The sequence below is a fragment of the Oreochromis aureus genome, linkage group 23 (assembly GCF_013358895.1).
Source record: "Oreochromis aureus strain Israel breed Guangdong linkage group 23, ZZ_aureus, whole genome shotgun sequence".
NCBI classification, from domain to species: Eukaryota; Metazoa; Chordata; class Actinopteri; order Cichliformes; family Cichlidae; genus Oreochromis; species Oreochromis aureus.
In genome coordinates, this window is record NC_052963.1 from 14,612,815 (window position 1) to 14,856,518 (window position 243,704).

At 38.9% G+C, this 243,704-nt stretch overlaps 17 protein-coding genes, 4 long non-coding RNA genes and 1 pseudogene across 24 annotated transcripts; 2 read left to right on the forward strand and 20 right to left on the reverse strand.

The window, feature by feature from the left end:
• The first annotated feature begins 2,201 nt into the window (after positions 1–2,201).
• On the forward strand, positions 2,202–4,263 carry LOC120436486. Its single transcript, XR_005610483.1, has 3 exons — positions 2,202–2,382; positions 2,672–2,767; positions 3,651–4,263. It is a non-coding gene; the product is annotated as an uncharacterized LOC120436486 (long non-coding RNA).
• A 14,615-nt stretch (positions 4,264–18,878) lies between these two features.
• LOC116323087 (ribonuclease-like 3) lies at positions 18,879–19,226 on the reverse strand. Its single transcript, XM_031743351.1, has one exon. The coding sequence runs from the start codon at positions 19,224–19,226 to the stop codon at positions 18,879–18,881; it is 348 nt and encodes a 115-aa protein (XP_031599211.1).
• A 9,479-nt stretch (positions 19,227–28,705) lies between these two features.
• LOC116323136 lies at positions 28,706–30,610 on the forward strand. The gene is made up of 3 exons (XR_004199681.2): positions 28,706–28,842; positions 29,701–29,895; positions 30,512–30,610. It is a non-coding gene; the product is annotated as an uncharacterized LOC116323136 (long non-coding RNA).
• A 14,854-nt stretch (positions 30,611–45,464) lies between these two features.
• LOC120436416 lies at positions 45,465–47,601 on the reverse strand. The gene is made up of 3 exons (XR_005610408.1): positions 47,520–47,601; positions 47,299–47,417; positions 45,465–45,781 (listed from the first exon to the last, which is right to left on the reverse strand). It is a non-coding gene; the product is annotated as an uncharacterized LOC120436416 (long non-coding RNA).
• Positions 47,602–60,849: 13,248 nt separating this feature from the next.
• Positions 60,850–63,271, reverse strand: LOC116323088 (OX-2 membrane glycoprotein-like). Its single transcript, XM_039607492.1, has 4 exons — positions 63,200–63,271; positions 62,067–62,405; positions 61,643–61,960; positions 60,850–61,377 (listed from the first exon to the last, which is right to left on the reverse strand). The coding sequence occupies exons 1-4, from the start codon at positions 63,252–63,254 to the stop codon at positions 61,262–61,264; spliced, it is 828 nt and encodes a 275-aa protein (XP_039463426.1). The 5' UTR covers positions 63,255–63,271; the 3' UTR covers positions 60,850–61,261.
• A 7,780-nt stretch (positions 63,272–71,051) lies between these two features.
• LOC116323089 (OX-2 membrane glycoprotein-like) lies at positions 71,052–74,368 on the reverse strand. 2 transcript variants are annotated; one of them, XM_031743353.2, is made up of 5 exons: positions 72,545–72,799; positions 71,933–72,271; positions 71,532–71,840; positions 71,252–71,364; positions 71,052–71,111 (listed from the first exon to the last, which is right to left on the reverse strand). In XM_031743353.2, the coding sequence occupies exons 1-5, from the start codon at positions 72,705–72,707 to the stop codon at positions 71,100–71,102; spliced, it is 936 nt and encodes a 311-aa protein (XP_031599213.2). In that variant the 5' UTR covers positions 72,708–72,799; the 3' UTR covers positions 71,052–71,099. The 2 variants fall into 2 exon arrangements, with proteins under 2 accessions (XP_031599213.2, XP_039463376.1); XM_039607442.1 differs by lacking the exon at positions 72,545–72,799 and adding an exon at positions 74,287–74,368 and having other exon boundaries at positions 71,104–71,364.
• A 4,795-nt stretch (positions 74,369–79,163) lies between these two features.
• On the reverse strand, positions 79,164–86,782 carry LOC116323091 (OX-2 membrane glycoprotein-like). Its single transcript, XM_039606701.1, has 5 exons — positions 86,431–86,782; positions 79,909–80,208; positions 79,517–79,555; positions 79,313–79,412; positions 79,164–79,230 (listed from the first exon to the last, which is right to left on the reverse strand). The coding sequence occupies exons 1-5, from the start codon at positions 86,780–86,782 to the stop codon at positions 79,164–79,166; spliced, it is 858 nt and encodes a 285-aa protein (XP_039462635.1).
• Positions 86,783–106,392: 19,610 nt separating this feature from the next.
• On the reverse strand, positions 106,393–108,960 carry LOC120436199 (OX-2 membrane glycoprotein-like). The gene is made up of 4 exons (XM_039606702.1): positions 108,888–108,960; positions 107,161–107,499; positions 106,759–107,076; positions 106,393–106,484 (listed from the first exon to the last, which is right to left on the reverse strand). Exons 1-4 carry the CDS (start codon positions 108,940–108,942, stop codon positions 106,393–106,395), a joined length of 804 nt encoding a protein of 267 aa, XP_039462636.1. The 5' UTR covers positions 108,943–108,960.
• Positions 108,961–109,265: 305 nt separating this feature from the next.
• On the reverse strand, positions 109,266–113,339 carry LOC116323093 (OX-2 membrane glycoprotein-like). The gene is made up of 5 exons (XM_039606608.1): positions 113,181–113,339; positions 112,660–112,998; positions 112,217–112,543; positions 111,965–112,060; positions 109,266–111,811 (listed from the first exon to the last, which is right to left on the reverse strand). Exons 1-4 carry the CDS (start codon positions 113,233–113,235, stop codon positions 111,975–111,977), a joined length of 807 nt encoding a protein of 268 aa, XP_039462542.1. The 5' UTR covers positions 113,236–113,339; the 3' UTR covers positions 109,266–111,811; positions 111,965–111,974.
• A 3,599-nt stretch (positions 113,340–116,938) lies between these two features.
• On the reverse strand, positions 116,939–117,315 carry LOC116323133. The gene is made up of 3 exons (XR_004199680.2): positions 117,278–117,315; positions 117,077–117,176; positions 116,939–116,995 (listed from the first exon to the last, which is right to left on the reverse strand). It is a non-coding gene; the product is annotated as an uncharacterized LOC116323133 (long non-coding RNA).
• A 4,990-nt stretch (positions 117,316–122,305) lies between these two features.
• Positions 122,306–127,294, reverse strand: LOC116323094 (OX-2 membrane glycoprotein-like). The gene is made up of 6 exons (XM_031743358.2): positions 127,171–127,294; positions 125,259–125,597; positions 124,845–125,159; positions 124,585–124,684; positions 124,345–124,395; positions 122,306–123,300 (listed from the first exon to the last, which is right to left on the reverse strand). The coding sequence occupies exons 1-6, from the start codon at positions 127,223–127,225 to the stop codon at positions 123,177–123,179; spliced, it is 984 nt and encodes a 327-aa protein (XP_031599218.2). The 5' UTR covers positions 127,226–127,294; the 3' UTR covers positions 122,306–123,176.
• Positions 127,295–127,655: 361 nt separating this feature from the next.
• LOC116323095 (OX-2 membrane glycoprotein-like) lies at positions 127,656–132,116 on the reverse strand. The gene is made up of 5 exons (XM_039606600.1): positions 131,939–132,116; positions 130,479–130,817; positions 128,948–129,247; positions 128,620–128,749; positions 127,656–128,496 (listed from the first exon to the last, which is right to left on the reverse strand). The coding sequence occupies exons 1-5, from the start codon at positions 131,991–131,993 to the stop codon at positions 128,367–128,369; spliced, it is 954 nt and encodes a 317-aa protein (XP_039462534.1). The 5' UTR covers positions 131,994–132,116; the 3' UTR covers positions 127,656–128,366.
• A 2,768-nt stretch (positions 132,117–134,884) lies between these two features.
• On the reverse strand, positions 134,885–145,052 carry LOC116323096 (OX-2 membrane glycoprotein-like). The gene is made up of 6 exons (XM_039606599.1): positions 144,857–145,052; positions 137,011–137,349; positions 136,565–136,882; positions 136,237–136,366; positions 135,991–136,041; positions 134,885–135,705 (listed from the first exon to the last, which is right to left on the reverse strand). Exons 1-6 carry the CDS (start codon positions 144,909–144,911, stop codon positions 135,576–135,578), a joined length of 1,023 nt encoding a protein of 340 aa, XP_039462533.1. The 5' UTR covers positions 144,912–145,052; the 3' UTR covers positions 134,885–135,575.
• A 289-nt stretch (positions 145,053–145,341) lies between these two features.
• Positions 145,342–151,888, reverse strand: LOC116323126 (OX-2 membrane glycoprotein-like). The gene is made up of 7 exons (XM_039606598.1): positions 151,805–151,888; positions 148,319–148,657; positions 147,094–147,411; positions 146,978–147,016; positions 146,766–146,895; positions 146,528–146,578; positions 145,342–146,242 (listed from the first exon to the last, which is right to left on the reverse strand). Exons 1-7 carry the CDS (start codon positions 151,857–151,859, stop codon positions 146,113–146,115), a joined length of 1,062 nt encoding a protein of 353 aa, XP_039462532.1. The 5' UTR covers positions 151,860–151,888; the 3' UTR covers positions 145,342–146,112.
• Positions 151,889–152,424: 536 nt separating this feature from the next.
• Positions 152,425–155,555, reverse strand: LOC116323125 (OX-2 membrane glycoprotein-like). Its single transcript, XM_031743389.2, has 6 exons — positions 155,443–155,555; positions 154,848–155,186; positions 154,399–154,725; positions 154,281–154,319; positions 154,081–154,174; positions 152,425–153,927 (listed from the first exon to the last, which is right to left on the reverse strand). Exons 1-6 carry the CDS (start codon positions 155,513–155,515, stop codon positions 153,897–153,899), a joined length of 903 nt encoding a protein of 300 aa, XP_031599249.2. The 5' UTR covers positions 155,516–155,555; the 3' UTR covers positions 152,425–153,896.
• A 5,406-nt stretch (positions 155,556–160,961) lies between these two features.
• LOC116323097 (OX-2 membrane glycoprotein-like) lies at positions 160,962–166,990 on the reverse strand. The gene is made up of 7 exons (XM_031743361.2): positions 166,876–166,990; positions 163,143–163,481; positions 162,721–163,020; positions 162,609–162,641; positions 162,426–162,522; positions 162,273–162,339; positions 160,962–161,628 (listed from the first exon to the last, which is right to left on the reverse strand). The coding sequence occupies exons 1-6, from the start codon at positions 166,937–166,939 to the stop codon at positions 162,297–162,299; spliced, it is 876 nt and encodes a 291-aa protein (XP_031599221.2). The 5' UTR covers positions 166,940–166,990; the 3' UTR covers positions 160,962–161,628; positions 162,273–162,296.
• Positions 166,991–175,836: 8,846 nt separating this feature from the next.
• LOC116323098 (OX-2 membrane glycoprotein-like) lies at positions 175,837–180,575 on the reverse strand. Its single transcript, XM_039606605.1, has 6 exons — positions 180,441–180,575; positions 177,984–178,322; positions 177,562–177,861; positions 177,444–177,482; positions 177,251–177,344; positions 175,837–176,893 (listed from the first exon to the last, which is right to left on the reverse strand). Exons 1-6 carry the CDS (start codon positions 180,493–180,495, stop codon positions 176,878–176,880), a joined length of 843 nt encoding a protein of 280 aa, XP_039462539.1. The 5' UTR covers positions 180,496–180,575; the 3' UTR covers positions 175,837–176,877.
• Positions 180,576–187,075: 6,500 nt separating this feature from the next.
• Positions 187,076–197,613, reverse strand: LOC116323127 (OX-2 membrane glycoprotein-like). 2 transcript variants are annotated; one of them, XR_005610191.1, is made up of 8 exons: positions 195,122–197,613; positions 192,691–193,029; positions 191,540–191,845; positions 191,422–191,460; positions 191,184–191,316; positions 190,887–190,931; positions 188,208–188,261; positions 187,076–187,180 (listed from the first exon to the last, which is right to left on the reverse strand). XR_005610191.1 is itself a non-coding variant. In XM_031743391.2 (6 exons), the coding sequence occupies exons 1-5, from the start codon at positions 195,213–195,215 to the stop codon at positions 191,225–191,227; spliced, it is 870 nt and encodes a 289-aa protein (XP_031599251.2). In that variant the 5' UTR covers positions 195,216–197,613; the 3' UTR covers positions 190,333–190,931; positions 191,184–191,224. The 2 variants fall into 2 exon arrangements, 1 of the variants encoding a protein (XP_031599251.2); XM_031743391.2 differs by lacking the exons at positions 187,076–187,180; positions 188,208–188,261 and having other exon boundaries at positions 190,333–190,931.
• A 3,979-nt stretch (positions 197,614–201,592) lies between these two features.
• On the reverse strand, positions 201,593–206,874 carry LOC116323099 (OX-2 membrane glycoprotein-like). Of its 2 annotated transcripts, XM_039606602.1 has the most exons (8): positions 206,760–206,859; positions 205,906–206,165; positions 203,638–203,976; positions 203,224–203,517; positions 203,114–203,146; positions 202,908–203,004; positions 202,756–202,820; positions 201,593–202,147 (listed from the first exon to the last, which is right to left on the reverse strand). In XM_039606602.1, the coding sequence occupies exons 2-7, from the start codon at positions 205,991–205,993 to the stop codon at positions 202,778–202,780; spliced, it is 894 nt and encodes a 297-aa protein (XP_039462536.1). In that variant the 5' UTR covers positions 205,994–206,165; positions 206,760–206,859; the 3' UTR covers positions 201,593–202,147; positions 202,756–202,777. The 2 variants fall into 2 exon arrangements, with proteins under 2 accessions (XP_039462536.1, XP_039462537.1); XM_039606603.1 differs by lacking the exon at positions 205,906–206,165 and having other exon boundaries at positions 206,760–206,874.
• A 5,817-nt stretch (positions 206,875–212,691) lies between these two features.
• LOC116323100 (OX-2 membrane glycoprotein-like) lies at positions 212,692–223,341 on the reverse strand. The gene is made up of 8 exons (XM_039606703.1): positions 223,221–223,341; positions 221,531–221,582; positions 221,157–221,161; positions 213,819–214,157; positions 213,431–213,730; positions 213,313–213,351; positions 213,134–213,206; positions 212,692–212,886 (listed from the first exon to the last, which is right to left on the reverse strand). Exons 1-8 carry the CDS (start codon positions 223,339–223,341, stop codon positions 212,871–212,873), a joined length of 945 nt encoding a protein of 314 aa, XP_039462637.1. The 3' UTR covers positions 212,692–212,870.
• A 1,907-nt stretch (positions 223,342–225,248) lies between these two features.
• LOC116323102 lies at positions 225,249–230,437 on the reverse strand (annotated as a pseudogene).
• A 4,020-nt stretch (positions 230,438–234,457) lies between these two features.
• LOC116323129 (OX-2 membrane glycoprotein-like) lies at positions 234,458–239,072 on the reverse strand. Its single transcript, XM_039606607.1, has 7 exons — positions 238,943–239,072; positions 237,503–237,785; positions 236,365–236,420; positions 235,968–236,270; positions 235,850–235,888; positions 235,672–235,741; positions 234,458–235,575 (listed from the first exon to the last, which is right to left on the reverse strand). The coding sequence occupies exons 1-7, from the start codon at positions 239,004–239,006 to the stop codon at positions 235,551–235,553; spliced, it is 840 nt and encodes a 279-aa protein (XP_039462541.1). The 5' UTR covers positions 239,007–239,072; the 3' UTR covers positions 234,458–235,550.
• Positions 239,073–243,704: the final 4,632 nt, after the last annotated feature.

The following is a 243,704-nucleotide window of genomic DNA, read 5'->3' on the forward strand; positions in this document are numbered from 1 at the left end:
AGCTGTGAAAGTAAGATATTCAAAGTCACTGAGCCAAAGACGCAGCTACAGAACTCATGACTCAAGAGTTTGCAAAATATATCCTTTCAAGAAACAAAGTTAAAAATGAGTTTATTGTTCATTATGATTGTGAGCAGATATAATCTGACCAGTTTTTACATTTAGATCTTACATGATGTGTAAAGGATCACTCAGGCAGGCAGAAGTCAGCCTCGAGGCCTGTACTAATGTTTATTGAACTTATTTACAGAGAATCAACAATCCAAACACAATGACCGACACTAGTGACGGTCCTGATTCCACAGGGCAGTGACAGATCCAAACCACTTCACAGAGTCTTTAGAATTACTCCTGAACAGCTCACCACTTTCCAACATTGGCTTCTCCACAGGAATCTGCACACAGGAAAATAACTAATGATGGGACATACTGAACATTTGTGGAGAAACCCAAACAAAACAAGCATTAAGAGGCTCTAATGCCCGTGTCTCAATGTCGCGGCCCATGTCATCTCTACTTGCGGCCCGCAGAATGACGTGAAGACATATTTTTAAAAATTATTATTCAAAAAATGATTTAATATGAGGGCAATAGGCAAAGTGTTACAGGCATAGCCCTCATCCTTTCAACGCCTCTCTCTGTCTCTCGCTAGCAAAGTTGACCCAGACAACAAAGTAAAGCTAGTTTTCAGCTACGAGCCCAACACGTAACCCGACGTATTAGCCAGAGGTCCCTTTACTACGGTTCGGAGTCGCGGACCTGTTTTATATCTGCTGCGAATAGTTTTCTATACGAGATCGCTGCAAAAAGTGCAGCCTTACCTAATGTCCACCCTACTGTTACTTATTTTTATTAAGATTTAAAAATCTAGTTGGTATTGGTATGGCTAGTAACCTTCAGTAATAGTAATAAATCACATATTATTGTTGTTGTTGTTGTTAATTTATTTCAAACATGTAAACAATATACAGGTACATTTAGTAAAGAAAAAAAATACTATAAAAGTCAATACATTTCAATATAGCTACTGTTCTGATTCAGAACCGTTCTGATAAATCACATATTATCACGTATGATAATATATTAAGTAATCCAAAGCATTCAGAATACATTACTCTCATTGAATAACGTAACGGAATATGTTACAAAATACATTTTGGGGCATGTATTCTGTAATCTGTAGCGGAATAGATTTTACAAGTGACCTTCCCAGCACTGTCTGTGGGATACCCTTAAACCTCTGCCTTCTTAATACCATGTGAAAGGGTTTTCTCCAGAGATGGAGATGTTATTACCAAAAAGAGAAGCCAGCTGAGTCCAAACACAGTGGAAAAAATATTATTTTTAATTAAACTTTATTTTTATAGCACCAAATCACGAAGGTGCTTTATATTGTAAGATAAAACCCTACAATAATACAAGGACCAACAGAAGACCCCAACAATTATATGAACCCCTATGAGCAAGTAGGGTGACACACAAGTAGGTAGGGATGGTATTCTCAATATCACTTATCAATACAGTTCTCTTATTGATTCTTATTGGGTTCTTATTGGCTCCACTTTGAGCTCTTCCACAATCTCTATGCAGCATATCGAAGGCATTACATTCTTGCAGATTAATTGCATGCTGTGGGTCAAATGTTTGTGCATGTTGGAGGCATCGCCCCTTCTTGTAGAAATTAGTGCTGGGGTTGTTAGTCAAAAAAGTAATGCATTACACATATTACACAGAACACTGTTCTTAAAAGTATTGCAATGCATTATTTACTCATTACATTACTTAAACTGATTACATTACTTTTGTGTTACCCTGTAAAATAGCTGAAACACATTGTCACATATTAACCATTTAACAGTATAAACCTTAGGAAACAGTCCCACACACCAACACAAATCCCGATCCTAATGAGGACACAAGTATGAGCTTTCTCTTAGTATTTAGGTATGAACACAAAGCAAAAATGAAAACCAGCCTTTAAAGCGATCACCACAGTGATTCTACTTTAGAAACACAAACAGGTAGAAATGGAGGCTTCAAGCCTGATTGTTCATCCTGATTGTTTGGCCTGCAAATATGCAAGAAAACTTATTTTTTGTACAACAACAGAAAAGCCAGCTGTGAGTGACAAAATTTGCGTGATGCTGTGATCATGTGGCATTAAGTTTCTGAAACACAAACAGAGAAGTGGTACATTTTCTTAGAACTGGTGCACTGGTGATGCAGGTGATAATTTAAATGATTATATAAGGCGGTGCTGCTGAAATGTATAAAAATCAAAGTGGCAAGAACCAAGTGTTCTTTGTTCCAGTTTGACTGACTTGAACGTAACAGCGTGTCTCAGCTACACTCTGCTCATCTCGAGTCTTCGCTCCTCATTTGGTAAGAATGTTTTGTTTGTATAATAAAAATATTTAATACTCAACAGGCTCATGTTCTACACCTCCAAGGAAGTATAACAACCCTCTCCTGCCTCACTTTACCTACTTTTACAATCCAGACATGGGCTTAAAAACATGCTGACATTATCTGGGTTCTGTGAGCAAATCCTTTATAAGCTACATGCATGTACAGTTGAGTGGGACAGGTTAAATCTTTAATTTTCATTCACACTGACTATCATATGTTGCCTTTTCAGTTATGTAATTGACTTATTGTAATCATTCGCCAGCTTCAGAGCATCTCACCTGCTGCTCCAGACGACCAACTTGTGCCTGAACTGCTGCAGGTTAACCAACCAACCAACCAACCAACCAACCACTCATCAGTAAGTTTATGGGACATTCATGTTTGCACTCAACTACCACATTGTACATACTGTATATTATATTATACTTTTTGCACTCAAACTACCATATTGTAAATACTAGTATATTTTTTTTATTTATTGTGCTAAGGGCCTTCTTTTTATTTTATAGTTTATACTTACACTGTTTACTTGGTTATTATGTTACTATGCTGCTTCTTTTTTTATTGCTGCTGGCCTCTTTGTGTTACCAAACAAATTTTGTTGCATAACCACAATGACAATAAAGTTCTTTAAGTTAAGTTAAAACAAAAATAACGTAAGTGTCCAGATTTGGTTTCATAAATTACTCTTTTAACAGATACATTTAGCAAGAATGCTGTGCTGGATGTCTTTTAGTGCAGGAAAGGTGATGAGTTTCTTGAGTTCAGTTTTATTCTTTTTAGATGTGCAATACATCATTATTATTACAGACCAGTCCAAACTATATGAGAGGAAAGACCTCTAGTAGTCACATTTAAGATGACTTCATGTCCGAGTTGACGATTAGGGTCATGCTGGTTATTAATGTATGAAAAGACAAAATCACAATTCTAGTGAGTCTTAGTATAAGACATTTAGATTCAACAGTAATTTGTGGTTGTATTAAGAAATAAGCAAGATTATTAAACAATGAAGCCAATAAACAAAATTGGATGATAGCAGACCCATATCACACTTTTCTCTGGCCTCTTGAAGCCCCAGAACAACATCTGACAAACTGTTTTGTTTTCTTACTTCTGATCTTCCCTTCTCAGAAGGTATGCAGATAGCAAACACACACAGAGGAAATCAGTCTCCCCTTTCAAAAACTACATTATTTGTGTTGTTTAATAAGAACACTATTTTCCTTTCTCTTCACCAGAGGATCATGAAGGTTCAATTTGTCTGTTTGCTGCTGGGCCTGATTTCTGCTGTGGAGCTGTCTGCAAGCCTGGACTTCTATCAGAAACATGTCATTGGATTCATGCACCCAGATGAATGTACTACAGTGATGCAGATGAGACACATCAGAGGTCATGTTGGTACATGCAAAAAAGTAAACACATTTCTTCTGGGCGCACATCAAAGGGTCCAAAACATCTGTGCAGGTATCAGTGGACAACGAAGTGTTAGCTTTAATGTTGTTGTATGCAAGCATCAGTTCAGTTTACGCCCTGGTTGCAGATATGTGGGTCAACGCCATGACAACAGGATTGTTGTTATAAAGTGTAAACACGGGGTGCCAGTCCACTTAGGTTAAACCATTCCAAATCATTCTGTATAGTTCAGTTGTGGTTAGTCTAAAGTTGACAGCCATCCTGGCTACAATCTCATATTATTGCTTGTCATGATTTTTCTTCAGTTTGCTTTAAAAACAAATGAATAGTGAAAAAACAATAGAACATTTTGTTCTGCATTCAGTTGTCTTACATGGATTAGTTGAACTCAACTTGCCTTCTGTCTGCTGAATTGATCAAATAAACTTATTAACCAGCTTTCTGCCTCAGAGAATTTCTGTTACTTAAAATTTTCATGATTTTTACAAATTGTATTTTCCCACCTAGATTCAAAGAGAAGCTGTCTCACATTTAGTTCAGTAACATTAAATAGTGAATGAAAACAAAATGAAAACAGCATTTTCAATAATGAATGAATTTCCATGGATTTTTGAGGTAAAGGCTGATGTTTCCTGTACCAAATGTAACAGCAAGAGTTTCACTTTAAACCTCTACACTCCTACATGTCAGGGAGAATAACTCTGGGAATGAAATATAATCTATGTAGAGTCACTACTTAGTGGGCAGAGGACAGATATCACTTTACTGAATGCTTTAAAGTCACATGTTCTTTATTTGCTGTATGTAGATTAACAGTATATTAACAGATTTATTCATCTGTTAATCAACAGTGAACAAACTGTAGCTCTTTTCAGTGTTTATTTGTGCTCATTGAATGATCTCTGTTCAGATAATATGCTGGACTCATCTCATGTTTCTTCAAATAAGGCATCACTTGTCCAGCTGTCAAACTCTGAAAGAGTTACAGTTTCACCACTGAGCACTTTGAATGCTTATTCTTTTATTTACAAGCATTTATTTCAGCTGCATCACCAAAGCCACAAAAAAGTGACAGTTTCAAAATCAAAATAAGACAAGAAGTAGCATGAACACAGAGACTCAGATAAGGACACATGAGCTTGACACTAGGATGGAAATAAACAAACATGGGAACACACGACGGACTTTGGAGACAAGGAGAAAACACAAAGAGAGGGACACTGGAAACAGGTAAAGGAGACAAGACACAGAGACAGCACTAAGACACAAAGAGAGGGAGAGACAAGACGGGCTGGGGAGACTAAGGGGACACTGAAGACAGAACACAGAGACAAAGGCTATGACAGAAGCTGCACTTATTGAAGCTGCATCATCATTTCCATCAAGATAATGGGAACATTATTAAAGCAGAATGTTTAATCAAAAATAATGACAAAATTGGTGTTTACTAAGTGAGAGGATTTACTCAAACAACATGTACATGACTTACACTTAACTGTATGAAATACATTTGCATTCATACACAGAACTGCAGCAGGACCCGGTGCTACCATAGGCTGGATCTAAGCCATCAGCGGGACTTTGCTCACACAAACACACTCCACAACTTTCTGACTTGTATGCACATCTTCTGGATACTCACAGTATTACTGACATATGCCAAACACTGAAAACCTACCTAGATGGGAGAAGTAATCACAAGAGTGGTGAATTGGTGTTTGTTTTTTGTTTTTTTAGCTTTAACCCCTTCTTTTAACATGATGAGATTTTACTGCTTTGAAATTTCATATATCTCTTAACTTTTAAACTTTGTAACTCAGTCACAGAATTTGAATTTTACAACATGCAGTTATTAGTTTCTTGTTATTTTAACCTGTCCCACTCAAACAGGACTATAATCAGGGGTGCACATAAGTGGTCCGCAGGTGCGCATTCGCTGTCAAAATAAAAGACGTGCACTAGATAAGAAGTTGCAACATGCGTTTGCGTACATATAAAAGGCACTGTTTTTGTCCGGTAGAGTGGGATTTCCGCGGCATATTCTGCACCACATCGCTGTGCGTTCGTCATTTGTTTGAAGCCAGCTCACCTGACCTCACTCCTGCAACCACTTTTCTGAGAAAACGCGCTTCTTTTGCGGTTCGGACTCCTTCTGACATTTCTTTGGAGGTGGAGGAACACCAAAGTAATTGCTTAAAGGAGCTTCTTCGACATCTTTAAGAGTTCTAAACAAATGTCTGTCCTCCTCCAAGAAATCTTATGTACGCTAACGCGCGTTGCAACTTCTTATCTGGTGCGCGTCTTTTATTTTGACAGCGAATGCGCACCACTTATGTGCACCCCTGACTATATTTCCCTTCATGTGATTATACAACTTGTACTGTCATTGCATCTTCTTGCTTCTTCTTGCTCCTAGTCTTTTTCTCTGAGTCAGAGAGACTGAGGTCCATGGTGTCATGTAAAACTACTTTGAAATTCTGACCGTTTGATAATAAATTATGAAAACTTACCATTTGAGCATATTTGTCTTCTCTCATAAAAAAACCCAGCAGCACCAGGTTTATGAAGTTGCTAGCTAGCCAATATTTGTGTGCATGCTGCTGCCTCTCGTCTCATGTTAATGAAAAAAGTTACCCCACAGCTTTAATAACTTTATCTAAAAATCTCTCAGTGAAATTTAATGTTGCAGGCTTGGAAACATTTTGGGGTAGTCGATGTTAAATAGAGACAGTGCCACATTTTTTTATCTAGTCATTGTGATTAAATATGATTAAATGCGCACAGTAAAAACTATGTGAAAATTGGCTTTTCACAAGTATACAGAAACTGTCTAAGTGTGAGGTCAGGTATAGCACGGTTGAAAACGAGTGCCCGGCCATCCAGTGGGTGGTCGACCCCTCGTGCACAGCTCAGGAGTCGCTGACAGTCCCCTCTGAGGCCTTCCCCAAACTGCAGCCTAAATTCATGCTCAAGCCATCTGCCATTATCTACTAGAAATGCTGTCAAACCTAAAATGAGGATGTGGTCTCAGCTGGTGAAATTGCAATTTAAACCGCTTTGAGGCAACTGTAGTTGTGAATTGAATTGAACAGGATGAAATTGGGATAATATCTTTTCTTAAATTCATTATTAGTTCAACATTGACAAATATGAGTTGACAAATATCAGGAGCCAAAAAGAAAAACAAAACAAAAAACAAACTAAATTAGTATTTCAGATGCTGAAAATAAACAATTACAGTTGTTTAAATTCGCTATCAGCGAGTTAGGTCTGAATCAATATTACATGTAAAAAGTACAGAACTGAAAATAAATTGAAAATATAAAGGTAAATGGACTGCTTCTTCTCTTTTCTACTCTCTACAACTTGCCTCAATCATCCAAGTAATTTTCTCTATGCTTTTTCTCTGTAAGTGCTTAGAGCCTGTACTTTTTTGCTTTAACTTGAGTAATGAAATTGAATCAGTACTTTAACTTTCACTGGAGTACTTTTTTAACAGTAGTATTTATTTCTACTTACGTAGAGAATGTCTGTTCTTTTACCAACTCTGGCTATCTGGTCAGTCTTTTAAAATCTATTCCACTACAGATTACAGAATACATGCCCCAAAATGTATTTTGTAACATATTCCATTTTGTTACTCAATGAGAGTAACGTATTCTGAATACTTTGGATTACTTAATATATTATCATGCTTTTTACAACTACATGAATGTACTATTGCTGTGTGATTTATTACAGGGTGGGCCATTTATATGGATACACCGTAATAAAATGGGAATGGTTGGTGATATTAAAGAATCGCCCAAAATTTCATCTGCAAGGCTTTCAAAATAAACATGCTCCCTTTTAGACTCGAGATTTAGAGTTTCAAACCATTTAGAGCTCAGTGTTTATAAGGTTTTATGCACGGAAAGTCAACAGTGACAAATTTGAATCTCTAACAACCTTTTGGTAAACCATGTAAGATAGAATAAGAAATTGCTTGTTTATTATTATTGTGAAGTTAAAAGTGAAGTACAACAAAAAATAAATACAGTTGAAACTGAAGAAGGAAAAATTTTAAATTCCAGATTATTTTCACATTTTATTTTTAACCTATAAAAATATCAAACATTCAATCATTTCTCTTACAAAACCTTTTAAACTGATGCTTGCAAAGCTTTTTTATATGTGTTATATTAATTGGTCCATATATTAAAATGACAGTTGGATATTGATACTAAACTTCAGCACTTTGTAAAATTACAGCAACAGGCCTGAACCTGCTTAGCTTCCAAGAGCTGGCTAAACGATGGGGCATGTTCAGGATCTTCCTGAAGTTTAACAATTTCCCAAACAGCTACACAAAGTCAGTTTCCATATAAAACAAGAAAGAAAGAACAGGGTGTGACATGGAAGGGGCACTCTGGCAAACAAATTACTGCTTTTATTAAGTTACAAAACTTGCAGACTTGTTCACGAGTGACCGGAGAAGGGAACGGGAGATCGACAGATGGATTGGTGCTGCGGCTGCAGACTCTTTACCAGTCCGTGGTGAAGAGAGAGCTGAGCGTAAAAGCGAAGCTCTCACTTCACCAGTCGATTTACGTCCTTACCCTCTGTCACAACGGGACTGAACGGACTCATGCGCAGGCTCTGAGTAGGGAACAATAAAGGGTTTTTATTTACAGAAGCACCAGGTGATCTATTTACAAAGTGGGGAAAAGACGGGTTCCGGGAATCCACACACGAACAGGGGGAAAGACACGTGCAGTCCACAGACGCTCCAAAGTCCTCACTCCGTCCACGCCTCACGCTCCTCTTCACACTCCACAAGAAACACAAAAGCTCGCTCCAATCCTCACACACTTGATCGCTCAGGTAACACAGGGGCAGGTCCAGGGAAATCTATTCACAGAGATGCAAAAGGTTACTGTAAGAAGATCGCTAGGGAAACACGAGAATGAACTGAGCTGGGGTTAACACTGACGAGAGTCGGCAACGGTCCAGCGACGAGAAATACAGGGCTGCCATCTTATAAAGGGACTGGAACACTGTTGGGTGATGAGCCACAGGTGTGACCAGGTGCGTGGGCCAAGGGCAGGAGTGCACAGGTGAGCTCCGCCCAGGCAGTGAGAGAAGGAGGGACAGAGAGGGAGGGAGAGAGCGGGGACAAAATCAAAACAAACAAACACATGTAGCCACACTGAGCCAACCGGGTAGACACAGGGACCCTGACACCCTTGCCTTTTTCAGAAATGTCATGTATGAAAGTCTATAATAACTACAATTATAAGGATATCAATATATCCTCATATACTGAAGACTTCATAATTTACCACATATGGACAGCATTACATGACTTGATCTTGATTTTGTGAACTTTTACAGTATGGATATTTGACATATTTTCTTGCACAACTGACATAATGCAAGCTTTAACTGATTTCTGTTTAGATATAAATTCATTCAAAGTGGTCAGATATGCAGGTGCTGAACTTTCCTCTGGCAAATATATGAACTCACTGCAAACAATATGACTTTTCAGAGAGTTTCCTATCTATTGTATTTTTACTTTAATAGTTAAGCACGATTACCATTTAGGAAACAAAAATAAACAAGTTAATAAAATAAAAGAAATAATACTGATTTATATATTCACTCTGTTTACTTTTTTGCTATAGAAATACAATGAAGACTTCCATTTTCCTGCTGGTGGCGCTCTCTGGCACTGTGCTCTGCATCGCTGACGGACGTGTTCAGAATTTCCAAAACCAGCATATCATCAGCACGATCCCACCAGGGGGATGTGATGATCTGATAGCAAACAGGAACATCAGAGATAATAATGGTAACTGTAAGCGCAAGAATACCTTCATCATTGGTAACTTTAATCAAGTTAGAACAATTTGTGATCCAAGCAATCGTATCAATGTGAATAGAAATCTTTATGAAAGCCCCTACGACATGCACATTCTATATTGTAAACTGTTGGGAAAAACAACCGATACACATTGTACATACAAACAGATACAGATGAAAAGGCGTATTGTAATTGCATGTGATAAAATCAATAATTTCCTTCAGCCTGTACACTTTGAATGTTGCTCTTGAGTTGAGAGATGCTGTGAGCTTTGCTGCGATCTTTAAACATCACTTCATGATGCTGGTTTAGATGCTTTATAAGACTTTGTTAAGTTTCTTAAACAGTGATGGAAATAATAAAGAGGAAATATGAGAGAACTGACTTTCAGTGAATGTTGAAAAAATACCACAATAACAAAAATGATGGCAACATTGTTACACTTTGCTTTCTTAGCTTGCATATTGTACATTTTCACAGTTGTTTCTTATTGGCTACATCTTCTCTTGTTGTCACAACTATTGCTCAACTTTCAGCTCTCATTAAATTAAAAAAATAAAAACAAAAAACAAGTTGCTGCTGGTAAGGTTGGCATTCTTGCAAGACTCAGTAATGCATACAGAACTACTTAAAAAAACAAAACAAATAAAAAAATGCGTACCCCACGTTTATCCCATGTTATTCCAGGCTGAGTTTATGCATTTATGCTTATTTGTTTATAAAATATTATAAGCTGGTCTGCGGTCATTTGTAACTAAAGAAAAAACAAACAAAGAAGGCTTTAGTTATAGAAATCAGATATTAGTGGATGAATTTATGAATTTGTTTTTGCTTGTCCAATAAATTGTGGCATGGCTGACGAGGCGAACGGCAGCACCTTGTCTTATATCTCCTGTTTTATAGTTCAATAATCTGTCACACCCACTGTTACAGGACCTGCAGTCCTTCTTTTGCTCAGATTAAATGATAATTAACCCTCACTGCACTTCTCTGATGACATGAAACCCCCCAAACAAACAAACAAACAAACAAACAAACAAACAAACAAACAAACAAACAAACAAACAAACAAACAAACAAACAAACAAACACACACACACACACACAAACAAACAAACACACACACAAACACAATAAACATTATTTAATCCACTAAAACTAAGACACAATGCAGAAGCAGTGTGTGAAAAGTAAGTGCACCTTCACTGGTGAACATGTTGATGTTTTGTTTTCCCAGTTTAGGTTTTGTTTAGTGTCGTATTGATTTGCCTTGCCCCTTGTTTTGTATCTTTCTACCAGCCACAAATAAACGGCTCACTTTTCGTTAAATTATAGTTTTGCTTCTAAGTGTCGGCTTTTGGGTCCACGCCTCTAATTCCACTCAGTCTGCAGCATCAGACTGTGACAAGAGCTACATTTATTATCACTTATATATAAAAGTCATTATTTGGGATTTGATCTATTTCCACACGTATTGTAAGAAAAACAATTACCCCCTATTGACTAGGGACTAAAAAAGCATGCAGAGAGAGCATTTCAGTAATGTTTCGCTATATATATATAATTTTTTCTACAAGTTCTGTGAGTTTGTTGTGGAGTTGCTCAAGTTGTTCAAGTATTACCTGAGGCCTGTTCAATGAAGGCTTACCTCTGGGTTTCCTGTCCTACACAGGTTTGGTTCAGACAGATTAGAACCAAAAGTTACCTGCTCCAGGTAATCTGCTCCAGATTAGAGATCAACAATGCAGCATTTTTATAACAATTTTATCATTCCATAAGCGTAGATACCTGATCCAAAAACAGCACATCTGTAGTTGCAGACCTATTAAATTTTTACACAGACCAAACCTACATTTAGTTTCTGTTTTTATATTCAGTCTTTACTCTTAAACCCTGCAGGTGGCAGAATAAAAACTAAAGGAGCAGCTTATGAGTTGTGGTTTAAAATAAACTAATTTTCACTGATTATTTTATGCACGGCATGTTTTAAGTGCGATGTAGAATCTCTGCTGTAGAAATGCATGTTATATGTGTAGCTTGCTATCTAGCTAAAACCACTGAATGGTAAATGGCCTGTATTTGTATAGCGCTTTACTAGTCCCTAAGGACCGCAAAGCGCTTTACACAACCAGTCATCCACCCATTCACACACACATTCACACACTGGTGATGGCAAGCTACATTGTAGCCACAGCCACCCTGGGGCGCACTGACAGAGGCGAGGCTGCACTTGACTTGATCTCTGCTCATCTCCAGGCTTCACTTCTCATTCGGTAAGAACTTGTTGTTTGTTTATTAACTTTTTTATAAAAAACAGGCTTTTGTATACTTCCAAGAAAGAGGAAGAACTTATTCTTCTGCCACAGATGAATGAGAATTCATCTTTATCTGTCATCAGTTCAGATAAAAGCATCACTGATTATTCTGAACACTGTTTTAAAGCTTCTGCGTCACTCTAACTCATTTCTTCTTAAAGTTGGCAGACAGGATTTTGGAGGAGGACATAGTGGATTCTCCCTTTAATGAGCATATTATCAGTGAACACTGAATGCAAATAACCCAAAAGCTCATTAAAGAAGCAGGTTGGCTCATAAGGTGCTCTGTACTTATTTTATGCAAGTGCTGTTTGTTTCTGGAAACAACCACCATCTGTAATCAACACAGGACTTATTGAACTGTCAGCTGTGCAGACAACATGGCACATTTTGGGAACACCTATAGTTGATGTCTTAATTGTGAAAATAGCTACTATGTAGTTGATGCTTCCTGTTCTGCCAGATCAGGTGTAGCCTTTGTGGAAGTGGGTTCCACTGGACCTGTGTCTGTGAACAATCCATTCAGGGTGATTTTTTTTTGGCAGGCAGCTGCTCACATTAAACTGTGACTATTAGCAGTTTGGTTATTTTGAACGCCTCGGCTGGAAAAAATTCAAAATGGTTTCTAAACTTGGCCACAGCTCTGTATATAAAAGGGCGTTAGAGGATTGCTTCATATTTTAAGACTGATTAAGATTAATTCATATTTAACCTTTTTATTTTTACATCTCACCTTTTACACCTCATTGAGTTGCTGCCATGTGATTGAGTGTACATGGTTCTTTGTTTTAAAATGGACTTAATGCTTGGATGAACATACAGTAATGTTTGCCAATCTGTCACGGTTCTGGGTCCGTTGGACCCAGTATTTTGAGTTTATTATATTTTGGTTTACTTTTGCATTATGGATTGTTTCTTATGTTTCTCTGGCGCTTTGTGTTTCAGTTATCTTGGTGTTTTGGATTTTCTCATTTTGTGGTGATGGTGGTGATGATGATTATTGTTATTGAGTTCCATGTTTCTGTTTATTGGTATTTAGGATTTGTGTTCTCATGTTTTGTGTGAGTTTAGTTCCATGTGTCATTTTCTGTCTCTCTCAGTGTCAGGTCTGCGTCTTGGTGTTGTGTTCTCATTTCCTGTTTTATTGTGAAGGTCCGCGTCTCATGTGAGTGTGTTCAGTTTTACCCCTGTCTCGTCTTGTTGATTATTCCCAGCTGTGTTCCCCACCTGTGTGTAATCTCCTTGTGTTTCTCTGTGTGTATTTAAGTCGCGTCTTCTGTGTTTGTAGTTGCTGGTCCGTCTGTGTATCTCTGTGTATCCTCCATGTCCTATTCGTGTGTTCTCCCTGCTGCCACCATCTTGTACCGTCGTCCACCTTGCTTTATGTTCAGGTTCGTGTTCTTGTTCATGCTCTGTGATTTAGTTGTCCCAGTATAGTTTAGTTCTCCGTTTTGTCGTTTGCCTCTCTATATTTTTGTATCAATAAATCACCTTCACACCTTCACGACTGCCTGCGCTTGGATCCTCTTTTTCCTTTTTTCACACGGCTCTTCCCACTCGCCGTGACACAATCTAGTTGTGATGTTTATCCCCTTTAGCTTTATTTTTTATTTTCACGATGAAAAATGGTTTGTTGGTTCATATATATGAAGTTATAGTGTTTCTGAAAAGCCTAAAAAGATTTTTTTTTACCATAGTAAACTTCAAAACAGACTTTATTATATGATACCGTTTTTAAAAAGGATAACAATTGACTTCAGCATAATATAAAATAATGTGTTTTCACGATACCTGATTTTTAGCACTATGTATGCATTGGTCAACTTTCAGATCTATGAAGTTCAGCTAAGTTATCTATGTTTTCATTTTTAGTTTCCATTTGTATTTAGATAGGCCGATGCACGGCCGATTCTCTGATGTGTATCTGTTTCTACCTGTGCTGATGCTAGCATGACTAAAGCTGATCAAGCAGCAGTAAATATGTGAAGCAAGGCAGAAGGATGTACTGATAAAATGAAGAGAATCATAAGAATATAACAGCACGAGCACTGCAAATGCAACAAAAACATGTTGACATCAAATGGTATGTTATTTGAAATCTATATGAAATAATGACACGTCTATGTTTTCCAATTTTTTTTTTTTTGCATTTATTTATCTTTTCCACAGTTGTCTAAATCAGTCTGTCTGTGGACTGGTACAGCTGAAAAGCCGACGCAGCCAGTTCCTCTTCCTCTTCTTCTTTGGTTTGTTCTCTGGCACAGTCTTAGCTTCAGTTTGAAGTTCAGCTGGATTGGTAGTTATCATTTTCTGTCTGTCTTCTGTTTGTTGGAAAGAGTCACGTAGAGTAACTGCAGTCTGTGGCAGGGAGTCCTCTTCTTCCTTGTCCTGTTCTTTGGTGTCTTTTTCCACCAGAAGCTCAGATTTTCCATTTGCAGTGTTGGACTTTTGGTCATTTTGCTCCTGTGTGATTTTAATGTAGGACGCTTTGACTTCTTTCAACTCTTGATGAAGAGTCGCTACTTTCATGTCATGAAGCTCCTTTTTGGAGCAGAGCTGGGATTTAAGCTCACTGATTTCCATGTTCAGTGTCTCCTGGTCCTGCCTATGTTCATCTTCCTGTTCCTTGAGTTGGTTTTGAGCTTCTAGGAGCCGTTGTTGGAGTGTTCCTATTTGCTCTTGTTGAGTCCTGCACTGGCCTTCAAATTCAGCCTCCTTCAGACCTACAGAGTCAGTGTGTGAAGCCTCTGTGGTTTGGTTAGAAGAATCCACACACTGCTCTGTGGTAGGGTCACTGACGTCTTCATGCAGGACACGGATCATGTCATCCAGCATGACAACTGCTTGGTTGTCCTTTGTTTGAACCTCTGTTTTGCTCTTATCAGGCTTATTATTATCATTAGCCTCCTCCAGTTGCTCTATGAGCTCTTTAATTGTTTCTTCATGCTGTTTTTTGTCGGCAATCATCTGTGCATGAAGTTTGCTCACCTTAGACTGGTAATAAGAAGCCCTCTTATTAGCAGCTACCAGTTTCCAGTAGAGCTCGTTCTGGTGGTTTTGGGAGGTTTGTAGTTGATGCCTGAGAGCAGCGATCTCGCAACATGAATCATACTGGACTCTGCCATGATGGGGTATAAATCTGGGATTGGGCTGCCACGTCCCTCCCTTTGGTCCAGGGTTTTGTCCACTGGCGTTGTTCACGTTTGCCTCTGCCTCCATATTCACGTCCTCCTTTGGTTCTGACATAGGGAGGGATTCAGGGTTTTCCATTTCAGAGGTTCCTTCAGGGTTTTCTGACATTTCTTCATTTTTCGGGTTGCTTCCATCAGCCACTTTGTTCTGGGCTTCCAGAAGAGCCCGAGCATACGCCCGAGTAATCGGTCGTCTGGGTTCTTCAGCCACTCTTTTCTGTTTTTGCCCCCTTTTTTTCTTGGCTTTCACGTCCACGTCTGTTTGAACTTGTGCCACAGGACGTGTTTCAGGATTTGGTGTTTGGGGTTTTTTGAGGTCAATTTTCGATCTTACCAAAATTGTTAGTTTTGGTCCCACGACCACTTCCATCTGTGCTTCTGCCATTTTATATGCTTCAGCGTCTGCGTCTGCGTCAGCGTCTGCGTCTGTGTTTCTTTGTGTCTTCCTTATCTTGGTTTTAACAAACAGGTTGTTGTGTAGTTCTGCCGTCGAAGAGTCGCTACAGTTGGCTGAATTTCTCTCGTAGTTATGGATTTCCAATGACAGAATGTGATGTCATCACAGGCTTTGTGCCTCTGATGACATCACAGGCTTTGTGCCTGTGAATCTGTGATTGGATAATTCCATAATAAAATGCCCACAAATTTACTTTAAAAAAGTCATTTTATTTTGTAGTATATGTTGATTTAACACTATAAAAGCTACTTGACCAGAATTGCAGTAAAAAATACAACAAAAGCAAAACAACTTGTTATAAGTGGTTGTTACAAACAAACCTAACCAAAGGAGAAGACTATTTAGTGGAAAAATATTAGACATTCTCACTCATAATAACTGTATAATAATGTAAACTAGGACACATTGATATTTAGTTAAAGGTGTTTATTAAAACTATCCAATGAGCAGCATATTTTACTGAATGTCTGTAGGCACTGGGATCTTGGTGGTTGCCTAGGCGACAGAATGTCATCTATGTTTTGTTTTTAATTGAGTTTCACTGGTGAAACTAAGAAACAACAGGCTGTAGAGACTTTAACAGAGCTTTACTAACTCTTACTGTCATATCCAGTGTGGACAAATCTGTATAGATTTATATTAATATATTAGTCATTCATTTGAATAATCCAAGGATGCAAAATAAATATCACAGGAGAGTTTATGAGACGAGGTCAAGTTCAGAGACATAAGTTTAGCAGAGGTGAAGCCTAGAGGACAGCTGGCAGCTACACCCATGTATGACAGCACCCACCTGTCACAAACAGCAGCCTCTCCATGCCTGACTCTGCATCCAAGCATTTTAAATGAGTCATCATCCTCAGAAATCATCCTTTGCATAGCTGTTATGAAGAGAAAAATAAACTTTAGAGCTGAAAATCAGATATGAACCGTGATCTGGAAAGGGAAGGGCCCCTGCTGCCATTCACCTTGGAAAAAGTTAAAAATGGTTTATAAATTTGGCCTCAGGTCTGTTTGTCAGAGGGAGTGAGGTGATTGCTTCATAATTAAAGACTGATTAAGATGGATTCATATTTTCTTAAAGGTTTTTTTTTAGACCTCACCTTTTACACCTGTATTGAGTTGCTGCCATGTGATTGGCTGATCAGATATTTGCATTAATGAGTATTTGAACAGATCTACCTAATGAAGTTTTATATTTATGATGAAAATGCTTTGCTGGTTCATACCTATGAAGTTACAGTATATCTGCAAAGCCTAAAAAGATTTTTTTACCATAGTAAACTTCAAAACAGACTTTATTATATGATACAGTTTTAAAAAAGGATAACAATTGACTTCAGCATAATATAAAATAATGTGTATTCACGATACCTGATTTTTAGCACTATGTATGCATTGGTCAACTTTCAGATCTATGAAGTTCAGCTAAGTTATCTATGTTTTCATTTTTAGTTTCCATTTGTATTTAGATAGGCTGATGCACGGCCGATTCTCTGATGTGTATCTGTTTCTACCTGTGCTGATGCTAGCATGACTAAAGCTGATCAAGCAGCAGTAAATATGTGAAGCAAGGCTGAAGGATATACTGATAAAATGAAGAGAATCATAAGAATATAACAGCACGAGCACTGCAAATGCAACAAAAACATGTTGACATCAAATGGTATGTTATTTGAAATCTATATAAAATAATGACACGTCTATGTTTTCCAAATTTTTTTTGCATTTATTTATTTTTTCACAATTGTCTAAATCAGTCTGTCTGTGGACTGGTACAACTGAAAAGCCGACGCAGCCAGTTCCTCTTCTTCTTTGGTTTGTTCTCTGGCACAGTCTTAGCTTCAGTTTGAAGTTCAGCTGGATTGGTAGTTATCATTTTCTGTCTGTCTTCTGTTTGTTGGAAAGAGTCACGTAGAGTAACTGCAGTCTGTGGCAGGGAGTCCTCCTCTTCTTCCTTGTCCTGTTCTTTGGTGTCTTTTTCCACCAGAAGCTCAGATTTTCCATTTGCAGTGTTGGACTTTTGGTCATTTTGCTACTGTGTGATTTTAATGTAGGACGCTTTGACTTCTTTCAGCTCTTGATAAAGAGTCTCTACTTTCATGTCATGAAGCTCCTTGTTGGAGCAGAGCTGGGATTTAAGCTCACTGATTTCCATGTTCAGTGTCTCCTGGTCCTGCCTGTGTTTATCTTCCTGTTCCTTGAGATGGTTTTGAGCTTCTAGGAGCTGTTGTTGGAGTGTTCCTATTTGCTCTTGTTGAGTCCTGCACTGGCCTTCAAATTCAGCCTCCTTCAGACATAGCTTTACTAACTCTTACTGTCATATCCAGTGTGGACAAATCTGTATAGATTTATATTAATATATTAATTTGAATAATCCAAGTATGCAAACTAAAAATCACAGGAGAGCTCATGAGACCACAAACACTGATCAGGTCCAGTTCAGAGAAACAGGTTTTTGGGGGGGATTTTGTGCAAGATTGATGGTTATTCTACATTTTAATATTTTTAATGATAACATTATCACACTTCTTTTTTCACAAATGCAAATTAAAATTTTCAGTCTGGATGGAATTCAACTTAAATTCTATATCTATAAAATTGTGTAATTTAAATGTTTTACTTAAGCATGTTTTATTATTATTATTATAAGCAACCCTGTTTAATGTAGCAGTTTGAGGAAAAATGTCCCTGCAGATGTTCTCGTGCTGTCCCAGGATCATTAATTGTTTTTGCAATATGTGTGGAAATAAAGGTTGATCACATGTTCAGAAAAATGTATGCACCTGGAGATAAGACCAAAGTATATGAAAAACATATTTCCAGTTACTTTCAGGTAGAATCTATGACACATGTAGTTTTTTTGTTATTTCAAAAATGTATATTTGCTGTTAAAATGGAACAAATGAAGCCCTACCCATATAGCCCTCCGTACTTCATGCAGACAGACATGTGGTCATAAAGCTACATTTCACATTAGTTCTCCCTCAAAGTGCATTCAGAAAAAAACAAAACACCCGGAGACATTTTCAAGCTTTTCAGTATGCTTTATTGAGGCACATGGTTGCTGATTGAATACACACATGAACGGCTGCCGCATCCCAGCTGCCAGCCGACACATCTACAACAGCAACAACTCAGACAGCGCAAAGCCTTTTAAGTTGGCGAGGCGTGATTGCAAATGACGTGCAGGTGCACCTGCAGTAGCATCGCAGACCACGCCCCCCCGCCACGCCACTCTTTCCTCATGGTTGGTCGTTATCGTTGCTCTCAGAGGGCAGAAAGTCCCGATCAAAGTGCACAGGTAACTTCCCTTCACATTTCATGACAATGATCCTGTTAGTGAGAAGCCTGCCTTCATACTGGCAGTTGGGGTTCCTGGCTCCCTGATGCTTTAGCTTACATTTAATTATGCGAAACGTTGCGGTACTGTACGTCATGCCGCTATTTTCATCGTACCTCCCATCACCTCTACAAATGGATTTGACCTTTGCTGGAATGCTGAGGATGAATGTGTTGGTTTCCTTACAACTGTTGTCAATTTTGTAGATATTCCTATCTGATATTTCTGTGTTACACTGCTCTGCAGTCATCTTAGCATCTACATGCTGTCTTCTAAACTTTTCATACGGGGTTTCTTCAGGTCGTTTCTCGCTTAGTTGAAAATGGTTCACTTTGGAAAATCCGGTAGCAAAGAGCAGCACAAGCATCAGGCAGACAAACAGTGTCTTCATTGTCTCCTGAAGAAGGAAAAACATGGACAATTTTTTCACATTAAGAATTAGGTAGATACATCCTGAAGCTCAGTAAGTCGTCTTTGTGAGCTGCAAAAGAACTGATAGACCTTTTTCTTTAAATGAAAGAAGTAGTTTTATTTATAGTTTTCTTTTTTATTTATTTATTTCTAATCTTATAGAGAAATTTGTTCTCTGTTTGTTTTTCGACTGTTAGGAAGATTGAAAACGATCAAGCTTTATAAATATCCTAAACAAGACAGCTCCTGGAAGCAGACTCAGGCGTGATGATGTCATTTTGAACTGGAAAAAGAAGCCTTGAAAAGCTGAAGGTCTGTTTTATCGTTGTCTCTCTTGGCTGAGAGCTTAAAGAAGTCAACTTTTAAAATTATTCCAATAAACTATACCAGCCCACTAAATGTCATCATATATTTGATTTTATGGTTTGGTTATTTTTGCTATATTTAGTGAGCCATTTTAAACTCAGTTTACAAACTTTTCAGATTTTTATAATTAATATATAAGCTTAGTAGTTGTCTTTAAATGTTTAGATCAAGGGCGTAGATTTGGAATGGACGGAAGGGACATGTCCCCACCAATATCCAGCGATTATTGAATTGTCCCCACCAATAATTTGATCTCTTCGAGTAAAGAAAAACAAACCCGATAGAAAGAAAAAAACGATCTGTCAACGACTCATTCACCCAGCGGTGCAGAAAGAGTTAAATTACGTTCTCTACTGAAGTCCTAGTCATGTGACAAATATGGCCAATGTGATTGGCTGTGCCTTTCAGGGAGCTCTGTTTAGTTTTAGCAGTGGCAAGCCTGCGCTGCGAGGACCTGCAAGGAGGAGAGGAGGATGGCAGCAAAAAGGAAGAACCTGGTTATAAGAAAGTATTTTTCAAAGAAACCTGTAAGTCACTTAAAGTCAAGTTCACTCAAACAATGCGTCCGTCATAATAACGTTACAGGCTATGCTAGGCTTTGGCCCACATCAGTCTAAAATTGTATGTAACCATGAATAACGTGTTTTGGAAACTAACTGCACAACAGGCAGCACTATTAGTTCTCCCAGTCTCAGAGCAACATTTCTAATTTTGATTGAAACTGTCAGAGAAAACGGCAGCCTCGAGCAAGCCAGGATATTAGTTTACAGAGGCTGTTAGAATGTCTAATGTTAAAATGTTGGTGACACAATAATTTCATCCTAATGGCACTGACATATTCATAGGGTTAATTTTTGAGACAAAATATCATGAGGTAGTCATGATTTTGCAAATATTCCACCTTGTAGCGCAGTTTGCACAAATTGTTTTAAAAATGCACTCACCCTACAAACATTACTGATGAGTCAAGATCTGCACAAATTGACAGAAACACTGAAGCAGCTACCCATTTTATTCTTATTGTCATGTATGTCCTATTTGTCAGGTGACAGAAGAACCAACACAAAGCTCAGAGAGCAATGGTGATACAAGATCACAGGTGAAATTGGATGATGACTTGTTGGTTCATTACTGTATTTGAAGCACATGTGTGACTGCATGTATTTGGAATGTCTCACTGTTATTTATCAGGTGACAGAGGCAGCTCTGCCATGTTGTAGCTCAGAGGTGAAGAGGCGAGGTCACAGGTGACTGACTGATGATTTGGTGCTATAGATTAACTAGTATTTATTATCATGACAATTGTTAGGCTGCTGATATAAATTGATTCATTAGTGTATATTTGACAAAGAATCTGAATTGACATGTCTCACTTTTTATATGGCACGAATCAATGTGTTATTTTATCAAGAGGCAATATGTCCTGGTGCAGTCAGAGGGGAAGAGCCAGGGCCATAGGTGAGGCATATCAAGCACATAATAATAATTTTAATCTGAGGATAAAAGGCATGTACTGAGGCTGAAAGACGCTTCAGTGCTCTCAGAAGACTAAAAAGATGGCTAAGGTCAACAATGATTCAAATGAGATTAAACAATGCTGCTGTATGCCATGTCCACCAGGAGAGACTGGACAGCAGAGATGGAAAACCAGCAGTTTATCTCAGTTAACGAGAGGAGAAGGCATGTGTTTGGCTCCTTCACATAGTGGACATTGAGTTGTTGTGTGGGGCACCAGTAGTCCATGTCTGTTGCTGTAACAGTAGTTCATGTTTAGAATAAAAAATCCCAGCTCACTGAGTTGATCGGGGCAATAGTGCCTAAAATGTTGAATAATTTTGTGCTAATCTTAGATGAGTAGTTTTATGGACAAAAACCAGCAGGTCATTCAGTGTTCCCTTAGTCGTCTTAGTGCCAAAGTATAACAGATGTTGGTGTACTATAACTGAACTAATGTTGTTAAAGTCATATTCTTTTATTGTCATGACTGTATTTGAAACTATTTTTATTTTTGTATGATACCTGAGTTATATGGAATATGGCTGAAGTAAACGAAAGTCTAAAATACTTAGTCATTTGTTTAATAGTAATTTAACATTATATAATTCACATATAAAACTATGAATTGTAATTTTAAATGGTTTAAAAGCATGTAGAATAGCATATGTAGGCAAGTATATTTCTCCTTTTTTTATCAAGAAGCAAAGACAAAAAGGAAAAAAAAAAAAAGAAACAGGGCAGAGTTCAGTGGTTGAATCATCCGTCCCCACCAACGCCAAAACCAAATCTACGCCCTTGGTTTAGATATTTAACCTTGTTTTATTACTTTATATTTTATATTTATCGTATTAAGACATCAAGATATTTGTTTTTGCCTTAAAATTTTGTTTTTTAATTTGTACTTTTTGTAATTTTTTTTTTATTTTGTCATTTTGCCTTTTTTACTTGATGTGATTTGGATAAATATATATTTATATCTACAGATATATTGAGAGAGTTTTTCTCTGGGTTTCACAAGACCATTTTATAGATAAAAGTCCAGGTCATAATAGATCTGGTTCATTAAGAACAAAGTTTAAATCCTATTTAATGTAAATGCCCTTCTGCACTCACAGTTATTCTTTCCTGTCATTATGCTCTGTAGTAACAATGACACACTGCAAAATAATAAAACAGAACTCAAGACACAGTTGATTTTCCTCCAATTTGTATCTGTTTATGTGTAATTTATAGGATTTTTTTATTTCAAGCTTTTCCAAATTAAGACACTCACCTTATTTTTCCTTTACTAATGAGCAGTCGGTTGATTAACCTGCAGTGGTTCAGGTATGAGTTGGTTGTCTGGAACAGCAGGTGATGAAGATGTCGTGAAGGGTCTGTGGTGGATGTTTATAGTGGGTTCATTATATAACTGGATAGGCAACATCTGACAGTCAGTTTAAATTAGATCTTAATTGTATTTGAAAACAAATCAGCAAAAACACGTCTCTCACCGTGCAAGCATACAGCTTACGTAAGTTTAGTATGCTCACCGAATCCAGTGTTTAGTGTAGCAGCAGAGTTATCACAGTTTTTGGAGATGTTGAACATAAGCCTGCTGCCCAGCTTTAAAAGGAAAATCATTTTAAATTATACATGATAAGTTCTTACCAAAAGAGGAATGCAGACGGAGATGAGCCGAGATCTCTTCTAGTGCAGTTCTGTGAGTGCTGTGAGTTATAGTTCACTTCTGTCACAGAGGAACAAAGTGTGTTTGGATCTGGACACTTTGATTTTTATACTTTTGATCAGCACCACCTCAAATAATCCTTTGCATCCACACCTACATCACTAGCCCACCACTTCTAGGAAACTTTAACACTTCTCTGCTTGTGTTTTACTACCAGTTGGTAGTAATCGTTTCATATGAGGATTTAAATGGATGTAAAACAAAACAAAACAAAGGATAAAAGAATATATATTTTTTTAAAAAGTATATTTAATGAAGCTGATCGAACAAAAGTGCAATATGTCATGATGACAAGGTTTACAATTTAGGCAGGAGAAGACCAAAAGAGATATTATAAAATACAATACAAGACATGAAAACAGGCATCTTTTGCAGAGGTCAGGGGTCGGGGGCCCAGGAAGTCTGACCCTCAGATTCCAGGTCTGACTTCGAGTACATAAAATATCATCTTTCTTGTGGGGAAGGAGCCTGAATTAGAGCAGGAAGTTACACCATATTGAGATTGATGGGCTAGCCTCAATGCCACTGTTGGACTCTCCAGTTTCCTTGGAGGAGGTTTGACTTCGTGCCGTTGTTGGCTGGACTCTGTGCTCATTGATATCCCAGTATCAGTGAGTTAAGACACCATGTGTTTATGTTCTGTGTGGCACACAAGAAGAAGACAAGCCAAGAGAGAACACATCAGCCTCCAATGACAATTTATTAAAAAGTTTATTGGAGGTTAGTTGTTGTGTTATTGAACCTCTGTGCTAATGAAAGTGTGTCCTTAATAAACGTACTCCATAAGAAAGTGTGTTCACAAGTGCACAGAACACATTAGGACACAGGTCAATGATCAATTTTACAATTGTATTGTCAGATCTATGGACACACTTGGATACTCAGGTGATAAGAGGAGCAGAGATGATCAGCTGATCAGGATTTGGTGGTGAGTTGGATCAGGTGGTGGAAGATACAGGACAGGCCTGACATACACAAACGTATAGTGAAGGTGTAGAGGCTCAGATCTGTGACTCGTTAAGTCCCAGCTCAGTGTGCATATTTAGATGTAACGGTGGTATATAGAGACTTTACCTGAGAACTTGTATCAGTGATGTTTTCATCTCAGGCATGTACATTTCATTTGTGAATATATTTTTAATTAATACTTGTGCAACAGATTCTTTCGAGTGTTAAATAGAAAATATATGCTGAAACTGAAGTGATGGGTAGCACTCTTTAGTTCACTCCTGCTCTCGAAACAATGTAGGTGGTCCAATTAACATATTTACATTTTTTTCATTTGTTTTTGCTGTTTCACTTGCCAAATATTTCCAGTGTGACATTTGATCAGGTCTTGTAAACCTTGCCTTTAACGACGCAGTCACTCCCAGGCTGCTGTGCTGATCACCGGATCTTAACTTAATTGTCACAGTGCAGTCAGAACAAAACAGCCATGCAGACATATGAGTCACAGTGACATTAAAACTGATGAAGACAGTCATAGTTAGAACCAGCAAACTGAATGAACTAAAAAAGATACTCTAAATTCAACTGGTCTAAAATATCAGGATCTCAGTGTTAAGTCCATATTTTTGAAGTAGAAGCTTTTACTGGTTTTACTTGAGAAAAAGAAATAACAAGGAATTGTGTTGGAATTTGTCCAGTTGTATAGCTGCAGTTTAACAGATGAAATCATGTTCAGTGCTTTGTCCTGTCAGTAAACACAGATTCTATATTTGCACTGAATGGGACAGCATATATTTTCACTGCTTTTGGCATAATGACAATAAAAGGTTCAGATTCTGTTGAGTGTGAACGCACAACATCAACACATATGCACTCGCTTTGCAATTTTAAGCTCATCCTTTAAACATAGTTGTACACGCTGATGAATGACTTCTTTTTAGTTTCAAAGTCTGACCTGCAAACCCCATCCACCCAGTGTCCTCCTCAGTCCTGCTGGTTACATGATTGCTGTAAAAGTGCTAAACTACTGTGACCCGATTAATTGAACTGAGCTCACACTGCAATAACTTATCAGTGATGTGGTAGTTTAAGTACTTCATTACCAAATTGTATGAATGAAGTACATCAGAAGATGTTGGGGAAGAAGGACTTTACCGGGTGGGCCTGGACCCCCGAGGCCTGTCCCTGTGCCGACCTCGTCTGAGTCTAATAGATTTATAAGATAGAGCTCATCAGAAGACTAAGATATGAATATAAACATGATATTTGTCAGTTTAATTTAATGTTTTAACATCATTTTATATAACACTCTATTTCAAACCTGGATTAGACACTTTGCAAAACATGGAGGCTAACTGCATGGTTTCAAATTGCAATTTTGACTTTAAGTCGACTGATTGTTCAGACCTGCTCTGGGGCCTGTCTGAAGCATTAAATTCACATGGACATATATTTGTCTCCACACCTACGCAGGAGAACTTTTTTGTAAGTGTGAAATGGAAAATAAAAGAAGTAGAGATGTGGGTGTTCCTATTTACATAACTTTATTTTCTGTTTCTTTAGCCAAACATGTTATTTGATCAGAGCACCTGCCTGTACACCTGCTGTTAACCAAGCAGTTATTTTCAAGCTGCTACACTGATCACAAAATCATGACATATGAATGACAGGTGTCCAGTGTCACGTACCGATATTAATGACAACAATCATGGGTCAAAGCCACATATGATGAACATTTATTACGATATCATGATAAATGTAATGCAGTGGGATAACTTCTGCAGTTATTATGTTAGTGATGATGCCTCTTTGGTTTTCATTCACTCACAGCTTTGTGATGTACGATGGAGTGTCAGGGCAACATTAAGAAGATAAACTGCCACGGCTGCTGTACCCTCTACAACACGACTTGTGTAGATGAGTTAGTGAAGCAAGCTGATCAGCTGTGATTATTGTGTCTCTTGTGTTTTGTGTTTTCAATGAACTGAAAGCCCTCTTTAATGCACGAGGGTGTGACCGTCCACATCCTTTCATCTGTCCAGTGTCAGCCATTCATTTTGTGCAAATGGTCAAGTCTTCCAAGTGTGCGTGCTTTTCCTTCTGACCAGATGCAGCTTTTTGCACCATAACTTTATTGTCCTGATACTGATCACCACACTGTGTATGTGTGCTAAAACAGCAATCATTTCACTGCTCAGGTTATGTCACGGGGTGGAAATGGACAAGTTACTGTGAGTTTTTAGTGCATGTTTTGCTGTGTTTTACTTTAATATTGTACAGTGTTTTATTTTTATGAGTTTTGTTGCATGTTTTATTGTATTTATTGGTAACTTGTCCGGAAAGACTCCGCCCCTCCCTGATTATGAACCATATACACCTGCGAAGTCCCGGAGGCCAATAAGAGGGCCTACCAGCCGACAAACAAAAGGCCTGAGAGAGAAGCAGCAGTGATGGCGATCTAGAAGTGGCAGCTGACAGCCGCAAGCGGCGGCGGCGCCGGAGTTGGCGTCAGTGCGAGGCTGGGAGAGCTTGGCGTGGTGCGAGGCTGGGAGAGCTTGGCGTGAAGCGAGCCAGGAGGATACAGCGCCGATACGCAAGGACGCAGGGCGAGGTGTCCGACTGCTTCAGCAACTGGAGGCCAGATTTCGCGTCTGCGGAAACTAGAGGCGGCGAGGCGGGCCGGTGCCGATTGGCGATTACAAAGAAGCAGCGGGCAGAGTTAAGAGCTCTGCCCACTCGGGGTAAGTCTTTTGACTTGTCCCCTTTAATGAATGATAGCTGCCGAAAAGAGTAGTGACTGCCGCTGCCTTACTTCCTTTAGCGCACCGGGGCGCAGAACGCGAAGAGGAAGACGAGGACGCCGCCGGGTTTCCCTCCTGCACCGCTTCACTGGATTTTTAAATTTTTAGTGACTTTTATACCGTGGCGATCGCCACTGGACTTTTAATCTTGTGTTTTATTGATGTTTATGGTGTGTTCCCCCCTGGCCAGGGCTGTTTTAATCTATTTTACATTTTTTTAACGGTTTAAATGTAATAAATTATATTTTCTCTTTACAGTCTTTAAATTTGTTGTGCATTCCCTTGGCTGCCCCACTGCTCTGTCCGTTTTAGGAGGGTTTCTCTCTTTTTAATATCTGTGCAAAGAAACTCCTTCCCTCCCTCCGTTACAGTTACAAAATGTCATAAGATGCTGCGTGGCTGTACAAGATAGACTTTGGTTAGCAACAACTCTCTGAGGCCTTTACTATGAAGCAGAATGCTGTCTTTTCCGGCTAACTTCAAGGGTCAAGTTATCTTTTGAACCTAATCTGCTCCAGAGCAATTTATGTTCCAAATGTGAGATCAACAGGTACAAAATCACCACCTACTAACCAGTAAGACCAAAAAGAACAAAATAAAATCACCAGTCCTGGAAGATCCCTCAGACCACTGTGCGCAGAGAGTAGGAGGGTGTAAAATTTTTCAGCAGAGTCTGATGTCTTTGTCTTTCCATGATTAGCAACGATAATGAATATAGATTCTCTACAACAACTTTACTGTTTTGGAAGTATTAATATATGATCCTAAAGCAGGACACTTGCACTGTAATTGATGACCTCACATCACATGTTAAAATTGCACTTTTACATTTAACCTTTTAATCAGACCAGCAAAAAGCTCATACTCAATTTTAGCAGCAGTCATTGTGACACTGATGATAAAACTTGTGTAAAATTGCAAAACTGTAAAAAAAAAGGCATTTTTGTAGCTCAATGTTTTAAATTACAGTTAACTTCACTGCTTTGCTGTTTCACCTGTAACACATTAAAATAACATGCTAAGGTTTAATGAGCTATAAGGAATACACTCTGAGCCCTGAGCCCTGGGCAGTGTTGTGCTAATAAGAGAAGTTTTGTGTGTGCAGTGAACCAGTAAGTTTTGTATTTCATAATTTATTGATTTTCTATTATCCTTTCTGACCTGCGTTAATGAAGCAGCCATTAGAGCACCATGTCTGCTCTAACAGTTTTGTAGTTTGATGCTTGAGTTATTGCAGACTAGTTGAAACTCCTGTCAAAGCAGCGTCTGTGTAATTCGCGTCCAGCAGATGGCAGTGTTTCACTGTCAAATGATGGCTGTCTGACGCTTCAGCTGGATTATTCGTTTAAATTAGATCGTTTTATTGAATAGCTTGTGTTTGCCATTGTTGCTATGCGACAGTGGGGAGGAAAAACTCCCTTTTAATAGGAATATCTAGACATGAGTGATTATTGCAGAGGGGCACTATCTGTGCTATCTATAAGAAATAAAACTAAGGATCAGGGCTCCATTTCACTCCAGTGTCCAGTGGCATTTTAAGAGAGGGAATACCGAGGCTAAATGTCTTTGTAAAAGCAAAAGCCCTTTTTTAGCCTTTACAGTGTAAAGCTATGGATCGATGTGCAGTGAAGAAAAATCGAGGTGGCCAGTCTGTCCTTTCCTAACCAATCACAGAGCTCCTTACATTGCACCATGTGGCTAATTTGCATTTAACTGATATTGCTGGGCTGCTGTCAATCATTTTGTCTTTCTATTACAACAGAGCATTGACCTTTAACCTGTTTAATTCATACTGAGTATTTTAAAAAATGTATTGTCATAATAAATTCTGCCTCACTGAAACACCATTTTGCATTAGCCTCTATCACCTGACTTGTCACTGATGATATCACTGCACGAGCAGCTTTTAGGGCGAAAGGGGAAGCTACATTTAAAAGCTTTACCATCGGGAGTTTTTGTATCACTCCCATCCGTTCATGGCAGATGGCTAACCCTTCCCTGAGCCTGTTAAAAGCGTGTTCTTTCTTCCCACTGTCACCAAGTGCTTGCTTAAAAGTGATCATTTGATTGTAGAGGTTGTGTATTTATGTTGTGCTCACTGGGCATAATGCAGGGTGAGTACTTATTTTGCTGTAATTTTATCTTAGCAAAACCTGGTTGATGAAAATTTACACATTATAGAAATATAAAGCTAACATGGCCACCACTTCTGCTACTTTTACCACAAATAATTTCCTGAAGCACAGTAAAAGTCTCTTTGTTACCAACTGTTAGAAACCCAGCTCATATTTGGAGACAGTGGCTTGTAGCCTCCTAAAGAAGAGAGAAGGACATTTGTTTCAGTAATAATCTAATAACAGGCCAATTTTCTTCCTTCATCCAGACTTCATTCAGCAGAGAGCCATAAGCACAAGAAATGAGATGATGAGTGAGATCCACATTTTTTTTCTTTTATGCGCTCGCTGTCTCTCGCTTATTTTTTGTTGTGAAATGTATGAATTTGTAACCGTGTTAAGAAATGACATCAACTGAATGCAAGCAAAACTTCCAACAACAGTCAAGTATTGCTTCACTGTAAATCTGCAACCTTTGAACAAAGATCCACAAAGTTCCTTTTCCAGGACGTCTTTTTAATTCAGGAAAGTCTTCAGTTTTCATGTCTTGAATTTTCTTTTATTATAGTTATTAAAATGTACTGAAGATCGACCGATGAGCTAAAAGTCAAAGCAGAAGAGAGGACTTCTAGCTTTTTCTTTGTCTAGCCTTGTTTCAATGCTGTGAAAGCACAGTGCAGAAGAAAAACTGTAAACCTTGTAGTGAAACAAGCACAAGCAGCAGGTTTTACAGTCATTTACTCTTAATTATACAGTGACTCTACTGTAATTATATTGTAAAGTGCATTTTTATAGTAACTCATAACTCAGATGTTTTTCTTTACTTTTGTGGGTTTTTGTTTGTTTGTTTATTTCCAGTATAGGGTTTCGAATAGAAGGGGAGGGATGTGGTTGTTAAACTGTTGCTTTGTGGAGCGGTGACACTGATGACTAGGACAGTGTTGTCAGAGCTGTAGCATAAAAAGAAGTCTCAGAGGAATCCGTGTCCTTTTTCTTTCTGCTGCCTCCACAGTTCTGTTCTCTCCTTTCTGCATGACCCTCAGCTGCACACAGGTCAGTCTTTGGACTCGTCATTTTGATTTTCTATAATGTTTTGCTTGAGCATGTCCTGCTTTTCTGTAATGTTATTTCTACAGTTTTAGCAGTTCTTCTTGAGGGAAAGAGAAAGATCTAAAAATCTTATACGTTATACATGTTAAATAACATGTGTAGTGCTCACATGTAATGCAGATGTTAGCTTTGATCTAACTTTCCAATAAATCTTGATTGGATGTTGTTAGCGTTAGCACTTGTGCTTGTTTGTACACATATCAGAAGAAGATCAGAGTTTACGAGAATTAAAACGTTTGCATATTTTTAGTTCTATTACACTGAAGTTATCTACTACAAAGCTAATGAAACAACACCATTCAAAAGCCTCAAAATTATAAAAGCGAACAGACAATTAAAAGATCAGAAATATTTCTGAGTCGTTACAGATATTTATGGGACTATGAGAGTAACCGTGTGTTAAGGTAGATGGTAGGTTCTGTGAGTATGCTCATCTTGCATGAGCTATAGTACGTATCTCACTTCAGGGCTCTTTACTGATTTCTGTTCAGATAAGCTTAATAGGAGATGCCCATTTAACCAGGCTCTGCATAATGAATTCACTGTTACCATTTACCAGCTTTAGAGAGTTTTACTCAGCAAAGACGTCTTTACCAACTGGTGCTGCAGACGAGTGCCTCGTGATTGAACAACTGGAACCAACCACTCATAAGTCAAGGAAAAAAATGAAGGTAATCTTTAAAAATTGTGTTACAAATGCTGGGGAAAACAGAGAAGGTGTCTCTAATTTAATACAAACATTTATGAGATGAGGTTTATTCTAACCAGAGTAGTTACTGCGCAGCATTAACTAAACATTTCCAGTAATGTTTTTTACTGGAACTCAACAAGCTCTTAAACACAGATTTGGGAAAGCTGATCATGTCCTGAGATTTCTAATGTAATTCTGTGTTATTCTTCCTCAGGGAATCACGAGGGTTCAGTGTGCCTGCTTGCTGCTGCTTCTGCTCTCTGCCGTTGTGCTCTCACAAACCTTTGAGGAGTTCAAAAAGCAACACATCCTTCCAGAGGGGTCAAAAACGTGCAATGACATGATGAAAAAGATTAACAAAGAAAATACATGCAAGCCAATAAATACTTTCCTGAAAGAGAAGGTGGCCTCAATTAAGGCTCTGTGTGAAGACAAAAAAAATGACACCATCTCCCACACGTGTGACATCATTGATTGTAAGAGGACGAGTGAGGAACCTTGCAAATACAAAAATCTAGACCTCAAAGATAAAAAAGTGACAATAAAATGTGAAAATGGCCTGCCGGTGCACCTGCAGGAAACCAAGCGTCAGGGCTTTTAAAGGTTGCTGCTGCAAATAAATCTCTCTCTCTCTTAATGAAGCAGATATAACAACCACATTATAGGCAAAACTGCAGTTATGGGAGTTTGTACGCAGTGGTTATTTTTTTAAATTTTAAGTAGGGGCAGGTGCTTTTGAAACTTTTATGCAATTACATTAAATGTAAATACATGCTTTATGAAGCATAAATACTTGTATCTTCCACTATAGGTGACTTGAAAAATATGGCTAAAAAAGCAAGAGAGAAGAATTATATGCCTTGGTAATTTCCTGCATATTAAAGCTGATATCAATGAAAATAGGTAGCTATAAAATCCATAATAAGATTTTGTAATCCATAATAATGGGTTTTAACTAATTGATTGATTGATTGACTGATTGACTGGAAGTCCAAAACATCGCTTCTTCTCAGCACAGCTGAGCAGAAGCAGGATAGGATCGACTTTCCCAGAATGGGAAAGGCTCTGGACATCTGTCCTCCTGAACGCTGAGCATGTCTGACCAGAAATGTTTGTTTGAAGCTGTTGTTTTATCATTTGTGAAATCTCAGGATAGTTTCTGTCTTTCCTTGTGTGTTAAATAAAGAGTTAAAAAATGTTGTGTGTGTGGTTCATACTTGTGTCAAATAAAGATTGGGTCACATTTTGGGAGCAATTTAGGGATTTATAAACATTTCTTTAGTATAGTAGTATAGTATTGACACTATGTGCCTAAAATGTTTATACTTAACTAAAAATGTATTCATGCAAAGCAAACCACATTCAAATGTTCCTCTAATTTGCAAAAGACCATTTCTGGACATGTGGGACGTCCACTGGCTCCTGCTGACATTTATATTCAAATAATTTATCATAATACATGAGTGGACAGTACTGAGATGCCCTGATTGTCAGTATATGACTTTAAATTTATCTGCCTGACTGATCAGGGGTTTTCTCAATGCACTCTGTTCAGTGAGGCCTGAAAGTGACAACGGCTTAAAAGATGTCTTCTCTGACACCACTAGTGTCAGAAAGCTTACGCTGCACAGTGAATATCTCACACACAGAGCTGTCTGTGGTAGACTTTGGCATTCACAGTGATGCTGTGAAAACACATCTTTGCTTAGTGTTGCATTTTGAAGTAGCTCTGATGTCCTGTTTACTCAGAAAGTAACCACTTTATGCGTTTATGTAAAACTGAGCTACACTTCTTAACTCCTTCTAAATAGCTTTTGCTGAGCAGTGATGACAAGATCAGCTGTACTGAAATCGTCCCAAATCTATGATGTTTTTTAAATTTCATAGATCCTAAAACTGGAGGATTGTGCCGTATAAGCACAATGAGAACGGCGCTGTCCATTGACTCTCCATTGAAAAGAAGGCATGTGGTTACCAACAATACTATGGTAACGTGTAATATTTACACCATTATGAATGAATGAATGAATGAATGAATTGAAATTTATTTCAGTCAACAACAACACAACAAATTATAATTTTACATAAAAGCACTCAAATAGTAACCGAAAAAGGAATAGGCTGAAGCCTTGTGGCTTATACTTATCCTATCCCTTACCCCCATAGAAATAATCAAATCCTTAACCAAGAAAATAAATAGCATTGATAAATAAGTTGTATAACAGTTTGAAAAGAAAACAATGATAAATCAAAAAAATTTTTTAAACCATCACAAAAAATTTTTAACAAACCAAATTTCTATAACCTTGTATAATACTAATTTTTAAAATCCTCCTGAAAAATGACAAAGAAAAACACATCTTCAGTTCATCATTAAGTCCATTCCATAATTTAACTCCCAAAACTGACACACATCTATACTTAACATTGGTTCTCACTTTAGGCATTTCAAACTTATAAGACCCCTCAAATCATATTTTCCATCTCTTAGTTGAAACATACTTAAAATACAAATTGGAACATTCTTTTTCATCACACGATATATCATTTCTAAAGTTTTACAATATATAATGTCCATGAATTTTAACATAGATGATCCTACAAAAACTGGTTGGTGGACTCCCTATATCCAACTTTATTTATTATTCTAATAGCTCTTTTTGCAATTTAAATATTGAATCCAAATATGTTTTGTAAGTGTTCCCCAAATTTCTACACAGTAGGTCATATAAGGCAAACAAAGGGAAGTATACAATAAATAAAGATAGTTCAGTATTCAAAAATCTTTTGTTTTATAAAGAATAGAAATAGACTTGGATAATTTCCGTTTCACATATTCTATGTGGGGCTTCCAACAAAGTTTATCATCAATAATTACTCCTAAAAATTTTGTCTCATATACTCTTTCAATTTCAACATTATTTAAATTCAATTTTACTATAATATTACTTTTACTACCTCCAAACAACATAAATTTTGTTTTACTTTCATTCAATGATAATTTATTAAATACAAACCATCTATTTAACTTCATGAGTTCTGTTTCCACTGTTTTCAGTAATTTCTTTATGTCTTTTCCAGAGCAAAATAAGTTTGTATCATCAGCAAACATCACATATTTTAAAATATCACTAGCTGTACAAATATCATTTATATAAAGTAAAAATAACTTAGGTCCCAAAACAGATCCTTGCGGAACTCCACAAGTTACTTTTCTAAGTTTAGATTTCATGTTATTAATACTCACATATTGGAACCTATTATTCAAGTAACTATTTAACCAAAACTGTACAACACCTCTTAAACCATACCTTTCACACTTCTGTAAAAGTAAAGAATGATCTATCGTATCAAAAGCTTTACGTAAATCAATAAACACACCTATTCCAAACTGTTTTTCATCCACAGCCGTTGCAATATTTTCAATAAATTCCATCACAGCTAGAGATGTTGAGCGATTTCTTCTGAACCCATACTGATGATCATTCAATAAATCATATTTATCAATAAAAGAATCTAATTTGTTTGCAAATAATTTTTCAAGAATCTTTGAAAACTGAGGCAGTAAAGATACCGGTCTATAGTTTGACACAATTAAAAAAAAACTTCAGTTCAGCCATATACTCTTATATGCTTGCACAGGACCACTGTGATGCTCTGAAAGCATCACGTCTTTGCTGAGAGTCATTTTTGAAACAGGTTATGAAGTGTTTTGTTTTTTATGTTTTCACTGTTAAAGCACTTCCAGTAGGTTAACAATGGCCTGAAGCTGATTCAGGTGAACAAACCTCTGATGAGTAAATCAAATCCACGTGAATGTCATCAGAATGTGTTACAGTGAACAGTCTCTGTGACAGTGTTCAACTTTCAACCTGCTAAAAAGGGGGGACTATGCATAAAAAAGGCTGTTATTGCTTAACTTTTGGTGAATCCCTTGAATAAAGCTTGAAGTCCACATATAAAAACAAACTGATGGGTGACTACAGTCTGTGAGCACTTCTCCTCACATAAATATCAATCCCACCTACTCATCTGAACCCAGATTAAAATCACCATCCGCTTCTCAGACACAATATATTTTCCTCCTGTCATCATCAGTGAAGACCAAGTCACCCTGCTACTACCTACCTTTTAGTAACCCACCAGTATCAGGGCACTTTGCCTTACAAATAACTTGGTCTGTAAGAGGAAGCTCATATTTGATGGAGCAGTTACCACGATTGCCAAGACTGATGTCCATATAGCATTTGTGACGTCTAGGTCAAGACTTACCCCATGGAAGTAAATGTATATGGCACACCTGGAGCTATGCATGGCTCTCAAAGAAGCACAGTTAGCTAAACTGAGTGATCACTTTCTTTCTGTGATGTTACACTATGGACTGAGAGAATTACTGAACTCCGTTTTTTGGGGGTAGTATTGGATGATAAATTAAAATGGAAATCTCATATTGAACATGTTAGAAAAAAGATGGTTAAAAATATTTATATTTTGGGCAGAGATATACTAGATTATAAGGCAATGCGTATTTTATATTTCTCACTAATTTTCCCCTATCTCAGTTATTGTGCTGAAGTTTGGGGGAATACATATGCAACTAATATAAATCCTTTATACTTGTTACAGAAGAAAGTGGTACGAATGGTTCATAATGTTAAATATAGAGAACGAATAATCTGTTTATAAAATCGAAATTGTTGAAATTTGAAGACTTAGTGAAATTACAGACATTATTATTTATGTTCAAGCCAAGAAATAATACATTACCTCTTAAGTTGCAAAGTTTGTTTGTATTGTGTTTGGGAAGTGGGGATAGCAGAAGGAAGTTTGACTTTAAGCATCAGTCTGCTGGGACCACACAAAGGCAAATGTGTCCGACAGTTAAGGGTATAAGAATATGGAATTCTCTTCAAGTTAATCTTAAAAGTTGTACAAATATGCACCGTTTTAAAATGTGTTACATACTTAAAAGGATAAATCAATATGAAGAACATGAAAGTAATTTTGGCCAAATGTGGAAGGAAAAATTTTCATTGCCATTTAGTAGTGCTGTATATTGTGATTATACTGATTTGTTGTAAGTTTTGCATTGTTACATAAAGATACATGTTAGAGGGTTTTTTGGGTTGTTGGCGCCCTCTTGTAAGAATAATTAGATTGCAGATAGGGGGCAGGTGCTAATAAGAATTTATTCTCTTCCTGCTCCTTTTCACCCATGGGTGCAGTGTTATATTAATGGGAAGGAGGATTTGTATGAAGGAAATGAAACACTGTTGAACCATGTGTGAAATAAATAAATAAATGAAATGAAATGACAGTTTTGCCAGGATCTCAGGGTTACTTTTGCAAATCAAATTCAGACCTTACAAAGATCTCAGTTTCAGTTAGTAGACAAATAACGTTAAATGACACAACAGATAATATATCATTGGTTGTATCATTCCAGTCACAAGGTTTTTAGAGTAAATCCATTAAGGTTTTTACACAAAATCTCCTGATTCAGGCCCGTGGATCAAAGAGCAACTCAAAATCAACATGTGTTCTCTCACAGCAGGGGTGTAATTTCCAGGGGGGTTAGGGGGGTTATGACCCCCCCAATAATCAGACCCAACCAATATAACCCCCCCCAATAAAATGATGAATTATCTTGCATAAATAGGCTGTTGATTTTCTTTACTCATTTCAGGTATTACTCTCAGGAGCTCTTGACCCCCCAATGTTCAACACAAAGTTACGCCGATGTCTCACAGAAAAGGTTTACAAGTCAATATTGATGATTTAAATGACGCCCTAATTTGCTCAAATACTTAAGTTAAATGTGTTCAGTTCATGGGATATGGGCAAAAAAACAAGTTGAAAGATGAACACTCTGTCACAGAGACTGTTCACTGCTGCTGAATCAGTTTCAGGCCGTTGTTCACCTACTAGAAATGCTTTAACAGTGAAAACATAAAAAACAAAACACTTCATAGCTCGTTTTAAAAATGACTCTCAGCAAAGACGTGATGCTTTCACAGCATCACAGTGGTCCTGTGGAAGCATATAAGAGTATATGGCTGAACTGAAGTTTTTTTTAATGGTGTAAATATCACACGTTACCATGGTATTGTTGGTAACCAGATGCCTTCTTTTATGGCCACTCAGCATTTTATGGCTGCTAAAGCTCCCTGTCACAAAGTTGTGAAAGGTCAAAGCTCTACATGAATATTATAGCCATCAAACCTATCACAGTGTTTTCATTGGTTATGATGTAATGCTTCTAACCATGACTGTTATTATCAATTTTAAATGTTAACATATCCCACAGGACAGCTGTTGTCATTCATGTCTTTGTTTTAATAATAATAATAATAATAAACTTTATTTATAAAGCACACTTAAAAACCAAGGGTATGCCAAGGTGCTTAACAAGTAACATAGAGAGTAGAAGGAAGATAATAGAAATAGGACCAAAGCAAGTACTAGGTATGCAAGCAGGTAGCTGTCACTGATACATAGGAAAGCAACAGGTACAGAGCAAACAAGAAATTAAATGAGCATAAAAGTGCATAATATAAAATCATAAAAATATTAACTAGAGGGAAAGGCAAGATTGAATAAGTGGGTTTTTAGTCGTGATTTGAACAGTGCAATGGAATCAGATGCGCGGAGGTCAAGAGGAAGGGTATTCCACAGTACTGGGGCAGCCAGAGCAAACGCGCGGTCACCCCCGGGACTTCAGCCGAGTTCTGGGTTGTGTCAGAAGTAGTTGAGTGGCAGATCTAAGTGTTCTAGCAGCAGTATGTGGTTTGAGAAGTTCACTAAGATAACTTGGCGCTAATTTATTAATAGTTTTGAATGTAAGGAGTAATATTTTAAATTGAATACGGTACTTTGTGGGCAGCCAATGCAAGCTAGCTAGAACAGGAGTAATAGGGCAAAATTTCCTGGTACCAGTCAAGAGGCGGGCTGCTGCATTTTGGACTGTTTGCAGTCTAAGAAGAAGAGAAGAGGGAAGACCGTAGTACAAGGAGTTACAATAATCCAGCCTGGAGGTCACAAAAGCATGAATAAGCTTATCCAGGTCCTCATGTGGAACATAATGCCTAGCCTTAGAGATAAGGCACAGTTGGTGGAAGCTAGATCTCACTACAGCAGACACCTGCTTATCAAGTTTGAGCGAGCTATCCAGCAGTACACCCAAGTTACTGACATAGTCACAAGAGAAGCTAGCAAAGGAACCCAGGGCAGCACAGAGTCGGGCACGAGGGATTTTACTATTGAACACCACAATCTCAGTCTTCTTATCATTTAAAACAAGAGAATTACTCAGGAACCATTCTTTGACCTCCCGCATGCATTCTTGAAAGTAGTGTAGGGACACAGCAAGGTCGTCAGTAAGTTCAAAACAGATCTGTATGTCATCGGCGTAACAGTGGAAGGCGATATTGTATTTTTCAAAGATTGCGCCTAGGGGGAGCAAATACAATGAAAAGAGAATAGGGCCTAAAACTGATCCTTGAGGCACACCACAACAGACCGGAGCGGAGGAAGAGGAGAAGGTGCCTAAGTTAACTGAAAAGGATCTATCAGCGAGATATGATTTAAACCAGTCGAGGGCAGTGCCTCTAATACCCACGGTGTGCTCAAGTCTTAGTTAGTTTTGCTCTGTAAATTCAGCACAGAGGAAAAAATGAGTCATGAAAACTACATAAGAATTATATTTATCATTAAAGCTGTGAGGACATGTACCATAAGGGAAAATGCTGATAAAATCAAAACATCGTTCACAGACAGCGCCGTTCTCATTGTGCTTATACGGCACAATCCTCCAGTTTTAGGATCTATGAAATTTAAAAAACATCATAGATTTGGGACGATTTCAGTACAGCTGATCTTGTCATCACTGCTCAGCAAAAGCTATTTAGGAGTTAAGAAGTGTAGCTCAGTTTTACATAAACGCATAAACTGCTGGTTACTTTCTGAGTAAACAGGACATCAGAGCTACTTCAAAATGCAAGACTAAGCAAAGATGTGTTTTCACAGCATCACTGTGAATGCCAGAGTCTACCACAGACAGCTCTGTGTGTGAGATATTCACTGTGCAGCGTAAGCTTTCTGACACTAGCGGTGTCAGAGAAGAGATCTTTTAAGCCGTTGTCACTTTCAGGCCTCACTGAAAAGAGTGCATTGAGAAAAAAACCCCTGATCAGTCAGGCAGATAAATTTAAAGTCATATACTGACGATCAGGGCGTCTCAGTACTGTCCACTCATGTATTATGATAAATTATTTGAATATAAATGTCAGCAGGAGCCAGTGGACATCTCACATGTCCAAAAATGGTCTTTTGCAAATTAGAGGAACATCTGAATGTGGTTTACTTTGCATGAATACATTTTTAGTCAAGTATAAACATTTTAGGCACATCGTGTCAATACTATACTACTGTACTAAAGAAATGTTTATAAATCCCTAAATTGCTCCCAAAATGTGATCCAATGTTTGTTTTGGACTTCCAGTCAATCAATCAATCAATCAATCAATCAATCAATCAATCAATCAATAAGGCCTCCCCTCATTTTTAGGGGAGGGGAACGTAACAGAGGAATAAACAAAGACAAATCATATTTCTACTATATTGTCTCATCTCTGCTGCTTCATAATTAAATGTTATCCCAACAGAGCCCTTTATCCCAAGACTACATACTAACTTCAAGTAGAACGGGTAGCAGAGCCTTCAACTATCAGACCCCTAACCAGTGATGGGAATAACGGCGTTACAAGTAACGGCGTTACTAACAGCGTTACTTTTTTCAGTAATGAGTAATCTAACAAATTACTATTCCTATCGTTACAACGCCGTTACCGTTACTAACAAGAAAATGCGGTGCGGTTGCGTTACTATTTTTCAACAAACAGACGGTTGAAGCTGTGTTCAGGTTACCGCATCTTATATCAGTTACACGGAAGTGTCATGGGGTGGAAATGGACAAGTTATCTAGGATTTTTTTTATTGTGCATGAGTTGCTGTGTTTTACTATTTTTAATATTTTAATATTGTACAGTGTTTTATTCTTGTTTTATTGCCTGCTTTTATTGTATTTATTGTTGACTTGTCCTGGAGAGACTCGACCCCTCCCTGATTACTAACTTGGCTCACCTGGGAGGTCACAGAGGCCAATGAGAGGGCCTGGCCGGTCAGAAGAGGATGAGAGACAGGGCAGCAGAGATGGCGGAGTAGATGGTGGCAGGCGGCGGTGGCCGCAAGCAGGAGGACGGCGTTGGTGCAGTTTGGTGTGCAGTAGTGATGGGTAGATGAGGCCTTGTGAAGCGTTTCAGCACATTCCCCAAACTGTCTCGATACTGTGTCGACCCAGTGTTGCTGTTTTGCTCCATACTGACACCTGCTGGACCTTAAATATCATTGCAGGCAACTTGAGACTTAAACAGACACTGATTCAATGACCTAGCCATACTTGTATACACTGTAAGGTATTGTACTTTCTATGGAATCATTTTATATCTTTTACATTTCAAATATTGTAGACATATTTAAAATATACTGTGAAAGACATTAAGTGAAAATTAAAATGAAAGTATTGTGTATGTAATATTACCCATTTAAATGTAATTGACTCAGAGTTTATTATAAATTTTTATTCAGAAAAATAACTTTATCCAATGTTTTTGCATTCAGTCTATTGTGTTTTTTTGACACCATTTCCCCAGCTTTGGAAAACACACGCTCACAGGGCACAGATGAAGCTGGGGTACACAAACTGTAATGCCAGGTGGAAAAGGTTTGGATAAGATGTCTTCCTATTCCATCACTACGTTAAAGGATCTTCTGATCTTGGAATGTTTCTCTCCGCCAAGTAGCGCTGGACCTCAGTGATGGAGTCCACTGTTGCATTGTTGGTTTGTCTGCCAACTTCTTCATCAAGCCGCTGCCACAGGTTTTCTGAAATAATAAAAAATGCATGGCCGTTTTAGTTTTTGTCATCTACTCCAAATTGGTACACATTAGCATCAAAATAAATGTACGAATAAGCTGATAATACTGAAGTTGCCTGGAACAGGTGACTGCTCTGATGAAGGTCCAGGCTGTGGCTCAGATGTTGTGGGGGCAATTACTGCAGACCACTCCATTTTTACTCGTTCGAGTTCCTCCGCATGTTTTTTGGCTATCAGTGCCTTGATGGTCTGAAGATGAAACAAAATTAAATCAGTATGCAGGACTTAACATCAGCTACCAGATGAGACATTGTCTATATAAACCTTTCTGGTTGGCAAAACGTATGATGGATCAAGGACCTGAACCAGCTGCCTGAACCCCTCACTCTCCACAATACTAAGGGGTTGGCAGTCCTTTATAATAAAATTCAGGACTGCCTGGTCCAGAACAGTCTTCCTAGATGCTTGATTTCAAAATGATAAAACACATATTAATAAAAAAAAAATGATGATAATGCTGCTCGATGTCTATATAGGCCTACCTCTGTTCATTCTCGGTGTGTTTGTCTCCTCATTTTCATGTTGGACCGCCACAACAGGTGGACCGCCACAACAGGTCCACTGATGATGCCATAGCCCTGACACTCCATGCTGCCCTGTCACACCTGGAGAAGAGAGACACGTATGTGAGAATGCTGTTTGTAGATTACAGCTCAGCATTCAACACCATCGTTCCCTCGAAGCTGGACAGGAAACTGCAGGATCTAGGACTGAGCAGCTCCCTCTGCAGCTGGATCCTTAACTTCCTGTCTGACAGACGCCAAGTGGTCAGACTGGGCAGCACCACCTCATCCCCCATCACACTGAACACTGGTGCTCCACAGGGGTGTGTACTGAGCCCTCTCCTGTACTCACTCTACACCTACGACTGCACGGCCACTAGAAACTCCAACATCATTGTGAAGTTTGCGGACGACACTACAGTGGTGGGTCTTATCACCAACGGTGATGAGACGGCCTACAGGGAGGAGGTCAGCGCCCTGACCCACTGGTGTCAAGACAACCATCTCACCCTCAACGTCGCAAAGACAAAGGAGTTGATAGTGGACTTCCGGAGGTGCAGAGGAGTACACACCCCCATCACCATCAACGGAGCAGCTTCCGCTTCCTTGGTGTACATCTGGCTGAGGATCTTACGTGGTCAGTACACATAGACAAAACAGTGAAGAAGGCGCAGCAGCGCCTCTTCTTTCTCAGGAGACTGAAAAGATTCGGCATGAGCCCCCGCATCCTCAGGACCTTCTGTCGCTGTGCCATTGAGAGCATCCTCACTGGATGCATCACCACCTGGTACGGCAACAGCACCGCCTACAACCGCAAAGCTCTGAGACTGACAGGACGGCCGAGGACGCCGCCGAGTTTTCCTTGTCCCGCTCCGATTGGCTGGATTTTAACGTTGTGGCTGACGCCACCGGACTTTTAATGTTCATGTTTTATTGATTTTTAATGTGTGTTCTCCCTGGCCAGGGTTGTTTTAATTCCTTTTACATTTTTAACTGTTTTTGTATAATAAATTATATTTTAGTGATACAGTTTTTATATCGTTCTATACCCTTGGCTGCTCCACTGCTCTGTCCGTTTTTTTGGGAGGGTTTCCCTCTTAGAAAAACACCTGTAATCCACCCGTTACAGAAGTAGCTGTCTATGTAAGTAATCTGGGAGCTACAGCTTTAAACAGCTGGTAGACGATCACTTTTTGGCACAACACCTGGAGCTAAGGGGACAAAACAATCGCATAAGTGTTGCTGTTTTGCTGAGGAAGAATATATTAGTCGTGGTAAGCCAATCACATGACCACTTTAAGATGACAAAGCAACAAGGTGATATATACCAGTTTTTAAATTGTGTTGATAATTCAATTCAATTCAATTGTATTTATATAGCGCCAAATCACAACAGCAGTCGCCTCAAGGCGCTTTATATTGTATAGTAGATCATACAATAATAGATACAGAGAAAAACCCAACAATCATATGACCCCTATGAGCAAGCAGTTTGGCGACAGTGGGAAGAATATAGGCCACGTAAAACCAGAGTCATGATAAACAATATATACACGGTGTTTTTTCCTCAATAGTTTCATCACGTTTACTGTCTAAGGACAGCGTTAGCGAGCACTCTCTGCTTATGAGCAAAAAAACAACCAACAACAAAAAAACCCAAAAAACAGCCCATTCGTTTTGGTGGAAACATGCACCATGTCAGCAAATCAAAAAATGATATAGCAACATGACATTTGGTTGTTTAGGAAGAGGGGGAAGTTTTAGGGGTGATGGCGAGAGAGAGAGAGAGAGAGGGAGAGAGAGACAGAAAAAGAGAGAGCAAGTTTTGAGATGTGAGAGATTTGTGACGTTTAGCGTGTTCGGAGTGTGTAGTTGATGTGTTGTCTTGTGTAGTTAGTGTGTAGTGTTGTGGATAGTTTTGTCAAAACAATGAGGCGACTGCTGTCTCCAGGTAGAAACAGCAGTGATACAAATGCTGCTGTCAGGCCTGCAGGTATCAGGCTGTGATGTTCTCCTTTATAGTGGACAGAAATTATTTTTTTGGAGTGGCACAAATAATTTGTGTGGCATCTTATTGAAGAACAGCTGATTGTTCTGTAAATAGTTTGAAATGGTTATTTTAAAAAAGGGTAAAAGGTAAATGGATGCAAATAACTTTGTTTGCAAAACTTGTGCATAGGATTTTAAAATTGACAATTCATATTTGCATTTAAAGTTAAACATTTTTTAAAGTAACGCAATAGTTACTTTTCAAGTAATTCATTACTTTTAGAATCTTGTAACTCAGTTACTAACTCAGTTACTTTTTTGAAGAAGTAACTAGTAACTATAATTAATTACTTTTTCAAAGTAACTTGCCCAACACTGCCCCTAACCTGTTGGGCCTGCTCCCATTAGCTTTAAAGCCCAGCAAGCAGCACTGGATTCCCTACTGAATTATTGCTTAGTTACATTGCTTTTGTCTTTTTTCCACTAGATGAGGAGAAGATCAGCAAAAGTGTGGTGCAGTTCACAGTCAAGTGTTATTTAATTCTACTTGAGCAAGTTATAATTCACATCTGTCAGAGAGGAACAAATAACACTTGGCTGTGGGCACGTTTTTACAATTCAACAGAACCACCTCAAACAATCATTTAATCAATGTCTATGCCACTGGTGCACCAGTTCTAAGAAACTTTGCCACTTCTGTTTTCATGTTTCAAAAATATACTGCAAATGTGAGGACAAAGAACAACAACAGCATGCAGATGCAGTTTGCTATTCATAGCAAACTGCATGCAGATGCAGTTTGCTATTCATAGCTGGCTTTACAGGAAAAAAAAGGTGTTTGCAGAACAAAGAGAACTGAGTGTTTGGTATTACTGTCATGCTGAAAAATCAAGCTGTTACCAGTCACATGCATTCCAGATGGTGGAGCAAAATCTGATAGATGGAAATATGATCACAGAAAAATACTATTTTGACCAGGTCTACAAGACCACTGGCTGGAGTTCAGCCCCAAACCATGACAGAGCCCCCATCTTATTTTGCAGATGTCTGTAGACACTTACTGTTTACTTTACCTCCTTTGTGCATACTGATGACGCTTTCAACCAGAAACATTAAATTTGCATTCATCTGAAGAACAGTTGCTCAAGACCAGTATAAAAAGAACATGCTTTACAAGAAATTCTGGCGGCTTAGAACCAAAATATAAAGAAATCACGTGTGGCTCAAGAGTTCATTTCAGGGAAGCAAGTGCATTTCCCCCTTTTTTATCTCTGTAATTCTGCTTGTGTTTTTCTTACTTATATCCCTTATATGATCTTAGAGTAGAGAAGTGAGAGTTTAAGCTGTTGCCATGTGTAACTGCTTAGTCATTGGTCTTGTATGATAATGCGGAGCATGTGTTTATTTAGACTTAGGCATCACTGACATACAGCTGTTTCCTTTTTCGGTCTTTTCTTTGGGTGATCCTTAGATGTAATAAAACTCAAGTCGTTCTTAGAGGCTTGGACAGATGGCCTCAGATGACTACAGAACACTGTGGTAGACAGAGGATGGATGTTAACTTCAATAGTTACAATGTGCTCAGGTCCTGTGTTGGAAAACAGCTTGAAAGTAATCATACAACTAGCATTGCTACTTCAATTGTTAATTGAATTCTTTAATTGTTAATAAAGCAAAAAGAAATTAAATGAAATCAAGAAGACATGCAGGGCACTAAACAGGAACATATCAGCTTACGAGTCCTGTGACTCCTGACGCTTCAACTGTTCCAACATTTCTTACACTTATTTTGCGATCAAGTAATAAATCATTTTAACAGCATAAAAGAAGCAAGCTGAATCTGAAAGGCATCAAAAATCACATTTCAAATTATTTAACAAACAACTGTAGTACATGCAAACAATATTGTTAATATCACTGTTGAATTATAACCTTTCTTTTATGATACTAAAAGTACATGATAAACAAAAAGAAGTTTTTAAAATCATTTTCATTTTCATTGAATATGTGTGGAAATAGAAGTTGATCACATTGAAAAAATATATGCATTTAAACATTTCTAAAGGCTTTCAAGTAGATCTGATGAAGAATGTAACTCCTGTTTGAATATATTTTCTTCCCAACATTTTTTTTTTTGGCAAAATACAAACAAAAAACTTTCAATTTGAATGTTTTTTCTATTCCTTCAAAGCACGCTTGTAATGCACAGGGTAACCTCCCTCACAGCTGACTTCTATACGTTTTTTAAATTGACGCTTACCGTTGTATTTACAGGGAGGTTTCTTTTCTGTCTTACTCTTTAGTTCACAGTCAATAATTTCAAACAGTGACTCACTGATTATATCACCATCTGTCCTATCCTTACAAATAGATTTGACTGTTTTCACATCGCTAAGAATGAACGTATTCATCTCCTTACATTCTTCCTTAAATAAGATACCCCTATTCTCTATTACATTATCACACTCGTCCTCAGTCATCCTGTGAATTATGTGCTGTATAATAAAAAGTTCGTAAAGACATTTACTCTTCTCTTCTGGTTGTGGTTCGGCATTCTTTTTGTTTTGTTTTGAACCTTTGGTTGCTTTTGAAGGTGTAGTGGCAATGAGCAGCACAAGCAGCAAACAGGCAAACAGGATCCTCATTATTTCCTGGAGAAGAGAGAACATATAACATATTTTACAATTTAAGCATTTATTTATTTATTTATTTTATTATTTTATTGCTACATTTACATTCTAACAGTTGTGCTTTGGTGGTTTTGAAGTATTTTTTTGCATATTATACTTTGTGTTAAATTTATACCTATCATACTTAATTGTATAGTGTTTTATTGTTATTTGTTCTACGTATTAGAATAATACTATCCTTGTGTTTGTTGTCAAGCAGAGGGAGGGAGAGGATCAGGACCTGATCATTATTTTGCCTACACCTATCTCTGCTGTACTAATTACCCCGTTTGTTTTAATATTTTAATATTAACAGTGTAACTGTAAAGCTGAGATGAATGCTAATATCAGATTTTTAAGACTTGATGAGAGGCAGTAATATCAGCACTTACCTGTGGCACATATGAATTACTGACTTTCTGACTGAGTGTGAGACAATGAAAATTCAGTCCAAATGATGGGAATTTCTTACACATATGCACAAGCACCCTTTTAAAAGGGCCAATTTATAACAGTGTCTTAGAGATATAATATTTTATTGTCTTGATTAGATCTGTTCAGATGAGCTTTGTGCTCATAAAGAAGGATCGTTTCATTAAGAAAAACCAGGAGGTCTTGTTAATGTCTTGTTGTGGCACTCAACATCAGTTTGATTTTGAGGTTTCACATACAAACTAAAGGCTTGAAATGTTTACATTACCCTATAAAACATCCCAAGAACAACACAGATTGATAAGAAATTTAACTCTCTTTAATGTACATCAGGGATGTCATACTCGGTTGATATTGTGGGCCGTATACAGCTCTGTTTGATCTTAAGTGGGCCCGATCAGTGAAAACCCCATTTTCTGTCAGAGTAAAGAAGTTGAGCTACACATTTAATCTGTGAGATATCATAATATCAGAAAAAGAAATTTCAGCAGTGTGTCTCTTACTTTCCACATGACAAAGAAATGCGGCCAAAGGAAATGAAAGAAACCTCAGCATGACTCTTTGGGTTTAAATTGTAAAAAGTTGATAGTCTGATAGTTTATTGCTTGTAATTATAAAATTTGTCATAGGAAAATTTAATTCATTTTTTTGAGGACCAATTGTTAAAAAAAGTATCTATATACAATAGTGTTTTTGGTGTTGTTTAACTGTTTATCTATTGCTAAATTACTTTGGTGTTATCTGAATGGCCGTGGGGTCGGTCTTTATCACCAAGAAAACCTTAAAATACATTTGAAATTTTGCAACGCTATTCAGTGGGCCAAATTGGAGTCTTTTCTGGGCTGATTGTGGCCCCAGGCCTTGACACCCCTGATATAAATGCTCTGCTGCTCTGAAAGGACTGGTATTTCTTTACATATGTTTTGGATAGGCATGTAGTAACAAAGACATACTGCACCTGCATTAAAAGACATCCAGGACAGCATTCTCGCTCTTGCTGCATGCATCTGTTAGATTTGTCATTTGTGGCACTTGTAAGTCAAATTTTTCCATGTTAGGACTCTTACCTTATTGTTTGCTTTAATGGGGAGAGGTTGGTTAGTTAACCTGCAGTGGTTCAGGCACGAGCTGGTTGTCTGGAACACCAGGTGGAGCAGATGTCTTCACTGAATGAAATTCACTGAAGCTGGTGAATGGTTACAGGGAATTCATTATCAAAGTGGATGGGCAACATCAGTCTAAATGAAAATGTAATCCTTGAGCATAAGTCAATAAACACAGGCCTTACCAAATGTGGAGTGAAGACTTGAGATGAGCAGAGGTCACGTCTAGTGCGGCTCAGGCACGAAGGAGTGTATAGTTCACTTCTGTCACAGAATCATACTTGTCGCTGGGTGCTTCGGTTTTTATATGTTTGAGTATCACCTAATATTAGAATGTGAATTTGCATTAACACCCTCTTACGTCACTAATGTACCAGTTCTAAGAAATTTGAACCCATCTGTTTGTGGTTCATAAACACTATGCAAATGTGAGAACAAATGACCCCAACACTATACAGATGTAGTGTGTTATTAAAAGCAGTAAAACATTATGTTTCTGCATATTTGCAAGTCACACTGACAGTGTTGTTTGTTGTCTATAAATAAACCAAATTTATCTAGAATTTCATTGGGCAGTAATTGCATTTATGTTTTAGTTCCAAATATTAAATAATCCAGTTGTTGGATTGATGCCATTCTATGGTTCTGTCCTCCTGTAGTGGTTCATCTCCTGGCATCTCCTCCACACACCTCAGGCTGTAATTATGTGCTCTAGATCAGATATTTGAGGTTGTTGCAATTTTACACTGAGGAGCATGATTCTGCAGTTTAATGCAGATCGATGAACCTCTGCCCATCTTTACTTTGGCAAAATTCTGCCTCACTAAGATGTTCCAATCATGTTACTGAGCTGTTGTTAACAAACCCATTTAGTTGCATATTCAAAGCAATGTAACATTTTCTATGAAATAGTAAAATGTCTGAGATCAAAGTTTACTGTGTCTGCATGATCTGCTAATCATTGCATTGTTTTTAGCTACATCTTACAGCTTTCCAGATGTTTTGGACTTTGTAGGCTTGTAAATTAATTACAATGTACAATTTTTGGTTATCATTTAGTTGTTTTTGTGTGTTTTTTTTATTTTGTGTGTTGTGTATTAATAATTAATGCCTGAACAAATATGTCTAAAATCATAGGCAGGCAGACATAGAAAATGATGAACGGATGTTGTTAGCACAAGAAAAAGTAGTTGTAGGAAATAACTGCATTTCCTTTGTTTGCAGTCACATTTCTCAGACTTTGCTCATGTGGTTCCTATTTGTTCCCATAAATGGCCATAGAGCAGAAATGAAGCTTTTGCAATGTGCACTGATGTCATACAAGACCAGAGGGGTGTACTATTAACTAGGATTAATGTCTTAGCAAGCTATGTCAAGTTTAAGGTCTGAATTTCCTGTTTAATGAAGGTGAGTTTTGTCCTGACATAATTCAGCTGTTCTGCAACATGCTATCAATTCCATGTTGACTAATGCCTTTATATGAGTTAGAGAAATAAAGCATAAGTTCAGCAAGGAAGCTCTTTATTCATTCACTGTTTGCTTTATTATTGCAACAAATAATAAATATATTTAAGTTCTCTGGGTTGTGTTGCCTAGTAAGTTTTCTCTAAAATAACTCATGCATTTAAAAAAATCAATTAATCTGCATTTTTGCCACCTTAGAAGCATCCTGTCTCAGAGTAAGGTTACAGCATTAGTTCATGCATTTTACTTCTAAGCTGCAACGTAGTAGTATGTTTTCATTAAGTTGTCCTAAAAACTCCCCAAAAAGCCTTCAGAAACTCATCAGTAAGAGTTGTTATGGCCCTAGCAGGGCCTGCTCCTGAAATTGCCCTGGAGTGGGTGTGGTCTGTCTGTCTCTGCTGCCTAGGTGCCTTCCGTTTGATACAGCTGACTCCCATCAGCAGATTGAGGAGCTTAAGGCCAGGGAAAGGTGAGCTCTAGGCCAAAGAGCCTTGCGGTGTTGCAGCCGGTGAGCTGTGTGTGTATGCTGCTTCATTACTCCTTCTCTGTGGAGAGGAATGCGTTCGGTGATGAACATTTTGTTTTGCTTACTTTCCAGGGCTTTGACCAGCTGCTGAGTTTCGTTGTGTTTTCAGACCCCTAACCTGCTGAGCCTCCTCCCATTCTAGCTTTGAAGCCCAGCAAGCAGCACTGGATCAGCTACTGAATTCTTGCTTAGTTACATTGCTTTTGTCTTTTTTCCACTAGATGAGGAGAAGATCAGCAAAAGTGTGGTGCAGTTCACAGTCAAGTGTTATTTAATTTAACAAATGTTAACAAATAACACTTGGCTGTGGGCACGTTTTTTACAGTTCAACAGCTCCACCTCAAACTGTCATTTCATCAGTGTCTATGTCACTGGTGCACCAGTTCTAAGAAACTTTGCCACTTCTGTTTTCATGTTTCAAAAATATACTGCAAATGTGAGGACAAAGAACAACAACAGCATGCAGATGCAGTTTGCTATTCATAGCTGGCTTTACAGGAGATAAAAGGTGTTTGCAGACCAAAGAGAACTGAGTGTTTGGTATTACTGTCATGGTGAAAAATCAAGCTGTTACCAGTCACATGCTTTCCAGATGGAGGAGCAAAATCTGATAGATGGAAATATGATCACAGAAAAGTACTATTTTGACCAGGTCTACAAGACCACTGGCTGGAGTTCAGCCCCAAACCATGACAGAGCCCCCATCTTGCTTTGCAAATTTGCATTCATCATGCCATAAGACCTGTTACCACTGATTTTAGTGATTTTCCCTTCCATAGCGAATGGCTCTTTGACAGACACCCTTCCATTTTCTGATGATGCTTCAGTGACTAGTAAATTGATGAGAGATGCATCTCTTAGGTTCTGGGTCAGTGGACTGGAGCCTACCCCAGCTGTCATAGGGCGAGAGGCAGGGTACACCCTCAACAGGTCGCCAGCCTGTCACAGGGCAACCATGAATAGCATCAACTGCTATATCTCCACATGCATCTTCCATAGCTTGGGAAATAGATATATGTGTGTGTGGATTTCGGTCATACACTTTCCATCTTCTGCCAGAAAAATATTCCTTATAATAGGATTTAGGAATGGAGAATATGGAGGGGGAGAAAAAACTAAAAAGCGTCAGTTACGGACTCTGAAAAACACATAACGTACATAACATAAAACACACACGTAATACAGACTTGGAATGGTCACTATTGTGAAGAATAATCAGAGTACGATTACAGTACTGTAATTTAGACAGTGTTGAGAGTATGCATCAATTGTGGGATTGTATGGGACTTACTTGCACATAGTTGTATTGCAATTCTTTGACTCTTTCTGAATTACGTTCAAATTTCACCCTGTAGAGCTGGTTTGTCCTCAGATTATTTCTGTGCAAGACACGGTCCAGTGTTGATAAGCTGACCCTATCAATATACCCTATGTTACCCTATATCAATATACCCAATGACCCTATCTCCTGTTCAGGAGACAGAATACATTCCCCACCACCTCGTGTTGGTAAGCTTTCAGCTCTGCAATACAAATAGTATAGTGTAAAATACTGTGAATAGGCCTACAATGTAGAAATACGAAGGAGGAATACATTTTCCAAACATGTGACACAAACTTTACAGTATTTTCACAGTCTCCAGAACAGTCCACAGACAATACTGTGCTACAGTAATGTACTCATTGAGTACAGTGAGATTTCTTACCTATTCTCATTTCGGAAAGTGATGATGGATGCTACTGCTCAAATTTGGCTGTACTCTTTGCCCAGCCTCCCTCATTGTTAGACCATGATTGACCACATGGTCAACCAAAATTGCTGTGATCTCATCTGAGATTACATTCCTTGGCCTTCGTCGTCCTCATCGTCTGCATCCTCCTCCTCTTACTCTCACTCCTCTGGCTCTGCCTCTGTTTTCAACGTTGGCATCCACTGACCAAAACAGAGGAGCTCACCTGCTGCCCTTTTAAAGCCCTGTGGTCTTAATTGCAATTATGTGTGAAAAGTGTTCACCCATGTAATGAGTTAGTATGCAAAGTTTACAATTTTGAAGGACAGTATGTTTCTTGTGCAAATGTTTCTTGTGTTTTGTCTGGGGGTTTCACATTCCTGCTCAGATTTAAAGTTTAATTTTTCGCTGTAGAAAGAAGTTTTCTTCCCACAGAGAGTGTACAGTGGATGCTGTTTTTGTCACTTTTCACAGAATAAAACTTAAAGTAACGTAAGTACATCCATGCTTTAAAGGCTGCATGGTCATACTCTCTCTCACACTCCATAATATCCATTGTTGATTTACACACGTCTGTTGCTGCCACGGGCATCACACGTGCTTACGTCATTGTCATGAGACACTCTCACAAACAAAATTACAACGGTTTAGTAACACAGCGTGCTTGGGGGAAAGTAACAGTAACCTAATTATTTTTTTTGCAATAGTAATCCCTTACATTAGTCATTACTTGAAAAAAGTAATCGAATTACAGTAACGCATTACTTGTAGCGCATTACTGCCCATCTCTGGTGTCTAAGTACCTAAACAGTGAGGCTGAGCTGAAACCTGAGCTGGTGAGGGATGAAGGTTGTGGTGGTTGCTGGTTGCTGTGATGACAGAGGACATGGTGGTTAGACTGATCTTTGAAACAACACTCCTGAGCTTCCAGAACTAAAGGGCAATGGCCGGGCGGGCTCACTTGAGCCTCCAGCTGGCATGACAAATTAGTGGCGTTCAATTGCACACACTGATTGATGAGTACGACAGAAATCTAGTGGGTGGAACGCACATGGACTTGGCTTTGCACAGAAAACATTATGTACTGACTCTGAGCTGTCTGGCTGAATTATCTTTAAATCTGTCTACTTATGAACTGTGGTCAAAAGGTCCTGACTCAGAGATGCAGTTGAATGGCTAGCTGGTGTATAATGACAAACATGACCCTCCCCCTCGGCAGTCTTTGGAACACAAAACTTAGTTTTGTCGTTAGATAGTGAGGAAGTATAACTTAAATGGTCCTTCCGTCTCTTATGAACAGAAATTACCATGTCATACTTACTTACACAGAACAAACTGGCTAACCAAAGGTAATTCAGTCTTAATGCTCGTCAAAACACAAATTATTTCACTTGGTTTATTGTTAACAGGCAACAGGGCTTGGGACACAGTCTTTAATAAGGCCCCGGACACTGTAACAGTCTTAAGAAAAGCCATTTCAGTTAATGTCGCTTGTCTGGGGTGTGCAAAATCATACTCACAGTGTGTATTATTCATGTCCCCCACAGCCTGATTGTTCATAATTGCAGGATCTAACAGTTCCTTGCATGATTTAATGCTTAGGAGTGAATAGTCTATGGCTGAACTGACAGCGTCAGCTTCCCAGTTCTGTGATGGCAGTGTGTTTTCCCCTAAAACAACTTGTCCAACATCAGAAGTTATGTCTTTATTGTTAGCACAAAACATGGGCTCATGATAAAGTTTCAGATTTAGTCAGAGGAATGGAAAGGGCCGCCTTATCGGTGACCCCCGAGGAAAAAGGGCATGGACACCGTTTTTTTTCTAGAAGTGGTCGTGAATGAAGCATGGCTAGCCGTGGCGTCCGGCTCCTCATCCTCCGACCACATCCTTGCCAAAAATGAGGCTGGAGATGAGAAGTTCGAATGAGACAGTGAGGGTGAGCGGCTTATCCGTGACGGCGAAGTGGAAACTGGTGAGCTGAGGGGCGGTGACGGTGCTGAAGGGAGGGGCGTCGTAGCGAACCTCAGCAACCCCACTTGAACTGCCTCGGGCTCGCAAGGTAGCAGCAGTGAAGCCAATTTGCAGGCTGCTGCTGTGGCAACACGGTGTGGACAAATATCTTTAAATTTTCCAGCAATCACTCCCAGTAAACTGGGTAGGCAGACACAATCTGGTTCAGTTTAACTCAAACAGACTCCTTCTCCATCTCTTGTCTGCATGAAGAGAAGATAATTCCCTGCCGTGGAGGGCGGTCAAACGAGCGCTGAACCCAGGAGTCAGATGTCCGCTGGGTCCGACATGGTCGCGTCGTACTGTCACAGGTTGCTGGGGCAGGCCGTGTGGAGAGAGTAGAGTACCCAAGTGCAGACAGAGGCCAGGAGACAAAACTGGACTTAACAAAAAGCGAGCCTTTATTTGGGGCTGAAAACTCACGATAATACAACAAGGCTAAACTGAGGGAAAACCTGAACAGAAACTGGGAAAGTATGACTCTCACTGTGACTTGATATTATGAAACTACACTATAACTTACTATGACTTGACTGGGAAACTGTGACGAGGGGTAGGTAAGGAAAGACAGATGACGCGACACTGAACACAGGAAGACAGAGGACTTAAATATACAAATGGGGAGATCAGGGGAGGTGGAGACACATGAGGAAACAGCTGACTAGAATTAATATAATGACGCTACAGTGGAAGTGTAAACTAAGCACATAGAACATGGAAACAAAACTTTCAAAATAAACAGGAAGCATGACGAGACGCAGACATGCCACGAACTTGACAACAAGAACCACAGAGACATGAAACATGACTTAGAACAGGGGAGAAGACACAAAAGGATCCAAAAAACAAAGGACTAGAACAGCAACTTAGGCATTGTAGAAATTAATTAGATAAACTAAACTGAAACTAGAGCACAAATGAATAACAAAATACGATTAAACTCAAACACTGGGTCACACGACCCAGTACCGTGACAGCTTTGCTTGAACATAGAGATCGCGAGCAGGCAGAGCATCCCATGTATGTTATCATTTGACATGATGAGCTTTCACCGTTTTCCAAGAATAAGTGATTGGTTTCACAGTGAGCAGCATTTTATGAATATGTTTCTAACGCCATACTCTCTCTTTTTGAACCCTATTGAGGAGTTTTTCTCAGCATGGAGATGGAACGTATACAACTGAAACCCTTACACACAGGAAACTACTACTTCAAGCAATAAATGGAGCATTTGGAGAAATAGGACTGGAATCTTGCCAGGGCTGGATTCAGCATGCTAAAGGATTCTTTCCTTATTGCCTTGCAAGAGAGACCATAGCATGTGATGTGGATGAAGGCCTGACCCAAGAGAAAGGTGTGATGGTGAGGCAGAATAAATTAACTGGATGTGCTGTAAAAATATATATAATATTTGTTCTATGTATATATCACTTTTTTGCTGCATTTCTTTTCTGTTAAAATGTGAGTACAAGAATAAAATAAATAAATAAATATTATTGTTCCAGTGTTTTGTATTTAGTTCTGTAGTGTGTAATCGTTGCTAAGTTGTGCTTGCTGATTGACTAGTTTTGTGTGGTTTTTGACAGTAGTGCTTGATTTTGGGTAAGGTTAAAGTAGTTTTGGGTAAAATTGGGTTTTTTTGGGAAAACAAGTCAAATGTTTTGTGAGTGTAGCGTGAATTTTACAGTTTGTGTTTAGTGTTTTGAGACAAAGACATGAGATTTTAGGAAATTTTAGGTATTTTAGCAATTCAGAAAAACTGCAAATTGGTCATGCGATTGGTTTATCATGCCAATCAGCAGCACTCATAGTTGGCAGTAAGCTGAAGACAGTTTTGTCTGTGTGTTGAAAAATAGTAATGCGTCTGCACCGCATTTTCTTTTTAGTAACTGTAACAGCGTTGTAACAATAAAAATAGTAATTCATTCGATTACTAATTACTGAAAAAAGTACAGACATTAATAACGGCATTACTTTTATCACCGTTATTCCCATCACTGATGTTTTGTGATATGTGATAAACTTTTATTTCCACATATATTTTATGAGTGAGAATTATTTATTAATCTCTAAATATTTTATTTTAAATATAATATTTTTTTAACATACCTACAAATAACAGCAAAATTAGAATACAATTTTATTGCATTTTGGAGTTCGTGGGCACAAAAACCATGTACAGATGCTCTGTGCATGTACAGTGATATTGATATAATGCTTGAAAAATTTGACCTTACAGCATCTGTGGAAGTGCTCCTTGTGTAGAACTTCGGGGCGATCGTGGCTCAAGAGTTGGGAGTTCGCCTTGTAATCGGAAGGTTGCCGGTTCGAGCCCCGGCTTGGACAGTCTCGGTCGTTGTGTCCTTGGGCAAGACACTTCACCCGTTGCCTACTGGTGGTGGTCAGAGGGCCCGGTGGCGCCAGTGTCCGGCAGCCTCGCCTCTGTCAGTGCGCCCCAGGGTGGCTGTGGCTACAATGTAGCTTGCCATCACCAGTGTGTGAATGGGTGGATGACAGGTTGTGTAAAGCGCTTTGGGGTCCTAAGGGACTAGAAAGCGCTATACAAATACAGGCCATTTACCATTTTACTGGAATGAAAATGTCGGGAGCACACCAACAAAAAATGATGGCAGAGAACTCGATATCAGCTCGTCTCACCGCTGCTATCCAAGCTTGACATCTTCGTTTGGTAACATCAGATACATTAGATCCCTTGCGTTGCTTCCAGGAGGGGAAACGATAAAAAGAGAGCCCATTTTCCAGCTTATTCCCTTCCCGATCGTGCGCTCTAACATTGCAACCAACAACATAGCAAGTACGAGCCATAGCTGATGTTTCCGTTTCCTTTCGCTCCTGTAGCCCTTTGTTTGGCCTACTAACATGGCGGCTCGACCAAAAATCTTGGCCACGCCCCCTCCCATGACATCACGTTCCAAAGCCCTATAGACCAGCGGTCCCCAACCCCCGGGCCACGGACCAGTACCGGTCCGTGAGTCGTTTGGTACCGGGCCGCAAGAGTTGAGGTTTCTGTGTGAAATGTATGTTTTTCAGGGGTTTTATCAGTTTTTAGCGTTATTTTGTTATCGTTTTTGTCGTTTACTCAGTTTTTCTGGGTCGTTTCACGTCTGTTATGAATAAATCTTCTTTTTTCGGTACCGGTACTAGTTTTATTTTGTTGTATTTATCTGCGACACCTTAAAGGCCGGTCCGTGAAAATATTGTCGGGCATAAACCGGTCCGTAGCGCAAAAAAGGTTGGGGACCGCTGCTATAGACGATCTAAAGAAAATGGCCACAAAAAAAGGAAAGGAGGTGCAGAAAAAATTAGGGTAAAAAAGAAACAAGCCCTTCAGGCAGACGCTGCCAAATGTGTAAAAATAACTGAATTGTTTGGTGGTAGCTATGGCGGAGCTTCCACAGATTTAGCAACATAAGCAATTGGTGGAGGCCAGCAGGTGGATGAGGGAAAGGGGAGGCAGGAGGAGGACAGACCCGAGGCGGCCGCTGGTCCGAGTGTCAGGTGAACTGAACTTCAGGTAAGAAGTTATGACCTGCAGTCTATCTGGGTCAGATATAAACCAAGTTTAGGTGGAGTTTATTTTCATTGTGCTGACTTTTTACAGTCGCTTACAATGACTCGTACTGTGTACTAGCTAGCATGACGGAGTTTCTATACTGCTGGGCGGGTGCTATGATGTTACTCATAGTGAATTTTATTTTATGCTTAAGGTTAGTTTCTCAAACTCCTCAAAATCTTTACAAATTGTGCCAATCCTTACATGTTGCACCAGGCTGATTTATCATCACAAGTGGAGAAGTCTGTGACAGAAGAGACAGAAGAGAAGCAGAGAGAGATGCAAGAGCAGGAGAGAGAGATGGAGCAAGAAAGAGAAATAAAAGAGCAGGAGAGAGAGATGGAGCAAGAAAGAGAAATAAAAGAGCAGGAGAGAGAGATGGAGCAAGAGAGAGAGACGGAGCAGCAGGGACATACAGAAGAGCAAGAGAGAGAGATTTAGAAGAGCAGGAGAGTGAGAGCCAGGGCATAGATTACTTTGCTCGCCCTGAACCTGCCATATTACAGCCCTCTTAGATTACCACCCACAGCAGAACACCAGCAGTGCAGTTGTGATGAGGGTGTTCAGCTGTAAAGATGGCACCAACAGGAAGTGGCTTACTTATTGCAAAGGACGCCATTTATTGTTCTGCTTTGTGTGTCTGGCATTTGCAAGGTGGACTGACACCAGCCCACAGGCGTGAGTGACTGAAGATGAGTTGCAAATAAATGCTGAGAAATCATATGAGGTGAAAGTGCACAACATCATCCTGGACACAGTTATTGAAGCAATCCACAGACGATTTGTCACACATGGCCCTCTTCTTGCGGATTTGGCATGGATATACTACTGCAATAGGATTGGTACTTTGTTTCTGTCCTGTAAGTTCAGTATGTACCTCACTGAATTCACTTTGGGCTTAAATATTTAGAAATAAAATAATAAAATCACAGAAAAGTTATGGTAGCTCATTGGCCAGACTGTCCTGTACTTATAAAACGGAAAATTTTTGTTAATTTACCAAACATACATACTTAACACATCTATTGCTTTCATCGTAATATGAATAGGCATGGGGCAACCTTTATCAGAACACTCTAAAGCTGTTTTCACACAGCTCTCAAAACAGCTCTCATTAATCTGAATGATGAACAACTCATGACACAGAAAGTTGATTTTGTTCGTTTTTATTAGGCTGAGTGTTCAGTGGGAGAAACTTTTTGTTACTCATTCAAACAAAATCTAAACTCTTCAGTAATTGTATCTCCCTCTAATTCTGTCTAAAGACAATCTCTTTATCACTTCAGAGAAAAGTTCTCACATTTATGATCTCACATTTTAGGATCAATTTTTAATTATTACAAGTGAAGGTTCTTGTTTTCTTTTTTTTTCTCTTGTCACAATAAATAACTTTAAAAAACAAAAATGACAATACAGAATAAAACTTACCTTTTGAAAAGGCCATAAAAAGAAAAAACAAACACATAATCCCACAGTCTGACATGGTGCACCATTTGCCACGTCTCTGCGTCCCCACTGGCTATTGTACCACGTATTGAAACAACGTCGTACAATAGCCAAATTATTGAAAACTCAAATTTCCCCAAAGGAAGAATCTCCCTTGCTTCTGGGACATTCCAAGGTGTGTGAGAATGATAAACTGTACCAAGTAAAGTACAAAAACTTCCCAGTGCAGTAGTTTCATCAGTGTTTTAATCAGCCAACTCAATCATTATTTTTCTGCATTTTGAAAATTCAGTAAAGCTTCATCTATTGGTAATTGTTATTTTAAATTCATATGTATGACAGCACGGTGGCACGGTGGTTAGCACTGTTGCCGCACAGCAAGAAGGTCCTGAGTTTAATTCCACCATCAGGCCGGGGTCTTTCTGTGTGGAGTTTGCATGTTCTCCCGTGTTTGCGTGGGTTCCCTCCGGTACTCGGCTTCCTCCCACCGTCCAAAGACATGCAGTTTGAGGGGATAGGTTAATTGGATAATCCAAATTGTCACTAGGTGTGAATGTGAGCGTGAATGGTTGTCTGTCCCTGTGTGTTGGCCCTGCGGCAGACTGGCGACCTGTCCAGGGTGTACCCCGCCTCTCGCCCTATGACAGCTGGGATAGGCTCCAGCACCCCCCGTGACCCTGGAAAGGATAAGCGGAAGCGAATGGATGGATGGATGGATGTATGAATTTATTTATTTCTCAGCCTTCCTTTTAAGGGTCGCCAAAGCAGATCAGCTGCCTCCATTTCACCCCATCTGTTCTCTGTCACACCCACCCTCTCCATGTCCTTTACTACATCCATGAATATTGTCTGAGGTCTTCCTCTTTTCCTCCTTCCTGGCAGCTTCCGCTCCAACACCTATTGTCCAGTACATCCACCCTCCCTCCTCTGCACATGTCCAAATTATTTCACCCTTCAACTTGAACTTTGTCCGCAAATCGCTTGACTTAAGCTGTCGCTCTGATGTTTCCATAGCCATGTGGTGACGCTTTAGGGGGGGAAACAGACATGTAATGTTTTTTTGTTGATTTTTTTGTTTAGTAGGCGATTAAAAACTAAAATTTATCTGTAAAGCCATCATCCACTCTCTGGCCAAAGTAATTGCTGTAGGTGTCAACATTTGTCTCCACATCTTGTAAGATTTTCTGCCATGTGACCTGAAGGACGTCTTTAGTCTCCGAGAGCTGACAGCTGAATTCAGCATCTTCTCCCACTGCTGCCAGCACAGTCTGCTGTGTTTGGATCACTGCTGTTAGAGCTGCACAAACAAAGTAAGAGGCTTTCATAGTCCGTGTTTTATGTTTCATTAAAAAAAAAACAACAACTACATAACAGAATTCAGTGAGGTACATACTGAACTTACAGGACAGAAACAAAGTACCAATCCTATTGCAGTAGTATATCTCCAGTAACAATACCAGCATTGGTATCAATACTATTGATAACTGCATCAATCTGCCCACCTCTAACTCGTGCTATTGTAGAAATTCCCTGTGAACTTATAGATTTTCTTAGAAGCCTTCCCTCCACGCATTACTGGTATGTTATTTATTATTTTGTGCTCCAAGTTCAGTTATTTCACTGGGGAAGCCCCATAATGCCCACTTCTTCATTTCAGTACTGTTTGATCTTTCCCTTTAACATGTATGTGTTCAATCAAGAAATCGCCACACCTGTGTTCAATCAAGAAATCACTTAAATAGGACCTGTCTGACAAAGTGGAATAGATCAACTTCTATGGATGCAAGCTGCCGTTAAGGAAGAGGAGCAGGAGGAGCAGGAGGAGCAGGAGGAGCAGGAGGAGCAGGAGGAGCAGGAGGAGCAGGAGGAGCAGGAGGAGCAGGAGGAGCAGGAGGAGCAGGAGGAGCAGGAGGAGCAGGAGGAGCAGGAGGAGCAGGAGGAGCAGGAGGAGCAGGAGGAGCAGGAGTGGTAGAGATCAAAAGATCCTACACATTTTGTGTGATGCAAGGAAATTCAGGAAAAAGTGAGAAACAAATTAATTGAGATCTCTCAGTCTGGAAAAGGTTATAAAGCGGTGGGGGAAACATTTTACCCACTGAAAATGATACATCAAGATGAACAGATTCAACTTTTTGGGATCCTGAAGGAGAATGTCCGGTCATCTGTTCACTACCACAGGTTGAAGCGCACTTGTGTTCTGCAGCAGGACAATGATCCAAAACACACCAACAAGTCCACCTATGATTGGCTTAAGAAAAACAAAATAAAACTTTGGACTGGCCTAGCCAAAGTCCTGACCTGAATCCTATGAGGTGTGGTGGTGTGACCTTAAAAAGGCGGTTCATGCTCGAAAACCCTCCAATGTGGCTGAATTATAACAATTCTGCAAAGATGAGTGGGCCAGAATTCCTCCACAGATGTAAAAGACTCATTGCCAGTTATCGCAAACGCTTTATTGCAGTTGTTGCTGCTAAGAATGAGCCAACCAGTTATTAGGTTTAGGGAGCAATCACTTTTTCACACAGCACCTTGTAGGTTTGGATTATTTTTTCCCTTAATAATAAACGCCTTCATTTAGAAACTATATTTTACATTTACTTGTGTTATCTTGCAAACACTAAACCCTCTGCAAAAACATAAAAATTACTGACGCCTGACTTCAACAAAAAATTATTAATCTTTTGACAAAAATCTAAAAATTTTAATTTAAAAAAAAAAAAAAAATCAAGAAACCATAGACCAACAAACAATGTGAACCCCACACACTTTGCTTGCTACATTCTACACATGGCAATCCAAATAGCAGTCATGCAAACATATACATTTATCAATAAAAATAGATCGCTTTTTTACTGTTACACATTTTAAGTTTATCAATGTTTGTTCAGCTTTCATAATTATAACTTTATAAATATAAAGTTCACTTTTTGGTCAAGTCCAACTTCTTTTAAAGTCTGCAACACATTTCAGAACATTTGGGACAAAGACAACAAAAGACTGGAAATACTTCTTAAAAATCTGTTGAAACATAGCCAGTGGGGTTAATTGAGAGGGAAAAAAAAAACTAGACAAAGACCCACTGAATCATCATGCAAAGAATTAATAACTAAATCACATGTAGAATATGATATGCAGATATTACTGAATACATCTCTGTGTAGAAAAAATTACAAGAAATCAAAAATAAAAGTTACCTCTTCTTGTCTTTTTCTTTGAACAGTAATGCAGTGCAGCAACACTGATAAGGACCATCACCACCAATACTGCAGCTAATAAAATGATCCAGGAGGAAACTAGAAAAAGCAGGAAATATATGACACTTATTAAACTTATTATCAAAGTCAGCTTTATTGTCAAAGACCATATGTACAGTCATACACAGGAATTTGAAATTGCAATGTTCCCATGGCTCTCAGTGTACACTAAAACAATATAAAGATTAAAAAATGGGGGAAAAAACCCTGATACATCAATCATTGATGAATGAGAAATGCATACTTACAGAATGCACTGTTATTGCATCTCAGTTTCATCAATCCATAAGTATTAGTTTCTCACCAGCATTGTCATAATCTGACGTCTGTTGGACTTCATGAAGCATCACCATCACCTCTCTGTGAGGAGCAGAGAGCACTCGTGCTGCACATCCCACCTGTGTGCTGTGTTTACATGAACCTGAGAGCACAGCTGTAGTGGTGACAGTGAATGTAGCGTTGATGTTGGACACACTGACAGTGTTGTACTGTGAGAAGCTGAGGTGTTGTTGTGAGACACTGAGTGTTACAGTGGGAGCAGGTCGACCAGTGGCTGAACAGGAAACAACCCACTCTTCAGTAGAGTTTGACTCTCTGACATCAACAACAGGTTCATGCAGCTCTGTGAAGGATCAGGAAGTATCATCAACATGTTCTTACAAACACACCAGCTGCTATATGTTTGTTTGAGGCACTTGTTGTTGGTTAAAGAAGGTAAAAGTTCTTACCATAGACTTGGAGGCAGGTTGTACCAGTTAAGGAGCCTTCAGGATAAGTGTTAAACAGACAGTGATAGCAGCCTTCGTCCTGCTGCATCACATTCCTGATGACTATGGAGCAGTTCTGCAGTCCAGTATATTTAAACCCAAATTTATCTGTAAAGCCGTCATTCACTCTCTGACCAAACTGCTTGCTGTAGGTGGCAACATTTGTCTCCACATCAAGTGAGATTTTCTGCCATGTGACCTGAAGGACGTCTTTAGTCTCCAAGAGCTGACAGCTGAATTCAGCATCTTCTCCCACTGCTGCCAGCACAGTCTGCTGTGTTTGGATCACTGCTGTTAGAGCTGCACAAACAAACTGACATGTGAGAATTGAACTCCGAGTGTGTCTGAAAACAGACAGCTGCCAATGAAATTGATAAGTCTATTTGTTGCCACATAACAAAATGAATCAGCCCAAGACAGATTATCTTTGGGTTCTTTAACCAGAATTATAAATAAAACTTGTGCAGACAAGTCTCACCAATGAACAGCAGTACATGCTGTTGACCCACAGCTACTATAGTCTGTATTATCCAATGTTTGCAGTGTTTAGTACTTAGTGGTATAATTACAATTTGGGACTGATCTATAAAACCCTTTCAGAAACAAAAATTAAAAAACAGTGCAAAAATAACTGGAGTGGCTCATCCCGAGATAAAAAATGCCACAGTTTAGCATTTAACCACATTACATTTAAAGAACGTATTCATGAAAATGTTCCAATCAAGGTGTGAACTCCAGTACATACACAATGTTAAGTGCACTGATCCAGCAGACCATGAAAACTGATCACAGAGCTTCCCAAAGGATGGATGGTCTGTCTTCCTTATACATGTGATGCTTCAGTTTTCATTCATTCATTCATTCATTCATTTACATGTCTTTCCATATAGAGCATCTGTTGCAGTAAAAGTTTATGGAAATAATTTCTCAACCTCTATTGAATATAATCTCTTTATAGCTTCAGAGACAAAGCTCTCATATTTATGATCTCTTTTTAACCATTTTTTTATTATTATTACGAGTAAAGTTTTTCTTGTTTCAGCCTCAACACACAGCCTTAAAACACAAATCAGATTACACGGAACTCATCTTACCTTTGGAAAAGACAATTAAAAGAGGAAATAAATGCATAAACGCGCAGTCTGCCATGCTGTAAAGGGAGCCACGTGGTGCACACTCGTAGCGTGAGGTTTTACGTCTGTACGTGTGTTTGGGTGGTGGGGGATTCCACGATGTGACGTCTCAGTGCGCTGGTACAACCCCATGAAGGTTCTACTGTGTTTTCATTGCAAGGCAGTGTGCTGCTGTGTAAATCTCTGTTGATACAGACTGATTTTTCCCCAACAGGCTTAATATTTGTTAACTTTTAAATGCTAAACTGTGGCTTTATATTTCAGCAGGAGGAACCACTGGAGTTATTTTTTATACTGTTATGTTTAATTTTAGTTCGTGGAAGTCGCAAATTCTCATTAGACACCATTGATTACTAAACACCGGGAAGTAATCAGTAATCAATGGCGAAGAGCTGTTCATTGGTGAGAACTGTCGGCACTAACTTTATTTTTATTTTGCAACACCTTCCCTTCTTGTTTTCGTCCCTCAATGCTTACGCTCGTTTCTGAGCTGCTAATCTGCGCTGTTCTTGGCAGGTAATCACTGAAACAAACTCTGACTGCGTCTTTTTAAATAAGCGCAAAAGATTTTTTTTTAACCAGATAAATAAAGGATATAAAAAGTAACATCGCCAAAAACTGACTGCAGCTTCTAACTTGTAACAGGAATGTCGTGGCTCAAGATGACTTGATATCATTTATGAGGGATACATTTGATATATTTCACATAAGCCAACAAATGATTTACAGCAGTTTAAATACAGGAAATCACTTTTTGGCAAATACCGGAAATCAGTTTTGGCAGACAATCACTTTTAGGCACAACAGAACCTTCCTAAATCTACTCGTGAGATATCACGATGGCAGCTTTGATCACTAATTTTGTTTTTACTCATTTTATATACTTTTGACGTGACAACTGAATGTCAACCAGTTAAGCTCACTGATGTATTTTATTTTCTGTCTTGGGACGAAAAAAGCAGACGTACCGGAGCACCAGAGCCCCACATCTCTGCACACACTGACTCCGTCATCTCTGTCTGTCCGTGTTAGTTTATCAGTTCAGTTTTCCTGGCACGAATTTACAGGGCTGAACAATAACAGCACGAGTTTAACCGCAGTGGACACAGAATCTAACCTGCCATCATTTAGATTATATGACAACAACTTTCAAATCTGAAGTCTCAGAAATCTGCTTCATGTTCAAGTTCCTCCAATAATCAGGGCTAATATCACCAAATCGTACATAAACAGACTTTTACATGATAAATATTTCTCAAATATGGGGAAAAAACAATATAAAATACTATATTAATAACAAAATAACTTAAAAAAACAGCTACAAATTGCCTGAAACATTTGCAATGAAAAATATAAAACAGCTTTATTGTCAGTGAGGACAAAGTTATAGCGATACTACGCTGGAGTGTTCAAAAGAAGACAGAGATATGAAGTAAAAATACTGTATAAAAATATTAAATATAAGAAAAAACAAAGTTATAAAAAATATTAATAATTGAAATCTGCAACAATATTCACATAAAGTGTAAAATATAGAGTTAACTGTTTAATAGGTAAAGTTTAGGTCTTGCAGTCGGACAACGATCCCAAACAGCAGCAAATCTACAGCAGAATAGCTGAAAATCAATGTCCAGTCAAAGTCCAGACCTCAACCTGACTCTGATGTTGTGGTGGGACCTTCAGAGAGCTGTGCATAAATAAATGGCCACAAACCTCAAAGAACTGAAGCAACATTGTAAAGAAGAGTGGGCCAACATTCCTCCACAACAATATGAGAGACTGATAAAGTCAAGCAGAAAACAATTACTTCACATTCGTGCTGCTAGAGAAGTGGTTCTAGTTTTTCACAGGACTAGTTTGAATTTAAAGAAATCTGAAAGTGCACTGAAATTAACATAAAGTTATTGCAACTTGAAAAAAAAATTAAGAAATCTAAGAGGAACAAACAATGTAAACCACACAACTCTGTTGCACATAACAGACATAAAATATATGCATTTGTCAATAAAAATATACAATTTTACCATAGTCATAGCCAGGCCTGATTACTGCCAAACCTATGCTGAATCAATCACTTAAATAGGACCTGTCTGACAAAGTAGAGTAGACCAAGAGATCCTCAAAAACTACACATCATGGCGCGATCCAAGGAAATTCAGAAGCAAATAAGAAACAAAGTAACTAAGATCTCTCAGTCTGGAGATGCAACGTCAAGATGAACAGAATCCAGTTTTTGGGATCCTGAAGGAGAATGTCTGGTCATCTGTTCATGACCACAAGCTGAAGTGCACTTGATCCAAAGCACACCAACAAGTCCACCTCTAATCAGCTTAAGTAAAACAAAATAAAGACTTTGGAATGGCTTAGCCAAAGTTCATACGTGAATCTGATTGAGATGCTGTGACCCTAGAAAGGTGGTTCATACTCAAAAACCCTCCAGTGTGGCTGAATTACAACAATTTTGCAAAGATGAGTTGGCAGAAATTCCTCCATCACTTCGTAAAGGACTCATTGCCAGTTATCCCAAACGCTTTATTGCAGTTGTTTCTACTAAGGGTGGCCCAACCAGTTATTAGGTTAAGGGGCAATCACTTTTTCCACACAGGGCCATAATAATGGCCGCCTTAATAATAAATGCCTTGATTTAGAAACTACTTTTAATGTTTACTTGTGCTATTTTGCAAAAAATAAAATCTCTGCAAAAACATCAAAACTGCTGACCTGAAGTCAGACGGACTTCAATATGAATCTTTTGACAAAAAAAACAATTAAATTTGTAAAAATAAAGAAACCATAGAGGAACAAACAATGTGAACCCCACCCATGTTGTTTGCTACATTCTAACATGGCAATCCAAATAACAGTAATGCAAACATATATATTTATCAATAAAAACAGATCGCCTTTTCACTATTACAAAAGTTAAGTTTATCAATGTTTGTTCAGCTTTCATAATTGTAAGTTTATAAGTACATAGTACGTTTTTTGGTCAAGTCCAACTTCTTTTAATACATGCAACACATTTCAGAATATTTGGGACAGAGACAACAAAAGACTGGAAATACTTCTTAAAAATCTGGTGAAACATTTTAAAGCCAGTGGGATTAAATGGGAGGCATAAAAATTAATACTAGACAAAGACCGATTGAATCATGAAGCAAAGAATTAATAACTAAATCACAAGTAGAAAATGTTATGCAGATATTATTGGATAGATTTTGGTGTAGAAAAAAATTACAAGAAATCAAAAATGAAAGTAATCTCGTCTTTTTCTTTAAAGAGTAGCAGAGCAGCAACACTGACAAAGACCATCATCACCAATACTGCAGCTAATACAATGATCCAGGAGGAAAAGCAGGAAAAATGTGACACTGATCAAAACTAATACATCAATTATTGATCAAAGAGAAAATGCATACTACCACAATGCATTGTTATTGCATCTCAGTTTCTCACCATCACTGAGAATCTGACATCTGTTGGACCTCAGGAATCATCACCATCACCTCTCTGTGAGGAGCAGAGAGCACTCGTGCTGCACATCCCACCTGTGTGCTGTGTTTACGTGAACCTGAGAGCACAGCTGTAGTGGTGACAGTGAATGTAGCGTTGGTGTTGGACACACTGACAGTGTTGTACTGTGAGAAGCTGAGGTCTTGTTGTGAGACACTGAGTGTTACAGTGGGAGCAGGTCGACCAGTGGCTGAACAGGAAACAACCCACTCTTCAGTAGAGTTTGACTCTCTGACATCAACAACAGGTTCATGCAGCTCTGTGAAGGATCAGGAAATATAAAATAAGGAGTATATTGTTAAAGATACATTGACTTCTAACACATGTAACGCATTAAGGTAAAATGTCTTACCATAAGGATGAGTGTTACACGATTTATAAACCCCAGTTTGTTAATTATTTGTTCATTATTCATAACTATATACTTAATTTTTAAAAAATTAAGTGTTTTTGGTCAAATGGAACTTTTTTGGGGGTAATTTTTTGCCATCTTTTAGCCCTCTTCCAAAATGTTTTAACCTTTCTGTCTCTTACAGTAAAACATCGTTCCTTTATCTTCTGTGTCTGGTGTGTTTGTCAGGATTAGCTAGCTTGGCAAAAATTTCACATTAAACAATTAAAGTGTGTTACTGTGAGGTGTGTGTTCGTACTATGAGTCACAGCTTGAGTTTTCTTGCAGGTGAAGGTGATGGTTTTTCACCTCGCTGTCATTCTTACATAAGTGTTTGACCCCTTCAGAAAAAAAAAACGAAATTTGAGATTATTTTTTTTTTTGTTCATTGTGTGTATTTGTTTCTACTTTTTACTTTTTTCTTTTACTATGTACAGCACTTTGGTCAACCCGTGTTGATTTTAAACATGGTTATTGATTGATTGATTGATTGATTGATTGATTGATATTTCTTTGATTAAAATACAGCCTACTCCACATCCTCCAAGTTACAGAGGAGAGGAACCATCTGGGGTGAACTTGTGCACATGGTATTGGCTGTCATGGTCCCTGTGCCTCTCCAACTCGCTCATGTTGGCCACAGGTTTGTATTGTTTTCTCTCCTACTTCCCTGGGTGGAGCACATTGTGGGCTCTCACCCTTGGCCCACGCATCTGCGGTGATTACTACACCTGTTGCTGATCAGGCGGCGTCCCCCTTGCCTATTTAACGCTGCGGCACAGATTAGTCGGCACTGGAACATTGAATCTCCCGTGTTCGTGCTCTCAGCTCTCCTTCTAAGAGAAACTCTCTCAGTGTTGTGTGGCGTATTGATCTAATCGGACTCTTTGTCTTTAGATCTCCCCGGAACTGGTGGCGGACCCTGACCTGTGATCCCTGTGTGTGTGTCAACATAAGTGGAAATTGGAGCAAGAGTGGCTGTGGAGAAGCAAGTGTGCGTAAGAAGAGGAGTGGCGGAGTTTGGGCCGAGTGGAGAGCGAGTGTGGATTCCTTCTCCTGGAGCCCTGAACCCCTGCCCCATTCACTGTATATACACATCACTGTGGTTTCCCTTCTGTGTTAATAAATTGTCAACCTTTTGCTTGCCAGAACACTGTCTACAGTTGAATCCATCTGTTAGCCCTGACATTGGATACCTGGAAATCAGTGAAGGGACCATTAATGCTTAAACATGTACACAGGTTTGAGAGCAACCACCCAAAAGCATCTGCTAATAAACACTAGTCTGTGTTTGTGGTGCAAATGTTTCTGGCTGTGTTCACAAACATTTACCGTATTTTCACGACCATAAGGCGCACTTAAAAGTCTTAGATTGTCTTCAAAAAGTACGGCGCGCCCTATAGTACAGTGCGCCCTGTGTGTTGTAATGAGGACGTAGTAGAGAACACCATGAGAACGCTAAAGGGTGAAGTGTGGGCGTTGACTGTAGCGGTATATACGATCGCACATACCTGTATAAAAGTACAGGTATGTGCGTTATGCAGGACATCGTTGTTTTAACAACCCTGAAAATGGCAAAGAGACACGCTTACGAAGCACAGTTTAAACTGAAGGCCATCAGCTACGCGGAGGAACATGGAAATCGAGCAGCGGCGAGAGAATTTAAGATTAACGAATCGATGGTTCGCAAATGGAGGAAGCTAGAAAACAAGCTCCGGCAGGTCAAGAAAACGCAGCTGAGTTTCCGCGGACATAAGGCGAGGTGGCCCGAGTTGGAGGAAAGACTCGAGCGGTGGATCATCGAGCAAAGAACGAGCGGGAGAAGCGTTTCGACGGTCACCATTCGGCTAAAAGCAGTTTCACTAGCTGAAGAGATGAACATTGAACATTTCCAAGGAGGCCCGTCTTGGTGCTTTCGTTTTATGAAACGGTGCCATTTTTCCATCCGGACCAGGACTACGGTAGCGCAGCAACTTCCAGCGGATTATAAGGAAAAGCTGGCCATCTTCCGCTCCTACTGCAGCAAACACATCGGTGACAAAAACATCCAGCCCAGCCACATCACAAACATGGACGAGGTCCCGCTCACTTTTGACATCCCGGTGAGTCACACTGTGGAGAAGAAGGGGACCAGCATGGTAGCGATACGCACAACGGGGTATGAAAAGTCTTCTTTTACTGTTGTGCTTGGCTGCCATGCTAATGGACAGAAACTGCCACCTATGGTGATTTTTAAGAGAAAGACTTTGCCTAAAGAGAAGTTTCCAGCAGGAATCATCATTAAGGCAAATGAAAAGGGCTGGATGGATGAGGAAATGATGAAAGAGTGGCTGAGGGAGGTGTATGTAAGGAGACCAGGTGTTTTTTTTTTCCACGCATCACCATCGCTCTTAATCTGTGACTCTATGCGTGCCCATCTCACAGCCGATGTGAAAAAACTAGTGAAACAAATGAACTGTGAGCTTGCTGTCATTCCGGGAGGCCTGACAAAGGAACTCCAACCGCTGGACATCGGTGTGAACCGCCCGTTCAAAGTAAGGCTGCGAGCGGCGTGGGAGCGATGGATGACGGATGGAGACCACAGTTTCACCAAGAGTGGAAGGCAGCGCCGGGCGAGTTACGCCACAATTTGCCAATGGATTGTAGATGCTTGGGCTAACATGTCTGCTGGCACTGTTGTTCGAGCTTTCGCAAAAGCCGGCATCATTTCCGAGGAGCCGCACGGCACGGAAAGTGACTCTGACAGTGAAGAAAGTGAACCTGGCATGTTTGATGGAGATTTAGCGCAGCTGTTCAATTCAGACACAGAGGATGAGGACTTCGATGGGTTTGTTTGATGATAAAAATGTGAGTACCAAACTCAGTTTTGCTCCTGCTTTATTTTTAAATATGCACACTTGTATGCTTGTGTGTTGTTGATGATGACGATTACTGGTAATAGAAATGTGAGTAAGGTACCGAACTCAGGTTTGCTCCCGCTTTATTTTTAAATACGCATACGGTACTTGTATGCGCCCTATAATCCAGTGCGCCTTATGTGTGTGTTAAATACAGTAATGGCACACATAACTGAGACTGCGCCTTTTAGTACAGTACGTCTTATGGTCGTGAAAATACGGTAGTAAGGTGAGTGAAGAATATTAATACTTATTATTAGGTTATTAGCAAGACTATAGAACTTGACTGCATGCTAATGTGAACAGCTCTTTTACTCAGTGTGATTGTTTTTAACGTACTCTTAATTTGATCTGTTATTGTATATTTTACACATGTTGGTATGGGATATTGTATTTGTTTTAAATGTTATATACCTATGTGGTATGTGACTTTTGTTGCCATGATGCCAGGTCTCTCTTGGAAATGAGATTTTAAATCTCAATGAGATTTTTACCTGAATAAATAAAGGACTAATAAAGTTCAGCCATTTGAGTCATGTTGCAGCAGCTCATGAGTGAATGAACATCGTGAAATAAAAGTACTTCTAGATGTACATTTTTGCAAAAACGTACTTTGTAGAGGAATGGAAGGAAGACACGAGAGAGCCCAATATTTTACTCCAACGTTAATCGCTGCATCACACAACTGAACATTCAAAGCACCAAAACCTAACCCTCTCACTTCCCCTTACACTGGGTATGAGTGGAGCTACCTGGTGGTATGTACTTACATATATTTAAATTTACTTGAGTAGGGTTATGGGTTGCCAACTCAGCATGCAGTCAAATTCTATAGAGTCATGTTAATGACCTAATAATTTTATTCAGGTGTGTTGCAGCAGAGTTACATTTAAAAGCTTCAGGACACTGGCTCTAAAGGACTGGACACCCCTGCTTTAGACAAAGATGGGTTAAATCACAGTGCAAAGAATGCATGAATAAATAACATGTAAAATATAAATAATTATTAAATAGTCTTACACATCAATGTCATTGGTTGACTTTTGAAGTATTTCAATCCTTATTGGGTTCCCTGAGTGACAGAAGGATTAAAACACTTTAAAATCAGCACTAAAAATATGTACAGACATTACTAGATAGATTTTGGGTTAGCCTCCAAGAGTCAATAAATAATCATGTTAATGAGATAAGACACATTACAAAACGACATACATTAAGTAGAAAGTGAAAAGGTAACTTTTCTTCAAGCAGCAAAGTGGAGCAACTGAAAAAGACGAACCCCAACACCAGCACTACTACAGCTATTACAGTGATTGAGGAAAAACCTGTGGAAAAAACAGAAAAAAGTGACACTGACAAACAATAATACATCACTCATGAATTGAAGGAAAAGGCAGAAGTACTGAAGTCATTGTTATTAGATCCCAGTCAAATTTACCCAAGTATCATCCGTCTATAATATAGTCTGTGGTATACAGAAAGAGTTTCTCACCACCAACAGATGTTTTTTGGACCTCAGGAATCGTCACCATCACCTCTCTGTGAGGAGCAGAGAGCACTCGTGCTGCACATCCCACCTGTGTGCTGTGTTTACGTGAACCTGAGAGCACAGCTGTAGTGGTGACAGTGAATGTAGCGTTGGTGTTGGACACACTGACAGTGTTGTACTGTGAGAAGTTGAGGTCTTGTTGTGAGACACTGAGTGTTACAGTGGGAGCCGGTCGACCAGTGGCTGAACAGGAAACAACCCACTCTTCAGTAGAGTTTGACTCTCTGACATCAACAACAGGTTCATGCAGCTCTGTGAAGGATCAGGAGATATTGCAAGGAATATGTTGTTGAAAGGAAATCAGTTTGTAGCACATTTAAACACATTAATGCAAAAGTTCTTACCATAGACTTGGAGGCAGGTTTTACCAGTGAAGGAGCCTTCGGGATAAGTGTTAAACAGACAGTGATAGCAGCCTTCATCCTGCTCCGTCACATTCCTGATGACTATGGAACAGTTCTGTAGTCCATGATATTTAAACTTGAATTTATCTGTAAAGCCATCATTCATTCTCTGACCAAACTGCTTGTTGTACATGGCAACATTTGTCTCCACATCATGTGAGATTTTCTGCCATGTGACCTGAAGGACGTCTTTAGTCTGCAAGAGCTGACAGCTGAATTCAGCATCTTCTCCCACTGCTGCCAGCACAGTCTGCTGTGTTTGGATCACTGCTGTTAGAGCTGCATGGAGAATAACACGAGTTGGAGATGTGAAACTGAGAGGTATTGATGGGAGGAATAAAACAATAATTCGGGTCAGGGAGTAGTCTGTGTTTTATGCTCAAACAAACTGACATATAGGGTACCATTTAAATGTGATATAGACTATAAATATAAACCTGACAGTCATTGTTTCATACTGTATGTTTCAGGTACATTTTCTTTCATCTATAAACAAAAAGTAACACAATTCAGTGAGCTACCAACTAAACAAAGAAAGTTGGATAGACGTACAGATCATGTCTTTATTGGGTCTGTTGGTCCATGACCAATTCTGGAGGTCTGTACTGCTTTTTAACTTTTTCCACAATTTGGAGGTCCAACCATGATTTAAGCTGGACATCAATATGGCATTCAACATTAGAACCTTGGACTGGATATTTTTTTTGGACATCATGTAGATATCTATGACAAGTGCAGGGAATTTACATGATTAATTGAGGTCATATTTTTTATTTACAAAATATCAATATTGGGGTTACAAAACAATCCCTTCAGTGGACCAAAAATGAATTATAAAACCCATCACTTCAACATAACCAAAACCAGCACTGGTATCGATACTATCAATATTTGGATCCAGCCACCTCTAACTCGTGCTACTGTAGAAATTCCCAGTGAATTTCAACATTTTCCCAGGGGCCTTCCCTTCTGTGGATTACTGGTATGTTATTTATTAATTTGTTCTTAAGTTATTTCAGTTCAGTTATTTCACTGGTGAAGCCCCATATTGCCCACTTCTTCATTTCAGCGCTGTTTGATCTTTCTCTTTAGCATGTATGTAACTTTTTGGCATTACTTCTGTCATAAACATTTGCTATTTTTACTGTGTTCTAATCAGCCCTCTGTCTCAGACATAACTGACTAAGATTTCTGTGGTTACCCAGAACATTTTATTAAACTCTTTGTAATCAATCAGGTCTTCAACCCCTTCTTTTTAAAATAGTGTATAAACCGTATGTATGTGGGGTGTGAAAGACTGTTAATGTTTTGATAAATTGTTTATTTTAGAACAACTGGCGAGTGTGTTTAGCCACTTCACACTACTACACTTTGCTCTAAACTACATTCTGTCTCTGAACAGTATATATGTGAATGGACTGACGGATCTTTTAATTTCAAATGTTAAATAATTGTCAATAAACTACTTGTGACCTGAACCCTGTCTCTGTCTAATGGAAATGAGTCCCTTCTTGGTAATTGGTCTAGTTTTTAACTACATTGGGGTTGTGAAACGTCTTTTACATTGTAGGCCACATACAACCCAATTTGATCTCAAGTGGGTCGGGCCAGAGAAACCACCCTCTCTGTTGAAAAGTAATTTAACACACATTTAATCCCTGAGATATTTAATGAAAATAAAAAGAGGTGTAATTTCACTTTTTCTACATAAAAGAGAAATGTGATTGTAGTAAATTAAGGAAATCTGTCAGCATGACTCTTTGGGCTTAAATATTTAGAAATAAAATAATAAAATCACAGAAAAGTTATGGTAGCTCATTGGCCAGACTGTCCTGTACTTATAAAACGGAAAATTTTTGTTAATTTACCAAACATACATACTTAACACATCTATTGCTTTCATCGTAATATGAATAGGCATGGGGCAACCTTTATCAAACACTCTAAAGCTGTTTTCACACAGCTCTCAAAACAGCTCTCATTAATCTGAATGATGAACAACTCATGACACAGAAAGTTGATTTTGTTCGTTTTTATTAGGCTGAGTGTTCAGTGGGAGAAACTTTTTGTCACTCATTCAAACAAAATCTAAACTCTTCAGTAATTGTATCTCCCTCTAATTCTGTCTAAAGACAATCTCTTTGTCACTTCAGAGAAAAGTTCTCACATTTATGATCTCACATTTTAGGATCAATTTTTAATTATTACAAGTGAAGGTTCTTGTTTTCTTTTTTTTCTCTTGTCACAATAAATAACTTTAAAAAACAAAAATGACAATACGGAATAAAACTTACCTTTTGAAAAGGCCATAAAAAGAAAAAACAAACACATAATCCCACAGTCTGACATGGTGCACCATTTGCCACGTCTCTGCGTCCCCACTGGCTATTGTACCACGTATTGAAACAACGTCGTACAATAGCCAAATTATTGAAAACTCAAATTTCCCCAAAGGAAGAATCTCCCTTGCTTCTGGGACATTCCAAGGTGTGTGAGAATGATAAACTGTACCAAGTAAAGTACAAAAACTTCCCAGTGCAGTAGAGTTTCATCAGTGTTTTAATCAGCCAACTCAATCATTATTTTTCTGCATTTTGAAAATTCAGTAAAGCTTCATCTATTGGTAATTGTTATTTTAAATTCATATGTATGAATTTATTTATTTCTCAGCCTTCCTTTTAAGGGTCGCCAAAGCAGATCAGCTGCCTCCATTTCACCCCATCTGTTCTCTGTCACACCCACCCTCTCCATGTCCTTTACTACATCCATGAATATTGTCTGAGGTCTTCCTCTTTTCCTCCTTCCTGGCAGCTTCAGCTCCAACACCTATTGTCCAGTACATCCACCCTCCCTCCTCTGCACATGTGCAAATTATTTCACCCTTCAAATTGAACTTTGTCTGCAAATCGCTTGACCTAAGCTGTCGCTCTGATGTTTCCATAGCCATGTGGTGACGCTTTAGGGGGGGAAACAGACATGTAATGTTTTTTTGTTGATTTTTTTGTTTAGTAGGCGATTAAAAACTAAAATTTATCTGTAAAGCCATCATCCACTCTCTGACCAAAGTAATTGCTATAGGTGTCAACATTTGTCTCCACATCTTGTAAGATTTTCTGCCATGTGACCTGAAGGACGTCTTTAGTCTCCGAGAGCTGACAGCTGAATTCAGCATCTTCTCCCACTGCTGCCAGCACAGTCTGCTGTGTTTGGATCACTGCTGTTAGAGCTGCACAAACAAAGTAAGAGGCTTTCATAGTCCATGTTTTATGTTTCATTAAAAAAAACCCAACAACTACATAACAGAATTCAGTGAGGTACATACTGAACTTACAGGACAGAAACAAAGTACCAATCCTATTGCAGTAGTATATCTCCAGTAACAATGCCAGCATTGGTATCAATACTATTGATAACTGCATCAATCTGCCCACCTCTAACTCGTGCTATTGTAGAAATTCCCTGTGAACTTATACATTTTCTCTGAAGCCTTCCCTCCGCGCATTACTGGTATGTTATTTATTATTTTGTGCTCCAAGTTCAGTTATTTCACTGGGGAAACCCCGTAATGCCCACTTCTTCATTTCAGTACTGTTTGATCTTTCCCTTTAACATGTATGTAACTGTGGCTTGTTGAGATTTTAGCTTTACTTCTGTCATCAACATTTTTAATGTTAATGCTATTTTTACTCTGTTATAATCGTCTCTCTGTCTCAGGCATAACTGACTGAGATTTCTGTGGAAAAGTTCTCACATTTATGACCTTTTTAGGAGCTTCTTGTTTTGTTTTTTTCCTGTCACAATAAATAACTTAAAAAAACAAAAATGACAATATGGAATAAAACTTACCTTTTGAAGAGGCCATTAGAAAAACAAACAAATGTATAATCCCATGGTCTGACATGTTTGCTGTCTCTGTCCCCTCACTGGCTATTATACAATGCATAGAAACAAATTAGAGAATTTCACTTAGTCCCTTGCTTGTGGAAATTCCCAGCTGTGAAATATAACCAAGTAAAGTACAAAAACTTCCCAGTGCAGTAGAGTGTCATGGGTGCATTCCTTGCAGGGCTGAAATCTTTTAATCATCCATCTAAATCATTATTTTTCTGCATTTTGAGAATTCAGTAAAGCCTCTTCATCGCTTGGTAATTTTTAGTTTTTTAATACCTGCTACTCGAATCAGAAGCTAAGTTGCTCTTGGATGAATAAGTCACATAAATAATATATTAAAAGAAACAAAACAAATATATGTATGTAGTTAATTCTCTGCCCCCCTTTTATGGGTCGCCAAAGCAGATCACCTGCCTCAATTTCACCCCATCCATCCTCTGCCACACCAACCCTCTGCAAGTCCTTTACTACATCCATGTATTTTCTCTGAGGTCTCTTTTTCTCCTTCCAGGCAGCTTCAGCTCCAACACATTCACCCTCCCTCGTCTGCTCAAGTCAAAAAGAGCATAAAATCACGTGTCTGACCACCACCATCAGTTTCAGCTCTCTGCTCTTCTACTCTCTCTTTCACATAGTTACAGATGTATCTGACCTCTCAGGTGGAGGCAGTATTCATCCAGAGGAGAGCTGCTTTACTACAAACTAAAACACCATGTATGTTAGATGGGCAGAAAAATGGCATCCAAGAAAGTAATAAGTTCTAATAGTGACCAATAGAAAACCACCACACTCACACTGAAAATAAGGTACACAAGATTTATTTTTCCTGCTACGCAGACTGGTGGCTGAGGACACAGTTCCGGCCTGCAATCCAAGGCCCAAAGCTGCCACGGTTGGAATTACTAGCCTGGTTACAAACAGGAAAAGGTGGTCACTAAGAAGAACAAGCAGCCAAGCACATATAAATCCTGCATCTTCCTGAGAAAGGCTTTCCAACCACCTTATCAGGCCTTGTGTTGTTAGAGAATGGGTTTCCACACCAGATCCTGGGAGTTCAACTCTCAAGCTCTTCTTCTTCATGTCTTGAACTCCTCTCATTGGTTACCTCCTAATTCCAGAATAGGGTATTGCTCCTTGAACTCAGCACACCAAAAGTTTCCAATCCAGTCTTTTTATCACAACAAGTCCACATAAATCCTGATTAAAACGAGTCCTCTCTCCAGTGTCATTTGATTATTTTAAAAGGAAAAGCTTCCAGGCCAGGTTAAAACTATTTTCCTTTGAAATGTTCATTTCTCTAACTGGAGTCTCCATTTTAACTGGTTTCCCTTCTGCAACTGTGTGCAACAGGAAACAAACAAACACAACAGCCTGTCCATCATTTTTAATGGCAGCTTGCATCCAACAATGTTGCACTACTACCATCTCCTGGGTTCACTGCTACACTACTTCCATATCCTTAGATCCTATTGATGAGTCCAGTATTTCTCAAAAAACAAAAAAAAATCTTTCCTTTCCCTTTATCATGACTTAACTGACCAACCACCTTTTCAAACTTGAGCTCCGTAGTACCAAAAATCATCAAATGGTAAATGGCCTGTATTTATACAGGGCTTTACTAGTCCCTAAGGACCCCAAAGCGCTTTACATATCCAGACATCCACCCATTCACACACACATTCACACACTGGTGATGGCAAGCTACATAGTAGCCACAGCCACCCTGGGGCGCATCAAGGACAATTCCCACCTTGGTTTCAACATGTTCTGCATCAAGCACAAAAACCCACAGACTCAAAAACAGTTTCTTCTCAAAGGCCATAACCACCCTGAACTCACACATGCACCGATAACACAGCCCCCCCGCACTACACAATTTTTCCCATTTCCTCTATGAAGCACCACTGTGCAATAGCAAATTCTATGTGCAAATACGAAACTGTATATACATAACACTATTTATTACATATTTACTTTTTTACACTGGTTTGTATGTTGATACATTTTATATATTTTTGGTCTGTTAATATTGTTCATATGTATATAGTGCTGCAGATGGATCTCGATCCATCTGTATAAATCTGTAAATAGTCACTGTACCACTCTATTATAAAATTCTTGACAAATATCTGTTGTAATTCTTCTATTCTTAATACTTAATGAATGGTAAAGCATTTAATACTTTAAATGCTCTAGCTCTATTATCCCCAACCCACCCAAAACTATTTTTAAAATCTCTTCTCTAACACTTTCTTAACAGGATGATTTTTATTATGACCTTTCAAATGTATCCAATTGTTAACTATTAACTAGTTGTCTTCTAATATATAGTGGAATTTCTTCTGATTTTACTTGTAAAGCACACATTGGCATTGTTTTAACTGCCCTTAAGTAAAGTCTCAGTGCTTGAGCTTGGATAACATCCAATTTTTTAGCCAATTTTTATCCACTGACCCATATACCACATACCCAAAATCTATTCTAGCAAAAGCCTTTTTTAGGAAAAAAAGGCTTTTAAATATGCTGCCCCTGCTTCCTGGAATAATCTGCAGAAGGAACTGAAATGATCAGAATTGCTTACCTTGGGGGTGTTTAAGTCCATTTTAAAGGAATGAGAGAATAACTCTTTTTTTCAATGTGATTGTTTTTAATGTTGCTCTTAATTGATCTATTATTGTATATTTTTCACATGTTCGTACGGGATATTGTATTTGCTTTAAATGTTATGTAGTTGTGGTACATGTATTTTGACTTTTGTTGCCATGATGCCAGGTCTCTCTTCGAAATGAGATTTTTAATCTCAATTAGATATTTTACCCAGATAGAAAAAGGGACTAATAAAAAGCATCAGTGGTTCACAACAGAAAGATTTTTTAAAAAAATTTCCAGTCACATCATCAACAACACATTTGTTCAGCACTGCTCAAAATTCTGTCTTGTTGCTGCTTCTGATGAGCACATCAGGTTGTTGTTGTGCTGCTTTCTCTCAGACCTTCCTTCGTGTCTGACCTCACTGCCCTCTGCTGTTAATAAAGATGCTTCAGTCCTTGAAATGAAAATAAAAAAATGTTTCACTAATAAAATAATTTTGATTAAAATACTCTGAATGATAGACAGAGGAGAGTGAGCAAAATGTTTAAATGTTTGTGGTTAGTGCTAGATTAGTCCTGAAAGTAAAGTGAAAGGGAACTATGGAGACATATTAGAAGAAATGAAATATGAAAATAAAAAAGTTGCTAAAGAAAGATTAACAGTGCAGAAAAACAGGATAAAGAATGACTTACTCCTGACTGTCTCTGGCATTAGCTTCAGGTGTCTCATTAATCTTGAAATTCCCATGTGAAAGCCTGAAAAATTTAAAAACAGTCAGACCTGCAAAAACATTTTTCAGGAAAAAATATTAAAATGGACACCGTTTAACAAGATTACCTGCTCTGAGATTTCTTTCTATGATGGACAAAGATGACTGCAGAAACACAACTAAAGGCAACCAGCAACACAGAGGACAGAATGACTAAAATCCTGATTGCTTTTGAGAAAAATAGAGTAAAGAAGGAAAAATTAATTTAAACATCTATAAAATAACAGCCAGAAAAGGAAAACTTTCCTCAAAACATACAAATGTTAACTCACCTAAATTTCTGTGTTTAGATCCAGAGTTCTCATCTACACCTGGAAAAAGAAACAAACATTACGATCTTAATCTCCTAAGAGCCCGAACTCTTCAATGGCATGCATTTTTAATTTCTCTTTGACATTTGGGCTGATTGGCACCTGATGAATATAAAAACAAAGAATTACCAGATTTTTTTAACCTAATTTTTGTTCCTGAGAAAAATGAAATCCACATATGAGGATATTTGTTTAAAATTTCAATAGAAGTGGATATCAGGCCCTTGTAGAGCAAAATGTAGTATTTTGGTCTAGACAACCCAAAATGTGATGTCCACATATGTGGACGCCAGGTCCTAGGAGGTTAAAGTAATTATGAATTATAAATGAGCGACTTTAAAATATTTCCTCACCATCATCATCATCATCAGGAATCATCACCATCACCTCTCTGTGAGGAGCAGAGAGCACTCGTGCTGCACATCCCACCTGTGTGCTGTTGTTACGTGAACCTGAGAGCACAGCTGTAGTGGTGACAGTGAATGTAGTGTTGGTGTTGGACACACTGACAGTGTTGTACTGTGAGAAGTTGAGGTCTTGTTGTGAGACACTGAGTGTTACAGTGGGAGCAGGTTGACCAGTGGCTGAACAGGAAACAACCCACTCTTCAGTAGAGTTTGACTCTCTGACATCAACAACAGGTTCATGCAGCTCTGTGAAGGATCAAGAAATATTACAAGGACTATGTTGTCAAGAAGAAACCAGCTTCTGACACATTTTACAGTATTTTCATTTGATTGATTCTAATCTGCTTCACCATCACAGACTCGGAAGTCTTCCGGACTGCCGCTGACAACAACATCAACAATTATGCTGAGTACGTAACAGACTTTATTCACAAATGCATCAATGACGTTGTGCCGTGGTCTATTGTACAAACCTTCCCCAACCGGAAGCCGTGGATTAAGTTAGGGGTCCGTGCAGCACTCAGAGCGCAGACTGCAGCCTTTAAATCTGGAGACCCAGCTGAATACAAAACACCCTGGTATGCACTCAGGAAAGCAATAAAGATGGCCAAGGGACAGTACAAAGAAAAGGTGGAACTCTGCTACAGCAACTCCAACACCAAGAACATGTGGAGCGGTCTGAACACCATCACAGACTACAAGGGAAACAGCGGCAGAGTGAGGGAGGTAACTGCTTCTCTTCCGGATGAGCTTAACACCTTCTATGCACACTTTGATAAACATATATCTCAGGAGCTTTTGCCGGAAGAGGACAGCTGCCCTCTTCAGATATCTCAGGCAGTCGTGTGTAAATACTTCAGGAAAGTAGACAGCATTGTGGTTGTGTTTTCAAAGCATGTGCCCATGAGCTGGCAGATGTCTTCACAGACATTTTTTAACCTTTCCCTGCTGCAGTTTGCTGTCCCAAATTTTTTTAAGAGGACCACCATCATCCCTGTCACTAAGAAAACTAATGTGAGCTGCCTAAATGACTATCACCCAGTAGCACTCACTCCCATTGCCATGAAGTGCTTTGAGCGCATAGTCAAAGCTCACATCACATCTTCACTCCCTGCTTCACTTGATCCGCTCCAGTTTGCCTACAGGCCCAACAGATCTACAGACGACGCAAAAGCAGTTGCACTTCAGGCTGCCCTCTCTCACCTGGACCAGAAAAACACATATGTGTGGATGCTGTTCATAGACTATAGCTCTGCCTTCAACACCATCATACCATCCAGACTTGTCATGAAACTCCGTAACCTGAACATCAGCTCCTCCCTGTGCAGCTGGATCCTGAAGTTCCTGACAGACAGACCTCAGGTGGTTCGGATAGGCAGCATCACCTCATCCACACTCACACTCAGCACAGGTGCTCCCCACGGATGTGTGCTCAGCCCCCTGCTGTACACCCTGTTCACCCATGACTGTCCAGCAACACAGCTCCAACACCATCATCAAATTTGCAGATGACACCACCATAATCGGCTGCATTTCTGATGGAGATGAGACGGCATACAGGGCAGAAGTGAGAGCCCTGACATGATGGTGCCGTGACAACAACCTGCTGCTTAACATTAGCAAAACCATGGCGCTCATCGTGGATTACAGGAGACTGCAGAGAGGAGTCCACACCCCATCCACATCTAAGGAGCAGAGGTGGAGAGAGTCAGCTGCTTCAGATTCCTGGGAATCAACATCAGCGAGGATCTGAGTTGGTCACACCATGTTGGTGTGATCATGAAAGCAGCAAGACAGCGGCTCTTCTTTCTGTGGTGCCTCTGAAGATTCGGTATGAATTCCAGAATACTTACAAACTTCTACAGATGCACCATTGAAAGTATTCTGACTGGCTGCATCACCACTTGGTACGGCAGCTGTAATGCTCTGGACTGCAAAGCTCTGCAGAGGGTGGTGAGATCAGCACAGCGCATCACTAGGACTGAACTGCCAGCCATGCAGGATCTCTACAGACAGCGCTGCATGAGGAAGACGCAGCGGATCCTCTCTGATCCCAGCCACCCCAGCCACAGATTTTTCACACTCCTGCCATCTGGCAGGTGGTTCAGGAGCATCCAGATGTGCACTACCAGACACAGAGACAGTTTTTACCCACAAGCCATCAGACTTTTGAACTGATGTCACACAGCCCCTTGGGTACCAAAATATATGGGTCCGCAAGGCTCCGGAAGCAGATGTTTTGTATTGAGACTGGAAAGAGCAAATACAAGGTTTATTGAATGCTCAAGAAATAGCTGAGGCCCGGAAAGTAGAAATTTTAATTGAGGCTTTAAGCGGCGAGGCAAAGTGTCAAGTTGGGGTGTTAGAAGAAAAAAGACAGAGACCAGATTAGAAAAATATTCATGTATCTAGATTCTTTGTATGGTGACAATACCTCCCTAGCAGTTCTGAGTTTGCAGGTTTTTAGTTGTATACAAAAACCAAATGAGTCGGTAAAGTCTTTCACCTTAAGGCTGAGGGAGCTGTATTGCAGGCTACAGCAGTGCAATCCTAATCATGCACCTACTGAAAAGAGCCTACAGGGACAGATGCTGTTGGGCCCGCAGGTGGGCCCGTTGTCACAAACTCCGTGAGCCTACGTGCATCACCATCCAGAAGAGGATTTTGCAACAGTGCATCGGGAGGCGTTGCTTTTGGAGGAGGAACAGTTGGGACACCAGGGATTGCAAACCACGTGCTTGGCAGTGGGTGAGTCCAGGTGTGTTAAGCCACCATGTGAAAAAGATTGGAAAGAGACATTTAAAAAAGAAATTATGGAGGATGTCAGAAGTCAAATGAGAGGTCTTGTCAAAGATGTTGTTAATGAAATTAAACCTCTCCTGCCACAGCAAAGCCCAGCCAGCTCAGCTTTTAATAAACCAAGGTTTAAGCCAAAGTGTTCTGGGTATGCTAACAACTGGACCCGAGAGGGAGAACCCATATGCCATCATTGCAAACAAGCTGGGCATATTGCTAGGTTCTGTCAAAGCACACTAGACTAGCAACCACCTTTAAACTAATAAACCCCACTGCTGAGGCCCAGGCGGTGGGGACAATGGACATGTTAAACAATCAGGGGGCCAGTACAGCTTTTGTGGGAGAATGTCCACTTATTGAGGTGTGTATGGGAGGAGTTAAGATGACTGGATTATTAGACACAGGCTCTCAGGTTACATTGGTGCAGCAGCAGGTGATGGATCTCCATTTCCCCGAAGTGAACAAAACTGACACACCCCTGTTGTTCGCCTTAAAGCAGCGGTCCCCAACCCCCGGGCCTCGGACCGGTACCGGTCCGTGAGTCGTTTGGTACCGGGCCGCGAGAGTTGAGGCTCAGGTGTAAAATGTATGGTTTTCAGGGTTTTTATCGGTTTTTAGCGTTATTTTATTATCGTTTTTATCGTTAACTCTGTTTTCCTGGGTCTTTTCACGTGTGTTATGAATAAATCTTCTTTTTTTCGGTACCGGCACTAGTTTTATTTTGTTGTATTTATCCGCGACACCTTATTGCCGGTCCGTGAAAATATTGTCGGGCATAAACCGGTCCGTGGCGCAAAAAAGGTTGGGGACCGCTGCCTTAAAGGATGTAAATGGGCTTGAGATACCATACTCAGGCTATGCTGTTGTGGATTTTGAGGTGGAAGCGGTGAGGGTACCAGAAAAAGGGGTAGTGGTTGTGAGAAATGACTGTTCCACACACCTTATAATTATTGGTATGAATGTTATTAGTGCATGCTGGAATTATGTTTTTTACCAAAGGCAAGTCTGCTTTTCACCGTCAAAGGCTAAAGTCCCACAGAGCATGGAAAGAGGTGTTTGCTGTCTGTCAACAGATGGCTACCACCAAGACTGATGGCTTCCTGGGCTATGTTCGACCTGCTAGCCGCAGAGGAGTCCAGGTGCCCCTGAACTGTGAAGTTATGGTCTGGGGTCGGACATGCAGAGGTAAGGGTGGGGCAGAACGCTTGGCACTAGTTGAAGCATTACCTGATGACACTGTTTCACCATCAGGTGAAGTTCCCTGGACATCTTGTCGACCAACAAGGAGTAAGACCTGGCCCTGAGAAAATCCAAGCTGTCCAGAACTGGCCTGTTCCCTCTACCACCCATCAGATCAGAGCCTTCCTTGGCCTGGGTGGTTATTACAGGCAATTCATCCCAGGGTTTGCTAGATTGGCTTGACCTTTAAATGCTTTGCTAGTTGGAATTTCTAGCAGGGCGAGCATGCAGGTCCAGTGGTCTGCTGAATGCCAGGAAGCCTTTGACGGTTTGAAACGTGCTCTGAGCCCCCTATTCTGGCCTATGCAGATTTCGTGAAGCCATTTGTACTTTATACTGATGCCAGCAATCAAGGCTTAGTTGCCATGTTAGCTCGGGTGCAGGATGGCAGGAACGGGTGATTGCATATGCCAGCAGGTGCCTACACTCCACCAAGTGAAACGACAAAAACTATAGTTCCTTCAAACTGGAACTTTTAGCCCTAAAATGGGCAATTACTGAGAAGTTCAAGGACTACTTGACAGGTGCCAAGTATTTTGTGTATACCGACAACAGTCCCGTTGCCCACTTACAGAATGCTAGACTGGGGGCAACAGAGCAACGCTGGCGTCCTTTGACTTCGAAGTTAAGTACAGGGCTGGAAAAGAGACTGCTAATGGTGATGCTCTCTAGATTCCCGACAGACTGTCAAACAGCCTACATAAACACCACGAGTGCTCCACCAAGTGATCCACAGGGGCTGTTGCTTCAGATAAATGGCTGGAAGAGACAGGGAACCCTCCCTGATGCACCAATGAGGAAATCCCTGCCTAGCCCAGTACAGAAGTTATTACATCAATGGAAAAGGCTGCAGTTCCGGGAGGGTACGCTGTGCAGAGAGGTAAGGGACCCTAACACTAATGAAACTTACCTTCAAATCCTATGTCCTGCAGAAAGACACAAGCAGGTGTGGAAGAAGTGTCATGAGACAGCGGCCCATGCAGGGTTGGAAAAGACACTGTCCAGGATACACCACTTCTTTTATTGGCCCAGCATGGAAGATGAGGTGCGTAAATTCCAGCTAGGTTGTGCTGCGTGTAGCCTGCAAGATAGAGATAGAGATAGGCCTAGAGCACCTTTGCATCCCATTATGGTGTCGTATTCCCTTAAGGTTGTGGCTCTGGACTTTCTTACATACCTGCCCACAGACAGGTATCAGAATATTCTGGTGATGACTGATATTTTCACACCGTATGCCTGGGTAGTTCCAAACTGCTCAGACTGTAGTACATGCTTTATGAGGTCATGTAATTCCGACTTTTGGTGGCCCAGCCAGGCTACATTCAGATAGAGGTGCTAGTTTCGAGTCCACTCTGATGTACCAGTTATGTAAGTGCTATGGCATTACAAAAAGCAAGACCACCCCTTACCATCCCGCTGGAAATGGTGGGGTTGAGAGGATGAACCAGACACTGCTCCATATGCTTCGATCCCTTAAGGGAGAGAGACAACAGAGGTGGCCAGAATATCTCCCAGAGCTCTTACAAGCATACAATAACACTGTCCATAGCGCCATAGGGTATGCGCTGTTGTACCTGATGTTTGGGCGGCATGTTCAGACAGCCAGTGGATTTAAACCTAGGTGTTGAGCAGGAATCCCTATGCCATGACCTGGGAGGGTGGGTTAGGGACCATCACCAAAGATTGTCCTTTGCCTATGAGATAGCTAGGAAGAACATGATGGCAGCAGCCACCCAAAACAAGAGGGTTTATGTCTGAAGTGCGCAGGCCCCGCCATTGGTGCCAGGTGAGAGGGTTTGGATAAGCAACAGGAATAGGCAGGGACAAGGCAAGTTGCACCCAGGTTGGAGGTCTGAGCCGTATGTTGTAAGGGAAAAGGTTGGCAATACAGGTGTGGTGTATAAGGTGCATCCAGGGAAAGGGGAGGGGGAGAAGGTCCTCCATCGGAATGCACTAAAGTTGTGCATTACCCCTCCAGAAGACCACCACCCAGAGGTGGAGGGAGTCACTCCTTAGGAAGAGATGGTAATTGAGCCCCCATTCTATGGTTTCATCCCCAACGCTCCAGCCCTGCAGCCTGAAGAGTTGTCAGAGCTGCGGTGCTCGACAAGGCATAATTTTGGCCAGCCACCCACCCGATACAGATCGCTTGAATAATGTGACAGGGACTGTCACAGGTAAAACATGGGGGATGTCACACAGTGGAAATTTTTGCTTTTATATTTAATACTTTTCTCTTTTTTTCCTCTCTATCATTATTATTACTTCTATTTTCTGTTATTTTCTTCTTAATTTAACTGCACACTTCTATATGCTCATGTAAAGCTGAGGAGCATGAGCCAAAGAATTTCATTATAGGTAAATGTGGCTACACTGTTTATCTGTACATGACAATAAAACTTGAATCTGTTGGAATAAGGTAAAAGTTCTCACCATAGACTTGGAGGCAGGTTCTACCAGTGAAGGCACCTTCAGGATAAGTGTTAAACAGACAGCGATAGCATCCTTCATCCTGCACCGTCACATTCCTGATGACTATGGAGCAGTTCTGTAGTCCAGTATATTTGAACTCAACTTTATCTGTAAAGCCATCATTCACTCTCTGACCAAAGTACTTGTTGTAGGTGGCAACATTTGTCTCTCCACCAGCTGAGATTTTCTGCCATGTGACCTGAAGGACGTCTTTATTCTCCAAGAGCTGACAGCTGAATTCAGCATCTTCTCCCACTGCTGCCAGCACAGTCTGCTGTGTTTGGATCACTGCTGTTAGAGCTGCACAAAACATAGACAAGTGAGGCTTGACCTTCGAGTGTGTGTCTGCTTATCAGTGATCAAACCTGTTGGCATCTTACTGTACAGTTTTTCATAATCGCTAAAATATGTTTCTTAAAAATGTTTGACAATTTTCTCAAAACAGTAAACCATTAGAGTCCAGATTATGAAAGTGATGATATTAAGTTTTTCATTTTATCCTTTTTGTGTCATTCAGAAAAAAGAACAAAACGTACAGTAAATGTTTGGTCTAAATGTACTTTGTCTCAAAAGACTTTGATGCCTCATTCATCATTTTATATTTCAATTCTTAGTTGTAGTATGAAAATGGACAGTGTCAGATGTTGTTATCTAACATAAAAAGTATGACTCAATTAAACATTTTTATTTTACAAGATATATACTCATACTGTACCAAGAATCTTCTGATTGATGAAGATGTTAATGGTTACTAGCAGATATAATAATATTGTATAGTTCTGTCTCTCCCTCCAGTTCATATGTAAATAGAATACCTTCATCACTTCAGAGAAAAACGTTAAAAACAAAACAGAGAATACTGAACAGAGCTTACCTTTAGAACAGAACATTAGAAGAGAAAATAAATATATGATCGCACTATTGGCCATGCTGTAAAGAGAGCAACACGAGCTGTTTCTCAGCCTGTGTAGAAACAAAATAAAATAAAGTGTTTTTCACGTGACGGTGGGTTCCACGTTGTGGGTTTTTTGTTGTTGGGTTTTTTTTTTTTTTTTGGTCCACGTGCATTACTGACTCATTGTTTTTTTTTTGTTTTTTTTTTTACCATATCAGAAAGTTTATTTATCCAGAGGAGAGACTGATGAAAATAATTCACTCTGTAGTGAACATTACGATGTATCATTAGGGGCTCATTAACAAAAAAAGTATTGATCATGTTGACAATCAAGTCCAAATTATGTCATGCAATGCCTTGCAACTGCAATTACAACATTGTCTTACAATGTTATCTTTAAAAGGAACTCATTTAATTGTATGACCTATTTTAGTGTCTAAGAACAATTCCGAAATCATATTCACAGATTTCAATGTAATATGCCGATTTGGGGGTAGACCCTTTAGTTATGAAATGTGAGGTAAAAGCTCAGTCATGTTGACTAGAATTTTCCAGTTAAATAAGCTAAAATAATTATTGTAGTAAATGGGTGCAGTCTATCAAATGATCAAGTAGTTAAAGTGGTATTATTCAACACAGACACTGGAAAATCTTTGTGCCACTCCATAAAGCCTCTCCATCCCCCTCTCTCTCTGCTTTTGTGCTGTCCCCCCCAAAATGAAATATACTAATGAAACAGAATTTACAAAATAATAAAAGGCAAAAAGTGATCTGTGTCTATTTATGGCAATATTAAAACTGAATAACATAATTTTGACTTACCGTCACTGTAAAATCGAATTTCCCAGAACTTAAAAAAAAATATGTAAACTCGTTTCCTCGAAAAAAAAAAAAAGTCAGTTAAGATAACTTATTCATCTTATTAGTATTTGAGCTGTAAACAAACAATGAAACCCAATTCGATCAGAATAGGAACAGAAATTTGTAACAAACTAAAATAATGAAGAGCAGGGTGCAGCCCTCCTCTCCTCCCATGACAGATGGAATATCAGGGGGATAAATAAGAACACAAAACATTTTCCGTCAGACCGTGACTGATCCGAGAAATGAATTTATACAGTAACTGTGTCATGTGGATGAATTTGTAGCGATTTTGTTTTCTTGTATTGCTGGGCATTTACTTTTTTTAAGTTAGCACCAGCTCCGGAGACCGTTACTAAATCCAACCATGAGTAATCATGATAAAAGTTTTATTCTTGGAGCGGACTGACTGACTTGCATTTTTTTTTTTTCGCTTGCACTCTTAATACTGGAATATTTCAGTCAGCTGGGGCCCATTATTGGACATCACGCCTACAGAGAGTCCGTCACGTCAGTTCTTTTTCTGTTATTTCCCAGGTCTGAGTCACGCTCTCTCTCTCACACACGCTATCACTCGTGCTTCGCGGATTTACTCAGAAATTACTAAGAAAGTCTTTGCTCAGTTTAGTCTAGTTTACCAGAACTAGTTTTGCGTGAAACCGAAGACTCGTACAAGCTCCCTCCAGACTGGAAAGATCGAGGACTGATGTCTCCTGACATCCAAATATTTGCGCAGACTGACGATCTCTTTCTGTTGTCAAATTGCAGTCAAAGGTTTGATTTAAATCAGACTAGTTTGCCTTTTTTGGTCGTCACTACTGACATGTAGTATTTTCAAAATAGCTAAATCCATTTTCGGTTATTATGTCTCATTATTTTATTTTAAAATATATCATTTGTAAGACCATTACTGGTTTTAATCTAGTTTAAACCAAACCACTCCACTGGACTTAGCTACTAGCTACTTCCAGAATGCAGTAGCTAGCGAGCTGATTGGAGATCGTAACAGCAAATCAGAATTCAAGACGCATCCAAGTCTGTGATTGGTTGGTTTTGTGGCACACTTATAACTGTTTAGAGAGTTCAATGCGCATGGAGCAGAAATGTTGTGAGCGCGAACAACACACTGAGAGGAGGGCCACAGGTGTATGTCAGCACACAGAGAGGAGATCTGAGCAAGAGTAAACGCCAGCAACTGAGCAAGAGGGGCTGTTATTGTGTGTGTATATGGATAATAGCAAACACTGAAATATATATATATATACCAACATACTAAATTTTGTAAGGGCCTGATATCTAGGACATTATACTGCCAGTGTTCTATCAAATGTCCTCTTGTGTGGATCTCATTTTTCTCAGAATCAAAAATTAAGTAAAAAAAAATCACAATTTTTTTTTTTTTACATTCATCAGGTCCCAATCAACCCAAATAGCAAAGAGAGGACTTAGGAGGTTAAGCTGCTATCACTTAGTTTATATAAATTCCTGCTGATGAGTTAATGTGTATTTTTTGAAGTAGCTTCGGAAAACATGCATACTCCACAAAGAAAAGTCTTTTGTGAATTTAATATTTAATTAAAAAATATTTCAAAAAAGAATTAATATTGCTGTCATTTCATTTTCAATCGATAAATAAGTTATTTAATTAAACCTTTAATTAAAATTTTATCTTTAACATAACATATCCATCTCAAATAATTATATTGCTCTTGAATTCGATCGTAACGAACAACTTTATGATTAAACAGCATAACATAAAATTACGACTGCTTCCATCCTGAAAAATTCAAATAAGGTGCCAATAAATACTTAGTAACAGATGGGAACTTGTCAAGTTCTAAAACACAATTTATTAGTCAAGAACGGGAAAGAATCGCTGCTACAATAGGCATATAAAAATGGAGGGATAAAATAATTCAGTGCCCCAAAGGGATAAAACACACGGTCCAAGGCCAGGGCCAGCTATGCCAAAACTCCGCCACACTTCAAAGGGTGATAACCTCTTCAGGTAACAACAGTTTTCCTCCGAGACCCGCCATCCTATAGGCTGGCAATCATCCGGGCCTCAGCGAGAGACAGAAAATATCATTGCGGTTTTTGCAGTGTGGGCTGTAAGAAGAGTATGAACGTAAACAAACAGACAACACCACCTCCAGATCGCTCCAGATCGCTAACACGCAATAAGCACTGCCACCTAGATATCCACACCTTCAGTCTTCATTAAAACCCGACAGGGCTTTGTTCTGGCGCAAAACATTAGTTTAAGGACACGTTTTTTCTTTATAAAGAGAGAGAGGCTGTGCACATGTTAGCACAGACATAACAATAGGACACACATTACTCATAAACACTTGAGAGATTACAAAACAAATCACAGATATTATACACAGGAAATATTTTCTGTAATCCTTATTCACCTTGCTGAGGATAATCAGCTGGAATCAGTTCTACAGAAATGGTTCAAATATAAATAGCGGCTCGATCAGATTCAACATGTGAAGCAAACTGTTAGAAATAGTATCTTCTCCAAGCACAGTCTGCTGAGCTTGTCTCTGACAGACCCGCGGAGCAAATTTACAGATGTGATGACACTAATCTCTACAAAGCAACAGGGAGGGGGGAAGAGAAAAAAAAAAAGGCTTCAGAGTTTGTTCATTTAATCATTCACTATTTTGGTTTAAGGGGATTGAAATATATTTTTGTTTTGTAGGTTTGACAGAATGGGAAATAAATTCAAGTTAATTAATTAATTACATTTAATTTAACGAGAAAAGCTGTTATAATCTTGAGTAAATGGCGCCATCTCGTGGCCATTTTTTAATGAAATAGCAGGTGAAAATCCGCATCACACATTTTTTCACATTTGTGAATAAATGGCATCTATTATTTACCAAAGTTTATAAATACATGTGCAAAGTTGTGCCATACTGCTTCTTGTCTTATCTCACTGATAATTATTGAATTATAACTTCGTGATTAAAGTACTCCGAGTGCAGTAAAAGGATTGAAAGTGAGCAAAGTATCTGAGTTTGTGGTAAACACTGGATTGGACCTAACAACAGAAGGATAAAGGGCACTACCAAGACAAGTCAGAAGATTTACATTATTTATTTATCTATTTTGAACTTTAAACAGTTAAGAGCAGTAACACAGGTCACAACCACAGATGCAATTAATAATATCTTTCCTTGAGAAAAAGAGGGGGAAAGATGTAACAAATTCAAGCCCTATAAAGGTAAAACAAACTGAACAGAACTAAATATGTAAAAGCTAACATACTAAACTCTCTGGTGATAGATCCAGACTTTTCATCCAAACCTAGAAAAAGAAATCCAAACATTGAAATTACTGTGTAATCATTTATCATAATCAATGACTTTGAAAGAATTTCTCATGATTGTCTTCTTCATCTTCAGGAAGCGTCACAATCACCTCTCTCTGAGAACACTGTCACGGCAAGTGAGATGAGCCGTGTGGAGATGATAAAGGAGGATCCAATTAGAGGCACCTGTAAAGGTGTGAAGGTGGTTTATTGAATAAATGGCAAACGAAGACAAACTAAACTACACTGGAAAATAACTAAACTACAGCGCAGAAACCAGAACACAAACATGGAAGAGGGCGAGCAGAGGCAGACAGCAGGGAAAAACACAGATGAAGCAGGGTGGATACACAGACGGACCAGCAACTACAATGACAGAAGACACGACTTAAATACACACAGAGAAACACAGGGAGATTACACACAGGTGGTGGACACAGCTGGGAGTAATTAACGAGACGAGACAAGGGGTAAAACTGAACACATTCACATGAGATGCAGACCTTCACAATAAAACAGGAAACAAGAGATCACTACACAAAGACGCAGACTCGACACTGAGAGACAGACAAAAAATGACACATGGACTTGAACTATACCGGCACAACCAAAGGACAATTCCTCAAACATGAATAAACAGACACATAGAATTCCAATGATGATAATAATAATCAACAAAGCACAAGAGTACAAAACGATCATTTGAAAATAAACCAAAACATAATAAACTCAAAATGCTGGGTCGAACCGACCCAGAACCGTAACAAACAGAGGGCACTCATTCTGCACAACCCATCGGTGTGCTGTTGTTACATGAACCTGAGAGCACATACTTGAATAAAGTCATGCACATAGAAAAAAAAAGGTTAAAATTGTACATGAAGTTCTTGCAGCAGCATAACAATCCCAAGCACAGCAGTAAATCTCAGCAAAATGCCAGAAAGCATTAATATAATCATTTTCAATACAATTCAATACCGTTGTGCATCAAATTAAAATTTGACATGGCAAATACTTCACACAATGGAACAATGATCCCAAACACAGCAAATCTACAACAGAATGTCTGAAAAAGAAAAGAAGCAAGGTTTAGCAATCACCCTGCCAAAATCAAAACCTGATAGGTAGACTGAAGTGTATGTGTGTGTGCTGATCACAAATTAAAGGAACACCTTGAAAACACATGAGATCTCAAAAGGAGAATAATCATACTTGATATCTATACTGATATGGACTTCATTTGGGATCATTTGTTGGGCTGTTGTTATTTGGTGTTCGTTGTCTGATCCCCTCGCTCTCCGTCTTGATTAAAGGTGTTTGGTTCCTTCAGATAAAAACAAAATATGAGATCATTACTACCTTCAATAACGCCACCATATTTCTAAAGCATCTGAATTCTGTTCATTATTTTAAAACAACATACAACAATTTAAAAATACATTTAAAATGTATATTTAAATGAAATTGTACAAAGACAAAAAAAACAAATATTAAAACTGAGAAATTTTAATTGTGTGAAAAAAAAATCTCATTTCAATTTCATACAGATTGAAGATCATTTAGTAAACTTAAATGATCTTCCAATGAATGAATGACAATATGAATATGAATAATTATCAAACAGTCTTACCGTCAATCTTATTGTTTGACTTTTGTGGTGTTTTGCTCTTCTCAGGGTCCCTGAATGGAAGAAGAATTTAAAGTTTAAAGTTTAAAGTCAGTACTATAAATATGTGCAGATATTACTGGATAGATGTGGGTTTAGGTGCTAAAAGTCATAAATCATTATCATATTAACATGAATGAAACCATAAATTATCGGATTAACCAGACAACACATATTAAACCACATGTTAAAGTTACTTCTTCTTGTCTTTTTCTTTAAGCAGAACACTGAAGAGTAGAATTACACAAAGAAGGACCGCTACTGCAGTAAATACAATTTTCCAGGAGGAATCTGAGAGAAAAGTAAGACAAATATGACACCGAATAACACGGAACATCAGTCGTGGATAAAACAGAAATGCAGAATTACTAAGTTCATTGATATTAGGTCTCAGTCAAACTGACCCAGATATTGTCAATCTATAAATCTGTGACTGAAAGAGTTTCTCACCATATTCATGATCAGACATATGTTTGACCTCAGGAATCGTCACCATCACCTCTCTGTGAGGAGCAGAGAGCACTCGTGCTGCACATCCCACCTGTGTGCTGTGTTTACGTGAACCTGAGAGCACAGCTGTAGTGGTGACAGTGAATGTAGCGTTGGTGTTGGACACACTGACAGTGTTGTACTGTGAGAAGTTGAGGTCTTGTTGTGAGACACTGAGTGTTACAGTGGGAGCAGGTCGACCAGTGGCTGAACAGGAAACAACCCACTCTTCAGCAGAGTTTGACTCTCTGACATCAACAACAGGTTCATGCAGCTCTGTGAAGGATCAGGAAATATCATCCACATGTTCTTACAAACACACCAGCTGCTAACACATTTATGTCTGCTATGTTTGTTTGAGGCACTTGTTGGTAAAAGTTCTTACCATAGACTTGGAGGCAGGGTTTCCCTGTCAGAGAGCCTTCACGATAAGTTTTAAACAAACAGTGATAGCATCCTTCATCCTGCACCGTCACATTCCTGATTACTATGGAGCAGTTCTGTAGTCCAGGATATTTACACTTAAATGTATCTGTAAAGCCATCATTCACTCTCTGGCCAAAGTAATCGCTGTAAGTGGCAACATTCTTCTCATGATCATGTGAGATTTTCTGCCATGTGACCTGAAGGACGTCTTTAGTCTCCAAGAGCTGACAGCTGAATTCAGCATCTTCTCCCACTGCTGCCAGCACAGTCTGCTGTGTTTGGATCACTGCTGTTAGAGCTGTACACACAAATTGTCATGTGGGGCACCTTCTCGCTTTTCATTCACTTTTGGAATGTGTGTGTACTCATACTCATAAAAGTTAACCGATACTAGCACGATACTGGACAACTGCACAAAAAAAAAAAAAAAAAAAAAATTAACCGATACCAACTTATTTCATTAGTCAGAGGGTGGCTTGTCATTTCTGTTGTAATTTTTTAGATTGCCCGCTAGGGGGACATGCCGCTAGGGGGTTAGGCCAATGACTGTAGAAAACAGTCATTTGACTCTGGCGGCTCCTGTAGCTACGCTAAACAAAATGTCAGCAGTGTGGACTTATTTCATAATATGTGAAGATGACAGAAGCAAGGCTGAGTGCAAACTGTGTACTGGTAAGGTGTCCAGGGGAGGGAAGGAGAGTACATAGTTCAATACAAGCAATTTCATAAAACATCTGAGGACACATCATACGCTGGAGTACACCAAGTTTGCTAAGGCTAACGCAAGACCAGAACAGCCAACTTTAACTCAGGTTTTGGAAAAGCGACGAAAAATGTCAAGAGAAAATCCACGGGCAGTTAAAATAACAGAGGCTCTGACTCATTTTATCGCTATAGATGACCAGCCACTGTCGGTCATGGAAAAAGTAGGGTTTCGCCGTGTTCTCAGCATTCTCGAGCCGCGATATGAGATTCCCAGCTGCCCATACATCACAGACATAATGCTTCTAAAACTTCTAAAAGCGGTAAAAAAAAAACCCACGTGCATAACCTCATGCAGGAGGTTTCAGCCTTAAGTTTCACTGCAGACATTTGGACAAGCAATGTGTGCCCGATGTCGCTCCTCAGTTTAACGGCGCGGTGGATTGATGAGGAGTTTGTTCGTCATCAAGTCACACTACATGCAAAGACAATTCTCACCAATGAACAGCAGTAAACTGGTGACCCACAGCTACTATAGTCTATATTATCCAACGTTTGCAGCATTTATTACTCAGTGGTCTAATGACAATTTGCAACCAATCTAAAACACTTCCAGAAACAAAAATTAAACAACAGTGCAAAAATAAATGGAGTGGCTGATCCTGAGATTTGTTTCTAAAAAAAGCCACAATTTAGCATTTAACCACATTACATTTATAGCACTTACACATGAAAACTTTCTAATCAAGGTGTGAACACCAGTACATACACAGTGCTCAGTGCATCGATCGATCAGACCATGAAAACTGATTCCCAAAGGATCGATGCTCAAGTCTGTCTACCTTACATCTGATACTTCAGTTTTCATTCATTCATTCACATGTGTTAACATATGGAGCATCCTTTACAGTAAAGGTTTAATGAAAATAATTTCTCAACCTCTATTTCAACCTCTGTTAAATATAATCTCTTCATAGCTTCAGATACAAACCTCTCATATTTATGACGTCTTTGAAACCAATTTCTTATTATTACGAGTAATATTTTTCTTGTTTCAGCCACAACACACAGCCTTAAAAGACAAAACAGATTACTTGGAACCAGAGATGGGTGTTACAAATAACGTGTTACTGTAATCCGATTACTTTTTTCAAGTAACGAGTAAAGTAAGGGATTACCTTTGCAAAAAAGGTAATTTCCCGTAAGCATGCTGCGTTACTGCGTTACTAAAACTGTGATTTTTTTTGTGAGTGTCTCATGACAGTGACGTAAGCGAGTGCGACGTTCGTGGCAACAGCTGTGTGCAGATCAACAATGGATAATATATCGAGTGCGGGAGAGAGTATGAGCATGCAGCATTTAAAGCGTGGAAGTACTGACCTTACTTTGAGTTTGATTCCATAAAAACTGACAAAAACATTAACGTCCGCTGTTCACTGCGTGGGAAGAAAACTTCTTTTTACAGCGAAACCCCCCTCAACTTCCGAGCAAGCACAGAGTGCGCTACCACGGAATGGGAAATTCACAGAGAAACTCCCGGATCCTTCCACTGACATGACCGCTGCGGCACACCTGCACCAGGGTAAACCTCCGCCTGCCCCACTCCTGCTATGCAGGTGAAAATAGAGCAGGACCGCTAGTCTTTGATTTTATTTATTTTCTGCTGTGTTTTACTTGCATCTATTTGAAAGAGTGAGTGTAAACACAAAAACCTATTTTATTTTGCATATTTTTATGCTGGAATGTGCAGAAAATAGGTTTAAATGTTAAACAAATTTCTTCCAGTCAGAGGATGTTGCATATAATTGAATTTTTGCTTCATGCATAAAGTTAAAAGATTAAAACTAATAAAAGAAATTTTAAAAAGAGACTTTTTTTCATTTGATTACATTTTATATCATGGATTAGGCAGAAAATAGAAATTGGACTGAAAGATCTATCGCTTTATCACCTATTCAGGTTGTAAATCATGTTTTTAAAAAGTAACTAAGTAACTAATTACTTTTAAAACTAAGTAATCAGTAAAGTAATGGGATTACTTTTTGGGGGAAGCAATCAGTAATTAGTTACTGATGACTTTTTTCAAGTAACTTGACCAACACTGCTCGGAACACAACTCACCTTTGGAAAAGACCATTAAAAGAGGAAATAAACTGACAAATACGCAGTCTGCCATGCTGTAAAGGGAGCCACATGGCATTTATACACGGACCCTCCTAGCATGAGTTTTGCCTTGTGGGGAATTCCCTGGTGTGACGTCTCAGTGCAGTGGCTCAGCCCCATCAACGTTCTGCTGTCTTTTCATTGAAAGGCAGTGTGAGCTGCTGTGTAGATCAGGCTCTGCTGATACAGACTGATTTTTTACCCACAGGCTTAATATTTGTTAACTTTTAAATGCTAAACTGTGGCTTTACATTTCAGCAGGAGGAGCCACTCCAGTTATTTTTATACTTAGTTTTAGTTTGTGGAAGTCGCAAATAGTCGTTAGACATTGATTACCAAACACCGGGATGCAGTGGACTCCGTTTGGGTGGTGTCTGAGAGGCAGATGTTGTCCAAGATAAGGACAATCATGGATAATACCTCCCACGACATGATGTACCGGCTACTCACAGGAGCACGTTCAGTGAGAGACTGAGATTACCAAAAAGCACCACTGACCGACACAGGAAATCATTCCTGCCTGTGGCCATCTCCCTGTACAACTCCTCCGTCTAATACCCTCTAAACACTGCAATAGCTACACCCTTTTTACACACGCTCTTTTCTACTCTGGAATATTCTTGTCAATTTTCTTGATATTTATTTATAATCACCTCTGTTAATCCTTGATATTTAGAACTGAGTGATCTGTATATATTAGTGCTATTTCTTAAATGTGTAAGATCTGTAACATAATGTATTGTTTGGGATTCGGTCTGTTACTGTTACTATTTTTACCAACTTCTTGGAGCAACTGTAACCCTTAGGGATTAATAAAGTATTCTGATTATAATTCTGATTGTTTCAGGATGACCTGCCATTATCCAATGACACATCTGCTTACCTGTATCTTTTGCTCGTTTCTCCTCCTCTTCTTTTCTCTTTTTTCTAAACTGAGCACCTGATGACTTTGAACTTTTCTTGTCCATCTTCCATTGGTTTTAATTTTGCACTCCAGTATGAACACCCATCCCCCAACCCGAGGATCACCACAACATAACCTAATAGACCTACACCTTAGTTCACAGATTCACTTTGTCTAGGGTTTATTTCTGGGATTTCACACAACCCAGAATTTAAATCATGAATACATAATGGGCTTGGATTTACAACATTATAAATGAAATGTGCTCTATTTGGAAGCAGCGGCCCCCCTCCCCTGTCGACGGGTTGTGTGTGAGACTTTAAATCATCAAACTGTAAATTATAAATTTTAAATTGTTATTGATCCCTTTACCCCGAGTCCTAAAGTGTATATTTATTTTCTTACTCTTCTTATATTTATTTTTTGTTTACTTGCACTGCTGTAACAGCAGCCTCGTCGTCTCGTCTCTCTATGTACTGGACTGTATATAGCGGAGATGACAATAAAGTTTATTTTGACTTCAGCAGCGAGCAGGCGCGCGGAGGGCTCTCGTGCTCACTTTATAGAATTTCAAAAAAAATATGCGCAAATTATAATTCTGTATCATAATGTCTGGTGTTTTCGTGTTTGTTGGTTTGATTTTATTTAATTTTATTTTGAGAGTTGGTTATCAGATGCTGCTCCAGCCAGCCAGAGAATCCCCCGCCGCCCCGCCCTCTTCTCCCAGCAGGCGCACCTCGCAAACGCAGGGCGCCCTTACTGCCAGCAAATGGGCGGCAGAAAACTGATCGGTGTCTATGCCATTCCCAAAATGCGCTGGCATGACGTCAGGGCAGCATGGTTATGAGCACATTTTTTGGGGGGGGAGATGCCCGTGAGCCCCCCACCCCCACCACGATGCCGCCCTGGGCAACCGCCCGTGTCGCCCCTATCAAAAACCGCTACTGCCGGGAAGACGCAGCGCTTTTCATTGGTGAGAACTGTCGGCACTAACTTTATTTTTATTTTGCAACACCTTCCCTTCTTCTTTTCGTCCCTCAATGCTTGCGCTCGTTTCTGAGCCACTAATCTGCGCTGTTCTTGGTAGGTAATTACTGAAAGGAACTCTGACTACGTCTTTTTAAATGAGCGCACTGTTAGTAGATCACTTAAAGGTATTTCCACTCTCACGAGTGAGTACTTATAAATGAATCATCATGCTAATTTGCTCCCCAGAGTTTAGTCGCTAAGCTGACAGAGAATCTCTTTCTGAACTGACTGTGATTTCCAGTGTTTACAGGTGTTTTTATATGCAACGTCTTTACTGAAATTGGTAAACAGACTTTAGTGAACAGGATTTACGAAGAGGTTATATATAAAATGTAAAAATTACCTGTTTTTAAAATATGTTTACAGATTTGTTGTTATATTTGTTGTAATGTCTGCTGCCCTCTTGCCCAGATCACCATAAAAAAGACATTTTTAATGTCAACAAGATTTTTTTAACGGGATAAATAAAGGATATATAAAGTACCTTTGCCAAAGACTGTGGCTTCTAACTTGTCACATGAATATTGTGGCTCAAGATGACTTGAGGAGTGAAAGAAGCCATTTATGTCCACTGTGAACGACCATCTTTGAGCAGAGGTGGTAATCCAGTTTTGAGATCCCTTCCCAGACGCCTTAACGCCCACTCACATCCTGGGGCCATCTGACCTCAGGAAATCACATGATAGGTGGGGTTAGGTTTCACAATGAGCTCACCTGAAACCATGGCTGATTGTGACCTTCACACCTTGGCTCATGTGATTTGGTAGAGGATCATTAGGGGGTGCATTGTCCCCATAGCTGGACTGGCCATCGGGCATACCATTTGCCCAGTGGGCCGATGGTGATTTTTCGTTTTTATGGGCCGATGATTTTTGGGGGGGGGGGTTTGTAACGGTATAATCAGTGAATGGTGGCGGATTGGCCAGATGCTGGCAGATGTGTAAAATAACTCAGTTGTTTGGTGGTGGCTATCACGGAGCTTCCACAGATTCAGTAACATTAGCAAGTGGTGGAGGCCAGCAGGTGGATGAGGGAAAGGGGAGTCAGGAGGAGGAGAGACCCGAGGCGGCCGCCGGTCCGAGTGTCAGGTGAACTGAACTTCAGGTAAGAACTTATGACCTGCAGTCTATCTGGGTCAGATATAAATAAATAAATATATAAAGTGAACTTTATTTTATTCATAAGGTTAGTTAGTAGAGTTGCCAACCGTCCCATAAAAAACGGAATCGTCCTATTCATTGAAAATATTACGTGTTTTGTGTTGAGCTGAGAAGGAACACAGTTTGTCCCGTACTTCAGCTAGAATGGAAAAGACACAAAGCTGGATTTATTCTGTCTTTATGCTGCACAGCTGCCTCTTCTCCTCTCATTCTCTCCCCCTCCCTCTCCTGTTTCTACTTCAATCATGAAACTGATCAATGATCAGCTGATCGGCTTTTCTCTCTTCTTTGTTTATCGCTCACTTTGCGCCAGAAAGAGGAAACCAGCAGATGTCGCGTTAAACAACAGCAGCACGTTTAAGCTTGATCAGCTGTTGTTAGAATTTATTTAATATTAATTTCTAGTGTCAGCTGATGTTTGCTGGAGCCACAGCTGTAAAGCTGCTGGTCATGATATTGGTTTGGTTATCTGGTGAGAGGGAAACATGCAGTTGAAACCAGGAGATGTCCTTACTGAATCATCAGAGCTGAACAGGTGATGTAGAAACAGGTTTACCTTTTAGGTGACATGAATGAGTTGAAGGGAAGTTATGAACTGTTTCTGAGAGACAAATAACACCAGGATCCTTTTCTAAGTAGCTGACAGCTGGTAACTGTGCAGGGGCAGGTCTAGCAAAGTGATGCCAGGGGGCCAGGTAGGGCATTAACAGGGAAAGGGGGGCACAAAGAAATACTTTCTTATTCTCATTTAAAATGTGTGGCTTTTAATAAATAATTATCTGAATCTTACAACCAAAGTTTTTATCTGACGTAAAATGTATAGAAATCATACATATACCAACAAGACAGTGTACATTAGTGATGGGCAGATGAAGCTTCATGAAGCACTGAAGCTTTTCATCCAATTGGTTCACCCCAGCGCAAAGCTTCTTGAAGCTTCATTTGCTCTAGTAGGACATCTACTGGACGTAAAAATATTAGTTGGCATGCATTTGAAGAGTGTGGCATTTTGCACACAGCCTGTAAATGTCAACAACAAAAGGAGTGTGTAAAACATGTATATTGTAGTTATGCCAGTATACTGTGTATATTTATGCTGGCAGTATGGAAAATGATTATTTGGAAATGCTTAAAATAGAAATGATCATTTACTGTGAGGTGTGGTTGGGGTGTGGACAGTGGTTGTGCTTTTGTAACGTTGAGGTATGGACAGCTACACACTGAGGCTTTGAGCCTCAGTCCTGCCTGTTCACATTTTATTCTGTAAAAACTAAATTTTCACTGCTTTTATGACCTTTTTAGTGGGGAGAACATAGCTAGGATTTAATGATTTAACAAATCTTTTAAATCCTTTGTCCTCCACAATGCTAAATGGCTGGGAGTCCTCAATCACCATGCTAACCAGGTCTTCATCTATTTGAGATTGTTCTCCTGAGGAAAGACAATAAAAACAAAGCACAAATATAAATATCACACACGTAACTTATTACAGTTGTATAATATTGTTATATCATTTATGACCTTCTGATGGCAGCAGATTCTGGTCTCCTATCCATTCTCATCCTTCTTGATCTTAGTGCAGCGTTTGATACCATTTCTCACAATATTCTCCTGAACCGGTTAGCTTCCATTGGTATTAGTCATACCCCCCTTGCCTGGTTTACCTCCTATCTGTCCGACCGCACTCAGTTTATCCAACTTAAATCCCATTCTTCAACTCTCTTTCCTGTTTCTGCTGGTGTGCCCCAGGGTTCAGTATTGGGGCCTCTTTTATTCATTATTTATATGCTTCCTCTTGGTTATATATTCCGAAAATATAATATAAATTTCCACTGTTATGCCGATGACACCCAGCTCTACCTTTCTTCTAAACCCAATTCATCCCTCCCACCTACCTCCCTCTCAGACTGTCTTATTGAGATTAGATCCTGGTTCTCCTCCAATTTCCTCAAACTTAACAGTAATAAAACTGAAGTTTTACTTGTTGGTACACCATCTATCTTAACCAAATCCTACAGCTTTTCCATTTACATTGAAAATTCTCCCACCCTTCCCTCCCCCCAGGTTAAGAGTTTGGGTGTCATACTTGATAATACTCTTTCATTCCAGTCTCACATTAATTACATAACCCGGTCTGCTTACTTCCATTTACGTAATATTAACCGACTCCGTCCCTTCCTTACCCCTCATGCTGCTGCCATCCTCGTCCATAGTCTTATTACATCCCGTATTGATTACTGTAATTCCCTCCTATTTGGTCTCCCTAAAAGGTCCCTTCATAAACTCCAACTTCTTCAAAATTCTGCAGCTCGGATCATAACCCGTACTCCATTAAGTGCTCATATTACCCCAGTTCTTCAGCAGCTTCACTGGTTGCCCATAGAAGCCAGGATAAATTTTAAAATCTTACTTCTTACATATAAGTGTATCCATAAATCTGCTCCTTCATATTTGTGTGACCTGCTCCATATCACCACTGTTTCCCGCCCTCTCAGATCATCATCTGCTATTCATCTTACTGTTCCGTCCTCACACCTTATTACTATGGGAAACAGAGCTTTCAGTCGCTCTGCTCCCCGGCTCTGGAACTCTCTTCCCCCTGCACTAAGAAATATTGACTCCCTCTCCGTATTTAAGACACAGCTCAAAACACATCTGTTTAAACTGGCTTATTCGCTTTAATGCTGATTTTATCTGTTGTCACGCTCTGTTTTGTAATTTTAACTTATTTTATGTATATTATGACTACTGTTCCTTTTATTAATTGTGTTTTTTGTAAGGTGACCTTGGGTTTCTGAAAGGCGCCCTCAAATAAAATGTATTATTATTATTATTATTATTACCATTTAGTAACATTACGGCATGCTATATTATCATGGCATTTGATGGCTCGCCTGGTCTTGCTCCACAATCAGTGTTCCCCTTATTCTCATGCAAAGCTCTGTAGTGCCTAAGCATGGATGAGGTGTTGTTGTTATATCCCAGCTCCCTGGCACATAGCAAACACTTCACCTTGTACAAAAGTAAAGACAGCTTAACATAAATTGTATTGCACCATCAGTATTATGAAAATACATCATCTGTAGAAATGTACATACCTTGTTGGGAGGAATAAGATCAAAATGTTCCCACACAGGGGAGGACATCCTCCTCTTCTTAGCTGGCTCCATTCTCTCCTGACTTTCTCTCCTCACTCTCCTAAACCTCCAAACTGTCTCCAAACTCTCACTAACCGCAACTCTCCATCAAACACCCACATTTTGAATGAAGTCTGAGGGGTTTATATCGCTGTCATAGCTCGCAGCAAAGTTCGGACCACTTCCTGAACCAGTCACGTGGTACAGCCGGGCAGCAAGGCTTCGGACATCATCATTTTCAGCTCCTCCCATAAATGAAGCAAGCCTCGATACGCGCATCGCGGACACGCCCCCTCCATTACTCGACACAAGCTTCGAAGCCTCGATACAGAACGTCCCATCACTAGTGTACATCACTGTCACAACAGCGTCTGTTTTCATTCAAAGGCTTTATGGCTTTAATACCTGGTGGGCCGGTCTCTGGTCAAAATGCCTGGGCCGATTTTTTGTCCCAGTCCAGCCCTGATTGTCCCTCTCGGTGGGACACTCCCACAGAGTTTAAATCTGGGACTCTGCACCATTTGACCCTAGAACTGAAGAAGCTCCTCGGATGAGAGGTGAAACATCTTCAAGCAACTTAAAGAAGTCCAGATGCTTTTTTTCCAAGCTCCTTAGAGTACGATGACCTGGGTGACTGAGAACCTTCACAAACATATGACTCGATATCATTTATGAGGGATACATTTGACATATTTTACATATTATAAGCCAACAAAATTATTTACAGCAGTTTAAATACAGGAAATCACTTTTTGGCACAACAGAACCTTCCTAAATCTAGTCATGAGATATCACGATGACAGCTTTGACCACTAATTTTGTCTTTATATATTTTATTCTATGAAATACTTTTGACGTGACTACTGAATTTCAACCAGTTAAGCTCACTGATGTATTTTATTTTCTGTCTTGGGACGAAAAAACAGACGTACCGGAGCGCCAGAGCCCCACATCTCTGCACACACTAACTACATCATCTCTGTCTGTCCGTGTTAGTTCATCAGTTCAGTTTTCCTGGCACAAATTTGCAGGACTGAACAACAGCACGAATTTAGATTCTGTGTCCATGGCAGTTAATCTGCCATCGTTTAGATTATATGGCAACAACTTTGAAATCGGAAGTCTCAGAAATCTGCTTCATGTTCAAGTTTCTCTAATAATAAATACATAAACAGACTGTTACAGTTTTTTTTTCTCAAATATGAGAGAAACAATAGAAAATACTATATTAATAACAAAATAACTTAAAAAAAAAACCCCCCAGCTACAAATTGCTTGAAACGTGCAATAAAAAGTATAAAACAGCTTTATTTTCAATACATGAGGGCAGTTACAGTAAGGCTGTGTTGGAGTGTTCCAAAGAAGACAGATATGAAGTATAAATATTGTATAATAATATTAAATATAAGAAAAAACAAAGTTATAAAAAACATTAACAGTTGAAATCTTCAACAATATTCACATAAAGTGTAAAATACAGAGTTAACTATTTATTAGGTAAAGTTTGGGTCCCAAACACAGCAGCAAATCTACAGCAGGATAGCTGAAAATCAATGTCCAGTCAAAGTCCAGACCTCAACCTGACTCACATGTTGTGGTGGGAGATTCAGAGAGCTGTGCATAAATAAATGCCCACAAACCTCAAAGAACTGAAGCGACATTGTAAAGAAGAGTGGGCCAACATTCCTCCACAACAATATGAGAGACTGATAAACCATTACTTCACATTCGTGCTGCTAGAAGTGGTTCTAGTTTATCACAGGACTGTAGTTTGCATTTAAAGAAAAGTAAAAGTGCACTGAAATTAACATAAAGTTAATTGCAATTTGGAAAAAAAATATCAAGAAATCTAAGAGGAACAAACAATGTAAACCACACAAACTCTGTTCCTTATATTCTCCACATGGCAATGCACATAACAGACATAAAATATATGCATTTATCAATAAAAATGTACAATTTTACACAATTTAAAAGCATCAGTGACTGAATATTTGTTTATTTTTCATAACTATACACTTAATAAAAAAGTAGAGTGTTTTTGGCCAAGTGGAACTACTATTGGGGTAATTTTTCATGTCTTCCAAAATGTTTTAATCTTTTTGTTAATCACAGTAAAACATTGTTTCTTTATCTTCTGTGTCTGGTGTGTTTGTCAGAATTGGCTAGCTTGGCATAAATTTCACATTAAACACTTAGTGTGTTACTGTGAGGTGTGTGTTCACCCTGTGAGTCACAGCTCGAGTTTTCTTGCAGGTGAAGGTTGATGGTTTTTCACCTTGCTGTCATTCTTGATTAAAAGTGTTTGACTCCTCTGGATAAAAAAACTAAATTTGAGATTATTACCACTCTCAATAGTCCCACCATATATCTAAAAAAGAATACATTTAAAATGTAAATTTAACTAACATGGTACAATGACAAAATAGCAAATTATATTTTATTTCTTTGATTAAAATACAGCCCAGACTGCATGCTGGGGTGTTTTTTTCAAAGGAGAGAGACCATCTGGGGTGGACTCGTGCAGATGGTTTTGGCTACCTGGACATCAGTGAAAGCAACATGAATGCTGAAGCATGTACACAGGTTTGAGAGCAACCACACAAAAATATCTGCTAATTCTAGTCTCTGTGTTTGTGCTGCAAATGTTTGTGGCTGTTTTCACAAACATTTAGTAGGCTGAGTGAGAAAAATCAATACTTTAGACAAAGGCAAATTAAATCACAATGCAAAGAATTAATGAATATTGAATATGAACATGTAAAATATAAATAAATAAATGTCATTGACTGATTTTTGTGGTGTTTTGTCCTTACCGGGATCCGACCGGGAAATGACAGAATGATTTAAACAACTATTCTTATTTCTGTTAATGATAAGAGACAATAATGATTTGGGGCATCAAAAACACCCTGGTGTGTGAATGTGTGTGTGAATGTGTGTGTGATGACTGGATGTGTAAAGCGCTTTGGGGTCCTTAGGGACTAGTAAAGCGCTATACAAATACAGGCCATTTACCATTTAACCTAAAGTCAGTAGTTAAAAAATACACAGACATTATGGGATAGATGTGAGTTTAGCCTCTAAGAGTCAATAAATTATTATTGTGCCAATGATATAAGACACATTATGATAAAACATATATTAAGTCAACAGTAAAAGTTACCTTTCACTTTTTCTTTTTCTTTAAGCAGTGCAGTGAAGCGACAAAAAAGACAAAGAACACCACTACTGCAGCTATTACAGTGATCCAGGAGGAATCTGTGAGAAAAGCAGAAAAAAGTGACACTGATCAACACTTATACATCGATCATGGATTGAAGGAAAAGCCAGACTTACTGAAGTCATTGTTATGAGATCCCAGTCAAACTGACCCAGAAATCATCAATCTATTAAAAATTGATGACAAAAGCAGGAAAAATCTGACACTGATCAACACTGATACATCAATTACTGACCAAAGAGAAATGCATAATTTCAGAATGCATTGTTGTTGCATGTCAATTTCATCAGTGTATAAGTATTAGTTTCTCACCATCAATGTCATAATCTGACGTCTGTTGGACCTCAGCAATCGTCACCATCACCTCTCTGTGAGGAGCAGAGAGCACTCGTGCTGCACATCCCACCTGTGTGCTGTGTTTACGTGAACCTGAGAGCACAGCTGTAGTGGTGACAGTGAATGTAGCGTTGGTGTTGGACACACTGACAGTGTTGTACTGTGAGAAGTTGAGGTCTTGTTGTGAGACACTGAGTGTTACAGTGGGAGCAGGTCGACCAGTGGCTGAACAGGAAACAACCCACTCTTCAGTAGAGTTTGACTCTCTGACATCAACAACAGGTTCATGCAGCTCTGTGAAGGAAATACTTTATCGACTATGTTGTTAATGAAATCAGCTGCTAACACATTTAAACACATTAAGACAAAAGTTCTTACCATAGACTTGGAGGCAGGGTTTACCAGTGAAGGAGCCTTCAGGATAAGTGTTAAACAGACAGTGATAGCATCCTTCATCCTGCTCCGTCACATTCCTGATGACTATGGAGCAGTTCTGTAGTCCAGTATATTTAAACCCAAATTTATCTGTAAAGCCATCATTCACTCTCTGACCAAAGTACTTGCTGTAGGTGGCAACATTTGTCTCCACCTCATATGAGATTTTCTGCCATGTGACCTGAAGGACGTCTTTAGTCTCCAAGAGCTGACAGCTGAATTCAGCATCTTCTCCCACTGCTGCCAGCACAGTCTGCTGTGTTTGGATCACTGCTGTTAGAGCTGTACACACAAATTGTCATGTGGGGCACCTTTTAGCTTTTCATTCACTTTTGGAGACCTGGAATGTAAATTTGCGTGTCTCTAAAGGAGTTTGGATCTTAAAAAAACAATTGAGTGGGCTACATATTGAACTAATATATTCTACCTTATCCTATAATACTAGTATCTATCCAATACCAGCACTGGTATCGATAATTGTATGAGCTGCCACCTATGCTATTGTTGTTGTTATTGTAGAAATTTCCTGTGAATATTTACATTTTCTCGGAAGCCTTCCCTTAGTTATTCCACTAGAAAGTCCCGTACTGCCCACTTCTTCATATCAGCACTGTTGATCTTTCCCTTTAGCATGTTTGCTAAAGGGCTTGTCGAGGGCTTATCATTTTTAATGTTAATGCTATTTTTATTGTGCATTACGGAACAGTTGAACCTGGACTGGTGGCTCATAATTTTACAACAGCATCACTAGCTACTGGTACTCTGGGTTACACTACAGAAGTGCTGCTGCTTTGCAGTAGCATGTTTGACTTTCTCTTTGCCTTTCTGCTGTTGTTGGCTTTGTCCTTTAAATGCAATTTTCTGGGTCGCGTCTTGGCTGGGCTCTAGTCAGTGTTTTAATCGGCCTCAGGCACACAGACTGTTTTTTTTTTAATTAGCTCAGGTCTTCAAGTCCTTCTCAAAAACAGTGTATTAGCTTAAATTGTTTATTTCAGAACAGTTGGTGTGTGTGTTGTGCCACTTCACACTGATAATAGATGGTTTATTTGCTCTCAACTACATTTTGTCTCTGAACAGTATGTGTGACTGGATTGACGTTTTTTTTTTAATATTTGTTAATTAATTGTCAATAAACTACTTATGACCTGAACCCTGTCTCTAAGGCATAACACACATTACTGCCTTCTTGGTAATTGGTCTAGTTTTGCGTTGTCGGTTTTTCTTAAACTGTCTCTGTTGTCATTGGTGTATTCCCCTCCTCTCTCGTTGCCACAAAAAATGTTTTTAAAATATAAAAATGTCCAGTTTTATATTTTGTCTAACACAAAAATATGGATCAAGTCAAATGTTTTCATACAACATACAAGACTCGTACATTTCTCCCGTTTCTTTTCGCATTTTATTTTTATTCCTCTTCAAAGCTGCTCTCATTAAGCTTGATTTTGCTCGTTTTGGTGACGTTGAGTGTCCAGTGTTCAAACAAGTCTTGGATAAATCTCTCTCTCCCTAATTGATATGTAAATATAGTCTCTTCATCACTTCAGAGAAAAGTTGTCACATTTATGACCGTTTTAGGATCCATTTCTAATTACTAAGAGTGAAGTTTTTTTCTTGTCTCTGAAACAAGAAATAACTTCAAAAAGAAAACTGACAATACGAAACAAGCTTACCTTTTGAAAAGGTAATTAGAAGAGAAAACAAACGTATCCTCTCACAGTTTGCCATGGTGCACCATCTGCCATGTCTCAGTGTGTTCACCGCTATTGTTGCGTCCTAAATCCTCATCCAATCGACTTATTCAGTCTCAGCTGACCAGCTGACTGCAGGTTTTCCCCAGCCTTATGAAAAGTACCTTCACACACTGACTGAAACTAGATTACTGGATAAACAATGGGCTGAAGATGTGACCAGGTTCTATGAGAGAGGGGAAACCCTTCTAAGACGGGAAGAGCAGTAAGGGAGCCAAGGCAGTAGAAAATATAATATTACATTTCTAAAATATCATTTATTTAACATAAAAACAACAACAATAAAATACGTTGGCCAGTGACAACAAGAATTTAAATGTACAAAACAACCCGAGTAAAAGTTCAAGTGAATTAAAACCAATAAAAAGTCCAATAAAAAGTATGTTAAAAATTCCAAGCCGCCGGCGTCCTCAGACGTCCTCTCCCGCCACTTCGCTCCAGCTTCTGAAAGGGCAGAGCTCTGATCTCATCCCACCAGGCCCTCTTGGCGGGACGGATGAGCCTTCGGCTACCAAAAGGGGAGCCCTGATTGGTTGCAGTACTATCAAGCATGGCCGATCAGGTGTGTCGAATTAGTGATCAGTAGGGGGCGGGAGGGATCTCCCCGGAACAAGACAAATATACACAACAAAAGCATGCAACAAAACTATAAGAATAAGAATAACTGCATTTCGTTCCCCTGTACCTGTGACATGTGCAATGACAATAAAGTTGAATTCTATTCTATTCTATTCTAAAACACTGTGCATTATTAAAAGATTAGAAATGATAAAACACAGCAACCCATGCAAAATGATTAAAAACACCAAGTTAAAACATGTCAATTCCACCCTGTGACAAGGACTAAAGTCCAAAGACTTCAAAGTGCAGGACAATCCTGTTCAAGATTTCAGTTCCTTGCTGGACTGAAATCTTTCAATATTCCCATTTAATCATAATGTTTCTGGATGTTGAAAATTCAATAAAGGTTCTTCATCTATTGGTAATTGTAATTCTGTAATACCCTCTACTTGAAAAAGAAGCCACATTTCTGTCTCGCTACGTAGTTAACTGTGTAGCTCTTGAGTCTGGGTCATATGAATAAAATATTCAAATATAAAACTGATATGTATTTATTTATTCCTTCTTTCTCTGGCTCCCTTTTAAGGATCACATGCCTCCATTTCACTCATCATTTGATTCAGGTGTGTTGACCTAAAATCTGCACGACACCGGCCCTCGAGGCCTGGAGTTCGACACCCCTGATCTAGAGAAAAGCCGCTTTATTACAACTAATCCACCATGTAAACCTGAAATCTGTGTAACAGCTGACGAGTACGGAGTGCAGAAAAACATAAAACATAATTTACCGTTAGATCCGGATTCATACGAGTATTGAATTCAGACTACACTCTTGACACGCGAGTGAACGCGCTTTTGTTTTCCTGTGATTCTGCAATTTATTAAAGTCAGTGTTGCGTAATATAAGATTTGGATATTCATTTAGGACACTTCATATCTTTCTGAGTCTCAGTAATTGTTGTATTTTTACAGACATTTCAATGTTATATATTACAGATCTGCGAGAAGAACAAAACCCAACTACATGAAATTGGTTTGTGGTGTAATGAATCTAAATACATCTATAATGAGGTGACCTGCAATAATAACGGCCCGATTAATTAACACTTTACACCAGCAAAACCCTCTTGGTACTAAAGATTAGCTGTCAGGATTTAATGAAGAGGTGCATTATTATGTTTGGCTGTCTGACATGTTTTGACGAGACTGGCAAACAGCAGGTAAGAGTCTTAATGCTGGGTGTGCATAAATAGCAACAAGAAAAGCCAAACAGGGAAGTGGCAGCATGCAGTCTAGAATAATTATAAAAATACAGAATTAAAAACAAGTTCATCTGTGAAGATCTTAATATAGTCTTTGTGATTCATTCCCCATTTATGCATAAGATCTGTTTTTATTCTGGCTATTAAAATATAACTGGTATACATCACTTGGTTTAGCAGGTAACAACAAAAGAAAAAACAACAAAGTTAGAGTTATGCTTTGCTTCAGTCTGACTTTCAATACAAACCACAAATGGAGACAAGAAGAAATCCTGTTTAAAATGTCAGAATATCAGAAATATGAACATTATAGAAAGAAAATGAAAACTGACAACAGCACAGCACTAAAAACAAAAACAAAAAACTGTTTATGTAAAGGTTATTCTATTCAGTTTTTAGCAGATTTGTGGGACTGAAGAAGGTTTTACTAAAGTTTTGAGGGCTTAACCTTAAAAGACTGAACTTCTAACAGGAAGAGAAAAAATTGAAAAGGTTTTCATGTAACTGGAAGTACAAGTCTGTGCTTTCTATGTGGTCACTATAGTTTAGAAAAAGGAAGTGGAACTGATGTGAATGCTACTGAAAGACTGAAGAGGAGGGGTGCTATGTGATCACCAGAATTTTTTTTATTACTTAATGAACTAAAACGAAAAGACACACGTTACAGTGGATGATGTTTTGCTTTTTGAGAGGACCAGTTTGGTGATCACATCTTCTAAGATAAAAAGCGCTGTGAGGCCACTGTTGTTGTGATTTGGCGCTATATAAATAAAATTGAATTGAATTGAATTGAATTGAATTGCCTACATAATTCACGACCTATTTCAATGGTTTCATCTGTCTATACAATAAAAAGTAGTAAAACACTGTTAGACTAGCCTGTGAGGATTGAGCATGCACACACAAATGATAGCTGATAGCATCACACAGTTGCTGAAGTCTGTTCCACACACAGGATGATGATCTCCTGTTCCAATACATCCCACAGCTGCTCTAAAGGGCTGAGGTCCTGAATTTGGAGGCCTGTGGATTTAAACAGTTTAAAATCAGCGACGCAGATATTTACAGATCTTACGGGATATGTGTGGGTGTAGACTCTTAGAGTCAATTTGTATAATTCTTTTAATAGGAAGAGCCACAGAAAAGGCAAATATTAAGTCAAAAGAAAAAAGTTACCACTTTTTCTTCAAGCAGGAGTGCAGTGAGAGCAGCTACTAAAGCAAAAAACTGTCAGTCCTGCTATTGTAGCTATTACAATGGCTGAGGTGGAATCTGTGAGAAAAGCAGGAACAATGTTGAATGGACAACACTGACACATCAATCATGGATCACAGGGAAATGTAGACCTATTGAAGTCATTGTTATTAGATGCAAATTGACTCAGATATTATCACTTTATAAATCTGTGACTTTGAAAGAGTTCCTCACCATTATAATCAGCAGTAGCAGCAGCATACACCTGCTGGACCTCAGGAATCATCACCATCACCTCTCTGTGAGGAGCAGAGAGCACTCGTGCTGCACATCCCACCTGTGTGCTGTGTTTACATGAACCTGAGAGCACAGCTGTAGTGGTGACAGTGAATGTAGCGTTGGTGTTGGACACACTGACAGTGTTGTACTGTGAGAAGCTGAGGTCTTGTTGTGAGACACTGAGTGTTACAGTGGGAGCAGGTCGACCAGTGGCTGAACAGGAAACAACCCACTCTTCAGTAGAGTTTGACTCACTGACATCAACAACAGGTTCATGCAGCTCTGTGAAGGAAATATCACAAAGACAACACTGTCAAAAAGAAAACAGCTTCTGACACATTTTATAGTATCTTTATTTGATTGAGTCTAATCTGCTTGAAGAAGGTAAAAGTTCTTACCATAGACTTGGAGGCAGGTTCTACCAATGAAGGAGCCTTCAGGATAAGTGTTAAACAGACAGTGATAGCATCCTTCATCCTGCTCCGTGACATTCCTGATGACTATGGAGCAGTTCTGTAGTCCAGTATGTTTAAACCCAACTTTATCTGTAAAGCCATCATTCACTCTCTGACCAAACTGCTTGTTGTAGGTGGCAACATTTGTCTCCACATCATGTGAGATTTTCTGCCATGTGACCTGAAGGATGTCTTTAGTCTCTGAGAGCTGACAGCTGAATTCAGCATCTTCTCCCACTGCTGCCAGCACAGTCTGCTGTGTTTGGATCACTGCTGTTAGAGCTGTATGAAGAAAATAAATGAACGGTTAGATGTGAGAATGAGGAAATAATAGTCAGTGAAAGAAGCAGCTTTTCTTAGCTTTTCTTTTTATCCTTATCCTGACATGAAGTCAAACATTAACATGATAAAAAAAACAAAAAAACAATCAGCATCAAAGAGAAACACTGGTTACTTTTTCCTACCTTTTGGAAGGACTCCACAGAAAAAAAGTAGACAGACAAGCACACAATATGTCATTGCTGTTATAAAGTGTCAAAGTTTGAGATGAACCCGAGAGCTCTGTGGATATAAAAAGATGTCAGGTTTGTATTGAATAAATATATGCATGCACTACACAGAATTTCGTGTAGACATACAACACAATGACTGGCGAGTTTTAGAAACACAACTTTAATTAAAGAAGTTACTTCTGTTTTCATGGTTTTCTTTCCGCTTTTTCTCAGGGTTTCTGTGAAAAAAACGTTAAGTATCAAGTTTGAAATCAGAACAGTCAGAAAAAAAATGGAAGTGAAAATGTTGCTATTTGCATTTCTCGCATTACTGATTCCTCATCTGTATCAGATCCTCAAGACAAGATTACAAATAACAACACATCTGCTTCGCTGGGATTCTTATTTCAGTGTCTCTGCGAAGTTAAGACCTGGATGGCCTCAAATTTTCACTTGATCATCTTGTGATGATCTTTGGACCAAGCTGTAATTCTAGAACCCCAAATCTTGACCTGCGCAGTTTAGCACCTTTTGTTAAACCGCATGCAAAAAATTCGGGGGTTATACTAGATAGGAAGTTTACCTTTGAGAAATAAATTAACTCTGTTGTACAGCGGTCCTTTTTTAAATTGAGGCTCTTATCCAAGGTGAAATCCTTTTTATCTTTTAAAAACCTAGAACGAGCAATTCACACTTTTATCTTATCTCAACTGGACTACTGTAATTCTTTATATGTAGGTGTTAGCCAGTCTCATGTAGGACGGCTCCAGCTGGTCCAGAATGTTGCAGCTCGTCTCCTGACACGTTCAAAGAGACACGAGCATATTTCCCCAGTGATCGCCTCACTTCACTGGATCCCAGTCCGCTTTAGAATTAAATACAAAATTTTGTTGTTGACTTATAAAGCGCTGAACCGTCAGGCTCCAGAATATCTGTCTGACTTACTGCAGCCATATATACCCCCTAGAGATATAAGATCAAGTGATCTCGTTTTTGGCCACTTCTAAGTCGAGGCTGGTCCACAGAGGTGACCAGGAATTTGTGGTTGTGGCGCTGAAAATGTGGAATGATTTACCTCTCCACATTAGAAAGGCCTCAACCATCAGTCTTTTCAAATCCCATCTTAAAACACATTTATTCTCACTGCCTTTCAACACCGCATGAGAGTTACCTGTCTGTCCACCGAGTCATCTTTTATCAGGTATTTGTTATTGATGTTATTTGTTACTGTGTAATTTTTTTCCTTCGTTGTACAGGTCTTTGGCCAACATTTTGTTGTTATTATATGTGCTATATAAATAAAGTAAAGTAAAAGTAAAACATCAGTAAATACGTTTTCAACAGGAATGCATGAAAAAAATTAGTTCAAAGAAAGTATTCATCCCATCAGGTGTGAACTGGTTTTATCTGAACTGCACACACTCAGACTCTCAAATGACAAACCTGGTTTTAAAGCCTGAGAAGCTGAAATGTATTCATGTAAATCAAAATGCAATTTTTAATTCAGGGAGAGATTAATGGACAGTGTCCATGTCAATGAATGCCATCAGGGGTTTGTCAGAGATAATATTCTCCTTTTATAACTCTGTCACAGCTCATTACCTTCATTAGATAGTTGGAGGATCGAGGGTCTGCAGAATGACACACAGATTGTAAAATCTTCTGTGTACCTTGTTTCATCCCCTGGGAGGCGCTACAGTTTCATTCCTTCATTAACGCTCAGCTTGTAGTTGTTATCACTCTAATGCATGAGAGTCCTCTGATTGCAGCACATGTATGTAGATGTAACATGTTGCTTTCACTATATTAAAGGAGAGGAAAAGTTAAGCAGCTTCAAACTCAGTTTTCCTGTAAAGGTTACTTTGTTCCACATGACTCGTTTAAACCAGCAACAACATCAGTTCAGTTTTCCTGCTACTAACTTACAGGACTAAACAACAACAGTATGAGTTTAGTATCTAATTTAGATTTTGTCTGCACTGTAGTTACATCTGCCATCATTTAGTTAATATGAAAATAATGTTAGTGTTAGATGTTGAAGTCTGAGGTCACAAAAATCTGCTTCATGTTCCAGTTCCTCCGGTAATATGGACTAATATCACTAAATCATTCATTTATGACTGTTACATGCTGTTGTTGTGTGGCCATTGCCTTGAAATACATGAAATGTAATATTATCATATTAATGAAATAATTACGTATTTTAAATACAGTTGGAAAATGCTTCAAACATTGATAAGAAGAATCCACACAATAAAACAAAATAAACAAACAAACATGTCCCAACAAACAATTTAAGACAGGACAGCTTTACTGTCAGTGTGTGAGGTCAAAGTTACAGCAAACATCCCTCCTGGAATGAGGCATGTGATTACAAAAATATGAAAAGACATTATTCACCATCCAACAAAAGGTTTAAGATTTAACACTGTCAATTGGCATTGCATCTCTCTCTCTCTCTCTCACACACACACACACACACACACACACACACACACACACACACACACACACACACACACACATTCACTAACAAATCCGCTAAAAACATTAAGATCATTAAATGGTTTTCATGTGACCATCATGAAGCTTATGCGTAAGTTCAATAAGGAAGCAGACAGTCACACGTCTGTCTGCTTCCCAGGTGTTTGGCAGCTAATGTAAGTTTTACATCACTTCCACTTTCTCATGCTTGTCAAGTTGGTTGTGACATCACAGGTATAGTCCAATCACCACTCAGCCCTCCTTCTTTAGGCCAATCAGCCTTCACTCCACGTACTTAAAATCTCACTGCGCATCTGTGATTCTTCTTTTCAGACGCCTTCGTACAGCCCACCTCCTCCCCATCACCACCTCTCACTCATCTCTCAGGCACCATTCAAGCCTCCATCTTCATCTCCACAACCAGCATCTATACTTTGGGGGGTCCTGCCCTAATCTCACAGCTGTGATTGTGTTCTGCTGTGCTGGACCATCGGAGTCTAACCAGCAATGCATGAACTAGACGTGTGGTTTCTTAGAGGTCTCTCTGTCTTTAGCTGTCGGTCCCATTTATTTGTAAGTCAGCTGCAGGTTGATGATCCTAAACTATTTCAGCCGTCAGACGCTGATGTTGAACTACACCCGCTGCATCATATCTGCAACTAAACGGCAACTTGAAACAATACTTAAATCTTCATTTCATACATGTAAAGTGACACAATGCATCATTAATGATATATCAGCATCAATGATAACTGAATAATAATAATAACCTGTGATAAACTATTTACATAATCATATCAGTGATTTATAACAAAGATTTTTTTTTTTTTATCTCCAGTCACATCAACAATACATTTGTTCAGCACTGCTCAAAATTCAGTCTTCTTGCTGCTTCTGATGAGAACATCAGGTTGATGTTTTGGTGATTTCTCTCAGATGTTCCTTCGTTTCTGACCTCACTGCCCTCTGCTGTGATTAAAGATGCTTCAGTCCTTGAAATGAAAATAAGAAATAGTTTTATTTGATCACATGATTAAAGTACTGAGTGATAGCCTGGACAGCGGAAAGTGAGCAAAGTGTTTAAGTGTTTGTGGTTAGTGTTAGATTAGGCTTGAAATTAAAATGATAAAAGGGGACTATGGACACTTATTACAAGAAATGAAAAATGAAAATAAACAAGAGCCTGAAGGAAGATTAAAAAATGTCAACAGTGCAGAAAAACAGGATAAAGAGTGACTTACTCCTGACTGTCTCTGATCTTAGTTTCAGGTGTCTTATTTCTCTTGAGATTCCTGTGTGAAAGACTGAAAGTTTTTAAAACAGTTAAAGCTGCACAAACATTTATCAGGAGAAAATGCAACACAGACACGGTTTAATACGATTACCTGTTGTGAGATTTCTTTCTATGACGGACAAAGATGAGTGCAGCAACACAAATAAAGGCAACCAGCAACACAGAGGACAGAATGACTGAAATCCTGATTGCTTTTGAGAAAAACAGAGGAAATAAGGAAAAATGAATTCAAACATAAAATAAAAAGAGATGGAAAAAAACTGAACTCAAACACATACAAATGTTAATTCACCTAAATTTCTGTGTTTAGATCCAAAGTTTTCATCTAGACCTGGAAACAGAAGGAAACATTAAAATTACAAAGTATTCATCAATTATAAATCTGTGACTTTAAAAGAGTTTCTCACCATCATCATCAGCAATCGTCACCATCACCTCTCTGTGAGGAGCAGAGAGCACTCGTGCTGCACATCCCACCTGTGTGCTGTGTTTACATGAACCTGAGAGCACAGCTGTAGTGGTGACAGTGAATGTAGCGTTGGTGTTGGACACACTGACAGTGTTGTACTGTGAGAAGTTGAGGTCTTGTTGTGAGACACTGAGTGTTACAGTGGGAGCAGGTCGACCAGTGGCTGAACAGGAAACAACCCACTCTTCAGTAGAGTTTGACTCTCTGACATCCACAACAGGTTCATGCAGCTCTGTGAAGGATCAGGAAATATCATCACATCAGTCCACTATATTATTTTGAGTCTCCTGTTGTTGGTTAAAGAAGGTAAAAGTTCTTACCATAGACTTGGAGGCAGGTTCTACCAATGAAGGAGCCTTCAGGATAAGTGTTAAACAGACAGCGATAGCAGCCTTCATCCTGCTCCGTCACATTCCTGATGACTATGGAGCAGTTCTGTAGTCCAGTATATTTAAACCCAACTTTATCTGTAAAGCCATTATTCACTCTCTGACCAAAGTACTTGTTGTAGGTGGCAACATTTGTCTCCACATCTTGTGAGATTTTCTGCCATGTGACCTGAAGGACGTCTTTAGTCTCCAAGAGCTGACAGCTGAATTCAGCATCTTCTCCCACTGCTGCCAGCACAGTCTGCTGTGTTTGGATCACTGCTGTTAGAGCTGTATGAACAAATAGACATGTGAGGCATGAGCTCCAAGTGTGTGTCTGCTACTTATCAGCTGCGATAAAACCTGCAGGCATCTCACTGTAAAGTTTTTCATAATCACTAAAATATATTTCTTGAAAATCTTTGACAATTTTCTCAAAACACTAAACTGCTGGAGTCCTACAAAAACTTCAAATGAAAACGTTGTCAGGGGCTGGGTCTGTGAACTAGCGTTTTGTTTATTGAATTTATTTTCGATTTCTTATGTTATATTGGAATACTTTACTTCTTTTGTGGTTATTATTAGTTAGGATTTAGTTGAGTTTTAGTCTAGTTTAGGTTTTATCTGTGTCCCTGTGTTTATCAGTCTTTTTCTGTCTTCTGTGTCAGTCTTTCATGTATTTCTTGTCTGCGTGTTTCAGGTTATCAGATTTGTCTTCTCATGTCTAATCTCTCCAGGTTTCCTGCTTTATTTTGAAGAGTCAAGTGTTTCCATGTTCAGTGTTTTGTTTTACTTCCCCTTGTGGTGTAATTTTCATTTGTATCAGCTGTGTCTCCACTTCCCTCATTACCTTCGTTTGGATTACTTCATAGTTACGTTGGTTGCATGTTCCTGTTCAGTTTCATGTCTTTGTCCTTTGTCATCGTTTTCATAGATAGTTTTAGTTTTTCCCAGTTTAAGTTTTAGTTTCGTTTCGCCCTAGTTTCCTCTTGCCTGGTTTTCTGTTTTTTGTGTCAGCAACAATAAAGGCTCGCTTTTGGTTAAACTTCAGTTCATTTCTCCTGTGTCTGCTTTTGGGTCTGTTCCTTAAACACACGAACGCTCAGCTGTAACAAATGTTTAAAACATTGCCCCTGCGGTGGTCCTCTAGATGTCTGGGGCCCGGTTCTCCTTCATGCTTGCTTCATGTCTTGGGGGGCAGGGCTATGGTTCCCCACACCCACTATTAGACACTTCATGGAGAAACCTTTTGAATACAAGCGCACTCACCCACACAGGTGTACACATAGGTGAGTACACAGGTATTCACAGACAAACATTATCTGCTGCCTCTAAACATATCATGTAATTTTAGTACTGTTAGCTATTCAGTAACGTTCAGTATTTATTATTTACAGTTACTTGCTGGTTGTTGCTGTGGTTTCCCTGCTGTATTGGTTTTTGTTTGTTGTTTTCAGCAGGTGATCAAACAGATTTTCAGTGTCTTTTCTCTCTCTATCCATCTTCTCCTCTGTTTTTCTTTTCTTCTACTTCTGTTTACTCTCTTCTCAACTTCTCTTTTCTTCCTCTTTCTCATCCCCGGTCTTGTATGTTCTGATTGTAATAACTTAAAAAATAAAATAAAATAAAGCTCAAATAAACTATAACAATCAAGAGGACCAGTAAAATAAATAAATAAATAAAATAAATCTGTTGGGCATTTTTCTTGGCTTTCAGACAGTAATTCTGATTACTACAGTTCTGGACAGGACAGGCAAAAAATAATAATAATAGTAATTCTTAGTTGTAGTATGAAAATGGCCTATCTCATATTTTGCTATCTAACATAAAAAGTGGGAATCAATAAAACATTGTTTTTACAAAATGAACAATACTCATACTGAACCAAACATCTCCTGACTGCTGAAGGTTTTAATGAATACTAGGAAGGTGTTCTGGTTATACTCCAGTGATAATATTGTAGAGTAAAACAATGTGGGAAGAGAAAATTCATTAACAAACATCTTCACTAAAACAGTATTAAGGATAGTTTTTTCTTCCATGTGGAGCATCAGCTGCAGTAAACACTTAATTAAAATAATCCATATTCACAGAAATAAAATCTAATGTCTCCACTGTTCATATGTAAATAGAATCTCTCATTGCTTCAGAGAGAAAAAATATATATTTTTGACCTCTTTGAGATCAGTTATTGTTACAAGTGAAACGTTTTTTCTTCTCCCATCCACAACACACAGCTTAAAAAACAAAACGGAGAATACTGAACACAGCTTACCTTTAGAACAGACCATTAGAAGAGAAAACAAATACATATTAATCGCACCGTCCGCCATAATGTAAAGAGAGCAACACGAGCTGTTTGTAGTGTGTATTTGATATTTTAAAGACACAAAAAAGAAAATTACATAAAATGGTTGTTACATGAGGGGCGAGGGGGTGTTCCATGTAGTTGTGGGTTTTTCTGTGGTTTTTCTGTGTGTGTTTTTTCTGTTCACGTGCATTGTTGACTCATCATTTTTTGAAACGTTGTTTCACCACAGAAGCGAGCTTATTTATCCAGGGGAGTCTGTAGTGAACGTTACGACATATTAAAAGGAGCAAATTAAGAAAAAAAAATATTGATCATGTTGAGAATAAAGTTCAAATCATTACATGCCTGCAACGCCTTGTAATTGTCACGACGTGTTCTCTGAGAAGGAATCTGAGGTAGAAGCTCAGTCACGTTCACTAGAATTTTCCAAAGTAAGCTAAATAATAATTGTAGTAAAACGGATGACACACAGATGCGGTCTGTCAAACGATCAAGTAGTTAAAGTAACATTATTCAACACTGGACAGTCATTGTGCCACTCCATAAACTCTCTCCATCCTCCTCTCTCTCTGCCTTCGTGCTTTCACCCCCAAATTAACAATGAAACAGAATTTACAGAATAATAAAAGACATAAAGTGATCTGTGTCTATTTATAGCAATATTCAAACTGAATACAGTCTACTCCTGGCCATTGACCGGTAACATCATTTTGACTTAACCGTCACTTCACTGTAAAATCTATTTTTTACTAAAGTAAAGCTCACTTAAGATAACTTATTCATTCTGAGTATCTGGAGCTGTAAACAAACACTGAAGACTAATTCGATCAGACTAGGAAAAGAAATTTTTAACAAACTATAATAATGAAGAGCATGGTGCAGCCGTCCTCTCGTCCTATGACAGCTGGGATACGCAGGGGATGAAAAAGAACACACAACATCATTTTCCGTCAGACTAGTGATTCATCCAAGCATTGAATCAACACTTTCGCACTCCCAAAGCATGCGGCTGCAGACTCAGCCACATGATGCATCGCTTTTGTTTTTTCTGTAATGCTGGGCATTTACTAAAGTCAGCATCGAAATTCAGACGTTATTCTAAGACAGTTCCGCAAACCGCTACTAAATCCGGCCCTGAGATATCATGATGAAAGGTTTTACTCTTGGAGCTGACTTTAAGTGTCCACTTAAGTTGCAGACTTGCATTTTTTTTTTTTTCCTGATAATAGTGGAATATTTCAGTCAGCTGGAGCCCATTATCGGACATCACGCGCACAGAGACTGCCATATTGGGAATGTCACAGGCACCGATCGGTTTTCTACCGCCCATTTGCTGGGAGTAAGGGCGCCCTCCGTTTGCGAGGTGCACCTGCTGCTTGCAGCACAGGGAGGAGAGGGCGGGGCGGCGGGGGATTCTCTCGCTGGCTGGAGCAGCGTCTAATAACCAACTCGCAAAATAAAACAAAATAAAAACAAACCAACAAACACGAAAACACCAGACATTATGACACAGACTTATAATATGCGCCGATGTTTTTTCGAAATTCTATACGCGAAAAGTGGGCGAGAGCCCTCGGTGCGCCTGCGCGCTGCTGAAGTCAAAGTAAACTTTATTGTCATCTCCGCTACATACAGTCCAGTATATAGAGAGACGAGACGACGAGGCTCCAGTTACAGCAGTGCAAGTAAACAAACAATATAAGAAGAGTAAGAAAATAAATATACACTTTAGGACCAGGCAAGGGATCAATAACAATTTAAAATTTATATTTTATAGTTTGATGATTTAAAGTCTCACACAACCCGTCGAAAGAGGAGGGGGGCCGGCTTCTAAATAGAGCACATTTCATTCATAATGTTGTAAATCCAAGCCCATTATGTATTCCTGATTTGAATCCTGGGTTGTGCGATATCCCAGAAATAAACCCTAGACAAAGTGAATCTGTGAACTAAGGTGTAGGTCTATTAGGTTATGTTGTGGTGATCCTTGGGTTGGGGGATGGGTGTTCATACTGGAGTGCAAAATTAAAACCAATGGAAGATGGACAAGAAAAGTTCAAAGTCATCAGGTGAGGAGGAGAAACGAGCAAAAGATGCAGGTAAGCACTGTTGCAAAGTGCTTAATCCATTGCAATAAAATCCTGCACTAAACAAATATGTGACAAGAGACAATTCAAGATTCAGCAGCTTTATTGTCAATGTAAAAATAGAAAGTTACAGTAGTTCAGTTTTGTAGTGTGGGGTTCAAAAGAAGATAACAATAAAAAGTAATAAAAAGTGCTATTAAAAAATTTATTCCACAACAGTATTCACTTAAGGTGCAAAGTACTTGAATAAAGTCGTGCACAAAAAAAAAACATTTAAAATTTTACATAAAGTTCTTGCAGCAGCATAACAATCCCAACCACAGCAGCAAATCTCAGCAAAAGAAAAGGAAAAGAATCAAATTTGCAATGTCCAAAGTCCAAAACTCATCCTGATAAAAATGCTGCAGCACTCGTTTTAACAAGCAACAGTATCAGGTCACTACTGTTACATGTTGTTGCTGTTAATCAATAATATAATGATTTTAATACAATTTAATACAGTTGTGCTTCAAATAGAATAAAAAATTTGACATGACAAATAATTAGGTCACACAACGGGACAATGATCCCAAACACAGCAAATGTACAACAGAATGTCTGAAAAAGCAAAGCTTTTACAATCACCCTGCCAAAATCAAAGCCCGATAGGTAGACTGAAGTGTGTGTGTGTGTGTGTGTGTGTGTGTGTACATTGTTCAAAAATTAAAGGAACACTTTGAAAAAACATCAGATCTCAATGGGAAAATAATCATGCTATATATGTATACTGATATGGACAGCATAATGTGTTAATAATGAAAAACTCTAAGTGAAAAAATGATTCAGCAGGTTCGTCAGTTTCATTACCACGAATCAAAATGGTGTTCATCAGTTTGTGTGAACCCCATGCTTTTATCATTTCCTTCATTTTCCAGAAACTGACTGTGTACTCTCACCACATGAGGCATAAGTATGAGTTACAGCTCAAGTTTTCTTGCTGTTGGTGATGGTGGTTTTAGGCGATCATTTGTTGGGCTGTTGTTATTTGGTGTTCGTTGTCTGATCCCCTCGCTCTCCGTCTTGATTAAAGGTGTTTGGTTCCTTTAGATAAAAACAAAATATGAGATCATTACTACTTTGAATAACGCCACCATATTTCTAAAGCATCGGAATTCTGTTTGTCATGTAAAAGCAATATACAACAATTTAAAAATACATTTAAAATGCATATTTAAATAAAATGGTACAAAGACAAAAAACGAAATATTAAAACTGAGACATTTTGATTATATGAAAAAAAATCTCATTTGAATTTCATGCCAGGAACACATTTCAGAACATTTGGGACTGAGACAAAAAAGACTCGAGATATTATGTAATGCATACAAATATCTGGTGAAGTATGTTATAATCAATGAGATAAACTGGCAACAGGTAATAGAAATTATATATAATGATATGATATAATAAAATAAAATAAAAAAGAGCCCCAGAGGTGAGCTGAGTCGTTGGAAGTGTGGTCAGGCAAAAGCCTCAGTTCTCTGAAATGGCTCAGGTTTACAAATTGGAATGTGAACAAACAACAACACTTCTGGAACAATGTTTGTCCAAACATTGTAGGGTCTCCATCATCTGCTGTATTTAAAGATTCAGAGAATCTGGAGATATCTCTGCACACACCGAGTGATCATCAACTTTGGACTCTCAGCCTTCACTGAAAACAAACGACGGTGTGACAGTGAACAGAAAATCAAACTAGATCCAGGAATGACACCACCCTCTCAGGGACCGTGGGACTGACACAAAGTCCAAAACCGTCGCGTGATCACCACCTGAAATTCATCTTAGAAATCATGGACCACATCCTCAAAGTTACAGAGAAGAGGGACCATCTGGGGTGGGCTCGTGCACATGGTATTGGCTACCTGGACATCGGTGAAGAGACCATTAATGCTGAAACATGTAGACAGGTTTGGGAGCAACCACCTGGAAAACATCTGCTAATACCAGTCTACTTCTACTAGTGTATGTGCAGCAGATGTTTGTGGCTGGGTATTCAAAAACATTTAGTAAACTTAAATGATCTTCCAATGAATTAATGAAAAAATAACAAAAAGAATACGAATAATTATCAAACAGTCTTACCCGTCCATCTTATTGGTTGACTTTTGTGGTGTTTTGCTCTTCTCAGGGTCCCTGAGTGACAGAGGGATTTAAGGTTTAAAGTTTAAAGTCAGTATTACAAATATCTGCAGATATTACTGGATAGATGTGGGTTTAGGCGCTACGTGTCATAAATTATTATTATATTAACATATCCAGGAATGACATCATATATTATCATATTAACAAGAAGACACATATTAAACCACATGTGAAAGTTACCTCTGCTTGTCTTTTTCTTTAAGATGAACAGTGACGAGTAGAATTACACAACCAAGGACCATCACCGCTACTACAGCTGATACAATTATCCAGGTGGAATCTGAGAGAAAAGCAAGAAAAATGTGACACTGAACAACACGGATACATTAATCATGGATAAAAAGGAAATGCAGAATTACTAAGTTCATTGATATTAGGTCTCAGTAGAATTGACCCATATATCATCAATCTATAAATCTGTGACTGAAAGAATTTCTCACCATATTCATGATCAGGTGTCTGTTGGACCTCATGAATCGTCACCATCACCTCTCTGTGAGGAGCAGAGAGCACTCGTGCTGCACATCCCACCTGTGTGCTGTGTTTACGTGAACCTGAGAGCACAGCTGTAGTGGTGACAGTGAATGTAGCGTTGGTGTTGGACACACTGACAGTGTTGTACTGTGAGAAGTTGAGGTCTTGTTGTGAGACACTGAGTGTTACAGTGGGAGCAGGTCGACCAGTGGCTGAACAGGAAACAACCCACTCTTCAGTAGAGTTTGACTCTCTGACATCAACAACAGGTTCATGCAGCTCTGTGAAGGATCAGGAAATATCATCAACATGTTCTTACAAACACACCAGCTGCTAACACATTTATGTCCGCTATGTTTGTTTGAGGTATAAGTTCTTACCATAAACTCGGAGGCAGGGTTTCCCTGTCAGAGAGCCGTCAGGATAAGTGTTAAACAGACAGTGATAGGAGGCTTCATCCTCATATGTCACATTCCTGATGACTATGGAGCAGTTCTGTAGTCCAGTGTATATAAACCCAACTTTATCTGTAAAGTCAGAATTCACTCTCTGACCAAAGTACTTGCTGTAAGTGGCAACATTTTCCTGAACATCAGGAGAGATTTTCTGCCATGTGACCTGAAGGACGTCTTTAGTCTCCAAGAGCTGACAGCTGAGATCAGCATCTTCTCCCACTGCTGCCAGCACAGTCTGCTGTGTTTGGATCACTGCTGTTACAGCTGCATGGAGAAAAACATCAGTTAAAGATGTGGAACTGAGAGGTCTTGATGGGAGGACTGAAACAATAATTCGGGCTAGGGATTAGACTGAGTTTAATTTATGGCACTAAATAACAACAAAGTATCAGGTTTCACATATGTGAGTAAAATAATGTACTTCATTGATATTATTGGATGTTTTATATGGAATTTAAAAAACAAAACAAAAACAGTGCTACTAGTAAGCTGTGTGTTGTTTTTCTTTTTGGCAAATCAATTAAATTCACAATATTAATAAAGACGTGCAGAAGTATTATGTAGTATCTACATGTGCTCAAAAGATAAACACTTGGCTCTCTAATTATCCACTATGTTTGTCATTCAGAACTCCTCCAAATTACAAATGATAATTAAAGACATTAAAAAATGTGCATCTCCTTGATACTCTCTCTTTCACCTCCATGTCTCCTCTGGCAGTTGTTTATGCAAGGAACTCTTCTGACATTACATCTTTGTGTTTGACATTTAGCAACAATGATCCTGCTTTTGATCAGCGATTTAATCAATAAAAAGGAGGAAGAAATGGTTAATATAATATCTGAGTATTTATTAATAGTTATCTGCATCTTATACCTGCTGAAATCAAGCCGTGATGAACTCGTTTTACTTATTTATCTACACTGCAGAGTTTTCAATATAATGCTGGAAGTTTTACTATGTGATACCTAACAGTATCTAACAATGCCACCTGTGACATCTGACATGAAGAACAGGTCCATGAAGCTCTGCAAAGGATGAAGGTTTCAAAATATAACATGTACAACACTTTTTACAAGCAAGTCAACTTTTGGCTCACAAATGCTGGTCCACCATGGTTGGAAACAATAAGATTTGTGACAAGTGATTTAACTATTAAAGTGAATATAAATTGTGAGTGATTATTGTGAATCAATTACTGTTCATCAGTCACTGCTCATCATAGTTGTTACTTTAATAGACTGATTACCTATAGACTATCAGACTTTTAATATAATACATTCAGCCCACTGAGACGTGTTACATTGGAAATTAAAAAAACAAACAAACAAAAAAAAACCCATAATTAACGCAAATAACATTACCTAACCTGCCTTTAAATTCTATTACTGTTGGTATTGTCACATTGTAAAAAGCTGAGTCCGTTAAAACAGACCCTTCAAAAGTTTAAATAACATTGTTTTATGGCTGTAGGTCTGTATGGGTTTGTGTGGGACAGCTTTTGGGTTAAAATGACCGCGCCAGAGGTCACCTGTTAATGACCTCTGGCGTTTCTTTTTTGTCAGACTTGGTGTAAATGCAGCTTTTATGTTCCGACCGTGTAAATGAAAATTAGTCGACATTACGCTTCATCAATTTCAATTTAAGCTGATGACTTTCTTTAGTGAAACTTCCTTAACTCTAACTTTATACTCGTTTTATTTTTGTTAGAGTGATTTCTTCTGTCTATCGTCCAGAAACACAGGAACCATCCGTCAGATCACTTTAGAGCAAACTGACTACAGCAGATCACATTCATATAAATAAATTCATAAATAAAACAGTGTATCTCACTCACCGTTTGAAAAAACCGCCAGCAAACTAAAGACAAAGGTGATTGCACGTCCTGACATGTTGTCTGTTTACCGCTAAATTTCAAAACTTCAAACCGCACAAGATAAGCTGGGCCAGTCCATGTCACAGGGTGAGAACAACAAAGCAAAACATGATCCCTCTCATTAATCACAGCTACATAACATACATGATGTTAATTTGGAAATCTAATAAGTCACTGATTTGATAAACATGTTACTATTTTGTAAAACCTCTCTGCTATTTGAAATCACATTTAGTCCTCATTGTCCCCTCTTCAGTGTGCAGTGGAACAGACCAACAACCTACTTTCACTTTCGTTTTAAGCTCACGCACACACAGACTGACAAATGTAAGATGAAACTCTTCAAACACCTCAGACTAAGTTGTGAAACATGTCTAATCTGTTTAGACGAGCACTTGGAGTCTATGCAACTTTAAACAAAACATGAGCTCATAAGCAGGAGAGCGTAGGGGATACAAATCTATTTATTTAGAGTTTTGCCATAAGATAATAAAAACATTATATAATAATAACTGACCAGAAACACCGTTATCATTTGATTTTCTTAGAGTGATCATCATGTGATCATTTTGTGTATATTAGATGCAAATCTGCAGCACACACTGAGTTACATTTGGAAATAAATCACATTTATGCAGGAACTGACTGAATCTCATGCTGCTCAAATCTGCAGTCCTTATTTAATCTGCATTGATGAGCTCACTGACTTCAAGACAAGAAGAAAGAACATCACACTTTTCACAGCTGATTTTACTCTATTACAATCCATTTTACAAAATATCAAAACTTTATAACCAATTACATTTTAACAGTATGATATAAAAAACAAATGTCTATGAAGCAAAATAACTATTATTTATAAGTTGTATATGTTATTCATTCAGCCCACCTCCTCCCAGTCTCCACCTCACAGACAGCTCAGTCAGAGCTCCATCCAAGCCTCCGTCCTGACAGGTCATCAGAGTCTAATCACCAAGTACATTAAATTCTCTATTTCAATAAATCATGTTCATTTCTTCCAAATGATCTCTCTTCATTGAACTCTTATTAGTGTTGGCTAGAAATATCAGGTAGGAATCTTTGTTTTTGAAACAGTCCTCTTTATTTAATCAGCCAGTGATGCAGTTTGTTCATCTCTGACTTTTAGTTTTGATTGATTAATCTTCTTCAAACAGTCTTTTTGCTGTTGAAGGTGAAGCTTTCCTGTTGATGTTTTTTGGGGTTTTCTTTGTAGACGTCCGCTGCCTGAGCTGCTCGTTCTCGTGCTTTATTAAAGGTGTTTTGTTCCTTCAGATAGAAACAAGACATGAGTTCATTTCCACTCACACTATTACATTATGCCAACATATTTATATGAGCAAATGATGAAGATTGAAGTTCATGAACAGACTATAGTAAAGTGAAAATTACCCAGTCTTGTTTTGTTGTTTGAAATGAGCAGTGATGACAGCAGAGATCCAATCACGTTTAACCACCAGCAAGATCACCACTAACACTGCAACCACCGACACCACAGCTAATACAATGATCCAGGTGAAATCTGGGAGAAAAGAGGAAAACTGTGACTTGGAGCACCTTTGATAAAGCAGTTACAAATTACACACATGGGAAGACAAATTTACTGGATTCACTGCTATGGGATGTAATTTTCTCATAAGCTCCTAGAAACAAAGAACCAAATATTAGAGTGGCAGGGCAGTCATCAATCTATAAATCTGTGAACTTGAATGTTTCTCACCACCATCATCATCATCATCAGGAAGCATCACCATCACCTCTCTGTGAGGAGCAGAGAGCACTCGTGCTGCACATCCCACCTGTGTGCTGTGTTTACGTGAACCTGAGAGCACAGCTGTAGTGGTGACAGTGAATGTAGCGTTGGTGTTGGACACACTGACAGTGTTGTACTGTGAGAAGCTGAGGTCTTGTTGTGAGACACTGAGTGTTACAGTGGGAGCAGGTCGACCAGTGGCTGAACAGGAAACAACCCACTCTTCAGAGTTTGACTGTCTGACATCAACAACAGGTTCATGCAGCTCTGTGAAGGATCAGGAAATATCATCAACATGTTCTTACACCAGCTTCCAGAATTGTCAAAAGTACAGGTATTCTTTACTTAACTAGAAGTATAGATACTATAATGTTGAAAAATAATCCATTGAGAGCCTGCTAACCTACTGCATCACGGTATGGTACGGCAGCTGCACCAAGGCAGATAGAGTGAGGCTTCAGAGTGTGGTCAAGACAGCACAAAAGATCATCGGCTGCCCTCTCCCCTCCCTGATGGACATTTATTCCTCCCGCTGCCTCAGCAGAGCAGCAAACAGTATCAAGGACAATTCCCACCTTGGTTTCAACATGTTCAGCCTGCTTCCCTCAGGGAAGCGCTACAGGTGCATCAGCACAAAAACCCACAGACTCAAAAACAGTTTCTTCCCCAAAGCCATAACCACCCTGAACTCACACATGCACCGATAACACAGCCCCCAATTTTTTTTTTTTTCTTCCACTTCCTCTATGGACCACCACTGTGCAATACCAATTCTATGTGCAATAACCCAACTGTATATACACAACACTATTTATTACATATTACTTTTTTTAAAACCGCTTGTATATTTGTACATTTTATATATATATATATAGATATATATATATATATATATCTTTTTCCCTATGTTAATACTGTTCATATGTATATAGCGCTGCAGAACACAAACTGCACACAAAAAGTTTGTGTGTTTGCTGATGTTTGTTGAGATGATAGAAAGGCTGCATTTGAAATTACCTAACAGTTACATATTCTGTTTATGCTCACTCCTTTTTTTTTGTATGGCTAGCAAGATGCTGATGGGTTTTTGTTTCTTTTGTTGCCCCCCCCCCCCCTTTCCCACTTTTTTTTGTGACTATGGCACACTGTTTTGGCCCTTTCATTTGTTTTTTTTGCAACATCCACTGGTGATTAATACAGGGACAGTATTGCCTTTCATGTGTTACTGTTAAGGATTAAATCAGCTTGATGTTTGAAGGACCACTGTGACATGAAATAATAATTCCCCTCAAATGTGTTAAATTAAAATTAACAAGCCTTTTTTGAAATTGTAAGGAGTAGAAAGTACAGATGTTTGTTAACTGAAAATTCTGCTCAAGTCTAGTAACAAAGTAGTTGTACTTTGTTACTTTTCAACTCTGCCAGCTTTTAACACATTTATGTCCACTATGTTTATTTGAACCAGTTGTTGTTGGTTAAAGAAGGTAAAAGTTCTTACCATAGACTTGGAGGCAGGTTCGACCTGTCAGAGAGCCTTCAGGATAAGTGTTAAACAGACAGTGATAGTAGGCTTCATCCTCATATGTCACTTTCCTGATGACTATGGAGCAGTTTTGTAGTCCAGTATATTTAAACTCAAATTTATGAGTAAAGCCATCATTCACTCTCTGACCAAACTGCTTGCTGTAGGTGGCAACATTCTCCTCCATAACAGGTGAGACTTTCTGCCATGTGACCTGAAGGACATCTTTAGTCTCCAAGAGCTGACAGCTGAATTCAGCATCTTTTCCCACTGCTGCCAGCACAGTCTGCTGTGTTTGGATCACTGCTGTTAGAGCTGTAAGGAGGAACAAACACGAATCACCAATGTTAACTGTGTGTGGAACAGAGTAGTAGTGATAGGAGGACTGAAACATGAATTCAGGCTTGGGATTAGACTGTGTTTTATTCAGGGCACTAAAGAAAAACTGTATATCAGATTTTCCTATGCAAATAAAATAATTCACATTAATGACATTATTGGACTTCCAGTATAGAATTTAAAAGACAACAAGAGTGCTATCAGTAAGCTGCATGTCATGACTTTTTTCTTTGGCAAATAAATTACATTCACAAGAACACGGGTGCAGAGGGAGTCTGTAGTACCTATATATGTTCAAAGGATGTACAGTTGGCTGCTGTAACTGGTCCACTATCTGCTCGATTGGAAATGTATTCAAATTGCAACAAAACAAAAACAAAAAACAAAAACCTACATCTCCTTGTTTGTCTCTCTTTCACCTTCATGTTTCCTCTTGCAGTTTTTTCATGTCAGGAACTCTTCTAACATCATACTACTTTTGATCAGCATTTTCCGGCAATAATGAGGAAGAAGAAATGTTTCATGTAATATCTCATTATTTATTAATGAATATCTGCATCTTAAACCTGCTGAAATTAAACTGTAATGCACTAGTTTATTTATTTGATACTATATTGATGCCAATACAATGACAATTATTCCTCATCAGCTAAACAAACTACGGTAAAGGCGCGCTTGTTTAAAAAAACGCGCGTGGTTTTGTTTCGTGTTTTAGCATGGTTCCCAATCGGGTGGATTCTGACCACCTGTCAGTGACCTGTGTCGTTTGTTGAAAAGCTTATAGATATTTAGTTGCGTACAATATCTGCAAAGGTAAAAGATTTTGTGTTCACGCAGCTTTTATGTTCTAGTCACGTTATGTAGTTTATCGAGAACATGCTTCATCAGTTTTAATTAAAGCTGATTACTTTCTTTAGTAACACTTTCCTAACTCTAATTTTATACTCGCTTTATCGAGGTTTATTGAGTTCCTTTGTCTATCGCCCAGAAACACTGGAACCATCTGTCAGATCAGTTCAGAGCAAACTCACTACAAAGCAAACTGACTACAACAGATCAACAGACATTACAGTCATAAATAAAACTATCTCTCTCACTGTTTGAAAAGACCGCCAGCAAAGAAAAGACAAATGTGATTCCGCGCTCTGCCATGTTGACTGTTTACCGCGAAAATTCAGAACTTGCACAGGAGAGAAGCTCGGCCAGTTCATGTCAGTGTGTGTGTAGCAAGGGCGTAGATTTGGAATGGACGGAAGGGACATGTCCCCACCAATATCCAGCGATTATTGAATTGTCCCCACCAATAATTTGATCTCTTCGAGTAAAGAAAAACAAACCCGATAGAAAGAAAAAAACGATCTGTCAACGTCTCATTCACCCAGCGGTGCAGAAAGAGTTAAATTACGTTCTCTACTGAAGTCCTAGTCATGTGACAAATATGGCCAATGTGATTGGCTGTGCCTTTCAGGGAGCTCTGTTTAGTTTTAGCAGCGGCAAGGCTGCACTGCTAGGACCTGCAAGGAGGAGAGGAGGATGGCAGCAAAGAGGAAGAACCTGAATATAAGAAAGTATTTTTCAAAGAAACCTGCAAGTCACTTAAAGTCAAGTTCACTCAAACAATGCGTCCGTCATAATAATGTTACAGGCTATGCTAGGCTTTGGCCCACATCAGTCTAAAATTGTATGTAACCATGAATAACGTGTTTTGGAAACTAACTGCACAACATGCAGCACTATTAGTTCTCTCAGTCCCAGAGTAGCATTTCTAATTTTGATTGAAACTGTCAGAGAAAACGGCAGCCTCGAGCAAGCCAGGATATTAGTTTACAGAGGCTGTTAAAATTATATGTCTAATGTTAAAATGTTGGTGACACAATAATTTCATCCTAATGGCACTGACATATTCATAGGGTTAATTTTTGAGACAAAATATCATGAGGTAGTCATGATTTTGCAAATATTCCACCTTGTAGTGCAGTTTGCACAAATTGTTTTAAAAATGCACTCACCCTACAAACATTACTGATGAGTCAAGATCTGCACAAAGTGACAGAAACACTGAAGCAGCTCCACATTTTATTCTTATTGTCATGTATGTCCTATTTGTCAGGTGACAGAAGAACCAACACAAAGCTCAGAGAGTAATGGTGATACAAGATCACAGGTGAAATTGGATGATGACTTGTTGGTTCATGACTGTATTTGAAGCACATGTGTGACTGCATGTATTTGGAATGTCTCACTGTTATTTATCAGGTGACAGAGGCAGCTCTGCCATGTTGTAGCTCGGACAGAGGTGAAGAGGCGAGGTCACAGGTGACTGACTGATGATTTGGTGCTATAGATTAACTAGTATTTATTATCATGACAATTGTTAGGCTGCTGATATAAATTGATTCATTAGTGTATATTTGACAAAGAATCTGAATTGACATGTCTCACTTTTTATATGGCACGAATCAATGTGTTATTTTATCAAGAGGCAATATGTCCTAGTGCAGTCAGAGGGGAAGAGCCAGGGCCAAAGGTGAGGCATATCAAGCACATAATAATAATTTTAATCTGAGGATAAAAGGCATGTACTGAGGCTGAAAGACGCTTCAGTGCTCTCAGAAGACTAAAAAGATGGCTAAGGTCAACAATGACTCAAATGAGATTAAACAATGCTGCTGTTTGCCATGTCCACCAGGAGAGACTGGACAGCAGAGATGGAAAACCAGCAGTTTATCTCAGTTAACGAGAGGAGAAGGCATGTGTTTGGCTCCTTCACATAGTGGACATTGGGTTGTTGTGTGGGGCACCAGTAGTCCATGTCTGTTGCTGTAACAGTAGTTCATGTTTAGAATAAAAAATCCCAGCTCACTGATTTGATCGGGGCAATAGTGCCTAAAATGTTGCATAATTCTGCTGAGAGATCTTTTACTTTGTGGTAATCGTAGATGAGTAGTTTTATGGACAAAAACCAGCAGGTCATTCAGTGTTCCCTTAGTCGTCTTAGTGCCAAAGTATAACAGATGTTGGTGTACTATAACTGAACTAATGTTGTTAAAGTCATATTCTTTATTGTCATGACTGTATTTGAAACTATTTTTATTTTTGTATGATACCTGAGTTATATGGAATATGGCTGAAGTAAACTAAAGTCTAAAATACTTAGTCATTTGTTTAATAGTAATTTAACATTATATAATTCACATATAAAACTATGAATTGTAATTTTAAATGGTTTAAAAGCATGCAGAATAGCATATGTAGGCAAGTGTATTTCTCCTTTTTTTATCAAGAAGCAAAGACAAAAAGGGAAAAACAAAGAAACAGGGCAGAGTTCAGTGGTTGAATCATCCGTCCCCACCAATGCCAAAACCAAATCTACACCCTTGGTGTGTAGTGAGAACAACAAAGTAAAACACCAACAACTTACTTTCACTTTCGTTTGAAACTCACGCAGAGACAGATTGACAAATGTAAGATGAAACTCTTCAAATACCTCGGATTAAGTTGTGAAACATGTCTAATCTGTTTAGACGAGCACTTGGAGTCTATGCAACTTTAATCAATAAATGAGCTCTTTCCACATAAGCAGGAGAAAGTAGGGGATACAAATCTATTTATTGGGTGTTTTGCCAGGAGGGAAAAGATAATAAAAACATTATAATTATACAATAACAACTGACCAGAAAAACCTATACAATTTAATTTTCTTAGAGTAATATTTAGAGACACGTTGCTGGGACAGTTGTAAAACTTCCTCTGTCAATTTGAAACAACACTGCCATCATCTGTTCATTTTGTGTATAACAGATGCAAATGTCTGTGAAGGTTCTCAGTCATCCAGGTCATTGTAGTCTAAGGAGCTTGGAAAGAAAAGCGTCTGGACTTCTTTAAGTTGCTTGAAGATGGAGAATTCAATTCAATTCAATTCAATTCAATTCAATTTTATTTATATAGCGCCAAATCACAACAAAAGTCGCCTCAAGGCGCTTTATATTGTACAGTAGATAGCACAATAATAAATACAGAGAATCTGTAATTGTCAGGTCAGAATCTGGGACTCTCCACCATTTGACCTTAAAACTGAAGAAGCTTCTCAGATGAGAGGTGAAATGTCTTCAAGCAACTTAAAAAAGTCCAGACCCTTTTCTTTCCAAGCTCCTTAGACAACAGATGCAAATCTGCAGCACACACTGAGTTACAAATGAATCACATCTAAGCAGGGACTGACTGAATCTCACTCCTGCTCAAATCTGCAGAGTTCATATTTAATCTTCATTGATGACATCAATGACTTCAAGACAAGAAGAAAGAACATCACACACTTCACAGCTTATTTTACTCTATTACAATCCATGTTACAAAATATCAAAACATGACAACCAATTACATTTTAACAGTATGATATAAAAAAATGAATTTCTCTAAAGCAAAAATAACTATTATTTATCAGTTCTACATGTTTTTCATTCAGCCCACTTCCTCCCTATCTCCACCTCACAGACAGCTCAGTCAGAGCTCCATCCAAGCCTTCTTCCTGACGCGACGGGTCATCAGAGTCTAATCACCAAATTCTCTATTTCAATAAATCATGTTCATTTCTTCCAAATGATCTCTCTTCATTGAACTCTTATTAGTGTTGGCTAGAAATATCAGGTAGGAATCTTTGTTTTTGACACAGTCCTCTTTATTTAATCAGCCAGTGATGCAGTTTGTTCATCTCTGACTTTTAGTTTTGATTGATTAATCTTCTTCAAACAGTCTTTTTGCTGTTGAAGGTGAAGCTTTCCTGTTGATGTTTTTTGGGGTTTTCTTTGTAGACGTCCGCTGCCTGAGCTGCTCGTTCTCGTGCTTTATTAAAGGTGTTTTGTTCCTTCAGATAGAAACAAGACATGAGTTCATTTCCACTCACACTATTACATTATGCCAACATATTTAAATGAGAAAATGATGACTGTATATATACATGAAGATTAAAGTTCATGAACAATGCATACATAAAGGAGATGAAAAAATTAAGTGTGATTAACAATGATGTGATTCACTGAAACACTTCAGTTTCATCAGGATAAAGTGAAGCTGACAGACAAGAAAATGAAAAACAAAACTGACAAAGAGAAAATCCTGTAAGATATGAATAATTATGAAATTTACTTACTTTTCAATGTCTTGCTTTGATTTTGGTGGTGTTTTGGTCTTCTCTGGGTCACTGAGTGATGAAAAACATTTAAATGATTTAAATTAAATGCTGCACAAACATATAAAAGGTATTTACTTTTTTTTCTGAAAAGATTTATGGGTGTTCATGTAAAGTTTCTTAATGTCAGCAAATCCTTACTATATTAACACTGACAAACTTACACTTACTTACATTACAAGGAATCTATATTAAAGTGAAAATTACCCAGTCTTGTTTTGTTGTTTGAAATGAGCAGTGATGACAGCAGAGATCCAATCACGTTTAACCACCAGCAAGATCACCAGTAACACTGCAACCACCAACACCACAGCTAATACAATGATCCAGGTGAAATCTGGGAGAAAAGAGGAAAACTGTGACTTGGAGCACCTTTGATAAAGCAGTTACAAATTACACACATGGGAAGATAAACTTATTGGATTCACTGCTATGAGATGTAATCTTCTCATAAGATCCTACAAACAGGAACCCAAATATTAGATTGGCAGGGCAGTCATCAATCTACAAATGTGTGAATCTGAATGTTTTTCACCGTTCTCGGTAGCATCAGGTGTCTGTTGGACCTCAGGAATCGTCACCATCACCTCTCTGAGAGGAGCAGAGAGCACTCGTGCTGCACATCCCACCTGTGTGCTGTGTTTACGTGAACCTGAGAGCACAGCTGTAGTGGTGACAGTGAATGTAGCGTTGGTGTTGGACACACTGACAGTGTTGTACTGTGAGAAGTTGAGGTCTTGTTGTGAGACACTGAGTGTTACAGTGGGAGCAGGTCGACCAGTGGCTGAACAGGAAACAACCCACTCTTCAGCAGAGTTTGACTCTCTGACATCAACAACAGGTTCATGCAGCTCTGTGAAGGATCAACAAAAGCTTCAAGGAATATGTTCTTTGAGACAGACAGCATAATCTGTTTCCAGTACTGTTCAGTCACTCTTTTTGTTTGACTCTGATTTGGTTAAAGAAGGTAAAATCCCTTACCATAGACCTGAAGGCAGGGTTTCCCTGTCAGAGAGCCTTCAGGATAAGTGTTAAACAGACAGTGATAGCATCTTTCATCCTGCTCCGTCACATTCCTGATGACTATGGAGCAGTTCTGTAGTCCAGTATATTTAAACTCAACCTTCTTTCTAAAACCAGCATTTACTCTCTGACCAAAGTACTTGCTGTAGGTGGCAACATTTGTCTCCACATCATGTGAGATTTTCTGCCATGTGACCTGAAGGACGTCTTTAGTCTCCAAGAGCTGACAGCTCAATTCAGCATCTTCTCCCACTGCTGCCAGCACAGTCTGCTGTGTTTGGATCACTGCTGTTAGAGCTGTAAGGAGAAAAACATCAGTTAAAGATGTGGAACTTTCTCTGCGAAAGTGAGTCTTATTGATGGGTGGACTGAAGCAAAAAATTTGGGCTAGGGATTAGACTGTGTTTTATTTAGGGCAATAAATAATAAGAATATATCAGGTTTCACGTTTGTGAATAAAGTCATGTAATATAATAAAGACGTGCAGAGGGATTATGTAGTATCTATATGTGTTCAAAAGATAAACATTTGGTTTTCTAATTTGTCCTCTAAGTTCGTCATTCGGAACTTATTCAAATTACAAATGAAAAAAAAAAGACATTTAAAAAATGTGCATCTCCTTGATACTCTCTCTTTCACCCCCATGTTTCCTCTTACACTGGTTTATGCCAGGAACTCCTCTAACATTTCATCTTTGTTTTTGACATTTAGCAACAATGATGCTTCTTTTGATCAGCATTTTAATTAATTAAACATAAAGAGGAAGAAATGGTTAATATAATATCTGATTATTTATTAATAGATATCTGTATCTTATACCTGCTGAAATCAAACTGTGATGAACTAGTTTTAATTATTTATCTACAGTTTTCAATATAATTCTCGAAGTTGTACTATATGATACCTATCAGTATCTAGCAATGCCACCTGTGAAAACTGACATGAAGAACAGGTCCATGAAGCTCTGCAAAGGATGAAGGTTTCAAAATATAACATGTGCAAAACTTTTTACAAGCAAGTCAACATTTGGCTCACAAATGCTGGTACACCATGGTTGGAAACAATAAGATTTGTGACAAGTGATTTAACTATTAAGGTCAATATGAAAACACATCATAATGATGAGCCATCACTGTTTATCTCAAACTTAAAATGGGCTGATTGATCTAAATATTGCTCGTGTTCATACCAATGCTGGCATGAACACTGCACCTGCAATGCCTTGTGTTTAGCTGTCATGCAGTCAAGTGACTGAGTGGCACTCAGCAGTCAGTGTGAAATTAACTTGTTATTAGCTCATTACCAAAAAGTAGAGTATCGCACAGTATTGATTGGCTGAGTGGTACCACGTGTGAGAGCTTAACTCGCATCCAAAAGGTCTCTGCAGTCTAGTGATGGGAATTCCGGATCTTTTAGAGAACCGGCTCTTTCGGCTCCCAAGGGGCTCCCAACCAGCTCTTCAGGTTGTTTTGTTGCTTTAATTAATTTACTATCAACAACAATGTAAAATTATGCACAAAAGGAATTACTAATGTAAAAAAAAACGTGGTTATATTTATATATGTTTATATATAAATATATACGGTGGCCCCTAGAGACAAAGCACATACAAACTCCAAAACACATAGAGCTCGAAAATGTGACGTCAAAACCGCAAAGGATTGTAGGTACGAGTGGCAAGTGGTACTAGCGCACGCAGGCTTTTACAAGACAACAGTCACACAGCGATAAAGAGAGACACAAAGAATGGCAAGAAGCTGTTGTATTATTAACTGCAAAGCCGGTCGCACGACAGCCACGGGAAGCCGACGGGTAAAGAGATCGGTTTTTATCGGATTCCATCGTGGAAGAAAAATTGTTCAAGCCATGTTTCCAAAGTCACGAAGAGGTGACGGATGGCCTGGATTGCCGCTATTCGAAGACCTAATATAACATTCGAGAACACTCCAGCTCACATGTTAGTCTGCTCCAAGCATTTCTACAAAGGTAAGTTTTTTGTTGTAGTTAATACGTAATTTATCATAACATAATTGTTGATGTAGGTTACAAGTAAGTCTTATATGGAGCTGAACTGAAGTCGTTGCGCTATGCTGCTTTGTTTATTGTGGCTTGGCAGGCTAATGTTTGTTGTGTTTTGTAGGCAAACCAGCCTACAAAATGCTGGAATGTGATCCGGACTGGGCACCCTCTATCAACCTGGGCCATATTGAGTTGAAAGCTGCTACCACAGCGAGATTTGATCGGTTTAGAGCCAGATCAAAACAGCCATGAAAAGTCCTGCGTTCCCCTGGGACAGAGACGGATCATCCAGGCGAAATCCATGCAGGTAAAATTTTTATTTTACATAAAAATATTCTACATTTCCACATTTAGTACTTTGTCTTGTTTTTGCATATAAAATTATCTTGTCGTTTTCTTTATGCATGTTTGTTTTTCTGCACCAGTCACTACTGAAACTACAGCAGAGATCCAACCACAGCAGATAAGTCCACAGCACGAGGATGAAGATCAGCAGGAGTGTAAAATGTGTTCTCTAAGGTTAAAAGAAATAGCGCACCTGCAGGAAGAAGACCAAATATTGAAACAAGAACTGTCCAAAAAGAAATTAGACAAGGACTTCCTGAAAGACAACAACTCCAAAGTGAAGTTCTACACAGTGCTGCCATTTTTTGCTTTACTAATGGGGGTGCTACAACAAATTAGCCCCAGCTTGCCAGATACTGACAGAAAAATTTCTCCATTTCAGATGCTCTTGTTGACTCTAATGCGTTTAAGACTAAACTTTCCACCTGAATATGTTGCACATCTCTTTGATATTAGCCGTACAACTACATCCACTGTGTTTAACATTACTGTAAATGTATTGTACGCTCACCTCAGCCCATTAGTGCTGGAAGATATTGCATAGAGGCCAGTATGCCATACCAGTATGTTGAGATGTTTGGTGACTGGGTGACAGTTATTATTGACTGTTTTGAACTTTTCATAGAGAGAGCACAAAATGTACGCGCTAAGGCAGAGACATATTCCACAAACAAAAGTAGACACACGATGAAATATCTCATAAGCATCACACCACTAGGGACCATCTCTTTCATTTCTAAAGGATGGGGAGGGCGTACCAGTGATAAACGTATAGCTGAAACATCTGGCTTTCTACAGAAGCTTTCACCTGGGGACATAGTTCTCGCAGACCGGGGTTTTGATATCAAGGAAAGTGTAGCCTTAATGGGTGCCACTTTAAAAATCCCAGCATTTACCCGGGGTCGTAGTCAGCTACAAGCAAAAGATGTGGAAGAGACAAGAAAACTTGCACATGTCAGGATCCATGTTGAACGAGTTATAGGCTGTCTACGTTCCATACTGAATGACACCATACGTATAGGTTTAGTGGTGCCATGTGAAGGTGAAAACATGACCTTGCTGGATAAGATAGTCGCTGTTTCATGTACGCTCACAAATATGTGCCCAAGTTGTTTTGAAGCAATCAAGTGATGAATAACTGTTTTCCAATATGTTGTTTTGAATTTTTTTTTTTTCGGGATTTGTATTGTTACTTTATTTTTCTACAAAGCAGCTCAAAATGCACAACAGTATACAATTTTGCCTCTGTCCTGTAAGCTTCAATAATAACATGTAACAATATTGCCAGTTATAAATAAATACAATCCACTGAATGAATTTTGAAACACTTATTTTATTTCTATTGGATCTGACACTGTTGTATAATACTACAACCTGAAAAGATCAATAGATTGCGTTGGCCCGTACAGGAGATAAAGAAATAATTTTCAGTACAGCTGTAAAATGAATTAGTGCAAATCGGCAAATATTTACAACAAAGTATGTCTGTTGTGAAAGACATTTGTAGTAATTTAAACACGTTCTAATAATTCACTGTGAGTGATAGAACAACAGGTAAAACAAACCATACAGTGCAGAGTACAGGAAGATGGGTCCACCCTAATGTGACACTAAACCTGAAATCTTAATAAAGTCCTTCAATATAAGAGTTGTCTCTGAACGGGTGTAACTGTAATACTGTCTGGTTAGTTTTCTAAGCAAGCTTTTCTCTTTCTTTTTTTGTTTGTCACTGCAACATCCATGGAAGGTGGTCCTTGCGAAACGCTGGGTTCTCGATCAGTATTGATTGGCCAAGAGCTCTGGCATCACAACTTTGTAAAAGAAATCCTTAGCGACAGGTAAAGGTTTAGCCCACATGTCTACATCTGGCATCACACATGTAATTACACAAGCTTTGGTTGTCCACACAACAAAGTCACAAAAGTGTGATTTTGTAACAAAGATCTGGGTTTGGACCTGCTTGTAGTGGATGTGTGTCTGTTTCCTGTGTGTCTGTTGCCATCAGTTAACCTCAGACAGAACTTGTCATCTTCACAGGCCTACATGAGGTTGTTGTTGCGGTGTTTATACAGGCACTTGATTTCCACACATCCTTTACCACAACATTCACAGTTAACAAGAGCATCAGGGGTGGCACCTAATTCAGGGAATGAGGGGTTGTTGATGAAACCACACTTCTCCACTTTTAGCTCTCTATGCCGCAGCTTTCCCTGTGAAGTGTACCATTCTCGAGCTGTGTCTTCATTTTCTTTTCCTCATTTGATTTGTTGTGGTTCAGTGTCTGAGAGCTGATGTGACAGTTTTTGTGGGTAGCACACTTTCTTCACAGTTGATAACGCAGGAGTGGCAATGGAGGTGGACACAACCGCATGTATGTTTGACGCAGTGATTCTACCTGCTCGTGCTGTGTGCCAAAGGTCACATTTGTGCTGCTCCCTGGTTTTCTCTTCCAGTTCCTCTGCCTCTAACATAGCAACACAGTGTTTCAGACGATCACAGCCCTTCATCTGTGGGTCATGGAGATGTAGAAGTGATTTGGGGAGGACACGGGGCTGGACAGGGTCTGCATATAAGTGGCAGAATTCCTCCATAACAGCACAAAGGCCCGACCGGTGTGCATGCATAAGACCTGTGAGAGGTTTTAACTCGGCCAGTGTACTTAGTTTTAGCGAACTGCCACTAGTACGAGTCTGGATTTTGGGATTTTGAGAACACTCACTTTGTCCTTTACTAATGGACCGGTCGAGTGCCCTTTTCCTTGCTGCACTGGTGTTGTAGTCGATTGCCTGGCCTGGGACTCCTTGCATTTTCTTCATATTTGAGGGCATTATCCAGTAAGCCTGGACATCTGTTGGTGTGATGTTCCCTCATAGATGCACTGCAGTGTCAGTTTTGTACAGGAGAGCTGCCACATGTACACACTTCTCTGCCACACCAGCCATGCATGTGCAATGGGCACTTTCAACCTCCCCATTAGGTTTCAGGATAACCCAGGGCTGAAGAGGCTTTTGGTTGAGGCGCATGGAGTGATTTACCTGAAACAGTCAATGCAGGAAAAACGTGTTTGAGAGGATACACTGTACAGTAAATATGCAGCGATTCATAAACAGTGAATTGTCCTGACAGAATATTGCGTTTCGCTTCTGTTATTACCATGGTACATTGACAAAAAAAACTACTTTTATTCTCAGGATTTATGTCAGATTTTTGTTTCACTTCTTGTCCAGTACGATTAAAACCTACAATATTATTGTCACTGCTACATTTTTGTAATCCGGAACAGAAATTATTTCCACTACTAATCAATTACCATTGATCTCAGAGGTCTTATTATTACACGGTTTTCGAATGTGTATTTATGAAGACGATTTGTAAGACTGGTAAACTTACCTTTGTTCAGACAATGGTCTTTTGTTCTGCTGGGTGCATCTCAAGGTCCTGTACCCATCTGTCGGTAAACTGTACCTGGGCTTGTTGCAGGGATCTGAAGTTACTAAAAACTTCATGAGTGTATGCACTCACACCGAGAACCATATAATTATAAATAAGAGCGTGGTGAAAGTTGGGCAGCACGCTAACGTCTTTAGTCCACTCTGTGTTCTCGTAAGGGTCTGACCCTTTCACTCCTTTGATTTTTTCCTCGTATCTTTTTTTTGACTTCTCGTCAAGTCGGTCTTTATACGGACCTGCATTGGTCTCCTTCGTTTTCTACATACCTTTTTGGGGGGGCAAAGAAAACGCAAGAAGGGATTGGAACTGAAGAATGAATGGTTAGCGGTGCTGGAAATGCTAGAGCTTGATGCAGTGTTTTGATTTTGCTGCTACTCGTACCGACAATGCAATGCACAAAAGTCACGTGGTCTGTCGATCTCTTTTGCTAGCGTTAACTGAACTTCCAAAACAGAGCTACCTAGATCACTTAAATTACACAACTGAAAGCATATGTGTATTGTTTGTGTATTTATACACAAACATTCATATATATTCAAATAATTTAAAAAAAATTCATTTACCTGTTACTACCACACACCAAATCCGGTCGTTGGTACTTCCTGGCTTGTGTAGCCACTAGGCAACAAAAGCTCAACACTGCCCCTAGCATCCTGGAACACTTCTGTTGTGTTTTGGAGTTTGTACATGTTTTGGAGGTTTTTGGAGTTTGTACATGTTTTGGAGGTTTCACGTGCTTTAGAAATTTGTACATGCTTCAGAATTTGTACATGCTTCGGAATTTGTACGTACTTTGGAATTTGCATGTGTTTTGGACTTTGTACTTGCTTCGCAGTTTGTACGTGTTTTGGAGTTTGTACGTGCTTTGTCTCTGGGGGCCAGCGTAAATATACTCTTATTTATTCACTCCACATAAAATGTAATAAATTAATTATAAAATACAAAAACCAACTATTTACATTTCAACTTTTAACTATTTAAATTTTCAGCTTTTTTCTTTTAAACTAATTTAAAGTGAAACAAGACAAAACAAAACACTGCAAACCACAACACAATAAAATATAAATTAAAATATGCAAAACAAAAAGAATATGCACATTCTCTGTCATATAGGCCTGGGATGATTTTTTGGGAGAGTGTTTTCCTGCTTGGAATTGCATACATAGGATTCACTGCATGAATAAACTTTCTGAATCCTTTATCATCCACAACTGAAAATAATTGTGGATGATTACTATACCTTTCTAATGTGACGATGTTGTCTCTTGTTGTTGTCCCTGGCTCTTTCTCTCTCTTTCCCTCCTGCTCTGTTCCTGTGGTACTGCAAGTGTAACTACCACCCCTCCCCCCTCTGCTCAGCGCAAGCACAAGGCTCACGTGCAGAGTGAAGGGAAAAAAGTGCGAGAGAGAGGGTGAGAGAAAGAGAAAAAAAAAAACGGATCCCAAAAAGGAGTCGGCTAGCGTCGTTCACTTCAAAGAGTCGGCTCAAACAGCCGTAAAGTTCGCGACCGACACGTCACTACTGCGGTCCCTCATCAACTAAACCACTACTGTAAAAGCTGCGTCCGTTAAAAAAGACCCTTTAAAGATTTAAGTAACGTTGTGTTAGCTGTAGGTGCGTATGGGTCCGTGTAGGACAGCTTCTGGGTTAACATGACCGCGGTCCACCTGTTAGTGACCTCTGGCGTAGATGTTGAAAAGCTTTTAAATATTTATTAGTGTAGAATGTCTGCAAAGGTTTAAGTTTTTTTTTCTGATGTAAATGCAGCATTTATGTTCCAGCCATGAAAATGAAAGTTAATCGAAATCATGCTTCATCAATTTCAATTTAAGCTGATGACTTTCTTCAGTAACACTTTCTTAACTCCAACTATACACTCGTTTTATACATGTTAAAGTGATTTCTTCTGTCTATCGCCCAGAAACACAGGAACCATACAGCAGATCGACACGCATCAAAGTCATAAATAAAACAGTGTATCTCACTCACCGTTTGAAAAAACCGCCAGCAAACTAAAGACAAAGGTGATTGCACGTCCTGACATGTTGTCTGTTTACCGCTAAATTTCAAAACTTCAAACCGCACAAGATAAGCTGGGCCAGTCCATGTCACAGGGTGAGAACAACAAAGCAAAACATGATCCCTCTCATTAATCACAGCTACATAACATACATGATGTTAATTTGGAAATCTAATAAGTCACTGATTTGATAAACATGTTACTATTTTGTAAAACCTCTCTGCTATTTGAAATCACATTTAGTCCTCATTGTCCCCTCTTCAGTGTGCAGTGGAACAGACCAACAACCTACTTTCACTTTCGTTTTAAGCTCACGCACACACAGACTGACAAATGTAAGATGAAACTCTTCAAACACCTCAGACTAAGTTGTGAAACATGTCTAATCTGTTTAGACGAGCACTTGGAGTCTATGCAACTTTAAACAAAACATGAGCTCATAAGCAGGAGAGCGTAGGGGATACAAATCTATTTATTTAGAGTTTTGCCATAAGATAATAAAAACATTATATAATAATAACTGACCAGAAACACATTCATCATTTGATTTTCTTAGAGTGATATTGAAAGACTTGGTCTTTTGACAGCTGCAAAACTTCTTCAGTTAGTTTGAATCAACAGTACCATCATGTGCTCATTTTGTGTATATTATGTGCAAATCTGCAGCACACACTGAGTTACATTTGGAAATAAATCACATCTATGCAGGAACTGACTGAATCTCACTGCTGCTGAAATCTGCAGGGTTCTCATTTAATCTGCATTGATGAGCTCGCTGACTTCAAGACAAGAAGAAAGAACATCACACACTTCACAGCTTAGTATTACAATCCATGTTACAAAATATGAAAACTTTATAACCAATTACATTTTAACAGTATGATATAACAAACAAATGTCTATGAAGCAAAATAACTATTATTTATCAGTTGTACATGTTTTTCATTCAGCCCACCTCCTCCCAGTCTCCACTTCACAGACAGCTCAGTCAGAGCTCCATCCAAGCATCCGTCCTGACGTGACAGGTCATCAGAGTCTAATCACCAAGTACATTAAATTCTCCATTTCAATAAATCATGTTTTCTTCCAACTGATCTCTCTTCATTGAATTCTTATTAGTGTTGGCTAGAAAAATCAGGTAGGAATCTTTGTTTTTGACACAGTCCTCTTTATCTAATCAGCCAGTGATGCAGTTTGTTCATCTCTGACTTTTAGTTTTGATTGATTAATCTTCTTCAAACAGTCTTTTTGCTGTTGAAGATGAAACTTTCCTGTTGATGTTTTTTGGGGTTTTCTTTGTAGACGTCCGCTGCCTGAGCTGCTCGTTCTCGTGCTTTATTAAAGGTGTTTTGTTCCTTCAGATAGAAACAAGACATGAGTTCATTTCCACTCACACTATTACATCATGCCAACATATTTATATGAGCAAATGATGACTGTATATATACATGAAGATTAAAGTTCATGAACAATGCATACATAAAGGAGATGAAAAAATTAAGTGTGATTAACAATGATGTGATTCACTGAAACACTTCAGTTTCATCAGGATAAAGTGAAGCTGACAGACAAGAAAATGAAAAACAAAACTGACAAAGAGAAAATCCTGTAAAATATGAATAATTATGAAATTTACTTACTCATCAGTGTCTTGCTTTGATTTTATTGGTGTTTTGGTCTTCTCTGGGTCACTGAGTGATGAAAACATTTAAAGGATTTAAATTAAATACAGCAAAAACATATAAATGGTATTTACTGGGGTTTTTTCTGAAAAGATTTATAGGTGTTCATGTGAAGTTTCTTAATGTCAGTAAATCATTACTATATTAACAGTGACAAACTTACATTACGAGGAGACTATAGTAAAGTGAAAATTACCCAGTATTGTTTTGTTGTTTGAAATGAGCAGTGAAGAAAGCAGAGATCCAATCACGATGAACCACATACAACATCACCACTAACACTGCAACCACCGACACCACAGCTAATACAATGATCCAGGTGAAATCTGGGAGAAAAGAGGAAAACTGTGACTTGGAGCACCTTTGATAAAGCAGTTACAAATTACACACATGGGAAGACAAACTTACTGGATTCACTGCTATGAGATGTAATCTTCTCATAAGAGCCTAAAAACAGGAACCCAAATATTAGAGTGGCAGGGCAGTCATCAATCTATAAATCTGTGAATTTGAATGTTTCTCACCATCCTCAGTAGCATCAGGTTTCTGTTGGACCACAGGAGTCATCACCATCACCTCTCTGTGAGGAGCAGAGAGCACTCGTGCTGCACATCCCACCTGTGTGCTGTGTTTATGTGAACCTGAGAGCACAGCTGTAGTGGTGACAGTGAATGTAGCGTTGGTGTTGGACACACTGACAGTGTTGTACTGTGAGAAGCTGAGGTCTTGTTGTGAGACAGTGAGTGTTACAGTGGGAGCAGGTCGACCAGTGGCTGAACAGGAAACAACCCACTCTTCAGTAGAGTTTGACTCTCTGACATCAACAACAGGTTCATGCAGCTCTGTGAAGGAAAGATATTTAAGAAAAGTCACCATTAAATGTGGAAATAAAAATCCAAATAAACCTGTGTGTGTTGCTGATTTGTATACTATAGGTGTGCAGTGTTTTAGGCAATCACATAATAGATTTACTGTGAAAAGTGGTGTAAAAACTTCTACAAAATGTTTTAACATTGGGGATAGGAAACAAAATATTATTCTTTTAATAAAATATTTTAATTTCTAAACAGAGTATTTGTGAATAAAGTATGAAAATACAAATTTTAACAGTCACTTTCCTTACCTGTCTTTGAAACTCTGTATACTAAGCACTAAGGGTGGAGGAAAACCCGATACAGAAGAGTATTTCAATATTTTGCATGGTGATATTATATCATTACAGGGAAACAAATATCAAAATGTTATTGAATAAATTACAAAAAAACGTCTGGAAATAATACATAAAATGTCTCATCTCATGCACTACTGTGCAAAATTACATTAAATCAGCTCAACTGAAAAAACATTCAACGCACCTGACAAAGCTATCTCCTAATAAAAAGACACTTTTGAGTTTTTATCAATAAGCACAACTCATTGGGACTCAGCTGCCTGGATGTATTCTAGTTATATTAATATAGAAGAGGAAGGTTTTTCAGTATATTGTAAAATGTTAGGAATCCCAATAATATTAATTCGTGAGTGTAGTATTGTGATACTATTGTATCGAGGTAAAACTGGTACTTCCCAACTGTACTGAGCAATTCATATTTTTAATATATTTTGTATTTTTTTTCACATTTGTTTTGTTTTCAATATTATTGCCATTAACAGTAAATACCACAAGCACTGTGGGTGTAGAGATGAGGTAAAGATTTTGGTTTAGCTGTGGATAGTTTTCCTCTATAACTCTAGACCAGGTGTCCTTACCGTAGACTTGGAGGCAGGTTCTACCTGTGAAGGCTCCGTCAGGATAAGTGTTAAACAAACAGCGATAGCAGCCTTCATCCTGTTCCGTCACATTCCTGATGACTATGGAGCAGTTCTGTAGTGCAGGATTTTTAAACTCAACTTTCTTTGTAAACTCAGGATTCACTCTCTGGCCAAAGTACTTGTTGGTGGTTGCCACATTTTTTTCTGAACCTCCTGAGATCATCTGCCATGTGACTTGAAGTACATCTTTAGAAAGCATGAGCTCACAGTTTAAGCGAGCCTTATCTCCCACTGCTGCCAGCACAGTGTGCTGTGTTTGTATCCCAGATGTATGACCTGCACAGAGAAAATGACACAAAAATTATGAATGGCTTGAGCACCGTATGAACCACTGGCTGATGGTTACCCCTGCTGATGCCACAGAAACAGTTAAGTCACCACATGGGCCACCTTTACCCTGTCATGATCATACATGTCTTCTTCAATCTTCTTCAAAGTTCTTCTGTTTCCAGCTAGAACTACAGAACAGGATTTAGCATAAATGGAGAAACTTTTTGAAGTGGCAGACAAATTCAAAATAAAGACAAATATGCTGTTCTGACTGCTCAGCACCTTAAACTTTACAAAATGGAAATTTAAAGGTTACATGTAATCTCTTAAATCAACTGAGATGTTTGTAACCAGACAGCAGATCTGTATGTAATGTGCTGCTGAAGTTATCTAATTATGTCACATTGTGCAATATCTTTCAAAGTAAATCACAGTATAATAATTTCATGATATCCAAAAGCTAAAATGGAAGTTCAGTGCAGACTAAGCTTTGTGTTTTGCAATATTGTGGTATAGTTCACAGTGACAGACTGTAGCATCAGTGACTGTTGCTAGCTTAGGTCCTGGGTAACAACAGAGACGTAGGAGAGATGTGGTACCAGGCACAGTGCCCAGATTTGGATGGGCCAGAGTGTAATTTGGGCTGGATCTTTTAAATAATCTTATAAATTAACAAAACAGTGGATTGTATTGTAAAGATCTATATAGGCTTCATCTTTACTTTCTTGTTATTATTATAATTATTGTTATTATTTCAGTTACTCTCTTGCCTTTCCTTTGTCTCATTTACTTTACTCGCCTCCTCTTCTTGATGTCCAAAGTCACCCTACAGACGACCCTGCGATGCTTCCCCTGACATCACCTTGCAGCCTCCTGCCTCTTTTAGATTGCACCTTTGAATGAGATGGACTCCACCTGTGTGCACCTTCCTCCACTCTGGTAACTCTTCCCTAACACCCAGAGCCCAAATGCTGTACAGAATTCTTCCTTCTTCAGCTTCCACCAATGTAGGTTATTCATTCACTTAAACACCAAGATCCGAAATATAAACAATAAATAAACTATCTTATAAATGAAAGAGAAAGAAAAGCTCTCACTCCTGTTTTTCTAGGTTTTTATACCTTTTATACTTTCAGTATAAAATGTATTTGCTGTGTGAAGTGACTTTATTGTCACTCTAACCTCTTTGCCAGCAGTCTATTACAAACTGATGTAAAGCCCATTTGTGCTGTAAAAAGAAACAAATGTTTTTTTTAAAAACTGCGTAAACCACTAAAGAAAATGCAAGAATGCACATCCAACAATTACAGGTGACCTATTAGTTAATAATTTACATGATAATTGAGTTGCTTAGATTTGAGAGGTATTGGCCAGTGTAAAATGGCCTGTTATGATCGCTCAGAATTCACCTGTGGTAACTTCATAAATGCTTTTACATTTGTAGAAAGGAGAACACATTTGAAAAACTGAAAATAAAACCGAAGAAATCACTTCTGATTGGCAGCCAGGATGGGGCTATTGTTAGGCCCCTTAGTCCCTCCCACCTGTAGGAGGCAGTGAAGTGAGGGGATTTTCAAACAGCAAACATGCTGGTTGTTAGTGATGGGATTTCCGGCTCTTTTTAGAGAACCGGCTCTCTCGGCTCGGCTCACTAAAAAGAGCCGGCTCTTTCGGCTCCCAACCGGCTCTTCAGGTTGTTTTGTTGCTTTAATTAATTTATTATTAACAACAACATAAAATTACGCACAAAAGGAATTACTAATGTAAAAAAAAAAAAAACTGTGGTTTTATTTATATATGTTTATATATAAATATATATGGTGGCCCCTTGAGACAAAGCACGTACAAATTCCAAAACACATTCCTAGCGTTAACTGAACTTCCAAAACAGAGCTACCTAGATCACTTAAATTACACAATTGAAAGCATATGTGTATTGTTTGTGTATTTATACACAGGCACTCATATATATTCAAATAATTTAAAAAAAATGTTCATTTACCTGTTACTACCACACACCAAATCCAGTCGTTGGTACTTCCTGGCTTGTGTAGCCACTAGGTAACAAAAGCCTAACACTGCCACTAACATCCTGGAGCACTTCTGTTGTGTTTTGCACGTGTTTTGGAGTTTGTACGTGCTTTGTCTCTAGGGGCCACCATCAATATACGTTTATTTATTCACTCTACATAAAATGTAATAACTAAATCATATAATACAAAAACCAACTATTTACATTTCAACTTTTAACTATTTAAATTTTCAGCTTTTTCCTTTTAAACAAATTTAAAGTGAAACAACACAAAACACTGCAAACCACAACACAATTAAATATAAATATGAAAAAATTTGAAAACAAAGAGAAGATGCACATTCTCTGTCATATGGGCCTGCATGAACAAATCCTTTATCATCCGCAACTAAAAATAGTTGTGGATGATTACTATACCTTTCTAATGTGACGTTGTTGTTCCTGGCTCTCTTTCTCTCTCTTTCCCTCCCGCTCTGTTCCTGTGCTACTGCAAGTGTAACTAAGGCCCCTCCCCCCTCTTCCCAGCGCAAAGCACAAGGCTCGCGTGCGGAGTGAAGCGAAAAAAAGTGCGAGAGAGGGTGAGAGAAAGAAAGAAAAAGAAAACCCATGGCTCCCAATAAGGAGTCGGCTCAAAGACCCGGCTCTAAGAGCCGTTTCGTTCGCGACCGACACATCACTACTGGTTGTTATACTTCCAGGGGTAAAACTTTATAAAGCTTTGTGTGCAAAGTCAGCAAATTTTTAAGTGTTTTATTATTTTTTTCAGTCAAATTTGACTCGATGTTCTGCACATGTAACTTTTATGTCCCACTCACTATTAAAATAAAAGTTAATTTAGGTATTGCTTCAAATGAGGTGTTCCTCAGTATGCCTGCTGACTAACAGGATTTGCCTCTAAAAGAAGCAACTTGACTTGAATTTAAGCTGTTGATGTTCATAGTGTCACAGTAACAAATTCCATCTTATTCACTAACTGTATCTGTAACTGTATAACAAACTACCTGCCAAACCCATTTTGACTGTCTGCAGTGAATTACACTTAAATTTATACACTCCCCACAGAGCAAACTGACTACAATCTACAAATCAATAAGTCATAAAGAAAACAGCATCTCTCTCACCTTTTGAAAAGATCGCCAGTAAAGAAAAGATCAGTGTGATTTTACGCCCTGCCATGTTGTCTGCATGCCGCCAAATGAAAAAAAAGAAAAATTTGAATCTTACCGCTTGACCAGTCCGTACCATCTCTGGGTGTGCAGCGAAAAAAAAAAACATAATAATAGATGATCCCTTTTATTAATAACAGCCACATGTCATATGATGATGTTCACTTGGATATCTAATAAGTCAGTAATCTGATAATATTTACTATTTTGGAAACCCTGTCTGCCGTTTTACAGCACATTTATTCCTCATTGTCCACTCTTCACATTGCAGTGGAACAGACCTGCGACTTATTTTCACTTTCGTTTTGAACTCGCAAAAAGAATGAATGTGATGCAACACCTCAGACTGTGTTGTGAAACATGCCTGATCTCTTACATGTACTGATCACATTTTGTTTATTTCATTCAACAAAACAGGAGCAGGTGAAGCTCGCAGCAGACGCTGAGTCAAATTGGGGAATAACTCCCATCTAATAATGAATGACTGAATCTCACTGCGGCTCAAACCAGCCAAAGTTTTCATTCAGAGTACACTGATGAGATTATTTACTTCCAGACAAGACAAAGCAACATTGCTCAGCTTATTAATTGTTTTATTCTCAATCATACAAAGCATCAAAATAAAATCACCAAAACAGGTTTCCCTGTTCATTATCTATATTTATTATTATTAAAATATTAATAAGATGAACATGAAGGAAGAAAGAAAGATGGGTTCCCACTTCCCCTGTATTCACCAAAAACGAACAACCTCACAAAGTGCTTTCAGTTTGTTACAACTTCATGTACACGGTGGAGTATACATCCGATTACATTAATTCTATAACATTTTAGCAAAAAATAAATATTTTCCATAAGCAGTGCAGTGTTGTTTGTGTGTTTATCAAATCAAATATGAATAAAACATAATGCTAACAATATTTGATGGTTTGATGGATTTTCATTCCTAGACAGAAGTAACATTCCTGGATTAAGTGAAAACTTTAACCGTATGTATGCGGCATATTTTTGTACAGATGATGACAAACTGAGTTGTAAAAATCTGTAAAATTTCACAACAAACAGAGAGCTTCAACTTCAGCAACAGGAGCAAAAATTACTAAAGTGAAAGTTTTATGTTGATCACTCCTGTTGATTTTCAAAGTTTTCATTTAAAGTAATTAAATGTAATAATATCCACCAAAAAATAAAAAAAAATCCTTTTTATCACCAACTTTTCCTTTTCCTTAATAATTTATGTATAAAAAACCTGTAAAAAATGTAGTAAAATTTAGCACAAAGAGCTAACATAACAGTTGCAGCATGAACACCAGGAAAGCTTTCTGAATGCTTCAATGGAACAGGTTTTTTGTCAGGTCCGACGGTGCCCCGACCGGCGACCTGTGTGTATGTGTGTGTTTGTTCTCTCGCTCTGTTTTTGTCTCTGGCTCCGCTGCAGTTGTTACGCGGTTGCGTAGCAACGGGAGATCTCCGACCCGGAAGTGCTGCCACTCTGAGCTGTCCCACCTGCGACTGATTCCTCGCCAGCTGCTGCCAATCTTCCACCATCGTTGGCAGAGCTATTTAATGGTGTGGCTGAGTGACAGACAGCGCTGGAGTATTCCACCAAGCCTGGTAGCGATTCGAACTCAGCGAGTGTAAGACAAGTGTTTGTTAGCGGAGGGGGGCTAATCGCGTCTGTTTGCCTTTTTCCAGGAAACGAGCGAGACGGAAAGACGAGAGGAGAGACGTCACTATTCACGAGAGTTGTGTGGACACACGAGGGGAGCACTGAAGGGACTTTGCACTGTGGATAACTGTGGATTGGCTTCACTGTAAATAAAGACACTGTTCAACTTTAACGAGAGGTCCGCGTCTGGGTTCTCTTACTCACCACCCCGTAACATTTTTGTGTTTTGTGTTTGTCAAACTCTAGCACCATTTTGTTCAGAAATGCCACACTTCATTAAAGAGAAATCAACAATGGTCAAGATCAGATCTTCATCCTGATAAAGACGTGAGCCCTGGATGGTCTCCCTCAGGATGTTTGTGTTTTCTGAGCGGATCGTCACCTCGTCTGACTAAAAGTGTTTTGGTTCCTAAATTAAAACAAAATGAGAAGATAAAGAGTGACATACATCATTGATCTCATTTGTCTCGAGCTCGCTGTGTTACAAATACAGTTAAAACTGCAGAAACATTTAGCAGCTGAATCAAATTGACAAACAGTAACAGAATATAAGAAAGAGTACCTGCTCTGAGATTTCTTTTTAGGCCAGACAAAGATGAGTGCAGTAAAACAGGCCAGCAACAACAACACAGAGGATAGAATGACTAAAATCCTTCCTTTGAGAAAAACAGAGAAAAGAAGGACAAAATCATTGAAACATCTACTAAATAACAATAGACTGAACAGAAAACCTGAGTGTAAAGCATTCAAATGTAAACACACCGAAATTTCTGTGATAGGATCCAAATTTCTCATTCAGACCTGTTAGAAGGAACCTCAACATTAAAATCACAAAGTAATCACCAATTTATAAATCAATCATTTTGAAAGAGTTTCTAACCATCATCATAATCATCATCATCATCATACTCCTCCTGGACCTCAGGAATCGTCACCATCACCTCTCTGTGAGGAGCAGAGAGCACTCGTGCTGCACATCCCACCTGTGTGCTGTGTTTACGTGAACCTGAGAGCACAGCTGTAGTGGTGACAGTGAATGTAGCGTTGGTGTTGGACACACTGACAGTGTTGTACTGTGAGAAGTTGAGGTCTTGTTGTGAGACACTGAGTGTTACAGTGGGAGCAGGTCGACCAGTGGCTGAACAGGAAACAACCCACTCTTCAGCAGAGTTTGACTCTCTGATGTCAACAACAGGTTCATGCAGCTCTGTGAAGGATCAGGAAATATTATAAGGACTATGTTGTCAAGAAGAAACAAGCTTCTAAAGCATTTTACAGCATCATGGTTTCTTTCAGTCTAATCCAGTTAAAGAACGTATAAGTTCTCACCATAGACTTGGAGGCAGGGTCTACCTGTCAGAGAGCCTTCAGGATAAGTGTTAAACAGACAGTGATAGCAGCCTTCATCCTGCTGCATCACATTCCTGATCACTATGGAGCAGTTCTGTAGTCCCGTGTATTTGAACTTAAATTTATCTTTAAAGCCATCATTCACTCTCTGACCAAAGTACTTGCTGTAGGTGGCAACATTTGTCTCCACATCTTGTGAGATTTTCTGCCATGTGACCTGAAGGACGTCTTTAGTCTCCAAGAGCTGACAGCTGAATTCAGCATCTTCTCCCACTGCTGCCAGCACAGTCTGCTGTGTTTGGATCACTGCTGTTAGAGCTGTAGATAAAGGTGTGAAGCAAGACAAACACTCTGTTCGAATTCAACACTTACTGAAACAGAAAGTCCAGTGTTACTCCCACAGGTCTGACATGACACACATTTTCACCTTCACCTTACTAATAAGTCTCCCACCACCACAAGTAAAATCCTTTGAAACCTGAGCCTGTACCTGTGGAAAAAAAGAATGAAATGAGTCTTTACTGTTTAAATTGTCTTAGATCTCATATTGTAATTAACATACAGTTTATCTCACCTTTGTCAAAGTTCCCAAAAATAAAAATGACAGCAACATAAAACTCGTAAAGTAAAACTCCAACGGTTGCCATTTCATTCAATGCGAGGTGAACTGTAAGGCTGCACAGGAAAAGCATGTGTGACTTGTTTGACCACATAATGGGAAAGTCAAGAGTTTTAAACTTCTGTCCAGTAATGTTCATCCATTATACCATGTACTGAATGAACCAACCAATCAAAATTTGTGTTACTCATATTAGCACTAAGAAAATGGCCTCTTTGTTTCCTTTCTGGTTTAACCAGTTGTTTAACTTCTCAGGTTTTTCTGACCGTGCAGAAAAGAGAGAGATTAAAAGTTTCTGTAAAAAGTCAAACGTTTTCAGATTATTTTTGAACTAGAAATATTACATCTCTGTGTTGTGTGGTTATGTTTTTATGTATTTGCAACTAAATTGCATGTTGATGATGTGGATCAAACTAGTGTTTAAGCTATGATGTTTAACTGAACAAGCTGCATCCCACAATGTAAAGCTACAGATCTTAGCAACCTAACTGAGGCTCCCCAAGAAAGAAAAAATCCTGTATATTCGTTTATTTACATCTTAATGTCATAATTGGAAACAAAAACACTGTACACAAGTGAAATTACAAACACCATTTACCATAATTAATTAGCTGGACAAAAGTAAATATGTGGAACATGAGACAATAAATTGTTACATATACATGCACGTGAAATCAGTGAATCAGTGAAAAAATATGTGTCTCCACTTCACCTCGTTATATGAAATGGTACAAAGAAGAAAGGCTTAAACTTCAGTGAGTTCCATCCACAACACAACACAGAGTACTGAATGAAAAGAACAATCAACATTTGTGTTACAGGTTGGTGGCTGGTGACACCTTGTTATCCAGCATATTTTTTTCAGGCACTAAGCTGGGGTCCGTTCTTCGTACCTCGCTAAGTAAGTTAGCTGGATTTGATTGTTGACGATTTCGCGTGATCTTGGATCGTTCGGTTCTCCGAAGCTCATCCGGGACTTGCTGTCATAGCAACAGATCCGTAAGCGTAAACCTGCTTGGGAGCAGGCTTACTTTATGTAAACAGGATTAGTTCGCCACTCAGTTATGTCCGCTTCATTTATACGAAAGCAACATATTTCTCCACTGTTTTTCCATAAATAAATATTATCAATGTAACTAAAGATAATGCAGTATTTGATTCTTTTATTGATTTCATACAGATACATACAGGTCATTTCCTAAAAAAAGGGAAATGTACTATTAATCATTCTATTTCATGTATTTGATTATTTCAGATGTAATTCATATTTTAGAGTAGTAATAGTAAAACACTTTGTGTAATCAAGATGAGAGACCACGGCTATAAAAGCAAAGGTGGATTTGGGAAGTCTGTCGCAGCCATGTCCTGTCCGTTTGTACGCGAGCAAGGAAGGTGCAAGATTGATAAGGAGAGTTTTCAGAATTCAGCGGATATTGCGGGATAGACAGGATCCTTTAGCTCAGCGCGACAGTGTGCTCATAGAGAGATATCGATTTTCCCGTGAGGGTATTATTTACTTAACACACACACTCTCTCTCTCTCTCTCTCTCTCTCTCTCTATATATATATATAGATATATATATATCTCCCAACTTACTGTGCATGCTTCAGTCACCCTTGCATGGGAACAGGTAAAAGTGATGGAGTGTTATGTAAAACTACACACAAAAACCCACAATGTCAATAAATGTCACAGTACAAAAAGCCGGGTGTGACGAGGGGTGCAGGACCACCACCTGTCTTTATTTGCTCTGCCCTTTTCTTGGTTGCTGTTATAAACAAACAAACAGATTATTCCAGGGTCTCTTTTCAAGAGACTAAAAGCAATATAAGTGATAAATATTACCATTCTGTAGAATATTCTTATATTTCACTTTGACTTGTTCCCATGTTCTAGTGGGTCCTGTTGTGGCTCTAATGTGAAAGAGGATATAATGTAATATAATATAATAAATTACTTACGAGTTTGATTTGTCAGCAACTTTCTGCCAGCCCTCTCTCCTTGCTTTTGCAGCCTTTAGTAAGCGAGGTACGAAGAACGGACCCCTGGGGCCTGTTCTTCGTACCTGCTTACTACATCCAAGATCAAATGACACATCCAAGATCAAATCATCGCGCTAACTTTGAGCTCGCTAATCCGGTTCTCCGAACACACCTGTTGTTGACGATTAGTATAGCTGGATGAAGTAATCTGAGATCACTGGGTGGCTTAAAAGGGGCTACGCATCGATAGTAGAAACATTGATCGGCAACCCTGTGATTGGTCGGCGAAGATGTCAAGGAGGCGCTCAGTATTTCACGGCAGCAGACCAAGAACTCTTGATTGAGGGATATCAGGAGTTTCAGAGTTTAATTAAAACGCAGGGGAACACTGCAAAGGCTGCAAAAGCAAGAGAGAGGGCTGGCAGAAAGTTGCTGACAAATTAAACTCGTAAGTGATCCATGATATTACATTATATCATGTGATATTATTTTATTCCACATTATATTATATTACATCATATCCTCTTTCACATTAGAGCCACAACAGGACCCACTAGAACATGGGAACAAGTAAAAGTGAAATATAAGAATATTCTACAGAATGGTAATATTTATCACTTATATTGCTTTTAGTCTATGACAAGAGACCCTGGAATAATCTGTTTGTTTGTTTATAACAGCAACCAAGAAAAGGGCAGAGCAAATAAAGACAGGTGGTGGTCCTGCACCCCTCGTCACACCCCTTTTGTACTGTGACATTTATTGACATTGTGGGGTTTTTTTGTGTGTAGTTTGACATAACACTCCATCACTTTTACCTGTTCCCATGCAAGGGGTGACTGAAGCATGCACAGTAAGTCGGGAGTAAGTATATACAGTACAGTAAGTATATATATATATATATATATATATGTGAGAGAGAGAGTGAGAGAGAGAGAGAGAGAGAGAAAGTAAATAATACCCTCACGGAGAATCGATATCTCTATGAGCACACCGTCGCGCCGAGCTAAAGGATCCCGTCTATCCCGCAATATCCGCTAAATTCTGTAAACTCTCCTTATCAATCTTGCACCTTCCTTGCTCGCAGACAAACGGACAGGACATGGCTGCGACAGACTTCCCAAATCCACCTTCGCTTTTTAGCCGTGGTCTGTCATCTTGATTGCACGTAGTAATTTACTATTACTACTCTAAAATATGAATTACATCTGACATGATCTACTACATGTAATAGAATGATTAATAGTACATTTCCTTTTTTTTCGAAATGACCTGTATGTATCTGTATGAAATCAATAAAAGAATCAAATACATTATCTTTAGTTACATTGCTAATATTTATTTATGGTAAAACAGTGGCGAAATATCGCTCTTGCTTTCATATAACTGCAGCGGACATACCTGAGAGGCCGCGATCTAATCCTGTTTACGTAAAGTAAACCTGCTCCCGAGCAGGTTTACGCTTACGGATCTGTTGCTATGACAGCAAGTCCCAGATGAGCTTCGGAGAACCGAACGATCCAAGATCACGCGAAATCGTCAACATTCAAATCCGGCTAACTTACTTAGCGAGGTACGAAGAACAGGCCCCTGGTTCCACTTGTCGGAGAACAACAAACAGTGGAAGGCCTCATCCTGCTCCGTCACATTCCTGATTATTATGGAGCAGTTCTGTACAGTATGTTTAAACTTGAGCAAAGCCATGATTCACTCTCTGACCAAAGTACTTGTTGTAGGTGACAACATTTGTCTCCCCATCATGGGAGAATGGTAGATGTCCTTCAAGTGATGTCATGTGATCTAAAGAATGTCCTTCAAAGCCAAAGGATTTCTGTTCAAGTTCAAGTCCAAAGGACAGACCTGTAAAAAAAATCTGTCCTTTGGGGAAAACAGCCAGCTCAGACCCTCCCCTCACCCGAGTGGCCAGAACATACAGACAGAGATCTGATGACAAAATCAATCATCAGTCTATGGCCGGGGGCTTCCTGGTTCCACATGCGCTCAAGGACATTTTGTTTGCAAGCGGTATTTGTTATGGACAAATTGTCATTTGATTCAGATCAGATCAGGCATGCCGTTCCTCCCAGTCACACCCCTCCAGGTCTCACTGTCATTGCCCACATGAGTGTTGAAGTCTTCCAGTAGGATGACAAAGTTTCCAGCTGGAGCACCCTTGAGCACCCCACCCTGGGACTCCAAGAAGGCTGGGTATTCTGAACTGCCTTTTAGCGGGTAAGCTAGACAACAGTCATGACCCGTTCCCCGACCCGGAGGTGCAGGGAACAAACCCTCTTGTCTAACGGGAAAAACTCCAACTTACAGGCAGCAAGCCAATGGGTACCAAGATACCTGGGGCCCACCACCTCTCACCAACAGCAACTCCAGACTGGGACATAGTCCAGCCTTACTCCAGGGGACTGCTTCCAGAACTTAAGCCATGCATTAAGGTGAGCCTGGCTATATCTAGACAGAAGCTCTCAACCTCATGTACTAGTTCAGGCACTTTCCCCACAAGAGAGGTGACGTTCCATGTCCCAGTCATTTGTCCCAGTAGCCGGAGATCGGTTTGCCAGGGTCTCCGCCCTTTGCCACCACGTGTCACACACTGCACCTGACCCCTACAGCGCTCCTTGTGGTTGGTGGGTCTACAGGAGGTCAAGCCAATGTCTCCTCTTCATGCTCTGCCTGGCCAGGCCCCATGGGCTAACCCAGGTCAACAGGTGTTCTCCCTCGAGCACCCTCCCTGCTACAGGTCCCTGGTAATCCTGTTCCGGGCAAGGTTGTAGAGAACACAGTTTTACAACAGTTTTAACTGTTGTAATTATATATGTCAGTGTCTGTGTAGGTTCTCAGTCATCAAGGTCATGATATCATGGTAGCAACTGGGCTTCTTTAAGTTTTGTAAAGAGGTTTCACCTCTCATCCAGTGAACTGAAGAAGCCTCTAAGATGCAAGGTGAAACCTCTTCAAGAAACTTAAAGAGGTCCAGTCGCTTTCTTTCCAAGCTCCATGGAGTATATAGAGCATTAAATTTATTCCATATGCATATTAGCATTTTACGCTGGGTGTTGCCCTACAGTCTACTTAAAACACATTTGGATTCTTATGTCTTTTATTCAAACAAAAAACAAAAGAAATCCAAAGGTTTTACACTGACTTAACAAATGCTTAGTCCTTTTAGTAATAAACTTCAAATCTGTTCTCCTCAACACCTCAGCATTTTTATCATGAATAAAAAGGCACCCTCAGGGGCCATGTTATTCAATTTTAGCTGAAAATCTGTTGGGAATTATTTAAATTTGGTTGTTGGTATCAATCATATCAATTCCAGCAACAAAAGAAATTATATCAATCAGCCAAAGGTACTGAAAAATGTTTCATGTTAGTCACTCCTGCTGACTTTCATTTAAAGTCATTTAAAGTAAGTCAAATTGAAAATATAAATATTCATAAAATGACAACAAAACATTACTTTTTATAGTACATTTTTATTTTCTTGCATTTTCAATTTTTCTTTCAAATATTTAAAAAACAGTGTAAAAAATAAACAGCACCAAGTACAAGAAAATTGAAATGTACAGGACAATAATATTATTTAATGGTTTACAAATATTTCAGTGCAACACATTTTAGCGCTTTGTAAACAGAACTTCAGTGCTGTTTTGTTAAGGGACAACATGGTCTCGTGTTTCCAAATATAAAAAGGTATAACAACATTAAAAACTGGTGAAAAAATAAATAAAATAAACATGCTATAAATATATAGCACAAAGTGATGATATAAAAGCTGCAATTTCCCTGTAACAATTACCATTTTCTTTAGTGCAACTTTAGTTCAGTTATTTGTCAAATTAGCACCATTGTTTTAGAAAATACACTCTTCTTGATAAAAAAGCAAAAAGTAAACACAATAAGTAAGTAAGCAAAGTAAGCAAAAATCTGTCAAACTGCAGTTTTGATGCTATTGGAAATGAATCTCCAAAAGTTGATTCTGTTCATCTGGACGTAGCGTTTTGTGGGAGAAACGTTTCGTCACTCATCCAAGTGAAGAAGTCACTTGGATGAGTGCAAATGAAGGCCCCAGATCATCATGTGGTGTCAGCAGGCATTCGCTTTTTGTGCTGACTGTCACGTTGTTTACCTGAAGATGTTTTAGTCCTTTAAAATATAATAAAAACAACATTATATCATTGCTCTGTCAATATTACAGAATCTAAGTATTCTAAATAAAGTAATAGCTTAGTGGAAAGATATATGCATCAGTTTGGTTGACATGCAGTTTACATTAGTTTACAAAGGAAGTAAAATAATAAAAAGGAGCTCTGGAGGTAAGTCAGAAAATTCCAAATGTCACAACATATTTTTAATTTTAACTTTCCATTGTATGTTTTATTACATTATTCTCCAAGTTCACAATCTTAAAAGTCAACCTCTGGCCATTTTCTGACAAACCCTGTCTCTTTAAAATCCTCATTTTATACTACTAGCATTTTGAAAGTTAATCTAGTTAGTTGTAAAATGTTCTTCCAGTTGTTTCTTTCATTTTGAACTTTTGGTGTCCTGTGGCAACGTTTTTGAGATGCGTTTAGAGACACCAAATCCAAAATAAGCTAAAAATTTCATTATTTCATTAGATTTACATTTCATCAATTTGATATACTTTCAACATTCTATTGTGATAGGTTTATAAAATGTTCTAATTACTGCTTTATACTTTTATTCATATTTAACAGCATTCCAAATTTTTCATAACTGGGTTTATAACTTTGTAGGTGCAGAATGATGCATCAAGCCTGACTTACTCCTGAGTATCTCTCATTGTAGCTTCAGGTAGCCATGTCATTCATCTCAACCGGCCGATGTGACTGACTGTAAGATTCAAGAACAGTTACATCTGCACAAATATTTATCAGCTGAACAAAAAGACAAAAAGCAATGCTGTTTAAGAGGATTACCTGCTCTGAGATTTCTTTCTAAGCCAGACAGAGATGAGCGCAGCAACACAGGCAAACAACAACACAGCAGAGGATAGAATGACTAAAGTCCTGGATCCTATGGACAAAGAAGGGGTATTACATTTTAAATATCAACAGATGGAAAAGAAAAACTGGCTTTAAAAAGTGTAAATTCTAACATACCGAAATTTATGTGATTAGATTTCTCATCCAAACCTGGAAGAAGGAACCCAAACATTTGAATCACAGGGTATTCATTAATTTATAAATCAATGACTTTGAAAGAGTTTCTCACCATCATCATCATCATCTGGAGTCGTCACAGTCACCTCTCTGTGAGGAGCAGAGAGCACTCGTGCTGCACATCCCACCTGTGTGCTGTGTTTACATGAACCTGAGAGCACAGCTGTAGTGGTGACAGTGAATGTAGCGTTGGTGTTGGACACACTGACAGTGTTGTACTGTGAGAAGTTGAGGTCTTGTTGTGAGACACTGAGTGTTACAGTGGGAGCAGGTCGACCAGTGGCTGAACAGGAAACAACCCACTCTTCAGTAGAGTTTGACTCTCTGACATCAACAACAGGTTCATGCAGCTCTGTGAAGGATCAGGAAATATCATCAACATGTTCTTACAAACACACCAGCTGCGAAAGCATTTATGTCTGCTATGTTTGTTTGAAGAACTTGTTATTGGTTAAAGAAGGTAAAAGTTCTTACCATAGACTTGGAGGCAGGGTGTACCAATGAAGGAGCCTTCAGGATAAGTGTTAAACAGACAGCGATAGCATCCTTCATCCTGCTCCGTCACATTCTTGATGACTATGGAGCAGTTCTGTAGTCCAGTATGTTTAAACTCAACTTTATTTGTAAAGCCATCATTCACTCTCTCACCAAAGTACTTGCTGTAGGTGGCAACATTTGTCTCCACATCATGTGAGATTTTCTGCCATGTGACCTGAAGGACATCTTTAGTCTCCAAGAGCTGACAGCTGAATTCAGCATCTTCTCCCACTGCTGCCAGCACAGTCTGCTGTGTTTGTATCACTGCTGTTAGAGCTGTAGGAGATAAAGATCAAGGTGTGAGCCACTTTAAATATTCTATTCAAGTTCAAGTGCAATCCTTACTGACACAAGTCTAGTACCGTTAGCTATCATTATTCCTGCAATTAACAACCTTTTTTTTTTTTTTGCCTCCACACTCACACTTACATTCTGCTCAAACAAATACAATATCAAATTAAAGAAAGGATCAAAGCCAGCACCTTGTGAAAAAGCTGCAATCTGCAATCAGCATTCACATCAGCATTGGTCCATACGCATCAGATAATACAAAAAAACCCCAAAACAGTTTATATGCTTGATTTGCCAAACACACTGACAGGCTGAAAATCGGGTGCTATTGGAATGCTACTGCTGCAAGGAAGAGCCAGGATGACAGGTCAGGGAGGAGATATCATCACCCCCACCCGAGATTGGGTACCAAGCCCCAAGTGTGATGTAAGGATCGTTGAGTGTGAGAGGAACTGACCTGAAACATAGGATCATGATGAAACTTGAAACCTGGATCCTCCATAGACGGTTACCAAGACTACTTGAAGTACCCTATGAGGATCGACTTGATGATATGAATGCAGTACTATGGAAAATGCCCACTGTGACTATTACCAAAACTAACTAGCTGATCTACACTATAGCAGCAGTGATCAGTGAGATGCTTGGCTACAAGTTGAACAACCACAAGGAGCAGTACCCTCCATGGAGAAGGAGGCTAGAGGCCAAGATCAAGGTAGTACAGAGGGAGGTAAGCCAACTATCAGAGTGTCAGAAAGGTCAAATGAAGAAGGTGCCTAAAAAGTACAGCAAACTGTCCATACCTGAGGCCTTGGAAACTGCCAAGCAAAGAATCACAGCCTTGGCCAGCCGTTTGAAGAAGTATACCCGAGAGATTGAAGGCAGGAGAATAAACCAGCTGTTCTCCACAGAACCATCCAAGTTGTACTCTCAGTGGTAGACACCCAGTATGGCTTACTGAAGGCCGGACAGCCCTAATTCCCAAAGACCCCCAGAAGGGACAGTCCCATCTAACTACTGGCCAATAATCTGTACCACACGGAAGCCCCTGTCAGGCATCATAGCGGCTAAGATGAACAGGCACATGGCTCAAAACTTGAGCGGGGCACAGAAAGGCAGGAATACCAGAGGAGCGAAACACCAACCCCTGGTAGACAGAGCAGTCTCCCGACTGACCAGCCTGTGCACTGCCTGGATTGACTACAAGAAGGCCTAAGACTCGATGCCACACACATAGATCCTGGAATGCTTATAATTGTATAAGATCAACAGGATCCTAAGAGCCTTCATCGGGAGCTCACTGGGGATGTGGCGTACAACACTACTTTAAGCCCATAGCACAAGCACAAGTCACAATCAAGTGCAGGATCAAGGAGATGCTGTCCCTGCTGCTGTTCTGCATAGGCCTGAACCCTCTCAGTGAGATCATTGACAGGACTTTTTGGTTTAGCACCTGAAGCTCTCAAACTTTTACACAAAATACCCACTTTTATTTCCAATAAATGGGATCTATTCAAAGCCCTGCAAGAAAAGACCTCGTGTGTTAACATTAAATTTGTTACAATGTACCCTAATACCCAGGTGGGTTGTAACAAATGCTGGGGAGAATTGTAACAATTAAACAAAAGAAACAAAAAAACTGAGCCCACACCAGAGGACATGCTTCAAAGAGTGGTTTATTGCAGCAGTCCCAAACCCCCGGGCCACGTTTGGTACTGGGCCACGAGAGTTGAGGCTCAGGTGTGAAATTTATGGTTTTCAGGGTTTTTATCATTAACTCTGTTTCCCTGGGTCTTTTCCTGTGTTGTAGTTGTGTGTCTTATTTTGAAAGAAATACCAGAGACCATTAAAGGGCAGAGAGGAGGATGTTGCTCTCAATGTTGTTGGCGCATTTCAGGAGGACGCTACTAATAAAGTAATTAAAAAAATACCACAGTTTTAGTCTTGGTCGTATCATTTTATTTTGTTGTATTTATCCACAACACCTTAAAGGCTGGTCAGTGAAAATATTGTCTGACATTAAACCAGTCTGTGGTGCAAAAAAGGTTGGGGACTGCTGGTTTATTGGAATAAAAGAACTCTCTTTGTGACTAAACATAACCCAAATGCTCTCTGCTGTGTGTGGGTGTGTAAATTAGCTTAAGAGAACAAACACAAATACTCAATAAACAGTTCAATGACAGGTACAAACAGGTACAATGCACCTGTCCGAAAAAGATATAGGTCTTTGTGGTTGGGTGTGTTCTGTGGCATGGCTGCAGGGGATGAGTGGACCAGCAGGTTCAGGGTGTGGTTTGGTGTGTTGTTAAAGCTCAACACCAAACACACACAATGTTGTTATATATTATCTGTATCAAAAAAACCAATGGCAGTGTGCATGTATATTCCTAATCAGATTCACAATGTTGGCAGATGAATGTTGGTAGCTCTGGAGTGCAGGCTTGGTGGGCCCAAAGACTGCACAGGGTAAATTTTACCCAAACTTCTTTTGCCTTTGAGTTACCAAATGACTTTATACAGTCAATGCAAAGGTTTTCGTCATTCATTGTCTCAGAATCTTCAGCGTTATTTTTCAATTTTTTTGGGCAGATTTCACTTTCTTTTTCTTCTGCTTGCATTTATTTTTCCTAAGATATTCTTTTTCCATTTTTGCTTTTTTCTGTTATTCTTCCATAAGCTTTTGCAATGACTTGGAGTATCTGCTCAGTGTTACATGGAATTTCTGACTGACTCACCCTTCATTGAGACCCCATCAGATGCCTTTTTCTTTTTTTTAAATATCAGCAGGCACACCTTGATCAGGGTGGAGAAATAGGAACTCCTGAGTGATGAGGACTGTTGTTTTGTCCTTAACAGTGAGCCTGGTAGCTTTTTATACAATTTGAGTTCCCAGCAATTGATGTTTCTTGAGTAAAAAGTGATTACAAAGTAGCTAAAGCCAGAACCCTGGAATCGTAAGTGCAGAGAAAAAAAACTAAATTTTACGTTTTTTTTATGTTCATCTAAAATATCTTTTTAATAATATAGTTATTATATTTTCAAACTATAAATTATTGTATTGACTTATTTGAAATGAGAATTGATATAAATAATTCACAGAACAATAGCTGAAGTGCCTTTCCTGCAGATCATCCACACACCCCTGATGATAGTTACGCCTAAATACTCAGCTACACCCACAGAAAACACTCTTGTATGCTGCCTGTGGGTGTACCTGTATCACAACATTATCAAAATGGTTACTTCACCTTATCGACCTCTCCCACCACCACAACTGAAACGAGTCATTTCCTTATAAGGGAACAAAATAAATTACTTTTTACTGTATAAAAACGTCAAACTCATATATTATAATCATTAACATGCAGTGTCTTCTCACCCTTTTCAAAGGCTCCAGAAATAAAAACAGCAACAACATAAAGCAAAACTCCAAAACAGGACATTTCATAAAAACTTCATTCATTCAGGCTGACTCTTTGTCTGGCTCTGGGCTCAGCTACTACAGTTACGGGTAAACTGTCAGCTGGTCTGATGCATATAAACGTTTAACAAGTTAGCTAAAAAGAATCATAAGATAATACATGTGAACAAGATCATATAGTGAGAAAAATAACAAAAATAATCGAGAATTATCACTTTAAAGTGCGATATAAAGGCACGTGTCGCCATTTTGCTCCCCTTTTATTATAATGGTACAGTCGATGGTTGACGCCAATCTGGCAGATCGCAGGAAACTGCCGCATGCGCTGTAGCCACTCCCCACACAGCAAAATCTCCAGTGTTAAATTAACATTAGAGAATGTCTATATGGGTTCACTCCACTGAGTGTTAAATGAACACTTTTGACAGTGTTATATTTTTAAATGTAACCTAGTCAGTTTTGAAGATTAACAATGACTAACACTGAGCAATGCTGATTTTCTAACACTGGAAAATAACTCAAAATGTTAGAAATATTCCATTGTCAGAAAATCAGCACTGCTCAGTGTTAGTAGTCGCAGTCGTAACCCAGCTGACATAAAGCGAAAGGCGGGGTACCCCCCGGAGAGGTTCCTATCCTGGCACAGGACCAACACACACAGAAAACCATTCACACTCACATACACACGTGCGGCCTTTATTATTATTATTATTATTATTATTATTATTATTATTATTTAGAGTCACGAGTTAAGTTATCCCTACTAACTGCATGTATCTGGACTGTGGGAAGAAACTGGGGAACCCACGCAAATCCTGGAGAATATGTAAACTTCAGAAGGGCGACAGTCAGATGGTGGAATCAGACCCAGGAAAACATGTTTAACTAACTTATTAAATTCTGGGAAGCGAGACATTAAAATGTTACATAACCATGAATAATGTTTCAGCACAAATTGTAGAAAAAATACAAACAACCAGAATAAAAAGTGTCTCCTGTCTAACACTGAAATGTTGTAAGACAGGAGACACATTGTGTATCAATCGTATATTTCTGTGACAGGTTATTGATACACGACTGAATGTTACACCTGCTGAGTGACATGACGTCCAAACCTGACTTCAAACAAAACAAGGATCTCATTTTTCAGCATATTTACCGTATTTTATTAACTTATTCTAAAAAACAAGCAAACAAACAAAACACCAACAACAAAAAGAAAAACAACTAAATTACAACTAAAGACACTGAAATGTTGTAATTACATTCTCAGTCTGTGAAAACATGACATCTGTTATGTCGGCCTACAATACAGTGTTACTGAGTTACATGTGCAGCAGTACAAAGTAAGTTAACTGCGCGACAGCATTAAGATTTTTGTCTTTCAAAACACGCTTTAATCCTTAAAATGAAAGTAAAACATACTTTCTCCACTAAATCACAGAGCAGTGTTGCAAGTTTTCCTCAAACACAGCGAGCAAGTTTTGGCGATAAGTGGAAACAAGGAAATGTCCTGCGCACTGACGCTGTAGTGCCATCTAGCGGTCTCACTCGGCAAGAAAGAGACAAATCCACACGAATGCAGTGGTTTCAACTTAATATCAAGGCACGGGGTGCTTCGGTTAGTCCCCCCTCACTCTCAACACATGATGTTTTTAACACATGTGCCGCATCAACTCAGGGACAACACATATTGTGTGCCAATATGTGTTGGCACACAATAACCATCATTTTTTTCCATCATTTTTTTCACCACAAAGATCAATGAAATCTTTAAAAATTGGGGGAAAAAAATAAACTGCACAAAGTACTGACACAAAAACTGCAATGTGCAATTAATATTTTCTGAATGCTTCAGTGCAACAGTTGTTTGTCAAGCTTTAGCACATTTCTTTACATTTTATTTTGTTTATTTTTTATTTTTTCTGGAAAGGCACACACAAAAAGAGAAAGAAAGAAAAAATTTGTCAAAATTTAGTTGGTGGTGACGGTGATTGTTTAGTTGGTGTCTGTCAGGAGGTGTCCACCTGTTGAGCTAAGTGTTACTTTGTTTCACTGACAATGTTTTAGTCGTTTATTAAAATAAAACTAAAAATTATATCATTATTCTGTTTATATTCAAAAGTATCAAAGTATTCTAAACAGAGTAAAAGCTTACTGGACAGAGATATACATCAGAGTTTAGTTGATAATACATTGAAAACTGGCTTTTAACACACCTTACCAAACATTAGAATCAGAGTAATCAACACTTTATAAATCAGTGATTGTGAAAGAGTTCCTCATTATCACCACCATCAGGAATCATCACCATCACCTCTGTGAGGAGCAGAGAGCACTCGTGCTGCACATCCCACCTGTGTGCTGTGTTTACATGAACCTGAGAGCACAGCTGTAGTGGTGACAGTGCATCTACTCTATGTATATGTACATGTGTGAACTGTTTAAATGATTTTCATTCTTGTGTTCCAATTCTTTACAATCAGATAATTAAAAGCTTCCATCCGATCACGTTTTCTAAAAGATTTGTGGTGGAAATCTGAAATAAGCCAAGATGCACACAACCAGGTTGATTTTGTGAAATTTATTTACCTTTCAAAATGTGTTTATCAGCAGTACAGTGAGAATGACAGCAGTCTGCATGTTTTTAGACGGACACACTGTAAGCCTGGAATATCGAGCTAAAATAACCTGCCATGCTCACAGAACATAGTCTGTTATCTTAATGTGTGCAAAGGAACTCATCTATATGGAGTAAATCTTCAGGACTACATGGAAACTTTCTTTCAGGAAGTTCAGTATGACACAGAGAACTTACAAAATGTTAAAAGTTTTATAGAGTTTCAGGTGAAAAGCTGATGACATTTACTACACACATCTTTGATACGGAGCACAGTGTTGATTGCTCATTTTTACAGTTTTTGTTTCAAGTAGCTTAATGTTAAAAATCTGACAAAAAACATAATATTGAATAAATATAAAAATAAATAAATAAAAGCAGAAACTACTGAAATAGAAACTGCAACATGAGTAAAAATGAATGCTTTGTGTGTGTGTGTGTGTGTGCGTGTGTGTGTGTGTGTGTGTGTGTGGTTTTTTTTTTTTTTTTAAATTTTGTTAAAAAAAGACCAAGAAACAAAAACAGAAGATCGACCAGTAGAAACAATTTGTCAAAGCGTTTCTTGCTGGTAAAGGTGAAAGTCGTGGATCATTGTGTAGTCGCTGAAACCTCTGTTGAGTTAAGATGATCCAGTTCTACAAGCAACAGAAAAAGAAAAATATTGCATGTCACTCTTAACGTTGCAAAATCAGAGTATTCTGGAAAGAGGGATGAAATTATGACCTTTGTGTTGTTAGGGTCGGTTTCAACCCAGTTATAATAATATGAGTATAAAGCAACAATTAAAGCCAAAACTGAAATCATAAGTGCACTGTCAGCTGACCCACTGACAGCCAGCTCCTCTCCTAATCATGTGAGCTTTAGGGGATTCTTATTTTGCGTGTTTTTCCCGTACAGTATACCTGCACAAAAACAAAACAAAATAAAGACGGGCATGTCAACACATGTGAGGTGAATTCACTCATTTGAGTGGCCATTTGACTTCGAGAGTGCACATTTACAATTTGCAGCATACAAAAATGAGAAGAAGATTCACAGTGAGCCAAGTTCTGGATCATATTTTTGGTGAAAATGAAGGAGAGGACACAGAACAGCATAGCGATTCAGATCGGCAGGTTTCTAAGGAGGAAGACAATGTGGAGTATCATCCAGAAGACACAGACACATCTGATCAGAGGAGGAGGTCGCTGGTGCTGAAGCTACTCCTGCTGAAAGATTCAAGTCCAAAAATGGTACGATCTTTCGGAGCTCTGTACCTCATGATGTACATAGCAGGGCAGCTGCTGCAAATGTCATCAAAATGACCCCTGGAATCAAAAGGTTTGCTCTGACCAAAGTCAGTGACATCAAGAGATGTTTTGAGCAATTTATGCCATTGTCACTAAAAAGAAGCATCATTACTATGATAAACCTCGAAGGAAAAAAGGTCCATGGCGACATGTGGAAAGATATTGATGAAGAATACCTGGATGCTTTCATTGTTGTTCTTCTTGCTGGAGTGTACAGATGCTGCAATGAGACCACTATTCTTGATGAGTCTATGGGATGCTTCGACAGGCAGAAATATTTTCTGGGCAACGATGTCACTTCACACATTTGATATCATTTTGATTCAAAAGTCCTCAGATTTGACAACAGAGAGACCAGACCGAGGTCTGACAAGCTTGCTCCCATCAGCGATGTCTGGGAGAGATGGGTGCAGCTTCTTCCGTTGATCTTCATCCCAGGTCCAGAGGTGACAGTGGATGAACGTCTTGTCCACTTTTCGAGGAAAATGCCCCTTCCGGCAATACATACCCAGTAAGCCAGGGAAATTCAGCAGAAAAATCTGGGAAGCCTGTGATGCAAAAACCAACTATGCCTGGAATGTACAGATTTTCACAGTCAAAGCTGCGAGTGGCATCCCTGAGAAGAACCAATGAAAATGTGTGGTCCTCGATATGACCACTGGACTGTAGGTTCACAATATCAGCTGTGATATTTTATTTTATTTTTTTTAACCAGATATGACCTCGGACAAGAACTTCACAAAGGAAACTTCACAAGGGCGTAGCTGTATCATCAGGAAGTGATAAAAAGCCCACAATTACCCACGACTATAACCAAAACAAAGGAGGAGTGGACTTTTCTTTGTTTTCAGTTTATATTAAAGGTCTACTGCTGAAAAAAAACATTTTTTTGTCTTTTCTTGATGTAAATATCTATGGGTCAAAATTGACCCGTAACACCATAGATGTCATTTTAGTTATTAATATTAAAATGAAAAAATCAATAAAACAGATTTATTTAAGAGATGTGTCCTATACCCCTCAGTAATAGTCAGGTAACACAAAAACATGTTATTTATTAATATGATTCTCTTGAGGTTAATTTTACTATTTTTATTAATTGAAATCGAGGGGTATAGTGACAAAAGAGACCCAGAGGCCCACACCAAAAGTATTAAAACCAACATTTTCATGGATAAGGAAACCTAACAAGGTAACCAAGAGATGAGAAACAAATTGGATGATAACTTATTGTTTTTAGTGTATTTTATAGCTGATTTAATACACGGATCAAAACCGACCCGTTAACATAAGAGATGATAACAGAAAGCTAACACAAGAGGAAGGTTAAGAAAACAAATATGAATACTCAATAAACAGTTAGTAAAATGCACCTGTGAGAAAAAGATATAGGTCTGTGTGGTGGGGTGGAGTCTGTGGCATGGCTGCAGGCAAAGTAAGTAAAGTAAGTAAAATTTTATTTATATAGCCCCTTTGAAGACAAAGATCACAAAGTGCTTTCTGTGTTTGACAAAAGGCAAGTATTAACTCACTTAGAGTCATAAGATTCAGAACCCTGTCTGGCTTTTACTGAATTATGCCAGAGAATGCAGGAGAAACAAAGACAGGTTTGTGTTCACCTGTCACCAGTTAAATCACTTCCATGAACATTAAATATGTTGGAAAATGTCGGAGCTTGTATAATAAAATGTGAAAACCTGTCTTCTTAGTCTGTAACTTGTTCTATAGATGGAAAAACATGGCTGACCAATGTGTCTGCTGTTGGGGCTGAGTTTGAGGGCATTGATGATTGTACTGCAGTCTGTGATTACAGCCACGAGTGGAAGGCACTGGTCCAAGATGTTTCACATGTTTTTTATGTTTGTCTAACAATATCTTTTTAATAATGTATTTATCATATTTTCAAACTATAAATGATTGTATCAGCCTTTTTAAAATGAGAATTTATATGAATAATCCACAGAACAATAGCTACATGTAGCTCATCCACATAATCCTGATAGTAACGCCTAAATACTCAGCTACACCCCAAAAATACTCTTTTATCTTGCGTGTGGTTGTACTTGTATCAAAACATTATCTAAGCAACCTTAGATACCTCTCCCACTACCACAACTGAAACGTGCCATTTCCTTATGAGGGAGCAAAATAAATTACTTTTTACTGTATAAAAACGTCAAACTCGCATATTATAATCATTACCTTGCAGTCTCTTCTCACCTTTTTCAAAGGCTCCAGAAATAAAAACAGCAACAACATAAAGTGAAACTCCAAAAAAGGACATTTCATAAAAACTTCATTCATTCAGACTGACTCTTTGTCTGGCTCTCAGCTACAGTTACGGGTAAACTGTTCGTTGGTCTGCTCCGTAAAAACCTTTAACAACTTAGCTAAAAAAGAAAAAAAAAGAAAAGAAGAAATCATAAGATAATACATGTAAACATGATCATGTACTGAGACAAATAGCAACAAATAATAAAAATAATGTTCACTTTAAAGTGCGATATAAAAGCACGAGTCCTCCCCTCACCCCCGCCCGCCTCCCCTTTTTTATAATGGTACAGTGATACCATTATAAAAGATCTGGCGCACCTGCTGTAGCCGCTCCCCATGACTCACGGAGCAGCTGCAAATTATTTACATGTAGATTTAAATCTGATTAAGCTCTCATGTTGAATTAAACTAGCTTCATCCCAGAGTCCACAGTAAACTCCTTCACTGGACTTTAGTTAGTTTATTTACATCTTCCTGCCACAGCACTGTACATAAGTGAAACCCTCCATTATTATCCATCCATCGTCTTCCCCGTTTTCCAGTTCATAGTCGCAGTCGTATCCCAGCTAACATACAGCGAGAGGCGGGGTACCTCCTGGAGAGGTCCCCATCCTGTCACAGTACCAACACACACAGAAAACCATTCACACTCACGCCGATTTCGAATCACCAGTTGAGTTATCCCAACTAACTGCATGTATCTGGACTGTGGGAATCCACGCAGATCATGGAGAATATATAAACTCCAGAAAGGCGACAGTCAGATGGTGGATTAAGACCCAGGACCTTAAACATGTTTAAGTAGCTGACTAAATTATGATAAGCGAGACATTAAATTGTTTCATAAGCATGAATAATGTTTCAGCACAAATTGTAGAGAAAATACAAACTACCAGAATAAAAATGTTGTCTTTATTAGCAACATCTCATACAGCTACAGCAACACTGTGGATTTACCTGAATATTGTATATGGTATATTGTATAGCTTTTTTGGTATATGTAAAATTGTACTGTATTTATTCAAATTTTACTTTTTTAAATTATTTTAATTATTTTACTTGCATTTTTAATCACTCTCTTATATTTAAATGTTCATCTAGGGTTTGAGAGTAACGGAATTTCTATTCTCTGTATGTCCTGTACATATGGCAGAATTGACAAATAAAGTTGACTTGACTTGACTTGACTTTACCAACCAGCAAAAACACAAAGAGAGGAGGCACATTGTGTATCAATCGTATATTTCTGACAGGTTATTAATACAGGACTGAGGTCCAAACCTGACTCCAAACAAATCAAGCATCTCACCTTTCAGCTCATTCACCTCATTTTATTGACTTATTCTTAAAAACAAAACAAAACAAAATTACAGCCAAAGACAGTGAAATACTATAATTACATGCACATTCTGTGAAAACATGACATCTGTTATGTCGGCCTACAATATATACAGTGTTACTGAGTTACACGTGGAGCTGTACAAAGTTTACTGAGCCACAGCATCAAGATTTTTGTGTTTCAAACCACTCTTAAGTCCTTGAAATTAAAGTAAAACATACCTTCTCCACTACAACACAGAGCAGTGTCGCAAGTTTTCCTTAAGCACAGCGAGCAACGTTTGGTGATATGTGAAAACAAGGAAATGTCCTGCGCGCTGACGCTGTAGTCCCATCTAGCGGGCTCAGTCGGCAAGAAAGAGACGCGAATCCACACAAATGCAATGATTTCAATCTAATATCAAGGCACGGCGTGCTTTGGTTAGTCCCCCCTCACTCTCAACACATAATGTGTTAAACTTTAACAAATGTGCTGCATCAGCTCAGGGACAACACATGTTGTGTGCATTTTAACACGTTGTATGTGCTTTTAGACACTTTAAACATTTTTTATCCACTTTTACACACAGGTATCAAAATTCACACGAAATGTGTTGATTGTGTCCAACACATTTTTAACCCATCCTTTCAAAGAGTGCTGATGAGTTTCAGAGTTCGTATTTGAAAGGTCAAAAATATCAGCCAAACAATACAACAAACCATCATTTTTTCCACGATAAACATCTATAAAATCATTACAAATTGGGAAAAAATAAATAAACTGCATAAAGTACACAAAAATTGCAATATGTGATTAATATTTTCTGAATGCAACAGTTGTTTGTCAAGCTTGAGCACATTTTTTTTTATATATTTATTTATTTATTTTTTGGAAAGGCACACAAAAAGAAAAAGAAAGAAAAAATTTGTCAAAATTTACTTTCGTTGGTGGTGACAGTGATCGTTTAGTTGGTGTCTTTCAGGAGGTGTCCACCTGTTGAGCTAACTGTTACTTTGTTTCACGCAAGATGTTTTAGTCATTTATTAAAATAAAACAAAACATTGTATCATTATTCCAAAAGTATCAAAGTATTTTAAACAGAGTAAAAGCTTATTGCAAAAAAATATACATCAGAGTTTAGTTGATAATACATTGAAAACGGGCTTTTAACACACCTAACCAAACATGAGAACCACAGAGTAATCATAACTTAATAAATCAGTGACTGTGAAAGAGTTCCTCACCATCCTCAGGAATCGTCACCATCACCTCTCTCTGAGGAGCAGAGAGCACTCGTGCTGCACATCCCATCTGTGTGCTGTGTTTACGTGAACCTGAGAGCACAGCTGTAGTGGTGACAGTGAATGTACTCTATGTATATGTACATGTGTGAACTGTTTAAAATGATTTTCATTCTTGTGTTCTAGTCTTCTTTACAAACAGATAATCAAAAGCATCCATCTGATCATGATTTCTAAAAGATTTGTCGTAGACATCTGAAATAAACCAAGATGCACACAACCAGGTTGATTTTGTGAAATTTATTTACCTTTAAAAACATGTCAATCCAATCAGCAGTACAGTGAGAATGACAACAGTCTGCATGTTTTTAGACTGACAAACTGTAAGCCTGCAATATAGAGTTAAAATAACCTGCCATGCTCACAGAATATAGTCTGTTATCGTAATGTGTGCAAAGGAACTCATCAACATGGAGCAAATCTTTAGGACTACATGGAAACTTTCTTTAGTAAGTTCAGTATGACACAGAGAACTTACAAAATCTTAAAAGTTTTATTTAGTTTCGGGCGAAAAACTGACACTGACATTTACACATCTTTGAGGAGCACAGTGTTGTTTGCACATTTACCATAAGAATAAACCCTTATACCAACAATACATGAAAAAATCGTTGGTCTAGTTTTCCTAGGTTGAGAAATACCCCTACAATGAGCAATTTAAAGTTTGAACAATGTATATGTTGATTTTTTATATAAATATTGTTTTATTGGCCAGTAAATGTCTCAACATGCTCACCATGAATAAGCAGAGACCCCCAGTGGCCGTTTTGTGCAGTATCAGGTTTTCACGATTGTTTGTGTTACGAGCAATTACTGCAATAAAAGCAATTTAATCGATCAGCTGAAATTATTGACGAGAACAGTTTCATGTTAGTCACTCCTGCTCATTTTCACAGTTTTTGCTTCAAGTAGCTTAATATTAAAAAATCTGACAAAAAATTATATTGAATAAATATAAAAATAAATTAATAAAAAAGCAGAAACTACTGAAATAGAAACTGCAACATGAGTAAAAATGAATGTATTGTGTGTTTTTCAAACTTTGTTAAAAAAAAAGACCAAAAAACAAAAACAGAAGAAGGAGCAGTAGAAACAATTTGTCCAAACTTTTCTTGCTTGTAAAGGTGAAAGTCGTGGATTGCTGTAACCTCGACTGAATTAAGACGGTCCAGTTCTACAAATACCAAAAAAAAATATTGCATGTCACTTTTAATACTGTGAAATTCAGAGTATTCTGGAGAGAGGGATGACTTGGAAAAAACAAAGAGATGTTTATGAGAGTTTGATTAGTCAGAAGATGAAGGAAGTGGAAAAACAAAAGTGTATATATACTGAAAAGATAAAAAGAAATAAGAAACAATCTGAGTGGAGTTTGATGGGATGAAGAATAACTTCCTAGTTCCTAGTTTAAGTTAACATTAATCATGAGTGCTCTCTGTCACAGACAAAAGATTTAAGAACAGTTAAATCTGCACAAACATTAATCAGCTGAAACAAAAGAACAAACAACAACACTATTTAAGACGAGTACCTGCTCTGACATGTTGTTCTATACCCAACAAAGATGACTGCAGCAATACAGACCACCAATGCCACACAGGACAGAATGATTGAAATTCTGATTCCTTTAAGACAAACAGGAGAAAGAAGGATATAATCATTTGAACAACTGTCAACAGACTCAACGGGAAAGATGAGTTTAAAACATACAAATGTTAACACACCTAAATTCCTGGGATTAGATCCTGATTTCTCATCTAGCTCTGGTAGAAGAAACATAAGCGTTACAATAACAAAGTAGTCATCATTTTATAAGTCAGTGACTTCGAAAGAGTTTCTCACCATCATCATCATCATCAGGAATCGTCACCATCACCTCTCTGTGAGGAGCAGAGAGCACTCGTGCTGCACATCCCACCTGTGTGCTGTGTTTACGTGAACCTGAGAGCACAGCTGTAGTGGTGACAGTGAATGTAGCGTTGGTGTTGGACACACTGACAGTGTTGTACTGTGAGAAGTTGAGGTCTTGTTGTGAGACACTGAGTGTTACAGTGGGAGCAGGTCGACCAGTGGCTGAACAGGAAACAACCCACTCTTCAGTAGAGTTTGACTCTCTGACATCAACAACAGGTTCATGCAGCTCTGTGAAGGATCAGGAAATATCATCCACATGTTCTTACAAACACACCAGCTGCTAACACATTTATGTCCACTATGTTTGTTTGAGGCACTTGTTGTTGGTTAAAGAAGGTAAAAATTCTCACCATAGACTTGGAGGCAGGTTCTACCAATGAAGGAGCCTTCAGGATAAGTGTTAAACAAACATCGATAGCATCCTTCATCCTGCTCCGTCACATTCCTGATGACTATGGAGCAGTTCTGTAGGCCAGTGTATTTAAACCCAAATTTAACTGTAAAGTCAGTATTCACTTTTTGGCCAAAGTACTTGCTGAAGGTGGCAACATTTGTCTCTACATCATGTGAGATTTTCTGCCATGTGACCTGAAGGACGTCTTTAGTCTCCAAGAGCTGACAGCTGAATTCAGCATCTTCTCCCACTGCTGCCAGCACAGTCTGCTGTGTTTGGATCACTGTGGTTAGACCTGTAGGAGATAAAGGTACTTTAAATATTATGTTCAAGCTCAAGTCTATACTTACTCACACAGAATGTCCAGTGTAACGCATGTAACACACACTTATAACTTCCTTCTCATCAGACCTGCATCCACTCTGCAACAACTGTAGTGTCATTTTGTGCAAGACACAATGCAAATTTTTAGCTCATGTGATATATTAGATTTAAAATTTGTAACCCTTCCTGTATAAACAGACCCCAAAGTTTCACGCAAACCATCCAGGGAGCACTGGCAGCACTGGAAAAGACCACAGGTTTGAGCTCAGTCACACAGAGATCCAACAACATGTATATTTATTGCTTTAAGACGAGCAGTGAGTCTAAGCACTGAATCTAAAACAGACAAAAGAAGAAAAACATCATGCATTTATACATTTTCATAACATAACATAGGTTCTGAGGTTGTTGAGTGTGAAAGTATTGATGATTTTGTTGCAGTCGTTGTCCTGTGTGGGCACAGTGAAGATTTCAGGGTATTGGTTCAAGATGCAGACAAGAAAAACTGTGTTTACAACATACTGAGGTGACACGAAGTGTCAGAGCTCTTTATGTCAGTTTGTACTTTTCTATAAAACAAGTTTTGCAGGGCTTGATGAGGTACAGGAAGTCCTGAGTAGTGAACACTGTTACTTTTTCTAACTTAGCCAGCAAGCCTGGGGGAGCTTTACACACTCTTTGACTTCCCAAGCATAAATGGCCTGTATTTGTATAGCGCTTTACTTAGTCCCTAGGACCCCAAAGCGCTTTACACTACATTCAGTCATCCACCCTGTTGGAGCTTAGACAATTTAGGCCAACATTTTGCTGTGATCTTTAATTTGAGTTTCTAGTTATAATCTTCATTATTTTATGTTATAATGTAATATGCTGTGCTCCATAAATTGATCCTGCTTTGTTAGTCTTCTGTGTTGTTGTAAAGTGTTGGTAGATGTCGTGAAGGGAGTGTGTATTTGGCCCGCATGTGGGGGGAATGAAAGGTTAGGCAAGTAAGCAGGACGTGGAGCAACAGTTTTCTGACCGTCGCCGTTTATTGTGATTTGTGGTAACAAAAAAGGAATGTAAACGGAGATCCCACCAGAGGCATTTGTTTTGTATTTTTTTGGATTGTATGGAGCAAATAAATGTTTTCCTTTTTTACATTCGCCTCGTTTTTGCTACCGAAAGGGATACAAGCGATATAACAAGAGCACGAGTCAGAAACTTTACGTCCTGCAGAAGCGGCAAAGAAGTACCGAAGGTTGCCGCTACACACCCATTCACACAGCATGGACGTTTACTGAGTAAAAGTGATTAGAAAGAAACCATAAAACGGAAGCTAAATACCTGAAAGTCATTAGCAAGCTGAGATCAATGCCTGCCCAAAATGTAGATTTAACTATGAATATTGAATTCTGACACTTTTCACACCTTCAAAGTCAGTGTTACAGATCCACCTGACAGCCCAGGTGGCGGAGAGATTCAGAGAATGTCTGCTTTATTAAAAACTATTCTTCCGTGATGACCTGAACTCGGTCTGAATCCTGAACAGGGTGCTGAAGAATGCAGTCAGTGACTTATCCTATATAATAACCCTATGACGTGTGAAAATGCACTAAAAAAAGAAATAATTACGGTTCTTCAAACTCAATAAACACAGAGTAATAATGTTAAATGAAATGCAACTGAAATACAAAAAAAAAACAAAAACCTTTCGTTTGACCAGATTCCATTAAATGCAACATTTTACACTGTACTTATGTGATCACACGTTTTCTTTTCTAACCTCTTCCTCTGAGTACTTTCCTCTACAGACCCACACTCTTTCTTCTTCGGCTTCCACCAGTCGATCGATTCACTTAAACACGACTCACTTATATGAGTAAATAAACCATCATGTGGATAAGAGAAAAACTAAGAGAATGTTGAATTGTCAGCAGCTGTCAACACATCCCAACTCCTACTAAGTTTATTACCTCTTTCTGCCGCTCCATTTGACCGAAACCACCCATCAAAACCACTTTCTGCAGTGAAATACACTACAGATGCTCACCACAGAGCCATAAATCGGCACGCTTTAAAGTCATAAAGAAAACAGTATCTCTCTCACCTTTTGAAAAGATCGCGACCAAAGAAAAGATCAGTGTGATTTTACGCCCTGCCATGTTGTCTGCATGCCCCGGAATTTAAACATCCACGATCTCACCGTGTGTATGTGAAAACAAGCTCAATGTTTCATGTCTTGGCTGTGCTAATATGCTAATGTGCTAATACGCGAAGTGCAGGAGTAAGAGAAGGCGGGGTGGGTGGGGGGTTCTAAATAAAGCACATTTCATTCATAATATCGTCAATCCAAGCCCATTATGTCAAAATAAATTTTTCCTGGGTTGTGCGAAATCGCAGGGAAAAAACTACATAAACCGAATGTGCGCACTAAGGTGCGGGTCTATTAGTTAACGTTGTGATAATTTTCTTGGGAGGGGTGTTGATACGGAGTGCAAAATGAACACCGATTGAAGATGGACAAGAAAAAGTCAAAGCCATCAGCTGCTCAGTTTAGAAAAAGAATAGAAGAGGAGGAGAAGCGAGCAAAAGATGAAGGTAGGCTGATGTGTCATGGTGATGAATAGATGACGAATTATAATAGCTGTTTGTTGGCCGTTTGCATACTATGCTACGCTAAAACCGGACGATAGTAGAACGTTGTAGTCTAGCTGACCTTGCTAAAAAAAATCCCTTAACTATTAGGCTGCATTATTTTAGAACGTTATCTTACTGTAATTACAAAGTAATGCATTACAATTGTCATAAACACCATAACTCCACGTAAGCATAGAAAGAACTGGTAGTGAGGATTAAAAAGGTGAAACAATTAGCAAACAAGAGACGGCACATCTGCAGGCTGAGAAAATAAGATGGAGAGCAGTGCTGACTCATAACGCAGGGTCACATTAACCGTGTCCAGAAAGGCACTTGCAGTCACAGCAGCTAACTCAGTCACTATGTACAAAACGAACTCATTGATTTGTTGAGTAGCAGGATCACTTCAACAATGGTTGATGATATCAAGCTTGCAAAGTCTTTCTCCATAATTCTTGATCGCACTCCACATATTAGCCGCACTGAACATCTGTCAGTTGTGATTTGGATTGTGTCATTTGGATTGTTGACAGGAGAAGATAGTGAGAGAGGCTTTGATTGAGTTGAGAGACCACACCAAAGCCCGGTCCTGAGGAGGTGGGATCATATAGATTCAGCATTTGTACAAGGGTGTGGTATGACATCCTGAATCAAACCCACAATGTGAGCAAACTCATACAATCTCCTAGCACGCATGCATGTGGATGTAGCGGTCAATCTCCTCAAAAAGACAGAGCGAGGTCTCCACAGCTACAGGGCAACAGGCTTTGCATCTGCACAAATGTCAACCAAGGATATGTGTGAGGACATGAACATAGAGGCTGTTCTGCCACAGAAAAGATTGAGATCTACAAAGCAGCACTTCTCTTACAAATCATTTGATGAGCCATTGAGTGATGCCTTAAAGAAGCTGTAGGTGACCTTTTTAATGTTATTGTTGATGCTGCAGCGTCTTGCATCCAAGTGAGATTCACCACATTAGAAATTGCCGACCAGAATTCATTTGATGACATTATTGATGTCATCATAAAATATATATATATATACACACACGCAGTGAAGTATACTTGACTTTATAAGATCGCCACTGAAGTCGCACAGAAAACAGAGTATCTCTCTCCCCTTCTGAAAAAAAACGCCAGATCACTGTGATTGCCCCGCCATGTCAAGAATTTAAACATTTGCGTCTGAACTCAGCTGTAGCTGAGCTTGGACCTGTTCTCTTTCTCACCTGACAAAAAAGTAAAAACGATCCCTCTCATTAATAACAGCTGCATGACTTATTATGCTCAGTGTGACATCCAATAAGTCAGTGATTTAATAAGACTGAATATTTTGCAAAACGTTTGCTATTTTACAACACATTTAATCTTCATTGTCACCTCTTCTGTGTCCAATGGAAGAGACCATTACGTATAAGTTACTTTCACCTTCGTTTGAACGGTTCACAGAAAGACTTGCGCCAAAAAGCTGAGTGTGCTAAATAGATTAAAACCTTTCACCTTTTCTTCCATACTTCCCGTCGGCACTACTACCTGACGTCACACGTTTAAATACAACATTTCCCAATCCCTACTAATGAATGCTATCTTGTTTCAGGATACATGTCGTACATACCTGACATTATCCAAAGACACATCTGCTTGCAATTATCTTTTGCTTGTTTCTCCTCATCTTCTTTTCTTTTTTTTTATAAACTGAGGACCTGACGGCTTTGACCTTTTCTTGTCCATAATAGACCTAACGGACCTACACCTTAGTGCACAGATTCGGTTAGTATAGGTTTTTTTCAGGGATTTCACACACCCAGGAAAAAAATGTTAAAACAATTTACACACAATGAGTTTGGATAGACAATATAATTAGTGAAATTGGCTTTTTTTGGACCGGTTCATTAGCTCATCGCTTCTGTTTCAGTTCAAAAACTGAACACGAGAACAGTTTCTAATGTCACACTGTCTGGGTAGCCACCGCCCACCTTGAAAGTCTACCACTCAAACATAGTCATAACGAGAACAGAGATCTTTATGATGTATCTTGAGTAGCTCTGTTCCGTGTTAATGAAAATAGGGTTTCTGCGCAGTGTGCGTAAATATGCTTGTCTTTTTCACCGGGCTGTGTGCTCCAGGTACTTATAAAAGTGCTAGTTTATAAAATATAAAATATGTAGTAGTCCATTCATCTTGTTAGATTCCAACATATCTCAAAAGTACGTCCGTCTGGCAACTACCGCACCTCACTGCACACACATACGCACACACACGCGCGCACACACACACACCCACACACACACGCACACCTACACACACACGTGTGCCATTCTTCCAACTGCGATGTTTCTTGAGATACACCAGCCAAAGTATGTAAAAAACCTATTTGCGCACGGCTGACCAGAACTTACCTGAGTACAGGTTATAACTTATCAGCGCAATATTATTGCGCTGATAAGTTTAGATATTTATATTTACAATTATAATATATATGAGTTCACCCCATTCCTGGACGGATAGGCCCACCGACTTCAAAGCTCAGTCTGACCCCCCCCCCCCCCTTATTTTTTTACGTTTTATTTTCAGTGATAAAAATCAACATTCATATAAACGAAATACCAAATGTGCTTTCCTTCAAGAAAAGCTAAGATAACGTCATCACTACAGCGAATTCAGCAAGGAGTGAAAAAACTATCATCATATCTAAACCATTTTTTTCTCTCTCATGACGGCAATCACTGGAACAAGGGTGATTCTGTAATCACACTTTGAATCTCGGCATTTAAGTGAACGATTTTCCCGACTGTTTTTCATAATCCACTAAAATAATAGCTCGGGTTTTCTTAATTTATGCGCGCCCATACTCGCTTTAAAGAGAATAAACGAAATAAAAAAACTGTTTCCCTCTCTTTCTAGATTTCAAGACCCAGACCAGATTACTGCGTTTCCTCCAAAAACAGCAGCTTCGCCCACCACGCTTGACGGGTGGAATTGTGTAGCCTACTTGTAACAAACTAAAAGACGTGACCTGTCCTTGAAAATGTCTAACTCGCATGCTGCCACACACCTATGTGTGTAGTATTAGTGTACACTTTCATCTCACCTTTGTGAAAGAGTCCAAAAGTAAAAACGTCAGTAACGTAGTTTACAGTTCCAAACTGTGACATCTTGACTCCATACATCACTCCAAAAATTGAAGCAAGCGCAAGACGCTTCCACGGTGGCAGCTAAACTATTCTTCACGAGAGCGCATAAGCCAACAGCAAATCAGAGAACAGAAAAATGATATGTGCGCGAGAATATTACAATATCACAATTCAGTACAATCCTACTATTACTCATCAAGCATCTCTTGATACTCTATTATCCTCGCTCTGCACCAGAGGTGTTTTCCTGTGTCCCCTGCTCAACCTGCTACACTGTACTCAATGAATACTCAAATGAACGCTTGTGTCACTCATATATCAGAGGTAACAGCCTAGCTACTTTGTTCCTTTCTGCAAAGGTAACATAAATGCCATATGCTTTGCACTGTATAAAATTCCGTGCATAAAAATCACAAGCACTCCGTGTGTTGGTGGTAAAAACTAAAATCAGTAAAGTCATGTATGCTGCCAAGAATCTGTGCACCATAGTTGTGCAATGTTTCAGTAAAACACATCTCCAGGCACAATTTATTTTCATAAATAGATTTACTGTTGCAGGTCAGAGAAAAATTGCACAAAAATGAAATGGATAGCATGGGGGGAAAACCCGATGCTTCCTTACACAAAATCACAAAAGCCTCGCTCCTGCCACATTTTGGGTGGATGTGTGTGGATGCATTTTTCGGATACTGTTTCTCCGCGTTTCCAGAACACAAGTACTTACCTTTCGACTTGGAAGCAGCTTTATTCTGTCAGAGCTTCTTCTGAGTGTTAAACTAACCCACTTCGTCTCTCTGCCACCTTCCTGATGACTGTGGAGCAGTTTTGCAGTGCACAATTTTTAAACTCCACTTTCTCTGTAAAACTCGTTGACCAAACAACTCATTGTTGGCAGTCATGTCTTTCTTTTCTTCCATATGTCTTGAATGACATCTTCAGACTGCATGAGCTCAGTTTTTTTAATCACAGATGTTAGATCTGCACAGAGAAAATAGGAGGACTGCTGTTGGTGCAGGGCTTAGGCAGAGTCCGACACAGAGCGATCATAACATTCACGACTGAAGTTACAGTGAAGCTCAGCACGTCACACGCTTTCCACAGGGCAGACTGTTTAAACTGAAAGTAACGAAACATTTTACAACCAAATCAAATTTATACAGAAAACAAATTAATTGTCTTACTTTTGAAAAAATACCATCAAAGAAAATGTAAATATGACGGTAAGCTCTGCCGCGCTGCCATTTGTCCGCCAAAATTCAAAATATGGCTCTTAAATCAGTAGGTGTTCCGCTCAGCCAGGCTACAATGTCACTGACTGTCTGCGTGAAAACAGCAAAGAAAAAATGGTCTCCTAATTAATAACAGCAAAAAGACATGTCACAGATTTCACTCGAATAGCTAATAAGTCACTGCTTTGATAAGTATTTGCTTTTTTTACAACACATTTATTCTTCACTGTCCCCCCTCTTCAGTGTGTAATGGAACAGCCTCACAACTATCAGTTTCATTCTGAGTGCATTGAGATGTGTGCAAGCTGAAACTGTGTAGTTTTCTTGTCTAAGTCCGAGACAACACAACAAAATAAGCAACAAGAATAAGAGCGGAAAGGAAACGAAACACCTCAGAATGGGTAAAGCATGCACGGACAGACCCGAGCATGAATCTGATCACATTTTGTCTAAAACTTTTAAAACAAAACATATTTTCACATGAACAATAAAATGCAGGGCATAAAAAGCCTGTCTCAAAGTTTTTTGACAATCCCCCGAAAACAGAAAAGATTCATCATTTTTCTCCTGGGTGTAGTTGCAAGAAAGTCTTCAGTAAACTCTCTACGCACTGTTCTTGAGTTAATGCAGCACTCAGCATCGGCTCTGTGATTATACGTACCCTACCTCTTCGTGGCTGATTCATTGTCGCTTCCAGACATTTCCACTTTGTTATAATACCACTAACAGTTGATTTTGGAACATTTAAAAATTAGTAAATGCATAGGTGGCATCCTATCACAGTGCCACGCTGGAGCTTCTTTCACAAATGTCTGTAGAACAGTGTAAATACCAACACTAGGTGCTTGATTTTATACACCTGTAGACATGGAAGTGATTGGAACACCTCAATTCAATAACTTTGAAGCGTGAGTGAATTATTTCCACTTTACTGTGATGTGTTATGTAGTAACAACACATGTGCTCTGCTGTTGGGCCTGAGTGTGAACACACTAATGATTTCCTGCAAGAGTGCAGTGCACTGGTTCAAGGTTTTTGCCACTTTTTTCTCATGTTCTTTCTTCTATTCTTTTTTATGCCGTATGCCCCCCCCCCCCACACACACACACACACACCCACACAAATAAATTTCATTTTTCATTATTTATTATATTTACCGTGCACTGTGCAGCTCTAAAAGCTAAAACTACCGTATAAGCTAAAAAAAAAATACTTCCTCACACTGCTCATCCTCCTAAAATACAAATAGTGGACTTGTCCATTTACGTTGCTTGTAGACTGTGCTACGCTACTCAGCACTTCAGTGAAGCTTCAAGTAAAAAAAGTGCTTCATCATAAATATCTAGAAGTAGCAGATATTTGATGTACATGGTAAATAATCACATATACAGCGTTTATGCAGTCAATTTTTGCATAGGTATGGTGACGGCAACACAGAGCAATAGTTTTTTCGAGCACAAGCTTTCGCTTGTCAGATGTTTTAGTGACAAGCAAAAGCAAGGAAATATGCGCTAGGAGGTCATCCTACACTGAAGCTGTAGTGCCACCTAGTGGAACAAAGTGCAAACAAGGGCAGTGGTTGGTGTAGCTCACCAAGGAAACCTTTCCAAGGGCAAACCCAGGATACGCTGGAGAGACTACATTTAATGTAATATTAATAACTGCATCTTATAAACAGCACCGTTTTCCTTGTATCAAAGAAAAACAAACAATAAATAAACAGAACAAAGTACTGAAATAAACATTGAAAAATTGTAGCACCATTTTATTCAAGAAACATACTTCTTAGGAGGCGTTTGCCTTCTGCGCTGAGTGTCACCTCATTTGATTGAAAATGATCCAACTCTAAAAATGAAAAACAAAACAAAACATTGTAGCATCACTGTGTTAATATTGCAAAAATCAGAATATTAAACATTTTTGAAATAAGAAGAAAAGCTTAGACAGAAGAAAGAGACACTTTGATGAATTAGAAAGGAAGTAGAAAAGTAAAAGGAAACTCCGTGCTCTCTGTGACAGAGAAACGATTTAAGAACATCTGCACAAACATTTATCAGCTGAAACAAAAGAACAACACTATTTAAGACGAGTTCCTGCTCTGAGGTTTCTGGGTCTGGGGTTGTCTGCCCCTTTCACTTCAGATAAGTGGACGAAAATGACAGGATGATTTTTTTTTTATTATTTCAACTCTTATTGAAGTGATTGTCGTGAAATGTCGAGCAGTCATTCATAATGCACAGCACATCGCCCCACACCTTTCATTCGTAATTCGGCTTTTTTTTCGGTGTTAATTTGTCACATTTTTATAATACGTGAACATCTTTTGTAGTAACGTGTTTTGACATCAGATTTAACATCGTTTTATTTTAAGTGGGTTTTTTTTTCTAATTTTTAGGTGTTTTTTTATTTTTAGACGATGTTAGTCTGATTTTAGTTTGAAGTGTTTCAGTGTAATAATTAATCATTCGGGGGTTTGTCAAAAATGGGTGCTGGTAAAAGTTAACTCCAGGGATCATCATTTGATTTGTCTCTCTTGAGAGGTTTTCGCTTTTTGACCTATGTGTCCTGTATTTTGACATAAGGGGCTAAAGGTCTTAACATAGAAACAGACGAAATAGTGTGATATTAGTCTGTTAATACTAAAATTAGAGAGAGAAAAGCTTAAAAGAAAGATCTGTATGAGGGTTGGGTTCACGTGAGATTCACTACACAGACACAGATGAGAGATGTGCCTGCTCTGCTGTACAGCGATCAGTAACACAGAGGAGGTATTGCCTGATTCTTTAGAGGAAAAGAGAAGAAAGTTTTTGATGAGCTGAAGTGAAATATACAAATGTTATGTACATGTGTGTTCTGTATATGTAAAACAAACCGTTTTACGTGCAGCTGTGCATGTGCCAGCAATCAAAAGCATCCATCTGATCATCTGTTTGATAAAAAACATTTTTTGTGAAACTCTGAAATAAACCAAGACGCACACAAGCAGGTTGACTTTGTAAAATTTATTTACCTTTAAAAATGTGTCAGTCAGCAGCAGTGTTGGGTAAGTTACTTTAAATTAGTAACTTAGTTACATTACTAGTTACTTCTCTAAAAAAGTAACTCAGTTACTTCAAGTTACTCGTTACTTTCAGAGTAACTAGTTACTAGGGAAAGTAACTTTGGTTTTACTCAGAATTCTCTTGTTAATGTGTTGCTTCCATAACTGGATACCCAGCAAGAGTGCCAGTCTTCTAGCTTGCTTACTTGCCACAAGTGCACTGTGCCACCTACCAATAGAAAGGAAAAAATAATGTGCACATTTCCACGAGAGAAATCCCACGCCTGGACCGTCGTTGACCGCCGCCATGATTCTAGCCTGCTTTTTACATCCAACACAAAAACTGCAGTCGTGGTGCTTTTGATTGTACTCAGAACTTGGAAATTCTGCCTTCTGAATAGGAAGATGTAGGTAACACCAGACTGCAGATGAGCTGCATACAGAGCTGGACTGGGACAAAACAATCATCCCGGCATTTTGACTAGAGACCGCCCACCATTATAGGAAAAATCATAAAGCCTTTGAATGAAAACAAACACTGTTGTGACAGTGATGTACACTGTTCTGATGGTATATATGTATCAATCTATCAATTGTTTGTTGTAAGACTCAGATAATTATTTTTTTAAAAGCGAGACATTTTAAATGAGAATAATAAAGAAAAGTATTTCCTTGTGCCCCCTTTCCTGTTAATGCCCTACCTGGCCCCTGGCAACACTTTGCTAGACCCGCCCCTGCACAGTTACCAGCTGTCAGCTATGTAGAAAAGGATCCTGGTGTTATTTGTCTCTCAGAAACAGCTCATAACTTCCCTTCAACTCATTCATGTCACCTAAAAGGTAAACCTGTTTCTCCATCACCTGTTCAACTCTGATGATTCAGTAAGGACATCTCCTGGTTTCATCTGCATGTTTCCCTCTCACCAGATAACCAAACCGATATCATGACCAGCAGCTTTACAGCTGTGGCTCCAGCAAACATCAGCTGATACTAGAAATTAATATTAAATAAATTCTAACAACAGCTGATCAAGCTTAAACGTGCTGCTGTTGTTTAACGCGACATCCGCTGGTTTCCTCTTTCTGGCGCAAAGTGGGCGATAAACAAACAAGAGAGAAAAGCCGATCAGCTGATCATTGATCAGTTTCATGATTGAAGTAGAAACGGGAGAGGAGAGAATGAGAGAAGAAGAGGCAGCTGTGCAGCTTCAGCTTTGTGTTTTTTCATTGTAGCTGAAGTCCGGAACAAACTGTGTTCCTTTTCACCTCAGTACGAAACGCGTAATATTTTTCTGAATACCAGACGATTCTGTTTTTAGGGGACGGTTGGCAACTCTAATAATTAACCGTATGAACAAAATAAAGTTCAACATCAGTAACATAGCACCCACCCAGCTGTATAGAAACTCCGTCATGCAAGCTAGCACGCAGTACGAAAATGTCAGCATACCGAAAATAAACTCCACCTAAACTTGGTTTATATCTGACTGATAGACTGCAGGTCATAACTTCTTACCTGAAGTTCAGTTCACCTGACACGCGGACCGGCGGCCGCTTCGGGTCTCTCCTCTTGCCTCCCTTTTCCTTCATCCACCTGCTGGCCTCCACCACTTGCTAATGTTACTGAATCTGTGGAAGCTCCGCGATATCCACCACACGAAGTAACGAGTAACGAGCCTATCTAAATCCCAGTAACGAGTAACGCGTTCCTGGTTTTGGCATAATAACTAGTTACCGTGCTCGTTACCACAATAATAACGTAGTTACTGTAACGCGTTACTTAATAACGCGTTAGTCCCAACACTGGTCAGCAGTACATGAGAATGACAGCAGTCTGCATGTGTTTAGACTGACAAACTGTCAGGCTGAAATTTATCTGTCACATCAGGGAATAACACCTGTTATCTTTATGTGTGCAAAGGTAACTTGACACAGAGAAGAAGCAAAAGCTTCAAATGTCTCTTTACACTTTTTGATAAGCAGTGCAATGTATTAAAACAATACTTGACCAGCACCAGGATGGTCTTACATTACTAAGGTGACAAATATTTCTGGTCTGGGTAACTGAACACATGTATGTGTTGGTTTTTTAACAATAGAAGTAGTGATAAATTGAGCTCAACATGTTTACAGTGAACAAACAGAGACCTCCAGCTGCCATTTTCTGTGATTTCAGGTGGAAATGTGTTGACATTTACAAAGGCACAGTGCAGTTTTCATTGTAGTTATTTGCATTAGTATCAATTTCATTACTAAAATCAATTTAGCAATCGAAGTTATTGATGAGAAAGGTTTGATGTTAGTCACTCCTGCTCATTTTCACAGTTCTCATTTCAAGTAACTTAATGTTTAAATATCTAACAAAAGACCAAGACAAGACTTTTTATAAACAGCACCATTTTCCTTGTATCAAAGAAAAACAAAGAATAAATAAACAGAACAAAGTACTGAAATAAACATTGTAAAATAGCACCATTGTATTCAAGAAAGATACTTCTTAGGAGGCGCTTGCCTTCTGCGCTGAATGTCACCTCATTTGATTGAAAATGATCCAATTCTAAAAATGAAAAAAAAAAAAACATTCTAGCATCACTGTGTTAATATTGCAAAAATCAGAATATTAAATATTTTTGAAATAAGAAGAAAAGCTTAGACAGAAGAAAGAGACACTTTGATGAATTAGAACGGAAGTAGAAAAGTAAAAGGAAACTCCGTGCTCTCTGTGACAGAGAAACGATTTAAGAACAGTTAAATCTGCACAAACATTTATCAGCTGAAACAAAAGAACAACACTGTTTAAGACGAGTACCTGCTCTGAGGTTTCTGGTCTGCGGTTGTCTGCCCCTTTCACTACACTCTTCTTTTTCTATACCCGAAAAAAAAGAGTGCAGTAACACAGGCCACCAACAATAGAGAGGACAGAATGACTGAAATCCTGGCTCCTTTGACACAAACAGGAGAAAGAAGGATATAATAATGTGAACAACTATAAAAGGACCATAGATTTAACATAAAAACTGGCTTTAAAAACGTAAATGTTAACACACCTAATTGTCTGTGATTAGATGCTGACTTCTTATCCAAACCTGGAAAAAGAAACACAAACATTAAAATCACAGAGCAATCATCCATTTAGAAATCAATGACTTTGAAAGAGTTTCTCACCATCATCATCATCACCATTATAATGAATCGTCACCATCACGTCTCTGTGAGGAGCAGAGAGCACTCGTGCTGCACATCCCACCTGTGTGCTGTGTTTACGTGAACCTGAGAGCACAGCTGTAGTGGTGACAGTGAATGTAGCGTTGGTGTTGGACACACTGACAGTGTTGTACTGTGAGAAGTTGAGGTGTTGTTGTGAGACACTGAGTGTTACAGTGGGAGCAGGTCGACCAGTGGCTGAACAGGAAACAACCCACTCTTCAGTAGAGTTTGACTCTCTGACATCAACAACAGGTTCATGCAGCTCTGTGAAGGATCAGGAAATATATTATAAATTGAACAAACATATTAATTCGGTGTTGCAAAAAAGCTTTTTCCAGCTGAGGCAAATAGCAAAGCTGAAGCCAATTTTGTCAAGACGTGACAAGGAGAAGGTAATACATGCCTTTATTTCAACACGGCTTGACTATTGCAATGCACTTTATGTTGGAGTCAGCCAAGGGTCTCTTGCTCCTCTTCAGCTTGTTCAAAATGCTGCTGCCCGCCTCTTAACTGGTACCCACAGGAATGAACATGTAACACCTATCCTGTCTTCTCTTCACTGGCTTCCTGTTCATCACAGAATTAATTTCAAAGTCCTAACACTGGTTTATAAATGCCTTAATGGTCTCGCTCCCCCATACCTTTCCGAGTTACTTCACCCTTATATTCCTTCACGGACCCTCAGATCAGCTGACCAGCTGCTGTTGGTTGTCCCAAAATCAAGGCTCAAATGCAGAGGAGAGCGAGCCTTTTCAATTATGGCCCCAAAACTTTGGAATACACTGCCTTTAAATATTAGACGGGCATCTTCGTTTCCTGTTTTTAAAACGCTTTTGAAAACACACCTTTTTTCGATAGCGTTCAGACTGGCGTGAGTTGATATTTGTATATGTGTTGTGTTTATATTGATAGTTTATGTGTTTTATTATGTTTTATGTAAGTGTCAGTGGTTTTATCTTGTGTTTTACACTTTGTTTTTGTACAGCACTTTGGGCAAACCTTTTGTTTTTAAATGTGCTATATAAATAAATTGGATATTATAAAGACTATGTTTTGAAGAAGAAACCAGTTTCTAAAACATTTAAACACACTGAGGTAAAAGTTCTTACCATAGACATGGAGGCAGGGTGTACCTGTGAAGGAGCCTTCAGGATAAGTGTTAAACAGACAGTGATAGCATCCTTCATCCTGCTGCATTACATTCCTGATGACTATGGAGCAGTTCTGTAGTCCAGTATGTTTAAACTTAAATTTATCTGTAAAGCCATCATTCACTCTTGGACCAAAGTACTTGTTGTAGGTGGCAACATTTGTCTCCACATCATGGGAGATTTTCTGCCATGTGACCTGAAGGACATCTTTAGTCTCCAAGAGCTGACAGCTGAATTCAGCATCTTCTCCCACTGCTGCCAGCACAGTCTGCTGTGTTTGGATCACTGCTGTCTGGCCTGTAGGAGATTAAGATTAAGGCACTTTAAATAACTTTAAATCCACCCCTCCCAATCGCACTCTCTTCCTGATGACATTTTCCAGTCTATTATCTTTATGCCACAAGTCGCGTGAAAAAATAACATCATCCGAGCAAGTAAGCAGTTTCATTTCACGGGCGCAGGTATTCGTTGCCACTGGTGCAACTCAATTCTTCAGTCGTAAATCAAATAACGACACGAAACTGTCTGCTTTTCTCCCTCCAGCTGTGACTTTTGAGCCCAGCTGACTTTTGACAGTTTTGAGGCGGAGCCCAAAGGAGGCGGGTTTCCTAATGTGATTAGTCACTTTGATGGAGGCGCAGGGCGACAAAAACATAAGCGAGGTTTTAAACCGTATTTGTTTACAATTTAAAAATCAGAGTTTGCCGACAGTGATTATCAACAGTGTTGTGTAGCAGTGGGAATACCGACAACTGTCACTGGATTATTTTACTGTTGAAGAAATCTTTTAAACCAGGTAAGTTCTGAAGCCTCTGCACTGCTGTGGCGATCCGTTCTCACTTCCGAGGCAAAACATTCTGACGATTTGTCACGTCCCGCGGCGTTCCTGAGGAACGCGAAAGGCGACCTTCGGCATTCTTATGGTACGCGCCGGGTTATGGGTGAAATACAGCAGAATGATGGTCCCGCGGTAAAATACGTTCCAGCCATGTATCCCAGCCCTAACCCATAACCTTATCCGTAACCTTAACCAGCACAGCACTTTAATGACGTTAAATAGAGTTTTCCAAAGCGATATGAGGAAAATGAACGAACATGTGTTGCTTGATTCCAAATGGTTCTCATGTTTCCTCGTTTTTTCCGATCTCGTCATTTAGGGTCGTGTTGGGTGCCCGGAACGTAACATGTTGACGATTTGGCACCTAGCGTAAGATATTACGCCTTGGGAGTGAGAACGCGTGTCGGCTGTCCCCCGAATCTGCTTCTATTTTTGTTTTGTTTTTTAAATAAAGATCACCATGACGAGATGCACACATCATTTCTAAGAAGAAAAAAAACGAACAATTGAGTAAACAAAATTTTATCAAATGCGAACAAATATAACAACGTGCATATGTTGCTGTCAGCCAGCCATTCAGTGAAGCGCAGTCGTACACATCTGGCTCCAGAGCGCCACTCACTGTCGGTTCAAGTAATAGTTCATCCAGATAATACTACAGGTACTCTGAACAGACACTCTGTGGAGTGTACAGGAGAGGAGGATGTGACAGGTTAACTTTTACAACAAGACAACAATGAGTAGCTGATATGTTAATAGTTCAGTAAACAGTTTCCTTGTGTTTAAATTGCTCTATATTTGTGTGTGGATTGAAGAACGCATTTGTGAGAACTCCAAATCTACACAAAACATTGTGGACGTTTGTAAATTGTGTGCATTATATTATGAACACGTGTAAACCTCTCGAAACAAATTTTACTCCATATTAAATCCTCCCATAAATCCTTGCAGGGCATCTTGTACGTGAACCTCTGAATGGCGAAGACTTTTTTTTTTCAGTACCCGGCGGTGCAGTTTTTAGATTGTTTTAAATCCATAAACACAGACTTACACAGTACACACTTACTCAGTGTCAGAGTTTAACAGGAATCTGACATAACATCTGACTGTTCTTCTACTTTTTCTTCTTCTTTGCAGGTTGACGAAAAGGTGTATTACCTTATTACGTTTTCACACGATAACATTAACATATTCAAAATGAAAAACTGATTCAGAATGAGATTAAATAACCACACACACACAAAAAATACTGGGAATGCTGACGTGTTGCTCTGATTTCCCAAAGAACCACCAAAAGCCCCCTGAGCGTCACTAACCCCTCCTAAATACTCAGCTAACCCCACAGAAAATATACTTTAACACTGTCTGTGGCTGTACCTGTATCACTACAGGATTCAGTACTACAGTATCTAAATTCTCAGCTCAGCTTAATGACCTCTGACACCACCACAACTGAAATAAGTCATCTCCTTATTACAAAAATAAAAGCAAATTCTATTAACAAAAAATCTAATTCACATATACTCTTATTAACATGTAGTTTCTTCTCACCTTTGTCAAAGGCTCCAGAAATAAAAACAGCGATAATATAACATAAAATTCGGAAGAAGGACATTTCCTTGTCACTCCATTCAACTCCATTCATTCGTTCATTCTTTTTTTTTTTTTTTTTTTTTTTTTTTGCTTCCTCAGGTCACCCCTTCTGCAGTTCCGGGTAAACTGTAAACAGAAATATGAACACTTAACAACATAACTAAAAAATAATAATTATACATATGTAAATATTATCATAATGGCGAGTTACAACTTTAAAACATGATATAAAATGCACGTATCGCGTGTTTGCATCCACTTTTATTAAAGTACAGTCCACACGCGGTTTAAACTTTGATCCAATCAAATTCGTACACGTTTTCCCGGTAAGTTGAAGGACAGGCTTTTCCAAATTATCAACCGTCACGTCACCTCTACCTCTGAAAGTCGGAGCAGCTTCACCATCAGCTGTCAGTTCGCTGTCCAAACGGAGACGTGAATGCACACGGACACATTTGGGGACAATAAATTACGCTTAAATCGTTCTGTTCGGACAGAGAGCAGAGAGGGCTTTCCACCCTCCTCAGTCATGCTCATGTGCAGTCTTCCAAGAGACCATCTGCATGTCTGTGGACAGCGATGACCTGTGCGTTGGTCGAGTGCTGATTTATTGACAAGTGGACAGGAATAGTGAAGGGAGCGACGGCTGAGTTCACGAGGAGCGGGAGAAGAACAGAAATCTAAAATAATAACAAGACAGCATAAAAAGTACAGACAGCGGCTGCACTGAACACGTTTCATTGTTCGTAACTTTCGGTTTCTCTTCAGCTCTTTGTCTGCTAGAACTTCACTCTGGCTGATGGGTCAAGAGCAGCACAATCCTACACACCGGTTGTATAATTTTTACTTCCATCTTAATGTCAGAACACCTACACACGTGAAACACCATTTGCCATTCACACATGTTTAATTGGCTGAACAATTTATGGCGAGCGAGACAAAAACAAGGGAGAACACGGTTGCTTAAGCGTGAATAATGTTCCCGGAGAGTTTTTTTTTTTAATTATTATTTTTATATTTGCAGTTTCAAGTTTCTCAGCTTTTCAATTGGCATTTTTTTCCTTTTTGTTTTGTTTTTTTGCTACTCTTCTCCTGCTGCTGGTCTGTGCAGAGATTCGTTTGTAATCTAAGGCTGATTAACTCCGAGCTTGTCATGCTCGGTGCATACCACCAGGTGGGGTACTCAGATTTCGTCACATTAGTTGGCTGGTAGTGATGATTGTGTCGATGCAGGGAAGGTTCAGTCACAGATCACAGTAGATTCACCATACGCTCGTTGTAAGTGCGTGTTTATGTTTTTCAGTTGTCAAAGGCTCATCATATACAGTAGCTGCAACAGCGTGAAAGGCAATAATAATAATAGAAACACGTGCATCCTGGAACTACAGCAAGACATTAGCTTCTAGTAATTCCTTCTAACTACATCTTACCAGACTATAAACATTCAGAGTGTAGAGGCAGCCTAAGTAAATATGGTTGATGGAAGAATGGTCAATTTACTCGCTTTGTTTTATCGCACTGGAGCATTTCTGAAATGTGAATAAGCAGAGTAACCGTCTACAGATACCTCTGTCTCCTAAGCCTGGTCACCATAAATAAAGAGGCACTTCTCTTTCCAACAGTCTGTTCTGAACATAATAACAGTGCTTTGTCTCACATTTTATCATTTTACAGCCTCATTCAGTTCATTTTCATCTCAAAACACTACACACAATACACCAGAGTGACAAAGGGAAAATGTTTGCTTGAAATTCTTGCTAATTTATTACAAAGAAAACCAAAACTATAACATATACATAACTATTCACAGCTTTTTCTATGACACTCGAAATTGAGCTCAGATGCTTCCTGTTACGTCTGATCATCTGTCAAATATTTGTATACCTTTGATAAATTCAGTTGATTGGACAGGATTTGGAAAGGCACACACCGGTTTATATCAGGTCGCATAGGTGACAGAGCACAAACCAAGCCATGAAGTCCAAGGAACTGTTTGTATGTCTCTGAGAGAGGATTGTAGGGAAGTGTACAGAAACATTTATGCAGTATGAAGGTCCAAATAAGCACATGGCAACACACCTCAATTTTACCAAAAGGCGTGTTACGGACTCTCAGATCACGAAAAACAGAATTTCCTGGTCAGATGAAACAAACATGGAAGTATTTGGCCTGAATGCCAAGCATCATGTCTGGAGGAAACCAATACCACCCCTACAGTGAATGTAAACCCTAATGAATGAAGTCTGAGCTTGATGCTCTAACTTTTTTGTTTTTCTTCTTCTTGTTTGTAGCATGTCCAAATTACACCTTGTATATATGTGCCATTCAATAATAAACATATCATGTGAAAATATCCCCAACAAATTACCTCATATGTGCTGGCATTCAAAGATGTACATCTGTTAATCTGTTTTCTAAAACCTTTCTTGTAGAAATTTTAAATAAATCAAAGTTCACAAAACTAAGTTGTCTTTGTCAGTTTTTAGTTTTGCAAAGAGGTCAAATGGCGGTACGGTGAATAAACTGTTGCATTACTAAAAATTAAAAGTGCATTTTCCCTAAAAAAGATGAGGGCAGCAACACAGAGGACAGAATGACTGAAGTTCAGGGAAAAAAACGATATAATAATGTAAAAAAAACATATTTAAATTACCAAAATTGAACATAAAAACTGGCTTTAAAAATGCAACTGTTTAAAACACCTAAACTTCTGTGATTAGATCCCGATTTTTCATTCAAACCTGGACAAAGAAACACAGCTGAGACTGAAGAATTCACCTGGATGAGTGATGAAACGTTTCTCCCACTGAAAACATTACGTCCAGATAAATAGAATCAACTTTTGGGGACTGAGTGAAGAGTTACAGGAGAGTTTTGGCACTGAGCTCAAAGCTTTCAGTCTGAGTTTTCTGCTCCTCAGTAATTCTTTCTGAAACAGAACAGAACTCAAGTTAACATGAAGCCTTTGGGGTCAAGGAGGAGATCCACAATACAAGACACACATGGACCATCGAGTCAGTTTTTACACTGACTGAGCTTGTGTCAGATATTTATTCACATTCATAAGTCAGTCTATAATGAACAAAAACTGCAGACACACACACACACACATACATAGTTTTATACTTTTACATACACATTTTGCAGGTTGATCATGAAGATCCTGAAACTTTTGTTTCATCTGTGAGATACTCATGCTGAACTTAACAGGTTGTGAGCCCAGAATTACTAACACACTTGTACAAAAGGCCCCGTATGGTTTTATTCTGTTCAGTTGTTAGTTCACCTGTAGTTTTTTAGAGTGGCCAGTAGAGGTCACCCCACCGCTTTGTATGAGAGAGACTATGGGCAGGGAGAAACTTGGGCAAGGCACCGTGACCTGAGCGTTTCTGCTCCAGATTACCAGCAGAGAATTGGTCATTCCGTGAGAAGTGTGCGTTGATGAGCAACAGACCACACACACACACACACACACACACACACACACATGCCCACGCACCTAAACCTGTATGCAATACCTGCTCCTCTGACAATCCCTGTTACCTCCAACTGTGTGAAGTCAATACAAGAGTCTGCACTATCCTCGGTGTCTTCATTGTCTCCCTTCTGAATATTCATCCGGGCCTTGAGCAGTGTTCTGGCCGACACTCCGGGGACTGGTAGCTGCAAATCTGAACTAGCACCTTACAGTCCTCCCTGTCCAAGCTATCTACCCAACAACACTAAATAACTGACAGGCAGCATAATTAGCATCTACTTACTTCACTTAGTCAAGGCTTCATCTGTGAATTGCTGTAATAGGCCCCCTCCTCGATTCAGGCATGGTCTTTCCCTTTTCACGCAATGGTTCAGTGTTCATTGGACGATGCACTTTTGGGATTTCCTCACTTTGATGATTAAGCATGCACGAAGACATAAATAGCACAAAGAATTGACACAAAAATATGCACAATTCACTAATATATATCAGTGTACGTTTTTTGTGTTTTTTATTGTTTGTTGTTGTTTTAACACCACAAATTCAAACAAACATGTACACTACTGGCTGTAAAACAAAGATCTTCTGCTTGTCATTCAAGTGCACAAACTACTACACTGCAAATGCACACGAGACTGATCATGAACAAATCAAGGTTTTTCATGCTGCTGCAGCTGTATTTAAAGCATAAAGCGGACAAAGATGGTGTACGGATAAAAGCAGTTTCCAGTTACAACATAAGTTAGGAGGTAGATTTTCCCTCTTGTCTGTAACCATCACGGAATAAGCCAATATTTATGTAATGCAACGTTGGGTTCTGGTGTTTAGGTAAATCGATAAATAGATAAACAAGTAAATAGCACAAAGCACTAAGAGTAAAATTGCTATGCACCATTATATTGATTAATTAATATATCTTGGTATCTATCTATGTTTCTTTGTTTGACTGTCCTGTCAAACAATAATAATAATAATTATTATTATTGTGTAAATGTGCCATAGCTGATAGGTGGGAAGAAAAAAAGACAAAGGAGAGAAATAATCTGAAAAAATAAGGATGAAAATCTGTAACAAAACACAGTCCAAAAAGCTGACAGCACCTGAAGGAGGAAAAACAAACATATGTTACACAAAGAAATAAACAATGTTGTGTCTGTGGGTTGTACTTGAACCCGGGCTGGCCGCTCTCAGCAATGAGATATATGTTCATCCATTTGAGCTAAACTTGCTTCCGACTGCGTTTAATCACCAAAATTGGAGAAGGCATAGAGAGGGGACAGCCTAACATATGAAACCGGAAATGACTGCCGTGGATTCTATTTCTTTCAACAAAGTAACTTTATTCTGATTACCACCTATTTAAACTGTAACGGAATACAATTACTCATATTTTGTATTTCAAACACGCAATGCCAGTACATGTATTCCGTTACTCACCAACACTGCCCAAGGCCCACCCGGAGTTAAGTCCCAGAAGGCATTCAAGGAGACAAGACCACAGCGACCATCCCCAATAACTAGTGGGGTCCAGAGAGAATCCAATTCACCCAGTCGGTTTTTAGAAGAGGCAGAGATTCTCTCTAGACTAATGTGGTGCAGATGTAAATTTCTATATTGAGTAACACATACAATAGTTTTGGACTTTCAATTCATTAGGACAGTTTTCTTAACAATGGATAATGCAGTAAGAACTATGTGTGATGTAGTTGCTTCCAATTCTAATTCACTTATGTCACCTAAAATACAGGGTTTGTTTGAAGTTGCGATGCAGCAACTAAACCATGTCGACAGGGCTTAACAAATCCTCTGCCAGAAACTCCTGAGTGTGGCAGAGTGTGGTCTCTGGCTCCACTGCAAAAGAGGGGCAGTGCAAGGGAGGCTGGCGGGGCTGCTGGAAGCAATTCAGTAACTATGCTCTCCCGTCAGGGACGCTGGAACCTGGAAGAAAGGGGGACAGGTAGAGAAAGACTCAGAAATGAGTCTAGTGTGTTCTCGTAAAGATAAAAGTCCTGGATCATCATGGTTGGTCTCTCTTAAGAGGTGTCCATTGCCTGAGCTGATTGTCACCATGTTTGACTAAAGGTGTTTCAGTGCATGAAATAAAAGCAAAAAACACTGCAGCAATGCTCCGTTAATACTGCAAAATCAACAAACAAACTGAAAGATTTATGAAAAGCTGCACAAACATTGTGTCTGTGAAGGTTCTCGGTCATCCAGGTCATTGTAGTCTAATGAGCTTGGAAAAAAAGCATCTGGACTTATTTAAGTTGCTTGAAGATGTTTCACCTCTCATCTGAGAAGCTTCTTCAGTTCTTCAGAACTGAAGAAGCTTTCACCTCTCATCCTGAAGAAGTATCTTAGCAACTTAACTGAAATTCCTTCAGTAAGGGAAAAAAACCCTCAAATTGTAATGTTTCTTTCACCTCTCATCTGGTGAACTAAAGAAGCCTCTAAGATGAGAGGTGAAACATCTTCAAGAAACTTAAAGAGGTCCAGTCGCTTTCTTTCCAAGCTTCTTGGACTACATAGGGCATTATATATATTTTATATGCATATTAGCATTTTACTCTGGGAGTTCCCCTACAGTCTACTTAAAACACATTTGCATTCTTATGTCTTTTACTCAAACAAAAATCAAAAGGAATCAAAAAGTTTTACACATACTTTTAGTAATAAACTTCAAATCTGTTCTCCTCAACACCTCAGCATTTTTATCATGAATGAACAGACACGCTCAGAGGTCATGTTATTCAAATTTACCTGAAAATCTGTTGGGAATTATTTACATTTGGTTGCTGGTATGAATATCAATTCCAGCAACAAAAGAAAAGATATCAATCAGCCAAGTTACTGAAAAATATTTCATGTTAGCCACTCCTGCTGACTTTCAATTAATTAAATTGAGTCAAATGTAAAATATAAATTTCTGTAAGATGACAACAGAACATCATCAATTTTTTATTGCCTTGCATTTTCATTTTTTTTCAAATACTTTAAAAACAGTGTAAAAATTAAATAGCACCAAGTACATGAAAATGGAAATGTACAGGACAATAATATTATTTAACAGTTTACAAAAGTTTCAGTGCAACACATTTTAGTGCTTGTTAAACTTTTGCGCTGTTCTGTTAAGAAACAACATGGTCACATAATTCTAAATGTAAAAAGGAATAACAACATTTAAAACTGTTGAAAAATAAAATAAAATAAAACTACGTGTGCTATAAATATATAGCTCAGAAGATATTATAAAAAATACAATTGTAACTATTTTAACTGTAAATGTAACAATTGACATTTTCTTTAGTACAACTTTAATGCAGTTATTTGTCAAATGTTAGCACCATTGTTTTAGGTAATACACTCTTCTTGAAAAAAAGTAAACAAAAAAAGTACAATTTTTTCATTATGTAGTTTTGTTGCTGTTGAAAATGAAGGACCCAGATCATCATGTGGTGTCAGCAGGTACCCACTTATCACGTTGTTTACCTGAAGGTGTTGGAGTCCTTTGAAATAAAAAACAAACAAACAAACATTATATCATTGCTCTGTCAGTATTACAGAATCTAAATATTCTAAACAAAGTGATAACTTACTGGAAAGACGCATCAGTTTGGTTGACATGCAGTTTACATTAGATTGTAAAAGAATAAAAAGCAGCTCTGGAGGTAAGTCAGAGAACTCCAAATGTCACAACATATTTTTAATTTTTACTTTCCATTGCATGTTTTACTACATTATAATTATAAGTTCACAATTTTAAAAGTCAACCTTTAATTAGTTGTAAAATGTTCCTCCAGGTATTTCTTACATTTTGAACGTATGGTGTCCTGTGGCAACATTTTTGAGATGCATTCAGACAAACCGAATCAAAAATAAGCAAAATATTTTCATGAAATTATTTCTATTCTTTTCACACAATAATAAAATGTCACATTTTATTACTTCATTACATTTGATATGCTTACTATATTCTGTTGTTATTAAAATATAGGTTTATGAGCTTTTCTAATTATTGAAATATGTTTTAATTAATATTTAACAGCAACCCAACTTTTTCACAACTGGGGTTTTCACTTCATGGGTCCAGAATGACTGATCAAGAGGGACTTACCCCTGTATTTCTCATCGTAGCTTCAGGTAGGTATAACATTCATCTCAACCTGCCTGTGTGACTGACTGAAATATTCAAGAACAGTTAAATCTGCACAAATATTTATTAACTTAAACAAAAGAACAATCAACAACACTGTTTAAGACGAATACCTGCTCTGAGATTTCTTTCTATACCAGACAAAGATGAGTGCAGTAACACAGGCCACCAACAACACCACAGACGACAGACTGGCTGAAATTCTGATTCCTTTGAGACAAACAGGAGAAAGAAGAATATAATAATTTGAGCAACTATCAAAAGACAATAAACCCAACAGGACAAAAAGTAAATTTAAAACACAGAAATTTTAACGCACCTAAATTCCTGGGATCAGATCCTGATTTCTCATCTAGCTCCGGTAGAAGAAACATAAAAGTTACAATCACAAAGTAGTCAATTTATAAATCACTGAGTTCAGTTTCTCACCGTTATCATGAGGAATCGTCACCATCACCTCTCTGTGAGGAGCAGAGAGCACTCGTGCTGCACATCCCACCTGTGTGCTGTGTTTACGTGAACCTGAGAGCACAGCTGTAGTGGTGACAGTGAATGTAGCGTTGGTGTTGGACACACTGACAGTGTTGTACTGTGAGAAGTTGAGGTCTTGCTGTGAGACACTGAGTGTTACAGTGGGAGCAGGTCGACCAGTGGCTGAACAGGAAACAACCCACTCTTCAGTAGAGTTTGACTCTCTGACATCAACAACAGGTTCATGCAGCTCTGTGAAGGATCAGGAAATGTGAGGAATATCTCTTTAACTACACCAGCTTCTTACATTTTCATATCCACTATATTAGTTTGAGTCTCCTGTGGTTGTTTAAAGAAGGCAAAAGTTCTTACCATAGACTTGGAGGCAGGTTCTACCAATGAAGGAGCCTTCAGGATAAGTGTTAAACAGACAGCGATAGCATCCTTCATCCTGCTCCGTCACATTCCTGATGACTATGGAGCAGTTCTGTAGTCCAGTATATACAAACTCAACTTTATCTGTAAACCCGTCATTCACTCTCTGACCAAAGTACTTGCTGTAGGTGGCAACATTTTCCTGAACATCATTTGAGATTTTCTGCCATGTGACCTGAAGGACGTCTTTAGTCTCCAAGAGCTGACAGCTGACTTCAGCATCTTCTCCCACTGCTGCCAGCACAGTCTGCTGTGTTTGGATCACTGCTGTTAGAGCTGTAGGGGATATAGGTCAAGGTGTGAGGCACTTTAAATGTTCTAATGCAACAATTACTGACACAAATCTAGTATCGTTAACTCTCATTATTCCTGTATTTAACACACAGTTTTACCTCCACTTTCACACTACTGTAAATAAGTAAAATGCATTTGTAAAGCACTTTTAACAAAAAAATAAAAAAAATCTCAAAGTGCTTCACAATAAAATAAGAAATGAATATACAACATAATGATGTAAAAAAAGAAAAAACTAATTAATTAAAAGCTGGTCCATCTAAAAATGTCTTCAGATGCTTTTTAAAACAGTTAATCGAGTCTCTACAGCATAAAAACAGTGGAAGAGAATTCCACAACCTGCCACTGACTGAAAAGCCGAATCACCCTGAGTTTTAAGTCGTGTGAGGCCAGCAGCAGCCTCTGACATGATGACCTTAGAGCTCGGAAAGAGGAATGAACTTTCAGCAGGTCAGCTATATACTTGGGAACTTTACCATGTAGCGCCCTAAAGGTTAAAATTAAGATTTTAAAATGAAATCTAAGATTTACTGGCAACCAATGAAGAGAAGCCAAAATTAGAGTGATATGTCTCTGGCATAGGGGAGATCAGGTATGGTTGCAACCTTGGTTTTGCACTGTAACTCAGTTAAATTTGGGGCTAGAGCGCTCAAGCTTTTACACAAAATACCAACTTTTGTTTCCTATAAATGACATCTATTCAAAGCCCTGCAAGAATGCCACAGACCTTGTGTATTAACATTAAATACATTGCATTTCTTTTTTACAATCTACCCTGATACCCGGGTGGGGTTGTAACACATGCTGGGGAGAATGGTAAAAATTAGACAAAAGAAACCAAAACGGAGTCCACACCAGAGAACATGCTTCAAAAAAGGAGTTTATTGGAATACAAGAAGAGTCTCTGTCTGTATTTCTCTGTGACTGAACATAATGTTTTCTGTTACATTAATTATGCTTCTCTTTCTTTGAGTTACTTTGGGGTGTGGCTGAGGACGTTTAAATGAAAATGCCAAAATACCAACCGTGTGCTATCAGAAACAGGGGTGCTTTAGGTTCATGTGCGCTATTCTGTGCTTCTTTAGTACAGAATAGCCCCCCTCCACTATATTTAATTGACCTGCTAATGGGCTTGCTAATTATGTCTTTGAATTCTGCCCTTTTGCAACTTTTTGAGGGTTAAAATAAAAAAATAATTTTGAAGACATTTTTCCTGTGTCCTCTTTGCTTCTTGGTCTCTCACAATATTTTTTTAACTTTGTTGCTTTTTTTTCTGTTACTCTTCTGTCAGCTTTTGCAATGGTGTTCAGTATCAGCTCAGTGTTACATGGCAGAGTCGACATTCCTTTGCAACTGATGTTACTGACTCGCCCTTCTTTGAGACCTCCATCAGATGCCTTTTTCTATTTTTAAATACCAGCAGGCACACCCCTATCAGTCTGTCTTTTCCACTATCTAGGCATGCTGTGAAAGTATGTGTGTAAGCATATTTAAAATCAATAAGCTATTTATATTTTGGAGGAGGTGGTGGTTGTAACACTTTTTTTTTTTTTTTTTTTACATTTTTCTACTACAACACCACAAATACAAGGATATTTGCACACACTTATGTACAGATCAGTGTCCTGTTTGCAACAACTGCCTTTTTGTGTTTGACAAAAGGCAAGTATTAACTCACAGGACATATTAGAGTCACAAGATTCATAACTCTGTCTGCATAAACACGCTTTCACTGAATTATGCCGGAGAATGCAGGAGAAACAAAGACACGTTTGTGTTCACCCGTCACCAGTTAAATCATTTCCATGAACATTAAATATGTTGGAAAAAGTCAGAGTTTATAGAATCAAATGTCAAAATGTGTCTTCTTAGTCTGGAATTTGTTCTATAGATGGAAAAAAATTGACTGACCACTGTGTCTGCTGTTGGGGATGAATCTGAAGGCATTGATGATTTTACTGCCACGGGTGGAGGGCAGTGGTCCAAGCTGTGCACACATCTATAAATCCCTCTTTAAAACATTGCAGGGTGGAGAAATAGGAACTCCTGAGTGATGGAGACTGTTGTTTTGTCCTTAATGATGATCCTGGTATATTTTTATACTCTTTGAATTCCCACCAATTGATGTTTCCTGAGTAAAAAGTGATTACGAAGTAGCTAAAGGCAGAGCCCTGGAATAGCAAGTGCAGAGAATAAACCAAGTTTAATAATAATAATAATAATGATAATAATGATAATAATAATAATAATAATAATGTATACTTTATTGATCCCCATGGGGAAATTCCTCTCTGCATTTAACCCATTCACTCAGTGAAGCAGTGGGCAGCCATGGGGCGCCCGGGGAGAAGTTTCACATGTTTTAATGTTTGTCTAAAAAATTATTTTAAATAATATAGTTATTATCTTTTCAAACTATAAATTATTGTATTCACTTATTTGAAATGAGAATTGATATGAATAATTCACAGAACAATAGCCGAGTGCCTTTCCTGCATATAGATAGATCATCCACACACTCCTGATGACAGTAACGCCTAAATACTCAGCTACACCCACAGAACACACTAGTTTATGCTGCCTGTGGTTGCACCTGTATCACAACATTTTCTAAGAGGTTACTTCACCTTAGCGACCTCCCACCACCACAACTGAAATGTGCCATCACCTTATGAGGGAACAAAATAAATTACTTTTCACTGAAGTCTCAAAAGTCTCACAAAAAACTCACATATTAGAATCATTAGCATGCAGTCTCTTCTCACCTTTTTCAAAGGCTCCAAAAATAAAAACAGCAACAAAATAAGGTGAAACTCCAAAGAAGGACATTTCATATAAACTTCATTCAGGCTGACTCTTTGTCTGGCTCTGGGCTCAGCCACTACAGCAAACTGCCGCATGTGCTGTAGCCACTCCCCATGGATCACTGAACAGCTGCAAATGATTTACATGTAGATCTAAGGTTGAATTAAACTAGCTTCATACCACATTAAACGCCTTGACTGGACTTTAGTTAATACTTAAGTTAATTTACATCTTCCTGTCACAGCACTGTACACAAGTGAAACCCTGTATTATCATTCATCCATTGTCTTCCCCTTTTCCAGTTCATAGTTGCAGTCGTATTCCAGCTGATATAAAGTGAAAGGCGAGGTACCCCCTGGAGAGGAAAAAACCATTCACACTCACATTCACACGTCCGGCTGATTTAGAATCACAAGTTAAGTTATCCCCACTAACTGCATGTATCTGGACTGTGGGAAGAAACTGGGAAACCCACGCAAATCCTGGAGAATATGTAAACTCCAGAAAGGCGACAGACAGATGGTGGAATCAGACCCAGGAAAACATGTTTAACTAACTTATTAAATTATGGGATGCGAGACATTAAAATGTTACATAACCATGAATGATGTTTCAGCACAAATTGTAGAGAAAATACAAACAACCAGAATAAAAATGTTGTCTTTATTTGTAACATCTTACACAGCAACACTGTGGATTTTACCAACCAGCAAAAACACAAAGACAGGAGACACATTGTGTATCAATCGTATATTTCTGTGACAGGTTATTAATACACGACTGAATGTTACACCTGCTGAGTGACATGACGTCCAAACCTGACTCCAAACAAAACAAGCATCTCACTTTTCAGCAGGGCTGGACTGGGACAAAAAATCGGCCCGGGCATTTTGACTAGAGACCGGCCCACCAGGTATTATAGGAAAAGCCATAAAGCCTTTGAATGAAAACAGACGCTGCTGTGACAGTGATGTACACTGTCTTGTTGGTATATGTATGATTTCTAAACGTTGTACGTCAGATAAAAACTTTGGTTGTAAAATTCAGATGATTATTTAATAAAAGCGAGACATTTTAAATGAGAATAAGAAAGAAAAGTTTTTCTTTGTGCCCCCCTTTCCCTGTTAACGCCCTACCTGGCCCCCTGGCAAAACTTTGCTAGACCTGCCCCTGCACAGTTACCAGCTGTCAGCTACTTAGAAAAGGATCCTGGTGTTATTTGTCTCTCAGAAACAGTTCATAACTTCCCTTCAACTGATTCATGTCACCTAAAGGTAAACCTGTTTCTCCATCAGCTCTGATGATCCAGTAAGGACATCTCCTGGTTTCATCTGCATGTTTCCCTCTCACCAGGATATCCAAACCGATATCATGACCAGAGATGGGCAGTAACGCGTTACTTGTAACATAAAATAAAATATTTTTTTGTGTTTACACTAAGTCTTTCAATGCAAGTAAAACACAGCAGAAAATAAATAAAATCAAAGACTAGCGGTCCTGTTGCTCTATTTTCACCTGTAAAGGCTTTATGGCTTTTACTTGTAACGCGTTACTTGTAACGCGTTACTGCAATCTGATTACTTTTTTCAAGTAACGAGTAATGTAAGGGATTACTATTGCAAAAACGGTAATTAGATTACCGTTACTTTCACGTAGGAACGCTGCGTTACTGCGTTACTAAAACCGTGATTTTTTGCGAGAACGTCTCATGACAGTGACGTAAGCGAGTGCGACGTTTGTGACAACAGCTGTCTGCAGATCATAATATATCGAGTGCGGGACAGAGGCTGTGTCCCAATTCAGGGTATGCACGCTTGAAGTACGCATTTCAAGTGCGATTACGTCACCGCCACGCGACAACGGCTGTCCCAATTCAAAGTGTACTTCAAATGCACACTCCAAATGCGCCGTCGATTTCCCCAAATATCAAGCGTGGTCCGGTGCACGCTTCGTGGTCCCATATATCCCACAATCCATAGCGCGGCGGTGGGTGTGGATAATTTTGCCGCAAAATACGGCAGAAGGGAGTGGCCGAAGAGTGAACTGTCAAAAGTAAGTACTGAATATTATGTCACTTATTTATGTGCGAATGTTTAAGAACATTAAAACATTACTGTTGGCCACATGTCGGCAAAGTTATGTGACATTAGTGATGTTTGTACTTTCAGCGGTAACTTGGTTTTAAAGCCTCTACTTCTAAATATATATATAGTTGACAGAGAATGTGATGATTTTATGGATAATTAAAGTCAGTCATATATCCACAAACACAACAAGCTGAAAGTCAGTGATGCTGCTCGGTTTGCAGTCCTGAATATCACGGCACAAGCAGGATTCACTGCACTGTTAATGTTAGCTATGTTATATTGCTGCCTCTGTTCGGTGGTGTCGAGCCAAACGGACTCTAACATGTGTTTGAACGAGCTGACGGTTCACTCGTTAAGCTGAAAGAAAGATGCTTTAATCACAGGAGTCACACATGTGTCCACTGTACCATCTGGAACTCTTCTTGTTTAGCACTCGTAATAACACAAACACTAAATCCTCCTTCTCTTGTGCTGTTTTGTAGCAGTGTGTACACCTGAGACTGTCACCTGTCTGTCTGTCCTGCACTCTCTCTCTTTTTCTTTCTCTCTGATTGTGGAATAAAAGTGTGAACATGTATTTATAAGTTACACTTGTGTTTGAATCCTGCAGCTTATCACACATTTGATTTCCATGTGTGACAACTGCAAGTGTCCAGAGTGAGGACAGACTGAGGGACCCACTGCTGCACATCATCTGTGAGGCTTTGCACCCTGATGATCCACCAGGACAAACTCAGCAGTGTGTGAGGAAGAGGAGGAGGAAGAGCCAGCAGCAGCAGACAGATGGAGAGAATAGACAGACTGTTCCCTGTTTGTGAAGGACTGCTAGAAAAGTTTAACATAACTAATTGTCTGTCCTGAATCAGTCTTATTAGGTAATGTTCAAATAATGGTATCATTCCAGTGTTTTCAGTGTGGGAGAAAGTACTCAGGGCCTTCAAGTTACACACTATGAAAGGCAGAAACAAGTTTAATATTCAGAAACCTAAAGTATGTATCAGCAGCAGAATGGAGCTAAAAATAAATGTTTGTTTCAGTTCTATGAAGCTTTGAGTATGTTGGATTAGTAGCACTGCTGTGTTTGTTGCATCATATTGCTGTAATTGTTTATATGCTTTATATATTCTGAGCTAAGTTGATCTATAGTGTTACATCATATTCTATAAGGATGTTATGTGTTTGTATACTTTCTGCCCAGTTTGACCCATTTAGCAGAAGTCAGCCTGTTTAAGGCTCTGATATCTATTCTGTATGACTTAAAGCAGTTATGACATGGTCTGATTTTCTCACCCAATAAAGGAATATTTAATATATCAGTCTGATCTTCATTCTATCAGAAACAGTTATCACAGCTCGTACATTTTCTTTTTACACATATATATAAGCATTCAGCCAAATTTAGTAATGCCAACATATTGAAAGAACAATGTTCATCTCTTATATATAATACATCTGTATATACACTGTCAGAGATACTTGTCTTTGAGTGAAGATTTAAGGTGATAGGAAATATAATTAACTGCTACTTGCATCTTTGACCCAGAGTTCAAGCTCATATGTGTGTGTATATATATATATATATATATATATATATGTATATATATATATAATCTGACAATACATATAATATTGTCCATATTATATTAACATTACCACAGTGAGATGACTTTAGTCTCATGAATAACATTAGCTAATTATTATTTACCAACTAATCTTGAAATGACTGTTCAGTACAGAAATGAAGCCCAACTATCATGTTTTACAGTCCTGTGGTCTCAACTAATCAAAGTGATGTCATGACAAAAATGAATGAACAACAAAACATTTTTTCTCCTTCATTTCTGTCACACAAAGCTGTATGAAACGTTTCTCGCGGTTAGTATCATGGTTGCTAGGCAACCTGAACAGCGCAACGAAGGCTAGACCGTCCCATTTCACAAGCCTCTCACTTCCGCACTTCCCGTACTTGTAGTACGCACCGTATGTAGTACGCCTAGTGTGCGTACTTCAAGCGTGCATACCCTGAATTGGGACACAGCCAGAGTGTAGCATGCAGCGTTTAAAGCGTGGAAGTACTGACCTTATTTTGAGTTTGATTCCATAAAAAGTGACAAAAACATTAGTGTCCGTTGTGCGTGGGAAGAAAACTTCTTTTTACAGCGAAAAAACCCCTAAACTTCCAAGCAAGCAGCGTAATTAGTAACTGATTACTTTTTTCAAGTAACTTGACCAACACTGATCATGACCAGCAGCTTTTACAGCTGTTGCTCCAGTAAACATCAGCTGATGCTAGAAATTAATATTAAATAAATTCTAACAACAGCTTATAAAGCTTAAACGTGCTGCTGCTGTTTAGCGCGACATCCGCTGGTTTCCTCTTTCTGTGGGCGATAAACAAACAAGAGAGAAAATTGATCATTGATCAGTTTCATGATTGAAGTAGCAAAAGGAGAGGGAGGGGGGAGAATGAGAGGAGAAGAGGCAGCTGACAGTGTAAATAAAAAATAAAAAAATCATTGGCCCATAAAAACGAAAAATCACAATCAGCCCACCGGGCAAATTGTCCGATGGCCAGTCCAGCTATGCTTTTCAGCGACTTATTCTTTAAAAAATAACTAAATTAGAACCAACTGACGCTGTAGTGCCATCTAGTGGGCTCACTCGGCAAGAAATAGAATCCACACAAATGCAGTGGTTTTAACCCAGTATTACGGCACTGCGTGCTTTGGATAGGCCGCCCTCACTCTCAACACATAGTGTGTTGAACTTTAACACGTGCTGCATCAGCTCAGGGACAACACATGTTGTGTGCTCTTTGACACAACATGTGCTTGTGTGCTTCAATGTGTGCTTCCTCGTTATAACCACCATCAGGAATCGTCACCATCACCTCTCTCTGAGGAGCAGAGAGCACTCGTGCTGCACATCCCACCTGTGTGCTGTTGTTACGTGAACCTGCAAGCACAGCTGTAGTGGTGACAGTGAATGTACTCTATGCTAAAAGATTTGTGGTGGAAATCTGAAATAAACCAAGACGCACACAAGTAGGTTGACTTTGTGAAATTTATTTACCTTAAAAAATGTGTTTATCAGCAGTACAGTGAGAATGACAACAGTCTGCATGTTTTTAGACTGACACACTGTAAGCCTGGAATATTGAACTAAAATAACCAGCCATGCTCACAGAATACAGTCTGTTATCTTAATGTGTGCAAAGGAACTCATCTACATGGAGTAAATCTTCAGGACAACATGGAAACTTTCAGGAAGTTCAGTATGACACAGAGAACTTACAAAATCTTAAAAGTTTTATAGAGTTTCAGGTGAAAAGGTGGTGACATTTATTACACACATCTTTGATATGGAGCACAGTGTTGATTATTATACCCACAATACTTGACAAAAATCATTGGTATGGTTTTATTAGGTTGACAAATATCCCAACACAGAGCAATTTAAAGTTTGAACAATGTATATGTTGATTTTTTTTTAAATAACTATTGTTTTATTGACCAGTAAACGTCTCAACTTGCTCACCATGAATAAGCAGAGACCCCCAGTGGCCGTTTTGTGCAACTTCAGGTTTTCATGGTTTGTATTAGGAGCAATTACTGCAATAAAAGCAATTTAATCAATCAGCCAAAATTATGGATGAGAACAGTTTCATGTTAGTCACTCCTGCTCATTTTCACAGTTTTTGCTTCAAGTAGTTTAATGTTAAATAATCAGACAAAAAACATAATATTGAATAAATATAAAAATGAATAAACAAATAAAAGGAGAAACTACTGAAATAGAAACTGCAACATGAGTAAAAAATGAATGCTTTGTGTGTGTGCATGTTTTTTTTTTTTAAATTTTGTTAAAAAAAGACCAAGAAACAAAAACAAAAGATTGACCAGCAGAAACAATTTGTCAAAACGTTTCTTGCTGGTAAAGGTGAAAGTTGTGGATCATTGTGTAGTCGCTGAAACCTCTATTGAATTAAGATGATCCAGTTCTACAAACAACAGAAAAAGAAAAATATTGCATGTCACTCTTAACGTTGCAAAATCAGAGTATTCTGGAAAGAGGGATGGCTTGGAAAAAAACAAAGACAAGTTCATCAGAATTTGATTAGTCAGAAGATGAGCTCTCTCTGTGACAGACAACAGATTTAAGAACAGTTAAATCTGCACAGACATTTATCAGCTGAAACAAAAGACAAACAACAACATCGTTTAAGACGAGTAGATTTCTTTCTATACCCGAAAAAGATGAGCGCAGCAACACAGAGCACCAACAACACCACAGACGACAGAATGACTGAAATCCTGGTTCCTTCGAGACAAACAGGAGAAAGAAGAATATAATAATTTGAACAACTATCAAGAGTCAATAGACTCAATGAGAAAACTGACTTTAAAACATACAAATGTTAACACACCTAAATTCCTCGGATTAGATCCTGATTTCTCATCTAGCTCTGGTAGAAGAAACACAAACATTACAATAACAAAGTAGTCATCATTTTATAAGTCAGTGACTTCGAAAGAGTTTCTCACCATCATCATCATCATCAGGAATCATCACCATCACCTCTCTGTGAGGAGCAGAGAGCACTCGTGCTGCACATCCCACCTGTGTGCTGTTGTTACGTGAACCTGAGAGCACAGCTGTAGTGGTGACAGTGAATGTAGCGTTGGTGTTGGACACACTGACAGTGTTGTACTGTGAGAAGTTAAGGTCTTGTTGTGAGACACTGAGTGTTACAGTGGGAGCAGGTCGACCAGTGGCTGAACAGGAAACAACCCACTCTTCAGTAGAGTTTGACTCTCTGACATCAACAACAGGTTCATGCAGCTCTGTGAAGGATCAGGAAATATCATCACATCAAATCACTACATTAGTTTGAGTCTCCTGTTGTTGGTTAAAGAAGGTAAATGTTCTTACCATAGACTTGGAGGCAGGTTCTACCAATGAAGGAGCCTTCAGGATAAGTGTTAAACAGACAGCGATAGTATCCTTCATCCTGCTCTGTGACATTCCTGATGAGTATGGAGCAGTTCTGTAGTCCAGTGTATTTAAACTCAACTTTATCTGTAAAGTCAGTATTCACTTTTTGACCAAAGTACTTGTTGTACGTGGCAACATTTGTCTCCACATCATTTGAGCTTTTCTGCCATGTGACCTGAAGGACGTCTTTAGGCTCCAAGAGCTGACAGCTGAATTCAGCATCTTCTCCCACTGCTGCCAGCACAGTCTGCTGTGTTTGGATCACTGCTGTTAGAGCTGTAGGAGATAAAGATCAAGGCACTTTAAATATTCCGTTCAAGTCCAACCCTTACTCACACATAATGTCCAGTGTAACACATGTAACACACACTTATACCTTCATTCTCACACTTACATGCTGCCCAATTAGTTCTGATGTCAAATACAAGAAAGTATCAAAGAAATTATTAAAGAAAATGTGTTTGGTATAAACTGAATGTGTACCAGTCAAGTACATTTCCTTTGACCAGATTCCATTCAATGCAACACTTTACATTGTTCTGATGAGATCACACTTTTTCTTTGCTAACCTCTTCCTTTGAGTAGCCTACTCTTCTCTAGCCCACACTCTTCCTTCTTAAATGAGTAAATAAACCATCATGTGGATAAGAGAGAAACAAAGAGACTGTTGAACTGTCAGCAGCTCTTAAGAAATTTGACCTCCTACTAAGTTTATTACCTCCTTCTGTCGCTCTGCTTGACAGAAACCACCCGTCAAATCCACTTTCTGCAGTGAAATCCACTTCACTACAGAAGCTCACCACAGAGCAATAAGTGTCAAAGAAAGAAAAACACAGTATCTCCCTCACCTTTAGAAAAGATCGCCACCAAAAACAAGATGATTATGACTGCGCGTCCTGTCATGTTGTCTGCATGCCCCGGGGAATTAAACATCCACGATCTCACCGTGTGTGTATGTGAAAACAAGCTCATTGGTTCATTTCTTCGCTGTGCGCTAACGTTTAGTAAAAAAAAAGGGTGGAAACAACTAGTTACAACTCTTCACAGTTACAGGTTTTGACCCCAAAAGGAAGTGCAGGAGGAGAGAGAGAGAGAGAGAGAGAGAGAGAGAATTCAACAGACAGCCCGTTCAAGAATAAATGATTTCAAAAAGGCCCCTTACTTTCAAAACAGGAGGGGGCGGGGTGCTTCCTGATAAAGCTAATTTCATTCATAATATCCTCAATCCAAGCCCATTATGTCACAATTAATTCTTCCTGGTTTGTGCGAAATCGCAGGAAAAAAAATGATACAAACCGAATGTGCGCACTGAGGTGCTGGTCTATTAGTTCTATTAGTTTACGTTGTGATGATTCTCCGATTGGGAGGGGTGTTGTTACGGAGTGCAAAATGAACACCGATGGAAGATGGTCAAGAAAAGGTCAAAGCCATCAGCTGCTCAGTTTAGAAAAGGGAGAATAGAAGAGGAGGAGAAGCGAGCAAGCTGAAGTGTCATTATGACGAATGTGTGACGAATTATAATAGCTGTTGGTTGGCCGTTTGCATACTGTGCTACGCTAAAACCGGATGACAGTATAATGTTGTAGTCTAGCTGACTTTGCAAAACAACAACAACAAAAAATCCTTACACTATTAAGCTGCATTATTTAGGAACTTGGTGTAATTACAAAGTAATGCATTAAAATAGTCATGAACACCACAAGTCCATGAAAGTATGGAAAAAACTGGTAGTGAGGATTAAAAAGGTGAAACAATTAGCAAACAAAAGACGGCACTTCTGCAGGCTGAGAAAATAAGATGGAGAGCAGTGCTGACTCATAATGCAGGGTCACATTAACCTTGTCCAGAAAGGCACTTGCAGTCACAGCAGCTACCATGTTACCATGTACAAAACAAACTCATTGATTTGTTGAGTAGCAGGATCACTTCAACAATGGTTGATGATATCATTTATACAAGGGTGTGGTATGACATCCTGAACCAAACACAATGTGAGCAAACTCATGCAGTCTCCCAACATGCATGTGGATGTAGCGGTCAACCTGCTCAAAAAGACAGAGCGAGGTCTCTACAGCTACAGGGCAACAGGCTTTGCATCTGCACAAATGTCAGCCAAGGATATCTGTGAGGACATGAACATAGAGGCTGTTCTGCCACAGAAAAGACTGAGATCTACAAAGCAGCACTTCTCTTACAAATCATTTGATGAGCCATTGAGTGATGCCTTAAAGAAGCTGTAGGTGACCTTTTTAATGTTGTTGTTGATGCTGCAGCGTCTTCCATCCAAGCGAGATTCACCACATTGGAAAACTAACTACTAACACATTTTCCAAATCTCTCAAATGATGACCTCACTGAACAGTGTGAGGCCCTCAGTGCTACTTTGCTTTTTCAGGGCCAGTCAGACTTGGATGCCAGAGATTACAAATTTGCCTGACTTAGCATCAACATCTCTGACCTCTCTTGAGCTGCTGAACTTTTTCAATGACAAATATAACCACATTTCTGGACTGCTCTGAGAATTGCAGTCACTCTACCTGTAACTGTGGCTTCAGGAGAGAGGAGCTTTTCAAAGCTGAGACTTGTGAAGAGATATCTGAGGTGCAGTATGTCTCAGGAATGCCTCACTGGCCTTGCCCTCATCAGCATCAATCATGCAATTGCTGACCAGATTTCATATGATGACATTGTTAAAGACTTTGCACCAAAGAAGGCAAGAAAGGTTCTGATTTAGATGACAATTATTTTATATCAGTGTGTTTTATGCAAAGTGCAATCATGTTTATTGTGCAATTTAGGAATGCCTTATTTTAATTGCGTCTGTCATTTTTACTTATTTAATATAATATTTGTTATATGCATGTCTTATTTTGACTTCTGTGTGTGCCTGTTTCATAATGAAAGATCAGTTTCTTCCAATTTACAAAACATAAAGTCATCATGTCAACAGCATCTGAAAAAATTAGTTTTTTTTGTTTTTATGTGCTGCAGTTTTGTGTTGTGCGTGTACTTCGGTTTGGTTTCTTTTCATTCATTAATCTCTTTCACCGTGTGAGGTGCATTTACCCACATCCTCATCCAGCAACACACAGCAACATGCTATCACTGTTTCGAAACAATAAACGAGTTTCACACCATGCTGTTTTTAGAGGCAATACTCAGGTACTTAGTACCGATAAAGTGTCAAAAATGTACACAAAGAATGACAAATGTAGTTAAAGTGCAACTGTAAAAGTACATTACACAGATTCAACTCAACTTAATGTATGAACTGATTCTAGGCTCTGAGGTCACAGCAAGAATAAATGATTTCAAATGTAAGCCAGCCAGTGTTTACATCTACTTGGGAGACGCACAGCCTCATGAAACATGATCTGAAATACAAAACCGAAGCACTTTTACGTTCCACCGCTGGCTTTTAGCCAGGGGCGTAATTTCCAGGGGGGTTATGACCCCCCCAATAATCAGATCCAACCAATATAGCCCCCCCAATAAAATTATGAATTATCTTGCAAAAATAGGCTGTTGATTTTCTTTACTCATTTCAGTTATTACCAGCAAAATAGTTGCATGTTTAATCATCTGGGAATTTACCCAGATTTAATTATTTATTTAGACAGAGATCTTGACCCCCCCAGTGTTCAGCACAAAGTTACGCCGATGCTTTTAGCTCACAGTGTATTAACCCACTATCGCTTTCAAACTGGCTTTCGTTAGCCCCTCCCATTTCTGCCTTTGATCTCAAACGGGACCTTATGAGTGTACTTGCATTGATGCAGCCTGAAGATGTGCTGAACCAGGCCCACCATGAACAGCACATCTAGCTGCTTCTCACTAAGGTAAGTCAGGCAAGGGAACACGCAGCCACCTTTCAAAGGGAGGAGATTGCACAGAGCGCTGCCTTCGATCAAGCAGTCCTGAGTGTGTTAGGCGAGCTTGTGCGTGCCCTCCCAATCCATGGATTTGACATCAGAGATGTAAAAAAAATGTTTATAGTTTGACTGTTTAGCTCCCTGTTACAGGTGAGGGTTACTACAATTTTGGTGCTGGTTATAATAAAGAAATTTGGTGACTGTTACGTGCCTGCATCATGATTTTCTATTTTGTCAGTTATAACACTGGTGGGGAAAAAAATAAAGAGTAAAAGGAAAAAAACAGCACGGTGGCACGGTGGTTAGCACTGTTGCCGCACAGCAAGAAGGTCCTGAGTTCAATTCCACCATCAGGCCGGGGTCTTTCTGTGTGGAGTTTGCATGTTCTCCCCGTGTTTGCGTGGGTTCCCTCCGGGTACACCGGCTTCCTCCCACCGTCCAAAGACATGCAGTTTGAGGGGTTAGGTTAATTGGATAATCCAAATTGTCACTAGGTGTGAATGTGAGCGTGAATGGTTGTCTGTCCCTGTGTGTTGGCACTGCGACAGACTGGCGACCTGTCCAGGGTGTACCCTGCCTCTCGCCCTATGACAGCTGGGATAGGCTCCAGCGCCCCCCGCAACCCTGGAAAGGATAAGCGGAAGCGAATGGATAGATGGATGGAGGAAAAAAACAAACATTCACCAGTGAAGTTTTGGTGAAATGATGGTTCATTCTTAAGAAAAAGTAACCAGTTATTTTCTTCAGCAGGCAGTGGCGTGTCTAGAAAATTTTTGTTGGGGGGGCCAGGTAGGGGCACAGATTTGGAGAAGGGTGGCAGATGTAATTGGCAGATAATGTTAAAAAAAAATTCTACCAACCGTTAACCATCATTCAATAACCCTGTAAACCTAATAACTGAATTTGCTTTTGACTCTTATTAGAATGAGGTTTTAACCACTACGGTGCAAAGTTTTTAGATACTGCGTTGATGAAGTACAAGAGACACAATCAGTGCTTTGTCAGTGTTTACTCAGCATTCAAGGACAGCAATATTTGCATAGTATTTTTACTGACCTATAGGGCACATATGTTTTGGGCAAAAACATTTTTGAATATTAAAATACAAACATTTTTAACATACAATTGCCAAATTAGCCAATGCAAAACTTTATCTGCCTATTAAAAAAAGAAGATAATCTTCTTACAAACTGGTGTTTGATTTTGAAACAGGGAAAAGTTGGGAAACAAATGAAAAGACTAACTTTTGAATGAAACCTGAAAGCAAGTAAATACTTTCTATGCTGCCTTATGGTAAACTTTGGTAATATTGATGTATAAAGAACAAAACTGGCTGATGATGAAATACAGTCAGCTGGCATGGTGACACTGCCAGTATTAACCTGCAGGGCTGGACTGGGGAAAAAATTGGGCATTTTGACCAGAGACCGCCCACCAGGTATTAAAGCCATAAAGCCTTTGAATGAAAACAAACGCTGTTGTGACAGTGATGTACACTGTCTTGTTGGTATATGTATGATTTCTATACATTTTACGTCAGATAAAAACTTTGTTCGCAAGATTCAGATAATTATTTAATAAAAGCTAGATATTTTAAACGAGAATAAGAAAGAAAAGTATTTCTTTGTGCCCCCTTTCCCTGTTAATGCCCTACCTGACCCCTTGGCATAACTTTGCTAGACCCGCCCCTGCACAGTTACCAGCTGTCAGCTACGTAGAAAAGGATCCTGGTGTTATTTGTCTCTCAGAAACAGCTCATAACTTCCCTTCAACTCATTCATGTCACCTAAAAGGTAAACCTGTTTCTCCATCACCTGTTCAGCTCTGATGATTCAGTAAGGACATCTCCTGGTTTCATCTGCATCTTTCCCTCTCACCACATATCCAAACTGATATCATGACCAGCAGCTTTTACAGCTGTGGCTCCAGCAAACATCAGCTGATACTAGAAATTAATATTCAATAAATTCTAACAGCTGATCAAGCTTAAACGTGCTGCTGTTGTTTAGCGCGACATCCGCTGGTTTCCTCTTTCTGGCGCAAAGTGGGCGATAAACAAACAAAAAAGAAAAGCCGATCAGCTGATCATTGATCAGTTTCATGATTGAAGTAGCAACAGAGAGAGGGGAGAGAATGAGAGAAGAAGAGGCAGCTGTGCAGCAAAGACACAGAATAACTCCAGCTTTGTGTCTTTTTCATTCTAGCTGAAGTTCGGGACAAACTGCGTCTCTTCTCAGCTCAATACGAAACCTGTAATATTGTCTCTGAATGAGGGACCATTCCATTTTTAAGGAGCAGTTGGCAACTCTACAAACTAACCTTATGAATAAAATAAAGTTCACTATCAGTAACATCACAGCATCCGCCCAGCTGTATAGAAACTCCGTCATGCTAGCTAGCACGCAGTAAGAGTTATTGTAACTGACTGTAAAAAGTCAGCACAACGAAAATAAACTCCACCTAAACTTGGTTTATATCTGACCCAGATAGACTGCAGGTCATAACTTCTTACCTGAAGTTTAGTTCACCTGACACTCGGACTGGCGGCTGCCTCTGGTCTCTCCTCCTCCTGCCTACCCTTCCCTCATCCACCTGCTAGCCGCCGTGGAAGCTCCGCCATGCTCGATGGCCAGTCCAGCTATGTTAAACTGTTAATCTTTCGCCGAAAAACTGTTTTCTGTGATGCTGTCTTTCGTGCTTGGCTCTCCTACCTTTGCTAACATGATGCTCATAGCGCAGAAGCCGATGCTGCATTCACTTACACTCGGATATCTGAGCTTCACTGTGAAAACATAATCGTACATTTGATATTTCATTGGATTTTATTGTTTTGGCTTCGGGGTGGCACCTGGGGTGGCCAGTCTGGTTGGGGGGGTGGCCTGTGCCCCCCCAGGCCACCCCGCTGGACACGCCACAGTCAGCAGGTGTCATCACACAAAAAGACTGTATTCTTGCATATGACAGTGTTGACGAGACTGCACACTTTAGTGATACCATCAACATAAACTCTGTTAATGGTTCATTCTATTGACCTAATTGGACCAAATTAAAAGAGATTCACCAAACTGTTGGATTATTCTTAACTTGCTTTTTCAAAGTTTTAGCATTTAATTTCAACACGAAATCTTGGCCATCAGCACAAAACCTACAAGTGTAAAGACATACCTGCGAAAGGAACAAAACTATGTCAAAATCCATGGTGACATGAAATAGGAGTACTTTTATAGGCACCTAACCAGGAAAACAAGAATATTTTAATCACCGTTCAACAAGTACTGCATCAGAGCATCTCGTACTCCTCTGCCATGAACATCACAAGAAGTCTCATAAGTCTCTCCATGATTTTCACGCAGATTGTTCAGAGAACTACAATTCTCTTTCCAGACAGAAACAGGAGTAAAACCTTTGCTTATATTGTTTTTGTTTGTTTGTTCGTTTGTTTGTTTGTTAGGCTCTTTCACACTCCTTCATCATGTGTGCTCATTGTTGAGCCACTAATTTGCGCTGTTCCTTGTAGGTCATTATTGAAAGGAGCTCACTGCAACTTTGTATAAATTGGGACACTGTTAGTAGAAAAAAAGAAACGAAAAAGGATAGCCGTGCTCTGCCAGCACCACACCTCTGTTATTAACATATTTAAAGTGAAAATTAATATTAATTACCCCTGATAGTCCCTAATCCCCTCTTAAATACTCATCTGCACTCACTTTAAAGAATTTTCTTTCAAAAGGTCTAACTTACATATTATCTTTAACGTGCAGTTTCTTCTCAACTTACTCAAAGGCTCCAGGAATTAAAACAGCAACAGCATAATGTGAAACTCCGAGCACTGATATTTCATGCAAACGTTATGTACTTAAACTAATTTTCACTGTCTGGTTCGTCACCTCAGCGCTTCAGGTCAGAAGCGCAGCAAACATGAGAGCAGTTTCTAATGTCTCACTGAGTGGGCAGCCTACCAAAGTCTCCCACTCTACATCGTTATAACGAGACCAGAGATCTTTCTGATGTATCTTGAGTCGATCTGTCCCTGTGTTAATGAAAATAATGTTTCTGCGCAGTGTGCGTAAATGTGCATGTCTTTTTCAGCGGGCTGTGTGCTCCGGGTACTTATAAAAATTCTAGTTACTAAGGTATAAAATATGTAGTAGTCCATTCCTCTTTTTACATTCCAATATACTGTATCTCGAAAGTACGTTCGTCTTGCATCTACCACGCCTCAGTGCACACGGTAGACCAGACAAAACTGAACCGAACTGGTCTGCACAGGGCACACTTGTCAGGCACACGCGCACGCGCGCACACACACACGCACACACAGAGAGACACACGTGTGCAATTCGTACAACTGCGATGTTTCTTAAGACACAACAGTCAATGTATGTAATAAACCTATTTGCGCACAGCTGACCAGAACTTATCTTAGAACTTATCTCTTTCTCTCTCTCCTCGCATTTCAACACGCATGTCAAGACCAAGACCAGATTAATGCGGTTCCTCCAAAATCAGAAAACTGTCACAGCAGCTTCACCCACCACTCTTGACGGGTTGTGTGCTTGTAACAAATTAAAGGACGTGATCTGTCGTTGTGTAAAAACGTCTAACTCGCATGCTGCCACACACCTATGTGTGTAATATTAATCTACACTTTTTTCCTCACCTTTGTGAAAGAGTCCACAAGTAAAAACGGCAATAACGTAGTATACGTAGTTTACAGTTCCAAACTGTGACATCTTGACTCCATACATCCCTCCAAAGATTGAAACAAGCATATCATAATTCAGTACAATACTACTATTAGTCAACACGCATCGCCTAATTACCGCTGTTAACTGCGCGTGTAACCCGGTTTTCCCCCTCCTCTCATTCTCTTTATATTGTACAATCCTCGCTCTCCACCAGACGAGGTGTTTTCTTGTCTTCTCTGCTCAACGCGCTACACTGTACTCAATGAATGAGTAAATGAACGCTTGTGTCACTCATACATCAGAGGTAACAGCCTACTTTGTTTTCTTTCAGCAAAGGTAATATAAAGGACACATGAAATGAAATTCCGTACATAGAAATCACAAGCACTGCGTGTGTTGGTGGTAAAAACTAGAATCGGCAAACTGATGTGCTGCCAAGTATCTGTGTACTACAGCTGTGCAATGTTTCAATCAAACACATCTCCAGGCACAGTTTATTCTCGTAAATAAACTGTAGCAGGTGAGAGAAAAAAATCATAAAAATGAAATAGATAGCATGAGGAAAAATCTGAAGCTTCCTAAGAAAAAATATCACATCAACTTCTAAACTGAGAGAATTTGAGCAGTATATCGATGTGAAAAGCCTCGCTGCCACATTTTGGTTGGGTGTTTTATGAATGTATGAATGCATTTATCAGATAGGAATATTGTTTCTCCGTGATTCCAGGTCAGAACTTCTTACCTTTAGACTTGGAGGCAGCTTTGTGAAACTAACCGACTTGATCTCTCTGCCACCTTCTCGATGACTGTTGAGCAGTTCTGCAGTGCACAATTTTTAAACTCCAATTTCTTTGTAAAGTCCGGATTTGCTCGTTGACCAAAGAACTTGTTGGCGGTCATGTCTTTCTTTTCTTTTAAGATTTTTTGCCATATGACTTGAGGGACATGTTCAGAATGCATGAGCTCAGGTTTTCTGCTATTGCCAGTCTGCTGTGTTTGTATCACAGACGTTAGATTTGCACGGAGAAAATGGCAGGACTGTTACTGGTGCAGGGCTTAAGCAGTGTCCCACACAGAACGATTATAACATTCACAGGACTGAAATTACAGTGAAACTCAGCACTCCACGTCACACGCTTCTTAAACTGAAGGTAACGAATCATTTTACAACCAAATCAAACTGATACAGAAAACAAATTATTTGTCTTACTTTTGGAACAAAAAACGCCATCAAAGAAAATATAAATATGACTGTACGCTCTGCAGCGCTGCCATTTTCCCGCCAAAATTCAAAAAACATGGTTCTTAAATCAGTAGGTGTTCCGCTCAGCCAGGCTACAATCTCACTGAGTGAGTGGGTGCGTGAAAACAGCTAATAAAATAGGGCCTCCTCATTAATAACAGTGACATGACATATAACAAATTTCACTTAAATAGCTAATGAGTCATCGATTTCATGGGTATTTGCTTTTTTACAACACATTTATTTCCCCCCTCCTCTTGAGTGTGTAATGGAACAGCCTCACAACTATCAGTTTCATTCTGAGTGTACTGACATTAGTCCAAGCCGAAACTGTGTGCTTTTCTTGTTTAAGTCCTAGATGACAAATTAAGCATGAAAGTCATGAAGTCTTCAGTGAACTCTCTACGCACTGTTCTTGAGTTAGTCTGAAGACCACATGAAGCTTGGAGGTTTTCAGTGACTCTGCAAAAGTTATGTGACCTATGCGCACTATGAGCCTCAAGATCCGCTCTGTGATTTTATGTACCGTATTTCATGACTGGACTTGTTGCACATGTGGAATCCTAGTACCACACTGGAGTTCTCCAGGGTTCTTTCACAAATGTCCGTAGAACAGTGCAAATGCCTGAGTGCTTGATTTTATAAACCTGTGGACATGGAATGATTGGAACACCTGAATTCAATAACTCTGAAGGGTGAGTGAATTATTTCCACTTGTGTGTGATGTGTTCTGTAGTGCTCATTGTGTCTGCTGTTGGTCCTGAGTGTGAACACACAAAGGATTTCCTGCAATCTTTGTTGTCTGTGGTTACAATGAAGAGTGCAGTGCACTGGTTCAAGGTTTTTGCCACTTTTTTGTGATGTTTTTTTCTTCTTCCCTTTATTTTGTGCACCCCCCCCCCACCACCACCAAAAAATAAATAAATCTAATTTTCACTATTTATTATATTTACCATGCACTGTGCAGCTATAAATAAAAAAACTAAAAACATATGGCCTGTTTATGGGCCTTAAAAGCTAAAAATACTTTCTCACTGCCCTTCGTCTTAAAATACAAATAGTGGACTTGTCCATTGATGTTGCTTGTAAACTGCAACACAGCACTTCAATGAAGGGGTCACACAACACTACAGTGGGTATGACAGCAGTCTGCATGTTTTTAGACTGTACACCTGCAATATTTATAGAGACAAATAATCTGCCACCGTCACAGAGTACAGTGTGTTTTCTTTTTCATTTTGTACAAAAGGTAACTCATACATCAACATACCTGAAAGAGTACATGGAGGCAGAATAAGAAAATATGGAGCCTTTCTTTCAGCAAGGTTGATTTGGGAAGAAGCAGAAACTTAAAATGTCGCATTAAAAAAAAACAGTTTTGATAAACAGTGCAATGTCTGCTGATTCAAAAACAATAACATATTACACCACCAATACCTTTACACTTACTAGATTGACAAATATTCCTGGATTGAGTAACTAAAAGCTCTAAAGTTGTATGGATTTTTTTCCCTTGTACAATGATGATTTATTGAGCTGTAAATGTGTCAGCATAGGCATCGTAGGGAGTTTTCATTGTGTTTATTAGCATTAGTATTAATTTCATCAAAAAGAGCAGTTTAATCAATCAATCAAAGTTATTGATGAGAAAAAGAGAAAAAGGTTTATGTTAGTAACTCCTGCTCATCTTCACAGTCCTTATTATTATTGTAACTTATTAACAGAGCAGCTGAAAAACGAGTCAACAAAACATGATTTGTAATAAACTGGATGTCAAAGAAATAATTAAAAAAAACAAACAAATAGGACAAAGTTGTGGCATAAAATTGTAATTTACATAAATACCAATTATTGTGTTCTGAATGCTTCAGTGTAACAGTTATCTGTTTGCCAAATTTTAGCAGCTTTTTTTAAAGTAGGAAAAACAAACAAACAAACAAACAAAGAACATTTGTCATAGTGACATTGAAAGCCTTGAATCATTCTGTGGTTAGAGTCTGCTTTTAGAGCTGATCGTCACCTTGTTAACATAAAGAAACGCTAAACAAAACAACACACAGTAGAAAAACTCTGTTTATATTGCACAAAGTTTTCTGTACAGATTAATAGTTTATACACTACAACGTGATATGTATCAGAGTAAGGCTGACATGTGCAGTTCACCTCAGATTTGACAGGAAGTAGAAGAACAAAAAGAAGCTGTAGAGGTAATTTAGAAAATACCGTGTGTCACATGTCAGAGAATGAAAAAGAAATCAGCAACTTTCTGAGCGCAGATTGACGGGATGAAGAGTGACTTACTCCTCAGTGTTTCTAGTTTCAGGTACCATTCATCGCGAGCTCTCTGTTTGACAGACAAAAGATTTAATAAGAGTTAAAGCTGCACAAATATTTATCCAGTTAAACTGCAGTACACATATTCTTTAAGACGAGTACCTGCTCTGCTCTTTCTATACTTGACAAAGATGAGAACAGCAACACAGACCAGCAACAACACACAGGACAGAATGACTGAAATCCTGATTCCTTTGAGACAAACAGGACAAAGAAGGATATAATAATTTGAAGAACTATCAAATGACAGTAGATTGAATATAAAAACTGGCTTTAAAACATACAAATGTTAACACACCTAAATGTCTGTGGTTAAATCCTGGCTTCTTATCCAAACCTGGAAAAAAAATCACAAACATTAGAATCAAAAAGTAATCATCCATTCATAAATTAATGACATTGAAAGAGTTTCTCACCATCATCATCATCACCATCATCATGAGGAATCGTCACCATCACCTCTCTGTGAGGAGCAGAGAGCACTCGTGCTGCACATCCCACCTGTGTGCTGTTGTTACGTGAACCTGAGAGCACAGCTGTAGTGGTGACAGTGAATGTAGCGTTGGTGTTGGACACACTGACAGTGTTGTACTGTGAGAAGTTGAGGTCTTGTTGTGAGACACTGAGTGTTACAGTGGGAGCAGGTCGACCAGTGGCTGAACAGGAAACAACCCACTCTTCAGTAGAGTTTGACTCTCTGACATCAACAACAGGTTCATGCAGCTCTGTGAAGAATCAGGAAATATCATCAACATGTTCTTACAAACACCCCAGCTGCTAACACATTTATGCCCACTATGTTTGTTTGAAGAACTTGTTGTTCGTTAAAGAAGGAAAGGAAGGAAGTTCTTACCATAGACTTGGAGGCAGGGTCTACCTGTCAGAGCTCCTTCAGGATAAGTGTTAAACAGACAGTGATAGCATCCTTCATCCTGCTCCATTCACATTCCTGATGACTATGGAGCAGTTCTGTAGTCCAGTATATTTAAACTTAAATTTATCTGTAAAGCCATCATTCACTCTCTGACCATAGTAGTTGCTGTAGGTGGCAACATTCTTCTTCCCAGTAGTGACTTTCTGCCATGTGACCTAAAGGACGTCTTTAGTCTCCAAGAGCTGACAGCTGAATTCAGCATCTTCTCCCACTGCTGCCAGCACAGTCTGCTGTGTTTGGATCACTGCTGCTAGAGCTGTATGGAGATATAGTTTGAGATGTGAGGCACATTCAGTATTATGTCATAATTCCATATGAAGTCCAGGGTTTCTAGCTCTAACACTGCTGGCATATCAACCACATATTTAACTTTTGGTATATTTCATATTTCAATATACTTTCAGACTGAGCGAGATGGGCCGTCACAGAGTTTCACCGTTACATTCTTTTTTTTTTTCAAATAGGCTGTCTGTTACAGACACACACACACACACTAAGCTGGAAACCTGGACCCTCAGTGACCGATTACCAAGACTACGTGAAGTACCATCTGACAGTATACTAGAAGATGCAAATGCAGCATTACGGACAATTCCTAATGCAATCATCACTGAAACCAACCAGCTGAAGCAATACGCTCCATGGAGAAATTAAGCCAAGATCAAGGTAGCACGGATCTGAGTTAGCCAACTATCGGAGCTGCAGAAAGTTGTGATGAAGAACTTTTTTATACTGTAAATTAATAGTAGAAAAACTGATTAAGTGACAGCCTAAATTTATAATCATAAAGTCTGTCTGACCATCTTCATCAGTTCTCACATGCTGCTGCTCTCCTCCCTAATCAGTCTCTCTTACATTCGTTCTATAGTCGCCTCTCTCTACCTTTGATGACATCTCTCCTACTTAGGTGTTTGTTGAGCTAGTTAATAGGTATGCCCTCATTGTCATCTGTTGTGATTTTATTTTGAAAGGATGCTTCCTGTTATGCTGTGGAGTATACGGGAGAGTTCAGTAAACAAAGTCACATTGGTGTGAATGTTCCGGTAAAAGCCGATGCCCCACGTGTGATTATTCCTCGGTCTAGATAATAAGTATCTTCAGTATTCATGCAGATTCTGCTGGAAGACCCGTCTCTGCTAACAGTGGCGAATTCTGAATTCAGCTCTTATGAAGTGCAGGTTTCTTCTAGTAGAGGAATGCTTCATTTCGATTCCATGCGAACCTGAAATCTGTGCAACAACTGACATGTATGTTGTGGAACACATATTTACTCGTACATCCTGACTCATTAACGATGACGGAATTGTGTACGTAAATGCGCACACCATTATTGGTTTTTTTTTGTTTTTTTTTATTTTCAGTGCGTCATATAGCGCTAAGTATTTATTAATGTCAGCACTGTATCCTGTAAGATTCGTACATTAATCCAAAACAAATCCGGTCTTTGAGTCCCATTAACTGTAGTATTTTGACAAATATATCACAGATCTGAGAGATTAAACTACATGAAAGTGGTCTGTGGTGTTGCAGAGATGACTGCACTTTTCTTTATTGTTTCTATAATTTGACAAAAATGGGAAGCACTGCAAATCCGTCAACTAACCTTAAAATTACACCTTGATTAGACATGGATCCCCTAGCTCCCCTGTGGCGTTTTAGATATATTTGTACAAGTTTTAATTTCAGAGCACAAAAATGTAGGAAAATAACATGTAAAAGAATCACGGAAATGAAAAATTTAGGCTACTGTGGGTTTAACGCGACATTTTAAAGTTCAATAAATTTAATGCTGAAAAAGGGAAATCAAGGAAATGTTTTTGATACGGGCGACATGGGGCGTTGCCCGGGGCGGCATCGTGGTGGGGGCGGAAGCATGGGCATCGGCAAAAAAAAGTTGCTTGCACCCATGATCATGCCAGCGCATTTTTGGGATTGCATGGGCACCGATAGGTCTTCTATTGTCCATTTGCGGGGAGTAAAGGCGCCCTCCGTTTGCGAGGTGCGCCTGCTTGCTGCTTGCCGCACACGGAGTAGGGTGTTTCTAAATAAAGCGCATTTCATTCATAATATTGTCAGTCCATCCAAGCCCACTATGTATTAATTATTTTTCCCTCGGTTGTACGAAATCCCAGAAAGAAAAAAAAAAGTGTATGTAGTGTATGTTGTGGTTGTGGTGATTCTCGGGTTGGGGGGATTTGTGTTTGATACTGGAGTGAAAAATTACTGATGGATGGACAAGAAAAGGTTACAGCCATCAGATCCTCAGTTTAGAAAAGAAGAGAAAAGAAGAGAAAAGAAGAGGAGGAGAAATGAGCAAAAGATAAATGTAAGCAGATGAGTCATTGGATAATGGCAGGTATTATGACATGTATCCTGGATAACATTTATTAGTAAGGATCAGAAAAACATCCGGCTAACAAAGTTAAACGGACGTTTGTGTGTCCCATTAACTCAAAAACGTTAATGGGACTCAACGTATATATACAGTATATTGTACGTTGAGTGGAAACAGGCCAGGACCGCCCCTGTAACTGGGAGGGGTGGGGGTGGCACAAAGCTTTGACAGCAGTGCTCTGTAAATGTTCACGGAGCCTCACACAGACTGTAGGAAAAAAAATGAGAAAAAAAAGAAAAGAAAAACAAGTGAAAAGTTACAGGACGCAGGCAAAGTTTAGGCACCGCCCTCATATCTCTCATCTCGCGTGACCATTGCATACTCATTCTGATTACATTTATCTGTCATTCCCAATAGATCAACACTTCGCACTTGGAATGAGAGAGGCAGATATTATTTGAGTTTCACCCTCTGAAAAGCATCCGAAAATAACGTGTTTATGTTATTACAGACTTAGAGAAAGCACATGAGCAGCTATCGAGCTACACTGTCTGAAGGGTCGATTAGCCACATGTCCGCACACTTCAGCGACTCATCGTGACCACCCAGAAGAAGTATCTTCTCGAGTTTTATTTTCAATTATCAAAATGAACATTTTAAATAAAATATATGAAATCTGTTTTCCTTTCAACAAAAGTTAAAGACAACATCAATATGACAGCAATCACTCGAATAAGACGGCATATATTTAATATCACTTTGGATTTAAGCGAATAAATAACCAATATGTCAAATTGACAACAAAAACAACAATGTCAGCTCGGCTGTTGTTTTCTTCATATACACGCGCATATCCGCTTGTGATCAACAGAAGCTGCTGTATTAGAAATATTGTTATGTTTCTGATCTATCCGCCATTAGACGAGTTGTTGCCACAAACTAAAAGACGTGACCTGTCGGTGTGTAAAAATATCTAACTCGCATACTGCCACACACCTATGTGTGTAATATTTATGTACACTTTCTCCTTACCTTTGTCAAAGACTCCAAAAATAAAAAAGCCAATAACCCAGTGTACAGTTCCAAGCGGTGACATTTTACTCTGCCCTTCTCCACCAGACTGAAGCGCATTGCTAAACTTGCGGTACATTATTCGTTGCGGGAGCCATCCAAAAACATATATACTAACAAATAAATAACACGTGCTAAGAAAAAAAAAAGGATCATATTATAATAACAATATTACTATTATTCAACAAGAAATTGCGAATTATCACTTTAAAATGCTGAAAAACAGCGCGTTCCCCTGGTTTCCCCCATGCAATGGAACAATCTAGTATAGTCCTGCCGACTCGAGGAACAAATCAAAGTTTATGTTACTCAAATATCAGACACAATATCGTGCCTACTTTTTCCCCTTTCTTCTAATGAAAAATAAATATCACATATATTAAATTGTATTGAACGGTATGCATAAACATCATAAAGCACTGTGTTGGTATTCAAAGGTAGAACCATCAAACTCCTGCTGCCAATTACTTCCGTGGACAAATGGTAAATGGCCTGTATTTGTATAGCGCTTTACTAGTCCCTAAGGACCCCAAAGCGCTTTACACGTGCAGTCATCCACCCATTCACACACACATTCACACACTGGTGATGGCAAGCTACATTGTAGCCACAGCCGCCCTGGGGCGCACTGACACAGGCGACAACCAGCACGAGCATTTCAATCAGTCACAACTTCAGTCACAATTTATTGTAACAAGTGATAAATAAAAATAAATGAAAACTGCATGGGAAAAGTCTGATGGTTGCTAACATGAATTTCTAAACTGAGAGAATTCGAGAAAGATATGAAAAGCCTCGGTCCCGCTACAGTATGGGTGGGTGTGTTTTTTATGTATAGAAGTAATTTTTAAATGTTCATATTTTTCTTCCATGATTTCAGACCAGACGTTCTTACCTTTAGACTTGAAGGCAGCTTCTTCCTGTCAAAGCTTATTCGGTGTGTTAAACAAACAGCGACAGTGGCCGTCATCTCTCTCATCTCTCCGTCATCTCTCCATCGTAAACGGTTTCACGTGAAAGCAACGAGTTATTTTAAAACTCCATAATAATACAGAACGCAAATAGCTTGTCTTATTCTCGACAAAAAAAAATGCCATCAAAGAAAATGAAAATATGATTGCACGCGGTGCCACGTTGCCATATGGCCGCCAAAATTCAAAAAACAAGTCTCTTAAATCGGGAAGTAGGTCCATAATCTCACAGGGTGTATGCGTGAAAAAGCAAAGAAAAAAGTGCCTCCCGTCGTTAAAAAACAGCGACATGACATATCACGAGGTTCACTGGGACAGCTAATAATCAGTCATTTGATAAACATTTACTATTTCACATGCCTATCCGCTATTTAAATGCACATATATTCCTCAGTGCCCCCCGTTCAGTGTGCAGTGAAACAGTCTCACAATTTACTTTCTCTTTCATTCTGAGTGAGCTGAGCAGATTTGTATAATCTCAAACTGAGTGCTTGTCTAAGGTCTACAAGTCAATAAATCAAGCAACAGAAAGAGAGAAAGGGGAAAGAAACACCTCGGACTTTATAAAACATGCCTAATCTAAAAACCTAAGAACTAGGGGTGGGCCTCGATTAAAAATTAATCTAATTAAATTTGAGGCTATGTAATTAATTAATATCGATTAATCACATTTAAACGCACAAGAAAATTTGTCCAAATGTGCAAATGTTTTTGTAATTTAAAAGGGCTTTAGTGGGCGACAGAATGAAATAATAGACATGCACAAAGATATTGTGAACTCAAGCTCTTTTAATTTATGGGGAAAAAAACATTTAAACTGCATTTCAATGCAAAACAGAGAAAAAGATAACATCCCTGGCCAAAATTGGGCAGACTTAAAAATAAAGTGCTATTTTAAGTACTTTAAGTACATGTTCAAAATGGTATTGTCTTTAAATAATAATAATAAAAAATTCAACATGAAGTGCAGTTTTTCTTCTTAAAAAAATAAGGCAGAGACATAAAAGGTTATTTGAACAGCGTCACCTTTAAACTCAGACTAACCTTAACCAAAATTATTTTGTACTTTAGGCTAAAAGAGTATGCTCATCAAACATTTATTGTGCAAAAATAAAAAACCTATTGGACTCAAAATACCTCCATGCTTATTTATGGTACATCTCTTTGAGCCAGTTACTTAAACAAACTAGCCTCTTCACATTTTCAGAGCTCAAGGCAGCTCTCTTTTTTTTTTTTTTTTTGTTACTATCAGACCTGCAAGCGAAGACAGTCCCTCACATGGACAGAAGTGGCAGGACTAATTAAATACTTACAGGTGAGGACAGACAGCTGTGGGCGGGTCCCTGCTCGACTGGACCACCACTGCACGGCAGTCTGTCTCACTGCTGGTGGATTCTGTTCTGTACAAGCTCACGGCCCTGTTACACAGGGCTTCCTCATCTGAATCAGAGTCTGAAGACAATGAAGAGAGGAGGAGGCTCTTTGTCTTTGCTGGCTCCTTTGAGGTGGCATCTTCACACTGTTCCTGCAGCAGGGCCTCAAGGCTGGTCCAAACCTCTTCTCGCTCTCCCCTTGCAAGACACTTTAAATCCTTAAATCGTGGGTCAAGCACAGTAGCTATCTTGAGCCACTGATGGTTGAGTGTATCTACATGTTGGATAGGTCCTTTGTGAAGTCACTCTTAAATTTCACCATGTAGTTTCAGTCATCATCAGAGACCTCCATGGTGTGATGCAGGTGGCAGAAAGCAGATAAAAACCAAGTCTCAAAGTTTTTTGACAATCCCCCCCAAAACAGAAAGGATGCATCATTTTTCTCCTGGGTGTAGATGCATGAAAGTCATGAAAAGTCTTCAGTAAACTTTCTACGCACTGTTCTTGAGTTAATGCAGCACTCAGCATCCGCTCTGTGATTTTACGTACACTATCACTTCGTGGCTGATTCATTGTCGCTTCCAGTCACTTCCATGTTGTTATAGAACAGCTAACAGTTGATTTTGGAATATTTAATAGTGAGGAAATTTCATGAGTGGACTTGTTGCACAGGTGGAATCCTATCACAGCACCACGCTGGAGTTCTCCAGGCTTCTTTCACAAATGTCTGTAGAACAGTGTAAATGCATGGGTGCTTGATTTTAAACACCTGTGGACATGGAAGTGATTGAACACCTAAATTCAATAACTCTGAAGGGTGAGTGAATTATTTCCACTTTTCTGTGATGTGTTCTGTAGTGCTCATTGTGTCTGCTGTTGGTCCTGAGTGTGAACACACAAATGATTTCCTGCAATCTTTGTTCTCTCCGGTGCCCTGGTTCAAGGTTTTTTTCACACACACAATAAGTCTCATTTGTCATTATTTATCATATTTACCGTGCACTGTGCAGCTGGTAACTGCAACACAGAGCAATTTTGTTTCGAGCACAGCGAGCTGATTAGTGACAAGCAAAAGCAAGGAAATATGTTGTAGGAGGTCATCCTACGGCTGTAGTGCCACCTAGTGGAACAAAGTGCAAACAAAGGCAGTTGGTGTGGCTCACCAAGGAAACCTTCCCAACAAATCTCAATGGATACATTCACGAATCAAGAATTCCTTCTTAATGTCCACAACAAAAATTGAACTACAGCTTATCAAAGGGCAACCCCCCAAGTATAACTACCCCATGAGTAGTTATACTTGTATACTTATACAGCAACAATATTGTAGTACAACCCAATATCCGCCAATCGGCAAGAAAAGTAAGACAGGAAAAAAATGATCTATTTAACAGAACACTTCACAGATCAAAGATGCTTTTATTATTTGGAGATCACTTTTTGGCACAACACTGGGATTTCTTTTTTTTTTAATTATCAGGAGGAGGCCCCAGGACACGCTGGAGAGATTACATTTAATGAAATACAACTGCATCTCTTGGCTGACCTGGTCTGGGCTTGTCTGCCACCTTCACTTCAGATAGTGGAGGAAAAATTGTTTTTTTAATTTTACATGTGTGTTCAGTATATGTAAAACAAACAGTTTTACGTGCAGCTGTGCATGTGCTGCCAATCAAAAGCATCCATCTGATCATCTGTTTGATAAAAAACAATTTTTGTAGAAATCTGAAATAAACCAAGAGACAAACAAGCAGATTGACTTTGTGAAATTTATTTACCTTTGAAAATGTGTCAGTCAGCAGTACAGTGAGAATAACAGCAGTCTGCATGTGTTTAGACTGACAAACTGTAAGTCTGAAAATTGCTGTCTTTATGTGTGGAAAGGTAACTGATATCAACAGATGGTGTACCTGCAAAACTACATGGAGACAATATGGAGTGTTTTGCACAGAGAAAAAGCAAAAGCTTCAAATGTCTCTTTACACTTTCTGATAAGCAGTGAAATGTTTGCAGATAAAAAAAAACATTAAAACATTATTAAAACAATACTTGACGAGCACCAGGATGGTCTTACATCACTAAGGTGATAAATATTCCTGGTCTGAGTAACTGAACACAAATGTATGTGTTGGTTTTTTAACAATACACGTAGTAATAAATTGAGCATAACATGTTCACAGTGAACAAACAGAGACCTTCAGCTGCCATTTTCTGCAATTTCGGGTGGAAAAGTGTTGTTATTTACAAAAGCACAGTGCAGTTTTCACTGTAGTTGTCTCTGGTAGTATCAATTTAATCAATGAAATCAATTTAATCAAAGTTATTGATGAGAAAGGTTCATGTTAGCCACTCATGCTCATTTTCACAGTTCGCATTTCAAGTAACTTAATGTTTAAATATCTGACAAAACACCAAAACATGACTTTTATAAACAGCACCATTTCAAAGATATACAAAAAAATAAATAAACAGCACAAAGTACTGAAATAAAAAATGTTACATTCTGGCATAATGAACTGACACTCCTCAGGAGGTGTCTGCCTTCTGCCACTGAGTGTCTGAGTGTCCCTTCATTTGACTGAAAACGGTCCACTTCTAATAGTAAAAACAAAACCATTTTAGCTTCACTGTGTTAATATTGCTGAATAAAAATATTTTTGAACAAAGAACAATAGCTTAGACAAACCAAAGACAGGGTTTGATGAATTAGAAAGAAAGTAGAAAAGTAAAAGGTAAGTTGGAAAGAATTGAAATGTGACAATATCCTGAAGAGTGAAAAAGAAATGAGCAACTTTGCGAGTGCAGTCTGGCAGGATGAAGACAGACTTACTCCTGAGTGTTTCTTGTTTCAGTTGTAATTCACCACGAGCTCTCTGTGTGTGACAGACAACAGATTTAAGAACAGTTGAATATGTAAATATGCTGTAATATCAGCAGACGAGAACCTGCTTTGAGATCACTTTTTATACCTGACAAAGATGAGTGCAGCAACACAGAGCACCAACACCACAGACGACAGGATGACTGAAATCCTGATTCCTTTGAGAAAAACAAGAGACAGAAGGATATAATAATGTGAACAACTATCAAATGACAAAAAAAAATTTAACATAAAAACTGGCTTTAAAAACACAAATGTTAACACACCTAAATTTCTCTGATTAGATCCTGACTTCTTATCCAAATCTGGAAAAAGAAACACAAACATTAGAATCACACAGTAATCATTAATTTATAAATCAGTGACGTTGAAACAATTTCTCACCATCATCATCATCATCATCAGAAATCATCACCATCACCTCTCTGTGAGGAGCAGAGAGCACTCGTGCTGCACATCCCACCTGTGTGCTGTGTTTACGTGAACCTGAGAGCACAGCTGTAGTGGTGACAGTGAATGTAGCGTTGGTGTTGGACACACTGACAGTGTTGTACTGTGAGAAGTTGAGGCCTTGCTGTGAGACACTGAGTGTTACAGTGGGAGCAGGTCGACCAGTGGCTGAACAGGAAACAACCCACTCTTCAGTAGAGTTTGAGTCTCTGACATCAACAACAGGTTCATGCAGCTCTGTGAAGGATCAGGAAATATGTTATAAGGACCATGTTGTCAAGAATAAACCAGCTTCTGGTGCATTTAATCACATTAAGGTAAAAGTTCTTACCATAGACTTGGAGGCAGGGTTTACCTGTGAAGGAGCCTTCAGGATAAGTGTTAAACCAAGGTTATTATCGTTAACGAAAACTAACGAAATAACGAATAAAAAACATTTTCGTTAACGGAAATAAAAATAAAAACGAGACTTTGCAATAAAAGGAAAACTAACTAAAACTGAAATGACCGTTCACAAAACTAACTAAAATTAACTGAATTTATAGAGAAAATGTGTTTAGTTTTCGTTGATGTGTGCGTGTCATACGTTAGTCTAGGGTGAGAATGAAGTGTATTTTCCAGGTTATGTTCTTGCTGTGCTTTATTATGCCTGCAGGTGGCAAGTACCTCAGTCGGGTCGTCTGTGTTGCCGCTCCGTCCACGAGTCCAATTTGGGATTACTTTGAATATGACTGTGTTTTGGATAAAGCAAGTGTCTTGTAGTGGAACGAGACAAATTATGAGGGACCTTTCTAAAGGGAAAGAAATCCCACAAACCTTAAAGTGCACTTGAAAAGCTCACACAAGAAGGCTAACCTAGCTTACCTGGAGAAGGTAAGGGAGCACACTCAACCCTCATCCCCAGAAACAGAAGCTAACACCAGGCAAGGCAGCGTGATGCATCCCGAGACAACAGGACTGGGATATCTACATAACTGTGTGAGTCAATTGCCTTAACACCCGGTGCTGCAAGAGTTAATAGTCTCATTGGGGCCAAGATATACATTTTATAGTTGCCTGGTATCAACGGTTGTTCATCTGCCTTTATTTATTTATTTAAAGAACCCATAGGTGGGAATGTGAGTTGTCTGTCTCTGCGTGTTAGCCCTGCGACAGACAGGCGAGCTGTCCAGGGTGCAGGGTATGGTAGCTGGAATAGCAACATACCCAAGGATAAGCAGAAGAGAATGACTGATATGATGAAACTGGGATTTTGTTACACTTTATTGCGAACACAACTAAAACTATAACTGAAACTAATCAAAACTAAACTGAAACTAAGGATTTTCAAAAAAATAAAACTAAACTAAACTAGCAAACAATTGGTAAAAACTAATTAAAACTAATATAAAATTGAAAATCTGAAGTCAAAACGAAATAAAAATAAAAACTAATGAAAATTGCAAAACTATTAAAACCCTGTGTTAAACAGACAGTGATAGCAGCCTTCATCCTGCTCCATCACATTCCTGATGACTATGGAGCAGTTCTGTAGTTCAGTATGTTTAAACTTAAATTTATCAGTAAAGCCATCATTCACTCTCTGACCAAACTGCTTGTTGTAGGTGGCAACATTCTTCTCTCTATCATGTGAGATTTTCTGCCATGTGACTTGAACGACGTCTTTAGCCTCCAAGAGCTGACAGCTGAATTCAGCATCTTCTCCCACTGCTGCCAGCACAGTCTGCTGTGTTTGGATCACTGCTGTTAGAGCTGTGGGAGATATAGATCAAGCTGTGAGGCACTTTAAATATAATGTTCAAGTCCAACTTGCTGACACATGAGGTCCAGTGTTACTGGCTATCCCAGTTCCTGCAACACACACTTTTACCTTCAGTCTCACACTGACACTCTGCCTAAACAAATCTGGTAACAGTGTTATTGCAACAGGAATCAGAGTTGCTTCCAGCTGGTTCAGGTTTTTTAGTTCTACTGCAACACCCCGAACACAACCATAGAGGTGCACACACACATGTGCAGATCATACCCTTTTTAGACACAAGGCAAGATTTTCAGGTTACATAATATATTAGATGTAAAATTCATCTCGATGTCTCCATAGACAGACTTATAATTATGCCCAGGAATGTAAAAAGCAAACAAACAAAAAACAGCCTGTTTAGAAAAAATAGGCTGTTTTGAGCTTCATTGTTAGCGCCCAAGGTCAAATTTGACTTACCATATTGGGTAACATATCATATGAAAGGGCAGTTAAAGTACATACGTACAATAGTATGTAATGCTTAGAGGTCAAACATCAAAGATCAAGGTCAAACTTTCTTTTTTCAGTTTGCAGTTTAGGAAAATCTCCAAATTTTAAAGCTAAACCAATAAATTACTCACTGGGGGACATATGCACTTTCTTTGTTTGAGTTCTTTAAAAAACAATTGTTAAAACAACATTATCAATTCACAATGACTATTATAAAAATTCATATGTTACACTTGAATTCAGCATTAACAATTCTCACATTACCATGTTTGATAAATAATAAATTGTGTGGATTATGGCATGAACCTGTGCAAACATTTTCAGACAAATGTCACTCAGGGCATCATTAGCCATCAAGTCGGGTACACTTCTTTAGATTGTAAGCTGACATAGGCTAATATCACAACTTCCACGTTGTCCCTGTGCCGGTTGACACCAACAATAAGCTGCATTACCTTATTACTTTTTCAAACTATGACATTCACATATTGAAAATTGATTCAGAGTGAGATTTTAACACTGTCGGTGGTTGTACTTGTCACAACATAATCTAAATTCTCAGCTCACCTTAGTGACCTCTACTCTATAAAAATAAAAGTCAATTCTATAAAAAGGTCTAACTCACATACTGTCATTAATATGCAGTTTTTTTTCTCACCTTTGTCAAAGGCTCCAGAAATGAAAACAGCAAGAAAATAATATAAAACTCCAAAGAAGAACATTTCATTGACACGCCATTCATTTAAACTCCAGGTTCCTGCTTCTGCATTTCCTTGAGTTTGATCCAATCAAATGCGTACAGCTCGCGTGGAGTCACGTTACTCAACATTTCACGTTCACGTCACTTCCAGCTCTGAAAGTCGGAGCAGCTCCACCACCATCTCTCAGTTCGCTGTCCAAACGGAGATGTGAACGCACTTGGGGACAATAAATTACGCTTAAAGTGTTTCGTTCTGACAGAGTGGGCTTTCCACCCACCCCATTAATGCTCCTGTTCAGTCTTTCAAGAGACTACCTGCATGTCTCTGGACAGGGATGATCTGTGCGTTGGTCGAGTGCTGATTGATTGACAAGTGGACGGGAATAGAGTGAAAGCGGAGTTTACCAGGAGCGGCAGAAGCACAGAAATCTTAAATAATAACAAGACAGGATTAAAAGCACAGACAGCGGCTGCACTGAACACGTTTCAATGTTCGTAACTTTCGATTTCTCTTCAGATCTTTGTCTGTTAGAACTTCACTCTGGCTGATGGGTCAAGAGCAGCACAATCCTACAGACTGCACACACGTGAAACCCCAATTACCATTCAAACATTTTAATTGTTTTTTTGTTTGTTTGTTTGTTTTTTTTTTAGATTTTTTTTCCCATAAATATCTGCAGTTACAAGTTGTTCAGCTGTTCAACTGTCTGATTTTTACACGCGACTTTTGCTACTCTTCTCCTACATCTGATCTGTGCTGAGATTCATTTGTAATCTAAAGCTCATTAACCCGAGCTTCTCATGCTCGGTGTACATGTATACCACCAGGTGGCGTACTCAGTCTTCGTCACATTAGTTGGCTGGTAGTGATGGGTGCGCGATGCAGGGCAGGTTCAGTCACAGATCACAGTACATTCACCATATGCTTGTTGTAGGGACGTGTTTATGTTTTTCAGTAGTTGCCATAGGTCGCTAGTATTGGCACTTTGTATAAAATAACATGTTAACTGAACAGTTGTGACTGCTCAGCCTATGGTTCAACAGCAAACTCTTATATCAGTTGGCAGAGAGGAAACAAAAAAATCTCACTGTATAGGAGTCAGTGGCTTATCATATACAACAGCTGCAACAGCATGAAAGGCAATAACAATAATAACAATAATAACAACAGCCTGGAACTACAGCAAGACATCACCTTCTTGTAGTTCCTTCTAGCTACATTGGTACTTTAACACATATTCAGAGTGTCGAGGCAGACTAGAAAAATATGGTTGATGGAAGAATGGTCAGTTTACTCACTTTACTGTATCACACTGGAGCATTTATGAAATGTTAATAAGCAGAGTAACCATCTACAGATACCTCTGTCTCCTAAGCCTGGTCACCATAAATAAGGAGGCACGTCTCTCTGCAGCAGTCTGTTCTGAACGTAACCACGGTGATTTGTTTTACATTTTGTCATGTTACTGCCTCATTCAGTTCATTTTCACCTTGAAACTCTACACAATACGCCAGAGTGACAAAGTGAAAATGTTTGCTTGTAATTCTTGCAAATTTATTAAAAAGAAAACCAAAACTATAACACACACATAACTATTCACAGATGTTGCCATGACACTGGAAGTTGAGCTCAGGTGTATCCTGTTGCCAGTGATCATCTGGCAGATGTTTCTATATGTGTGATAAATTCAGTTGAATTGGACAGGATTTCTAAAGGCACACACCGGTCTCTATAAGCTCACATAGGTGACAGAGAACAAACCAAGCCATGAAGTCCAAGGAATTGTTTGTATATCTCTGAGACGGGATTGTAGGAAAGTGTGCAGAAAAATGTGTGCAGTATTGAAGGTCCCAAGAAGCACATGGCAACACACCTGGACTTTACCAAAAGGCAAGGACTCTCAGCACATGAGAAACAAACTTTTCTGGTCTGATGAAACAAACATGGAACTCTTTGGCCTGAATGCCAAGCATCATGTCTGGAGGAAACCAATACCATCCCTATAGTGAACGCAATTCCTAATGAACGAAGCCTTAGCTTGATGCTCTCAACTTCTTTTTTTGTTTTTGTGTCCAATAATAAACATATAATGTGAAAAGATCCCCAATAAATTACCTTATATGTGGTGACATCCAAAAGTGGGGATCTATTAATGTGTTTTCAAAAACATTTCCTGTGGAAATTTTTAAATAAATCAAGGTTCACACAACTAGGTTTTCTTTGTGAGCTTGATTTACCTTTGCAAAGAGGTCAAACAGCAGTGCAGTGAATAAACTGTTGCATTAGATTTCATTTCAGCAACACGAGCAGCTTGTTTGTTGATTTTCACAATTCTCACTTAAAATCACTTGATGTCAAAATATTTGACAAACAAGACAAAATGTCACCTTTTATGAACAACAGTTTTTCCTAATAATAAAGAAATATACAAACATACAAATATACAAAGTATTGAAATTAAAAGTGCATTTTCCCCCAAAAAAGCTGAGTTCAGTAACAAAGACCGACTAAATAAATGACTGAAATCCTGATTCCTTCGAGACAAACAGTGGAAAGAAGGATATAATAATCTGAACAGCTATTAAATGACAAAACACTGAACATAAAAACTGGCTTTAATAACACAGATGTTAAAAGACCTACATTTCGTGATTAGATCCTGATTTCTCATCCAAACCTGGAAAAAGTAACACAAATGTTAGAATCACAGCATAATCATCAATTTATGAATCAATTACTTTAAAAGAGTTTCTAAACATCATCATCAGGAATTTTCACAGTCACTTCTCTCTGATAGTGACAATTTGCATTTATTAAGAACCAAGAAACTGACCTCACAGCATGAGTGGTGCTGGTTTCAGTCATTGTGGAAATGTACTGTTTATAAGGTTGGGGAAACCTGCAGTCAGCTGAGACTGAAGAATTCACTGAGTAACAAAACATTTCTCCCACCGAAAACTTTACATCCAGATCAACAGAATCAACTTTTTGGGACCGAGAAAGAGTTAAAGGAAAGAAAGTTTTGGCACTGCGCTCAAAGCTTTGAGTCTGCATTTTCTGCTCCTCAGTAATTCTGCAGTTTTTATGAAACAGAGCAGAACTGAAGATGAAGCCTCGGGGTCAAGGAGGAGAGCCACAATAAAAGACACACACAGACAATCAAGTGAGTTTTTACAGTGACTCAACTTCTTTCAGATATGTATACACATTTAGAAATCGGTCCATGATGAACAAAAACTGGAGTCAAACACACACAAACCTCTGCAACACTACAAATCAATTTCATGTAGTTTTTCCTTCTCAAATTTTTTCCTTCTCAGCCTACAGCTGTCACGATGCTGCAATGTGACTCATATTAGAAGTGAGTTAGATTCATGTCTGAAACTTTTGGTACAGAATATTGACTTTAATAAAGGTCATGCAGGACGTAAAAAAGACCTGACTGTGAATAATGTTTTGTGATCTTCTACAAAGACTTCATGTTAATGGTGCAGGAGTTTCTAACAAAGCAGCCCGCCTCTGGATGAATCCTGAGCTGTCACATGTACACACACACACACACACACACACACACACACACACACACACACACACACACACACACACACACACACACACACACACACACACACACACACACACACAAATACAAACACTGTTACATACCCTGGCTAGCCTCGTTTCCAGATTTCTGTATTTCAAGTGGAAGATTTTCTTTCTCAGTGTTCAACTGTTATAGTTTCACAGATTTTTAAATATTTTGCAGGTTGATCATGAAGATCCTAAAACTTTTGTTTCAGCTGTGAGATACTGATGCTGAAATAAACAGCCTGTGAGCCCAGAATTACTAACACACTAAATAACAGACAGGCAGCATAATTAGCCTCTACTTACTTCACTTAGTTGAGGCTTCATGTCTGATTTGCTGTAATGTATTCAAAGCATAAAGTAAAGAGGACAAAGCTGAATGGCACGGAAGGTTATGGTGTAAGGATAAAAGCAGTTTCCAGTTACGACATAAGTTAGGAGGAATAAGCAGAATAAGCCAATATTTATGTAATGCAACTTTTCGGTTCTGGTGTTTAGGTAAATCGATAAATAGATAAACAAATAAATAGCACAAAGCACTAAGAGTAAAATTGCAATGTACCATTATATTCATTCATATATCTAGCTATCTATCTTTGTTTCTTTGTTCGACTGTCCTGTCTGGCAGCCTTTGCAAGCAGAATCATGAACTGAATGCTCTGTTGTGCCAAACACATTTACTTTGCCAAGAGAAGATCTGTAAACTCTATAGGCTCCTCTTGTTATTTATTTATTGAGTTTTGTTTTTATTGTTTTTTTCTTTTTATGTGTTTCATTATTATTGTTATTATTATTATCGTGTAAATGTGCCATAGCTGAGAGGCGGGGGAGAAGAAAAGAGAAAGGACCAAAATAAATAGAAATAATAAGGATGAGAGCAACGGGTCATCAACTGCTGCATCTGTAACAAAACACAGCACGTGAAAGACAAAGAAAAATATGTTACACAAAGAAACACACAATATTATGTCTGTGTGTGGTCTGTGTGGGAGTTTGTAAAGAAATGTAATTGACATTGAGGGTGAGAAGCTGCAACAACACTCCTGCTGTGGCCAGAGGAAGACAGGGAAAGAGATGTAATAGACATCAGATTAGAGGGGAAGAAAAAGGGAGCTCTAGAAGCAAGTTGGA

Bases quoted from the DNA above. Each gene is read 5' to 3' on its own strand.
- LOC116323095 (XM_039606600.1), bottom strand. From the start codon at position 131,993: ATGGCAGAGCGCGGAATCACATTTGTCTTTTCTTTGCTGGCGGTCTTT. The intron at 129,248-130,478 runs GTAAGAACTTTT...GATCCTTCACAG, and splicing joins AACCTGCCTCCAAGTCTATG to AGCTGCATGAACCTGTTGTT. The intron at 128,497-128,619 runs GTAATTTTCACT...TTCTATCTGAAG, and splicing joins AAACAACAAAACAAGACTGG to GAACAAAACACCTTTAATAA.
- LOC116323125 (XM_031743389.2), bottom strand. From the start codon at position 155,515: ATGGCAACCGTTGGAGTTTTACTTTACGAGTTTTATGTTGCTGTCATT. The intron at 154,726-154,847 runs GTGAGAACTTAT...GATCCTTCACAG, and splicing joins ACCCTGCCTCCAAGTCTATG to AGCTGCATGAACCTGTTGTT. The intron at 153,928-154,080 runs GTACTCTTTCTT...GTTTTAATTTAG, and splicing joins AAAAAGAAATCTCAGAGCAG to GAACCAAAACACTTTTAGTC.
- LOC116323087 (XM_031743351.1), bottom strand. From the start codon at position 19,226: ATGACTGCAGAGCAGTGTAACACAGAAATATCAGATAGGAATATCTAC.
- LOC116323088 (XM_039607492.1), bottom strand. From the start codon at position 63,254: ATGGCAGACTGCGCGTTTATGCATTTATTTCCTCTTTTAATTGTCTTT. The intron at 62,406-63,199 runs GTAAGATGAGTT...TTGTTTGTGCAG, and splicing joins TTTAATTGTCTTTTCCAAAG to CTCTAACAGCAGTGATCCAA. The intron at 61,961-62,066 runs GTAAGAACTTTT...GATCCTTCACAG, and splicing joins AACCTGCCTCCAAGTCTATG to AGCTGCATGAACCTGTTGTT.
- LOC116323098 (XM_039606605.1), bottom strand. From the start codon at position 180,495: ATGGCAGGGCGTAAAATCACACTGATCTTTTCTTTGGTCGCGATCTTT. The intron at 178,323-180,440 runs GTGAGAGAGATA...TATCTCCTACAG, and splicing joins GGTCGCGATCTTTTCAAAAG to GTCTAACCACAGTGATCCAA. The intron at 177,483-177,561 runs GTGAGAAACTCT...TTCTTCTACCAG, and splicing joins TCCTGATGATGATGATGATG to AGCTAGATGAGAAATCAGGA.
- LOC116323126 (XM_039606598.1), bottom strand. From the start codon at position 151,859: ATGGCAGGGCGTAAAATCACACTGATCTTTTCTTTACTGGCGATCTTT. The intron at 147,017-147,093 runs GTGAGAAACATT...TCCTGTTTTTAG, and splicing joins ACCTGATGCTACTGAGGATG to GCTCTTATGAGAAGATTACA. The intron at 146,243-146,527 runs GTAAGTAAATTT...TTCTATCTGAAG, and splicing joins TCAAAGCAAGACACTGATGA to GAACAAAACACCTTTAATAA.
- LOC116323096 (XM_039606599.1), bottom strand. From the start codon at position 144,911: ATGTCAGGACGTGCAATCACCTTTGTCTTTAGTTTGCTGGCGGTTTTT. The intron at 137,350-144,856 runs GTGAGTGAGATA...TTCTCCTTACAG, and splicing joins GCTGGCGGTTTTTTCAAACG to CTCTAACAGCAGTGATCCAA. The intron at 136,042-136,236 runs GTAATTTTCACT...TTCATCACTCAG, and splicing joins AAACAACAAAACAAGACTGG to TGACCCAGAGAAGACCAAAA.
- LOC116323091 (XM_039606701.1), bottom strand. From the start codon at position 86,782: ATGTTTTGTGCAGCTCTAACAGCAGTGATCCAAACACAGCAGACTGTG. The intron at 80,209-86,430 runs GTGAGAACTTTT...GATCCTTCACAG, and splicing joins AACCTGCCTCCAAGTCTATG to AGCTGCATGAACCTGTTGTT. The intron at 79,231-79,312 runs GTAATCTTGTTA...TAAATTTTTCAG, and splicing joins AGAAAGAAATCTCAGAGCAG to GCTTTCACATGGGAATTTCA.
- LOC120436199 (XM_039606702.1), bottom strand. From the start codon at position 108,942: ATGGCAAACTGTGAGAGGATACGTTTGTTTTCTCTTCTAATTACCTTT. The intron at 107,500-108,887 runs GTAAGCTTGTTT...TTGTGTGTACAG, and splicing joins TCTAATTACCTTTTCAAAAG to CTCTAACAGCAGTGATCCAA. The intron at 107,077-107,160 runs GTAAGAACTTTT...TTTCCTTCACAG, and splicing joins ACCCTGCCTCCAAGTCTATG to AGCTGCATGAACCTGTTGTT.
- LOC116323094 (XM_031743358.2), bottom strand. From the start codon at position 127,225: ATGTCAGGACGTGCAATCACCTTTGTCTTTAGTTTGCTGGCGGTTTTT. The intron at 124,685-124,844 runs GTGAGAAATTCT...CTTTTCTCTCAG, and splicing joins GACACCTGATCATGAATATG to ATTCCACCTGGATAATTGTA. The intron at 123,301-124,344 runs GTAAGACTGTTT...TTTTATCTAAAG, and splicing joins TCAACCAATAAGATGGACGG to GAACCAAACACCTTTAATCA.
- LOC116323129 (XM_039606607.1), bottom strand. From the start codon at position 239,006: ATGTTCTTCTTTGGAGTTTTATATTATTTTCTTGCTGTTTTCATTTCT. The intron at 236,271-236,364 runs GTAAGAACTTTT...GATCCTTCACAG, and splicing joins ACCCTGCCTCCAAGTCTATG to AGCTGCATGAACCTGTTGTT. The intron at 235,576-235,671 runs GTATAAAAAGTG...TGTCACACACAG, and splicing joins GCTGCACTCATCTTTGTCAG to AGAGCTCGTGGTGAATTACA.
- LOC116323127 (XM_031743391.2), bottom strand. From the start codon at position 195,215: ATGAATGGAGTTGAATGGAGTGACAAGGAAATGTCCTTCTTCCGAATT. The intron at 191,846-192,690 runs GTAAGAACTTTT...GATCCTTCACAG, and splicing joins ACCCTGCCTCCATGTCTATG to AGCTGCATGAACCTGTTGTT. The intron at 191,461-191,539 runs GTGAGAAACTCT...TTCTTTTTCCAG, and splicing joins TAATGGTGATGATGATGATG to GTTTGGATAAGAAGTCAGCA.
- LOC116323089 (XM_031743353.2), bottom strand. From the start codon at position 72,707: ATGATGTCCAAAAAAAATATCCAGTCCAAGGTTCTAATGTTGAATGCC. The intron at 72,272-72,544 runs GTACGTCTATCC...TTCTCCATGCAG, and splicing joins ACCCAATAAAGACATGATCT to CTCTAACAGCAGTGATCCAA. The intron at 71,365-71,531 runs GTGAGAAACTCT...TTTTTTCCACAG, and splicing joins CCAAAAAACATCTGTTGGTG to GTTTTTCCTCAATCACTGTA.
- LOC116323097 (XM_031743361.2), bottom strand. From the start codon at position 166,939: ATGTCCTGTTTTGGAGTTTTGCTTTATGTTGTTGCTGTTTTTATTTCT. The intron at 163,021-163,142 runs GTAAGAACTTTT...GATCCTTCACAG, and splicing joins ACCCTGCCTCCAAGTCTATG to AGCTGCATGAACCTGTTGTT. The intron at 162,340-162,425 runs GTAATCCTCTTA...TGAATCTTACAG, and splicing joins AGAAAGAAATCTCAGAGCAG to TCAGTCACATCGGCCGGTTG.
- LOC116323093 (XM_039606608.1), bottom strand. From the start codon at position 113,235: ATGACATATTGTGTGCTTGTCTGTCTACTTTTTTTCTGTGGAGTCCTT. The intron at 112,999-113,180 runs GTAGGAAAAAGT...TTCTTCATACAG, and splicing joins CTGTGGAGTCCTTCCAAAAG to CTCTAACAGCAGTGATCCAA. The intron at 112,544-112,659 runs GTAAGAACTTTT...TTTCCTTCACAG, and splicing joins AACCTGCCTCCAAGTCTATG to AGCTGCATGAACCTGTTGTT.
- LOC116323099 (XM_039606602.1), bottom strand. From the start codon at position 205,993: ATGTGTGCACAGCTTGGACCACTGCCCTCCACCCGTGGCAGTAAAATC. The intron at 203,147-203,223 runs GTGAGAAACTGA...TACCGGAGCTAG, and splicing joins GACGATTCCTCATGATAACG to ATGAGAAATCAGGATCTGAT. The intron at 203,005-203,113 runs GTGCGTTAAAAT...TTTGTCTCAAAG, and splicing joins ATCTGATCCCAGGAATTTAG to GAATCAGAATTTCAGCCAGT.
- LOC116323100 (XM_039606703.1), bottom strand. From the start codon at position 223,341: ATGACCGCCAACAAGTTCTTTGGTCAACGAGCAAATCCGGACTTTACA. The intron at 221,583-223,220 runs GTCGGTTAGTTT...ATGAAATATCAG, and splicing joins GAAGGTGGCAGAGAGATCAA to TGCTCGGAGTTTCACATTAT. The intron at 213,352-213,430 runs GTGAGAAACTCT...TTCTTCTACCAG, and splicing joins TCCTGATGATGATGATGATG to AGCTAGATGAGAAATCAGGA.